Raw genomic sequence first — 247,117 nt, forward strand, 5'->3', positions numbered from 1 at the left:
CAGCGGAATTCCTGAGCGTTGGTTGGACGTCCAACACCCTTTCTCCACCACTCTGCAAACGCGACTACTAGTTAAAGTAGCATATTTCTGAACCTCTGACTTAGAGGTAGTTTTAATCCCCCTGCCCTATTACGTACTAGGGCCTTACAGAGGAGGTCATGCTAATCACAGGGGTACCCAAACGCATAGTGTTCCCTAGTGTATGTAGGTGTTTTCACTGTATTCTAAGTGTCTTTTAGCATAGCACTGGCTCTAGGCCTGGTTAGTCAGTCAGTTACCACCAGTACCCGTCTGAAAAAGTTGTGTGCAACAAGGTCTCTTTCTGCTCCTCTGTTGGTTCTTTCTGCACATGTCTTGCTTCTTCCTGCACTTTTCTTCATCTTTGTGGACTTCTGTTGCTTCTTTCTGGATTTCTTTTGCTTCTTTCTGTGCGTTTTTTCTTCTTTCTTCACATGCCCTACCTCTGTAGGCATTTAAAAAACCTTTGAAATTCACTTAAAAAACCATAGGTTTCAGGCATGTTATAGTTAGAAATTAGCATTTAAAAAACCTTTGAAATTCACTTAAACAACCATAGGTTTCAGGCATGTTATAGTTAGAAATTAGCATTTAAAAAACCTTTGAAATTCACTGAAAAAACCATAGGTTTCAGGCATGTTATAGTTCGAAATTAGCATTTAAAAAACCTTAGAAATTCACAGAAAAATCCATAGGTTTTAGGGAAAGTTATAGTTAGTTGGACATTTCACTCGTACAAAACCAGTGAAATTCCCCTGTTATAGTTAGTTCAGCTAACTATAACTCGCGCCCCCACAATGCACTGCTGATTACGTCACATATTACATCACTCATGGGGTGAAAAGTAAAGAGGGACAACATAATGTGTTACACTGATCGTATAGCCAACATGGCAGACATCTTACAATGGCAACACACTCATGGATATGCAGGACAAAATCAGCGTGATTACGTCCAGGGTCACTGCGTATACTCATGTGGGCAAAGGTATAATGGCGAATGAATATAAAAATAACCTGTGATCAATAAACAGGAAATGTCCAAGAGTGCTGCACCAACAAGTTGGAACATTGCAGATGTGCAGGCATAATCCTGAGATAATTGGAAAAAACAGAAATATTCCGTACATCGTAAAGACACATAAAGGCCCCCAGAGACAGGAACATGGCCTGCAAGGATTTTTTCCATGCGGCCATTGTAAGGCTTGTAGAAACAGCCATTTCTGTAAGAAGGTCAATTTTAATGGGGTATATAAAGAAATCACCCAATTGCTCACCTCCAGTTCTACTTTCGTGATCTACGGGATTGAATGTCAATGCTGGTTGTGGTATATTGGTAGCACAACCCTCATGGCGAAGAAGCGGGTATTGGAACACTACCGTGCCATTACACACTCTGATGAAAAATATGCTGTGGCTCGCCATTTTAATGAGAGGCATTTCTCTAATCCTGGTCTCCTGAGATTTTTCATTTTAGAACAAATTCTAAATGATCCCAGGGGTGGTGACAGAGTTTTGAAACTAAGACAGAGAGAATCCAAATACATCGTGGATTTTCAGACCAAACACCCTGGGGGATTGAATCAGGACGAGGAGTTGGCAGTACATCTGAAATAATGTACCACTACACACGACCCACCTGCCATCCTAGGTCAACGTTCAGCCCATGGTTCTAATACATTCTCTCTACCAGTCGGGTTCTTTTACTTGATGTGTTCTTTTATTTGATTTATTCGTATTGGGATCAGGATTGTATTATTATGATTATGCTTGTTGTTGTTGTCTGTTCTTCGTCTTTTTCCTCCATGTAACCAATACATTAGGATCAGAAACAGTAGCACTGTCTTTTAAGATTTGCTAATCTGTTATTTTAATATATTAAGAGCTGTTTTTTGTTTCTCTTCATTTACAGGAGGGAAGGAAGGAGCCCAACCACCAACGAGCACTATCACGGGCATCCTACCCTTTCCCCCGCTCTTTCACTTCATATGGATGAAGTTCACACTCATGGGGTATTGTTATTTGTAACATGTACACTGATGTCAATGTTTTCAGCGGACATCCTGTCTCAATTGAGCATTGGCTTATTGGCACGTGCCATTTTTTGTCTTTACGATGTATGGAATATTTTCAAATATCTCATGATTATGCCTGCACTTTTGCAATGTTCCTACATGTTGGTTTGGCAATTTCAGACATTGAGCACAAGTGATATTTACATTTATTCGCTTTCACACTATTGCCCACAAGAGTATACATAGTGACTCTAGACGTATTTATGCTGATTTTGTCCTGTATACTCTTGATTGTGTTGCCATTACAAGATGTCTGTCATGTTGGCTACACGTTCAGTGAAACACAGTATGTTGTCCCTCTTTACTCTTCAACCCAGAAAACTTTATTTACTGTTCACGCATTGTTGTTTCCTTACGTGATCAAGACTCCGCAACTTTCTTGGGGTAATGTTAATTGAAACATGTACACTGATGTTATTGTTTTTAGCGGACAACCTGTCTCTACTGGGCTTACTGGCACTTGCCTTTATGTGTCTTTACGATGTACGGAATATTTCTGTTTTTTCCAATTATCTCAGGATTATGCCTGCACATCTGCAATGTTCCAACTTGTTGGTGCAGCACTCTTGGACATTTCCTGTTTATTGATCACAGGTTATTTTTATATTCATTCGCCATTATACCTTTGCCCACATGAGTATACGCAGTGACCCTGGACGTAATCACGCTGATTTTGTCCTGCATATCCATGAGTGTGTTGCCATTGTAAGATGTCTGCCATGTTGGCTATACGATCAGTGTAACACATTATGTTGTCCCTCTTTACTTTTCACCCCAAAAACTTTATCTACTGTTCACACACTTTTGCTTCCTTACGTGATCAACACTCTGCAACGAGTTGAAACGCGTTGTGAGGAATAAACACCTCTTTCGGCACAATCCCGGATTTTGTCTTTTCTTGGTGACTGAGAGCGCATCTACTGGATCTTTGTGGGGACATTTACGAGCCGGCGTGCTCCGCCGGCATATGCGCCACCTCTCTTGGGTCGAGCAGTCCAGAAGGAGCGGAATTTGGTTATATATATTTATATATATATATATATATATATATATAAATCCGCAATCCCAGCTGACGCTGGCGTTAGCCTCCCCCCTCACTCACTCGATGGCGGTCCGTGGCGAGGTGGCAATCCTCAATGTATAAACCAGACGCTGTTATTCCTGGATACTCGAACAACAAGACAGCCACGGACAACTCTTGAGCTTTTCAAAACCAGTTCTTTATTTGGACAAAAGCCAAACGAGTCGGTCGTTTGGCTTTTGTCCAAATAAAGAACTGGTTTTGAAAAGCTCAAGAGTTGTCCGTGGCTGTCTTGTTGTTCGAGTATCCAGGAATAACAGCGTCTGGTTTATATATATATATATATATATATATATATGCTGCTAAAAAACCTTCCATCCTTCCCTTCCCATCCCTTTTCCTCTGTCTCATCCCAAACCTTTCTGACTACTATGAGCTCCCTAACATCCACCCCTCCTTTAGCCATCTCACCCAACTAACAAGCACATACGACCACAACTTACACAACTATTACTACTTCCCTGTTACAAATCCATTCCTATCATTCTGTCCCTATTTCAAACTCCCCCTTTTCAATCTTATTCCTATCATTCTGTCCCTACTAGAAACTCTACTAAACACGCATGAAATCAAGAGCACAAACCTAACACAACCAAGGCAAAATATATTTTTTTTTTTACAAACTACTAATCTTGGCTGCTGGAGTAGCGTGCTACTCACTGAAAAAGTACTTCAATGCCTCATCAGGGGTCGTAAGTAATACATTTACAATTTGAAATTTAAGTGTTCTTTCTTGCAGACTGACTGCTCTCTCCTCCAGGCTGTGTGTTCTTCTCTTCTTTAAGCTCTCACCAGTCTCTTTGCTCTCTTCTAGCCTGTCCCCTCATCCTCCCATTCACCTTGATTTTTCCATACATTACCCATAGTTTTCTTTTCCTCCCAGTCCTTCTCTCTATCTCTTATCTTTCCGCTCTCCATGCAGTCTCTGCTGGTCTCACTACTCTCCCTTCCAGTTTGCCTGCTCTGTTGTAGCTCCTCCTCCCTCCCAAATTATCTCTGCTCTCCCTATCTGTCCACGTCCACCCTCTCATCAACCTGCCCAGTCCTGACTCAGATTGCCCACTCTGCCCTACAGTCTCTCTAGTGCTTCATTTGAACCGGTGGGTGCCGGTACTTATCTTTGGGAATCTACACTTATTTTTCTCATTAGCCATTTACTGATTGCCAGTGCTTACTTTGTCAAAATAAATATGTGCCAGGGCCCTCATCAGGAGGCCACTGCAGCTTGCATCACCCGTAGTCCCTGCCAGTGCTGCCAATGACTGTACCAACACGACTACTAACCATCACACTCTACAAGTGTGATCAGTCACACTATTCCATACCCCCAAAACAGTAAGAATGGACAGCAGGTATTGGTCATTTGTAATGTAGATTGAAGTAATAAACAACTCTTTTAGTACTCTAAATTAATCAAAAAGCGTCACCATGTGGACACTGCCATAAGTGCTGATGTCGACAATTAAGTGCCAGTGCTGAGCACTGGAAACCAACCACCTACTCCAATTAAGCATTGTTGATAGCCAGTAAATAAAAAACACACGAAACGGAAAAAACGAAGAAAGGAGAAAAATTGGAAAATTATCACAATGGGAGAAACCAGGGACTTGCACGAGAAAGATAAAGGGCAAGAGTGTCTTGTGGTGGATTAAAGAGGGCAGAGGTGAATTGAAGGCTTCAAAACATTGGTATCAGCGTGCTGACATTTAATTGCCTCGACCACGGCTGCTTAGCAGAGCTTTGGGCACCGTCACTCATTCAATTACAAATTAAGCACCAAGACTTTATTTACTCTAGTCTGTCTGCTCTCTTCTCTCCTATATGCTCTCCACTAGCTTCTCTGTTCTCCCCACTAGTCTCTCCGCCCTTCCTCAGTTCTGACAGCTACCCTCAGCCTCATAGTTCTGCCCTCCCAGCAAAGTTCTTCCGCAACTGTCCATTCTCATTCTCAGTCTCTCTGTTGTACGTGTCAGCCTGTCCCACTCCCGTTATCTCCACTATCCTCCCTCCACTCTGATTCTGATCTCTCCCCCCACAGTTTTGCTGCTTTCCCTCCCAGTCTCTCCTATCTCCCTCTGTCACCTAGGTCTACTCTCCCTCCCTTCAGCCAATGTGCGCTGACCGTACCGGGCATCGGACGTTCCCCCGGCCGGCTGGAAGGGTGGGGAGGCCGGTTTTGTTACTAGGGGCCAGTTTTGTAGCAGCCCAGCAGTTTTAAAAGCACTGCAGTTTTTTATGCATATCTAACAGTTTTTTGGCAACATTAAAAGTGGCAAGATAACTCTGGTGATGAATGTACCTAATGGAGAGAGGTCAGAGTTTTGTCCAGTGGCAGTTTTGACTAACTAAGGAAGCGCAGAGGGTTAATATGTCTTCTGTAAAGAGTGTACTATGCAGATCACAGGACAGTATTTTATGTGCATGGCTGTGGGTTACTGCTTTTGTCACAAAGATCCTTTTGTTTCTGTGCAATTCATAAATTACAGTTGTAATCTAGGTTGGAAAGTTATGTTTTTTGTCCCAGTCTTTCATCACCCTAATTTTGATAAAAAAGGGTATTTGAGTAGAAATAAACTCTTATTGATATAGTCAACTCTACCCACTATGTTAGGCTCTGAATCATGAGTTTGAGCTTCCCCAGACCACGCACTCTTAAAAAATGCCTACCACTATGGATAACATGAATCCCATACCTTGTCGTCCCCTTTGTCTTATATAAAAGTTTCTATACACTGATTTACACAGGTATGATTCATTGCCTGTGTTTGTGAAATAAAATGCTCCGACACCCTACACGTGTAAGAGAGGCGCTAGAAAACAAATGAAACACATGTGAAAGAGGGGCTATGGAGAGTTAAGAGGTACTGCTGGAGGGTGACACTGAGGGAATAATTGAAGAGCGCCAATAAAGATTGCCATATCCTGGTGCACTGTAAGGCCATCATTTACTATGCTTTAAAAACTAAAACAATTGAATATATAATGAAAAATATGTTGTAGAATGCACCATTTTTGCAATTTTTATCCACATTTTCTTGGGGGGAGAACCCTCCCAAGTCCCCTTGTAGTGGTCAGGCTTGCTTGCTGCACTCAATCGCTATGCACCCTATGGCGGCTGGTCTGAAAACATTTGCCAGCGCTGCTTTGGGTTCCCAGTCCGACCCTGCCTTCAGCCTCTCCTATGCGTCTTACTGCTTTCCTTCCTTTCACATCACATGTCTTGGGGGAAAGTATGGGCACTTTACTACTGTTTAACTATCGTAAAGTGCACAAAGTTCTAAAGCCAGCAAAAAATAGATGGGAAAAATGAAAGGATCACAACAAAAATGATGTCACTCTTCACAGTAGTTTACATTGCCTTATGAATATATTAGTGCACTGTGATTTTGTGTCTATGGTGCTAATTTTTCCATGTGTCAAACAATGTGTCTTTCATGTTAACCAGATGCTCAGAAATACATTTAAATGTAACTTCAGGTTTATGCTTGTTAGAAATTCAATACGTCATTTCTACTGATATAAAGGGCACATTTAAAATATAATGTATCAGATTCACATGATTTTGAATGTATATACAAATTTAAAAATGTGCAGTTCTCATAGTCTTAGGAGACATGCCTAATACGTTTTTGGAGAGGTTAACCATGCACAATGACGCTTGTTAATATTGAGCAACCTTTCTATTTTGGAAGCTAAATGTCATATATTGTTTTGCTCTCTATTAGTCATTGAAGCTCAGATTGATATATTGACTATTGAGATTAAACAACTACCTGAAGCCAGGTTAAGCCTGTCTGAAAGTTTACATTGTCAGATGGTACATTCAACAGTAGTGACAGGTGTCATGTGTGTTTCATTGCACCAGTATACCCCAAGGACAGGGAACAGATTGCATGATACTGGCCAACAACATGCAGGCCCAACTACCCCTCTTTGCCTCCTGAACAAATACATCAAGTACCCAACCGTGTGCAACAATGAAACACATCTTTTTATGAACAATGTAACAGTCTGAGGGTTTTATTTCTAAGTTGCATTTGAATGATCATTTCCAGCTAGTGGGGGATGCCATCTGGTGTTTCTAGATCTGTCAGCCGTAGGTGTAGTGGGTATGACCAGAGGTGGGTCCTGTGCCTGCTATGCCATAGTGCTAGATCCTCGCCACACTGGTGACATCCCACATGGCTGAAACCAGTCTTGAATCCCTTTTTCCCATTTAGAGGGGACATGTCCTGGCAGTTTGGGATGGGCTGTTCACACTGGTGTAGGACTACGCCTGATTTGCAAAAGGTCTGAAGTGGCCCAGTGATAAAAAATAAGATGCACTTAGATGCGACCTTGATTATTCTTTTGTATTTCGCACTAAAAGACGAGACAGACCAGTCCATGCTCTAAAAGACTAAACACCATGTAAATTCTCTAATACCAGAGCTTGATTGCTGTGCACCCTGAATATTAAACCCACTATATTGGTGCGACAGAACATGGAGGACAAAATATCGAAACTAAATATCGACAGGTAAGTAAGTGTAGACTTTCTTTACATTACTCAACATATATGTACCTATGTGGTACATATATCTACAAGGTACATAGATGTGGAGTTAGGAATAGTAAATCTATACTTCCCTATATGCACTTATCTTTCGATATTTTGTCTCTCGATATTCTTCCATCTCAATATTGTTGGTGTCGATATATTCAGTACTACAAATGGCTGGATTACATATGGATGCACATATGGATGCACAGGGTCTCGCAGCCTGCCTTTGCTATTAGAAGGGGTTCCAAGAGGTGTAGGAAGAGTGCCGGGGGCATTTTAAGCTCGGCTAAAACTCTGCAAACACTACAAAAAAGCAGTTCCAACATAGACAAGAAAAAAAAAACGCCCCTGAGCCTTTTCAAAATCCCGAATTTAAGGTAGATAATGTTAATGCTGCAATTAATTCATCAGGTTTCCTCGCCTCCCCTGCCTCTCCACCGGCGCAAGCTCTAACTAGCGTTTCTGCTTTCCAAACCCACCAAGTTAAAGCTAGATCTGTTAAGCCCAGGAGGTCTAACTGTATCCCTATAAGTACCGCAGGCAAGATCACCCCTTCACTGCGCTCATATTTTAGAGTGCTACCTGAGGTCTTGCATATTACCACACAGGCGGGACCCTGCAGGGAGAGCCTTGACGCGTCAAGTACCTTAACAATCTTGTTCCCACCGAAGCAAGCCATAGAACCAGAACCAGAAATAGATTCAGGTTCTCTGCAAGTGAATCACAGCATGGTCTCAGACCTCCTCGCACCCACGATTAGTCCCTCTAGCCCGCCCAGCAGTATTTCAATACAGTCCAAGATGACGCTACCGGCCAATCTCATTAGCGGATCTAGCGGATCTGGGGGGGACCTAGAGGCAGTTGGTTCTTCACCCCCAGCCTTGGAAGTACTTTTCGCCACGTTATTAGAAGACATAAAGAAGGGCTTTGCGGTCTCTGTGATTAATCAGGGGGAAATCAGAAGCTTTTGTGAATCCCTCGAGAAAAAAGTAGATCTTCTGAATTCCAGAACTGTAACCCTTGAGAACAACGTGGGTGAATTGAAAGAAGATCTCGGGATGGTAAAATCAGACATTACAGCACTAAAAAATAGAAGAGGCGGATCTGCGGGATAAACTAGAGAGCTTGGAGAATAATGCACGCAGGAACAATCTACGCATTTTGAATGTCCCAGAAGGGAGCGAAGATCTTATATAATTTCACTGCTTAAGTCTTCCCTACAGCTTGAAGACTCTGAAGTCGCAATAAACCTCGATGTACAGAGGGAACATAGGGACCCCTTCCTCAAGAATCCAAATAGATCAAAACCCAGGAAAATACTAATAAATGTCCTCACCTATGCCTTAAAAGAAAAGATCCTCAACTTGGCACTGAAAATGAAGTCAGTGAAGACTAAAGATTTTTCATTTGAAGTTCGCTCTGACCTTTCGAGGCATACTTTGGCTAGGCAGTGGGAACTGGGAAAGAAGCTTGATGATTTTAAAAAGTTAGGTGCAGTAGCCCAGTTGAAATTCCCCGCTTTCCTGAAAGTAATGTACAATAATAAAATGTACAACTTAAGATCAGTTCAAGAGGCGGATGAGTTGCTGTATTCTATCAGTAAGAGGGCTTTATAAGGAAGGATCCTGATCGGGGTCTTAGTTTAAGCTGGGCTAATGTAATTACACTCACTCTCACCCGTAGTAACATTGCGACCAGGGTTTGGAGTAGCAGTTGTCATAAAAAAAAAATATATATATATGTATATATAGATATATATTACTAATAGAGTGTAGTTCTGTGGTTAGACACCTTAAGTTCAAATTTAAAGGGAAATTGCTATCATGGGCTGGAAGGCCTTCTTTTTTTTATCCTTCTTTTTCTTTTCTCTTTTTTTTTTTTCTTTCACACCAGGACAGGGACCACCGGGATGCAGTTTCTGGACTCAACTTGTCCAGATTTTTAGGTTAGGGGTTCTCCACGGGTGGTGGGTAGGGGTATGGGGGGGTTTGGAGGTGTTGCAAGGTAACACATGTAATAAAAATTTCCTCATTCTCCTTTTCTTAATAGTACCAATCTTATTTCTGTGAGTAACAATTCTGGAACCCTTTGCTGGTTGTGGGGTTGGCTTTCTGTGCTGGTGCTGGTCCCCTTGGTATTCCCGGTTTGATCCACCATGAGCTCTTTCCAGGTTTTGTCCTGGAATGTCAATGGCCTGCGCACTAGACCAAGGAGAGATAAGATCATGCAATACCTCGGGGACTCCCCTGCGCAGGTCATTGTTCTCCAGGAAACACATCTTCTTAATGTGGAGGTCGCCGCGCTTTAAAAAAAATTTAAAATGGGTTGGTCCATATGCCTGCACTAGCCAGTCAGCTAATATTAGAGGGGTTTTAATTATTTTCAAGAAATCAGCCAGAGCACAAATCCTGTTTTAGTTAGTGGACCCTGGTGGCAGATGGGTCATCATGAAAGCTGTTATTATGGGGTTCCAGCTCACCTTGGTTGGCTACTATGGGCCTTACCAAGATGACCCTTACTTCCTCAAGACTATTTTTCTTCACTTAGTAGATCTCCCTGACCCAGTAGTTCTAGCAGGCGATTTTAATATTGTTCTGAATTCTCTACTAGATAAGTAATCAAATAATAGAGCCGTGGTACTGTCTAAATCACTGGAAGTTTTATTGGGAGCTATGAAGCAATTCGCCCTTTCGGATATATGGAGACAAAGATCTGGTCAGCAGTTAGGAGTCTCGTTCAGGAATCTTAAGTATCGGCATACATCTAGAATAGATTATTTGCTGGTTAGTCTATCGTTAAGAGGAAGAGTAAAGGAGAGCTCTTACTTGGCATCACATCTTTCGGTTCACTCTGGTATTTTGCTGGGGTTAGATTGTCCAAAACCCAGCCTCTCCAGGTCATGGTCCTTTGACCGGACCCTGTTACTGGAGGAAGAGGAGATTTCCTTTTTATCTCAGGAAATAGAATTTATTTTGGGGGTTAACTTAGATTCGGCGCTTATATCAGTAGTTTGGGATTCTCTAAAAACTTCTCTGCGGGGTCAAATCACAAGCAGGTTAAGCTTTAGGAATAAAAGATATAAAGATGAGGTCTCATCATTAGAAGCCAAGCTTAAGGTTGCGGAGGCTGATTTAATCTGTCAGGCTCCCCCTGAAACCCAACAGGATCATCAGGTTAAGTTTGACAACTTGAAGGGCCAGTTGGAGAGTGTCCTATACACCAGGTTTACTCGAAGATGGGAAGCTAGCAAGATCGCCCACTTCGAGTATGGAGAAGTGATAGAGATCAGGGTACCTAAAATAAACCCACTACCACGGATAGAGTAATTTCACAGTTACACGCACATCCATTCATCATACGCTAGGGCCCATTTCACTAACATACGCTCAAATACTCTACCAACATAAAACCTGTGGGAAGAAAACCCTGCATCTATATCTAGGACGATAGGATCTGATTATAGTGGTTATCCTTAATCATACTCTATACAATCTATACACCAATAATCAAAATATACTCAATAATTGACAAGAAAGAATATTCAACACCATGTTTAAAGTTATATTGCTTTATCTAAAATTAGTCAAAGTAAAATCAATCAGAATAAATCATTTCTCATAGTTACCTATTCTAACTAAGTGTCAGAACGGGTCAGGACCAGTCTCTCGGTAAAGTCTCTCAGGACAGAGTCCTCAGCATCGAACCTCAGCAACGCGTGAAGGCGGCCAAAAGAGTGGGGAGAGCCCTCCCTAAACTAACAGTTTTTATAGTAGAAAATACAATAGAAACACACATAAAGTTGGCTGAATAAACTGTATCACTGAGCAGACCAAGAAGGAAGAAATGTAGCTTTGCTACATCTGGAAATCTCCGCTCAGGAAAAGTCACAAGGCATAAACTACGGAACAGGAACCAAGGAAATAAAACATGTAACACATTTAATCCGATTCCTCCTCGGCCATCAAGCCACAGTTCAGAGTTTCCCTCTAAGGCTCCTTTGTCCTTTGAGAAAGCCAAGGACACTTTCACTTTACTTGGAGTACACCCAAAGCTGCTGCCGTCCTCATGGAAAATTTCATAGAAGGACTATGGTCAGTTGTCTTCGACCTTTTTCCAGCAGGGGTCTCTCTTGCCACATCACAGAAATATTCACTCGAGGCCAGGCTCTCAAATCAGCCATCATGGATTAGGCCTCCATAGGCCACAATAGACCATCTCAATTTAAAAGAAATAAAAACAACGTTAATATAACATAATGATTAAACAGTGTTAACCCCACTAATACCCTTATGTGTATGCATTTATCTAGCTTTGCGACATAAAAAGCATTAATTCAGACAGCGTTTTGTGCTCAAGTCAAATTCCACTTTATTCGATTAATTAAAATCATAAAAGCATACTACAACAAATATCAAAAGTTCATCTATAAAACAATTGATAGAATTAATACAGAATTAAACAGTTTATAGGTTAAAAAGCAGATTAAAAGGGGCGATAAGTACATAAGATAGATTAAAAAGCACTTACTGGGCAATATTGCTAAGTCCAAATTCCTATTGTTCTTCCAAACTAAGCCTTGTTCTCTTGCATCGCACAGATGCGGCTAAAAAAACTAGCAGTGCAATACATAATAAGAGGAGAGAGCAACATTTGTAAAAAAAGCAGTGCAGGCTTGTACTGGATAAAACCCAAGTCCTTCAGAATAGGTTTTAAGTATTTTGTACGCGGTTCATGATAGAAGGAACAAAAAAACAAAAAGTGGGCATTATCCTGAATAGAGAAACCATCACATTTACAAGGGGCCGATTACTCCAGCTTGCACCAGTTTTTCACATCCCACAGCACTGTATAAATTTGGTTGAACCGAAATTTGGACAAAAGCCATCTATGGAATGGATTATTTACCATGGTTAAATAAGGGGCCAGCTCACAAGACGGGGATATCAGAACGTGAGCCCTCACAGAGGTTTTGCACAAATCGCATGCTTCACGCTCAGCCGTGCGAATTCTCAGAAAATTAATTTTCACCCACTCTAAGTCAGCTCTACACAAGGCTTCAGGGCAACTAAAAATTTCAGGGCGACCCAAAAGAGCTGCCATAGTTTCGATATATGTCAGCCACTGAATATCCCTACTGTGGTCAAGTTGGAGGCAATCTTTGATGATCCGGTGATTTAGGCTAAGGTTTGGGTTTAGCCAAAGCTTTATCCACATCAAAAGTGGAGCTAGATTTAAAATGTCTAAGATGTAACCCATTCCCAGCTCTAAATGTACTGAGAAGGTAGCAGTTGACTGGGGTAACCCCAGCAATGAGCGAAAGAATTTATTTTCCTCTGTCTGGATATCTATGACGTTAACGTAACCCCAGATCTAGCAATAGCAATTGTCTTGGCTTTATAGATGGCCATAATGGCCTCCATAGGTTTCCCCCCCAATCTTTTCGCAAAACCCAAAATGGCACCGTACGAACTTCTTACCGCATTAATTTTGGATATTACCTGCGGTGTCCAAGATCCCCTCTGATCAAAGATCACACCCAGATAGGTGAAGACCTTAACACTAGTGATCACCTCTCCATCACAGAAAAAAGATTTTTCTTTACGCATGCCACGACCGACAGACATGGTATGCGATTTACTTTTGTTAATCACCAAATCGAGACTACTCATAAAATTGCAAAAGGCATCTAATAACTTTTGTAGGGCAACTGGGGTCCTAGCTATGAGTACCGCGTCATCGGCATAGAGGAGCACCGGGATTGGTGCACCCCCCATGCACGGGAAATCTTTTGTGGCAGACGTTAGGTAACCCTCCAAAGAGTTTACATAGAGCGTAAACAACATTGGAGCCAGGATACACCCCTGGCGGACCCCTCTGGTGGATCTAAAGCACTCGGTGCACTTTCCATCGGTGGTCATTCTTATGCGGGCCCTCAGATCTTTATGAAGCTCCGCTAGAAAGTGCACCAGGGAGCTGTCTAGGCCCATCTCCAACAACATTGCCCACAGTTTTGATCTGTTAACAAGATCAAAAGCTGTGGACAGATCCATAAAACCCATATATAAGCTGCCCCCCTTTGCTTTAGTATATTTGGACAATATAAGGTGGAGGTTGAGGCATTGGTCCTCAGTACTCCTCCCTGACCTAAAGCCATATTGAGCCTCGGATAAGATGTTATTTCCCCTGGCCCACGCGGAGATCCTCGCCAGGACAACCTTGCCTAAAATTTTGACCGAGGAGTCCAAAAGCGATATGGGTCGATAACATTTTGGATCTCCTCTCTGCCCTTTTTTAAAAATAGGGACGATTGTTGCGAGGGACCAGGACTCAGGGAAACCCACTATTGCGGCAGCGTTAAAAACTCTAGTTAAGATATTAGCCCAAAACAGTGGATTTGCCCTATACATATCTGCTGGTACTCCATCTGGACCGGGTGCCTTACGCCCAGCTGTCTCCTTTATGGCTCTAAGTACCTCACAAGTTTTAAAACTCACAGGTTCCATTGGACTATCAGTTACGGGGATTATAAAAGGGTCCAGCTCTCTGTGACTGTCATATATTTTTTCAAAGTGAGACAGCCACTCAACTTCTGAGATATTTAATTCCTGTACTGAGTTTTGGGCGCCTGTGAGAAATGGGGAATTTATAATTGTCCAAAATTCAGCACTATTTTTTAGGGTAGCTTTATCCCTTAGGTCCTCCCAAGCTTTACTTTTTAATTCTTTTTTACGTAGAGAAATGACCGTATTGTAATCCTTCCTCAGTCGAGCCACAAGCTCCTTATTCCTTGGGCGCGCACTAAGGGCTTTTTTGAGGCGGTTATGGGCTTTACTACAGTTTTTATCGAACCAGCCTTTTGCCTGATATTGTTTGTCCCCCTGCCCTTTGGCTAGAAGACTGCTAGACACAAACCTGCAAATACCTTCGAATGAAGATATAACATCATTGTGCCCGGCTAGAGGGGTAGCACACACCCGTAACTCATCTGCAACCGAATTAGATAGAGTCGCAAAGAAATTTTCTGGTACAACCGCCTCCCATTTGAGTCTTCTCCCCTGATCCTTTACTTTAAAAGGCAAAATAGACTGCTGGAGGACAATCAATTTTGACAGTAAGGCACTATTTGTTAGCACCAGTCCGACAGGGTTGTGATCACTCATGGGCATATCAATAGCATTATAAGTAATCACATAATTAAGGAAAAATCTCGAAATAAAAATAAAATCAATAATCGAGTCGCTAGCCCTGCCCGTATAAGTGGCAACCCGTGTGGTAGTATCCGAAAATTCAGATTCAAATAACTCGTTTAGCAGCAATACATTTTCAAATGCTCGACCATTCAGTGTGTGTTCTAAGTGGGGAGGTGACACACTGCCTGGGCCCTCCATATCAACCATAACACATTTTGAACACAAATGGACATTAAAATCACCCATTAAAATGATCCGAAACAAAGTGGATTGCTTGTCTCCATAGAGAGTTAAAAAATCTAATAACCAGTTAAAATGTGAGGATTCTGGATTACTATTGGGAGCATTGTAGCAGTTAACCAACAACAATTTACCACCATCCTCAACGGTTAACTCCAGAAAAATAAAATTTTTGGAGGCACAATCTAACATAATCAGTTTGCCTCTTATGTTCACTGAGACCAACATCATAAGGCCACCTTTGTTCCGACCAGCTGGGGAAGGCAAGGCAGGGACAAAAAAAGATGTAAAGCCATCTATCCAGTAGTCGCATTCCAAATCCCAAGTCTCTTGCAAGGCAATGACATCATAACTCTTGACAAAGCTTACCCAGCTGGGGTCTCCCTTCTTAGCCCGCAAACCAGCAATGTTCCAAGATAGCAGCCTAACTGATCCCCCAAAGTCACTAACAACAATCTTGTGGAAAACAGTTTGTAATTCTATCGTCATCTGAGAAGTCCTCCAATGTAGCGGTTATTGCTAGAGAGGGGGCATGATCCGTATCGTCTATTTTACCCAAAGAGGCTCTTCTATCCTCGTTAATCTTGGTTACCCTCTTCACTAGAAAATTGTTCATTGAGCCCGCCCCCGAGACTACCTTATTTTTCTTGGGACCTGACATCATGGGATTGGCAGACCCCGCGACAGGATCCGGACAATAGCCACAAGTCCGTCTCTACTGCACAACACCACAACAGTGGACAAGGGGCACGGCAAAAAGTATATCGTACAACAGCAGTACCTGTAAAGCGGCAGGAGCTCTAATGTCCGGTGTCGGGGGGATGGCCCCGCCCTGCCTCCTCCTGCCCCGGACGGCCACAGACGGCCCGCCCTTTGCCCGGGCTTAGCCCGGCGCACTCCCGCGCGCGTCCCGCGAGGCGGGAGGCGCGAGTTGCTTTAGAGCAGTCCCGGTGTCAGGGGGCGTGACCTCTGCTCGGTGCGCTGCCCTGAGGGCTCCTGGGGCGTGTGGTTCTCTGCCTCGGTAATCCTTGGTCCTCGCAGGTGCTGCGAAGCGTCTCCCGCGAAGCGGGAGGCGCGAGTTGCTTTAGAGCAGTCCCGGTGTCAGGGGGCGTGACCTCTGCTCGGTGCGCTGCCCTGAGGGCTCCTGGGGCGTGTGGTTCTCTGCCTCGGTAATCCTTGGTCCTCGCAGGTGCTGCGAAGCGTCTCCCGCGAAGCGGGAGGCGCGAGTTGCTTTAGAGCAGTCCCGGTGTCAGGGGGCGTGACCTCTGCTCGGTGCGCTGCCCTGAGGGCTCCTGGGACGTGTGGTTCTCTGCCTCGGTAATCCTTGGTCCTCGCAGGTGCTGCGAAGCGTCTCAAAATAAATAGCACACAGCCACGTTTAAACATAAAAACTTGCACGTTATTGTAAATACATGAACAGCACAAATAAGCTAACCCTCATGTAACTTTCTCTTATGTTAGGTCAAACAGGTTGATTAGTAAAACATACTTGCACAAGACAAATAATTAATTGTTAATTATTAATAAATTAATAACACGCATAGACATGCCAGAGCTTCAAAAGCCCCAGAATTTTCTAAAAGAAAACTCTGCTCCAGCAATCCCCCCTTTGGTGATTTTATCACCAAATAAACCCAAAAAAAAAATTAGTGAAAATTTAGTCCCATTTTAGGAAATCAGAAATGTCTCTTCCCTTTTAGACAACATTAAACACCAGTCACTCTTTCATCATCTCTCTTTGTCTCTAAATAAACACTCTCCCTCAATTCTTCTAGTTCAATCTCTTCTGGTTCTCTTTTCGAAAGTTTCGAATTCTTGCTTTTCTTTTCATTTTTCAATTTCTCTTTCCCTCTCCTGTTTTTACAACACACACACACCAATCTTAGTATCAGTAAAGCAACAATTATACAAGACAAAGGAAACAATATTCTACCTATAATAGTACTACCTATTTTTGCAATAAAATCCTTAACAGCTATCATTTTATTAGCTAGTTTAGTCCTTAAACTTCCAGTCTCAAGTGGTACTAGATCTTCATGCAAATCAGTAATATTTTTAATATAGACCTTCAGGTCTTTACTTTCATCAGGAATGTAAGTGCAACAATGTTGAACTTTCAAAATTCCACAAACTCCACCCTCCTTAGCCAAAAGAATATCAAGGGCAAGTCGATTTTGCATTGACATGGCACGTACGGCACTTAATTCCGTATTCACCAAAAGAAACCCTCCTGCGGTATTTGTCGATAAGCGATCAACCACTGTGGACAGTTTCCGAATTCCATAAGCATTTAAAGAAATTCCCACTGCTGGAATCAAAACCCCAAAAATATCACCCACAATTTCAGACCAAGTTTCTCTCTTAAAACGTGTTAATAGGTTAATGTCTTCTACATCTTTCACTTTATCCGTATGAAAAATCTTAGGAAAAACCAGGCCCACATAACATGTGCCATACCAATGGTCAGGCAACTTGTAATAAGCCTTGTTCCCACAAACATAGTACACTCCTGGAAAAATCGTATCTTCTCCACCTCTGAAACCCCAACCTGTCGCAATGAAGTATGTATCATGACACTCACTAGTTCCCACAAAATATGTATCATATTGGGATTTCCTTCTGGTAATGCATAGTTTACCCTTCTGCGGTGCATCTAGAGCCAAAGTTGGACTAGCCCCATTCCTCAATTCCTTTCCCATCTCCATGTCCCAAATTGTCTCACTCACTTCATATTTTCCCCCTTTCTCATGCATGTTCATTCTCCTTTCCTCAACCATATCCAGGAAAGCTTTCTCTTCTCCTTTCAAACTGCAAGTTAAATTATTCTTAAAAATGTAATCTAATGTTAGTCCTTTTTCTTCAATAAAAATCTCACCAAAGGTGTTAGCTTCTTTAGCTGGATTCAGCTCTTTGTTCATTGGCAAGTGCCCAAAAATACTATCTCTGTTAGACATCTTATAATCTATTTTCCCTAACAAATAAAAAACACTACTTAAAATACTACAAGAAATACCATATGTAGCTGGCAAATGGTGATAAGTAACACCTTCTGAAACGGATGCAGGTAATTGCATGCAGACATAGCAATCCCTTACTTCCATTGTCTTCACATATTCATATAACAGTTTAGAAAAAACATTGCTAGAAAAATTATTAATTGACCTATCTTTGTGTATGTAACTACTACTTCTAATTGGGACTACTTTTTGTGAATTCTTCTCTACATTAGTCCTGTTTTCTGTATCCATTCCAAATTCTACTCTAAAAGTAACTAATAAAATTAAAACACCCCATAGAAGCATTAATAATCCAGTACAACAGCAGCACATTTTGCACCACCTCTTAAAGAAGGCACATCTATTTCTATTCTCCTCTATGTTAGCCATTTTAGTTTAGCTTCTACTACTCCACTACTGTTTGAACTTCTTAAATTCTCCAACAATTCTTCAGCTTTCAGTTTATCCAAATGATCTCCTCGTTCACTTGATCCAAGTGAATTCTTCTTTCACTCAGTTTGGATACTTGTCATTTTTCACTTCAATTTCTTCAACATCAAACTGTATCAGATCTCCAACGTCGGAATCCTCAGTACTCGACTCTTCTCCAATGTCAGTCAAGAGTACTTTCAGAATTTCACCAGTATCTTCCTCAACCACTTTTCTCAAGACCACTTCCGGATTATCTCGAGTCACTGTTTCTTCTTTTCCTTCTTCAGACAGTGTCACATAAGACCATTCCGGTGATCTGTACTTTTGGTTGGGTCTTTTAACTCTTCTTATTTCTACTGGTTCTTTTGATTTCTTTGATTCTTCAAAGCCCCAGAATTTTCTAAAAGAAAACTCTGCTCCAGCAGAAGGAGCAGGGAAACTCCTTGCATGGAAATCCAAATTAGATCAGGTCAGGAACCACATTAAAGAAATCATCAGTGGAGATACCACTCTTTCCTCGGATGAGGAAATCTGTGATGCTTTTCATGCCTTCTTTCAAAACATCTATTGCGAGGATAAAAGAGTGGTGGACTCCAATGTTCAGAGTTGGCTCGAGGATATCCCTCTTCCCTCCTTGAATTTCGAACAGCAGCAACAGTTAGACCGGGAAGTAACCCAAGCGGAGGTCAGGGAAGCTATATCACACTGTAAGAATGCGAAAGCTGCGGGTCCCGATGGGCTCCCAGTAGAAATTTATCGATCAATGAGTGAAAAGATTGTCCCTACCCTGACAACACTCTTCAACCAGATATTTCAAGAGGGGTCAAAGCTCCCTGCTTCATGGAATGATGCCACAATTATTATGATTTTGAAACCCGGGAAAGTACCCTCATGTTGTGGGTCATACAGGCCAATTTCACATTTGAATGCGGACTATAAGATCTTCGCTTCAATTCTGGCGGCCAGGTTGGGACGTGTGGTGGGGGATATTCTCCATCCGGACCAGAAGGGCTTTGTCAGGGGACGGCAGTTATCAGACCTCACTTACGATTTCATTGGGGCCATTGATCTGCCGTCCACGTATTCTCTACCTTTAGCAGCAATGACCCTCGATGCTACTAAAGCGTTTGATAGGGTGAATTGGATCTACCTAGCCGAAGTTTTGGGGAAATTCAACTTAGGGCCAAAATTTGTTCTATCGGTGCAGCTGATCTACCAGAATCCAACGGCCAGACTCCTTGTGAACGGTAACATCACTGAGCCTTTTAAAATCTCGAGGGAGACAAGGCAGGGCTGCCCACTCTCCCCTCTCCTTTTTGACTTATATATTGAGCCATTTGCTCAACAGCTCAGGGACGACCCCTATATTCAGTCATTCATATTTGGAGAGTGGGAGAGGAAGGTCGCCCTGTATGCTGACGCTATCTTAATTATGTCAGCCAATTTGTTAACAGCTTTTCCAGCAGTGATCAGTCAGGCACAGGAGTTTGGCCTTGTTTCAAGCTATGAGAGCAATGCTGCAAAGACAGAAATCATGGTTTGGAATCTTGAAGGGACACAGCACCAGCATGACCTTCAGATTAGCCCTAAAATGAGATACTTGGGGATTAATGTTGTTCAAGATATCACCAAGATCGCTGAGACCAATCTAGCCGGGGTGGCCAAGGAGTGTCAGAGGTTGCTGAAATCTTGGGCCCTGCTTCCACTATCCATCTTCGGTAGGGTTAACCTGGTTAAGATGTCAATACTCCCTAAGGTTACCTTTCCTTTTTAACTGTATCCCCCTCCACTTTGAAAAATCTGCCATTGATAAATTACAGCAAGATATAAACTCATTTGTGTGGGCATACAAATCACCAAGAATAGCCTGGAAGAAGTTGAGGCGGAGGAGAGAGAAGGGTGGCCTAGCCTTGCCTGATTTCCAGTTTTATGCTTGGGCCTTCCAACTCACACATTCGCGTATGCTGCTGAAATTGCCGGCTAATACCGGAGCAGGGGCTATGTTCTCAGCTATGCTTAGAGGCGACAATCTTGCTAAAGAGGGTTTTCTGTTCAAATTCGGGAACCCAAATTTTTTTTGAAAGATCAAGCTGAAGGTCCTACAAGGATTTGTTAAAACCTGGGTAAAACTTGGGGGAGCGACCAAACTTAATTATTTTTCCAGCTTGTCTCCCCTTTGAGATTCTCCTGGTACCCAGGAGTGTTTAAGGGATAGGTTGGTAATACCCTGGAGAGAAGCGGGTCTAGTGGTTTGGGGGGATATGGTCCCCGACGGCACTCTTATCTCATGGGATCAACTTAATGATAAAGTCGGAGAAGACCTCTCCAGGTTTAAACATCTCCAGTTGAAAAGCTGGGTCCAATCAAAACTAGATCAAAAGAACCCTCTAGGAAATGGCAGTTTTTTAGAACATCCGCTGGTGGCCAAGCCCCGTGGGAGAAAGGAGGTTTAATTTTGGTATCAAGCCATAGCTGATTCTGTGGATGGCGAATTTAAGCTCGCTGAGAAATTGTGGGGGGGTTTCTTACCTGCACAAAATTGCGATCATCTTTGGCAGAGTTCATGCAAGACCCTATACAAGACGGTAAAGCCTGCATGGTTGAAGAGAAACCACCTGTTTACTATTCATAGGGCCTACTTCTCCCCACTAAAGCTCTCTAAAATTTCTACCGGCCCTCCGGTCTGTTGCAAGAAATGTGGGCTGGCCTCAGCTTCTGACACTCATATGTTCAAAGAATGTCCCGCTCTGGAGATTTTTTGGGGACAAAGTTGGCTGTTTTCTGACAAGGGTTTTGAGCTGTCCAATCCATATTGACCTATCCCTGGTCATCTTCGGATTTACAGATGAAGTAACGGGCCCTTCTAGATCACTGCTTTTCTATCTCATCTTGCGGGCCAGGAGAGAAATTTGTAAAAGATGGACAGAATCTTCCCCTCCTACCTTCTTAGACTGGCTGTCCTCAGTTGTGGCGGTCTCTAAGCTCGACCTTGCTAGATCTTGTAGTAAGAAGAAGTTGGCATTTTGGGATCTGTTGCAACTTAGATTGGGTTCAGGAAGTGTGTGATTTTTTTTTTCCTGAGTCCTATGATTATGCTGCCTCAATACTCTTCGGGCCATGTTGTTTATTTCCAAATTTACAGCGAGGGTCGCCTAGCTTCTGGAGCTTGGTAGAAGAGTTATCTCAGCTGGTCCTTCATTAGCACCCAAGTAGGTTCTGGCACCTGTAGGCGGGTCTCCATCTCTAAATGCCTACCTTCTCCAAGCTTGCTGCGTATGGTACAGACATCTTGGGCGCAGAGTTAAGTGAGATTGGTGGCAAATGAGGACAAAAAAATAAATTAAAAAATATATATATTTATATCGAAAAGAAATATCGACAGGTAATTAAGTGTAGATTTTCTTTACATTACTCAACATATATGTACCTATGTGGTACATATATCTACAAGGTACATAGATGTGGAGTTAGGAATAGTAAATCTATACTTCCCTATATGCACTTATCTTTCGATATTTTGTCTCTCGATATTCTTCTATCTCAATATTGTTGGTGTCAATATATTCAGTACTACAAATGGCTGGATTACATATGGATGCACAGTACTGTTTTTTTCAGGTGTCCTCCCTCACTTCTGTAAGTGTCTATGTTTGAATACCTCCAGCATGGAGTCTAGGGAAACCGTCTGGGTGGCTACAGTCACTGTTCCTGGAGGTACAATGAGGATGCCTCTGATTTCTTGTGCCCTCTCCTACAAGGGCACACATAAAGAAGGGTACCATTGAGGTGGCAAGCTACATGTGCACCATGTACTACATTTAGTGCGCCCCTCCAGAGCCTGTATGCTAAAGTTCATTTTCCAACGGAGCAATTAGTGTATTCCAGCCCCTCGGTGGCAGTGGCATGCCCAAGAACACAGATTGCCAATTCCCACAAATTACAACACAGGCATCTGATCCAGTGCCCCTAGAACACCAGACTCCCTCTCCTATGCCTCAGAGCCCTTTGACGCAGCCAGTGCTGGTCAAGTCATAGCGCTTTTTTTTCTTATAACAAGTGGGGGGCAACACGGACCACAAGAGGTTAAGGGGTGGAAGGGAAGAAGCAACTCAGACAACAGGTGGGTGGGAGAGAAAAAGCAACACAGACAATGGGAGTTGGGAGGGAAGAAGCAACCATTGGAGAGTGGGAGGTGGGAGAGAAAAAGCCAAATAGACAAGAGGGTGGGAGTGAAGAAGAGCAACATGGACAACAAGGAAGAACAGAAAATAAAGAAGCAACACGCACATTGAGGAAGAAGAAAGAAAATAAAATCAACATAACAAGGAAGAAGAAAGAAAAATAGTACCTCAGCCACCACACAAGCAGTGGGACAAAACTAATCAAAATGAAGCAATTAGTACATGGTCCATGCTCCACAGGAAAAAAGAGGAAGTGAAAGTGGCACGCACTGGATAATTAGACGGTAATAAATAAGAGTGACAATGAAGCCAACAAATGGCAAGCTATGGGCGGGTTCCAATCCCCTTGTAGTAAACAATATCTTTCACATGCAGCAGTGCACTGTCTTAGGTGAGATCAAACCAGGGCCAGATAAGAAACGTAGCACCTGAACCTGGAGTGTGCTAATGCACACCCACAATTCTGTGCATCCGGCTCACACCTACTAGAACGCAGCATTACCAACAAAAGGGATGTCTCTAGCACATTTGCTAAAGACACTGCAGAATAAAATCATGGAGTGTCTCTGTGCAGTGTTGCCCATCCAATGCCTCATGCCCCCATGATGGTGGGCCAAGCCAATTGCACTTTCTGCCTTCAGGGTCCACTTCTGGGGACATGTGCAGTAGATCATATCTTTTGGAATAACATGGTCGCTGCTGCACTGTCAATATCTCCAAAATAACATCTCCCGCCTCCCTCTTGAAGGGAGTCACGGACCCCCAGAAGGAGTTGTAATGTGGTCTGTAACCAACATTTCTTTAATACAAAGACGACTCTGGTGACATCTTTGTTTGTTCGGACATGCAACACCTACCAAGTGCAAAATAGAGTGTATGCATCATCAACTGATCAATTAAAGTTTTGCGAAGGCCAGTCTTCGGTATTTCATAGTCATTGCAAAGTCACGTTCTATACATTAAAACGTCTAGGACTTGAAAAAACGAGCAGAACCCTCATTGCCCTTCCCTTGGTGCAAAAACTGCTTAGCGCGTGCCGTTTCCTTTAAAAGTCTCTAACGCACATTGTAACTGTTACAGCTCGTGCCACTCCTAGTTCACTTCCTCGTGAAAGAGGAACATACGCACACTCCTGCCACAGCATTCTGGTCAACTTTCACGCGCCCGCCGCGTCTGTCCGAGATGTTTTCTGCTTTTATCATTCCTCTGCTCCTCATGAAACGTAAGCAGCGAGCCCGCGCCGAGTCCGCGTCTATGACGTTGCACAGCCCCTCCGTCATGTAAACTATATGCGTTTTATCTTTCAGTTCGTTTAGTCCAGACAATGCCAGAGCAGCCATCTGATGGTAAGTCACTCTAATATTTCTCTGCTGTCTTGGTTGCCACGTGGGGGATTCGCAGTAAAATCCCCCAGCTTAATTCTCATAAAACTAGTCCTATTTATAATGGAGGAAATTCACCTGTGAATTTACCTCTGTATTCAGCTTTTCAAAAAAAGACTGCTCTTTGTATTAATTGAAAGTATTTATGATAAATGTTTATATTAAACGTATGTGTTCGTATTTTGTGTGTAAAAGGGTACGTAAAGGTTATAAGTGTTTGTTGCAGCCAGTGGTCGAAGTGGGGGGAAAAAAGTAGGGGAACTGTGGGCGGAGAATCAGAGGGCGGGAATAACCTGAGGATTGGGTCAGTGGGCGGAGTTAGAGGTGTGGCCAGAATTGGCAAAACATCCCAATCTTTAGTATTTGTTTGGCATTTCACTGACCAGTTACAACTTATTATGTTATGTAATTCAACCAATGGATACACACGATTATTTAACGATTAATATGAGTTATTGACATTAAAATAAATTCACAAAGTGGGATATGTTTCTAATCACAGAATGTCCCAAATATGCTTAAAAGTGGAAGCACAAGCCATTTGTTTCTGAGCCATGGATTTTCTGTTGTCAGCAATATACACAGACAATCAATTTTACACTGTATGGGAAATGTTACATAAGACAAAGGACTACAAGGTGTAGGAGTCACATGACAACCATATTAGTAGGCAGTATAGTTTAATAGTGATTGATCTGGAGAAACATAAACACAGAAACTTAATACCATGATTGGGGGTTTACTTTAATAATCATTATTGATTTGTATCCAAATGAACACTTTTTGCAACATTAGGATAATCAAAGACTTAGGGAAAAAAACCATAAAGCTCTAGTTTATACCTTGCAGTTTGTATGCAGCTCTAAGATGAAAGTTAATAGCTCACTGTTCTTTGTTAGGATTTTAACTTATAAACTGCAAGTAGCAAAAGGATCTTACTGACAAAAGCAGTAACCCACTGACCTATTTACAATATGTGCACTTTGTGATGGGCATGGTACATGTTCTTAGCAGCAGGCACATTTACCCTCTGCGCTATCTTTCCATGAGTCAAAACTTCCACTAGACAAAACTCTGATCTTGCTCTAGTAAGACGTTTATTCACCGGAGTTATCATGACATTTTTATTATTGCCAAAAATTGCTGTAGGCCAGGAAGGAGGCAACAAGTGCTTTTAAAACCATAATATACAACGCCCCCACTCAAAGTCAGCACCCGTTGCAGTCACACCGGTCGCACCGCCCTGGAGCCAGCTCTTCTCAGGGGTCCTGTGACCTCAGTGACAGTCACTGTTGCTCTAGGGTCTGCTACTTCGTAGGCCTGCCCACAAGACTGGAGGTGATCTTCAAAATGGATTGTGGTGGGCAGGCCTTCAAGGTGAACCCACACTTGCCACTGCTAGGGTCCACCTGATGGTGTTAAGACACCAGGGCTTTTCCGGATTTGCAGGGCCTTCTAAGGTCTAGCGTGGGAATGTGCTCCCTCAGGAGAGTGGTCTGGGGGACTGGTCATGAAGGCTGAACCTGGTTCCCCAGTTCTAAATTAGGCAGCTCTGCCCCCAGTGCTACATCCGCTCCCTCACTGAACACCATACTGCCCCACTGAGAGAAATTCACACTGCCTTCAACTACAATCCAATTTGACCTGCTATAAGCAACTGGATGCAACTCAATTCAAATTAAGCACTAGGCAAGAGCAATATGCTCCCTAAAGGAAAAAGTAACAACAGCCTGGAAAAAGCAAACACTCATTGGGAATGAAAGATTAAAGAAAGCTTGTGAAATGTCAGCAGGAACAACATGATGAACTTAACGCTTTTACACTCACTATTCAGAAATCAGTGAGTGCTTCTGCCTGAAAACTAAAGGGCCCAGAAAGGACCCATTTCAATGTCCACTGCTTATATGCTTACAAAACGTAAGCAGTATGGTTTAAAAAGACCACATTGGTGAACACAAAGCCGCCGTACACATTTTATTTTCCGATCCACCCATCAACCAGGTATTGCAGTACCTCCAGCTTTGGCGCACTTCCCCACCGGGGAAAACAGCGCTTCACTGGCAAACTCAGTAAAGTGACGCTAATGTTTTTGGGGCTTGAATAAAACCGATCTGGCCACTTTAAGAACACCCCGTCTTGCTTTATTTAGTTATAGATTTTTCATATGTTGAACCTTTTATTTCTGAGGCTGCACTTTGGAATTGAAAAATGTCAAAACGGCATTTCCAGCAAAAGTGGTTTTCTTTTTTGCATCCATTTCACAGGGGAACAAATGAATGACAGGAAGAAAGAGAGGGTGAGAACCATTTCTTGAGTCACGGTTTTCGGTAAGTGAGGAGGAGTCAGACAGACAGAGAGGGAATAAGGATAAGAAAGAGGGGGGTGGGGGCAGCTGCCAACGGCAAAGCAGAAGTGGACACCTTCCTTGTCACGTCTGGGCAGGAAGCAAGAGACTGCTCCCCGCCCGTCCCCAAACAGCCACTAATGCCGAGCCCTCTCTGCAGGCCTTGGATATTTCTTACGTCCAGGGACGCATTTTCCAAATAAAAAAGTTGGGGAACGGACTCTATAGAATTAAAGAAGTAGGGGCACGCCGTGCCCTGCCGTTCCCGCCCACTTCCACCACTGGTTGCAGCAGAAACAACACTCAAGTTCCACTCAGCTTTATGCTTCTACAAGTCATTTACCCCGTCTTCTGAGCAGCTTTCGCCACAGCATTTGCAATGCAATAGGTCTCGCATTAGGAAAGTTTGAGCTTTTTGTATTGTAAATTGACTAATTTTTAATTTATGGGTTGGTATTGAAAATATTGAAATTACTAGCTTTCTCATGTACAATGTCAATAGTTTTAACTGTTGCCAATGTGACACCTATAGCATTTGTAATGCAATATGTGTTGTATTTACGTGACTTAGATGTATTGATATTACAAATAACAATGGCTTTTAATTTTTGCAAATAATTAATACTTAAATAAAAGTTAATGTAAATTATAATGGCAATCGTTTACACTTTTGTTAATAGCTCTTGTGAAGATTATGTTTAGTGTATTTAATTGCGCCTAAAATCCAAGAAAAGAAATTAAATATTATCATTTTTTTTGTGCCATTTGTAATAAAGCCTAAATATTGAGAGAAGTTGTTGTTGAATGGTTGTACAGATTGATACTGTGGTGGCGGTGAGTGATGTTGTGGTGGTGTTGAGTGACGCTGTGGCGTTAATTGATGCTGTGGTAGCGCATAGTGATGTAGTGGTGCCCTTGAGTGATGCTGTGGTGGTGCTAAGTGATGCTGTGGTGATGCGATAGATAGATAGATAGAGTGCAATAGTCCGATAGATAGATAGATAAGATAGATAGATAAGATATATATATAGACAGATAGATAGATAAGATATATATATAGACAGATAGATAGATAGATAGATAGATAGATAGATAGATAGATAGATAGATAGATAGATAGATAGATAGATAGATAGATAGATAGATAGATAGATAGATAGATAGATAGATAGATAGATAGATAGATAGATAGATAGATAGATAGATAGAGCATAATTATGTAGAATATAATTATGTGGCACTGAGTGGTTTTGTGTGGAGTGTATGTTGATTTTAGTGACGTGTAATTATGTGGCATTGAGTGTTATTTTGAGTGTATCTTGCATTGTTTGCATTGTAATTAATTGGCACTGAGTGTTATTTGGAGTGCATGTGGCATTAAGTGTAGTGTAATTATGTGGTGTGTAATTATGTGGCGCTGAGTGGTATTTGAAGTGTATGTGGCATTGAGCGCTATGTAATTATGTGGTGTGTAACTATGTGGCACTGATTGGTTTTTGGAGTGTCTGTTGTATTGAGTGCATTGTAGTTATGTGGCATGTAATTATGTGGCTCTGAGTGGCATTCGGAGTGTATGTTGCCTTGCCTTGTATTTCTATGGTTTCTTAAACCCTTAGAGGCAATTCTTTTATTTTAACTAAAAGGATGGTAGTTAAATGGTGTTTACGGCAGGATGGTCGTTAAATGGTGGCTATGGAGAAGCTGTGTGCTGAAAGGCAAAGAGAACACAGGCATGAAAGTGAAAGCGGGGATGAAAATGGAATGAGTGTGGCAGGATGGTCGTTAAATGGTGGCTACGGAGAAGCTGTGTGCTGAAATGCAAAGATAACACGGGCATGAAAGTGAAAGCGAGGATGAAAATGGAATAAGTGTGGCAGGATGTTAGTTAAATGGTGGTTACGGGGAAGCTGAGTGCTGAAAGGCAAAGAGAACACGGGCCAAAGCTGGAAGAAAACACGAGATGCGAGAGGCATGTGTGTGTGGCAAACACTGGTGGGGCTCAGAGCATTCTGTTGCTGCCTTGATGCCTGTGTGTGTGAGCAGTGGGGCTGTGTGTGTGAAGTGCCTAAAGTTGCAAGAAAACATATGGTTATTTAAATCCTTAGACGCAGAATTAATGGAGCTAATGTTATCGACCTTAGAAGGATGAAAAGAGAATGAGCGCGGCATATGTTAACTATGTAAGCGCAGAAAGCGTGCAGGGCAAACTTATTATTTTGGTTGTTTGAGACTCAGATCTGGGCAAAGCTTCAAGAAAACACGGAGGGGGGAGGGCGGGGGAGAGATAGGCGAGAGGCATGTGTGTGTGGCAAACACTGGTGGGGCTCAGAGCGTTCTGTTGCTGCCTTGTTTTGTATTTATATGGTTCCTTAAACCCTTAGAGGCAGTTCTTTTATTTTAACTAAAAGGATGGTAGTTAAATGGTGTTTACGGCAGGATGGTCGTTAAATGGTGGTTACGGGGAAGCTGAGTGCTGAAAGGCAAAGAGAACACGGCCAAAGCTGGAAGAAAACACGAGATGCGAGAGGCATGTGTGTGTGGCAAACACTGGTGGGGCTCAGAGCATTCTGTTGCTGCCTTGATGCCTGTTTGTGTGAGCAGTGGGGCTGTGTGTGTGAAGTGCCTAAAGTTGCAAGAAAACATATGGTTATTTAAATCCTTAGACGCAGAATTAATGGAGCTAATGTTATCGACCTTAGAAGGATGAAAAGGGAATGAGCGCGGCATATGTTAACTTTGTAAGCGCAGAAAGCGTGCAGGGCAAACTTATTATTTTGGTTGTTTGAGACTCAGATCTGGGCAAAGCTGCAAGAAAACACGGAGGGGGGAGGGCGGGCTGTGTGCTGAAAGGCAAAGAGAACACGGGCATGAAAGTGAAATCGATGGATGGCAATGCGTCCGTGAGACTAGCCCTGTGGTGGGGGAGGGACAGTTGTGAGAGGCGCCATGAGGAAACAATCTCTCGGCATGCTGTGGCGGGGGCGGGGGAGCGCATTCCAGGCAGGGCAGCAGACCCTTTGATGCCGAGGCTGTGGCTACACGTGCACGCGCCAGTGGGCTGAAGCGCTTCCCCAAACGGATTGCATGGCGGCACGATGCATGTGATTGTGCGCGTGCTCGCCATGCAATCCACTTTTGGGAGCACTTTGAAATGCCCCTGTTACTAGAGTCTCGCATAGCGATTGTGTAAACGCAATAGCTAGGCGAGACCTAAAAACAATTCTTAAACGAGTGGACTCAGGCCTGAGGATATGGAGGGGTGACGAAGAGGAGGAGTGACGTAAGGAGAAGGAAGTTAGAAGGGCTGATGATGATATTAAGTTATAGACATGACACCCCTAGATCTGTCCTGGCGCCCAAAAAAACTATTCGAACAAGCACAGACAAAAATACTAAAAGATCGTGGTGTGGAAAAAACATGAATGCTTGTGTTTCTAGATGCCCAAGTGATTGCGGTCGGCCTACAGTGAAAAGAGTGAAGTATTTCAGCCCCTGGGTACTAAAAAGAAAACGGCCGGCCACGTAGAGTGCTTGCTTTGTGACTCTTGGGAATGCGGAACAGCATCTGAGAAGAATGCAGGCTTCAACTACATTGAGGAGGAAACTAACGCATTTAGAAGATATTTTCGGTTTAAACCCTGACAGAAGCACAGGGTCTTTTTTCGCAGCTGCAGAGGGCATTAAAGAATAACAGGGGATGCTAAGAGGAAGGCTAGCCTCCCCATTCTGTATCAAGAATGCATGCACAAACCCATGCCTACAGCTCCTTCTTAGCTTCAGGGCCCTATGTCTCCTTCTCGCTGTGGGGAATCCTGCTCTCACCCTCAAGATGACAAACAAGTTTGCATAGGATTGTTATTTAATGGTACATATTTTACAGTATTTCATGAGCACTGCCTGGATACTAACAGTTTACATCTGATGAGGGTGCTGACGCAGAATTCAATTTATACAACAGCTTCACTGTACTTATCTCCAGAGGTATAAATAATTTCCCTACTCTTCGCTCTCTGATGTGCCAAAGTTGACTTTGCCGGAAATGGTGGCAGAAAAGCCAACCAGTCTAGCTAGAGTGCAAGGATATCTGGTATTCTCTATAAACGTCCACCATGAAAATGGAGATGGATCTTCTTTAAAAAGTAAGTTAGCGAGGCTGCTCTGTCTGCGCTGGCAGTGTATTCATACTTTGAGAGACATTGCGAGGGTCCATGTGTACTGATGGTATTTCCGCCATCATTGACAAACATTGGAGGATTGTTTACTGTTATTGTCCACCCTCAAAGTGGTTGCTTCCATGACAGATATACCCACTTTGGCCTTTTGCCACTACCTTGGCAGCACCCTAAATTTCAGCAATATTGTAATCATGATGACATTTTGAATATTCAAGATGGAAAGGTGCACCAGGAAAAGTGATCTCCTCCAAATAATTTTTCAAGCAGTATTTATAAATAGTCTTTTTAATTTCATTGTTTTCCTTTTTTTATACGTCACAAGAAATCTATATGTGTACTTAGATCATGAAGCCAAAGAGTTTCGTTCAAAACATCTCTTTTGAACTTCATCAGGGCTCATATATATCCTATTTATAGAATATTTGTATTTCTCTTTGCAAAGGACTCAAGTTTTGTTCCAATAAATACATTTGTAAGTTGATAAACATGCTACCTTCTAGAAATAGGTCATGTTGATTCCAGAAATATTTCACAATAACTTAGTCCGTCTGTAAGGGAGCAGGGGTTATCTGCCCGTCATTGATACTTCTAAATATCTTGTATCCCTCCTCTGGCCTCATTTCTGCCAACATCGCGGATGGACAGTTTGCCCACAAGCCTGTGATACTTCTGTTCTCCTTAGACCATTTATATCAATTTGTTTCTCTGTTGCTGTGCGTAAACAGTGATAGGTAGAAAGTGTCAGATGAGACACAAAACTAAACTGCCATCTGGGAGTTGGTTGGGTAGTCCACCCCCTCAATATGTTTTGGTATGGTGAAAGTTCCAACTGTCCAGTTATAACACTCAGCTCATGAGTCAACCGTGTGTACAATGTGTACCCTGTGGGAGTGTGGTGAAAAAGATCCGCTTCCTAAAGCAGTCAACCCAACTCAATATTCTAGCGCAGTGTCTGGCAAAACATTCCTGTTCGTTGAGACAGCCTGCCTGCTGACTTCCTGTCACCGGAAGAGATTCCGTAAAGGTTCTATCTACTGAATATCCAGTCCTACATCCCGACATAAAAAGGACACATTACAAATAAAGCTTTTTTACTATGATGAAACTCTGGATTCAGATTCCAGCTCTTTAACAAATTGAATCTAAGATGCTCAACTTCTTGCTGCCAAACAACCAAGTCCTAGTACTCTCTTCCAGCCCATATTTAAAGTATTATTGTCAATCCTGCATTCTGCAAGTCAACCAAGACTTGGCTGTTACTTTATGCCATGTTGATAAGCCAAATCTGGATAAAACACCACTGTATGCACCCCATACTCTATTAAAAGGCACTAACGTTTTCATTGTCTCAGGTCAAAGATTCAACGTGGATTGGCCTCTCACCTGCCTCTTGCAGGTCCTATGAGCATTGCCAGGTTCGATGTCAGATCCCATTCATATTCTGACGCCCCTTCCTAGTACAATGGTCACAAAACTCAGCTGTTGAGCGCACTCGAATCGCTGCTTGCCTGAGAGTTAACCATCCATGGAGCTCAGAACACTGAACTCCTGCAATTATGTTTCACCTCAGGATCCCACAACACATTCAAACATTCAAAAACACAACTCAAGCCTCTATGAAGCCAGCCTAGATCCGCTGCTTCCACGTATACATTGGGTTATACCTCAAGTATTCACCGAGCTCCACAGTCAAACTGGAGCGCAGGAAGCATGGGGCCATTCCATTTTGCGAGTCGCAAATTGCAACCTTTTTGCGACTCGCAAAATGGAATGTACAACAGTTTCTCAGACACTGTTTGCGATTCTTAATGCGGTTGCAAATTACCTGCCTCATCAATATACATGAGGCAGGCCGCAATTTGAGACCCATTTGGAATGTCCAGCACTCGCATGGATGGTGGCCTGCTGGGGTCAGCAGACCACCATGTCTGTGACTGCTTTTTCAATAAACCATTTTTTTTTAAATGCAGCATATTTTCCTTAAAGGAAAACAGGATGCATTTAAAAAAGAAAAATGAAACATTTTTTTGTTTCATTGTTTTTTAAGAATTGGCAGTGATCCATGGGACAACTGCCTGCTCTTAAAACTGTTTGCACATCTATTCACAAAGGGGAAGGGGTCCTCTGGGGACCCCTTACCGTTTGTGAGTGGCTTACCACCTATTTGAATTAGGTGGTAAACTGCAAATGCAGTCACAAAACAATGGGGTACATACCATTCTGACTCTCTATTGGGAATGGACGCCCTTGGCATGCCTTCCTAATAGCGACTTGCAAAATAGTGTTTGTAAATACCACCACCCTTTTTTGCGGTCGCAAACAAGCCCATTTTCCCGTTTGCGACCGCAAAAAAACGGTCATACATCTGGCCGATGGATTCCAATTACATTTGGCTCATGTTCTTCATTTATTAACGCAGGTACTTCCAGCAGTTTGCAGCGTAAGCAGCAAGTGAAAGTGATGCTTAGAAGCATTTTTACAACACAGCCTTGTATAAGGAGCACACTGAAAGACCACATTTCACCACTAACATTTTATGAGTAAGTACAATCCACTAATACAATATGGCACTTTCAGCAACTCATAAGCATCTGTTGTTCGGCACCAAGATACACTTCTGGGTGAATGGGCGCTTTACAAATACACATATCCCTATCGTACACTTTCAGAAAACAAATCGCTGGTGCGCACACACACACACCACCTTTTTACACTTGAGCACTCTCCACCTCTCCCATATGCTTTTTATAAGCCAGACCCTGCACAAGCTGTCCCCTCAGTACGTCTTCTTATTTTATTCCGCAACCCAATGCCACATAAAGATTACTCCCCCAAGACCGTAGCACACCCTTGCTCCGTTCTCACATTGCACATTCTCAGGTCACACAACCCGAGGGTCTTCCGTCCATACACAGCTGATAGTAAAAGTCAAATACTGAAATTGTACTTTTCTTAATTGTACTTACTGCACTTACTCACACTGCTCTCCGGTCCACCGCGGCGCCTTACGGCCGTGTGTGTAGTAAGAGCAGGCGAGAAGGAGCTTTCAGCCGCATCAACGGCCGCCATATTGGGGCGGTTGACGGTCTAACACCTGAAATCAGGCTGGGCCTGCCCCCAACTCATTCGGCCCTGAAGTGGATGCGCAGCGGTCAGCACCCACCAGTTACACTCAAGGTGCCCGCTTCCCCCAACCACGGACGTATTGTTGATTGTTTTTAACTTTTGGTGTTCCCTGCACTTGCACTTTTAGCTTGCTGCTACAAGGCGTGATCTGTATTACGGCGCGATACCCGCATTTTAGCTTTGATAGTTTGTTTTTAGCATGAGCTGTTTTTCTTAATTGTACTTTTCTTAATTGTACTTACTGCACTTACTCACACTGCTCTCCGGTCCACCACGGCGCCTTATGGCCGTTTGTGTGGAGAGAGCAGGCCAGAAGGAGCTTTCAGCCGCATCGATGGCCGCCATATTGGGGAGGTTGACGGTCTAGCACCTGAAATCAGTCTGGGCCAGCCACCTGCTTATTCGGCCCTGACGTGGACGCGCGCAGCGGACGTGCCGCTGCGCGCGCCAAAGGCAAGCCAATCCACGCATGGCCCACGCAAAGCCCTGTCCACCTCTAGTCTACGCTGTGCAGGTCTTATTCTTAATTGTGTAAAATGCTTACACCCCTGGAAATGCCACATAGGCAACCTGGAGTTCTCTAACTTCAAAAGCACATTCAAAGGGAACTCCCAAAAGGCCCAGTCAAGGGTCCAGTGTGCGCTTATTAATGCACGCTCGCTTATCAAACTCAAGTTTGAATTAGCCAACTTTGCTGAAGAGCAGAAGCTTGACATCCTGTTCGTTGTAGAAACCTGGGCAGATGAAACTTCAGGGCCTGACCTGGTGGTAGCCATTCCACCTGGTTTTGCCATCTTTAATAAGGACCGCAGAGGGAAAAGAGGAGGGGGGCTAGCAGTTGTTTATAGGAACCACTTAAAAAGCCACCTTCAATGATATTCCCGCACGAGCATCATGTGAGGCACTTGCTTTCCAAATAGCTATTAATCACACTCATTCTTTTAATGGGATGCTGATCTATTGCCCCCCTGGACCCAAGGCTAACTTCCTACAATCCTTGGGGCAACTACTAGAACATAAAGTTAGCTTCTAGGATTACACTATCCTCGGGGACTTAAACTTCTATCTAGATAATGCACAGGACAATGATTCAATGGCCCTGATGGACCTTCTTACATGCGTTGGTATGACACAGCTGGCCGAAGGTCCTACTCAAAGAGCCGGTCACCTACTGGATGTTTTTTTTTCTGACTGTCCATGCTTGAAATTTAAAGGCACCTTGCAACTACTCTGGGCTGACCACGTAGCGGTAATGCTAACTCTTACCTTGCCTTCTTCTGTAGGTAACAAGCAGGTGCCTATAAAAAGCCACAGTCACTTTCTCTGGCATTGCTTCAACCACACTGTGTTTCTTACAGAACTTAGCTGTAATAGACCTATCCTATCCCTTGCCCCGGAGAGAGCAGCCCTAGAATACCATGACTGGATCGAGTCTACAGTTCGGGCAACCGTCCCCCAAAAACCGGGTAACATATTGTTAGAAATGGCATCTCTGGTTGGCTAAGGCTTGCGCCAAAGCCAGGCAGAGACCACCACTCTAGTCAGGGCAAGGGAGTTACGTGCCAAAGATAACCCCTGCTCACCCCCTTGGTAGCTTGGCACAAGCAGTCAGGCTTATCCTGGAGGCCATGTGTAAAGCATTTGCGCACGCACACAGCAACAACATCCCAGGCATACTACAAAAGAAACTCCACACAAGTTTATATCAAAAATAGCCTTTGTATTCTCATAACCCATTAGAATAGTAAACACAATATACAGGGTGCCACCTGGCACGGGGTCATATTTACAAGGGATTATATACACCTGACAGGGCCCACTGGACCACTGTCAGAACCATCACAAAGTGAACTTAGTAAAAGTAAGACAGATCATAAATGTACAACCAGTAACCACTGGTAATCACTGTACTTAGCATCAGCCTGTAACATAACTACATTATGCACAGTATCACATTAGGCACAAATTACATTCTGCGCCAACCTCACCAGCATAAACACATTATGCAATTCTCTCATAAGTCTAAATGCATTAGACCCTCAACTCGTAAGCATAACTCACATTAGGGGCATAAATCACACCGTGGAACATAATCTCACTAGCATAAAGCATAATATGCGAACTAACCTCATAATCATAAAACTACATTTAGAGGTATAAAACAGGGTGCGTAAATCATACTACATGAATCACATTTCCTAGTACCACATCAACCACATTTAGCACATAGTCTCCTAAGAAAGACCATAGTAGAGGCATACATTACATTAGGGCCTGGCGCCCTACAAACATCCCCGCCCCCCTGGCCAACTGGCCATCTCAAAGGGGCTCAAACGCCCTGTGTCCAGAATGTCAGGACTGCTGCCTAGCAGCTGAATCCAATGGCGCCATGGCGCAAACCTAAACGGTGCAGCTGGCACTAAGTGCTGCACAATTGTGAAGGAAAGGGGGCAAAAGGAGTGCATCTCACTCCTAACTTCAAAAAGACATGCCCCCAAAGCACTGTGGCCTAAACGATGCAGCTGCCCACTACTTGCTGGGCAGCTGTGAATCTAAAAATGGGGCCTGGCACCACTGTGCCTTCTGGACAAATAGTTATGCAAAATGTTGCACCTGCCTGCACTCTCGCAGGGCAGCTGGGAAAGGAGCAAGGGTGCCCTGGCACATCTGGGCCTTCGGGGCCTCACTAGGGCTATTAAAGAAAATTGGCCCCCACGGTGGAGCACACGGGCTCTCCTAAATACAAATGCCCCAATGGAGCGCACTGGCACTCTAAAACCAACATGCCCCCGATGGAGCCACATGGGCTCTATAACAAAACATGCCCACGATAGAGGGGCCCTCTGCCATGTGGGGCCGCTCAGCGGGTAGGCACCGGCACTTGTGCCTTGGTCCCTTCTCACCCCCCCCCCCCCCCCCCCAGCCCTCTTCACTCACCGGGCTGCGGGCCGTCCTCCAGACGAGTTTTGCTGCTCTCTGCGCCGGCGGGGCTTTGTGGAGGCTCGCCTCTCTCGGTCGAGCTGTGGCTGCCTGCGGGACTCCCTCTTCACTACGGGAGTCCTGCCTGGGGTCGTGGCATCACGGCTCTTCACCCGGGCCCCCTCCTGGGACCCGGGACTTGTCATCAGTACTCGGGGAGGCGGTGTAGGCTCCCGTCCTCCCCCTTGGCACACGGGGCTCCCACCGACTCACAGGAGCCCCGCATCGACATGGGCACAACTTCCGGTCCTGGCGCCGGCCCCGCCCAGAAGCAGGCTAACTTTGCCTGGCTTCCGGGTCGGTGGTCATTACTCACTCGGGCCGTAGCGGTTTAATGCGGGGTGGGCTCCCGCTCTGTAAAATAATTATATAAGCGGGGTGGGCACTCGCAAAAGCTCCACTAGAATGCGGGGTGGGCACCCGCCTTTTAAATGAAGAAATAAGCAGAGTCTCCCTCAGTATTAACATCAAGGCTGAGGGAGATCGGGGTCAAGGGCACAGCACTTAGTTTGCTGACATCCTTTCTTAATCAGAGGGAACAGAGGGTAAAGCTGGGGGATTTTCTGTCTCCATCCCTTCCTGTGCTTTGTGGGGTCCCTCAGGGGTCGGCTTTAAGTCCGACCCTCTTTAACATCTATGTTACCCCACTGGCCAGGCTTATTAGATCTTTTGGGATGGAGGTTATCTCCTATGCTGACGACACACAGATTCTGCTGTCCTTTACCCAACCCACTATCCAGGCTGCCTCCAATTTTAAAAACTGTTTGAAGGCAGTCGCTCAATGGATGGTGGGTAATTCATTGAAATTCAATGGGGATAAGACAGAGTTTCTGGTGTTCGGGGGAAAGGAGGATTTCTGGTCAGCTGACTGGTGGCCGCCCTCTATGGGGGTGTGCCCTACACCGTCGACCCTGGCCAAAAATCTGGGCGTTTTGATCGATCCCCTTTTGAGGATGGATCAACAGGTAAGCAGGACCATCTCCACCTGCTGGGGACTGATAAACATCTTACGGAGGATCAGGCACTATCTGTCTTTCCAGGCCAGGAAACAAATTGTCCTGGCATTGATTGGGTCCAGACTTGATTATTGCAATGCTCTTTATTTGGGCATCAATAAGGGCTTGGTGACCCGTCTACAGATGGTGCAGAACGCTGCCGCTAGACTGGTCCTGGACCTGCCTAAACGGGCCAAGACTCATCAGGCAAGAAGGACCTTGCATTGGCTCCCTATTGAGTCCAGGATATCCTTTAAGTCCCTGACTTTGATTTATAGAGCCTTGGCAACCAATCGGTCTGGGGGTATGAAGGATTTGCTGGTCCCCTACATTCCCCCCAGAACTCTCCGGTCGTCAAATAAAACTTCTGCTTTCAGTGCCCAGGATACGTAAGGCTAGGTGGGGAGGTAGAGCTTTTTCAACTCTTGCTCCCAGGCAGTGGAATTCCCTGCCTTTGGAGATAAGATCTCTTCCATCGGCTCTGGCTTTTAGGAAGGCCCTTAAGACCTGGCTTTTTGCCAAGGCCTACGCTTAGATACGATCTGCCTCTTTTTCGAACTGTTTTGTTTAGGCGCCTTGATGCCTTCGGGCTAAGTAGCGCGATTACAAGTTTCCATTCATTCATTCATTCAGAGTGGGCACCCGCAACGCTCAGCATCGATAGAGGGGGGGATCCCCACATCGGGATTCCCTCCCAGCAAGCTGCAGCTCAGCGCTGCAGCGGAAAGCAGAAGCGCTCCTTCCTCCTGGGGGAAATTCAAATAAAAGCGCCCTTCAGGTTTAGGAGCCACAGCTCCACAGCAAAAAGTCCAGGAGAGTTTCAGGGGCAGAGCTGGGCCCAGGGGCCAGCACGCAGGGCCCTCCAGCAGGGAGGCAGCCCCCATGGCAGTCCCTCCTGGGCCCCAGCAACAGCAAGCCCCCCTCCGTCAGGATCAGCAACAGAACAGGAACATTTTCATGGGGTCACATCCCTTATATTTATACTACATTTTCCTTTGTGTCACAGCACAGGGCTTGGGGATACCAGTCAGAACTGGTTTAGGGGAGCTTTGGAGCACTTTGTTTTGTTCAGCTCCTCTCTCCTTTGTCAGGTGGGGGCTCAGGGATCAGACGCAACACAGGGGGCGGAGCCGGCATTGTGGAGGGAAGGCACAGCCCTATTCAGGTCCCAGGTGCAACTCCTCCCTCCCATCTGCATGCAGATCTCTCTATTCATCACTGGGCTGACTCTCCCTGTCTCCTGGAGCCACCAACACCTCTCAGCTCCTGTCAATCACAAGCCAGAAATGCCATTCACATCAGGCAACTTCTAAAAGTGGCATTTCTCCACCAGTCACCATAAATCTGCGCACACCATTGCGCAGCATTTATCCTCACGAGTTCGCACATACTGAACTCAACCCTGCACTCCTTTCGTACCAGGAATTACCATGGACACACATATCTCCCATGCATTCCTATGGGAGGGCAGGCCAATCTAACCACATGCGCTCAGAGCGCTCGCGCACTTTACACTGGGCCACAGTGCTAAAGTGCGCTGAGGCCTAAAATCACTACCATCAAACAAGTCAAAATGGGTTTGGGTCTCAGGGATTAATTTTAATGACCACTCAGCACTACACTCCCCGAAAGTAACTAAACACAATACAAAAAGTAATGGAGGGTCAAAGGTATGAAATTCACAAGATACGACTATGTAATGGAGCTAGTGATATTGGTTCGCTAGACAGGGTACATCATTCATAGTTTTTGAAAAATACCCATCAGTAGCTCTTCCTGGGCGCCCTTTTCATCATGTGGGTTCCTTCTAACCATGAAGGATAGGAAAAGAGTTTAGTCATGAATGACAACATAGGAACCAGTGATGGTATAACTGGGTCACAGGGGGCTACTGAAAAGCAGTGCGAGTAAAAAAGTGAAATAGTGCAAAAGTGCAAAGTAGTGATATTAAAATTAGATGGCTCTGAGGAAAGTACTTATTTATTTGAGACCTCAAAGTCTCTAAAGCTTAAAAAGAGCGAAATTGGTAGTTTTAACTAATAGCTACCAACAGGTTGGTCGACATGTTTCAGCAGGAATTACGGATCACACTGGTATCCACTGCATTCTTCAGGACCTGTGTCGCTACTGCTAGTGTTGTGTAAAGAAAATATGAAAAAGGAAAAGGTATCACCTGGGTATTAGTGAAGGATCATTCTCCCAGCATATTGTGCAGGAGAGTACTGCCTCACCTCACCTGGCAAACAGCTCAGGTAATTGAAGCACCGCTCTGTCCGTCGGTACTTCCAGCGTCCCTCTGGCTCCCCTTACAGCCAGAGGGACATATTTTCTTTACACAACACTAGCAGTAGCGACACAGGTCCTGAAGAATGCAGTGGATACCAGTGTGATCCGTAATTCCTGCTGAAACATGTCGACCAACCTGTTGGTAGCTATTAGTTAAAACTACCAATTTCGCTCTTTTTAAGCTTTAGAGACTTTGAGGTCTCAAATAAATAAGTACTTTCCTCAGAGCCATCTAATTTTAATATCACTACTTTGCACTTTTGCACTATTTCACTTTTTTACTCGCACTGCTTTTCAGTAGCCCCCTGTGACCCAGTTATACCATCACTGGTTCCTATGTTGTCATTCATGACTAAACTCTTTTCCTATCCTTCATGGTTAGAAGGAACCCACATGATGAAAAGGGCGCCCAGGAAGAGCTACTGATGGGTATTTTTCAAAAACTATGAATGATGTACCCTGTCTAGCGAACCAATATCACTAGCTCCATTACATAGTCGTATCTTGTGAATTTCATACCTTTGACCCTCCATTACTTTTTGTATTGTGTCTAAAATCACTACCACCATGTCAGAACTTAAGGCAAAAAGTTCAGGGGTGAACCTGCCAAAAAGGGCCAAGTCCAACACATATGAGCAGGTGGTCAAATTTCTTTCTGCTGCCAAATCCGGTTCTCCGCTGGACTCGTGCCCCCCCAAAATCTTACTCTCTGCAATCCAGCCGATAGCCTGCAATCTCACAGAGCTATTCAATCTTGTTCCCCAATCTGGTACTTTCCCCAAATTATGGAAAAAGACCTCCATTTTACCACTATTAAAAAAAATGAAAGCTCTTGCAAAATATACGAATCAAGAACTCACCACGTTCATTAATAACAATGACATTCTGGATCCGTCCCAATATGGTTTTCGAGGCGATCATAGCACTGAGCTTGCTTTGATCACGGCTGCTGAAGAACTTAGGCGTTCGGTAGATAAGGGAGGCATGGCGGCACTGATCCTTTTGGATCTGTCGGCGGCATTCGACACAGTGGAACATGGCCTCCTACTACGTCGCCTCCAAGAAATATGCATTGCCGTCACCGCCCTACGAATGTTTAACTCCTTCCTTTCTAACCGGGAACAATTTGTGGAGATGGATGGCCTGAGCTCTAAGAGTTTTAATCTTCCGTGTGGGGTCCCACAGGGCTCATCCCTCAGCCCGATTTTTTTAAATCTGACTGTGGTTCCCCTAGCTAGCCTCATCAAATCCTTTGGATTCGCCATGGTGTCATACGTCGATGACACCCAGATTATAGTGTCCATCTCAGAGGACTCCCGGAACTCTATTCACAACTTTCACGCCTGTATGGGACAGGTGAGTATATGGATGTCAGAGAACTGCCTCAAACTGAACTCCAATAAGACGGAGATTCTTCTTTTTGGCAGAGAAGTCTCCCACTGGTCCTCGGACTGGTGGCCTATCGAACTTGGCCCTCTCCCCATTCCAGTCCCCAAGGCAAGGAATCTGGGAGTCATCTTTGACACCACTCTTTCTTTCTTTCATCATGTAACTGCAATCACATCAGCTATTTGTTACACCTTAAAAATGTTGAGGAAAATCTTCTTTATATCACCTGACCTACAGAAAACAGTGGTTTCGGCATTAGTTCTGTCAAGGCTGGACTACTGCAACGGCCTTCTGATCGGAGTTAATAAAGCTCTCCTCATCAAAATGCAGGTTTTGCAGAATTCAGCCGCCCGCTTGCTAGTTAAATTACCAAAATATGCTTCTGTAAAGGCGGCCCTTCACTCTCTTCACTGGCTCCCGGTGGAAAAGAGGATCAAGTTTAAGGCACTTTGCATCGCCTTTAGGGCTCTGCACAACCAGGGCCCTGCATATCTGATTGACCACTTTCACTGTTACACACATTCCAGAATGCTGCGGTCCTCATCACACCGGCTGGTGGAAGTTCCCAAGGCACGTCTTTCCAACTGGGGTGGGAAAAGCTTCCTATACATTACCACCAGATTGTGGAATCAACTGCTACGCTCACTGAAAAACTCACCAGACCTGTTATCCTTCAGGAAGGGTCTGAAGACTTGGCTTTTTAAAGCCTAGTAATAAGCGGCAACTAGTTTCCTTTCTTTTCCTTCTTTTACCCGTTCTCAGTCTTTGTGTCCCATGGCTGGCAGGCAGTTGGATGAGAGCGCCTGGCCGCCTCCGGGTATTAGTTGCGCTATATAAATGAATAAATAAATAAATAAGAGGCTGCAGAAGCCCATTGCTGGCATGGACTGTGTTTGGGTTTCTGCTCCAATAGCTGTTGTCAGAGACAGAGAGAAGAGGGCTACTAACTACATTTACACATCACAAAATGCCCGATAAGCATATAGATATTTTGGAAATAACTAAATCAGATTCAGAATGGTATGACTAGCATAGCTAGCGCAGGTAGGTGAGTGGTCAGTAACATGAGTGATACCATGAATATGCTCCAGGATCTATAATTAGAGTCTGTCTTTTTTTCCAAAGGGTGGGGTGAGTTCAAGCTTATTTTTGGATTTCTGGCTGGCTCTGATAAACCTGCTTTGGTTGGTTTACACCAACAGCATTTATGACAGCAATGGATCAAATCACCTTACCCCCTTCTGTCGTCGTTCTATCCAGTATCCTCTGTCCTTAACCCATGTGAGTGTCAAAAATCAAGATGCCTTTGATCATGTTTTAGCTGCATTTTTGTGCCGAGAGGTAAGTAGCATTTTCCTGCCAGGTGGTGACTCATTTTGTAAACATTATTTAGGAAACCTCTGGGTATTGTCATTAATATTCAGCATTCGGGGGTGTAGAGGTTAATGATACAGATGGGGGCAGAGAGGTATGCTCTTTGTCATGACTCTACATTCTGATCCATAGGCACATGTGGTTACAGCTGCAAAACGTGTTTAGGTTTCAGTGACGTGGTTATGCAAATGATCTTACCAGCCCCTGTGCCATTTCTTCATTTTCTCTCAGAACTTTAACCCTGGACTCCCCGTTGTCAACCTTCCTACAAAGCAGCTTCCGCATGCGCAGTTACACATGCCGTACAATTCTTCACTCTGAAATGGCTTTCCATTACTGCAATTGCACATTTATTTATTTCTTTTCTGCACAGAGAAGATATTTTTCATTAGGACGAACCATTTTCCCCGCACCTTCCCAAGGTTTTAGGATCATTCCCGCTCACTCAGACCTGGAAAAGAAACTGCTCCTGCTTTGACAGGAGTAAGTATCCCAGCAATACCATGGAGGAAATGAGTCAATTAAATGTCTGCGAATACCCACAAACTCATGGTTTTGAGAGTGTGCAGAAACGTTTTGCAGTATCTCTTGCTTGGAGCTTTCAGCAGACTTACGCCCACCTAAATGTACAGCACATTAGGCTTATATTACATTTTAGCAAATAATATGACAACTTTATTTTTTTCAAGAAGATCAAGTTGAACATTTCATCATATTAAAGGCTAAGTTGGCAGCAGTTGTTTACAAAATGACTACTTACTGCCTTCAGTCCTCCGATATTGAATTATGAGTGCCGTTCTGAGATTTTCGATAATTTAGGTGTGAACCACTAAAATTGAAGGTTACTCAAATTCTTATAGACCTGATATATTTTTTAAAAATCATTTCGTGTAAGAAGTATGTCCATGAAATGCAACTACCAAAAGGGCAATTTTGTTGATTGTTAAAAACATTTTAATTATACCAGGAACTGATTCTGGAAGTATAGTACAGATCTCAGGGCCATCTTTCTGTCTCAACAATTACTCATGAAACAACTTCCAAACAAGTGTAGATTTTTTCAAAAATATCTTCTGAATATAAGTAGCCCCTATAAGGGCTGTTGCCACACTGTACTAATTGTAGTCTATGAGAAATTTGTGTGCATATGTTGGATTTGTGCCTGGCTGTTCAGAAACATGGGGGGTGTTGTGCGGGGCTTTGTGGCGGTGAGTGACCTGTATAATTATCGGTTATGGCCTATGTTGAGAGCGCACACAAAACACTCAGGACACACTTGGTGAGATAGTCTGGACGACGACCCAGAGTGGAAGTCGCCCCTTTATTTATTACCTTCCGTCCGCACCTGGTTGGGAGGGTAAAAGTGAAACAATGTGTTATAGTGGCCGGCTGGCTCACTACATCCCTCCTAACCTTTAATTCAACCACGAAAACAACAAAGAGGTCACTGCCCCCACATCATTAGCTACATTCACAGGTTCCTGTTGGAGCATACAAAGTTTCTCGGTCTCTGACTCGGCCTGGGATTTTCTCGCAGCCGATACGGGTATCCTCTCGGGAGTTCCTCCAACACCTCTCCTTCAGCAGGGCTCATGTATCCTTCCGGCATCATTTCTTCTCCACCTTCAGTGAGAGCGGGTTCCATCTCCTTTTCAGGATTCACTTCTGTGTCTCTGCCCCCACCATCATCACCTGGCATCTCCTGCGGCAGTACTGGGGACTCACATTCTCTTGCCCCCTCTGTCGGCCAGACGTTTTTGAACCATGACACATTTCTCGCTACTTGCCTCCTTCCATTTCTCGCCGTGACCAGAGTCCCTTTTACCCCGACCACTGTCCAGCTGTCCCTTTCAAACAGTGTTTTGAACTTTGACCCTTGCTGGTGGCTCTACATCACCACCCGGGCCTCTATCTCCAAGTACACTTTCTTCGCTCTTCTGTCACGGTTGGCTCCCTCATTGTTTCTCCATCGCTTCTCCTAGGCCGCTACCACATCGAGCACCCCCGGCATCCACTTGCTGCTTACAGGTACCACGTTCCGCACAGCCCAACGCATCATGAGTTCACTTAGGGAGTATCATTTGGTGGTGCTGTGAGGAGTTTGTCGATAAGCTCACAAAAATAGATGCAAACACCCTTCCATTTCCAATTGTTGGTCAACACCAATCCTCAACGCCTTATTAACCCCTTCAGTGCGGCGCGGATTACCGCACCGTGCTGAAGGTTCGTTGCGCGGGCGGGGCCGTGACGGAGCGGTTCCGTCATACGCACAGCGCGACCGATGCGCATGACGGAACCGCTCCGTCATGCGCATCGAAAGGGTTAAGGGTGCGCATGAAACGTTCTACTTTCCCATTTGCCTGAGGCAATTGAGGCGTCACCTTCCTGTGTCGGATGTTGCGTTTATGCAGGAACTCTCTGAACTCTTCACCCTGGAATGGGTGGCCATTGTCTGTCTTGATTTCATGAGGCAGTCCCAGCATTGCGAAAGTCTTCTCTAGCACTGGCCTGACATATTCGAACGCTGATGAACGCACCACTTTCACCACCAGGAACTTAGAAAATTGGTCCATTAGCACCAACGTGGCCCGCCCATCCGGGAACGTTCCGAAGTCCATACTGACTGTCATCCAGGGTCCAGCACTCGCCTCTTCCGTGATGATAGGATGTACGGGGGTTCACTCCCGGTTATGAGACATGAATGACAGCCCCTCACAATGTCTTCGACCATCCTGTCCACCCCAGGGAACCACACCTTGGCTCTAATCCGTGCTTTGGTCTTGGTGATCCCTTGGTGCCCTTGGTGTGCCAACTCGGCCGTTTTTCTCCACAGAGCTGTTGGCACTACTATGAGCGATCCCCGGAGCACCAGACCTTTCTCACTCTCACTCGGCTCATCTCGGCAGTTCCATAAACATGTTCTATACTCTCTCTCTTCCTCCATCAGCCTGCGGACCCCATCCAGAAAATGTCTCCAATTGTGCCCTCTTAGGGCTATTTTAACATCTGTTAGGCATCCATCTTCTCGGGTGGCATCCACCACCTCCTCCATTGACAGTGCCCTCGGACATGCCAATTCCGTGATGAGTCGTACATAGTGTTCTGCCCCTTCATCCACTTCTCTCTGCTCACGAGGATCAACAGCCACTGGATGTCTCGATAAGTAGTCCGCCGGATTGTTGGCCCCGGGACGGTACTGCACCTCAAAGTCATATTGTTGCAGCTGCACTGCCCATCTCTCAATGCACGGTGGCCAATTCCTCGATGACTCACCAAACAAAGGGACTAACGGCTTTTGGTCTGTTATCACTTTGAATTGGTGCCCACAGAGATAGATATCAAAATGCTTGCAAGCCCACCGGATTGCCAGTGCCTCTCTTTCCATTTGAGCGTAACGCGTTTCGACAGCTGTCAAAGCTCTATTTGCAAATGCAATGGGTACCCACTCACATTGGTCCGTTTCTTGTAGCAACACCACCCCCAGCCCCACCGGGCTGGCATCGACAATCAGTTCGGTAGGACTTCCAGGTTTGAAGTAGGCGAATGTGGCTCCTTGTAGAAGGGCATTCTTCACGTCTTGAATGCCTGGGCGGCCGTGCTGGTCCACACCCACTTGGTATCTTTCTTCGTCATAGCCCTAAGGGGTTCCACAAGAGTTGCCAACCGCTGGATGAACCGCCTACAGTAGTTCGCCAATCCTAGGAAACTTCTCATCTCCATGGGGTTCTGGGGAACAGCAGCCGTTCTTATTGCTTCAACCTTCGCAGGGTCCACCTGTGGCCCATCCTTTGAGAATTTGTAGCCAAAAACCTCGACCTCTGTGGCGTAGAACTGGCACTTCTCCTTGTGCAGAGTGAGGCCTCGCTCCCCCAGCCTCGTGAGTGGCGCCCGAAATCTGTCGTGGTGCTCCTCCAGTGTCTGAGAGTAAATCAAAATCAGCATGTCATCACTGACATTCATGACGCCGACCAGCCCTGACAGAGCCTCCCGAATGGCATCCTGGAAAACTTTGGTTGCCGAGGATACTCCAAAACTCAGCCTCTTGAACCTCCGCAGCCCCACATAGGTGGAGAAGGTGGTGATGTACCGACTGGCTTCGTCCAGCGTCAGCTGATGGTAGCCAGAGTTCAGATCCTCATTTGAAAACCACCGGGCCCCATTGATATATGCAACAATTTCATTGATCGTAGGCATAATGTGCCTCTCCCTCTTAATGGCTTTGTTGGGGAGCCTCATGTCCACTCACAAACGCATCGCCCCCGGCTGCTTCGGTTTGGGCGCTATCATCAAGGGAGACACCCATGGGGTGGGCCCTGCAACCTTCTCGATGACACCATCTTTTTCCAGCTTGTCCAGTTCTGCTTCCACCAATGGACCCAGATGGAACGGAACCCTTCTATGTCGAAGTGCCACTAGCCGGACAGTCTCGTCAATGTGCAATTTCACTTCTACTCCCTTCAGGCATCCTAAGCCCTTGAACAGTGCCGGGAACTCCTCCATGATATCCTCGGCGTGCGATTGATGAACTTGGCGCACAAACATCACAAGCCATAGGTCCTCCGCCGAGTGACAACCCAGTAGGATCCCCGCGCTGTCATTCGTCACATGAAACTTCATCCGTGCCGCTATATCTCCATGTTTGATCTCCACCTCTATCACTCCTTGCAGAGGAATAGGCTTGTCCCCGCCATATGTGAAGATTCGCACTTTCGTGGGCATCAATGGTGGAGCTGGATCGAGCTGCCGGTAGTGAGCAGCATCCAAGATATTCACAGACGCCCCTGTGTCGAGGAGCGCCATCAGGGGTGTCGCGCCAACCGTAATCTGGCACATCGGAGGTGGTTGTTTTTTCTTGTTGCTCCTCCCAGTGAATGAAACCAGCTATACCTCATCATCATCTTCATCATCCAGCGGTTGGAACCGCTGGCAGAGGGCATCTAACTCACCAGCTGGTCCACCCGTGTCCGTCACCGGCTTGACTCTGTCCGGCCGCTACCTGAAACCACCCCCTGTCGCCGGCGATTTCAGGCTCATACAAACATTGGCAAAATGACCCATCTTTCCACATTTGAGGCACACTTTTCCACTTGCCGGACATCCTCTGGGCGAGTGCTTCTCCAACCTGCAGTTATTGCATTCCTTTCTGTTATATTGGCCACCCGGGGCCCCATTTCCTCGACCATAACTTTTCTGTATCGCCTCAACCTGTTCCTCCTTAATCGCCGTCGGGTGTGCTTGAGTGGTGTCTACTGGCTTGTGCGCTAGTGCCACCTCCGTCTCACCGGCTCTGGCATCTGCCAGTTCATGTGACCTTCCTAGTATGAGTATGTTGTCCAAGGGAATGCCTGGTTGACGCAAGATGAGCTTTCTCAGCTCCGACGATCTGCAGCTCTGTATCAGTTGCGCCCGATTCTCCAGCTGTTTGTCAATGCCAGTGCACGAGCTCGCAAGCCTTCTCAACCGAGCGTAAAACATATCCATAGACTCTTCTTCTTGCTGTCTCGCTTGCCGCATTTTGAAATGTTCAAAGTCCGAGTTCAACTGAGGGTCGAAGTGACGATTGAGCGCAGCTACCGCCGCTGTATAATCATCCGCTGTAGGAGAGTAGGATCTGCTTCACATGTTTACACCCACTTTTTGCTGGTGTTTCACTGTTTTCCGACTTTAGTCTGGCTGGGACCCTGCTATTCAGGGCCCCAGCCTAGCTGCTTCCTCTCTAAATTGATTGCATGTACTTTAGGTACACCACAGATTGGATCCTGAGGTACCCTTGTGAGTCCATAGTATATGGTGTACTATTTACCGAGGGCAAAGGTACCCCAGAGGCCTACCAGGGTCTGAAGCATCTATTATGCCATCCTGGACAGTCACCCAAAATGACACCACAGGTCTGCTACTGCAGCCTGGGCAAGGTGGTGCATGCACCCCTCACTGAGGTATAGGTTCACTATACCTCACCTATCACTGCACATACAAACCTATCAGTCACTCCTATGGCAGGCCTTAACAATCCTGAAGGCATAGTGCTTGGTTATATGGGAGAGGGTGCCCAGGCATGACCTGAACCCCTCTGCAGCCTTCAGAATCTCTTCTCCGGGGTTGTCAGTGGTGCAGCCTGACCATATACTCTTAAGTGCATTATATCTTAAACGGATAATGCTAACTTTGGACTGGCTGCACGGAAACATGTAACTGGTGTGGGAGTATGATCCCACCCTTCTAGAGGGAGAGACATGGCAGTACTGGTATACCCGGTAGAAACTTAAGAGAGCCCTGGCATCACAAAATGGATGCTGCAGCCTCAGACACAGGTCTGGCCTCCTGCTGCTGACCGAAACTCTGGCAGGGGAGGCCTGGACAATAGGTTTCCTGTCACAGGGAGGTGTAGCCACCTCCCAGACAGGATGATGTGTATTGGGGCTGGGTGGGAGCACTCTCAGAGTGCTTTGAAGTCCTGCACTAGGGGCACATTTGGTGTCCCTGTGCATAGTCCAGCTCAAACCGGTTCAGGGGCTTCCAGCCCCTGCTCTGGCGCAAAACTGGACAAAGGAAATGTGTGTAGCCACCCCTGTTTCCAAACCCTCCCATAGGTGGGTCCCCAGAGTTGGTCCAACCCCTTCCTTAGGTATAAGTAAGGAACCTCTGTAACCAGAACTTTAGATATCCCTGGATGAAACTCTGAAGCTGAATCCTGAAACTTCAACGCTCTACTAAAGACTAGAGGACTGAAGAAATCTCCCTTGGGGTCAAGGAGTGACTCCCCTCCTTGGCAGGCACCAACAAAGCATTTTGCCAGTCTGCATTTCCGAAGCTCACGCCTGACTCCAAAGTATTTGCAGCCCAGGAAGAGGATTTCCAGACATCTCAGAGGCCGACCCGAGTCCCCTGCAAAGCTGAGACCCGCTGCCCTCGTGAGTAGCGTGAAACCGGAACTCCTGGTCACCGTGCTCTTTTGCAAGTGCATTGACTTCTCGACGTCTCTTGAAGTCGTGCTTGGGGTTACTTGTAGCCCCCACCTCGAGCAGAAAATCCACCGAATATTATTGGCCTAGTCACCCCGATTGACCCGTGGGCCGCCATTTTGTGTTGCCTCTCGAGTTCCCTTTGCGATCCCTGGTCCGTCGACTGGTGGGTCCCTGAGGGGGTAACTTTGATTTTCCTTGGGCTTCCCTGGTTGCTCCAGATGTGCCCTGACTCCCAACCAAGTAGTGAGTCCCTCATACCTTGCTGGTCTGCACCGAAGCCTCTTTCTCCTTTCTGCGTGGGTTGCTGTTGCCAAGGCTTGTTGTGTCCAATTTGGGCACCAACGCGGCAGCACGACATCATTTGTGGGACAGGTCGAATCCAGCTCCTGGTCGTCCTCAACGCCTCCTGGTCCTTGTGGCTGAAGAGTCAAGCTTCATCTTCTTCACCTGAAACACCCGACATCGGTGGGCATCCGCCTATCGCCTTCCTGGTCACTGGCAAGTAACGCAGACTCTGTCCCCTCTACTTTCAGGTTCTTCTCATCTTCGATCCAGGCTTGGATCTCTTCGGACACTTTGCATCTTCCCGGCAGCAGCACTTCTTTGCCAGCTCTCATTGAAATCGACGACGCGACCCGACACCATTTGACACCTATGCACCCGGCTTCCCTGGGTGAGGTACCACGAGTACTCCGGTGCTCCCGTGGGTGTTGACCCTAGAACTTGCTAAGTCCCAAAGGGTTTGGTCCTAGTTTGTTTCTAAGTGTCCCTAGTCTTTAAAAATCTAACTGCGACTTTCCCCATATAATCTAATAGGTGCTCGCGGCTGTGTTCTCACACTGTACAAAGCCCCCGTGGGCCCCCTGTGTCACTACCTTGGGTGGTTCCTTGGGGTCCCAGCGATTCTACAGGCTCTAGGCCTTGTGTCTAGTTAAGTCGTGGTTCTTATTCCACTATTTTAGTATATGGTTTGGCTCGCCCATAGGGCCTGAAGTGTATTTGTGCTTATTACTATCATATTTGAAGTGTAACTTATGTGTTTTTACTTCTAGCCTCATCAAGAGACTAGGAGGGTGTGTTTGGAAATAAATACATATATTTTATATATATACCAGGTGTGATTGTCTTTCATTTAACCATTCAAGAGATTATAGACTGGTAAAACAAGCTTCTTTACATTCCTTCAAGACTTAGCCTGAAGGCTGCTCTCCATAGCTACCACTAGGATAGCTTTCAATAAAGGTTGTCTTTAACCTATAACTGATAAGGAGTTGTTTGGACTGGTACAAGGTGCCTACTATAACTAGTGGACAGCATATACCAGGCCAACTTCTCACATTGGTGTGCAGCGTGTGGGATTCCAGCTTGCTATTGTTTTACCAGATAATCTCAATTGAGTGACTAACTAAAAACCACTAAAGGTACCCTAGGTACATATAATGCAAGCTTTAGAATACAGTAAGTTCTACTAAACTTAGAGTTGTGTGTTAAGGGCTTAGCACACCCTTTCTACAACTCAAGAGTGTTTAGTAGGCCACACTAGAGTAGGTAGTGCAATACACCACACCTCACTAGTAATGTTTTCAAGGCCAGGAACCAGTGGGTCCCTGCCAGAAGCCAATGGGCTTCTAGTTTCCAAGTATGATAACCTCCCATTCATGGAACTGAGAGCATTATGCACAGCTAGGAAACTGAAGACAGGAAAAAGTCCAACCACCCAGCATCTCATAGAGGTACTCAGGCTGGATGATCTCAGAAGACCTATAGGGTCTGAAGGGGCAGGCAGAGTGGGTGGGACAGCACATGAGGGAGGGCCTTGGGGTGAAATTCCCCATGACCTGACCTCTAATGCTGACCAGGAAGATGATAATGATCTTGACCTGGAAAATCCAGCTCCCCTGGAAGATGATGGGGAGGGCCACACTGGCCCCCTCTTTGTCCCTCCTGGAAGAGTTGGTGGTGGGCCTAGGAGGTCTAGATCTCCCTTAGTGGAGTCTAATCATTCCGGTTAATCCATAGGGACCTCTATTTCCTCTCATAGGAGGGAAACCTCTCAGGAGAGGAGGAAGAGACTGCTTAAGTATGAGGAAGCTCAGTTTGAAATCAGAAGAAAGCAGGTAGCCCTAGATAAGGAGACCCTAGAGCTCTATAAAGCTAGAAAAAAGTTGGGACTAGAGTCCCATGGTGGCAGCAACATCCCTAGAGATAGGGAGAGGTCTCATGACCATAGACACCTGAATAAGATTGTCTCTCCCTACCAGAGTTGGGATGACATCCACAAATGGATAACTGTGCTGGAAAGGGCCTGTAAAGTTCAAAGGGTCCCCCAGGAGCAGTGGGCAGCATCCCATGGCTCTCCTTTGCAGACAAAGGTAGAGATAAACTCCTCACTGTTAGAGAGGAGGAGGCAGATGATTATAACAGTCTGAAAAGTGCATTGATTGAAGGGTTTGGCCTAACCACTGAACAATACAGGTTAAAGTTCAGGGATATCCAAAAGGCTCAGAATCAAGACTGGGTAGACTTTGTAGATTGTGCTACTAAGGCTCTGGAGGGTTGGTTACTTGGCAGCAAAGTGCATGACTTTCAAGAATTGTACAATTTAATTATGAGGGAGCAGATCCTTAATAACTGTCAAAATCAGCAGTTGCACCAGTACCTGGTGGACTCAGATCTGACCTCTCCCCAAGAACTGGGAAAGAAGGCAGACAAGTGGGTCAGAACCAGGGTGAGGCAGAAGGTATAGAACCAAGGTGGTGAACCCAAGAAGCAAGATCCTAAAAACTCTGACAAGGGTGGGGAGAAAGGTAAAGACCAGAAGTCTTCACAAGGGCCCCAAAAATCTTCAGGTGGGGATTCACAGTCTAACAAGGGAAACGGCCAAAAGAAACCATGGTGCAAAAACTGTAAGCAGAAAACTCACTGGACAAGTGACTGCACCAAGTCCAAAGAATCAACTCCAGCCACCATTGCCCCTAAGGCAACTGTTCCCCCTAGTACAGCTACAATTAGTGGTGGTAATGTTCAGAATAAGGGTGTAGTAGGGTTAACCCTGGGTTCTGAGATAGACTCTGGCCTAGTCAGAGTCCCAACTCAGGCTGTTCTAGTCTGTGATGGGGGCATGGATATGTCTCCCTTTGTGAGACCCAGTAATCTGTGCAAATACAGACAGCAACCTTTAATAAATGGAAAAGAGGCTTTGGCATTCAGGGACACAGGAGCAAGTGTCACAATGATCTTGTGGATCCTGGGCAGATTATACTTGGTGAAATGTACCAAGTGACCAATGCTAGCAATGTCAGAAGAGACCATTCTCTGGCAGTTAACTTTTCCTGGGGAGGGGTAACTGGCCTTAAGAAGGTTGTGGTAAGTGCAGACCTACCAGTACAGTGCTTGCTTGGCAATGATCTAGAAACCTCAGCTTGGGCTGAAGTGGAGCAGAAATGTTAGGGATCCGTGCTCATGTCTTTGCTGTGACTAGGTCACCGGCCAAAATGTCTAAGACTGGACAGGCCCTGGATTCTGGAAGAATGGACCAGGTGCCTCCCAAGAGGAGAAGCAGTAGGGGTAAGGCAGTGCCTTCCCCCCTGACTCGGAATGCAGATCAGTCTCCTCAGGGAGATGATCTTGAGCCTGAAGAAGGAACTGTCCCAGAGGAGCTTGAATCTGACTAGGTTGAGTTCTTGGGGACAGGGGGCCCTTCCAGGTCTGATCTGAGCCGGGAGCAGAAAACCTGCCCCTCTCTTGAACCCCTCAGAAAGCAAGCTGCTAATGAGGCTGCTGGGAATGCTAGTGGCACCAATAAAGATTATTGGGATGATGGACTCCTTTTTCAGAGAGTAGAGACCCCAAGCCTGGTGCTTCCAGGAGGTTGGTTATACCTCTGAAGTTTAGGGGCTACCTATTGAAACTTGCCCATGATATTCCCCTAGCAGGACACCTGGGCCAGAACAAGACTTGGGACAGAATTGTCCCTCACTTTCACTGGCCCCACATGTCTGAAGACACTAAGGAGTTTTGTCGCTCCTGTATAACCTGCCAAGCTAAAGGCAAGGTAGGTGGAACCACAAAGGCCCCCCTGATACCGCTACCTGTGGTGGGGGTTCCTTTTGAGAGGGTAGGGATTGATATTGTTGGTCCCATGGATCCTCAGACAGCATCTGGGCACAGATTTATACTGGTGGTGGTGGACCATGCCACCAGGTACCCAGAAGCCATTCCCCTCAGGACCACTACAGCACCTGTGGTGGCAAGAGCTCTCTTGGGTGTATTCTCAAGAGTAGGCTTTCCTAAGGAGGTAGTATCTGACAGAGATGCAAACTTTATGTCAAGTTACTTAACTGCAATGTGGAAGGAGTGTGGAGTGAATTGCAAATTCACCACACCCTATCACCCACAATGCAATGGTTTAGTTGAAAGGTTCAACAAAACCTTAAAGGGCATGAGTAAAGGTCTCCCAGAGAAGCTTAGGCGGAGATGGGACATCCTTTTGCCCTGCCTTTTGTTTACCTACAGGGAGGTGCCACAAAAGGGGGTTGGTTACAGCCCTTTTGAACTTTTGTTTGCCCATCCTGTTAGGGGTCCTTTGTGTCTGGTGAAGGAGGGATGGAAGTTACCTCTCAAACCCCCTAAACAGGACATAGTGGACTATGTACTTGGTCTCCGCTCCAGGATGGCTGAGGACAAGAAAAAGGCTACTAAAAACCTTGAGGCAGCCAGGAATTACAAAAAGCCTGGCATGACCCTCAGCTGTACTGACTGTTTACCAGCCAGGACATAAAGTGTGGGTGTTGGAGCCTGTGGCCCCAGCAGCCCTCCAGGACAAATGGAGTGGCCCCCATACAATTGTTGAACAGAAAGGGGAGGTCACCTACTTGGTAGACCTTGGAACCCTTAGGAGTCCCCACAGGGTACTTCATGTCAACAGACTTAAACCATATGTTGACAGGGCAGACATGGGCTTGCTCATGGCTACTAATGAAGGACAGGAGGAAGAGAGTGACCTACTCCCTGACCTGCTTTCTCAATACCCTGATAATGGGTCAGTTGATGGTGTAGCCTTGGCAGGCAGCCTCACTGTCCAGCAGTAAACTGACTGCAGAAAGCTTCTCAGTCAGTACGTCAGTACAGACATATGTTTTCTCTGACTCCAAGTCAGACCACCTGGTGCACTCATGAAGTGGACACTGGGGATAGTCTGCCTGTGAAGAATAAGATCTACAGGCAACCTGACAATGTCAGGGACTGTATAAGGACAGAAGTCCAAAAGCTGTTGGATTTGAGAGTCATTGAACCCTCAGATAGCCCTTGGGCTAGTCCAGTAGTCCTGATACCTAAACCTCACACCAAAGACGGCAAGAGAGAGATGAGGTTTTGTGTGGACTACAGGGGTCTCAATGCAGTCACTATGATTGATGCCCATCCCATTCCCAGGGCAGATGAGCTGATAGATACTTTGGCCTCAGCCAAGTTTCTGAGCACATTTGACCTGACAGCTGGCTACTGGCAGACCAGACTAGCTGATGATGCAAAGCCAAATACAGCATGTTCTACCCCTAGTGGGCACTATCAATTTGTGGTAATGCCCTTTGGTTTGAAGAATGCACCTGCCACTTTCCAAAGGTTGGTGAATAAAGTCCTTAAAGGCCGGGAAGACTATAGTGAAGCATATATAGATGATATTGCTGTCTTTAGCTCCACCTGGGAGGATCACCTGGTCCACCTAAGGAATGTTTTGGAGGCCCTGCAAAAAGCAGGCCTAACTATCAAGGCTACTAAGTGCCAGATAGGGCAGAGTCAGGTTGTGTACCTGGGCCACCTTGTAGGTGGAGGCCAAGTTTACCCATTGCAGAGCAAATTCCAGACCATAATGGACTGGGTTACTCCCACTACACAGACTCAGGTGAGAGCCTTCTTAGGCCTGACTGGGTACTATAGAAGATTTGTCAAGGGGTATGGATCAATAGTTACCCCCTGAATGATTAACCTCTAAGAAAATGCCCAAAAAGCTTCAGTGGACAGCTAGCTGTCAAAAGGCATTTGATGACCTGAAGCAGGACATGTACACTGCTCCCATTCTGAAAAGTCCTGACTACTCCAAAAAGTTTATTGTCCAAACAGATGCATCTGAGTTGGGGGTAGGGGCTATACTGTCACAGTTGAATGCTGAAGGTCAGGATCAACCAGAAGCTTTCATAAGCAGAAGGTTGACCCCCAGAGAGAAATGTTGGTCAGCCATTGAGAGGGAGGCCTTTGCTGTGGTTTGGGCTCTGAAGAAGTTTAGGCCATACTTGTTTGGTACTCACTTCATTGTTCAGACAGACCATAAGCCCCTCTTATGACTAAAACAAATGAAGGGTGAAAACCCCAAACTTCTCAGGTGGTCCATTTCCCTACAGAGGATGGACTATACAGTGGAACATAGACCTGAGAGTAACCATGCCAATGCAGATGGACTCTCCAGATATTTCCACTTAGAACATGAAGACTCAACTGGTCAAGGTAAGTTTGATGTCCCTGCGTTGGGGAGGGGAGGGGGTTGTGTAGGAGCGTAGGATTTGCTTCACATGTTTACCCCCACTTTTTGCTGGTGTTTCACTGTTTTTCGACTTTAGTCTGGCTGGGACTCTGCTATTCAGGGCCCCAACCTAGCTGCTTCCTCTCTAAATTGATTGCATGTACTTTAGGTACACCGTAAATTGGATCCTCCGGTACCCTTGTGAGTGCCTAGTTTATGGTATACATGTTGTGTTTGGTGTCAAATACCTTGGAATCTTACCCCAATAACTGTTGTGGGAGTATGATCCCACCCTTCTAGAGGGAGAGACATGGCAGTACTGGTATACCCGGTAGAAACTTAACAGTGCCCTGGCATCACAAAATGGATGCTGTAGCCACAGACACGGGTCTGGCCTCCTGCTGCTGACTGAAACTCCGGCAGGGGAGGCCTGGACAATAGGTTTCCTGTCACAGGGAGGTGTAACCACCTCCCAGAAAGGATGATGTATATTGGGGCTGGGTGGGAGCACTCTCAGAGTGCTTTAAAGTCCTACACTGGGGGCACATTTGGTGCATAGTCCAGCTCAAACCGGTTCAGGGGCTTCCAGCCCCTGCTCTGACGCGAAACTGGACAAAGGAAATGGGTGTAGCCGCCCCTCTTTCCAAACCCTCCCATAGGTGGGTCTCCAGAGTTAGTCCAACCCCTTCCTTAGGTATAAGTAAGGAACCTCTGTAACCAGAACTTTAGATATCCCTGGACGAAACTCTGAAGCTGAATCCTGGAACTTCAACGCTCTATTAAAGACTAGAGGACTGAAGAAATCTCACTTGGGGTCAAGGAGTGACTCCCCTGCTTGGCAGGCACCAACGAAGCATTTTGCCGGTCTGCATTTCCGAAGCTCCCGCCGGACTCCAAAGTACTTGCAGCCCAGGAAGAGGATTTCCAGACATCTCAGAGGCCGACCCGAGTCCCCTGCAAAGCTGAGACCCGCAGCCCTCGTGAGTAGCGTGGAACCGGAACTCCTGGTCACCGTGCACTTTTGCAAGTGCATTGACTTATCAACGTCTCTTGAAGTCATGCTTGGGGTTACTTGTAGCCCCTACCTCGAGCAGAAGATCCACAAAGATTGTCGGCCTAGTCACCCCGAGTGACCCTTGGGCCACCATTTTGTGTTTCCTCTCGTGGTCACTTAGCAATCCCTGGTCCGTTGACTGGTTGGTCCCTGAGGGGGTAACTTTGATTTTCCTTGGGCTTCCCTGGTTGCTCCAGATGTGCCCTGACTCCCAACCAAGTGGTGAGTCCCTCAGACCTTGCTGGTCGGCACCGAAGCCTCTTTCTCCTTTCTGCATGGGATGCTGTTGCCAAGGCTTGTTCTGTCCAATCTGGGCACCGACACGGCAGCACTCGACATCCTTCGTGGGACAGCCCGAATCCAGCTCCTGGTTGTCCTCGACACCTCCTGGTCCTCGTGGCTGAAGAGTCAAGCTTTACCTTCTTCACCTGAAACACCTGATATCGGTGGGCATCAGCCTATCACCTTTCTGGTCACTGGCAAGTAACGCAGACTCTGTCCCCTCTGCTTTCAGGTTCTTCTCTTCTTCCATCCAGGCTTGGATCTCTTCGGACACTTCCCTGCAGCAGCACTTCTTTGCCAGCTCCCATTGAAATCGACGATGCGACCCAAAACCATTTGACACCTATGCACCCGGCTTCCCTGGGTGAGGTAACACGAGTACTCCGGTGCTCCCGTGGGTGTTGTCCCTAGAACTTCCTAAGTCCCAAAGGGTTTGGTCCTAGTTCGTTTCTAAGTGTTCCTGATCTTTAAAAATCTAACCGCGACTTTCCCCATAGAATCTAATGGGAGCTCGCGGCTGTGTTCTCACACTGCACACGGCCCCCGTGGGTCCCCTGTGTCACTACCTTGGGTGGTTCCTTGGTGTCCCTGCGATTCTACAAGCTCTAGGCCTTGTGTCTAGTTAAGTCGTGGTTCATATACCACTATTTTAGTATATGGTTTGTCTCGCCCCTAGGGCCTGACGTGTATTTGTGCTTATTACTATCATATTTGAAGTGTAACTTATTTGTTTTGACTTCTAGCCTCATCAAGAGACTAGGAGGGTGTGTTTGGAAATAAATACATATATTTTATATATATACCAGGTGTGATTGTCTTCCATTTAGCCATTCAAGAGATTATAGACTGGTAAAACAAGCTGCTTTACATTCCTTCAAGAATTAGCCTGAAAGCTGCTCTCCATAGCTACCACTAGGATAGCTTTCAATAAAGGCTGTCTTTAACCTATAACCAATAAGGGGTTGTTTGGACTGGTACAAGGTGCCCACTATAACTAGTGGACAGCATATACCAGGCCAACTTCTCACATCCGCGTTCCCCGTGTTTGGCAGATCCTCGAACAGTTCTTACAGCTCCCCCCTCCCATATGGAGCATAGTATGTGGTGTTGCGGTCTAGTCCGCGGCTCGCACGATGTGCGACGTCACCGGACTTCCGGCGGCGGCCATCTTGGATTCAGCACTAACTCGCCGATTCGAAAGGTGATCGTAGCTCCGTACCGGCGCTCCTGCTGATGATTATATCTTGTAATAAATACCCCTCAACTCCACCACCACGACTCCTGTATTCTGTGGGGGACTTCACCTGGTGTAAGGGGCACAACATTACAATGGCGACGAGGAGGTGAAACGGCCCTGCGCTGCCTCCAGGGTGAGTGCCACGTGGTGAGCACGCTGTCTACACCCACGGTCATCAACCCAAACCGGCAGGAGCGCGGCAGTGTCACGGAGAACGGCAGAGGGCGTGCATCAGGACGGAAGGGTCCCATCCGAGCCTGGTTCAGGACAGCAGCAGCCCGGCGGTAAGGAACAGCGCCAGGGGGAGTGCACGTGGCCAGGCAACTCCACGCACCGTGGCGGGGGTCACAGGAAGACACGCGGGAAGCGGAAAATCCGACCGAGACGACGACCCAGGCGAAGGGAGCTCCGACGGCACCGTAGCGTCGAGAAGTTCGAGCCCAAGGACGCGGCGGACGGAGGCGGGGAGTAAGATGAGTGCCACATCGACCGGGTTGCCTAACCCAGTACCCTTCCTAACGAAGGCGGGGGTCCCGGAGATGCCGTGGGAGGACTGGAAGCGGTATTTCTTGAATTACCTGTTTGCTTTAGAGGGGGAAGGCGGCGCAGTGTTCTCGAGCACACGCAGGAAGAGGATACTCTTACACCATTTGGGCCCAGCAGGTCAGAGAGTGTACGACGATCTGGTGAAGGTAGTGCGGCCCACGGACGACGACGATGTGTTTCAGCACGCGATCGACGATATGGATGCCCACTACCGCCCGACCGTGTGTGTAGCTGTCGACAGGTACAACTTCTACCACAGAGCGCAACATAAAGGGGAAACGATCGACCAGTATGTGGCGGCGTTACAGAAGCTGGCCCTAACGTGCAAATTTGGGACCTTCCAGGAAGAGTTGATCAGGGACCAAATAGTAATGCATGCGGTGAACACGTCCATCCAAGACAAGCTGTGGGCCAATGGCGACGAACCCCTCAAGACAGTGGTGGCCATGGTAAAGAAAGCCGAATTGTCCAAGAGGTGTGCATACGTGGCGAAGAAAGACCGTCTCCCAGAACAAGCGGTGTGCAGGATAGAGGAACGGAAGAACCGCGAGGGTCAAGCAGCGACGGAACAACACAGCACGCGACCATACAGGAAGTCCACGACCAAGGGCGCGAAACAGCAAGTACAGGGACAAGGGAGCACCAACACGTGCTACAGATGCGGCAGCAATAGACACGCCGCCAACGACAAAGGGTGCCCAGCGTTCCGGGCCAAATGCACGTACTGTGGCCTGATGGGCCATTACGAAAGGGTATGCCGAAGGAAAGCGCCGAGGCAGCAAGTGAAGTACGTGGCACAGGAAACGGGCAAGGAGGAAGAAGCGGAAAGCCAGGAGGACGAAGAAGAGATCCTGATGATAGAGGATCAGATATTAGGGATTGACGGGGCGGTCGACAAGAAACCCAGATGCGACATGAACATCGGAGGAGTGGGAGTTACAATGGTCGCAGACTCGGGTTCCCCCTACACGATCATAAGAAGGAAGATATGGGAGGAGGACTTCGAACCAGTTACAACACACCAACTGCGTCCCACAGACATCCATCCCGTGACATTCACCGGGGAACCCATACCGATGGTCGGGTATTGCCCTCTAACCTTCGAGTTCAAGGGTAGAACGTGCGAAGGGAAACTATACGTGGCAGAAAAAGGGCCATCAGTATTAGGATGGAGGGACCAAGGGAAGCTTGGGATAAAATTGAACCCGGGAGGTCGTGTTCAAGTGCTCATGATGGAGGAAGACACTGGAGTGGGAGCAAGGCAGTGGAAGGAGGAGTTTCCCGAAGTCTTCAGGGATGATATAGGGAAGTTAACCAAATTCACGCACCGAATAAACCTGAAGGAAGGAGCCCGACCGGTGTCACACAAAGTGCGGAACATTCCGTTCCGCACCAGAGAGGCAGTACAAGAGGAACTGCGGAGGCTGGAGGACAACGGGATCATCGAAGCCATCGACAATGCGGAATGGTTGGCCCCCTTAGTAGTAGCACAGAAGCCGAACGGGAAGGTGAGGTTGTGTGTGGACCTCAGGGAGCTCAACAAAAACATCGTGGTGGACAAGTTCCCTCTTCCCCGCATCAACGAGATGCTGGCCAAGACCAAGGGCGCCAAGTGGTTTTCCACGGTAGACTTAACGTCCGCATACCACCAGATCTCGCTCCACAAATCATGCAACCATCTCACATCGTTCATAACGCCGTTTGGGTGCTACAAGTTCTTACGGATGCCGTTTGGGTTGGCCTCTGCTGCAGCAGTGTTCCAAAAATTGATGTACCGCCTGTTCAACAAGATGGAAGGAATCCAGTACTTCCAGGACGACATCTTAGTGATGGGAGCCTCCAGGGAAGAACATGACCGGAAGCTGGTGGACGTACTGGCAGTACTCAAGCATAATGGTCTCACAGCCCAGTGGGACAAATGCAGGTTCGGAATGGAGAGTGTCACGTACCTGGGGCATGAAATCGGCCAGGACGGCATAAAACCCAAGGCGTCAAACGTGGCGGCTATCAGGAACGCACCCACACCATCGAACAAGGAGGAGGTACGGACGTTCTTAGGAATGGCTGAATTCTACAGCAAGTTCGTATACCACTTCGCGTCAAAGACACACCACCTGAGGTCGATCTTGAAGGACAAGACGGCGTTTGCATGGAAGGAAGAACAACAGCAGGAATTCGAGAGGATGAAGGAGGAAATATGCGGTGCGGTGCCCATTCAAGGATTCGACCCAACCGCTCCCACGATCCTGACCACAGACGCGAGCGACCAAGGCCTAGGCGCAGTACTAACTCAACAGTCAGCACAAGGAGCGGCAGCCACGATCAGCTTCGCATCCCGCACGTTGGCGGACAATGAACGCAAATTCAGCGTGATTTAAAAAGAGATGCTGGCCGTGGTGTGGGCGGTAGAGAGGTTCCGACAGTTCCTGTGGGGAGGCAGATTCCTGTTGCGAACAGATCACAAACCGCTGGTAAAAGTCCTCACGTCCAACGGCCATGAGCACGCAACACCGAGGATCGCAAAAATGACGCTACGACTCCTCGACTACGTGTACGACGTGGAGTACATACCAGGCACCAGGAACAGAGTAGCAGACTACCTAAGCAGAGCAGCAGCGAAGGAATCGGCAGAGACACAAGGCACAGAAAAGTGGGCAGAGTATGCGGTGGCATTCATGGGCGATCACGAGAAAGCCATCAGCAGGCAAGAGTGGGAAGAAGAGTATGAGGCTGACGAGAAGGTGAAGGCCGTCAAAACGTATGTGACGCAAGGGTGGCCGGAGAAGAAGCTACTCGGAGAAGAACTCAAACAGTACTGGGAAATCAGAGAAGAACTGTCGTTGGGAGACGACCCAGGTTTCCTGTTCAGGGGCAACAAGGTAGTTCCTCCGATGGCGTTGAGACCTAGAGTGGTGGCCTTGGCCCACGAAGGCCATTTGGGAATCGTGAAAACGAAGGGCAGAGTGAAGGAGGACTACTGGTGGCCAGGGTTGGACCTCGCGGTGGAACGACACATCAGGGCGTGCGAACAGTGCAGCAATGCAGACAAGACACAAAGGATGCTGCGTCCACCACTGGGACGTTTTGAGTGTCCGGAAAATCCGTGGGAAGAAATCTCAATAGACGTCCTAGGCCCCATACAGGACGCCAGTGGCAACCAGAAGTACCTCACCGTAGTCGTGGACCGGTACTCGAAGTGGCCAGAAATCCATGTAGATGAGAACGCGGAGACAGACACCATCTTAGGATTCCTTACGGACATATTCATCAGGGAAGGAATCCCCAAGGGAATCCTAAGCGACAACGGCCCGCAGTTCACGTCGACCAAATGGGAGGCCTTCATGGACAGAAATGGGATAACGGTCAGACGCACCCCCGTCTATCACCCCGCGGGGAGCAGTGGAGAGATTCAATAGAGTAATCATGGGGTCGGTGCAAGCGGCAATCGGACAAGGGGCAAGCTGGGAGAAGGAACTTAAGCGCTTGCTATGGGCTTACAGGATAACTCCCTCTTCCACAGGCTACAGCCTGTTCCGAATACTGAGAGGGAGAGAACCGTTCACCCGAGACAACGTGGCATGGAAGAGGCTCACCGTGCAGAGCCATTGGTCACCGGCGGTGGTGCGCAAGAACTTGGAGAAGGCGCAAGCCGTGTACACTAACTACTATGACTAAAGGCACAACACTAAGGAAGTCGCACTGGAAAAAGGAGAGTGGGTTAGGGTGAAGCTCCCAACACCCGGGAGAAAGGGGGACAGCAAATTCACGCCCCCATTCCAAGTTGTGGAACCCTACTCCTCATCGACCTTACTGAGCGACGGGAAGATATGGGCCCAAGATCGTATGGCAAGATGTACCAGGGCCGAGGAGACAGAGCACAGAACGGAACTGAACAACATGGACAAAACCAGGTCCACACCGGCGACAAAGGGAGATAGGAGAAGACTGGAAGAAGAAGCGGGAGGCTTCCCTCAAGAGGCCTGGAGTCCGAGAGGAGGGGGAGTAGAGACACCAGGACTTAGAGACCAAGAGACAGCGACAGAGACAGAGTTGGGTGGTCCTGAACTCGATCAACCGCGAGCACAGGAGGTAGGAGAACACGCTGCGGGAGGAGAGTAATGCTGCCACGAAGATTCGAAGAGTTCAGCCTGGACCACAAGTAAGACTGTGCACGGGCATGGGGGGAACATGGAACGTTGTGTTTATAAAGGAGGGAGATGTGGTGTTGCGGTCTAGTCCGCGGCTCTCACGATGTGCGACGTCACCGGACTTCCGGCGGCGGCCATCTTGGATTCGGCACTAGCGCGCCGATTCGAAAGGGGATCGGAGCTCCGTACCGGCGCTCCTGCTGATGATTATATCTTGTAATAAATACCCCTCAACTCCACCACCACGACTCCTGTATTCTGTGGGGGACTTCACCTGGTGTAAGGGGCACAACATTACATAGTAGATCGCTTAACCACACCATCCGTTTCCTTGATTGCTTGAAAGTAATTCTCTAGCCACCCGATCCACTTTCTCCACCGCGGTGCTGCGCAGGCAGGATCTGCCAGTGCTTGTTTGGCCTTGTTCAGTGAGCAAACGTAGCTGTGAGGCCCACTTGTCAGCCTCTCGATGATGCGCCCTGCTGGCACACTGCAGCACGCTGTGGGGGCTTGCAATCTCCCTGGGCCTCCTGGGACACACGTGCCTCCTCCAGTGCTTGGGTGCGCACACGCGCTCACGTCTATTCAGCTGCTTCCGGCTCAGCCGCTCCACTTGCTGCAGCCGGTGCACGATTGCACGTGAGCGACGCGTTCTCCCACTCGATCGTGCCTGCACCTTCTCACCTGTCACCGCCAACACGCGTATCGGTCGCCGAACGTCTGCGCGATGAAGCGCCGACCTCTGCTCCCCACCAGACACGGGGAATGGAACACCACCACTGCTCCCACCGGATACCTGCTCTCTGCAGTACCGCAGACACGCCGCAGGTCTGGACACCCCCTCGTCGCCAATGTTGTGCGGGGCTTTGTGGCAGTGAGTGACCTGTATAATTATCGGTTATGGCCTATGTTGGGAGTGCACACAAACACTCAGGACACAGTTGGTGAGACGACCCCGAGCGGAAGTCGCCCCTTTATTTCTTACCTCCCGTCCGCGCCCGGCCGGGAGGGTGAAAGTAAAACACTGTATTATAGTGGCCGGCTGGCTCACTACAGGGAGGGTCTCTCTGCTATTATATCGATTATTGAAAGTAGATATACTAGGTGCCGCTGAGCTTACTTTTTGGAGAGGATGATGTATGAGGTTTACTTTAAGCCTGTTTTTTTATTGCCACAGTGATTGCTTAAAATGTGGTGGCGCATGAATAATCCTGCATTTATGAGATTGGAAATTATTAATAGGATCTTTGAGAAGGGCCAACCATACGAATAACAATTGTTGTGTGCATATTTCTATTTTATTATGAGGGTGATACAAAAGTGTTTTTTTTTTTTAAAGCAACGAGAGGGAACGGAAGCAATGGGAGAGCAGATGTAATACGAGTGTGGATGGCAAGCATGGAAGCAACACCGCGAGTGTCAGAGGGAGGCATAAGCAACATGGGAAAGGGCAGGCGTTATGGGAAGGCAACCCCAGAAGAAGGAGGAAAACAGCGTGGAGGGCATAGGTGGGGGGCCAAGGAACAGCGCAGAGAGAAAAGGAGGTTGAGGATGTGGGGAGTAACACAGGTCGTGGGAAGGCAATAGGGAGATGCACATGGGTGTATACATGGGTAGAAGCACTCAGGACAACAAAAAGAGCAACACAAGTTCAGCGTAAGAGATGTACTCGAGGGAGATAGCTCAAAAACACCTGCACTTCTGCTTTACAGATAATAAAAAGATAGTGCTCGCAAAGCAAGCAGTGGAAGCAGAGATGCCAGCCAAACAAACATGGTAAAGAGGTAATGCTCCAACAAACACAAGATTGACATGCTGGGACACATATATGAAGCAGGCAAATTAGAGTGACAAGAAAGCCAACCAATGGTAAGCAGTGGGCAGGCTCCAAGCCCCTCTACAGTTTTGGTAAACCACAATATGTCTTGCAAAAGACAGAACAAATGAGCATAATGACATCTCTGTTTACAATGGTTCATTATTGCCTTAATTTGTTGAAGGGCAAGCACAAATACCAGTAATTACCATACAACAACGGCGGGGTCAGCTCCTCCATGAAACTGGAGGAGCATCAAAGCGTCAACACACTTGTGTGCCCCCCACAGCCCCAGAGATAAAAAATAAAATGATAATTGATTACCATGTTATTTTTTATCGTCCCGTCCTGAACAGAGCTTCAGGACAGGGTTGGGCCCGCTGAGTGAGCAGGGAGGAGTGGTGGGCAGAGGACTGCCTTTGCACTCGTTAAAAGTGTGCATGTCTCTTTGCCCGACAGTCTTCGATGGCCAACCACACAGGCACACTTTAAAGTTGAAGGCATCCAGTACCCTTACGAGCGGTACAGCCACCGCTCCCACCAATCAGGGCACTGCTCACATGCTGGTTAACAGTATGTGAGCAGGCCTGGATTGGTCGAGGGAGTTTGCTGGGGCCTGCATTGCATTCCCAGCAGAAGACGTCGGAGTGAGGAGTACGTCGTCTCTCATGATCGGTAGGTATTTTTTAATTTTTTTATTTTGTTTGACCGCCTCCCCATCCTCAGTATAGATGCCAGCCATCACTGAACAATGGATTGAGTTACACATGCAATGTTTGAAGTTTTGTTAAAAAATCTTTTCAGGATGAGTCATGACCATGGCAAAGTATTTAATTAATGTTGATATTCAGCTTATTTATTGACTACATGTTATGTTATGTTATGTTATGTTATGAGGACCTATATAGCGCGCGAATCACCCGGGGGCATCTCGGCGCTTGCTTTATTCGTTGCTGAGGGTGAGAAAGGAGGGGAAGAGCATCACCGTTATGCATTAAGGAGCCAGGAAAAGAAAGGTTTTCAATTTTATTTTTAATGTAGCGAGGGATGGGCATTTCCGGATAGCGATGGGAAGCGCATTCCAGTAGCGCGGGGCCAGACTAGAGAAGGACTTAGCTCCTGAGCGGGCAAGGCGAATTCTGGGGGTTTTCAGCAATTCCATGGCGTTGGACCGTAAGTTGAAGGTCGAGGTCTTATAAATTAATTTATTAGTCAAGTATTTAGGTCCCAAGCCGTTTAGGGCTTTGTACGTGAGACAGCAGGTCTTAAACTGGGACCGCTTCCTGATAGGAAGCCAATGGAGTTCTGATAAGATGGGAGCTGAAGGTGAGCCGGCCGGGCGATGAAGTATCATTCGGGCAGCCGTGTTCTGGATGACCTGCAATTTCCTTAATAGGGAAGAGGCGAGTTCGGCCAGCATCGCGTTGCCGTAATCCAGCCGGCAGATCACCATGGCCTGTACTAGCGTTCTACGTTGCTTGGTGGGGAGATACGGAAGCATCTTTCTCAACAGTCGCAGGCTATAGTAACAGGAGCTAGTGATAGTGGCAATATGATCTTTCATGGAAAGTGCCTTGTCAAGTGTGAACCCTAAGTTCTTCACGCTTTCCTTCGGGATTGGGGCCGAGCCCAGGTCCTTAGGCCACCATTCTGTAGACCAGGAAAGAGAGGCTTTGCCTACTAATAGGATCTTCGTCTTACTAGGGTTCCACTGGAGGAGATTCTCTGTCATCCAATTGGAGATTGCAGACATTCCTGATGCGAAACGTAGGTTTTCCGCAGATGCATTGGGGTTGATTTTAAAAATAAGTTGGGTATCGTCCGCGTATGATATAATCTCAAAACCCCAGGATTCAGCAATTTTGGCAAGAGGAGACATATAAAGATTGAACAGGGTAGGACTTAGGCACGAACCCTGAGGGACCCCTTTATCAAGCCCATGTTTGCTTGATCTGAATGGCCCTAGCATGGTTGTTTGGTTTCTTTCTACCAAGAAGTTTTGAAGCCATTTCAAGGCTTGCCCTTGAATGCCACAATATCTCAATCTTCCTATTAGTTTGGAATGAGATATCGTGTTGAATGCCGCAGAGAGGTCTAGGAGGACTAGAATAGCTGATCCTCCGGCATCCATTTCTAGCCTCAGGGAATCTATGACCGCAAGAATTGCAGTTTCCGTGCTGAAGCCCGGTCTGAAGCCTGATTGCGAAGGGTCTAGGTGTTCGTTCACTTCGAGATAATGGCTCAGCTGTTTGTTTATAGCTGCTTCTAAAGATTTAGCCAGCAGCGGGAGTAGTGAAACAGGTCTGTAGTTTGCGAACGTAAGGGGGTCTGCTGTTGGACCACATGCACAGCAGAATTAATATATGTAATGTTAAAATAAGTAAGCATTTGTGCAGGATACTCCCATTATTCATACTGACTGATATTTACATTTTGTAATGTGTGGATTTCACAGGCAAAAGCAGGGAATAAGGATTTGTGATTTGGTATATTTATTTAAAAGCAAAAGCATTTGAGATTATTGATTACTAGCTGCATTAAGCATGTCATTTGTTCTTTGCCTCTGCATTCTTTGTGTTAACTGCACATTCCACAGAGTATGTGCTGTGATTGACAGTTGATACCCACATTCTGAGTCACATTTATCAAAGAGGGTCTTTGGAAGCTGAGTAGATTAGCTTTTGGAGATTACAAAATAATAACCAATCAAAGCAATTACAAGACTTTCTTTGCAGATTTTTTGCATCTCATGGAGCTGAAGAATAACATGGTGGCAAAGTTAGTCACTAAGAACTCTATAGTTAGACTCAGTTTTCCCTCGTATAAAACCAGTGATATTCAGCAGTTATAGTTACCTGAGCTAACTATAACTTATACCCCCACAATGCACAGTTTATGATCTCACATATTACATCTCTCATGACATGCTCAGTGTCATCACTGATGACATCTCAAATGACATCACTGATGACATCATCAACTGAGTGTAAGTGGTTTTAAGAGTAATGGGTGTTAAACATATATAGTAACCTACTACAAAAGTTAAATTAGTATACTAGGTGCACTACTATTAAGTGATACTACTTCCAAAATATATTAGGTGAGTGACTGTATCCTTGTGTGTATGGGTGTGTAAGTGGCTGTATGGGTGTATAAGTGGATGTGTGAGTAGATGTGTGGGCGAGTGAGGTGCTGTGTGAGTGGGTGTATTGGTGAGTGAGTGGGTGTGTCAGTGGCTGAATGGGTGAGTGAGTGGGTGTCTGAATGGTTGTATGAGCGAGTGACTTGGTGTGTAAGTGGCTGTATGGGTGAGTGAGTGGCTGTTTGAGTGGGTGTTTGGTAAAGTGAGTTGGTATGTGGGTGGCTGTATTTGAGAATAGGTGTCTGTGTTAATGGCTGTATGTGGGAGTGAGTGGATTTGTGAGTGTTTGTATGGCTGTGTGAATAGGTATGTAAGTGGTTGTGTGAGTGAGTGCTTGTATGGGTGAGTGAGTGGCTGTGTTAAAAGAATGTAAGGGTGAGTAAGTGGGTGTGTGAGTGACTGGGCACGTAAGTAAGTGGGTGTGTGAGTAGCTGTATGGGTGAGTGTGTGGCTATGTGAGTGGCTGTACGGGCTAGTTACTCGTTATATGAGTGGCTGTATGGGTGAGTGAATGGATGTGTGAATGGCTGTATGAGTGAGAGAGTGGGTGTGTGAGTGCCTCTGTGGAGGAGTGAGTGAGTATGTGAGTACTGGTATGGGTCTGTGAATATGTATGTGAGTGGGTGTGTGAGTGGGCGTACAAGTGGTTGTATGGGGTGGGAGTGGTTCTGTGGATGATGTCCTCAGTGATGCCATTTGACATGTCATCAGTGATGCCACTGACCGTGTGATGAGTGATGTAATATGTGAGGTCATAAGCAGATCATTGTGGGGGCGTAAGTTATAGTTAGCTCAGGTAACTATAACTGCTGAATTTCACTGGTTTTGTATGAAGGAAATCTGAGCCTAACTATAATGTCCCTGTAACCTTTGCTCTTTCAGTGAATTTCTAAGGCTAAGGTTTTTTAAATTCTATATGCTAGCTATAATGACCTTGTAACCTTTGGTTTTTTAAGTGAATTTTTAAGGTTTTTCAAATTCTATTTCCTAACTATAATGTCCCTGTAACCTTTGTTTTTTTTTAGTGAATTTCAATGTTCTTTTAAGTAGTAGTCGTGTTTGCGCAGAGGTGGGAAAAGGGGGCAGGGCCTCTGACCAGCTCTCAGGAATCCTGCTGGGTCGGAATTACTGGAGGTAACAGGAGGGCTTCTGGGCCCCAAAAACCCCCAGCATCCCAGAGGAGTTCATCACAGGATTTCATCCCCCAACCAGCAGTGTGCCAGGAGCTGCATTTGCAGAGTGTTGGAGGATGGGGGCATGGCCTCCGAAGACCTCTCAACAATTCTGCTGTGTGGTACTTTCTGGAGGTAACAGAAGGGGTTCCTGGCCCCCGAGGACACTCAGCATCAAGGGACATCATCCCCAAGCAGCAGTGCGACAGGAGGTGTGTTTGCAGAGTATTTGAGAAATGGGGCAGAGCCTCCGGCGACTTGCCAGTACTGCAGTCTTTTTTTAACTGGAGGGGGCCATATGGCCCCACTTTCCTGGATTGATTTGGGCCCCAGACCCATCACCTGGGGCCAGGCCTTTACATTTTTTTACTATTAACATTAAAGGGATGGGGGCCCAATGTCCCCACTTCCGGACCGATTCTGGCTCCGGGAACCCCATCTGCCCAGGACCCCGCCTCTAATGTGGGTGCCCCAGTCACACCCAGAACACCCACTCACCAAAGATGGAGACCGTGGGGGAGCCTGAAGGACCCTACGGTTCCTGCTGGCTCTCTGCCTCCTGCGAGAGGCGGTATTGCTATTACACATATGGAGCTGCTAACATGCAGCTCACTGTGTGTTGAAGCAACTGTGCTCCGCTTTGAGCAAGTGAGAGGAAAATGCTCTCGCTTGCTCAAAGCAGAGCACAGTTTGCTATGGCTTGGTGGGACCTGTGAAGTTCCGGGGGTGGGCTCCTCAGGACATACCAGGAGCTGGCCCTGGGGGGGGGGGGGGGTGGCGGTCCACAGGGCCATGTATGGCTGCAGGAGGAGAGCTGTGTGGGCCACCACTTTTTTTTTAGAAATTGCCCCGGGGAGGTGGTGGTTTCCTGGGCTGTGGGGGGGCCGCAAGGCCCTCCGCATTTAATTTGACAATAATCCTGGGGAGGTGGCAGTCCCCGGGGCTGCGCGGGGGGGGTCTGCGCAGCCCCCCACATTAATTAAAATAGAAATAGAAGCCCCTGGGAGGTGGAAGTCCCTTGGGCTGTGGGGGTCCAAGAGCCCCCCATTTATAAAAAAAAATAAGCCCCGGGAGAGTGGCTGTCTCCGAGGCAACGGGGGAGGCCATACGAGCCTCCCACCCATATATTTGAAAAAAGCACCAGGGAGGTGGTGGTCCCCAGGGCATTAGTAAGCCCCAGGAGGGAGGGATGGGCCCATGCACCCACTCCTATAAACAGTAATGCCCCCTGGACCTGTCCCACCTGGGGGCCGATTAGTAACAAAGCGCAGGAGTTAAAAAATTTTTTTTATAGATCCGCTAGTCCACTCGCGGGGCTCAGCACGGTCCCTAGTGTGAATTCGCAAGTAAGCTTGCAGATCTAGGAAAACGCAAAAAGGGGGGTCAGTGTTGAGATACCCTGACCATATTCTATACATATATCTTTGTTTATTTTATTAAATGTGTTTTTTAATTAAAGGGAGGGAGGCCAAATGGCCCCCTTCCCGGGCCGATTTTGGCCCCGGGGACCCCATCCCCGACCTTTTGCTTTAAAAACATTTTAAATAAATGTAAAGGCAAGGGGCCGATCGGCACCCCTCCCGGGCCAATTTTGGCCCCGGGGATGCCATCCTCCAGGGCCCAGTCAGGCCACCCAGGGCACCCATTTTCTAGTGTTGGAGACCACGGGGAGCCTAAAGTCCCCTGTGGTCCCTGCCGGCTCCCCGCCTCCTGCAGGAGCCGGCATTGCTTTGACACAGAGGGATCTGCTAACATGCAGGTCCCTTTGTGTCAAAACAATTGTGCTCGCTTTGACCAAGCGAAAGCATGATCTATGCTTGATTGGTCAAAGCGAGCACAGCTTGCTATGGCTTGGCGTCAAGTCATGGCAAACAGCTCTGCCCCAGGGGTGGGCAGTCCCCAGGGCCATCTTTGGCTCCAAGAGGGGGAAGCGCAGCCCCTCTTCAATTTTTACTTTAGAACCGGTGAGGTGGTGGTCCCGGAGTCGGGGGCACAACGGACCCCCTCCATTATATTATTTGAGCCCTGGGGAGGTGGCGGTCCCCAGGACTGCAGTGGGGGTGTGCGGGCCCACAGCACAATAATATTGTTTGCCCTGGGGAGGTGGCGGTGCTGCGTGTGCACCCCCTGCATAATTAATAAACACTGTCCCCGGGATTTGGCCCACTTGGGAGCTTCATAAAAAAGATGCAAGTGTCTTTTTTATGTGTGTGTGTGTGTCTTTGAAAATAATTGTAACATTGCAATATGTTATTTAACAAATACCTGCACTCAATTTCAGAAGAGTGAAGGAGGAAAAGTCAGATATTTAAATCTGCATTTTCTAGACTTTACAAAGAATTTCAGTGAAGTTTAGATTTTGACAGACCCGCAGTAGAATTCGACTGCCAAACCATTTGAAAGCCTTTAGCCTCCCATGTGGAGTGCACCAGGGCTTGTCTTTGAGGCTGACCCTTTTTAATGTATATGTGGCCCCACTGGCAGAAATGGTTCGTTCCTTTGGGTTCCACCTACTATTGTATGCCGATGACACCCAGATCATCTTCTCCATCTCAAAGGACCCCACATCGGTGGCAGAGAAGTTCAACCAATGCATGACTAGTGTCAGCAGATAGATGAAAGATAATGCACTAAAATTTAATGCAGAAAAAACTGAGGTTCTAGTGTTTGGCAAGCAGGAATCCATTTGGTCCAATGCTTGGTGGCTAAAGGCCTGCGGACCCCTCCCCCGCCCTCCCTAGTCCGGTCAAATCTGCCAAAAACCTGGGCGGCATCTTTAATAACAACTTGGGATTTGACACTGAGCTCAGCCATACCACCAGCACCTGTGTCCTCATTATCAGGACCCTGATGAAGATATTCCGATACATTCTAAAGGAACTCGGCCAATCCGTCATCATCACTCTGGTTACCTTGCAATTGGATTACTGCAATTCATTATACAATAACATTAAAACGTCTTCCCTTAACAAGCTACAAAGTGCCCAGACCCACACACCAGGCGCTACTGACAATGACTACATCTCGTTTTGTGCTGCCATCGTCACCGCTCATCCCAAAGTTGGAGTCCATTTCCATTATCCAGATTAAGATTTTTCCTTATGGACAGGGAGTTTTCTACCAACACACCAGGAACATTTGAATAGTTTTTTATGCAGGAGCAGCATGGTTTGTTTGGATGCTTTGCAGGGAAGTTTTTCCACTGAAATGGTAGTAGGCCAGCATACCTAGATGGGATGTCCAGTGTGTTCAGAGTTTTGGTGGCATTAACATGACTAATAGCAGAGAGACTGTGGCTCTGCTTTGGGTCTGTCACCTTTCCAAACTCTGTAAGAAGGCGGTTGTAATGCCGAGGAGGTTTAGACTGGACCTCTGCAATTTTTTGGACAGAGGTACTGTAGGAGGCTGGCTCAGTATACAGTGTCCACCATTGGTGGGGCACTGTGCACTGCGTCCAGGCAAACTTTAGTGATAGAGTTTAGATCCCTGAAAACCAAAGCTCTCAAGGGGTTGCTGTGGAGAGCCGCAAAGACTTATTAAGGAGGATGTAAAGCAGGTGCATTCACCACTATAGCCAGTCAGTAAGCTTTTCACACAAGAAAGAAACACCAGGTGTGTATAAAAATACTTTGTATTTATTAGCACACACTAGACACTAACTTGGTATATCTCCTACCCAGAGATATCAAATACACACAAAAAATACTTTAGAAATAAGTAAGTAGCATAGGAAAACTGATAGGGGCCGGCTAGGGAGCCAAACCATATACTAAAATAGTGGAATGTGAGGTAAATACCAAAATAGGACCAGTACCCAAAGATGGAAGACTGCAGGGGAAGCATGGAACCACCCAAGGTGAGTAGCCAGGTACCCCAAGGCGCCTGGGTGCAGAGTGGGTACACCAGGTCAAACGTCCATAGGATAACACAGGGTAAGTTGCAATTGGATTTTTGAAGTTCGATGACCCTTCCCAAAGGACCCCGAAAAACCCACTTGGATGAAGGAAGGTTGGAGAGCCACCCCATCCATGAATAACCCAGGAATCAGGTTACCTACACCAGGAAGCCCAGGTATATAGGGATATAGCAGTGTCCCAACCACCTGTAAATGCTAGTGCAGGTTCATGGAAGATCAGCAGCTACAGAGTCTCGTGGACCAGGCCGATGGAACGAGAACATGGAATCCAGATGAGAAGAACCTGAAAGCAGAGGGGACAGAGTCCACACCACCCGGAGCTGACCATGAGGCACAGGAGCACAATACCAGCCCTTGTCTTTGGTTCTTGCTGTAGCACAGTGAGGTTGAAGCAGCAGCTGTGGAGCCCATGCGATGATGCAGGAGCACAGGAGCCTTCCACGAGCTGTCCCAAGCCAGGCGACGAGTGCAGGAAGGTCAGTGGCTGGCAGGTGCATCAACAAGACTTGGCAAATACAAATGACATATTGCGTGTGAGATGCTGTGTTGCAGTCCAGCAAGGGTAAGTCGGTGACGCCCTCAGCATGCAGGAAAGCCAGCAGGAATTGGTGGAGCTCCCTCGAGAACCCTCTGGCAGCAGGCATAGGGAGTCCCAGGGAAACCTCAATAGCACACAGGAGATGAAGGCCCACGATGCAGCGGATGCAGGCAGGACATAGTTCCTGGAGCTCTGCAATGCTGGAGGCTGGGGCTTTTTAGAGCTTGAAGATCTTTTGTGAAGAGAGCCAACAAGCCTTAGCAACAGCAAACAGACGCAGTGCACAGGAAGGCAGTTCACATTGGCTGGAGAGGGATTACAGTCACCCAACTTGCAGGGAAGACTGGTCAGGTTTCTGGAGAACCAACAAACCATCACTTGTATTTCAGAGCCGGGCGATGTCCGTGGGATAACAGGGTCAGAAAACCGCTCCTTCACTTCAAGGGAGATTCCTTCTGGCTTAGAAACAGGCTGAGCCCTTGGTGACTTGTAGGATGCACGACCATGGAGTTGCAGAACTCTAAGAAGCACAGGGACGAAGATGTAGCAGGAATCTTCTCACCGGGTGCAGTCTTGTCTTTGGTCCTGGCTTGAAGAACAGCAGAGTTCCAGTGTCCACCAGCAGAAGAGTCTGTGAACAGTCTTCAGATGACAGGCAGTCAGATCTTTAAGTTGTTGTCGGGACGAATCGTAGGACCCACCCTCAGGGGAGCCCTTACCTTAAAAGGGGTAAGGACCTCTACAGCGGTGACCCACCTATCGGGGGCGAGGGGGGGTCTGGGACACTACTCAGCTGGCCTAGCCAGTCAGATGCTCCCAGGGGCCAAGAGTCAACATGGCAGAATCAAGTGGCCACCTGGAGGAGCTCTGGGCACCACCTTAAGAAGGAGCTGGACAGAGGGGTGGACACACCCTGTCCGTTGTGTAATTTTGCACAAGAGCAGGAGCCAAGGGCTTCTGAACTAGGCAAAACTGATTAATGCAAGGACAGCACCAAATGTGCCCTTCGACCTCTCCTTCGCAGGAACTCCTTTGATCAGCTTCCCCTGCCCAAGTTAAGCTCATCAGCAGGGGGACAGAACACTGTCTAGGGTCCACAGCAGCGCGGGCTGGTAGGCAGACCGTGTAAGGCTGCACAGGTAGGGGGCTCCTCTAAGGAGGCCCCCAGTACAGGGTATCATGCAACTGACACTGGAATCGGTGTAGTTGCATGATCCCAACATGTTTGATACTAATCATGACCAGGTTTGGAGCAGCCATAATGTAGTTGGACATCTCGACATGTCAGCGTCCACTACATACCTTATAATGGCTGCCCCACACTTGAAAAGCCCAGAGATTTGAGTCTGGGGTGTGTAGGGGTACCTCTGCTCATGCAGGGGTACCCACACAGAACCATGCACCCTTCCCTTTGACAAAAGGGTCTGCCTTAGGGGTGACTTATAGGTTAAAAGTGCAGTGACAGGGATATAAGGGAAACCTTATTTCCAAAGTGAAAGGTGCTAGCACCATTTCACACAGACTGCAAAAGTAGCTCTGAAGACACACTTTGCATTGGCTCCCATGGGTGGCATAATACCTGTCTAGCCCATGGGAGACCCCTGGTGTACCAAAGCGCTGGGTACCTTAGTACCATAAACTTATAATGGTACCCCAGTATGCCAAATGGGGGGGTGTACAAAGTGCGTAGCATAAACTTTAGAGGAGAGAGCACTGCCACTGTAATGCTGGTTAGCAGTATCCTAGTGAACTACAGCCAAAACACACTGACAATCGGCAAAAAGTGGAGGTACCTATGCCAGAAAGTTCCACCTTCCTACAGGCACCATTAGTGTCCTTCGTTAAATCAGGCACAATATATTTGTTATGAATAGAGCCACACAAAGCAACAGCTTGGAATAAAGGTCATCATCCTCATTATCAACAATTAATTTCTGTAAAGCTCCACAAAATCATTACAGTAAAAAAACAGTCAAACTTGAAAATGAGGCATAAACTACGCCTACTATATGTAAGAAATAAAAAGAACATTCAGAAATTAAATATTTAATTACATAAATTGACATCAGTGCTGAAACTGAAAAAAAGTGACTCCGGGAACACATAAATTGGGGGTTAAGTTGCGATAGCTGAAATGCGGTGGAGTCACGAGTGTCGAGTCATGAAAAGTGGATTCTGACAGTAAACCTATAGGTTTATTTTTTTAAAACTCTGCATCAAAGAAATTTGGCAACAAGCACAAAGTGACAGTAAATCTGTTTTGGCTTACTCAATTGGTCACAAAGAGGCTGCATTTGAAAATATGTTATAGGGTTAAGGCACAAGCAGCAGGGATTTTTGTGTGCCCAACAAATTTCCGAGAGATGTGTTTTGTCTAGTCACAGTTTGGGCTCATAAAACATTATAGAGTGTTAATATGTCTCCTTCAAATAGCATAGTATAACATGCAGATAACAAATGTATATCTTATGTTGATAGGTTGCTAGTTCATTGCTTTTGACAGTGGCGTATCGAAAGTTGAGGGGGCCCCCCTGCAAAGTACACGGAGGGGGCCTCCTCCCCAGGCCACCACCTACTACTTTTGCAGAGGAGGCCCCTTGGAGCTTGAGGGCCAAGCCTGCACCGAGCGAGCTGCGGGGGCTTATCTTACGCCACTGTGAAGATGACAGAAATGCCTCTTATTTCAGTTATGGAGCTATCTCAATAGAAAAACAACAGACCTACAACTTCGGGACATAAGATATCCACTTTTACACCAGGTAAAAAACAGAACAAATTCATTTTGCACTGACGTAGCAACAATAATTAGTCCATAGTAAGCTTATTCGATTTTGGCCACAGCACAGCACAAAAATAGAAAAACATTCTCATGTGCCCCCTAGTTAGACTTCAGTAACTAAAGATTTTTGTTTGAGGAGAAATGGATTCATCCCACATCAAGTTTCCACCCACGGGATGATCAACCCCATAGTAGGTCGGTGCCGGGGCATCAGGGTAAGGAGTGGGAGGTGGCATCATAGTGGCAAACTCCTGGAGCGTGGCTTGCTGAGGTTGCATCAGCTCTTTCTGGGGAAGCCAGGTGGAAGCGGTGCCAGGACATATCTTGGAGCCCCCTTTGAAGACAGTAAAAAAGAGTGAGGCACTTAAGATCCCACACAAATGCTCAGTTTTTCTAGTGTTTGGAGGAAAAACGCTTATATGTGGTTTCAGCACTCTGAGAAACTACTGCTTAGGTTAAACAGAAGCTGGGTTTTGTGCAAACCTCATATGCATCATATTCTCATCATTTTATTCTTGCAGCAACCTAACCAACAGCCATTCCACCCAACACCCAAGTTACATCACTTCCTGTGATATCATCAGGGTCAAAGATAATATAAATGCACATGCTGTGATGTCACTTGATAACCAAAGGGCCTATGATGTCACTTCTGCTACCGCTGTAGTTCGGGTAAGTCCAGTGCCCGAGGTCCAATAGGAACCTCAATCAAGTGTAATAGAGGAGAATGCCTCTACCCCCATAGACTGGTTTCAGGGGATACTTTTCACCCTCCGCTCATGTTATTAATCTTAGGGGAAAGGTTTAATACTCACCTGGCCAACTCTTTGCACTGGGCGAGGTGAATCAATCAAGTGTGGCACAAATAGACTTTGGACAATGATATGTAGGAATCATGTCTGATGTCCAAACAAATGCATTTCTTTAACATGCAGAAGCATTTCACGTTAGTATATCAGTGCATTGAGAAGTATTTTTTACGCAATAGTTTACAAACATGAATTTTGAAACATTCATGCTTCCCCTAACCCTGGCGGCAATGAAAATAGTGAACTAAGAGGCAAGTCAGTTGTTATGTTCCCCGTTGTAGTGGCCTGGGTTGCTATTTTACATGGACAGCACCGGCCATCCTGCTGACATCAATGTGGCCACCGGTCACACAACAGGCCAAACTTTTTTGCCCCGTGGAAAATGTGTGTACCTATGATGTAGGACGTGCCCTCTGTCTAGATGAGAAGTCACTCAGGGCTGTGTGGCTGCATGCACCGCAGTTAACTTGTAATCCTACAGCCCTCTGAAAGGCTCCCAGTTCCGGTACCATGAAGGTATTTTGAGAGAGCCCTGCATTACACACACAACGTCCCAAATGCCATAAGAAGTGCTTTGATTCTGTATTTATACTCAGGGTCTCAGATGAAGCAGACCAGGAGTTTGATAACTCAAAAAATCTGAGACTTGGTAAAAATAGTAAAATGAACGACAAGACTGGACACATGCAACCAACATCCACTGCATGAACATGTGCTTATGTGCTTAGCATGTCAGTACGAAAGATCAGCTCAGCCTCGCATCCTTCACAGGTTGGTAAAATAAGTACTAATATGTTAAGTCATACTGTGAATAAACCATCAAAAGTAGTTTGCTTGGGAGGGGGCGGTGGTATAGAAATAGTGATTGCTATCAGTAGTCCCTATGTGAAGAGGTCAGGCAGTGGCACATTCAACAGCTGGGAGAAATGCGCACAAGGACAGATTTTACTCCAGAACCATGTTAATCATCATTGCAGAATCTCTGTGACGGAGTCCCTCCAAGAATATGTTCCAAAGTGTATAAAGAGCTATGCACTTGCCTTTAGCCTGTTTCAGAGTGCTTATAACTTTTGGCACGAAAATGAACTGAGGCATAGTGGAATGTGCCCAGGGTCACACAATGTGGTCAAGACGAAAGCGGTCACTAAACCCTGTTGAATTGGAATCAAAGTAGCCAGCTTTTTTAATTGGGCCCCAGCACACGCACCCCTGCAGTTTCTGAAATAGGCTGCGAGGGACAAAACCAGCTCTTCAAACGAAGAATGTGTTTATGAGGGCCGAAGTGCTCTGCTGACGGTGCCCCTGGACTGTCCCTCCCTCGGTTTCACAGCACAGGAGTTTCTCTGCCTTACACTTCAGCTGAAGTATTTCAACTGTTGGAATTAACCATCCCGGCACGTTTGTCTTTTCACAAAAAGTAAGGCAACTGTTTTTCTTACATTAAAAAAGTATGGACACACCGTGCCCCTCAGATCCCGCTCACTTTGACCACTGGGCTACAGTGTGCACTATGCTACATTTGCTGTAAATGTACTGGCCCTTGTCGTCTTCGGCATCACTAGTCTAAGAGGATGCCTCATGGACTCAAAGGAGACAGTGACCAGTACACATAGCACATGAGAGACGAGAGGATATATATATTCATCAGCTCCTGTCTTCTTTAAGGATAGTATAAGTGAGCCTATGTAAAATGCAGTGGGTAATGTACATATTTAGCCAGACCACGTCCTGAAAACTGGGATGGATACATCTTAGCCAATGCTCAGGTTCTGCAGGGAGATCCGGTAAGCTCAATGCTTTTGAGGTCTGGTGTTAGCCAAGGCCTTTTGATTTTACTAAAATTAAAGTATGTATTATACATACTTGTAAGGGCTTTCAGCTAGCCCTCCTCACTCACATTTTTCTTCTGCCCACTACGGCATACTGCATGGGGCAAGTGGGTATCCCATTTCAGCCTTTAGCTAAATTCACTGTGAGTGACAGCTTTCTGCTCTCTCACAAGGAGCACATCTGCACACAAAGTAGTTCTGTTCAGTACCACTGATAACTATGGCAATGTGAGTTTCTGAAACCAAAAACAATTTTTGATTTTTAGCCAATTTTTTTTGTATTGGCAAGGGCACAGCAGGTCCCTCAACAATAAAGTTAGGTAAAATCTTAACAAAACAAGAGCTGACAAAGAAGAAAGGCTTGCAGCCAATCCCAGAATCCTTGACTTTGCCAATGCTTGCTTTTACATGACAACATTTATGTTCCCCCTTTACACTTCTGCTAATGTACTCCATCCAGAGAGGAAGTACGTTGTGGTTGTGCGAGTCACTTCCTTTACTTTATTTCACAGCACTATTATTAGAATTGTATGTACACATATGTAGACTGATGCTGAGTTCTCTTCCCTGCAGGCGCAGATGTTTCACAGCCAGAACTGTGGTCCGAGAGCCCCTTTGCAGCTGCAGGACAGAACGTGATCCTCCACTGCTTCACCGCTGGCGGCGCTCTTCCTGTCACCTACGAGTTATTTAAAATGAACGCCCATCAGAGAACTGTGGACGTGAGAGAGACAAACACAACTGCAAAATTTACATTCCTTATCGAAAACATTACTGACGTGGGAGAATATAAGTGCACAGCTTGGAACAACTTTACCAAAGCTAAAAAATACAGCAATGGCCTCAACCTGACATTGGTCGGTAGGTACTTCCGGACTGCAGGGGCAACCGAAACAAATGTCTCACAAATTCTTAGATTTGTTCTTTATTTTCTTCCACTATGACTTGATTTCAGAAATATTTCTCCGAATTCCAAACTCTCCTCTACTTGAAATAGATCACAATCAAAATCATGAAATAAAAGCACAAATCCATTCTGAAGGTCCTCACGGCAGGAAAACTGTAGCACGGCTGCCTCGCACAGATGCCCTGAAAGGCGAGGGAAGTTATACCCAATAAACAGCATGACTTCAATGATTCCTGGGAAATGTAGTTTTGTTGCTTGGCACAGTCAAGTAGTGCATTCTCCACACAGACGTGAAACCTCAGTGGCACAACAATCAATGAGCAGGGCCAGCATTTCCTCCCTTAGTTCGAGTAGATTTGGGGTATCACACGACTATGCCTGCCAAACCGTGAGCAATAAGCTATGCATCCTGTCAGCCATTTATGACAAAGGATGCCTTATACCATGTCTAGAGCAGACACAAGAATATGATTTCCCTCCAGGACACTGTTAATTCTATGGTCTACGGATCAGCAAATTGAGGGGAACATAGCAACTGGATGAGGGAGAATCCCCACTCATATGGGCTTACAGCTGTTACGCGTCTTGGGGCAGGTGAGGAAAACGGTGTCCATACATACTCTGGAGAGTATCCCTAGACCTAACCAAGTACTCACTGGAAGGTTCACACAAGAAATGGCCAACTGGCCTGGACAGGGACATGTATAAACTTGATGGAGCTTCATATAAAGAGGAGTTCCTAGGGTATCAGGATACATTCGTTTCAAACTCTTACAGTTTACCATGGTACATAGAACACACCTCACTCCCTGAAATATGAGTAGGTGCTACACTGTGGCAGAGTCCCTGTAAGCCAGGGGTAGGGCAAATGAAGGTGGTTTTTATCATATGATTTGGGATTGTCCAGGATTAACAGAATACTGGTGAGACATTCCACAACTTTCGACAGAGATTACAGGGAGGTTGATCCTAGCACAGCCAGCGGTATGCTCTCTGTATCTGTTCCCTCGCCTCAAGACCAAAATAACTAACAGTACTTTTTGAGGCTTGGCATTGTTCTCAATGCAACCAACAGCAATGTCCTGGAAGTCACCAGGGGGTCCACACTTTATGACATGCAGGCCCTAAGTGCTGAAATGGGCAACTGTGGAGAACACAACTTCACGTATGAGAGGGGAGAAGGGTTTGAGAAATCCAGAGAAGGCATGGGATGAGTTAAACAGAGATTGAGGAACACAAGACTGAACATACATGTAGAGAAAGGGCTGTGAGCGGGCATGAAATGTCGAGGAAAAGGTAATGCACTGGTGGACTGCATCAGATTGAGACGGTTAGTGATGAAAACACCTGATTGTTTCTTTTTCATCATCAGCTGTGTGGGACATAGCTCAAAAGGCTGAGAACAGGGAAAGGTGGCTGAGACAAACCATTGGAAGATTCAGGTACACACATAGTAATATATATATGCTGCAGATTCACACCTTCGGACTGCAGTGTCCTGAGTCAACCTTAAGAAGAAGGTTTGATTACATGTTTCAACAAATACCATAGTATTGGGAACTTAGACCCAGTAACGAAATTTGTTTGGTTCTCTTTCTGTTGATTACACCACATGCCAACCTCAATCTAGGGAGAATCGGTGGTAACTGGTGGCTTAAGTACTTCAAAGTTGTACTACTCGAACTGAATATGGAATACGATTGTGTTAGTCATGTATATATATGCTTATAACAAAATCAATAAGATATGTTTAAAGACAAGAATTACAACTGGAGTTCTAAACATTTGAATATGCATAACTCAATATTTAATTAGAGGATAATGTACTTTTTCACAGTAATTTGCATTGGAACCACATTATGATGTGGTCAACGTGATTGGTTCCATTTGATCTGGGTAACAGACTTTACTGCAAATTTGTAACTATTCCCGCCTTCTCCAGACGTTTCTATTAACATTGCTGGTAGGGACATTGGAAAAGAAAAGGCACCATGCTATCACAAAGGAGTGTATAATAACCCATTGCAGTGTTATGATTTCATAAGTACTCAATATTACCAGGCATATGGCTTTCTAAACCTGTTTTTTTCAAAATGTCATTGTTTTAGTTTGTTTCCTAGTTCTCAGACCAGAGTTTCGAAAATAAATTGCCCATCCGTGTTCGTTCTCAGAGCATAAATAGGAGGTAGTAAAATGCTAGTATGAAGACACTTGGAGGAAGGTTTTTAAAGAGCACAATTTTTGCAGTGTAGTAATGCCAGCAGGGGTGGTACCAGAGTCGCTCTTTCAAGCATAGCATATTTCATACGTAGCACACAATGGACCTGACACAAGAAGAGACATTTGTTAGGTGGGTCTTTTATGCAGATTTTCACCTTCACAACATATTTACTTGGGTGCTACAACTTGGATATTGCATATATTTATAGTAACTTTGTTCTATTCATTACCCATAATAATGTTTTTTTCAGAACCTGTCTCCAAACCAAAGCTCTACTCAGATACTTCGCTGACAGCTATAGGATGGAACACGACACTGTGTTGTCTCTCAGACAGAGGATCTCTTCCCATTCAGTACTCCTTCTTCACCGGTGGAATCTTCCTATCCTTGATTACCAGAAATAACAGCCTTCCTGCTACGCTGACTTACAATCTAAATTCTTCAAGTGCGTATTGGACATATAAATGCAAAGCTGGAAACATGCTTTCAAAACGTATACAATATAGTGACAATTTTACCTTTACAGTGGCAGGTATGTATACACATATAAGTTTTTTTATTCAAAAAGGTTTTGTAGAAAAAGCTCTTAAAAGTTAGAAAATGCTAAAGCTGAATTGTGACATAAGTTTGAAACATCTACTGAACGATTTTCTATTTACGCCTTTTCTGTTCTCAGATCGCCCCTACTTCACTTAGAATGTTGTATCATCTAATGCCCACATCTGTAGATTCTGAAAACATGACATTGACAACATTTTCCTGGATTACACCTGGAAAATTGCAATAAGTGCTGGTTTCTAGGAGTGAACAGTTTTGTAAATTCCTGAAATTCCTAAAATGAGTAACTTTCTTAATGAATGAGTCCCTCAAATAGCAAAATATAGCACATACCTCTCAACATGACAATCCAAATTTAACAATAACCTCATCCACTCCGCCCCGCAGCCAGCATCCCATTTTGTATTCCCTCAATACTACCTCAATGTTCAGTAGACCTTATGAAAAACTGATGCCAATTTGATACTTTTGTAAAAACACTCATACTGCTTAACAGTATCCATTCCTTCATACTGTACAATGACACATAAAACACATAACACCACATAAAACCTCGCGGCCAGGGACCTGCTCTCACCCGCTGCAGCTCCACTGCTGTGCTGCTGCCTTGTGCAGGGCTCAGTGCAGATAGGGGTTCACGCCCAGTCCAGAGTGAGTGATTGTGCCCGTTTTTATCAGGTAATTGTTCGGCTTTATTGTGCCCCTCTTTTAGTCTGTTTCTTCCTCATTTATTCCTTACTGTGCCTTCTAGTTTTGTGCCTCTTGTTTAGCCTTTTTTGTGCCCCCTGTCGTTTTTGCGCTCTCCTCCTGCCTCTGCTGCCCCTGCGCCCCCTCTCCCCCGGCAGATCCCTGCTCCAGCCTTCCAGCTGTGCATCCCTCCTCCTCCCCTATTTAATGGCGGCCGCGTGCCTCTGGTGCGCCAAAGGCAAACCCTGGACCTCCAACCATCCAACGCTACAACTCAGCCCCCCTCCTCGCACCCAACCCCGGCAGAAACAACAACTGCCAGCAGGCCACGACGAACACAATGCATGGCCAATTCTCCTGCCACCACTGCCATCACACATTCACCACAGCCCCCACCGCTAAGACCACCGACGCCTTAAGATGCATCCTTCTCAACGTGGGTTTCATGCACAGACACGCTGTAGAGATCTGGAACCTCCTGGACACCCTCTCACCCGACGTCGCCTTCTTTATAGAAACTTGAACAAACACCTCCTCAGCTCCCGACATCGCCATCCTGGACAGATACAAGATCCAGAGGAAGGACCGCCCCAACCACCCGGGAGGAGGACTCGCCATCGCACACAAAACTCCCTCCGTCTCTCCACATGGAGCGACACCTTCCCCACGGCCGAACACCTGCACTTCAAGATCCAGACCACCCCCAACTCCACACTCCTTGGCACCCTCGTCTACAGACCCCCCGGTCCCTCTTCGCCGACACCATCACCGACCTCATCACACCTCACGCCATCGCCTCCATGGACTACATACACATCGGAGACCTGAACTTCCACCTCGACAACTCCAGTGACCCAAACTCCACCACACTCCAGGACAACCTCGCCGACATCGGACTGAAACAACTCGTCAACACGCTGACCCACAAGGCAGGACACACCCTCGACCTCATCTTCGCAGGAGGAAACAGCGTCCATTTCAGCCACACCACACAAGCCCCATGGACCGACCACCACTGTGTGCACTTCCTCGTTGACAAACCCAAGCCTCCCAAACCGGCTCTGCGCACTCCATGAAGGAACTGGAACAGAGTTTCCGAGAAGCAGCTCAACTCCACCCTCACCTGGGATCCCCCACTGCGGCAACCCACTGCGGCAACCTACGCCAACCATGCAGCCAGGGAATTACACACATGGATCTCCAACTGCGCAGACAAGCTTCTCCCCCACACATCTCCGACAGACAGCACCCAGGAAGACTGCCTGGTTCACTACTGACCTCCAAGATACCAGACGCACCTGCAGACGCCTCGAGAAGAACTGGAGAAACAACAAGACACCAGAAAACCACACTTCCTACAAGGACGCCATGATGGAGTACCACCAACGCATCAGAACCCCCAAAAGAACCTTCATCCACAACAAAATCCGCGCCAACGGCAGCAATGCCAATGGCCTTTTCAGCATCATCCAGGAATTCACCAGGCCCCCCCCAGCGAAGCCACGGACATCACCCCTTCCCAGGACCTATGCGACAAGCTTGTATCCTGCTTCCACAGGAGATCAAAGACCTCTACGACAATTTCCACGACCAAACTCCTGAAGCCACAACCATCATGCCCTCCGGCAACACTGACCAATCCACCATCGCCGCCTGGACACTGGTCACGAACGAGGAGACCGCATCGACCATGAAAGGCATCCACTCAGGGGGCCCCACAGACCCCTGCCCACCTTACATCTACAACAGAGCCGCCACCGCCATCGCGCCAGAACTACGACGCACCATCAAGACAACTCTTGTGACCGGCACTTTCCCTGACGACTGGAAACGCGCAGAAGTCAGACCTCTGTTTAAGAAGATCTCAGCAGATCCCACGGACCTCAAGAACTACCGGCCCATCTCGCTCCTCCCTTTCACGGCAAAAGTCGCTTAGAAGACCACCAACACAGAATTTACAAGGTCCCTCAAAGACAACTCCATTCTTGACCCCTCTCAGTCTCGATTTTGCAGCAACCACAGCACCGAGACCGCCCTACTCGCCGCCACTCACGACATATGCAAACTCCTCGACCAAGGCCACACCGCAGCCCTGATCCTACTCAACCTGTCAGCACCGTTCAACACCGTCTCCCACCGCCAGACTACACGATACTGGCATACAAGGAATCGCCCTCGACTGGATCCGCTGATTCCTCACCGGCAGAAGCCAAAGGGTCAGACTGACGCCTTTCCTCTCCGAACCCACAGAAATCAACTGTCGAGTGCCCCAGGGATCATCTCTCAGCCCTACCCTCTTCAATGTCCACATGGCCCCCCTTGCCGCCATCGTCAGACAGCACGGCTTCAGCATAGTATCCTACGCAGACAACACCCAGCTCATCCTTTCCCTCACCAAAGACCCCACCAACACCAGATTAAACTTCCAGGAAGGAATGAAGTACGTCTCTTTCTGAATGAGCAACAGCTGCCTGAAGCTCAACTCAGAGAAGACAGAAGTCCTCATCCTTAGAACCACCTCTTCAGAATGAAGCGACAACTATTGGCCCACCGCCCTCGGCAGCCCCCCTACACCCACGGACCACGCCAGAAACCTCTGCATCATACTCAACTCCTCTTTCTACATGAAAAGACAGGTCAACAACGTCATTTCCAGCTCCTTCAACACCCGCCGCATCCTCCGCAAGATGTTCAAGTGGATCCCCCCCGAGTTAAGGAAGACCATACGCTCATAACCAGCAGACTAGATTACGGAAACGCCCTCTATGCCGACATAAACAAATCTCTACTCCGCAAGCTCCAAACCATACCGAACACTGCCGCTAGACTCGTCCTCGTATCCCTTGACACGAACACCTCAGCCAACACCTTTGGAATCTCCACTGGCTCCCCATCGAAAAAAGAGTTACTTTCAAAATACTCACCCACGTCTACAAATGCCTCCATAACACCGGACCCCAATACCTCAACGATAGAATCACCTTCCACATACCCAAAAGAGACCTCCGAGCCGCCAACCTTGTCCTCGCCAAAACCCCACGCATCCGCCGAGCCAAAGCAGGGGGAATAGCCTTTTCCTACATTGCGGCCAAGACCTGGAACGAGCTCCCGCTCAACATCAGATGCGCCCGTTCCCTGAACATCTTCCGGAGGGCGCTCAAGACCTAGCTCTTCGATTGACCGGAACGGTGCCCTCCCCACCCCCCCCCCCCCCCCACCCCCCAGCACCTTGAGACCCTCACGGGTGAGTAGTGCGCTTACAATCTCCCTGATTGATTGAATGATTGATAAAACAAATCAATTTTGCTACCAGAATTCGTGTCCCACCACTAAACACACATCCTTCACCCTACTCATGCACTTTACTTTCAAGTATCCTAAAAAGAAAACACCCTAACCGGTAAAAGTCTTAACTCTCAAATCTAAAATCTGATAAACAACTTCTGCCAAAAGCAATTGGAGCTCGTTTTTTAAATGAATATACTCCAATGCATATAAAGCACAATTAACTTCATCATCTAGCTCAAAAGCCCAATTGACAACTATTACGTGCGACCCCAGTCATCTCGTCACCTACTAGTTTACAACTACTCTTATTGACAAAGTTAACCTAACCTCACCATTTACATTTGTGCCCTCCAAAAATGTACCCATCTACAGGAAGCTCTTAGCACACTAAACACTACAATCTAAAACATAGAACTATCTTCCGGAAAATGTAAATAACACACAAAAAGAAAATGCTAATGCCTCAGGATTCTTATTCCATTTACACTAGACCTTGAATGCTCACAGACAAGGCAGGAGTGTAATTTAGGAATCTATACACCATACACACTTTTAGACCATCAATAGTAAATACTGGCAACATCTCAGCTTTTCTACATGCCCAAAACATAGACATGCTGTTTCTGATAGAGAATTGATCTCGCAGATAATCTTTTTATTGATATAATATTTCCTTCCACTATTACGTCATCCACTGCGACATAAAAGACAAAAGGATAGTGGAGTAGCCACCTTTCAGAAAACTCTTGCATTCCAAACTCCACATAATCTTACTTTCCAGGGCCTCAAAATGTGCTTACAGCAAACCTTATCTGTCACCCCTGAAAAACAATCTGGCATTGAATATGCTATAAATCAACTACTTACAGCAGAGATTTGTATTGAAAGGTGATCTAAACCCGTATTGAAATATTAAGTACGAAAAGCAATTAACTTACTCCGACATTCCAAAAACAATCCACAGCAAAGAGGAAGCTTTTTATCTCATCATAGTAGTCCTAAGCTCCTCTTAACTGTTTAAAAAAAACACTACCACTGATTCCTCTCACTGTCGACACATCTCATTTCTTGAAATGCGTGGCTTCTGCAAAACCAACAGACAGCCAAAACCATAGGTGTATCCACATCTCAAATGTAAGTCTAGGTGACCACAACTTAAAAAAACCTCGCTCTTTATATAAACAATTCCAGCAAATCATTCATCTACAGTACAGCATCACAAATTCTCTTTATCCAGTAATATTGAAAAACGCGTTCCCTGTGAGAAAAATAGGCAAAAGTCAAAAACACAGGAGATTCATACATAATAAAATTAAACTATGAGAGTAAATTATTGCAATTTATAGAACATTCATGGAAAGAGTCATACTCTCAAATTAACAAACATCTAAAAGAAAGCAAGAAAAAGTACAAAGAAAACATATTTAAACTCAAAACTGAATTTCTGAAAAATCAATTGAAGTAAGCAAAGAATCATCTAAAAACGTTTGGCTTCCTTAAAGCTAGCCGCCTTCAAATACTCCCCATTGTAGTGTTTCTGATCTAGCTAACATCTCTCAAAATCCTCAACGTTTAGGAAGAGGGCCATCTCTCTGAATATTTGATTTACAAACCTAACTAAACGCCAAAACTATTTATCAAAACCTAGATTTTTTACACACATCAACACCCATGATCTTAAAAAGATTTTAACCTTATAAAATCCATCAAACTACATCTAAGATTCGCCTCCATTGTACCCAGCCAAAGCATTTGGTTCCCATAAACACTTTTTAAACTCAGTGCAGTGTGCTAACAGCCTTCAAAGAGGGGTTGTAAATGACATACTCAAACACCCCAATTAAAACCACTGTCTTATGAAAGGACTCCCAATTATTGCATACATCCTCCTGTCAGAACAACATAAATAATACTCTTAAAAACTCCTTACTGAAAATACACCAATCTAGTTTCAATTATAGTTGAGCAATGAAACCGTCATGATATATGTTACTGATTATGCATTCAAGAATGTGGACCAAGAGGATGTCTATCTCCTGGTGGTAGTAAATCTTCCAGCTGTAGTTGATAGCATTGATGCCCCGTGACAGTCTATATTATGTGGCACACTAAAATAAAAAAATAGCAATGCAAGAATACTCTTTAAATGGTACTACCTTTTTAACAGATTTCAAATGATTAAAATCAATATGTCACTCTTTGTACTACTCCTCATGCTGTTTGGGGCCCCTTAGGAATCCATATTTGTCCATATACTATTTAATCTTCACCATGAATCATTGAATTACCTTATGAATTCCTTTGGCATCACCTACAATCAATATGAAAAGATAAACTTTATCTACACATAAATTCCCCTGAATTTGTTAACTATCAAATATTGCTTAAACCGGATACAAGAATGGATGACTCCTACGAAACTAGATTAAGTCCCAGGAAAACTGACTTTATGCTCCTTAACTCAGACTCCAAGATTTCCTGTCTTTTAAACGGCTGCGCAACGTAATCGAAGCAGCTAAATTTATCACCTGAATTTATCATCAATGTCAAATCTCTAGGTATCACACCAAACCGAATTGGAACACACATGAACTTAACGGCAAAGAATATCTACTGTTATCTAAGTTTGCTGAAGTCTGTTAAACATTGGGAATATGGAGACTCATTGCTATCTCTTCAATTTGGCTAGCATCTCTAAATGCAATGTTACAAACAGTTGCTAGGTTGGTCCCTGATCAGAACTGGACTGGGCATCGGGCGCTAACCAGGGAGGCTGGAATGCTGGGGGCTGGGTTTGCAGCGGTGGGGGGCCAGTTTTGTAACTGGGGGGCCAGTTTTATAGCGGTGCTGTAGTATCAGCTCCCAGTAACAAAAGCAGCAAGCAAGCATTTGCAGCCTCCTGGGGCCAGGCAGCTCTTCCCCAGGGGCTGGTCCGTGAAAATTGCCAGGACTGCTTTGGCGTCCCAGTCCAGCCCTGTCCCTGAAACCAATAAATGTTAACTTATAACTATAGTACTTGTAACAGTTAGCATGCTAGTTGTTTTGCCGGCGCACGCTCCCGAAATGTTCAGCCCTCGCGCTCTCGCCGGAAGGCAGAGCGCGGATATAAATAAAGGTAGGCGGAGTTGCGTATCGGCAGTCCGCGCTCAATACTACACGGTGTGAGCGTCCAGTCAATGCTGCAGTGACATTACGCACCACAGCTGCACCTGTTCAGCCTGGTGGGGGCCCATACGTTAAAACTGGCGACGAGGGACGGAGCAGCCAACGCTCCAGCAAGCTTCCACCATAAGGTGCTGCAACGCACCCTCAAGCCCTTACAGACACGGTGGCACAGTGGGAACCACGTGGTTTCGACGAGGCAGGAGGCCCGTCTCTGGGAAAAAAAATAGCATCAAACACCCTCATTCCACGGGTGAGTCGCGCACAAAGAACAGTGGCAATATCCAGGCGCGCATCCACCTGGCAAGGCCTGACCACGTGCCAACAAGCCGCGCCTACAAGCGCTGACCACACAAGGGCCCGAAAGCGCCTGTCATGCTGGCCTGTGCCTCAGGGACACCCTTCACGGCGCAACACCCTCACTGCGACACCCAGTCACTCCACCTGCCAGCGCCATGAGCGATCAAGAAGGAGGGGTACAAGCCCCAGTAAGGGCCACGATCCAACAACCCCCACAGGAGTCTTGCCTCCCATCAGCGAATCAGCGGACCCCGCCACAGTGTCGCCAAGATGGAAAGTCTGGCTTGGACGCCTAGAAAACTACTTTATTGCCACCCGTGAGACGGACGGAACCATCAAACGCTCATTACTCCTCCACTATGCGGGGGAGGAGATTTATTTGCTTTTGCTACGTTAAACGCACACTTTGACCCTCAATTAAATCTAGACTTCGAGCATTTCAAATTGAGGCAAACCAAACAAAGAGAGGGAGAATCAGTTGACTCTTTTCATTCAAGACTAAGAGTGCTTGCCAGTATTCACCTCGTGGGAGAGAGAGCCGCAGTAGAAATCAGGGCCCAGCTAATCCTCGGGATCCGCCGGCAAAGTCCTGCAAGGCCTTATCCTAAGGCAGCCGAATATACCGATGAACGACATACTAGTGCTGGCACGGTCCCAAGACCTGTCAGCTGCGCGAGCGGAAGAAATGGACTTCGCCCCGATGGGCAACACAGAGAAGAGCGTCACTGTCAAGGCTGAACGTGGTGACCCTGTCAGACCACGAGACAAGACCTACCGCTCAAGAGACCGCCCACCGCCTCACCCGAAAGGCCTATGCGGATACTGCGGGTATGAAGAACACCCACCACAATCATGCCCGGCGCAAGGTAAGACGTGCACCAACTGTGGCATTGCGAACCACTTTGCATCAGTGTGTAGGAAGAAGGCACAGCGGAAAGAAGGGAAAAGACCCAAGCAAGTAAGGAGGATGGTCCGTCAACTGTCGAACATCTCGCTGTCATCCTCGTCAGGGTGCATGAAGAAAGAACAAAATACCTACCAAGCAGACAACTTGTTGTCAGACGAGGAACGGGAAACATACCTAGTCTCTTTTACTCAGGCTCTGAAAAGGCAGAGACGTCCTCAACCCCGATGCACGTTGTATATAACTGGATCAGAAGTCAACGCTGTGATTGACACAGGCGCGTCAGTCACCGTCATGGGAATACAACAATACAATAAACTAAAGCCAAAACTTGAACTCCAGCGGTCAAAGACCAAAATCTTCGCCTACGGAAGCGACACACCTTTGCCCCTACGGGGTAAAATGATCATGCCAGTGCGGTCAGAAGACACTGAGATCACCGTTGACATCCATGTCATCAACCAGGAGGCCGACACACTACTAAGCAGCCACGCAGCAGAAGACCTGGGACAGGTGACATTCGCCAGAAGTGTCCAAGCTGACCAGACCAAAGAGCTGCTCAGTCAGTTTGAGGAGTTGTTCAAAGGGCTAGGCCGGATAAAGAAAGCCCCAGTCAAACTGCATATAGACCCGAAAGTCACACCAACGGCACTAAGACACCGGAGGACCCCTTCCACCTCCGACCACTAGTGGAAGAAGAGCTGCAGAAGCTAGAAGATCAAAGGGTCATAGAGAAAGTCATGGGACCCACACCATGGGTGTCCCCCATGGTGATCGCTGAAAAGCCTCGCCAACCAGGGAAAATAAGACTCTGCATTGACATGCGCCTCCACAACAAGGCCATTTAGCGGGAACGCCACATAACGCTGACAATGGATGACATTCTGGTTGACCTAAATGGGTTTAGATGGTTTTCGATGTTGGATCTGAATGCCGGATGCCATCAATTGGTGCTTGCAAAAGAAAGCCGATACAGAACTACATTCAGCACACATCTTGGCCTAAGAAGATATAAACGCCTAAACTTCGGTATATCCTCAGCCGCTGAGATCTTCCAGAACGCGGTCAAAGAGATATTAGTCGGGCTACCCAGCGTACTAAACATAAAAGATGATTTCCTCATCCACTCACAGACACCCGAAGAACTCCACCGACACCTGAGAGCCACGCTGAAAAGGCTCCAAGACCATGGGGTCACCCTGCATAGGGAGAAATGCCTACTGTTCTAGCAGCGAATAGTATTCTTCGGCTACATGTTCACACAGGAAGGGATACAGGTCGACCCCCGGAAATCCAAAGCCATCAAGAACACGTTGGCACCCCTAACAGTAACTGAAGTACGCAGCTTCCTTGGTATGGCCACCTACTGTAGCCGCTTCATCCCGGATCTGGCCACCATCGCGGAGCCGCTCCGAAACCTCACCCGGGCTGATGCCATGTGGCGATGGGGCCAGAGTGAAGAGGCCGCCTTCCAAGCAGTGAAGCACGCTCTCCTTGACCACACCACACTGGTGTACTTCAACCCCACCAGGCGTACAGAGATACTCGTGGATGCCAGCCCCGTAGGCCTCGGGCCGTCCTCACCCTTGAGCAAGAGCCAGGACGGTGGGCCACCTTAGCCTATGCCAGTAAAACACTCTCCCCAACCTAAAAGAGATACGCCCAGATCGAAAGGGAAGCCCTGTCAATCCGCTGGGCATGCAGGCATTTCCATCTGTATGTATGCAGACACCCGTTCAAGGTCATCACGGACCATCAACCCCTGGTGCCGCTGTTTAAAGGTTCGGCACCCCACCCACCACCACGCATCAAACGGTCGGCCATTGGACTCCAGCAGTATGAGATGGACGTAACCTATCGGCCGGGCGCCAAAAATCCTGCCGCTTTTCTCTCAAGACATCCGACCAAAGGAGAAGAAACTGGTGAAGACCCAGGTACTGACAGCACTGAGGCCCACCTTAACATGATATCGGCACTCACGTGCCCTCGAGGAGGTGGCAGTCGCCACAGAAGCAGACCCAATCATCGCCAAGGTCAAAGCAGCTGTTCAAGGGGGACAATGGCGTCAATTCCTACAGTCTGTCAGCTCGTGGTCCGGCCCAGAGAAAGAAAGCCTGATACACATGTGGAGAGTCTGGGATGAGCTGGATGCTACCCAAGGGAGGATCCTGCTAAGAGGGTCTTGGATCGTGATCCCCGCGTCCCTCCAGTCACGAGTGACCCAGCTTTCACACGGAGGACACCAAGGTGTGGAGAAGATGATGGCCCTGTGAGAAGTTGGCCTGGTATTTGCTGTCCACTAGTTATAGTGGGCACCAGTCCAAACAACCCTTATTGATGATTAGGTTTAAGACAACCTTTATTGAAAGCTATCCTAGTGGTAGTTATGGAGAGCAGCCTTCAGGCTAAGTCTTGAAGGAGCGTAAAGCAGCTTGGTTTACCAGATTATAACCTCTTGAATAACTAAATGAAAGGAGAACCACACAAGGTATATATATAAAATATATGTATTTATTTCTAAACACTCTCTACTAACCTCTTTATGAAGTTAGAGAGCAAGGCACACAATAATACAGTTCTAAAACAGCAGTAAATAGCACAATATACAATGGGCCCCAAGGGAAGACCAAACCATATATTAAGAAAGTGGTATAAGAACCACGACTTGACTAGACACAGTGCCTAGAGCACGTAGATTCGCTGGGACCCCAAGGACCACCCAAGGTAGTGACACAAGGGACCAACGAGGATGCGTACAGTGTGGGAACACAGCTGCGAGCTCCGTTCAATCCTATGGGAAAGCCGCGGTTGGAATTTTAGAGTTTAAAGACACTTAGGAGAGGACTTGGAGCAAACCCTTTCAGACTTAGAAGGTTCTAAGGCCAGCACCCATGTGAGCACCGGAGTACTCGTGTTACCTAACCCAGGGAAGCCGGGTGCATAGGTGTCAAATGGTGTTGGGAATCTTCGATGTCGTCAATCAATCAATCATTCAAGGCATTTGTAAAGCGCACTACACACCTGTGAGGGTCTGGAGTAGCCTCCTGATGGTTAATAGGTCCTGGGTCTGTCGTACGAGGATGTGGAGGGTGTTCCATGTCTTGGTGGCGAGGTGGGAGAACGATCTACCGCCGGAGTTCGTTCTTTGGATGCGGGGGACGGTGGCGAGGGTGAGGTCGGCGGAGCGGAGCTGGCGGTTCGGGGTGTAGAAGGTGAGTCGACTGTTGAGGTATGCTGGTCCGGTGTCGTGGAGTGCCTTGTGTGCGTGGGGGAGGAGCTTGAAGGTGATCCTTTTGTTGACGGGGAGCCAGTGCAGGTCTCTCAGGTGGGGTGTGATGTGGCTGTGTCAAGGGATGTCGAGGATCAGGCGGGCAGAGGCGCTCTGTATGCGTTGCAGTCGTTTCAGCAGTTTGGCCGGGGCTCCCGCGTAGAGGGCGTTTCCGTAGTCCAGCCTGCTGCTGACGAGGGCCTGGTTCACCGTTCTTCTTGTGTTGGTGAGGATCCACCTGTAGATCTTGCGGAGCATGCGAAGGATGTTGAAGCAGGAAGAGGAGACGGCGCTGACTTGCTTGGTCATGGAGAACGTTGAGTCGAGGATGAACCCTCAATGGAGGATGAACTCAATGGAGTTGCTGTAAAGTGCTGCTGCCGTGGAAAGGAGAAGTGTCCATTGTGATCCAAGCCTGGATCGAAGATGTGAAGAACCTGAAAGCAGAGGGGACAGAGTCTGGGTCACTTGCCAGTGACCAGGGGCACGATAGACAAATGCCCACCGATGTCGGGTGTTTCAGGTGTGATGAGGTGAAGCTTGACTCCACTGCCACGGAGACTAGGAAGCATCGATGACAACCACAGTCTGTACCACGAAGGATGTCGAGTGCTGGGGGGTCGGTGTCCGGATTGGAGACCAACACGCCTTGGCAACGGCAACCTACGCAGTGAAAGTAAAACGGCTTCCGTATGGACCAGCAAGGTCCTTTAGACTCCCCAAGTAATGTATAATCAGGGCACATCTTGAGCAACCAGGAAAGCCCGTTGAAAGTCAAAGTACCCTTCTCAGGGACCCACAAGTCGACGGAGAAGGGATCGCGAAGGGACCTCGAGAGGAATCACTAGATACCAGCCCACGGGTCACTCGAGGAGTGTAGGCCAGCAATCTTCGGTGGAATCACTTCTCGGGGTCTGGACTACAAGTAGCCCAAAGCACAGCCTCAGGGATTGCCAAGAAGCATATGCTCCTTTACTCCAAGGGAGATTCTTCGGTCGTCCAACGTCGTGTAGATAGTAGAAGTTATGGGATTCTGTAGCAGAGTTTCATCCAGGTACATCTGACGAGGGAGGAACATGGCGGCAGCAGGTTAGCTGCCGCGGTACTCCGCCCCTAAACCTCCGGAGTGAGGAATGTTGCATCGGCGTTTTTTTACGGTTCCTCCGTGCTAAACAGTGTGGAAAGAATAGTTCTACCTGATTCTTTTCTAGTCACGCTCTTTTTTTTCCTCCATGTGTCTGCTGCTTGTGGGCGCCGAGGAATCCGAGGAATCTGTGCTGGCGTTTTCGAGTTAGCAGAGGCGGAACATTGCGCCTGGAGTCCGGCGCTGGAGTGAAGCGGCTCTGGAGCTACGGCGTGGAAAGCGAAGTCAGTGGCGGGGAAGGCGAAATCAGTTGCCGTTAGCTTCTCCGTCCGGTTCCAGTGGTGGTTTGATTCTCTCCAGCGCCGAGGTGGCGGCTCCCGAAGCACTCACAGCATCAGTGGAGACGGCGCCTGACGGCGAAGTCAGCTCATCGGCTTCGGGAGTTGCTACGAGAACAAAATCCGCATTAGAGAAGCGAAGACCTCAGGTGAAGTGGTGCAAGTCGGGGGGCTGGCTTGAACAAATTGCCTGAGGGAGAGGAGCTGGGTGGTCTGCCGGGGTGTCAGCCTGGAGCCTTGGAGGTTTTGTCTTCGGAGAGCAGTCGTACAGGCGGGAATAAGTGTCAAGGAAAGGAAGGTTGGGAGGACAAGTGTGCAAAGGGCCACCCGCCTTCTGAAAGCAACGTGGCTAGTAGGGGTGTGAAGATACAAAAGACCCCAAAGCCTTATCAGTCTACAAAAAACTTGCCACTAAGGTCACAATACACAGTTAAAGCTTCTTCTTTCCTAGCGAATGAGGTGAAGGGTAAGAGAGCTTATAAGGCTGATAGGGTTGTAAGGTCAGGAAAGTCAGGAAAGTCTGTTCTAGATTCGAATTCAAAGATTACACCCTCATTGCGCTCTTACTTCAAAGCGGTTCCCCAACTGCTTAACATTGGGAAAAGCCCTGATACACTATTTGCCACTACCCTCCAACCTGAAGGTGAGGACATCCATGTGGGTAGTCAAGATTATTCTTCAGCACCGTCACCGTCACTAGAGCCTATTCCCGTTTCAGTCTCCGACCTTTCTTCTCCGCCCCCTAATAACCAGACAAATTCTACCCCCGTCTCTCCTCCAATTCTCCTGCAATTTTCCTCTCCGCAGCCTATAATGGGTGATTTGGTCTATACTCCCTGCCCTGGTCCCTTGCCCTCTGTCCCTGTACATGCCCCTACACATGCCCCTACACTTTCCCCTGAGCTTATGAGGTCCTTCATCTCTGAATCGCAGATTCTGTCTGTTGACTCGACTTGCTTGGAAGCCCCCCCATTATCCTGTGTCACCTCATCTGGTAACATTGGATCTGCCTTAGTTCCCGTCCCCCCCTTATTGTCAGAGCACGGGGGGTCAGGCGGTGAACTTCAAGTACCCCCTGGAGTAGTGGGTGATGGGCAGCCCCCGCATCAAACACATACAGTCCTACCGGCTCAGGTGCAGAGCCCGTCTCGGGGGGGGCTAGAAGTAACACTGATTGGCAGCCATCAACAGGCCTCGCATGTTTTGGGAGCCGGACCACCTCAAGAGTCCCCAGTTGTCCTTGCCTCATCTCTACCTTTTTTACCTGCTCCCTCTCTGGAGCAAATGTTTCGGTCTCTCTCAGCTGATATTAAACGTGGCTTTGAAGAATCAGCTGCAATTCAGAGAGAGATCAAAAGCTATTGTGAGGCATTGGCTAGTAAAGTTGATGGGCTCACCACGAGAACTATTGCGCTAGAAGAAGCGGTTGGCGGCTTATCTTTGAATCTAGATATTGCGAGGGATGAGATAGTGAGTCTCAAGAAGGAAGACGTTTCAATTGCTGAGAGGATGGAGACTTTGGAAAACCATGCCAGGCGTAACAACATCCGGCTTTTGAATATTCCTGAGGGAATTGAAGGTTCTGATGTCAAAGGTTTCATTGTTCCCCTGTTAGTTTCTTCTTTATCGCTGGGGCTATCTGAAGAAGAAATAGCTAATGATATTCAACGGGTCCATAGGGATCCTTTTAGACGAAATGCCCAAAGATCAAAACCGAGGCGGATCCTTGTGAATTTCCACACATACACTATAAAGGAGCAGATTCTTAGTGCAGCTTTAAAGCTGAAGTCCCTGGTCTATAAAGGTTTCACATTTCAGGTACGATCTGACTTATCTAGAGTGACACTTGAAAAGCAGTGGGAGTTGGGCAAAAGGATGGATGCATTTCGGAAACATGGTGCCACCGTTCAGCTAAGTTTTCCTGCGCTATTGAAGGTCATGTTGAATAACAAAATGTACAATATCCGCACTGCGCAGGCTGCTGATGAATTGTTATCTACCCTCCAAAGTGACAGGGGCGCAACGGGTGGCCCTTCCTGAGCACATATCTATAGTTGATCTCCTTCTGATTCGTAATATAATATAACCCACTACCAGGAAAATAATAAAAAGAGATAAATGGAAGGTTAAATAAAAAAAATAAAAAAATAAAAATAATAAATAAAAGGGAGGTGAGAGAGAAAAGAAAAAGGGAGAGGGAAGGAATGAGAGAAGAAGAGACAAATTAAAAAAAAAAAGAGCGGGTAAATAAAGGGTTTAAACTTATGGAGGGGGGAGGAAAAGAAAAAAAAAAAAAAAAAAAAGTTTCTTCTCTATTAAAGATATAGCACAATTCGCACGTATGGAACCACGTTTTGTGCACTCACTCCGGGGGGTGGGGTTAGGTAAGGGGTACCACAAACCGGTCTCCGGTTGGTCCTTACAAGGGTTCCTCAGGGGGCGGGGGGGGTGAGGTTAGGTCACAGGGGTGTAGGGGATAGGTTAAGGGTGTGGGTTGGTGTTATTGGAAAAATTTCCTCATTTTCAGTCTGGCCTCAGATTCAGTGGTGTAAATTTATATGTAGTCACGTTTTTTCTTTTTGTGTTAGACAGGACGATTACTTTAGGAGCATGTTTAGGTTCCTGGTTCTTGAGCTTAAATTTCACCTTACTCTCTCTAATGTGAATTTGACCCATGAGTAATCTTAGGATTCTCTCTTGGAATGTCAATGGTCTGCGCACCAAACCAAGGGCTAATAAAATTTTACAGTATCTTCGTGATATTGATGCGCAGATCATTGTACTCCAGGAGACTCATCTCATTGAGGAGGAGATGCTCGATTTGGTGAAAAGGAATAGGTGGATCGATCTTTCGGTATCCACCTCCCAGTCGCTTAATACGAGGGGTGTTTCTATCTTGTTCAAAACATCCATCAATACAAGAATTTTAACTCAGCAGGTCGACCAGGGAGGTAGGTGGGCGATCACCTTGGTGGTTATTGGTGGGGTAAAACTAACATTGGCAGGTTTTTATGGTCCTAACCTGGACGATTCATCTCCCTTAGAGTCTCTCTTTTCAAGTCTGTTGCACTTTCCAGATCCCATAATTCTTACAGGGGATTTTAATATAGTGCTGGATCCAATGTTAGATAAGACCCCCGTAGTAGACAGTTGACCCCCTCTAAAGCTAGAGCTTTTTTATTGAGTTCCATTAAGCAATATGGGTTCACCGACATTTGGCGGGCAAGAGCAGGTACAAAACCAGGTTTTTCATTTCACAATTATAAGTACCACCATCAATCTAGAATTGATTACTTCCTGATAAGTCACGCCTTGGTTGATTCTGTTAAAGATATTTCTTACTATCCATCACACCTTTCAGATCATTCTGCTGTTCTTCTTGAGATAGTCGGGGTTATTAAACCTCTTACTACTTCCTGGTCATTTGACAGATCTCTACTCTCTTGTCCCCAAGATGTCCTGTCTATTAGAGCTGACACTCTTGAGTTCATGCGTATCAATTTTGGATCCTCAGACCCTCCGGTCATTTGGGACGCATTCAAGTGTTGTCTTCGAGGATTAATTAAAAATAAGGTAGTATATCGAAGGAGGCAATACACGCAGAAGATATCATCCATTGAAGCTGCACTTCTTCAAGTGCAAGCGGAAATTAATTTTACTAGTCAAGACTCTACAGATAGATGTCTTGCTCTCCATGAGAAACTTGCTTCCCTTAAAGCTGATCTGGCATCTGTATTAAACGAACGTATTTTGCAAAAATGGGAAGCGAGTAAATTATCGCACTTTGAATATGGAGAAGGGGCAGGCAAGCTGTTGGCCTGGAAAACCAAATCTGATAGGGCGCGTAATATAATAACCGCTGTAACATCTCCCCAGGGCACTGTCTTCTCGGATTTGGAGATTAGAACCACTTTTAAAAACTTCTTCCAGAACATCTATCAGGAGGATAATAACATAGACTCATCAGCTATTGAGAGTTGGTTAGCGGGTATTTCTCTTCCGAGATTATCGGATCTGCAATCTGAAATACTGGAAAGGGAGATAACCAGGGAAGAGGTAGAGGAGGCTGTGCGAGCTGCCAAGGCAGGGAAAGCTGCTGGTCCGGATGGTTTACCGGTAGAGCTATATAAGATCCTAGTTGAAGAAATTTCTCCTTCTCTTACATCATTGTTTAATCAAATCTTAGTAGGAGGGGTTACACCACCAGCAACTTGGAATGACGCTTCCATTACCCTTATATTAAAACCTGGTAAACCCCCTACCGATTGTGGCTCTTACCGCCCTATATCTATATTAAATGCTGATTATAAAATTTTTGCCTCTCTGTTGGCAAGAAGGCTGGGTCGAGTCATTCCAACATTAGTACATCCCAACCAAAAGGGTTTCATTGCAGGCCGTCAGCTCTTCGAGCTAACATACGACCTAATAGGGGCTATCGACATGGCCACTTTGAGTGCAGCTCCACTGGCCATTTTAACACTCGACGCGACTAAGGCCTTCGACAGGGTCAATTGGTTGTACCTGTCGGGGGCCTTGACCAAGTTTGGTCTGGGAGGAAATTTTCGAAGGGCTGTACGTTTGCTATATAATCGCCCAACAGCTCGGGTACTTGGTAACGGAGGTCTTTCTGATGCATTTGTTATCTCCAGAGGGACCCGTCAGGGTTGTCCTCTTTCCCCCCTCCTATTTGATCTCTATATTGAGCCTCTCGCTCAAAAAATACGCGAAGAACACTCCATCATACCTTTCGCATGTAGGGGATGGGAGAAGAAGGTTGCGTTATATGCGGATGATCTCATGGTTATGACCTCTGACATCGATTCTGCCTTCCCGGCTGTCATTGGGCTGGCTGTGGAATTTGGAAATGTTTCTGGTTATGAGGTAAACGCAGCCAAAACAGAAACATTGGTGTGGAACGATGTCGGTAGCAGCTTTGGTAATGGCTCAAATAAGACTCTTCGTTATTTGGGCTTAAACATTACTAAGGATATCTCTCAGATCGCCCCTACCAACTTTGCTAGAATTGCAAAAGAATGTCGCAAATTGATGAGAGCTTGGCTACACCTTCCCCTTACTGTAATTGGTAGAGTTAACCTGGTGAAAATGTCTATTCTCCCTAGGGTTTCTTTCTTGTTTAATACAATTCCTCTTTACTTTGAACCCGTTTTGTTGGCTAAACTCCAGAGCGAGATAAGCTCTTTTATTTGGTGTAATAAAAACCCAAGGATAGCCTGGAAAAAGATAAGGCGTCGGAGAGAGAAGGGGGGCTTGGCCGGGCCTGACCTACAGGTTTATCTCTGGGCATTCCAGCTTTCCCACTCACGTATGCTCTTAAAAACACCTTCTGGCGTCGGGATCGGCAATTTGTTTGCCACTCTGTTGAAGTGCGAAGGAGTTGGGCAGTCTGGTTTTCTGTTTAAATTCGGAGACCCCAAATTCTTCAAAAAGGTCAAGTTGAAGATCCTACAGGGTCTGGCAAGAACTTGGGCAAAAATAAAATCCTGTATTAACTTGGGGTATTATTCTAGCAGAGCTCCTCTATGGGACCTCCCTGAGGCGCCAACCTGGCTAAATGACGCACTGGCTTTACCACTCAGGGAATCTGGGTTGGTTGTTTGGGGGGATCTCTTTGTGGAAGGGACTTTGCTCCCCTGGGAGGACCTAGTTCGTAAAGTTGGGCCCAATCTTTCGAGATTTAAATATCTACAAATAGCAAGTTGGGCCCAAGCGGTAAGAATGCGACCTACACGTTCTATTAAGTTCATTCTAGGGGGAGGAAGTCAGTTGGAAACCCTCTTAGTTGATCAGCCTGCTGTAAAAAAAGAGGTCTCGCTATGGTACTCCTTAATAATGGATGAAATGGACGGCGATTTTCTTCTCCCGGAACAGCTGTGGAGTTCCCTGGTACCGACCCCCAATCTTGTAGATCTTTGGTTGTTTTCCTGTAAACTGCTGTGGGAATTAGTGAAACCAGCTAGGCTACGCAGGAATCACTTGTTTACATTACATAGGGCTTACTACTCTCCACATAGACTTTCGAAATTCGCGGCTGGTGGTCTGGTGGCTTGTCCGAGATGTGGACTTATGGAGGCTACTGATGCTCACATGTTTTTTTAATGCCCTCACTTAACTCCATTTTGGGACGCAATCAGTAGCAAACTCTCGGCCTGGCTAGGTCGTCCGCTATTAATAGATCTGAAGCTAGTAATTTTTGGAACAGCAGATTGCACACGATCAACGGCTGGTAATCTTCTATTCTACGCAATGTTGGTGGCTCGTAGAGAAATCTGTAAACGTTGGAAAGAGCCCACTGTACCATCTTTCTTTGAGTGGCGTAGATCCCTGCTTCAGTTCTCTATATTAGATATCGTCAGGGCTGGTAATCGGGACAGGAGAAACTTTTGGAGGTTACTGGATGGCCTGGTTTGAATTTGTTGTGCTGGCTGGGTTTTTTTTTTTTTTTTTTTTTTCCCCAGCTCCGATGATTATCCTGCCTTGGTACTATCTTGCTGTTCTTCTCTTTTTCCGATGGTCCAGGCTCGTAGGTCTCTACGGCAACAGCACATATAACCTTAAAGTTGGTTAACTTCTGTCTGTTGACTAGTAAGGGTTGGGCTGCTGGGGTGACCATGGCAGCTGTAGGGCTCCTGTATTTGACTTGTCACCTACTGCCCTTCCAGCATCAGCTGTGACAGCGCATTGGTACACTCGCAACTTTCGCCACCCATACAGTTGGCTCTCAGTAGTCTGGAACCATGGCAGTAAATGAGGAACAAAAAAAAAAAACAAAAAAAAAAGAAAAGAAAAGGAGAAAAAAAAAAAAACAACCACAGTCTGTCCGGATTGGAGACCAACACGCCTTGGCAACGGCAACCTACGCAGTGAAAGTAAAACGGCTTCCGTATGGACCAGCAAGGTCCTTTAGACTCCCCAAGTAATGTATAATCAGGGCACATCTGGAGCAACCAGGAAAGCCCGTTGAAAGTCAAAGTACCCTTCTCAAGGACCCACAAGTCGACGGAGAAGGGATCGCGAAGGGACCTCGAGAGGAATCACTAGATACCAGCCCACGGGTCACTCGAGGAGTGTAGGCCAGCAATCTTCGGTGGAATCACTTCTCGGGGTCTGGACTACAAGTAGCCCAAAGCACAGCCTCAGGGATTGCCAAGAAGCATATGCTCCTTTACTCCAAGGGAGATTCTTCGGTCGTCCAACGTCGTGTAGATAGTAGAAGTTATGGGATTCTGTAGCAGAGTTTCATCCAGATACATCTAAAGTCCTGTAGTCAGGGGTTCCTACTTTATACCCAAGGAAGGGGTGGGACAAACTCTGGGGACCCACCTATGGGAGGGTCAGGACAGAGGGGTGGCTACACCCATGTCCTTTCTCCAGTTTCGCGCCAGAGCAGGGGCTGAGTGCCCCTGCAACCGGTTTGAGCTGGACTATGAACAGGGACACGAAATATACCCCCAGTGGAGACATCAAAGCACTCTTGGAGTGCACCCACCCAGCGCCAATACACTAAAGCCTGTCTGGAGGTGGTTACACCTCCCTGTGATAGGAAACCTATTGTCCAGGCCTCCCCTGCCGTAGTTTCGTCCAGCAGCAGGAGGGAAGACTCATGTCTGTGGCTGGCAGCATCCATTTTGTGAGCCAGGGTCTGTGAAGCTGGTACCGGGTGTACCGGTAAAGTCATGGTTCTCCCTCTAGTAGGGTGGAATCATACCTCCCACACCAGTTACTGGTGTGGCGGTATGTTTCCAAGGTGTTTGACACCAAACACAACATGTTTCCGTGCATCCATTCCAAAGTTAGCATTTACTGCGAGGTTATAATGCACTTAAGAGTATATGGTCTGGCTGCATCACAAACAACCCCGGAATAAAGGTTCCGAAGGCTGCAGAGGGGCTCTGCTGATGCATGGGCACCCTCTCACATAAAACCCAGCACCCTGCCTTCAGGATTGATAAGGCCTGCCATAGTGGTGACTGATAGGTTTATATGTCCAGTGATATGGATAGATATAGGGAACCTATATCTGAGTAAGGGGTGCCTACACCACCTTACACAGGCTGCTGTAGCAGACCTGTTGTGTCATTTTAACTGGCTTCCCAGGGGTGGCACAATACATGCTGCAGCCCCTGGTAGGCCTCTGGGGTACCTATGCCCTGGGTATATAGTATACCATATACTAGGGACTTATAAGGGTACCCCAGAATCTAATCTGTGGTGTACTTAAGTACATGCAATCAATTTAGAGAGGAAACAGCTAGGCTGGAGCCCTGAATAGCAGGGTCACAGCCAGACGAAAGTCGAAAAACAGTGAAACATCAGCAAAAAGTGGGGGTAACCATAAGAAGCAGATCCTACTCTCCTACACACCCCCCCCCAAACATAAGGACATTAAACTAACCTTGACCAGTTGAGTCTTCATGTTCTAAGTGGAAATACCTGGAGAGTCCATCTGCATTGGAATGGTTACTCCCAGGTCTATGTTCCACTGTATAGTCCATCCCCTGTAGGGAAATGGACCAACTTAAATGTTTGGGGTTTTCACCCTTCATCTGTTTCAGCCATAAGAGGGGCTTATGGTCTGTCTGAAGAATGAAGTGAGTGCCAAACAAGTATGGCCTCAACTTCTTCAGAGCCAAAACCACAGCAAAGGCCTCCCTCTCAATAGCTGACCAACGTTTCTCTCTGGGGGCCAGCCTACTGCTAATAAAAACTACTGGCTGATCCTGACCTTCATCATTCAATTGTGATAACACAGCCCCTACCCCCAACTCAGATGAATCTGTTTGGACAATGAATTCTTTGGAGTAGGTAGGACTTTGCAGAAAAGGAGCAATGCACAAGGCCTGCTTCAGGTAATCAAATACCTTTTGACAGCTGACTGTCCACAGAACGTTCTTGGGCATTTTCTTAGAAGTTAAGTAATTCAAAGGGGTCACTATAGATCCATAACCTTTGACAAATCTTCTATAGTACCCAGTCAGGCCCAAGAAAGCTCTGACCTGAGTCTGGGTGATTGGAGCAACCCAGTCCATTATGGTCTGGATTTTGCTCTGCAATGGTTGAATCTAGCCTCCACCCACAAGGTGGCCCAGGTACACAACCTGACTCTGCCCTATCTGGCACTTAGTGGCCTTGATAGTTAGGCCTGATTTTTGCAGGGCCTCCAAAACATTTCTTAGGTGGACCAGGTGATCCTCCCAGGTGGAGCTAAAGACAGCAATATCATCCATACATGCTGCACTATAGGCTTTCAGGCCTGTAAGGACTTTGTTCACCAATCTTTGAAAAGTGGCAGGTGCATTTTTCAAACCAAAGGGTATCACCACAAATTGGCAGTGCCCACTAGGGGTAGAAAACGCTGTATTTGGCTTTGCATCATCAGCTAGTCTGATCTGTCAGTAGCCAGCTGTCAGGTCAAATGTGCTAAGAAACTTGGCTGAGGCCAAAGTGTCTATCAGCTCATCTGCCCTAGGGATTGGATGGGCATCAGTCCTAGTGACTGCATTGAGACCCCTGTAGTCTACACAAAACCTCATCTCTCTCTTGCCATCTTTGGTGTGAAGTTTGGGCACTAAGACTGCTGGACTAGCCCAAGGGCTATCTCAGGGTTCAATAGCTCCCAATTCCAACATCTTCTGGACTTCAGCCCAGACACAATCCCTGACATGGTCAGGTTGCCTGTAAATCTTATTTTTAACAGGCAGACTGTCCCCAGTGTCCACTTCATGAGTGCCCCAGGTAGTCTGACTTGGAGTCAGTGAAAACATATGTCTAAACTGGCTGAGAACTTTTCCGCAGTCAGTTTGTTGCTGGACAGTGAGGCTGCCTGCCAAGGCTACACCATCTACTGATCCATCATCAGGGTTCTGAGAGAGCAGGTCAGGGAGTGAGTCACTCTCTTCCTCCTGTCCCTCATCAGTGGCCATGAGCAAGCCCATGTCAGCCCTGTCAACATATGGTTTGAGCCTATTGACATGGAGCACCCTGTGGGGGCTCCTGGGAGTTCCAAGGTCTACCAAGTAGGTAACCTATCCCTTTTGCTCAATTATGGTATGGGGGACACTCCACGTATCTTGGAGGGCTGCTGGGGCCACAGGCTCCAACACCCATACTTTCTGCCCTGGCTGGTAAATAGTCAGCACAGCCTTTTGGTCATGCCAGGCCTTTTGTAATTCCTGGCTAGCCTCAAGGTTTTTACTTGCCTTCTTCATGTACTCAGCCATCCTGGAGCGGAGACCAAGTACATAGTCCACAATATCTTGTTTAGGGGGTTTGAGAGGTAACACCCATCCCTCCTTCACTAGACATAATGGACCCCTCACTGGATGTCCAAACAGAAGCTCAAATGGGCTGTAACCAGCCCCCTTCTGTGGAACCTCTCAGTAGGCAAAGAGAAGGCAGGGCAAAAGTATGTCCCATCTGCGCCTAAGCTTTTCTGGGAGTCCTTTAATCATGCCCTTGAGGGTTTTGTTGAACCTTTCAACTAACCCATTGCATTGTGGGTGATAAGGGGTGGTGAATTTATAATTCACACCACACTCCTTCCACATAGCAGTCAAGTAACTAGACATGAAGTTTGCATCTCTGTCTGATACTAGCTCCTTAGGGAAACCCACTCTGGAACAGGTTCCAAATAGGACCCTTGCCACCACAGGTGCTGTGGTGGTCCTAAGGGGAATAGCCTCTGGATACCTAGTGGCATGGTCCACCACTACCAGTATAAACCTGTGCCCAGATGCTGTTTGATGATCCATGGGACCAACTATGTCAATCCCAACCCTCTCAAAGGGAACCCCCACCACAGGTAGTGGTATCAGGGGGCCTTTGTTGTACCACCTGCCTTACCACTGGCTTGACAGGTGACACAGGAGCGACAAAACTCCTTGGTGTCCTCAGACATGTGAGGCCAATGAAAGTGAGGGACAATTCTGTCCCAAGTCTTGTTGTGGCCTATGTCTTGCTAAGGGAATATCATGGGCTAGTGTTAATAGGAAGCCCCTGAACTTCAGAGGTATAACCAACCTGGTGGCACCAGGCTTGGGATCTCTACACTCTGAGTACAGGAGTCCATCATCCCAATATATCTTATGGGTGCCACTAGCATTCCCAGCAGCCTCATCAGCAGCTTGCTTTCTGAGGGGTTCAAGAGAGGGGCAGCTCAGCTGCTCCTGGCTCAGATCTGCCCTTGAAGGACCCCCTGTCCCCAAGAACTCCACCTGGTCAGGTTCAAGCTCCTCTGGGACTGTTCCTTCTTCAGGTCTGAGATCGTCTGAGATCATCTCCCTCAAGAGACTGATCTGCTTTCTGAGTCAGGGGGAAAACACTGCCTTACCCCTACTGCTCCTTTTCTTGGGAGGCACCTGGTCCATTCTTCCAGAATCCAGGGCCTGTCCAGTGTTAGACATTTGTGCCTGTGACCTGGTCATAGCAAACACATCTGCAGGGATTCACAACATTTCTGCATGGGTCCTAAGCTCCACTTCAGCCCAAGCTGAAGTTTCTAAATCATTGCCAAACAAGCATTCAACAGGGAGGTCTGCACTTACCACAACCTCCTTAGGGCTAGTTACCCCTCCCCAGGAGAAATTAACAACTACCAACGAATGGTCTGTCTTGACATTGCTTGCATTGGTCACTTGGTACATTTCCCCAAGTATGATTTGCTCAGGAGCCACAAGATCTTTTGTCACCATTGTGACACTTGCTTCTGTGTCCCTGAATGCCAAGGCCTATTTTCCATTTATCAAAGGCTGCTGTCTGTATTTGCCCAGATTACTGGGACTGGCAAATAAGGAGGCCATATCCATGCCTCCATCACAGATCAGTACAGCCTGAGTAGGAACTCTGACTAGGCCAGAGTCCATCTCAGATCCCAGGGTTAACCCTACTACACCCTTATTCTGAGTGCCACCACTTGGAGCTGAACTAGGGGGAATAGTTGCCTTAGGGGCAATGGTGGCTGGATTTGAGTCCTTGGAACAATCATTTGTCCAATGGGTTTCTGTTTACAGATTTTACACCATGGTTTCTTTTGGCCTTTTCCTTTGTTAGATTGGGACTCCCCACCAGATGCAGATTTTTGGGGCCCTTGAGAAGACTGCTGGTCTTTACCCTTTTCCCCACCCTTATCAGAGTTCTTAGAATCTTGCTTCTTGGAGTCACCATCTTGGTTCTGAACCTTCCGCCTCACCCTGGTTCTGACCCATTTGTATGCCTGCTGGCCCAATTCTTGGGGAGAGGTCAGATTAGAGTCCACCAGGTACTGATGCAATAGCTGATTTTGACAATTATTAAGGATCTGCTCCCTCATAATCAAATTGTACAATCCTTTAAAATCACACACTTTACTGCCAAGTAACCAGCCTTCCAGAGCCTTAGTAGCACAATCTACAAAGTCAACCCAGTCTTGAATCTGTGCCTTTTGGGTGTCTCTGAACTTTAACCTGTATTGTTCAGTGGCTAGGACAAACCCATCAATCAGTGCACTCTTCAAGACTTTGTAATTGTCAGCATCCTCTTCTCTAACAGTGAGGAGCTTGTCTCTACCTTTGTCTGCAAAGGAGAGCCACAGGATTGCTGCCCACTGCTCCTGAGGGACCCTCTGTACTTTACAGGCCCTCTCAAGTGCAGTTATCCATTTGTGGATGTCATCCCCACTCTGGTAGGGAGGGACAATCCTGGTCAGGTTCCTATGGTCATGAGTATGATCTCTACCTCTAGGGACACTGTTGCTGCCACCATGGGGCTCTAGCCCCCATCTTTGTGAAGCTCTCTGGAGCTCCAGGGATTCCCTATCTAATGTCAACTGCTCTCTCTTGATCCTAAGCTTAGCTTTCTCATACTCAAACAGTCTGCATTTCCTCTCATAAGAGGACTCCCTTCTCTGAGAAATAGAGGTCTTACAGATGTACCAGAATGATTAGATTCATGAGAAGGAGATCTAGACCTTCTAGGTACACTGTTAACCCTTCCAGGTGGAGTAAAGAGGGGACCCCTTTTGTCCTCTCCCCACCCTCAGGAAAGATTGGATTGTCCAGGGTAGAATCATCTCGATCCTCCTGGTCAGCTTCAGATTCTAGGTCCTGGATATTTTCACTTCAAGGCCTGTCATCTTCTGCTACCCCACCCAACTTACCTGCCTCATCAGACCCTGGGGTCTTTCTGAGGTCATCTAAAAGCAGGCCTCTATGAGGTGTTGAGTCCTAGAGTTCTTCCCTGTCTTCAATTTTCTAGATGTACACATATTTCTCAATTCCTGAAATGAGAGATGGTCATACTTAGTCAGCAAGGAGCCACTGGCTTCTGCTCTTGAAGACATACTAGTGTAGTGAGGTGTTGCACCTACCTAACCTAGTGGGAACTACTAAACTCTCTTGAGTTGTAGAAAGGGTGTGCTAAGCCCTTGACACACAGCTCTAAGTTCAGTAGAACTTACCGTATTCTAAACATGATTTATATGTACCTATGTACCTATAGTGGTTTTTCCGTTAGTCACTCTAAGAGATTATCTGGTAAAGCAAAAGCAAGCTTGAATCAAACCGCTGCACACCAATGTGAGAAGTTGGCTTGGTATATGCTGTCCACTAGTTATAGTGGGCACCTTGCACCAGTCCAAACAACCCTTATTGATGATTAGGTTTAAGACAACCTTTATTGAAAGCTATCCTAGTGGTAGCTATGGAGAGCAGCCTTCAGGCTAAGTCTTGAAGGAGTGTAAAGCAGCTTGGTTTACCAGATTATAACCTCTTAAATAACTACATGAAAGAAGAACCACACAAGGTATGTATATAAAATATATGTATTTATTTCTAAACACTCTCTACTAACCTCTTTATGAAGGCACACAATATTACAGTTCTAAAACGACAGTAAATAGCACAATATACAATGGGCCCCAGGGGGAGACCAAACCATATATTAAGAAAGTGATATAAGAACCACAACTTGACTAGACACAGTGCCTAGAGCAACGTAGAATCGCTGGGACCCCAAGGAACCACCCAAGGTAGTGACACAGGGGACCAACGGGGGACGCGTGCTGTGTGAGAACACAGCCGCGAGCTCCATACAATCCTATGGGAAAGTCGTGGTTGGAATTTTAGAGTTTAAGAACACTTAGGAGAGGACTTGGAGCAAACACTTTCAGATTTAGAAGGTTCTAAGGCCAGCACCCATGTGAGCACCGGAGTACTTGTGTAACTTAACCCAGGGAAGCCGGGTGCGTAGGTGTCAAATGGTGTCGGGAATCTTTGATGTCGTCAATAGAGTTGCTGCAAAGTGCTGATGCCGTGGAAAGGAGAAGTGTCCGGTGTGATCCAAGCCTGGATTGAAGATGTGAAGAACCTGAAAGCATAGGGGACAGAGTCTGGGTCACGTGCCAGTGACCAGGGGCACAATAGACGAATGCCCCTCCGATGTCGGGTGTTTTAGGTGCGATGAGGCAAAGCTTGACTCCACTGCCATGGAGACAAGGAAGGGTCGATGACAACCACAGTCTGCAGTCAAGCTGTCCCACGAAGGATGTCGAGTGCTGGGGGGGGTCGGTGTCCGGATTGTAGACCAACAAGCCTTGGCACCGGCAATCCATGCGGTGAGAGTAAAGCGGCTTCGGTATGGACCAGCAAGGTCCTGTGGACTCCTCAAGCAACGGAGAGTCAGGGCACATCTGGAGCAACCAGGAAAGCCCAATGAAAGTCAAAGTACCCTTCTCAGGGACCCACAAGTCGACGGAGAAGGGATCGCGAAGGGACCTCGAGAGGAATCACTCGATACCAGCCCACGGGTCACTCGAGGAGTGTAGGCCAGGAATCTTCGGTGAGATCACTGCTCGGGGTCTGGACTACAAGTAGCCAAAAGGACAGCCACAGGGATCGCCAAGAAGCATATGCTGCTGCAAATGTGCATGGTGTCCAGGGATTCGGGTTGCACGGTCCCCAAAAGGGCTTTGGATCTCAGGATTGCTGAGAGCACCGATCGGCCTTGGGGAAGCTTGGAAACGCACCTCCTGTGTTGCAAAGTCTTTGGAGTCCTTCAGGAGCTGCTTAGTTGCAAACCGAACAGATGCGTTTTTGGTGCCTGCCTTGCAGGGGAGTAACTCCTTTACTCCAAGGGAGATTCTTCATTCATCCAACGTCGTGTAGATAGTAGAAGTTATGGGATTCTGTAGCAGAGTTTCGTCCAGGTAAATCTAAAGTCCTGTAGTCAGGGGTTCCTACTTTATACCCAAGGAAAGGGTGGGACAAACTCTGGGGACCCACCTATGGGAGGGTCAGGACAGAGGGTTGGCTACACCCATGTCCTTTGTCCAGTTTCGCACCAGAGCAGGCGCTGAGTGCCCCTGCAACCGGTTTGAGCTGGACTATCCACAGGGACACCAAATGTGCCCCCAGTGCAGACATCAAAGCACTCTTGGAGTGCACCCACCCAGCCCCAATACACTAAAGCCTGTGTGAGAGGTGGTTACACTTCCCTGTGAAAGAAAACCTATTGTCCAGGTCTCCCCTGCCGGAGTTTCGTCCAACAGCAGGAGGGCAGACTCGTGTCTGTGGCTGGCAGCATCCATTTTGTGATGCCAGGGTCTGTGAAGCTGGTACCGGTACAGCCATGGTCATGGTTCTCCCTCTAGTAGGGTGGAATCATACCTCCCACACCAGTTACTGGTCAGGAGGTATGATTCCAAGGTGTCTGACACCAAACACGACATGTTTCTGTGTAGCATTTACCGCGAGGTTATAATGCACTAAGAGTATATTATCTGGCTAGCATCACAAACAACCCCGGAATAAAGGTTCCGAAGGCTGCAGAGGGGCTCTGCTCATGCATGGGCACTCTCTCACATAAAACCCAGCACCCTGCCTTCAGGATTGATAAGGCCTGCCATAGGGGTGACTGATAGGTCTATATGTGCAGTGATATGGATAGATATAAAGAACCTATATCTGAGTAAGGGTGCATACACCACCTTACACAGGCTGCTGTAGCAGACCTGTTGTGTCATTTTAACTGGCTTCCCAGCGGTGGCACAATACATGCTGTAGCCCCTGGTAGGCCTCTGGGGTACCTATGCTCTGGGTATATAGTATACCATATACTAGGGACTTATAAGGGTACCCCGGAATCCAATCTGTGGTGTACCTAAAGTACATGCAATCAATTTAGAGAAGAAGCAGCTAGGCTTTGGCCCTGAATAGCAGGGTCCCAGCCAGACTATAGTCGAAAAACAGTGAAACATCAGCAAAAAGTGGGGGTAACCATAAGAAGCAGATCTTACTTTCCTACAGGCCCTCATGCGGGAAAAGGTTTGGTTCCCGGGAATGGGAGCACGAATCGACGAAATAGTCCGAAGGTGCCCATCCTGTCAAGTGACGAGTGGCCCCGAGAGGCCCGCACCCATCCACACGGAAAATCAAGGGAAAGATCCCTGGGAAAAATTGAGTGTAGACTTCGGGAGTTTTACGGAAGGCCGAGTCACCCTAGCCCTGATGGACAGCTACTCCAAGTACCTTGTCGTGGAGGTTGTCAACTCGACGGCTTTCTCGCATGTTGGCCCAACACTAGAAAAGATATTTGCAATGTTCGGATGCCCAGAAGAACTCAGGAGTGACAATGGGCCTCCGTTTCAAGGACACGAGTTCAGGGAGTTCCTACAACATCATGGCATCTGGCACAGACGCATCACCCCACAATGGCCCCAAGCCAACAGCGAGATTGAACGATTTATGAGGACCATCGACAAAGCTCTCCGCATTGCAGTAGCTGAACACACCGACCCAGCACCTACAAAAGTCCCTGAGGGAATATCGGAGCACCCCACAGAGTTCCACACTCCAAGCGCCGTGGGCGCTGATGTTCAATGGCACTCGCCGGGATGGCCTTCCTACTGTGCCAGGGTGGACACCCCCTCCCTTTGACGAAGAGAGTGCCCTCAGGAGTAGGGAAAAGCGCAACAACACAGCCAGTCAAACCAGGAGAGCCGTGCATCGTCAACTATGCCTAGGGGACACCGTCATCATGAAAGACCAGAGACCTGGAGGGAAGTTTCAGACTCGCTATGAACACGGGAATTGGACTGTGTTCGATGTGAAGGGAACCATGGTGACCGTTGATAAGGAAGGAGAGACTGTGACCCGCAACATCTCGTGGTTCAAGCAAGTAGAAAACCCGGCCCATTATGCTGATGTGGCCGATGACACTGAGGAGCCGAGAGCCAGCCAAACGGAGTCCAGCGAGGCGGAGGACCACCATCCCGTGCCCGCTACACGACCTGGGACTCCAGAAGTAATCCAAGAGTCCCCCAAAGCGGGTCCCCCGCCCAGCGCACCAGCCTCTGAACCCAGCTCCAGCTGGGAACAGTCTAGGTATGCCCTAAGAGACAATCCCCAGCCGAGCACTTGCCTGAAAGACTTCGCCTGCCCCGTAAGTGAAGTATGAGACACGTGGGAGGCAGTCAAGGACTGATTTGGGATCGGATGTAATAGTTAGCGTGCTAGTTGTTTTGCCGGTGCACGCTCTGGAAATGTTCAGCCCTCGCGCTCACGCCGTAAGGCGGAGCGCGGATATAAATAAGGGTAGGCGGAGCTGCGTAGCGGCAGTCCGCGCTCAATACTACACGATGTGAGCGTCCAGTCAATGCTGCAGCGAGATTGTGCACCGTGGCTACACTTGTTCACCCTGGTGGGGGGCCATAAGTTAACAGTACTCAAGACTCTTAGATGGTCACCTGTAGGTGCATGCTGCACTTTGAAAACAGTCTGCATAACCCATAATATTCTAAGGTGGAAATTTATATATTTGGAGGCTTGCTTTCATGCAGGAGTCAGATATCCCTCCCCCTCCCTAGCTACAGCTGGAACACCAGATATAGAGTGTGTTGTTCAGCTGGCAATCTCCTCCCACAGCAGTTCCATCATGAAGGCAACTTTGAGGAAGCAAAAAGTATATTCCACAAGCACTGTGTGTCTTCTACTAGCATGTAGGGGTGTTTGGGAATTTTCCTGTTCAGGACCGCCATGTTAGATATATCAGTCCCCGGTAAGACATACACCAGCAGGAACAGTATCAGCTGGACTGCCCTTAATATAGAGAAACCTCTGATGCCACTTCTACTCGTGTCAGATTTGCTCAAAGGTTTTCCCTGTAGTGGAGTCCTTGGAAAATATATGTTACCCTGATCACTGAATGAAGTGGTAGATCCCAGCGTAAGCCAACACGGACATCCACCAATATTTTTTAGATGTCTTGTTACAACCCTTCTCTATATCATATATATATTCCCGACTACCTACAAAATCAGCTAATCATCTTGGGAAGTCATAAAAAAGATTATAGTAAAATACTGAATGTGGAATAACATTCCAACAAAATAAGAGTCTTGCACCTACCTTCTCATCCTTTAAAAAAAAACTCAAAGACCATCTATTAAACACCTCCCCATGAATTAACTCCATTGTGCCTACATGTAGCACCACATCTTAAATCACGGATTGACACTATGGAGTTTTTATTTTTATTTTACCTATACAGCGCAGCATTAACCGAAAACAGTATCTTGGTGCTAGGGACAAATGACAGGCTATCTAGAAAGAAATGGTTAACTAAAACGATGAAAAATTAACAAAATAATTTAAGGGCTTTCTTAAAATCAGAGAACATTCAGAAGGGTCGTTGTGGAGAATCTTAATTTCTTATTTGGCACATGATGTGGGATCAGGTGAGTCACCTGATCCCAAGGTGAGACAGGAAGAGATGTCCACAGTGATGAAATGCAGATAGTGTGAAACAGAGTGCTTTTAAAAGAATATGCTATGTAACTGGTGCCACTGCATGGAGCGACATGCCGTTGTAACGTGATTGAATTTCCAGGGCCCCCAGGTGAGGGACACCACCATATTTCGAAGCCTTTGTAGTTTCCTGATGAAGGACTGGAGCAGGCTATGGTAGACAGTATTACCAAGTTCGATGCAAGACAAAATAAAGGCACCGTCTATTGTTGCACATCTATTTATTGTCATAAAAAGGAGGATCTCTTTGAGAACAGGCATCCTCAGGAAACAAAGTGACCAGGCTTTTGCACTTCAAAACATAAACTCAGTATGTGGTGAAACACTACACTAAGGGCCATATTATCAAGGAACAGCGATAACATTATCGCCGCTTTAGCGCAGGAAACTGCCGCTAAAGCGGCGATAATGGGCTTGATAATATGCCCTTGTGAATCCCCATAGAAGCCCAGGTTCTGGTATGGGGTTCCCATTCTTATTAAGCTTTGGTGAGATTCCGGCTCTACCAATATTATGAGTTTCCACCAAGTAGCGCTTTTAAACTCCAGAGCTTCAGTTTTCATCTCATTGTATGGCGTGATGCTTAAAGGGAATTCCAGAACCTTGCGCCATGAGCAATGCTTAATTTGAGCTGGTTGCCAGTGGGGGGTCACAAGAACTCATTTTTGGGGACTGGCATGTATTTTAACTCTTATGTTCCCAAGAGTAAGCGAAGGGAAATATAAAAGGAGGAAGAGAAAGCCGGAAAAAGTATTGCAAAGGGAGAACGCAGGGACCCACAAGACTGAGATAGAGGGGCAGAGAGTGTCTGCCAGTCAGGGCTATAAGTGGGATAAAAAAAAATAGGGGGTCTCTCGAAGGGGCGTGGCCTGTGTAATTAAGGGTGTGGCTTAAAACCACGAAAGCCAAAAATCTGTAATTAGCATAGTGTGCCGCCCGACTTGTATTTTGCTGTCTCTGTCAGTGCATCCAGATATATGATGCAAAAAGTAACATCATACCTACAAGTCAGGACTATTGGCTTTGTCAATGGCTGTTACTAACTGCAAAAACAAAAGGGAAATCCTGAGAGAAAATGGCTCTCTTTAAAGGATTTCCCTTCCTCCTACAAAGCAGCTCACCTGGCATGACGTCATGCCTTCACCTCCACTGCTCAGTAGTGAGCAAAATGAGCATGCGCACATCGATGTGCATGCTCTCACTGCAGCCTAAGAAAAAAAAAACGGACTACCTTTGCGAGGCCCGAAAATAGAGCCCAATAGAGACCCGTTTCGAGGCCTGCCTGAAAATAACTGCTGGTGCTCAGACCCGGACAGACCCGGCCCACTTAAAGCTCTGCTGCCAGTGGATTAAAGAGGCCTGAGGTGGGTTTAAGATTACACAGCTTTGATGTTCGTCTCGCTAACATTGAATAGTGCCAGCCGTGGGCTTCTGACCAGAGCTTTGGGCCCTGGTACTCATTATTCTGCAAATTAAGCACTGATCATGAGCCTGTATTAGTATAGGTGAATATTATTTTGTTATTATCTTTTCATTAGAATCTTTAACAGACCTGTGCAAACTTGCTTATATTACTTTCATAGCACAATCAAATAGCTGTAGACAACAGTTTTTTTTTTTTTACAGAGTTTTATATAGCGCGAACTTGACCCAAATCGGGTATCAGAGCGCTTTACATAGCACCAGTTATGTTACATGAGGACACACATTCATTTTTGTTAGGCACGGGAGATTAAGTGATTTGCCCAGAATCACAGGATGTTCAGCGTCATTGCCGAGACTCGACCCCAGTTCGCCAGATTCGAGGTCGACGGCCCTAGCCGTTAGGCTAACTCCTCTCCCCAAGAGAGGAGAACACTATGTTTGAGGAGTTTGTACACTATGCTTTACACAAGAGACAGCAGGACAAGTCTCCAAAGCATGTATATGATCAGATAAACACAAGGTTGACTGTGCAAAGGTAGACTGATCCTTAGTGAAGTAATAATTGCTGTATAAACAGTTTAAACTGTTGCCTTTCCCACAATAAAGGCCTAATATTCAATACACCATATTTAGCATGCAGGATATGCATACCAACATAAAAGGGCTGCACAAAGCAGTACAACAGACATGTTCTCTATCTGTCTCTGCCATTCTCCTTTCCCCTGCTCATGTGTCACTCGCCCCATGATATTTTGTGGCGGTAGTCGCAAACAAGTGCAGGAGTGGTAGATCCCCATTGTTCTTGTAAAACCAATGACTGCACCATATAGGTTAGTAAGTAAACTCTTTTTTATTTAAGCTTCTTATAAAAACCAGTTACAATAAAATGGTAAATGCAGGAAATAGGCAAAACAAAAAGGGAATCATTCAAATTTACATTTCATTAGAAAATGTAGTCAATTCAATTCAATTCAATTCCTTTATTCGATATTTTAGAAAAATATCATAAAAGTACAAATATACAATTAAAAAACAACATTCAATTCATTACAAATCCAATAACTACACAGAGACCGTTATCATCAATTCGTTCCAAGTTCACAGTTCATTCAAGGAAGTCCCCTAGTGTTCCTAAGTCTTATTGCAACTTTGATAAAATTTTAAAGTACATGCCAGTGCTAGTGGGTTCTCCGATCTTTGTAAGTATAAAAGGGCGACCTTAGCATGTCTAAACTTCATTTGTTTGAGAATCCTTACTAAATATTTGCGTCTAGGTATCGAATAAAAAGGGCATAGTAAAACGAAATGAAGGGTATCCTGCGGAGACCTATTGTCGCAGCCGCAGGTACCCTTCTGTTCGACTGTAGCAGTAAAACCAAGCGGGTCAGCCAGTAGGTGATGTAGAAGGTTGAGCCTAAATCGTGTAATTAGGAACCTGTCCTGTGCATTATGTATGAGGGCAAGGTACGGTTCCATACCTTCTACTGTCTTTACCATTATATGGGCGCGGACTGTAGGCTTGCTTTCCTCAAGGACCGCTCTTCGTGTAGTCTCTTTTTCGAAGAACATTCTTTTGATTCTGATTTTGTCCTCTGGAATTATTGTTAGTGGGTTATAGAAAAGACCCTTGCACCCTAAACTCTCCAGGGTGGCCCTAACGTAATTCAGCCATGGTATACACATTCCCTTATCCCTATCCATGCAGTCAGTGATTATTTGTCTACTCAGTCCCGCCTCTGGGTTGGTCCAAATTTTTAGCCAGGCCATAATAGGTCTGATTTTGATCAGATCTTCCATATATGCTCTACCCAATTCTTCATGACAAATATGGGCCGATGTACTTTGTGGGGTTTGGAGAATCTTTCTCAGAAATTTATTCTCCTCAATCTGTATTTCCTGGGTACCTACAAAACCCCACACTTCTGCCCCGTATAATGCTTTGGGGCAACAGATTGAGCCATATAGGTGCATAACCTGCTCAGGGGACCACCTGCCCAGCCTGCGCCCATAACTCATTATGGCCCCTGTAGATACCACTAACTTTGACCTCCGCTCTTCAGTTAAAAATTTAAAATTTAAAAGCCCATCAAAAAGTATACCCAGATAAGAGAAGGATTCAACCTTTTCCATTTTATGTGTGCCTATTTTGTATGAAAATCTTTTACAGGGTTTAGACCCAGCCATCATCACATAAGACTTGGTTAGGTTGGCCGATAGATCTAAGCTGGCCATGAAGCTAACAAACCCATCTAACAGGCTTTGAAGACCTTTAGGTGTGCGGGCTAAAAGTACCGCGTCATCAGCATACAATAGCACGGGAACTGGTCGGGAACCTAGTCTGGGGGTATCCACATTCAAATCACACAGTGCTCGATCTAACTCATTTATGTACAGCGAGAACAAGAACAGGGCCAAGATGCATCCCTGTCTCACCCCACTTGTTCAAGGGAAGGATGCTGTCGTATCACCCTCCAAGTTAAAACGCACTTTAGCAGAGGTGTTCCAGTGAAGTGCTCTTAGAATATCCACTAGGCCCTGCTCTACCCCTAATCTAATCATCAGAACCCAGAGCTTTTCCCTGTTAACATGGTCGAAAGCGGCTGAAAGATCCATAAACCCCAGAATCACAGGATGTTCAGCGTCATTGCCGACACTCGACCCCAGTTCCGCAGATTCGAGGTCGACGGCCCTAGCCGTTAGGCTAACTCCTCTCCCCAAGAGAGGAGTACACTATGTTTGAGGAGTTTGTACACTATGCTTTACACAAGAGACAGCAGGACAAGTCTCCAAAGCATGTATATGATCAGATAAACACAAGGTTGACTGTGCAAAGGTAGACTGATCCTTAGTGAAGTAATAATTGCTGTATAAACAGTTTAAACTGTTGCCTTTCCCACAATAAAGGCCTAATATTCAATACACCATATTTAGCATGCAGGATATGCATACCAACATAAAAGGGCTGCACAAAGCAGTACAACAGACATGTTCTCTATCTGTCTCTGCCATTCTCCTTTCCCCTGCTCATGTGTCACTCGCCCCATGATATTTTGAGGCGGTAGTCGCAAACAAGTGCAGGAGTTGTAGATCCCCATTGTTCTTGTAAAACCAATGACTGCACCATATAGGTTAGTAAGTAAACTCTTTTTTATTTAAGCTTCTTATAAAAACCAGTTACAATAAAATGGTAAATGCAGGAAATAGGCAAAACAAAAAGGGAATCATTCAAATTTACATTTCATTAGAAAATGTAGTCAAAGTACAAATGTCCACATTTTTTTTTTTAAAACAATGACATTCTGGTCATTAAACCTGGTGATTTTTCAATGTTTCTTTCATATGGAGCTCAACCCAAGCTATAAATTACATAGTGCAAACAATACATTTTTGAGAGGGCCCCTTCAAACATCAGTGTGACCTCTGCAATTGTTCCTTTTAGACCTGACATCCTTGGCCTGGTTTCCCCCAACTCTCCCTTCTAGCCGCCTATTTTTGCTGACTTCGTGTTTGCTAGCTTTAGGACCCTGCACACTTTACCAATGCTAACCAGTGCTAAAGTGCCTGTGAGCTCTACTTTAAACATAGTAACATTTGCTTACACCTAACTGGAATATTTAATTTACTTGTAAGTTCCTAGTAAAGTGGTACCACATGTACGCAGGGCGTCTAAATTAAATGCTACTAGTGGGCATGCAGCACTCATGGTGCCACCCACACATGTCTCAGTCCTGCCACTGCAGCAGATGTGTTCAGTTTTAAACTGCCATTTCGACCTGGCAAAATAAACCTTTTGCCAGGCCTAAACCTTCCTTTTTAATACATATAAGTCACCCATAGGGCAGGCTCTTAACATCCCATAGGGCAGGGTGCACTGTATTTAAAAAGTTGTACATGTTCTTTTAACTTTTCTAAGTCTTGATAGTGAAAAATGACATTAGTTTTTCGCTATTGTGAGGCCAACCTCTCCCACAGAATGACATTGGCTTGCCTTATATTTAATAAGTGCTATCTTTTAATTGAGAACAGATAAACATTTCATGTTTGGTGTCTGTGAAATTGGTAATGGAAAAGTTGAATATTAAGTTACAATTTTGAAAACGTCACATTAAGAAAGTTGGCATTTTCCTGCCCTAACCATTTAGTGCCTGCAGTCTGTTTCAGCGTCACATGACTGGGTGTAGCTGACCGTTGGACTTTGTTTATTCCTCTCTGTTTATTCCTCTCAGAAAGCCACATAATAGAGGGATTAGGTGTGCCTGGATGGGCCATAAACTGGCAGGATGGGTGGGCGGAGCGAGGCATAGCCCCACTTACAACTGAATAGGCTGTGCCCTGTCTTCACACAAAGGACCTGTCACCACTACATTGTTCATGTAGCGAGCTTGGAGCTAGGGCTGGGGAGGTAGGAAACTTCAAAGACTTCAAAGAGAATCTTCTAGAAACTTATTCTACCTCAAAGAGGGCACCAGGTATAAATATTAGACACTCAGACCCAACTCATCAGTACACCCCTGGACCCGAGAATGCTACAGATAAAGGACTGCTGTGCTGTTTTTCTGCCAGTAGGACCGCCACTCTGATGCCCTGCGACTCGTCTGCCTGCTGCCCTGTTTGCAGCGAATGAAGACTGGACCTGCACCCTTCTTCCCAGGCTGAAGATCTTGTCCCCACATGCCACCCACAAACGCGAAGTTTCGGTGAACATGACTCTTCGCGCCACAGCGACCACCAACAACACCCAGCAGCATCAGATCTGCACTTCGTGCTACAGCATCAACAGCTCATGGTGACCGCAAACATGAAGCTCCAGCAATGACCATCTGCGACACCTGACAGGATCTTAGCGCTACAATGACGACAGTCTGTGACACTTGGCTTGCTCTTCGTGCTACATCCACAACCATCAAAGATACTATCCCTGCTCCTTGCGGCTCCTTCTACCACGAACAAAACTCCTCGTGCTGGACTTTGAAGGCAACTCTTTTAGTGGGACTGATCTTGTCCTTGTACACAGCCTTCGCTACATCACGGTCAGCCTGAGCTTGTGACTTTCACCTGATTTTGCAAGACCAGATAGTCATGAGTGGTACTTTGTGCTTTCAGGAGCTTTTTATACTTTAAAATTGCATATCTTCAGCCCTACCGGTTGGATTTTTGTTGTTTTGTTGGCAAATAATTTATTACACTTTGCTCTATGTTTCTAAATTGGTGTGGGAGTTTTCTTAAGTTGTGCTTTCCCTTAATTACCGTTTGAAGTGCTGAATAAATACTTTACACATTGCCTCTAAGTTAAGTCGAAACAATTTTGTGCCAAGGGGTTAAACAAAGGTTAATTTAGGGTTTACTTGTGTTTCACCCTGACAGAGATTGTAGTTGCTGCTTGACTAGGGTTTCACCCCACTCAACCAGTAACCCAATTTCCAACAGTTCCTAATGGCTAGTTTCAGAATTATTGGACACAGTTATTTCTTGCATTGTTTCAGCAGGACAGGACAGATGCACAAAATATGTTCCATTGTCTCTACTTTAGTGCATATGGTCCCTTGACACTCTGTTTAATTCATGGGTAAAACAGTGGTTAGCATATCTTCCCTCTGTGGAGATTGCAGGACGGCGTGAAGTTAGAACATGAAGGTCGACGATTTCCTGAGGTAAGTGGTTTGGCCTGTTGCATCTTCTGACTACAGCATCTCCAGCATAACAGCTGGAGGCATTGCTGTGTTTTTTATGTCAGCAACTATAGCATCTGTATTCCGCCTTCTCCACATTTTATGTCACTCCTGAGAGGTGAAGGCCTGCTGGGGGTCTGCCTCTTTCCTACTCTCATCCAAACAAATGCAATCACAGAACTTCCAACCCGATGATGCACAGAACTGATCTGCCAATAATAGTAGAGGAAGGTGGCAAAAGTCTATCAAGGGAATGTCCTGCTTTGTCTGTGGGTTTAAAACCTACTAGTACCTTTTTCTGCTGCCCCAGCCTCCAGGTATTCTGGCATGATGTAAGTTTGGTCCTCACAACAACCTTGGGTATAAATCTAGAGGTGAGCATGTCTTTATGTATTTTTGGGGTACTGAATGAGGATGAGGAGGTAAGGGTAAGTTTGGAAAGGAAACATAAACATCTACTATTCATGTCGATACTGTTAGCTAGGCGGGAGATTTGTATCAAGTGGATAACTCCACTTCCCCTGTCTAAGAGTGAATGGCTGGATTCGATACGAAGGGTGCGAAAGCTGGTTAAGAACAGAGTGGGACTAAAGAGGCTTGATTTGGGACATATGGGATCTGGAATTTTAGTTTAGTTAACTTTCACGGGTGGTTTAAGATACTTAATTTGTGTAGGATCAATCTCAAAATGTCCAATAATTAAGCAATTCCGCAATAATCCCTGGATCCATGGAATGGGTTTAAGACCCCGATGCTCCCTCCTCAACCCCATAACCGTTTGGTTTCCAAGGGACAGGAAGTTTGGGTAAGCGTGTTTCGCCAAGCAACAACCTCAGTGGGAAACTCGAAAACCCTCTCATGTTCTTCCTAGTAAATTATTGCACAAATGAGGACAAAAAAACTACTAGTATCACAGATGCTGTCAGCACAACCATCTTCAGACAGAATGAAATCATCCAATAACATTTATTCGAAAAGGGCAGATTCCCTAGTCACTCCAAATAAATGGCGGCTCATTGTGGACGGTGGCAGCGTCTACACAGGCTGCTTGAAAAGGCTACTGGAGGCGTAAGCAAAATCCGGAAATACTCGCTGTTTTTTAATGCTTTAATGCTACATTTTTAAAATCAAATTTCAACTGCACTATTCCTTTAATGGCTGTTAGGGCTGTGTAATACCGTCAATCCCCCCCCCCCACTCACCTGTTGCGACGACAGTAGTTCTGGGTCAGCTGACAGCCTGCACGCCTCGGTCCGACAAGGTGGCTATCACCGTTGAGCGGAGGGCGGACAGGCAGACCCTGCTACTTCCGGGTTAGGGGTGGTTAGCGCTCCAGCCTCGACCTCGCAAGACGATAAAGGGAGCGAGGAACGACAGACTTTGGCGGCTCATTGTGGACGGTGGCAGCGTCTACATAGGCTGCTTGAAAAGGCTACTGGAGGCGTAAGCAAAATCCGGAAATACTCGCTGTTTTTTAATGCTTTAATGCTACATTTTTAAAATCAAATTTCAACTGCACTATTCCTTTAACGGCTGTTAGGGCTGTGTAATACCGTCAATCCCCCCCCCCCACTCACCTGTTGCGACGACAGTAGTTCTGGGTCAGCTGACAGCCTGCACGCCTCGGTCCGACTCGGTGGCTATCACCGTTGAGCGGAGGGCGGACAGGCAGACCCTGCTACTTCCGGGTTAGGGGTGGTTAGCGCTCCAGCCTCGACCTCGCAAGACGATAAAGGGAGCGAGGAACGACAGACTTTGGCGGCTCATTGTGGACGGTGGCAGCGTCTACATAGGCTGCTTGAAAAGGCTACTGGAGGCGTAAGCAAAATCCGGAAATACTCGCTGTTTTTTAATGCTTTAATGCTACATTTTTAAAATCAAATTTCAACTGCACTATTCCTTTAACGGCTGTTAGGGCTGTGTAATACCGTCAATCCCCCCCCCCCACTCACCTGTTGCGACGACAGTAGTTCTGGGTCAGCTGACAGCCTGCACGCCTCGGTCCGACTCGGTGGCTATCACCGTTGAGCGGAGGGCGGACAGGCAGACCCTGCTACTTCCGGGTTAGGGGTGGTTAGCGCTCCAGCCTCGACCTCGCAAGACGATAAAGGGAGCGAGGAACGACAGACTTTGGCGGCTCATTGTGGACGGTGGCAGCGTCTACATAGGCTGCTTGAAAAGGCTACTGGAGGCGTAAGCAAAATCCGGAAATACTCGCTGTTTTTTAATGCTTTAATGCTACATTTTTAAAATCAAATTTCAACTGCACTATTCCTTTAACGGCTGTTAGGGCTGTGTAATACCGTCAATCCCCCCCCCCCCCCACTCACCTGTTGCGACGACAGTAGTTCTGGGTCAGCTGACAGCCTGCACGCCTCGGTCCGACTCGGTGGCTATCACCGTTGAGCGGAGGGCGGACAGGCAGACCCTGCTACTTCCGGGTTAGGGGTGGTTAGCGCTCCAGCCTCGACCTCGCAAGACGATAAAGGGAGCGAGGAACGACAGACTTTGGCGGCTCATTGTGGACGGTGGCAGCGTCTACATAGGCTGCTTGAAAAGGCTACTGGAGGCGTAAGCAAAATCCGGAAATACTCGCTGTTTTTTAATGCTTTAATGCTACATTTTTAAAATCAAATTTCAACTGCACTATTCCTTTAACGGCTGTTAGGGCTGTGTAATACCGTCAATCCCCCCCCCCCCACTCACCTGTTGCGACGACAGTAGTTCTGGGTCAGCTGACAGCCTGCACGCCTCGGTCCGACTCGGTGGCTATCACCGTTGAGCGGAGGGCGGACAGGCAGACCCTGCTACTTCCGGGTTAGGGGTGGTTAGCGCTCCAGCCTCGACCTCGCAAGACGATAAAGGGTGCTCGTCACTCCGAGCGCGCAGCGGTTGCGCGCAGGGTTGTGCCTAAGAACGCCTAAGACAAGCCAAAGAGAAGCCCGTCTGCGCCCGTCCGCGCTGAGGACGGGCTGCAGGACGGGCTGTCCCTCATTCATCATGCCCTTCGACAATCAGACTCAGGGTGGTCGTAAATACATCTACTCTTCCACGACATTACTGTCTTTACGACCTTGTACCCCCATATCTTGCTCCTTGTGCATTCTGCCTTGCCATTATTTTACCTGTGCTAGTTGTGGCTTCACTACTGGTAAAATGCAGCTTTCCAAGACACAGCAGAGCGTCAAGCACTATAGGGGAAAACGAAAGCCCACCAAGGGCCCTATCACCTCACCGTCCCCTCTTCATTTCTGGAGCCTCAATTGTAGATCGCTCCCTAGGAATAAATTAAACATCTTCGATTTTATCACTGAGGAATCACCTGACGCTCTATTCCTGACCGAGACTTGGATTCAGGCCAGCTCGGGTCCGGACATTGCTGCAGCCGTCCCTCCTAACTATGTTGTGCTGCACCAGGACAGACCCGTAGGTATAGGTGGTGGAATTGCAATCATTTATAAATCCATCTATCAATGTAAACTGGAACCCCTACATCTCCCAGGTAGTGAGGCTGCACTTTTCAAATTTACGATTAATCCTCGAATGACGCTCTCCGGTCTGCTAATCTATCGGCCGCCCGGAAATGCCGCACCTTGGATTTCCTCACTTATTGATTGTCTATCAGCAACACTATTAAAATCTAATAATTTCACCATTCTTGGTGATTTAAATATTCACTTCGATGATGCCAACAACCCTATCAATAAAGTCCTTCTTTCTGACCTTGAGGTCTTTAACCTCAAACTCTGTAACTCTGGAGCCACTCATAATGCTGGTCATCTTTTGGACCCAATCATCTCTACTCTCTCATTTGACTGTGCTCACTCTGCCCGCCCGCTTGTCTGGTCTGATCACTATGCGGTTCACTTTGTACTACCTCCTGCTTTATACTCTGCCAGGGTCCATGCGGATGAAATTAAATCATCGTATCGCTGGGACAAGCTTAATATAGCCGATTTTAACCTGCGTCTAATTGAGTCTATTCCATCCTCCATCAACACTGTCCAGAATCTTAATGCTTCCATCTCTGATTGGCTGACAGATGCAGTATCGACTCTTGTCCCCCAATCCAGGAGCAAATATAGATCCTTGCGCCCACCAGCACCCTGGTATTCAGAGGAGCTAAAAATCCAACGCTCCAAATGCAAAGCCCTGGAGAGGAAATGGAGGGTGTCCTATTCAGCTTCCTCTAAAGTGACTTACAAAGAAGAACTAAAACTTTATCATGCAAACTGCAAACGTGCTAAGGCCTCCTACACTATTTCCACAATCACTTCAGTGCAAAACTGTCCCCGAACTCTTTTTGCCACAGTTAAAAAACTCACAGGAGCTGATACTGTCCCCGCACTGCCGGCTTTAGATGCCATACAGTGTAATGCCATAGCAGACTTTTTTGTATCTAAGGTTGAGGGCATTCATCAATCTCTTGCTTCCCTTCCCTCTCCAACTGATTCCTTTATACACGGTCCGTACTGTAATACCCCCACCTCCCCCACTGAGTTTATCTACAACTGGACACCATTTGATGACGTTTCCTTCCTATCCTGCTTAAAAAGCATCAGGTCTGGATCTCCGCGGGACCCAGTCCCCGTGAAGATACTTAAACAACTTGACCTTGAACCACGAAGGTTCCTAATGAGGCTCTTAAACGTCTCGCTCATCGAATCTCGTGTGGAACAGGACTGGAAACATGCCATGGTCGTCCCCCTGCCTAAAAAATCTGGTGCTGACATCACAAATCTTGCCAACTTCAGGCCTATATCCCTGCTGCCAGTCTGTTCTAAAATCCTAGAACGCCATGTTAACACCCAGCTTAATGAGTTTGTTGAAAACATGGGATACCTCCATCCGTCCCAATCAGGCTTTCGCGCTAATTATTCCACCGAATCCGCACTCCTAGGGGTAACTGAGCGACTCCGACACGGTATCGATGGCGGTGAGACCTTTGCGCTGATTCTTCTTGACTTAAGCGCTGCTTTCGATACCGTGTCCCACTCCATCCTACTGGAGTCTCTCGGTTCCCTCGGTGTTGCTGGATCTGCGCTTGCCTGGGTGTCCTCATTTCTTAATGAGCGCACCTTTCAGGTTTTCTCAAACAAAGCGGAATCTGCGAGTCATTCCTCTGCCTACGGCGTCCCCCAAGGGTCTATATTGAGCCCTTTGTTGTTCAATATTTACATCCGACCACTTGCTTCCATCGTAGAGGACGCCGGTCTGTCTATATACTCATACGCAGACGACACGCAGATTGTGTTCTCTTTGTCTAGCAGCAGGGCCAAGGACACCTCTGCCCTCAAAATCGGCCTCTCTCGCGTTGCAGCCTGGATGCAAATGCATCTGTTAAAGCTCAACGGAGATAAGACCGAGGTGATCATACTAGGCAAACAAAAAGATCTCTGGGGTCCACGACATTGGCCCAGTGACATGGGTCCTCTGCCTACCCCCGTGCCTGTTGCTCGTAACCTCGGTGTCCTAATCGACGACAAACTCTCGATGAGGCAGCAGGCAACTAGGGTCGCTGCGATCTGCTTTAACACCCTTCGCTGGTTGCAAAAGATCATATGGATGCTGCCTGAGTCCACTCGTAGAACTGTCGTACAGGCCCTTGTGATGTCCCATATCGACTATGGCAATGTGCTTTATCTAGGAGCAGATAAAGCTACAATTAATAAACTCCAGGTCGTTCAAAACTCAGCCGCCCGCTTGCTGCGTAACGTCCCAAGGAGAATGTCCGCAATGCAGGCTCTACGTGACCTCCATTGGCTAAAAATCTCGGATCGAATGGCCTTCAAAACTCTGTGCATCCTCTTTAAAATTCGCCAAGGCTCCGCTCCAGCCTACCTGCACTATCTTGCGCAGCCATATCAGCCTGGCCGCCTCTTGAGGTCATCCAACAGTGGCAATCTTGTGATCCCCAGAATCCGACTGGCAAAAATGGGAGGCCGTTCATTCGCATATCTGGGCCCCAAGATGTGGAATGCTCTCCCATTGGCGCTTAAAACAGAACCCAGTCTTCTGGCTTTCCGCAAAAAACTGAAGACCCTTTTGTTCTAGTTCCAGATTCCTCCGGTCTAATGTCTCCCTCTTGCAACCACTTGTCTTTCGATTTCTCCTTCAGTCTATCCCTGGCGCCGGGAAACCCACTGCGGGTAGCTGCGCGCAATATAAGTTCAATAAAATAAAAAAATAAATAATAATAAATAAGTCATCGAACCATGTTGTGCCGATGTCTGGAGGAAGATAATTAAATATGAACGTGACTGCTGAGCTTTAATTGACGCAGGTTTATTGAGGCTGGTTAACAGATGCAAATCAAGGGTGGACTTGTAAAGGGTCATTAATCACCTCCCTTTACTCCCTTTCCAAACACATTGAGGGAGCTTTAAGTCAGGTACAATTTTCATCTCAAGGTCTGGAATGGAGGCCTCCCCCAAATATGAATCCTAAATAGTAAGTGTGAGGAAATGGGTAGTATTAAATGGTGTGGTTGAACGACCTCACCGTCTAATATACTTATCGAAACCTGAGCAGCAAGGCCTACACAGAGGAACAAGTATAAAGCATTTAAACAGCCCCAAAACAATTGCAGAAGAAATTGATAACACTCATGAATTCTGACACCAATTTCTAAACAATAGACTGATTTGTATAAGAATTTAGACACCACAACAAAAAAGATCTACTGATTTTACAACTACTAATAAATCAAAGCCTTTTCACTCAACCGTAAACAAGCCTTGACAAATTCAACAAATTTGACACTTAGCAACTTTTTCCAGGACAATTTGGGTAAGTGGCAATGCGGTTGGGTAGAAGTACTTGGAGCGACCAACTCCGACAGGGAGATAATCAGGAGAACCAGCAAAGTCCTTAGAAACAGTTACCTGCACAGAAGAAGCAAGTTTCATGCAGTTCCAGACACTTTATCTGTGTTTTAATGGATTCCTAAGGAGTGAACCCGATGCAAGGGATGAAGAATGCTCAAGATGCTCCAAGGATTCTGTGGATGTGACACAGTCACAGTCAATGAGGGTATTCCTGCAGTCACTCCTCAGTCCACGAAGATGGTGCGGGGGTCCGGGTTGCAGGGTTGATGTCGCATTAGTCCTCTCCGATCTGACCAAAGTCCATTCGCCACTGGACCACCAGCTGGCCAGTGTTGTGGTCACAGGCCAGTCCTTCCTGGGTCGATAGATCTCCTTCTGAGGGTCACAGCAGCTCTCCAACAGCACTCTCTGGCTCAGGTGCAACTCTGTGCATCGCAGCCTGGTTTCTCATGTGGCACATCAGCGGTGGTAGTGGTTTGAAGGCCTTGGGCTACGAAATTGCCCCAGCAGGCTTCTTCAGCTGTTGTATCCCTGTGCTTTGAACAGGAGGCCAGGCAGCTGGCCCTTGGACTCTCTTGGCTTGACTGGGCTCTGGAGACAGCTTCTCCTTGAGCAGGACATGCTAGCCACCAGGTGCAGTCTTCGACGGTGCAACCTCTCTTTGCTGGACCCTCGGCTTACCAGAGCTGTCCTTCTTCGGTCCTTCTTCCAGGTCAGTTGAGATATGAGGTTTGGGTGCCAGGGTGTTCCTTCATGCTCAGAAAATGCCCTCAGTGCAGGATGCAGTTGGTAGCCAATGGGGTACCAGGTTCCCTCCCACCTGGTGACCACTTCCTGTGGAGTGTGGAATGTGGCTATCCCAGGATGCACCCACCATTCTGCTCGCTCCCAAGATGGCGAGATCCTCTCTCTCGGTTTCAGACCTCACTTGCCATTCCCTGGAATATGGCTACCTCAGGGCTACATGTCCCAGGGGAAACCAGTTTGGCAACTGGTTTCTCTTCTCTGCTCTGTGTGCCAGCCTGTCTGCGTAAACAATTGGGCAGCCCTCTCCCGTAGTGTTACACATCTGCACTTCAAAGGCAGCTTCTCCTTTGAAGCCTGCCTTTTGGGTGCCAAAATGTCTTCCTGCAGAAGGGAGGCAACATCTCTCTGGCCTGAACCCTTATTGTTCCCCTTCCTGGGAGGCATTGGCACATCTCTCTAGGAGGGCAGAAAGCTGTCTCATGGACCAGAGTTTTAAGGGCAATAAAGTGGCAGCTTTGTAAAAGCTGCACACAGCAACAAGTTACATTAACTTTGACCTGAGATACAAGTCGGGCTTAATGTAACAAGTTGTTTGATACCGCGAAGTGCCAACTTTGTCGCATCGTTCAGCAGTTAGCACAGCTGCATGGTCAGCACGCAATCCTGTACTCGCCAATTGGGCAACCCAGTCTTTCCACAGTGAAAAACAGTCGTTTTGTGTGTTTACTGTCCTACATACATGTCCTGCCTGTGTCATCTGTTTCACCCTGTCCTAGACTCTGTAGGCCTATTGGAGGGGTGACATACATAAATGTATAGGGGAAGTGTGGATTTTCCATTGCTTTTAATGGCAAAGTCGGGCTAGCATTGCACAATTGCTCAACCAATCCCAGCTATGTGTACCATTTCCAGTGGGTACAATAATTTTGACATTCCCTTTAGGGTCAGGACAGGGGCACTGAGGTCTGGTTAGCAGGCCTCATTGCACCCTCAGAGTCGAAAAAACAGCAGTATCAGTCGAAAAACCTGGGAGTGATCATACAAAAAAGAGGCATTTCCCTACAATAAGCATATTCAGTTAGTTATAAGCAATAAGGTGGTGAATATTGGCTCATTTCTCTTGCAGGCCTCATCTATCCAAGTCATCTGACAAACTGTGCACACAACTCACATACTTTTCTTTCACTCTTACCCCTCATCATATCTGTAGCTACAAATCTTCATACACTCCTGCTGTGCCTACTTTCATCTTAGCTACAAAAAACGTATATATTATTTACTTAGGAAATGGTAACTATTATGACTATGTGATTTGCTTAATAACACCCTCCACTATATTGCTTTTTGAATGTTATTTATTTTGCTACAATTTCATGAAGAATTTCTCTTCTTTATTTAAATATTATAAAGCGTTCCGATGTCCCTTAGGGTTCCTTGCATTCTGTAGAAGAAAAAAAATAATACAATTGATCAGTTCTCCGCTGCAGTGATCCACTCAATTGCGTGGTTGGCTACCTGACTGTAGCTACTCTATGATACCAATCAGTAGAGTTTTTATTATTGACATTTAGAAGAGATTTTTTTAAATTGTAACCATTGTGATTCTTTGGCTAGGATTTAGAAACTAAGCTGCTCTCCTCCAATTATATATATTTTTTGTAAAAGATCAGATATTTAAATACTTTAAGGGTAATTTTGAGTTTGGTCAATTTTTGGTGACTGTCCCATCCAGCCTATTTAGAGCGTATAGACAGATATACACTCTAGGGCAGATGGGACAGTGACAGCCCTGTGAAAAGTTCTGGGTTTGTTATTTAGAAAAATTAATCAATGACTAACATTTCAGTTCGCAGGGGTGGTTATTTATAATTTGGCAGATTCGGGGCATCCAGCAAAAATGAGTGGATGTCACATTCGTCCTATGTAGAACATATAGCCTGGTATCCACTCTCAATACAGTGGATGGGACCTCCTAATTTATGGTGGATGTCCTGCGGCGGCCACACTCTAAAGAAAGGATTTTGTTTGGAAATTATTGCTTTTATTGTACTATGCACAAAATGACTTAGTGGTTCAGTCCAATTACCGTGTTTTTCTACTTTTTGATTGTTCATATTTTTTCAATTTGATGTATATATCGATTGTTCAAAGGCTCAGGATCTAATTGGACTGAACCACTAAGTAATTTTGTGCATAGAACACTAAAAGCAATAATTTCCAAACAAAATCCCTTGTAGGCACCTTTTACTTATCATTCACCTAACTGTCCAAGCCTCCAAGGGTATATTGGGTTTCCCCACGTTCTTCACCTACACTCTAACTAACCCCCTTTGAGAGCTGGTACTGAATTGTTTGTAATAAAGAACTACTGCTGCAGCTTACTCAAGAGTGCCATTGTGGAATATGATCTTTCAAGGCTGTAGTACCTGACAGCTTGTTCATCCTAGGATGCCCCGTCGAAGGACGCTTTCAATGACATCATATTTTGTTAATACCATAATCTATGGTTAGAGCGGTCAACCTCAAAGCTTGGGGACCGGGTTCAAGTCTCGGCAACGACACTCATCCTGTGATTCTGGGCAAATCACTTAATCTCTCCTTGCCTAACAAAAATGAATGTGTCCTTGTGTAATGTAACTATTGCTTGTGTAAAGCACTCTGATACCCGATGTCTAAGGTCTAGTTCGCGCTATAAAAACTCTAAAAAATAAAATAATTTTTTTTTTACAATAACCGGGAACCAGACATAACAATCAATGCATAATGCATTAAGATAGATGTGTCCGCGTAGATCTTGTTTAATTGTATCTGTACTTTCAATTACTTATTGAAAAAAATATATCTTTTTCAGAACCGGTCTCCAAGCCAAAACTCTATTCGAATACTTCGTCAACAGATGTGGGACGTGACGTGACATTGTCTTGTGTGGCAAACAGTGGATCTCTTCCCATCAACTACTCCTTCTTCAGGGGAGAGACTTTCTTATCCTTAGTATCCAGAAATGACAGGCGCCCTGCCACATTGACTATCAATCTAAATTCCACCAGTGATTTATTGGCATACGTATGTAAAGCTGAAAATAGGCTTTCCGATCTTCAACAATACAGTGAACGTTTCAACTTTACAATAGAAGAGGGTATGTATAACACTTTCTATTCCGTATTCACTTGAAAGGGTATTCAATACGAAAAACTCCGACAGTTCTAAAGGTATACTTTTGAATCAGCAGCTCTACTAGGTTTAAATAATTCTCTGCCAAGAACTTCTTTTCATCTGTATTAATCTTCATTTCGGTCAGTGCAGGTGTTTTCAGTATTCAAACTTTGCATTCTTGCTAACGATATTTTTTTCAATGATGCAAGATGTGCAACTTTTTACAGGGATGCACTAACTTGTAAGTTAAACTGTTTGATTTGATAGTAACTTTATTCGGCCGGAAAGCTATAAAAGTAAATGGACATTTAAAAAAACATCAATAAACATAATAGCCAATGTAAAACATGGTATCATCAAAGAAAAAAAAGGACAAAAAAGGCAGCATGGTTAAAATGCAATATGTAGACAAGTGAAAATGCAAACTATAGTTTAAAAAAAGTTAAAGTAACTTTAAGGTGTGATACTCAATTGCCGAGTGCAAGAATGCAGACACAGCGGTACAAACGTGCCAAGTCCCACAGTTTAAGGTTTGTTTGTCAGTATTATTGATATATTGATATAGCACTTCATGCCCATAATGAGGTCATGAAGCACTCACGTTCGTCGCATTGGATTCCTGGACTCACTGAAAAGTGCATAATGGTTGTGGCTGAGTCTGTATGGATGTTAGGTGAGGTTCTTGAGGATGGATATGCAGTGCTGCGCATAAGCATGTGGCAGGCAGCCTTCCCACCACCCAGTATTATGAAAGGAGTGTAGCAAATGGAGCGTGAAAGATAGGATTCTAACTTACAGATTGTGATCAGTGATTCTTTAGAGTTTACTCCAGCTGGTATTATGTTTCTTTAAATCTTTAAACAGTCCAGTCTTTCTGATTATCCTTATATTTTATTTCGGGAGTATGTTCCAGAGCTTGGAGGTTTGTACTGAGAAAGAATGCCTGCCCATTTTATGTAAGGGGGGAAGATCAGAAGAAGAGCCATTCTGGATCTGGGGGTCCTCTTTTAGCAGTGTAACATGAATTGAGACTGAAAGAGATGGATCCTTTTCCATGGATTGCCCAGACGGCAAAGAAGAGAGCTCTGCATAAGATTCGTGTGGCCACTGAGGGCCTGTGCATTGCCTTGAGCGCCATAGTGATGAGGTCAGGCCTGCTCAAGCTTAGCACTTGTCTTTGCAGTTGCAACCACTAATTTGCTGATTGAGTTCCCCCAAACGCCCATTTTGAAGCCTATTTGCATATTCGATGCTAGAGCTCTAGATGCAAGGAACCTATAAGAAAGCCCCAGGTAAGCAGAGACGCTGCATACAATTCTCATAGTAAAGAATGCAGTAGTGTTGTTGTGTAATATAACTCATGCGTATGTAAAGCGCTGCAATACTTTTGGGTTGTGTTCACGCTGTGCAAAACTGCAGAAAACAAATCCAGTGTAACACCTGAAGCTGGCAGGCAGGGGGTGCTATGAAAGATTGCGATCAAAGTTGACGATATGATGATCACTCCAGGTAATGTTTGGTACCCCCTGGGTTGATGTTTGCATCAAAAGTATGGCCTGCCAAGTAAGTGAGATGGTGCAGTGACTAGTTGGTGGAGGTCAAGAACTTCAACAATGGAGATGAGAGGTGTGGTATGATTAAGTTCCAGCAATTCAAATCCGCTGCTGAGGCCGCGAAAGGTGCATAGAGTTTGTGGTCTTTGATAATCCTTGGGTGGGGAGGTCTGAAAATGCATGGCTAAGAGAAGGTGCTGGCATACAAGCTGGAAGGAAGTGGAAAAAGTTGAGTCTGGTGAACAACTCTACAGCAAAGACTCACACTCCAGTGATGATTGTGGTTGTTGCCATTTTAGCTCTTTCTTGCAGCAAAACTGACTTCTTGGAGCCAAGTCATCTAGCGATGCAATGCTGTGCTTTGTTGATTTAGTTTGTGAATCATTGTTCTGACAGGGCCATCGTTAATTGGAATGAAGAAGTATTTTGAATGTATTCATTTAATTCAATTTTTGATTTTACTCGTACCTCCTGCATGGAGTCCTTTTTGAGTACTGCTTTAATCTCACTGTTAAATAAAGGCACTATTTTTGTGTAGGTCATTGCCTTAATGAGTAAGGTCTGGAACTCTGTAGAATAAGTGTGGGTTGTGGTATTAAAAACCAATCAGTCTGAGTTAAAATACCCCATCCTGCTGGTACAAACCTCAGTCCTCCCATGACTGTGTCGTACAGGTGGGGATGGTGTCAGTGAAACATCTGCCCTTGTTTGGTTTGGAGGTGATGTTTATGACTCTTCCTCTGATGTTAGACCAGTCATTGTCTGAAATCAACTTGACCAGCCTTTTATAATATAAAGTCTTGCACGTCAGAACCACCTACAAATGTGTACATCATACATTGCAAACCCTAATCTGTGCACCTAAGCACTTCCTTGCCAGATCATCCAGTTAAGGAAAGGATTCAATTGGTGCATTTTCTGACTGGTGGCTGAAGGTTGATCTATATAGTGGACAACCCAATATACCCTTGAGGGCTTGGGTAAGTAATGTGTATGGGTAAAGAGTGCCTTCAAGGGATTTCTTTAAAAAGAACTAAGTTGTGCAAGTTGGCTATAGGATAAAGATATACCTATAGGTGAGATTTATCTTAAAGTATGCGTTTCGTACAATTGTATACTATGCATTAGTCATATATATATACAAATCTTTTCTGTTAATTTTAAAGCAGTTGAATAATCAAAAAGGAAAACAGACAAAAGGTGTGTGAGAAACAAAATTCATTTATATCAACAAATGGTAATTAGGGTACCTAAAATTGAGACAGTTATACAAAATTCGGAAGGAAGTGGTACATTCAATGATTCCTCCACTACATGATATATCAAACACTTTTTCAAAGATATTTATACATTTATCTAGAAAACAGTGTGACAGTCGACGTTTCGGTCTTTATGTACGATTTTATAAGACCATCTTCAGGACTGGTAATTAAAAGTTGACCCCTCGTATTTAGCGGCTGCAAAATACGCGTCTCATGTGTTTCAACTCAAAGAATTCGTCTATTGTTTACTTCAGTGTCACAGCATATTAATTATGAACGGAAGCTTTTGTAAAAAGAACTTATACTGAATCGATTGGAGTCGTGACTTCGGTGCTTACACGTAAAACAACCCGTTTCTTGCGTCTAAATTTGAGCAATTCGTCTATGCTTCAATTCAATCGCAGCATATTGATTTTAAAAGGAAACTTTCTTTTCAAGTTCGTACTAAGTCAATTGAAAACGTAGCTACGGTGCTGTAAAAGGAAACAACCGGCGAATGGCCTCAAGGCGTTCCTGGCTTCCCTCAAAGACTACTGGCAATGGTACAGCGGTCTCCTCGGCTGAATCGCGGCTTTGCCGCGATTCAGCCGAGGAGACCGCTGTACCATTGCCAGTAGTCTTTGAGGGAAGCCAGGAACGCCTTGAGGCCATTCGCCGGTTGTTTCCTTTTACAGCACCGTAGCTACGTTTTCAATTGACTTAGTACGAACTTGAAAAGAAAGTTTCCTTTTAAAATCAATATGCTGCGATTGAATTGAAGCATAGACGAATTGCTCAAATTTAGACGCAAGAAACGGGTTGTTTTACGTGTAAGCACCGAAGTCACGACTCCAATCGATTCAGTATAAGTTCTTTTTACAAAAGCTTCCGTTCATAATTAATATGCTGTGACACTGAAGTAAACAATAGACGAATTCTTTGAGTTGAAACACATGAGACGCGTATTTTGCAGCCGCTAAATACGAGGGGTCAACTTTTAATTACCAGTCCTGAAGATGGTCTTATAAAATCGTACATAAAGACCGAAACGTCGACTGTCACACTGTTTTCTAGATAAATGTATAAATATCTTTGAAAAAGTGTTTGATATATCATGTAGTGGAGGAATCATTGAATGTACCACTTCCTTCCGAATTTTGTATAACTGTCTCAATTTTAGGTACCCTAATTACCATTTGTTGATATAAATGAATTTTGTTTCTCACACACCTTTTGTCTGTTTTCCTTTTTGATTATTCAACTGCTTTAAAATTAACAGAAAAGATTTGTATATATATATGACTAATGCATAGTATACAATTGTACGAAACGCATACTTTAAGATAAATCTCACCTATAGGTATATCTTTATCCTATAGCCAACTTGCACAACTTAGTTCTTTTTAAAGAAATCCCTTGAAGGCACTCTTTACCCATACACTGGTGGCTGAAGGGTCAGCGAAACGCTAATAGAAATGGAAAAAAGCCTTCCGCAATCGCTACATATTTAATTTTATCATATATCCTGGCGCTTTTCTATTCTTCACTCTGCACCACTCCACACTACGCTACTTCACTCTACACCACTCCATAGTGCATCGACTCTGCACCATCTGACTGTACAGCACTTCACTCTACTCCTCTCGACTCTGCATTACTTCACGCCAATGAAATCTATCTCACTCTACTATGCACCACTGCACTCTTTGCCACTACACACTGCACCACTCCAGTCTACCCCACTCCAATTAACACTGCACCACTCCACTCTACGCCTCTCCACACCACTCCACTCTACCCTGCAACACTGTACTTTATGCCACTGCAATCTCTGCCACTGCAGTCTACCCTGCACCACTCTACTCTACCCTGTACATTCCACTCTACACCCCTTTGCTCTACTCTGAAACATTTTACTCTGCGCCATTTCACTCTGTGCCACTCCATTCTACTCTACACCATTGCAATCTACACTGCACCACTACACTCTGTGCCCCTCTAGTCTACTCGGTACCACTCTACGCCACTGCACTCTGTGCTAAAGCACTCTACGCTGCTTATCTCAAAACCAATTTACTCTACACCACTGCACTCTACGCTAATCTACTGTGCACCACTGCACTCTATGCCAATATACTCTACTCTGCAACACTCTCTGCCGTTGCACTCTACGTCACTGGACTCTATGCCAATCTGTTCTACTCTGCACCACTGTACTCTACGCCCCTGCTCTCTCTGCCACTCTACTCTGCACCATTCTACTCTTCACCACTGCACTCAACGCCAATGCACTCTACGCCATTCTACTATATACCACTGCACTCTATGACAATCTACTCCACAACACTGCACTCTCTGCCACTGTACTCTACTTCGCCACTCTACTCTATGCCACTGCACTCTATTCTGCACAATTCTACTCTACACCAATGCACTCTACGCCACGCTGCTATACACCACTGTACTCAACGACAATCTACTCCGCAACACTGCACTCTCTGCCACTGAACTCTCTGCCACTCTACTCTATGCCACTGCACTCTACATCGCACCACTTTACTCTACGCTACTCTATGCCAATGCACTCTATGCCACTACACTCTACACCACTCTACTCGGCATCACACCACTCTACACCACTGCACTCTACCCTGCACCACTTCACTCTACACCACACCACTGTACTCTGCAACACTGCACTGTCTGCCACTGAACTTTACGCCACTCCACTCAGCACCTCAGAACTCTGCCGCTGCTTTTCACTCTGCACCACTCTATTCTACGCCACTCTACTGAACTCTATCCCAATGCACTGTATGCCACTAAACTCCACAGCACTCAATTCTGCATCGCCGCAATCCTCGCTAATCCACTTCATGCCAGTATAATCTACGCTGCGCAACTGCACTCTACGACACTGCACTATACACCACTCTATTCCACTCCACACTAATCCACTCTATGCCACTGCAATCTACCCTACAGCACTCTAAGCTACTGCACTCCATCCCACTGCACTCTACACCAGTGCACAACACTGTCCTTCATGCCACTCACTTTTAGCCATGCTGAACAGCATCCACTGCGCCTGGTACGTACCTCAGGGAAGGTGGTGGACAGTGATGGGGGTAATTAATATTTTAACTCCCCCAAGTACTTATCCCAGGGAAGGTGCTGGACTGTGACTGGGGGGCAAATTTACTATTTTCACTCCACTGAGTACTTACCTCTTTTTCTGACCCTAAGGCCTTAGCGATGGCATTAATCTGCCAGAGAATCTACCAACAGTGAAACAAACCAAATTTAGAAATGTCTAAAAAATGCACTTTACAAACTTTAAACCCAGCCTATCTAAGCTTACAAATACAAACTAATTATTAGGAATAAAAGCTTTTTTCTCAAAACACATACAGGCGTTGAAGTGCTTCTCACAAGCATGTGAAAGATTGTATTCCCTCTGTCAGTATACTGGAATGAGGGTGCAGAATTGTTTTAGTTAGACGGTAAATAACATAGGTAGCGTCACATTGTAAACCTATAACCTAATGAATTTGCCTATGTGAATGGTGACCATGTTTGTTTTGTTGCTAATCATATGGATGAACAAACGATGAGGCAATTTGAATGAGTGTGGCCCTTGCTCGGAATACACCCAACCCTGCTCTCTAGGAACCGTAGTGCTTCTCTCTGTTCCGCAGAGCCCAGTTTCTTCTCTCTCTTCATTTGTTTCCTGTGTGCATACTAATATATACCGCAAAACATCTAAAAGTAAGTAGATGCATTGGTTTCTCTTCCCCAACGATGCTGTTAAAGACTTAAATAAAGATTTTGTCGCCACCCCTATATTGTGTCACTTCCAATGTGTTGCTTGCAGCTAGCAGTCACAAGGGATGCACTCTAACTAAACTAGAAAAAAAGACTGAATTTTTTTACCATTTTCACTCCGTTACCTTTTCATCATTTCCTATTCCTATTTCCTAAATAACATAGTTATCAGTGACAAACTATACCGTTTTATAGGTACACTTACTTCCTTCAAACGAGGTATCCCTGAGTGTGTGGGATGTTGTTAACCAGGTATCTAAGAACCTGCCCACCGCAATAGGCTAGAGCCGGATTCACAAAGAAAACGCCCTGATTTAAGATAGACTGAAGATTGCCTTAACCCAGGTGGCTCCAGGACACTGTTAAACGCTCCTCCCAATGTTATCCATGCTTATATAATCTTTTCACTCCTTGATCTTTACCTTTATAACAGACAGGGGCTGCAATAAAAAAGTAATCCATTTGCAAATACACAGGCCTTTTTACACAACCAGTCCTATGCACACGGAAATTAGTAAAAAAAACAGTACAACACAATTAATGTTGGGCACGGATTAAGACAATGGTGTCCTTTTTGGAATGTTTGCTTTTAATGTTGCGTTTCTTAGCAAGCCAGCCAACACGTGTTTCGTCAAGAGGGTGTTAAACCCTTGACTTCTTTCGGGCTGTAAAAAGGCAAGTTGATATTTGGACCTTGAAACCGGTGATACTTCCGACCCGGTGGGTCATAAATGTTCAACAAAGCTGGCCTTAGTGTGACTCCTCATCTTTTCTGTAGTACGAGTCTCAGATCAGGGTATCAAGTGTTAATCAAAATCAATTACATGGCACAACCAGGGCTTTAAGTGGGAAAAAAAACTGGGGCTGCTCAAAAGGGGCGTGGCACATTTCTTGAAGGGGTGTGGCCTATCCGAGTAGGGGCGTGGTCTATATCAAGATAACTAGCATTGTGGGCTTAAGAAAATCATGAAGTCGCATCCAGCAAAGGAAAATAGGCAAAACGTTATATTTATTAAGTATAAGCCATAAAATACCAAACACTTTAAAAAACATGTAAAAATTATTTACATTGCTTAGAAATCTATTATAGGATTTCCCAAAGCATGAAGAAATGGTCTCTACAAGAAGAGAGGCCCTTGTTGGACTAGCAATTAAGTTAATTGCGCTGAAACCTCTCTCACAATCCGCATTACTTGCTGGCAGGGTTTCCATGCAAACTACTAACTTTTTTTTAATACTTCAGGGGTTTTCTTTCCACCAAAATATTTGAAAAGTGTAAAAGCTTGGATAGTATCTCTTGCTGGCAGCTGAAACTCTGAACACAGTTTCTGGATATCTGTTTCACCATAAAGAATGCATTCATCACCAGAAGGCAAGTTGCCTGCATCTAGCACACTGAAGCTGGCTATAAGTTCTTTCTCAGAATCCGGGGCACATCGTTTATTGATATTTACAGACAGACTTTGGTAAAACTGATTTTGATTAAGGGCAACAGAGTTACTTCTACCATGGAAAAGAGGTACATTCTTGAATTTGCCCTTGTCAACTGCTCTCTGAGCCGCAGAAGCAAACGCCCCTGGTGAGCCCTTCATTGCTCTAAATATACGTACTTGACTAACCAAAAGTCTGTGAGCATTAACAATTGTGATGTCCCTCCTCTGTAAGGAAAGTGATAAGCCTTTGAGCTCTTGAAGTGCATCACATATTACCCCCAAATCTCTGATAAAAGAACAGGATGTAAGCTTTTTCAAGAGTTCAAGAGACCTTCATATTTACTCCGGTCTCTTATGGGTCTAGATGGGTCTTTAGAAGCATTCTCAAAATGTTTGCACAAGGCAGGGAATCAGTCCCAAACAGCTTTCATAGATCTGTAACTGGATGTTACCCATCTAGTATCAAGCATTTTCCCTACTTCTGAAGCTGTACACATAGCTCGCTGGCGGCCAGATTTAGCTCTCTCTGGTTTTTTGGTAACATGCTGTATGTAGCATACAATGAGTCCATGAAAATCTTGAAGTGATTGACCCCGGCAACCTCATCAACTGTATCTGCCACAGCAAGTTCTAGTCTGTGAGCCACACAGTGCCATGTCAGTACAAGATTTGGAAATTCTGATTTCAGCAATGCTACTACTCCTCCTTTTTTTACCAAACATTACTGCTGCTCCATCTGAACATACTGCAATCAAGATATCATGTAGCAGACTTTTTGTGAGTCCAACTTTTTCGAAGTAGCTTAGGAGAGCTGTCTTTACGCCAAGGGCATTTGTTTCTGCCAGCTCCAGAAGGCCGAAATAGATAGTCACTGGGGTACTTTCATTTCCAAAAATGCCATGGAGGTAGATAATTAAGGTAGATGCATTGCTAATAGAAGTGCTTTCATCAATTAATACTGTGATCTTTGGTTTGTGTTGTCTGATATAACAGACCAATCTTTGTTGCATTTCCAGTGCAATGTGTTTTATTATTTCAGTTGCAGTCGCATTGCTGTGCAAAATACGGCCCATTGCACTGCCATTCTTTGTCTGAAGGAGAATTAGATCAGGCTGGTCAGTGAAAGGGCGATCTTTTTTTGCCAAGTAGTAGGCAGTGTCAAATACCCTGCATGTGCTCTCCATATGTTTTGCATTACATTTGTGTACTGTCACCACCAATGTATTTGCCTGCTGAGCTGTTAGAATGTCTTCAGCTGCCAAGTGACCAGCGCTCACCTTATGCTTCATAATCTTCTTCCTGAGGTGTTTCTGCCTTGAAGCTTTTCCGTCACCGGAAGGACCAACCTCGCCATCTGCCCACTCTTTACCTATGCACATGCCCTAGGTGTTATTGTGCACTGAAAGACCTGCAGGTCAGATCCCAAACACTCGGCAATGGCAGCACTTTTCCTCCGTCTTCCTGGCTGTTCTTCTTTTGGCAGGGATTCCTTCTTGATCACGAAGTTTCCTAATCTAATTTTACTTGGCTCCAGTTCTACTTTTATACCCCCAAAGTCTTTGTTCTTTCTTGTGTGAGGGGTCCTGGACCCAGTCTAAACCAGTTCTGGGTGCACTCTGCCAGTGCACCTCTTCTTCATTTGTGAGTGTGGGCCAGGGAAATCAGACGCACCGCAGGAGGTGGAGCCAGCATTGTGGCAGGCAGGCACAGCCCTATTGAGACCCAGGTGCTACTCCTCCCCACCACTCTACATGTAGATGGGGCTATTCAGCCTAGTGCTGACTCACCCAGCCTCCTGGAGCCACCCCCAGCCCCTGTCACTCACAAACCAGACAGTCAATACACAACCAGGCAGAGGCACACAGAAAGGTTGAACAGGAAAATAGCCACTTTCTAAAAGTGCTATTTCCAAACTTAGAATTTAAAAACCAGCTTCACTAAAGGATGTGTTATTAAATTCTGAGTTCAGGGATACCAGATTCCATATGTCTATCTTGCCGTTATGGGAGGATATACAGGTAAACGGGGAACTACCTTTACAACGCAACTTTTACAACGCTATGCTATTACAACGCAATTTTTACAACGCAAAAGCTTTTACAACGCATGCTTTTACAACGCATGCTATTATATGGTAAGTACTTTTACAACGCATATACCATTACAACGCATTCTTTGAAAATGCCTTTACAACGCATGCATTTACAACGCATGCATTTACAACGCATGATATTATATGATAAGTACTTTTACAACGCATATACTATTACAACGCATTTTTTAATTTTGGAATGTTAACTTAAATAAATATATATCGTATATTTAAATGTTTTTTATAAAAATATAAATTTAAAACAAGTGAGTAGTTTTACAAAATATTAATACTTGAGTATTTTTCTAATATAAAAGAGTATTTTTTAAGTTAATTTAATACTTGAGTATTTTTCAAAAAAGAAAGAGTATATTTTAATTTAAATTTAAAAATATAAGTGTGAGTAGTTTAAGTAAATATTAATACTTGAGTATTGTTCTAATTTAAAAGAGTATTTTTTAAGTTAAATTAATATTTGAGTATTTTTCAAAATAGAAAGAGTATATTTTATTATAAAATTAAAAATATAAGTGTGAGTAGTTTAACAAAATATTAGTACTTGAGTTTTTTTCAAATATAAAAGAGTATTAATATTAATAAAAAAAGAATTTTATTTTGAGGAATTATTAAATGAGTAATTTTATTTAACATTAAATATGTAAATAAAATTTAAAAAAGGATTATTATTAAATATTAATACTAGAACAATTATTTAAAATTAATAACAGTTAATTAAAGAAAAAATTAGTATTAAGAAAGATTAATACTAGAGTATTTTTAAGTTACTTATATAAAGTTTAAAGTTTGTCTAAAAAAAGGAAGAGTACTTTTGGAGTATTATATTTAAAAATTAGAGAAATGTAAAAAAAAAAATAATAATAATTAAAATTAAAAGAGTAATAAGAAATGAATTTAAGAAATAATAATACCTTAAGAAAAAATCCCAGGAAAAAAATAACTTACTTGAAAAAAAAAATCCCACGCTTTTGCATTGAAGTCTATGAGATAATTTGTCCTTCATTTATTTTGGCAGCTTCAGAATATACAACCCGCGGAACAAGAAAAGAAGAATCAGAAAGAGAAGAAAGAGCAAGTTTTGAAGGAAAAAGACAATAGAGTCGAGGTAAGGAACACATTTAGTAAATTTACAATTAAAAAGTTACATTTTTAATGAATAAATTACAATTTAAAAAATAATGACAGTAAACAAATAATGTTTTCTAAATATATATTTATTGAAAAATCCTTAAAAAATAAACCATATTTTTATTAAATTTTGCAATGCATTTAACAATTTTTAGAAAATATATAAATATTTTATTAACATTTTTAAACATTTATTTACATATTAGTTAAATAAAGTAGTCCGTTAGAAATATTGATGCACGCGATGACGTAATGACGTGAGCGTCGACGTAATGCGCCATTTTGAAGAGCATCGGAGGAGGAAGCAGCAGGAAGCTGATCTGCGTCCAGGTAGGAAATATTTTCACTTTAAAATATATATTAAATCTTTAATAGTGATACATATATAGTGAGGAAAGAATAAGGAGAGGTTGCGGGAAAACTAATTGATGTTTTAAATGTTTTTAAACATGTCCACAATAATGTCATTAATGTATGCCTATGTCGGGTCGCGAAAAGTTATTTGTTTATTTAAAAAATGTATGTAACTGTTTAAAAATTAAAAGTTACTGTTCACAAAGTTTATTTCTTTACTTCGGAACTAAAAAAAGTGATTTTGAACTTCATTTCTAAGTGAAAAAAAATAGCGTACTCGTAAATTTTGGGAGATAATGATTGAATAAAAATTGGTGATTATGCAGCAATGTGCATTTTGGATTATGGCTTGACATGTACAATTTAGATTGGTTTGAGTTTTGGTGATTTTTTAGGTCGGAAATAAAAAAGGAAGTTTTCTGTAATTATATTAATGGCGTACGGATTTAGAAAATTTGGTCAAATACTATGGGAAAGTAAATTTGTTGACATTGGTAGCTGTGCTAGAATTGAAGATTTTGAAAAAAAAAAAAAACCCGACTTGTTTGTTTGAAAAAATTTTTAGAAAATACATTGTATGCCAATTGTAATTTGAAAAATTTATAAATTTGAAGCAAAGCAGGAAAGTAAGTAAAAAAAAAAATTTAGAAAGAAAGAATGTTAGAAAGATTTTCCAGGTAGTCTATAGCCACACACAACGAAAATTGTTGTACAATAGCCAATAGTCTCTCAGACATTTCCCTTGTTTTGACTGTTACTCGTGGGTTTAGACTACCTGCGAGTGTTTGGGCTATTCTCATTTCTTGAAAACTGTGCTCCTTCTTCAAAGTTTCCAAAAAAGAGTAGAAGTTTGGATGAGGTTTGCCAATTGTGTGGTTGAAGGAGTTATGCCATCCCTCAATGGCATTGTTTGTTTTTGCTTCTCCCTCTAAACAACTCGTGTAGCAGTTCCACCACTCCACATGGAATCGTGGCTTCCTCCTGCGACCCGATCTGCTTAGGTGTCCAATCCATGTGTCCTCGAAATAATTTAGAATGGGTGCCAATTTTTCTTCGTTACTCTTGTAATAAACAGATTTTATAATTGCAGTGTAGTACTCGTCCACACTATCGGGAGCAACAAAACAAAGTGCAGTTAATTTTTTTAGTTCAAATTGCAGTTTGCTATCACGAGAATATTCTGCAACTAGGGATGTTTTTTGTAATTTACGCCAAAATGCCTGGGAAAAATGAAAAAAACATCCCTGAATTTGGGTATCCGTGTACGTTTTAGTGATCACATTGATCATGCTCAATTCAAAATCAATAATTATTTTCCGAGGACTTTGAGATGTTTTACTTTTAATCACTGATAAAAGTTCAGTGTATGTTGCAGAAGTCTTATCAGGTAGCAAACTGTATACTAAGGGAATTACACTATTGTTAATTTTGGCATGTATAGTGTAAATTTGAGTGAAAGGATGGGGTGTACTTTTAAACGTCCCATCCATCATCCAAATTTCACTACTTTCTAACTTAGCAAGGTTACGTGGGGTACTAAAAATGAGAATTCGTTTCTGAGGGTTTTCATTGTCCTGCAGAAGGAAAGGTTCATCAGAAAAAGAAATAGAAAGATCATGTGGAATTCTAATGTCAGAGAAAAAATGTGGTGCAGATAATTGAATGTTACTTGCCTGCTTTTGTCTTTGAATAATTCTTCTCAAATTAGGAATTATAGGCATGTTACTAGCAACATGACTGGGGACATGCTGTGCAACCTCTCTTAAAATGGATCCTGTAGAATCATTGGAGGTGCTTGCAATAGCTTTCATTTCGTTCACAGTTTCTCTAATTTCTACCTCCATTGCAGAGGCAGAGTGGTTATGTTCAGTGGTTTTCACAACGAAATTATCAACAGTAACCGCTCTGCCACTGCAATGGGTAGTGTAGTATTGCACACACCTCCAATGATTTCTAGTTAAACTTATTCTTTCCTTGCTATATATGCATCCACCATGGTTTAAAAATTTTTGCCCTTCCTGGATTTAATATACTTTGCAGCTTCCAGACTAGACATTATCTGAAAAGAGAAGAGAAGAAAAACAAATTAGTCTGAAAAATTAAATGAAATACCTAAAATATAACAGTTACACCATCCAACACTTTCCCTACTGCTGCACCTTCCTGGAGTTGGAATAGTAAATTGCACCCCTACACCATCCAACACTTTCCCTACTGATGCACCTTCCTGGAGTTGGAATAGTAAATTGCACCCTTACACCATCCAACACTTTCCCTACTGCTGCACCTTCCTGGAGTTGGAATAGTAAATTGCACCCCTACACCATCCAACACTTTCCCTACTGCTGCACCTTCCTGGAGTTGGAATAGTAAATTGCACCCCTACACCATCCTACACTTTCCCTACTGCTGCACCTTCCTGGAGTTGGAATAGTAAATTGCACCCCTACACCATCCAACACTTTCCCTACTGTTGCACCTTCCTGGAGTTGGAATACTAAATTGCACCCCTACACCATCCAACACTTTCCCTACTGATGCACCTTCCGGGAGTTGGAATAGTAAATTGCACCCCTACACCACCCAACACTTTCCCTACTGATGCACCTTCCTGGAGTTGGAATAGTAAATTGCACCCCAAAACCATCCAACAATTTCCCTACTGATGCACCTTCCTGGAGTTGGAATAGTAAATTGCACCCCTACACCATCCAACACTTTCCCTACTGCTGCACCTTCCTGGAGTTGGAATAGTAAATTGCACCCCTACACCACCCAACACTTTCCCTACTGATGCACCTTCCTGGAGTTGGAATAGTAAATTGCACCCCTACACCATCCAACACTTTCCCTACTGCTGCACCTTCCTGGAGTTGGAATAGTAAATTGCACCCCTACACCATCCAACACTTTCCCTACTGATGCACCTTCCTGGAGTTGGAATAGTAAATTGCACCCCTACACCATCCAAAACTTTCCCTACTGCTGCACCTTCCTGGAGTTGGAATAGTAAATTGCACCCCTACACCATCCAACACTTTCCCTACTGCTGCACCTTTAAATGTTGTGTAAAAATACCTTGTTTTTTTGAAATTGGTTTTCTTGGTGAGTCTTCTTAAGTGGGGATGGCCTGTAGGCTGGAGTAGACACTTATGTGTTGATTTCAATGGTAAAACAAAAACAATTGTCTGCAAAAGTGATAAAAGGAAAAAATGAGAAAACTTAACTTTGAATAGATATGCAAATTTACAATAACTTTTTGCAAAAATTAAATCCATTTTAATATATAGTACATAACACTTTCCCTACTGATGCACCTTCCTGGAGTTGGAATAGTAAATTGCACCCCTACACCATCCAACACTTTCCCTACTGCTGCACCTTCCTGGAGTTGGAATAGTAAATTGCACCCCTACACCATCCAACACTTTCCCTACTGCTGCACCTTCCTGGAGTTGGAATAGTAAATTGCACCCCTACACCATCCAAAACTTTCCCTACTGCTGCACCTTCCTGGAGTTGGAATAGTAAATTGCACCCCTACACCATCCAACACTTTCCCTACTGTTGCACCTTTAAATGTTGTGTAAAAATACCTTGTTTTTTTTAAATTGGTTTTCTTGGTGAGTCTTCTTAAGTGGGGATGGCCTGTAGGCTGGAGTAGACACTTATGTGTTGATTTCAATGGTAAAACAAATACAATTGTCTGCAAAAGTGATAAAAGGAAAAAATGAGAAAATTTAACTTTGAAGAGATATGCAAATTTACAAAAACTTTTTGCAAAAATTAAATCCATTTTAATATATAGTACATAACAGTTTCCCTACTGATGCACCTTCCTGGAGTTGGAATAGTAAATTGCACCCCTACACCATCCAACACTTTCCCTACTGCTGCACCTTCCTGGAGTTGGAATAGTAAATTGCACCCCTACACCATCCAACACTTTCCCTACTGCTGCACCTTCCTGGAGTTGGAATAGTAAATTGTACCCCTACACTATCCATCAGTTATCCTATTTCTGCACTTTAGTCGAGTAACAATAGCAAAAGGAATGACTATTAAATTGTGGAAATTATAATACTCATAATGTAAAATACCTTTTTCAGTTGTTGTTTGTTCTCGTGCCTTTAAGGTAATGCTTGCTGCAGGATATAGTTATTTTTTTGTAACCGATTTACTGTGGAAAAAAAAAAGTTAAAAAAATTAATGTTACTTTGACAACGTTGGTTAAAAAAAAAATCATTTTTGAAAATTATGATATTTGTCAAATGAGTATGAGTAACAATTGGTTAAGAAAAACATAATACACATTGAATGCATTTTAAAATAAGAATAATAATGGATACACCTACACTATCACTCAATTACTCTACCGCTGAACATTCTGGGACTTAGAATACTAATAGTTATCTCAGTAACTTGAAACGCTTTTTCACATGTAGTACCTAACTGAAGTCCTATTAGTAATTGTTACCCCTGCACCATGGTATAATTTCGTTTATGATGTAGTTTGTTTGAGGGGAAAAAAAAGTTACCTTTGCAATTGAACACTTTTGCTAACGCTAAAAATATATTTTTAAAGTAAAATATTTTAAATTAAATTATATTTACCTTCACAATCGTAAAGGTGAGTCGATTCCTTTGAGGAGATACAAAAATAGGTACACCAATTCTTGATTCTCAATATTTAGCAAGTTTCTGTTTTAGGAAAAGAAAGTAGTTGTTTTAAGTTGGTATATATTTTTTGTGATAACAGTACATTTTAAAAGTTAATATTAAAAATTTAAAAATATATTTTGTATGGAAAGTAGACATATTTTACGCAAAACCATGGTTTAAAAATATTTTACTGACTTACTAGTAGTTGTCTACTAATAATGGTTTTCCGAAGGAATTCAGTGCTCTCTCTGAGGAGGTCGCAGTGGAGGTGACAGAGGGTCAGGTTTTGACGTCTGGTCTCTCTGGTAGTTGATAATCAACTGATTGCAAAATGGTGTCTTCCTGGTATTTATAAGTTTTACTCTGTGTCACTATTAATTTTTTTAAAAACTGCGTTCGATGTGTTTTTTTTTATAATTTATTTTACTGTGGAAAATGATAATTTAAAAATGCATTTTAAAATGTATTGTTTTCACTCATTTGCTCCGTTTTGGCATCCATTTTGGAACATGTCTTTTGGTATTGTTTTCATAGAAAGTGTTGTAGGACAAGTTTTACAAGTGAGATGGTTAAAATGGCGCCTATGTGTATGTGTCTTCTGTTTTACTCTGTTTACTTACTTTCCGATTTAATCATGATAAAAATGTGTAAGCACTGTTGTTAAATCTATCGTTCTTTTTGTTAAACTTTGAAATGTGTGAAAACGGAATTTTATTGGGGATTTTGAGTATTAATTTTAATACTCGAGTATTAATTTTAATACTCGAGTATTAATTTGGTAATGCATTTCAGTAGATTTACGCTCAGTTTTTCTCCACATTTTAATACACTTCCCCACCCTAAAACCCCTAATTTCCCTGCATCCCGTGCCAGATTTTATTGTACTTTTAAATAATAAAAAAAAAAATCGCGTTGTAATGGTATGCGTTGTAATAGATTTCGTTGTAACAGCACTTTTCAGTATTTTAATAGGTTTTGCGTTGTAAAAGTATTCGTTGTAAAGTAATGCATTGTAGTAGTACTTGCGTTGTAAAAAATGCGTTGTAATGGTATGCGTTGTAATAGTATGCGTTGTAACGTCATACATCCCAGGTAAACATGTTACCCTACCTTTGACCATTGAGGCCCGAAATAGAGCCCCCTATGAGACCCCTTTCGAGGCCCCCCAAAAAAGACTGGGGGGGTCAGACCCCCACAGACCCCCCCACTTAAAGCCCTGGGCACAACCGAGTGCGGCTCTTAAATTTCAGATTCAAGAAAATTCAAACCACAGTGTGGCAGTTTCAACGTACTTTTTACGGCATAAGCCGTTGGCAGGTCTGTAGCGAGTACGCCCGACGTTTCCCTTGTCTCCTGGATCGCGTTTCAACCGGATGTGCACCACATTCTTGAATCTGAAATTTAAGAGCTGCACACGCCCCTTTTGGCTGTACACAGGCCGTCATCCCTGCCCCTTCATTGAATTCGTAAGCAGAATCTTGTCTCAAAAATATCTTTGGAGCGGAGAAGAAATCTGCAAATATTACTGAATGGTCATTTACATTGTGGCGGAGACTGATACATCAGTCAGAGCACTCGATGACGGTCAGGTCTCAAAGAAGTTGCTGTGAAAAAACATAAATGCATTGCAAACAGATCTTTGGCACATCTGGCCAATGTTATGTATATGTGGTTATATGTTGCCATTTTATGCACCAAATTAAAAGTGGGTGCTTGTGAATTATGTATGCATCGAGATTGTTGTACACCTTTTTAGGCACGATGGGCCCAAAGTGCAAATAATTGCCTTGCATTTTCTGTTAATTACAATGTGCTTGATTCAGACCTAATTGATTTTAGTTTCAGCTTGTAATCACTGTGATTTGCACTGGTACAAATATGAAGAAATCTCGAAAATCTTGAGAACATTTTTGTGAATTCCTCTTGCACATGGCCATCTGAAAGATGTTTCAGGCGGTTAGATTACAGTACAGATGGCTGCCATTAATTGGAAATGAATAACAAGTGTTTTCTTTAAAGAAATGAAGTCCCTTGCAATTTGCCTCTAATACATATTTCATAAGTCATGGAATTAAATATTAAATCCGACAAAAGGACAAGGTGGGGAGGAACCAGGTAGAATCCTTCAGAACCCAAGGACCAGACACTTTGTCAATTGAGCCTTGTAGGTGAATTATGTGCAATTAAATGGCCCTTCAAGCAAACATAGGATAGCTCATAGGTTAGTCAGTAAAACCTGCAGTAAAATGAGCATGCTTCTTCTCAGGCTTTACAGAAATTACATTCAGTTCATTAACCCAACAAGAACAGACGACAAACCAAGGTCCAGCTCAACCTATCAACATGTACAATAGATTACAGGGTGGTGCAAAACTCTTCCTGCACCCGTCGTCCCAAGGTGCAAATGGCAGCCAAAGTTTTCAAGAAAGAGCAGAAGGTGCACTCGTAGCGGAGTCAGACACGTAATCAGTGATTCCAAAATAACTTATTTTATTCAATTAATCTCTAAAACCGGCAAACTGCCAACGCGTTTCGTTCCCAGTTGTGCCAAGTGGGAACTTCATCAGGGCTTTTGAATATCCAATCGCTAACTGATAATTTAAGCACAATGTTCGAAGGAGTAAAATCTTTTCGGGCACAATCTGCTACATTCAGTTCATGCATGATTGTTCAGTGAGCTTCGTGGTATAAGCAAGGACTGCAACACCTAAACAAAAACAAAAAAAGATAGTAACTGGCAGTGCTTCCTTCTTTTGACAGTGAAGGGTCCATCTTCAACGTGGCTGATTATCTGCCCAGTCATTGTGATAGCGGTGCTCTTGCTGATCCTCATCATAGCACTTCCACTCTTGATTCTTCCAAGATGCAAAGCACGTAAGTGACCTTTGCTTCACCTTGTTGTGTTTTTTGTTCTTGCCTGAAATGCTTTCTGCTATTTTGAAACTTAAAGCTGAGTGCGCGTAGTGAGGCTTTGGAGCCTAAAATTAGTGTAAAAAATGTAGTAAAATGTATTTTTGATGAGGTGTAAGCAGCAGCAGGTAAGAGCGGTGGGGCCAAGTTGGGGAGGGGGGGTGGGGCGATTCGACAGATGATCAGGAGGGAAAGTTAAATGAATAATGAATTTTCTCTCGTCAGTCGAAAACCCCCTTTCCCGGCCCCACCGATCTTAACTAAACAGGCTGCGGCTGGGTGTAAGTCCTGTATTCTCCATTACCTTCTGTGGGACTCATGCCCACACAGGATTTCCACAAAGAGGCCCTCAAAACAATGGTCTCAGTGCACCACTGAAATGGAATCAGGGATGTATACATCTTCCAAAAAGACCATTAGAGTTTCAAGTGATCTTCCAAGCCACAAAGACATAGCCCAAAAATGGAATGAATACCCAAACAGAGAGAAGGACCATTCACTCAGCTGTACACACCAGGTTTCAAACGGATGAACGCATGAGTGTGGATTTTTCATAAATGCTTTTAAATTAACTCTCTATATAGTTGAAAATCATTGCCATCCACTTTCATTTGTCCACCACCCACAGTCATGTATCCATATATTTTTCAACTCATAGATATCCACACATGCACTCCTGTTTATCCTATCAACAGACATAAATCCATACACATCTACCCACACCTATTCATCCAACTGTCCATAAACCACGATCCACTGACACCCATTCATTTATCCATCCACCAGCCCTTGAATCCAACCAGCTTTGCAACCACGCCCATCCTTATAACTACCCAGGCACTTCTCTATCCACAATGTGTACTGGAGCGAAGTGGGTGGACTGCATGGGATGGGCCCAGAAGGGGGTGTAGGGAGATAAGTTTCATCATTAATCTATTCATGTTTTTATTTTGATTGGAATCTGATCATTATAAACTGCTTTATGAATGGACTGTAAATATAGATTTTTCTCATTATTAATGACAATGGTATTTTTGAATTAAATGACTTGGTATTAATATATATGATAGACTGTCATATTCATTATTGTGGGGACACGCTCCTAAGCTCCCTTAAGACTCTAACTTTTTAGCAAGAGATGAGTTTATGTCTGTGTGTGAGTAATGCTACAAGTTCATCGAAACGGGAAGAGAAACGAGACAGATCTGCGTTTCTAAAGCGGTGGATCTTGAAGATATATGACATGTTGGTTAGAGATACCAAACCATTCCATCTTAGTAGAAAGGCCGACGTTGATTCATGGCTTCAACATAATTTTGGTGGCAACAAGACTGTAGCTACCAAGGGGGAAGCTGTTGGAAATTACGTTAAGGGTGCACATGAACATGATCTATTTAGGATCTCTGGAGGAAACAGAATGCTGTCAAAGATTCCCCAGAAAATCTCTCTTGTAATTGGGTCTAATAAGGCAGTGTATCAATAGAGCTAAGGCAACTAGCAATGGTAGCAGTTTGTTTGGTATAGAAGAAATAGTAGTTCATTGGTTTAACCTGATTTACCTAATCATTTCGGTACCTTAAGGAAGATGTAGGGTCTCTGTTGAATGTTGTATACCTGGGAATGTGAAATGTATCTTAATGGACACTGTTTCTTACTCAAGCATAAAATACATGACACTATATTAAGGTATATATACTGATTATCCAGCTTTTGCTAAAGTTATTAGACAGATTTTTCTGTAAACTAACGTTCTATTATATGTTTCCAAAGGGAAAAAGAATACATTCACCGTGGGTAAAACAATATCAGCCAAAAAGAGGAACATTTTACCAGAGAGTCATGGAAGCAACAATGATGCAGGTATTGCTATTCAACACATTTTGTAATGTTTAATCGGGAATGTAGAACCAGACTCATTAATATGTTAGGTTTGCAGTGACAGCCAAGAAAGAACACTTGTTACCATGACTAAAACAATTTACATGAGTGCCTTAAAACATAGTTTGGAAAGAAGATGAAAAGTAGGGGACATAAAGTCAATATATAAATGGAAGAGGAGCAGACTAATGTTTCACAGTAGATTCTTTCCCTAATTCAGGTTTGTCTGCATGTAGGTATACATTTTGCGCTGGCAACCAAGTATTTGATGAGCAATACCCAAAAATAACTGAACTAGGGTAAGAAACGATTCCATGCTTGTTTTCACTGTTTTGGATATTAAGATAGGGGACTCCCTTTGTACCTCCATCAATATTTTCCATTAGTCTGGCTAATCTAGGCACTGTTTTCACGTATTTTCAATAACTACTCCCTGTCCCATCAGGCACTATATTTGAGTTTAGCACTAATCTGCAACCAAACGGGCCCACGTTACTAGTCTGGCGTGTTATGTGTGGTGTACTTGAGCTAGGATTTATGCACAAATCCTTGCTAACCGGTTCACCCCCTTCAGTCCCAAACTAGTCCATCCCACCCAATCTGGTTTTATCAAAGGGTGCCTAGCTAGTGACAACATACGCCTTTTCTCCCATATCTTTGAAAGAGTCTCCAATCCTCTTTCCCTACTGGCAGCGGCTATAGCCCTAGACACATGGAAGGCTTTCAACAAAGTTTCCTGGCCATACCTCAAAGCTGTTCTCTCAAGACACGCTTTGAGGAAGGAGTATATCACAATGACTATGACCCTATACTCCAACACCTCCACCAGAATCAAAATTAACTGAGCCCTATCACAACCCTTTGTGCTTCAACAGGGAATGCAACAGATGTGTCCCCTATCCCAGCTACTGTTCTTACTCGCCATTGACCCTTTGCCCCTGATGCTAAATGAATCACCCAACATCCCAGGCATTTCCATTGACAACATCCCATATAAAATGGCTACATATGATCTTGACATTCTAATATTCACAGAATCCCTGAATCTTGTGATTACTGCGATCCTACCCAATATTGCTCGTTTTTACAACTTTTCCGGATATTCCCTGAATAGGAACAAGACTGAAACCCTCACGCTGAACAATCACTGCCCTCCCTCAATGAGTGGTTCATCCAACTTCCAATGGAAATCTACTATCAAATACCTTGGGATTTGGTTTTGTAAGGACCTTGCTGAATTAGTTTCCACCGATGAAAACAAAACTCTAAATAAAATAAAAGAGCTACTTTCGACGTGGTCACCAAAACATATCTCCTGGTTGAGTAGATTTGAAACCATCAAAATGATGGTTAAACACTGATTAACTTCTTATTGAGCATGTTACCTACTTGACTCTCCCCAAACTTTTTTGTTAATGTTTCACACTTCCTATTGAATAATACAAAACCCAGAAGTTGCCTTAAAAAGCTAAGAATGCCTGTGAAAGGAGGGGGTTGAAACTTCCCTAACTGGATCACCTACCAAACTGCCTACCTGGCAGTTCAAGGCTCATGGTGGTTTGAAACTAACCTGTTAAAAAAGCTTGTATGGCTCAATGTGGAACTCTCCATCTGCCACTCCTTCCCACTTCTGTACACAAAGACGATGACACAATTTCCTTATACCCAGTCCTGTTAATTCTTTAAGGATGCTATATCCACCATACATTCCTTAGATGCAAAACTGGTGACCAATATTCATAATTGAACCCTAGCGTCATTATGATACAATAGGAATCTATATATTGCTAACTCTCTAAACATCGGCCCAATATGGGCAAGTAAACGGATTGCAACTATATCTGCGATAGTACCAGACCACTCTCATTTGCCTTCCTACAACACAAGCATGACCTCTCCAACATGGACTTTTGTGATTTTCTTCAAATTAAGGGCAGAATTTCTAAGCTTGATGCCATGAATGATTCACCCTCACTATGGAAACTCCAACTGATATTATCAAATGGCCATGCTACTTCAAAATTCTACAAAATACTTACCACTTCCAAATTCCCATGCCATTCACCTTCAGCACAGAAATGGGCCTCCTACTTCTCTTCTAAGAGCCTTGCTCCCCCGAGTGAGGACAGTACGATCACACAAACTAATTCCCTCTCTGACCCAGACCAAATTCTTCGCTGCACACTTCCTGTACTGGACCCCCTGCAAAACTGTTCTGATTAAAACTCAAGGATGCCAACACGTGCTGGGCATGTGGCTCATCCCCTATTGACGAAGAACACATGTTCTTCTCTTGCCCTCATCTACACTCCTACTGGCGGGATGTTTCCCTGCAATTAAAAAGAATATTGAAAAAGACCATTTCATAGTCCTTCCCACTTATTTTACTAGGATCTCATCTGGCAGATCCCCCAATTGATCTCTCTGACACGGATCTTTCCCTCCTTGACCTCCTACTTACCATTGCCATCAAAGTAATACTGATCAATTGGAAGTCTCGCAACAATGTGTTGTATCATACCTGGTGGGCCTGGTAACCTATTTTAGAAGCACACACATAACCCAATCTAGTAACAAAAGTAGCCATGTAACCTCCCAACATATTTGGGAAGCACTAGATCACTTTACTCACAACCCATCCTCCTAATGGGAAATCCTCCAATCCTCCCCCTGGGCACAGGTTCTCCCATCATCAGCACTACGTAGGTTTTCACACCATTGCTATTGACTCACATGACACCACCTCTTCCCTTCATTACGCCAGAAACATTTCTAAGGATATGTACAATATACATATATTTCTGACTAGCACCCCTCAAGAGTTATAATATCTCCTACTGTCTATCGCTCTATACCTGCCTCACACATCTACGCGCTTATTTTCCACTACAATCCCCTGGCATCGTTTACAGCTAATGACAATTTACGAACTCTATTGATAATAACCATGAGTCTCATATTGGTGTACATATCTTGACAGTGCTAATGATTCAACTTCATTTTATTCCTTCTCCCTCCTTGTTTCCTTCTGTATTGTTTCTCTTCATATTAAAAATGCTAATAAGATACTTTGAACAAAAAAGGAAAGCTCGTGCTGCGGCAGTGGCAAGCGCAAAATACGGCGAGAGAGTTGCTGCAGGGAGGTTGAAGGATGGACCCTAGGCGGCCATAGCCAAGACACGTAAAAGATACTTTTGATGGCTTGCGAGAACTTCTCTCTAGTGATTGGATTGGCTAGCAAAGTTCGATCAGATTCGGAGATTTGCTTAATTGGTAGAGACTTCAGAAAGTTTGAGCAAGTGTCCAGGGATGTGTAGACTGAGGGAGTGTATAATTTGACGTAGAAGCGTTGGAAGACTTTAAGTATCATTTCAGATGAAGTATGTCTTTTTTTATGTTCATCTTTGATCGACTGGATTAGGTTAGAGTTATGTTTAAACTTGAGGTAGGCCGGCTGGGACTTTCCAGCTTTATTAAGGTAAAACTGTTTTTTATCTTTTAGGACATCGACCCAAAGATGTGTGCATTTACTGACTACAGAATTTAATTTATATTTAAGCCACATTAGGATCATCAGGGTAACTGGGTCATTATTTGGCCAATAGCTCAGTTCCTTGACTTTTATTTCTAAAGTCTATTGGTCTAGGGATGACTGAATAAGTTTGTTTTTCCGTGACATTCAGCTTATGATTTGGCCTCTACAGTAGCATTTCAGGGAGTCCCAGAGACTGACCATAGAGGATACAGAGTTTGGGTAATCTGAATGAATTGGGCTGTTCATCATGGAGGTCCTTGAACACATTTGCATCTTCCGAGATCTCTAGATTCATACACCAGGCCTTTGACTTGGGGAGGTGGGAAGGATCTGGAGATGTATTGAGACGGCTGCATGGTCTGAATTAATGATCGGTTCTATAGAGGAAGAGGTGGCATATGGAAGGAGAGTGGAATCAACTAGGAGAAGGTTGATTCTGGAGAAAGTATTATGTGGGGGTGAGAAAAAGGTAAATTCGCTGCCAGAGGGGTTGTGGAGTCTCCAGACATCAGCTAGTTTGCGAGCCAAACACAAGGCATGAAGCGCTTTATAGGATCTAGGGATTCTATATCTGAAGGCACTAGGAGGGGGTCGATTGGGAGGTTGAAGTTGCCACCAAGCATAATCCGCTCATCTGGGGGAAGGGTTCAAATTTGACAGAGAGGACATCCCAAAATTTAGGGTCGTCTGTGGTAGGGGCGTATATATTAACTGCATAGATTTCCATAGTTGAGTTTTGTTGTCACGTAATCAGCCATCTGAGAGGCCAGAATTCTTGGAGATCAGTGTGAGGACCCTATTTTTTGGGAGAAAGTGGCGGAACTGGCAAATTCTGATTCCCCTCCCGGGCGGAGGGAGAGTGCGTCTTCTAGCCAATTTTGCTCTACTGCTAGAAAATCAGGTCACCCTTAAGAGAGTGTCAGTAGTCGGAAAATAGTCTTCGCTTCACAGGGTGGTTGAGTCCTTTGGCGTTAATGGAAATCACTTTAAGCATGGGGGGGCTGGAGTCAACCATTGGCGGATGAACGGGATTATGAAAGGCATGGTATCATAGGTGGACACAGGTTGTGATGCAGCCAGTGAGGGATCATGGGAATCACAAGACTTAGGGTAGGAGGAGAGTGGAAGGAGACAGCTAGTGTTGGGGATAGAACTGGGGGTCATAAGTAGAGCAAACATACTCCGATTGGGAGCAAAATTCTGAAGAGACAAGGTGTAGAATGCAGGGCAGTGGAAGTCATTTGCAAGATACAAGCAGTGAATTACAACCAATAAAGGTGAAAAAGGAAGGCACAGGCCAGACGCAACAATTACAGATTGATATTGTATAATCAGTATGGCCCTGACAGGCAATAAATGCGAACAGAGAACATACAGAGATTATTACAATTTATCACGAGCAATTTTCTAGAACAATAGCATTATTCTAGAACAATAGCAACTGCAAAAATACATTAGGACAGACATGCACAAAACTATGGGGGCGTATGAGGAAATATTGTGAGACGTCAAGTGTCATTAGAGTGCAGAGCAAGCGCATGTAGTCTGAAGGATATTGTAGTGTCATGGACAAACACAGTGGTCTCAGTAAAGCACCACTTAGGGTGGAGATTGTAAATATGTGCACTTTATACTTAGGCCATGGGTAGGATGACTGTTTATAGGTAGGGAGCAGGGAGCGCAGTCTCAGTGTAAGAGGTCGTATGAAGCAAGAGTATGTTGGGTTCAAGATGGGCAATTTATCAGGCCACATGCAAAGCTGTATGGTTATGCATAGGGCGAGTGTACTAAGGGAGTTTAGGCCATGCTCTGGGGTGCAGGACATATCAGTAGGACAATTGGACGTGCTGCAGAGGGTAATGGGAGGGGCGTTAGACAAGTTAACGCCAAACAGTGTACGAGCAAGAGGTATTGTGTAGTGCCAGGGAGAGATTTGTAGGGGAGAAAAGTAGAGTGTCTATATCACTTGAGGATTCATATTATGGCATAGTGGCACAGCAGGCCCGGAAGGTATAGTGCATGGAACTTATGTAGGACATGTGTGAATCAGGCGTGAAATATGCGTGGCATTTGGGAGCGTATGGAGGGGTATGGAACATGAAATGCAAAACATCGATGCATTAGAAGTATTAGGAACAATATAGTACTCTGGTACGACATGCAGTGGCGGCTCCTCCGCTATGGCGGAGGAGCGTCACCCCATTTTAAGCTTTTGAGCAGTGCAAAGTAAAGGAAATATATAATGATAATAACTGCATTACAGCCTGCGTGGAGAACATGCCAAGGCCCCTTTTTCCTGGTTGAGCGTCGAACCAGGACGCTCAAAACCAATCACAACGCTGCATTGCAGCATTGTGATTGGTCAGGGGAGCCTGGCTGTTCTTCCTGGCTTCCTGTTCCTCGAGTCCCACGAGGAGAGCAGGAGCAAAGGCGCGGCACCCGGCGCCAAGTTAAGTGTCTAATTTTATTTCCACGCTATCCCCTGCACGCCCCCCCACCGCGCCCGCCTCACCACCCGCAAGTCATACCGATCACCACTGACGACATGTCATATTGTACAAGCATGTTGAGCATTACGTGAGTTTTTAAAACATTCTAAATAACTGTAAAGGATATTCTGCAGGTGGACTGAGCAAATAGATAATGTCCATTGTCTTTAGCTGGGGCCACTCAAGAAGTCTTCATTATGGGTCTCTACAGAATTGTCCAGGAATACTCGCAGGTCACTGGGGCCAGAGAAGACGTGGGTCTTGCCGTGGTAGACAATCTTGAATTTGGCTGGGCCAATAAAGGAGTGCTGGATTGCTATATCTAACAGTGGTAATTTGAGGGCTAGGAACCCTGACAGTATCAGCGACTTTGTTTTCTTCATATGCGATAAGATGAGTTCTACATGCTGGTAGCACAAACGACGAAAAATCAGTGCCAGTGGGGTGGGCTTGTTTTTAGGCTTGAATGAGGGTACCCTGTGAGAGCATTCTATTTCAAATGCTTTACTGAAAGTAATACCCAGAGTCTACAGGATCCATGTGTTAAGGAAGGTGATAGCGGAAGGGGCTTTGTCTTCTGATCCTTCTGGAAGACCAAAGATTCTGAGGTTCCCCCTTCTATTGTGGTCTTCTAACTCAGCTAATTTGCGTTTAAGAGTAGAGATTAAGTTGTCCTTCTTGAGAAGGTGTTTGGATTGCAATGCCAAGCGATCCTCAGTAATGCTTATATGACTTTCTGCGTTCGTTACTCTCAGATTAAGTTTCTTAAGGTATCTTCTGATCATGGCGACTTCTGTTTGTAACATCAGTGTTGGTCCTAATGCGCTGGACAATGTCGTGGACATTGTTCAGTTTTTTGAGTATCATTTCGAGGGTGGACTTGTTCTCATGTTCCTCTTTGATAGGAGAGTCAGGGTTCAGAGCTTCATGTTTTGATAGTTTAAGTCCGGTTTTGGTTTATTTGTCTTTGAGTGACTTGTGATCCCTCTGGTTTGCCATGATTGTGGGACCTCCAGTGCTGTCTAGTGGAGCAATGAGCAGAGGTGGAGGCCCTTGGGCAACGTGGTTTGCAGTAGGGAATCGAGATGCGAGGACTCAGTTATGACATCAATCTGGGTCACAACCTTACCATAACTATCCTCTCCGGTAACAGTGTGATCCTTGTAGTGGCCTGGAAGGGAGAAACCCCTCTCACACTTGCAGGGCGCTAGCTTTCCAGGATGATTGGAAGATGCAGTAATAGGCACTGTACACAAAACGCTGAAAGTTGAGCACTGTTTGTGGAGATTATGAGGCCAGCTGAAAGATTTAGGTCTCCGTTGTAGATGTTAGGGTGTAAACAGTACTGCAGTGTTAAAGCTAAATAATGATAATTGCGTCCATATATTCCTGAAGAACCAGGTCAGAAGCCAGGCATTCAAATACGTTGGAATACTCCTGCAGAGATAGGTCAGAAGGCAGTTGAAGCCAGTTGGAACCACGGGCTTAGAGAGCAAAGCAGGAGGAGAGGCGAGATTGTGCCAGGTGGGGATCCCAAACTCAGACCCGGTCTCATTCAATGGGTTATGGCAGCCCCCCATAGTTTATAAGTTATTAGTACGGCAAGCTGAAACCATTTCGATGCAGGATCAGTAGATAGCTATATTAGAGGACAGCCATCCAGGTTGAGGTTGCAGCGTTAATGGCGATAATGGCAATGGTAGGGGCAGCGCTAAGATACCGGTGGAGACTGAGAAGCAGGGGCTGCGAAGGGCACTGCCTGGATCACGCTGCAGAAGCAGATCAGCATGCACGTTCTTTAGGCATGGGGAAGAAGGAGAGGCTCACCAGGTAGACACAATGATCGATAGTCAACCTAGGGCCGTGGCGTCATTTGGAATGCCTGCTGAAGGTCTCGTGGGAGATTTGGTGTTATCCGCAATCAGTTGCATTCGATCACCTGTAAATCAGACGCCATCACCTTAATGGTTGCGCTGGAAGGCGTGTCGGGAAACAGACCCTGCGAGGGCCCAGATCCTTAAGGACCCTCAAAAGAAGCACTCCTCCATGACGAGGCCCTAGTCCTCACTGTGGGATGTCAGGAAGGTGCTCAGGGCGGGAAAAAGCAGCTTATAAAGTGGCAGGCTTGGCAGAGCTTAGAATGGAGCCGCCATCTTGCACGGATGCTGGCCACACCCCCCAGCAGCAGGAAATTTCTGCAAAAGTGCTTCAACTGATACAAGTAGCCCTGATGCGCAGGTAGTTTTCATACTGCAGGACGTGGGCACGGTTTTCTTTTTCGTGGTCCTCCCTGCCTGGTCTGGTAGCCCTGGGTAGAAAACATGAACGTCAGAAGGCCTAGCTAAGTAGGCAGATGGGCAATGGTTTTACGTTTAGAAGGGCGTAGGTACAAGAGCTTGTGGCATTGAAAGTCATATGGTTCCCCCACTTCTGAAGAGGCTCCATGGTTTTGGCAGTGTGAGAGGCCCCTGATTTACACCAGGGCTACTGCGCCACCAAACCCTAAATGAACCTCTTCCTGCCTCTGTGTAGGTATCAGGGTCATGAAGCCAGTGTTATCTACGTGCTCCCCAAAACTTCCTCACTAGAACTCATTTACACATTCTCAACGCGACATACTCATATTTATGCGGCAGACCTCTGAAAGCATGACAAACACAGTCTCTCTCTCTCAGAAAAACACATGCCCCTTGTGACGTCTCATAATGACCCCTGAGGTCCGGATTCATGCAACTGAGACAATGTTCCAAGTTCCTCCCATCACCAGGAGCGCTGCTTCCCTTCCTGCAGGGACATAACACAGAAGTGCCCCAAACTTACTCTGGGCTGGTGGCACAATAAGTAATGAGGTGGCATGGAGACAGGCATGTAGGCAGGAGGTCCATGCCTAGGGAGCTCCATTATAGTCCCCCAAAGTGACAGGACTGGCCTACAACTCCTTTCCGAAGAACATGAGGCAGTCTGGACTGCCGTGAGCAGACCCCACCCACTGGGCAGTGACGCAGGAGTGCCGCAGTTGGCCCTTCACTGCATCACACACCTTGGCAGCTTGGGCTACAGCCCCGGAGGAAATAGGACAGAGGTCCAAAGGTTAAGATGTGATCTACTATAAACTGCCCCTTTTCCTGATACTTTGAAAGCAGACCGAAATGCTTCTTTTCAGCCAATAAACGATTTGTGGATATTTTGGAAAATGCTAATATCTAATCAAGACTAAACTATAGTTCTCAGTGACTTTTCTCTCTGCAAATCGACAGAGCTTCCAGAAGTGTATCCTACTTTTGCCAATCAAGCGCCTAACCATGATGAAGCTTCATGAGCGCAACACTTCAAGTAGCGCACAACGTTCACAGTGCTGGATGGTGGTGGGGCCCATCTGTCCATTCCCAGGTCCCCCGGAGGCTTTGTACTCGTAGGTTGTGAGGTCTGCATGGGTCCTGGGGTGGACACATTCTTTCTCTCAGGACAACCTCAAGTGGGGCCTTTTCGAGGCCACAAAGAAAAGGTTATTGAGCCTTTGGATTCAAGAGTCAGGGTGCTTAAATGATCATTTGGGGACCACAGTACTAGATGGAAAACTATTGAAATCTTATCAAAGGCGGGCAGCGATTGACTCCCATCTATGCAACGAAAGGAAAGCTTATACAATATATATGATAAGCTATTGCAAAACTGACCAACCAGTCATCGTGCACCGAATCTGACAGCATCTGCTGGGATCTTCAGCATGTGATCTCTGCCTCCTCATTGTTATTATGAAGGGTCATATTGATGATGTCATTGATCATTAAAATTGTACCGATAAGACACAGAATTGTCCCTTAGCATTTGGCAAGGCAGTGGAGCTCATTTTATCGTCGATGGGAGGATAAAAGACAAAGAGAGCCCTACCACGAGTCCAACCTGTTTGCAACATTTACAACAGGCACTCAGATCTATTTTGGCAGCCATGAAACACGTGTAAAATGAGAAGAGCAGAATTGTGAGCTCGGGAAATTCGAGTCTAAATTCAGAGGAAGTGTTTTCCAAAGTCATGGGGCTGTAGATTTCAAAGAGATCCCATGGACTAAATGATGTGTTGCACGAAGCAGTCCTTTTCTAATGCGTTTGTTATATAAATAATGGGCTGCTGGAACCCACGTAGTGATGAGCTATTCTACTTTGGATGCTTGCTTTTAATTATTTGTATAACTCCCATCTGAAGGCTCTCAAGTTCTCCTGCTTGGTAAACTCCTCCTCTACGTGTCTGGTGAATGCAGTAATAATAGCTCCTAAGCAAGGGAACTAAAGCTTTGCCTTAACCAATCAGCATGAATCACCTTCTAGAACAGTCCAGAGAGAAGCTCAGTACCTCAGATTTTAAAGTTAATATGCTGAGACAGACAAAGGTGAGCTTACCCCGGGGAGAAGGCTGAGTCGCATGTGAATCTATGAAAGCTTCCAATACTGGAGAACAATAGTTACAGGTAAGTACCTTATTTCTTTCATAGATTCACATGCTTGAATTAGAATAGCAAGCAGTTGAGTAGCACATTAACCATAACTTTGAAAAGCTTAACAGGAATATGTAACAGTAACAGTAAAACCTGCAAGCAGCCACTAAACAATATAACCACTATAACCATATCCATAACAGTTAAGGAACATACCTTGAAACGTTAAACATAGCAATTGGTATACTTATGGAAATGTGATACAGCTAAAGAGGTGGGGGGTGGACAAGGGTGACTCACTTTAATGGAACAGGTGCCGAAGTACTGCTTGACCCACCGCCGTGTCATTTCAGACTGCAGTAGTGCCAGGTAAATGTGTGTCTATTCTTCCACGTTGCTGTACGGCAAATCTCAGGAAGTGACACTCCCGCAAACAAAGCTGTAGACGTCAAAATCGCCCTTGTGGAATGGGCTCGGGCTCGCGAAGACAGAGGTCTACCTGCTCTGAGATGGCAAAATGTTATGGCACTTACGATCCATCTGGAAATACTTTGCTTGGAGAGCGGGAAACCTTTCCTTGGTGCACTGTATGTGACAAATAATTGGGAAGTCTTGCGAAAAGGTTGTGTCCTATGCAGATAAAACTTTAGGCAACGCTTGACATCCAATGAGTGAAGAGCCCTCTCTGCAGATGTCGTTGGATTCGGCAAGAAAGTCTTAAGTACCACAGGCTCAATAAGGTGAAAATCAGATGGAACTTCGGGTATGAATTTTGGATTTGGGCAGGGCAGCAATCCGTCCATTTTGAATTGCAAGAAGGCTTTCTCTATTACGAAAGCCTGAATTTCACTGACCCATCTGACTGAGGTCAAGGCAAGAAGCAATGCCAACTTCCATGACAGGAACTTGATCTTTGCTGTGTGAATTGGTTCGAAAGGGGGTTTCATCAACTGTGAGAGAACAGTGTTCAACTGCCATGCTGGAGGTGGAGGCCTTGTAGGAGGAAACACATGAAACAGCCCTTTGAGGAACTCCTTGATTATTCTAGAGGACCACAAAGGTGGAGAGGAAAGTGATCTTCTCTAATGGGAAATGGCTGCTAAATGAACCTTTAGCAAGCTATGTGCCAAGCCTGATTTCGCTAGCTGCTAAAGCTCAGGTAAGACGTGCTCAGGAGAGGACGACAGCGGATGTATACCCGCTTGATGGCACCAGATGCAGAAATGCTTTCATTTGAGGCGGTACGTCTTGTTGGTACTGTCTGCTCTGGCCAAGATATCTAGATACTCAGCGGAAATGTTCAAGTGCTGGAACTCATTGAATTCAGGGCCATGCCGATAAGTGTAGGTTCCTGGGATCTGGGTGTAGGATCTGCCCCGGGTTCATAGTCAGAAAATTGAGAAACACTGGAAGTTGGAAGTGTGGAACCTGTGACAGAAGCAGCAGCTCTGTGTGCCTGTGTTGACTTGGCCACCCTGGGGCAATGAGGATTAGTTTGCATGGTTCTATCTTCATCTTTCTCAGGACTCTTGGAAGAAGAGGAATGGGGGCAAAATAGTAAGCAAAGATGCCGGACCCTACAATTGAAAAGGCATTCCCCCATAACCCCTGTTGGGGATTCCAACTTGAATAGTACCAGCATTTGCGGTTCTGTGGAGTTGCAAACAGGTCCAATTCAGGTGTGCCCCAGCATAGGAATATGCTCTGCAGGGTTTGCTGGTGCAGCTCCCATTCATGGCACAATATTGTGAGCCTGCTGAGAGTGTCCGCAATCATGTTCTGATGTCCCGGAATGTGTTCTCAACGGAGGCAGATTCTTTGACTTATGACCCATTCCCACAACTTCTGTGCTTCCCAGGAAAGATGGCGAGATCTTGTGCCACCCTGTTTGTTTATATAGTGCGTCGTTGTAGTATTGTCCGTACGGACTAGCACAGATGAACCTCGTATTCTGGGAAGAACAGCCTGTAGTGCCAGATGCACCGCTTTCAGTTCCATCAAATTTATGTGGGATTGAGTCTGAGCCTGATACCACTTGGCGCTTCTTTGGAGCTCTTGGAGGTAAGCTCCCCATGCTTCTGAGGACGCATCCGTTGTAATTACTAGTGGTGTCGCCATTTGCTGCTGGGACATCCCTACTGACAGATGGCTTTTGTCTATCTACCACTCCAGGGCTTTCACCATACGTGGAGCCACCTTGATGAGGTCGTCGAAGGAGCCGACGGATTGCACCCACTGCTTGTCCAGTTCCTACTGAATTGGACGCAACTTGAGACGACAGAAAGGGATCAGCTGTATGTATGACAACATCATTCCCAAGAGGGATTTTGTAAAGTCGGGCCGAAAGAGACTTTTTCCTTTTGATGGAATTTGCCAGAGTGAGAAGCCGCCGCTGGCATTCCTGTACAGGATAGGCTTTTAAGCAAACCGTGTCTAACTGGGCTCCTAGGAAGACAATCCTTTGTGGTGGATTCTGATTGGATTTTTGTCGATTGATAGTAAGACCCAACCTCTTGAAGAGAGTTGTGCAGGCCCTTATGGACATTCTCACTGCTGTCCCGGTAGGTGCCTTGATCAGGCAGTCGTCCAAATATGGGAAGACTTGATGTTGCTGTTGTCTGAGAAATGCTGCAACAGGAGCCAGGCACTTTGTAAAAATCCTGGGCGCAGACCAGAGACCAAAGGGGAGTTATCTGGATTGGTAGTGGCATCCAGCTACCACCAATGTCAGATATTTTCTGTGTTTTGGGTGAATATGAATATGGAACTAGGCATCCTGGAGGTCTAGTGTTCTCATTTAGTCGCGCTGGTTTAGGAGCTTCAGTACCTCCTGCAATGTTATTATCCAAAATTATTGCTTTTTCAAATACAGATTCAGGTTCCGGAGGTCCAAAATTGGTCACCACTGCCTTAACTTCTTTCTGATCAAAAAGAAACGGTAGTAGAAACCTGTGCCCCTGCTGGACAATGAGACCTTCTCTATCGCTCCTTTGTCATGCATGTTTTATACCTCTTGTTGAAGAGCTTTGAGATGCCTGTGGGGAAAGGCTTGAGGTGTGGGTGCAGGTGGTTTTCGAATAAATTTGAGTGTGTATCTAAATAGTACTAGGCGTAGAACCCACTAGTCTGTAATAATGGTTTGCCATTGGTGAAGGTAGTAGGAAATGTTGCCTCACAGGTGGGAGGGATGGGTTTGTGAATGAATTGAATGTGGGGAAAGAAGAGTTGGAGCTTGTGCTATATCCTTGTCGGCGGCTAGTATCTTTGCCAGCCCGTGGTGTCTTTCCTCAATTTGTTCTGACATAGGATGTCTGAGGTGGTTGTTTCTGCTGGAATTGAGGTTGGTAAAACTGGCACCCCAAAGAATAGGCAGGGTATCAGTATTGCTGATTGCCTCCTATATAGGATGGCTGTCCTCTTTTGATCCTCGAAAAGGAGCTTTTTTGAACTGCAACGTCCCTAACGACTTGGCGGTATCTGTGTCCACCTTGATGGCCTCCTCCACACGGCTGCCAAAAAGAGCTTCCCCATCATATGGAAGGTGCAAGATCTTATATTTGAAACTCTGGACGGAATTAGGTGGCTTTGAGCCATCCCTGACTTTGAAAAACCGCTGCTCCATCTAGCTGCCTAAACCCTGTAACAGCAACATCCATGGCCAAATCTATTATTTAATTGGATGCTCTCTCCCCTTCATGCAAGATTTGTTTTTGCTTCTTTCTTAGCCTCTTCCGGCAGTTGGTCAATATACGAAGCAATGTCTGACCATATTTGACAATCATAGCGCCATAAGATCGCCAAGGAGTTTGCTGCCTTCACTGTCAGTGCTGACATTGACGAGAATCATTTACCGATGGAATTGAGACGTCTGCCCTCTTTATTCGGAGGTGCGGAAAGAGGTGCCACAGGATTTTTTGAGCGGCGTCGAGCTGCCTGCATGACCACTGAGTCCGGTTTTGGGTGGCCTGTGAGGCACGCTGGCGAGTCATCTGTGGTCTTATATTTTTTATCAAGACATGGAAGCACCGCCGCCACCGATGCTGGGTTTGTCATGATCCTAATACCTTCATCCCAGATATAATCAATTATGGGAATAGCTCTGACAGACTTACGAAATGGCTCTTTCAAATGATATCGGAAACAGCTTGCTTGGAAGTCTTTGGTAGAGCAAATCTTTTTGCTGCACGCTCCAATAAATTGTGAAATCCCCCAATATCCTCTGGTGGGGAATCTACCGGAGGAGGAGTAGGTGAGGCAGTCAAAGACATCCTGTAATCATCCCATTCCGAGGCCGTATCATGAAGCTCTCCCTCTTGTCCTGAAAAGACCAGTTCCTGGAGAGGAACAGATTGCGGAGTATTTGGTACAGAAAGTACTGTAGGAATATTCACTCGTACTGGTGATGCCACCTAAGGAGGTGGAGTTCTAGTAGCCAGCCAGCTCTGAAGGCGGGAAGCGCTACCGGTAATCTTGTAACATGAACTGCAGATCTGATAGTAATGTAGAGGGCATCGCGACCATATCTTCCTGGTACTGCTGGTGTCCTTGTTCAGGTTGAGCAAAATATGCCTGACCATAGTACTGTTGATCATCATCCTCGTCCTCATATGGCTGACACTTAACGTGCAATTCGGACGGGCTATACGCGTCCCCAAAAAGGCCTCCTTCTTCTTCAGACTATCCCTCCTCCAGAAGATGAGTGGACAAAAGAGGTGTAATTTTACTGGGCAAGGTATGCTCCCGTGTAATCTCTGTTGCCAGTATCTTTGCTGGTGAAAGGATCTTCAGTGACACAATTTTCGTCGACGATTGGGTCCACGACGATGTCTTCTCTTCCTTAAACTTCGTCATCGACGACGATGACTTCGTCGTTGGGTGTGGCTTCGTCGACAACAAAGACTTCATGGACGCCAGTGACTGCGCCGTCGTTGACGGTTGTATGCTTGACGATGGTGACGACCTCGTCGACTGCTGTAACCTCACCAACTTCGCCGTCAATGACGATGACTTTGCTGACGACACTTTTTCTGATGACGATGATGCCGTCGTCAACTTCGATTTCAAAGGCAACTACGAGTGCTTTGTCGACGAGGGCTCTGCCTCCTTAGATGACGATGTGAGAGGAATGGTCGAGAAAATTGGACCTTGCGTCGACGATGATAAAGATGTTGACGAAGAGAGGGCCATAGGGCAAGTTGTCGATGTTGACGTGCCTAAGTGCAGCCTCTGGTCACTGACAGAGAGCTGGCCGACGGCTTGTCTGAAGCAGGCTTTTTTAATGTTAATTTGAGCTCTGTGTGTGGTGTTTTTGGCTCAGAAACAGTGTTGGATGGCTGTTCTATTTTGTGAGAACCTTTTTTGCGTTCAGAGGAAGAAATAGACTGCTCACTTTCAGAGTCTGATACAGGGTCAGACCTGGTTTTCATCTCAAGACATCCTTCCCCGTCTCTAAGGGTTTTGTGTGACATATCTTGTGGTCTAACGCCTTATGAGATGGATACAGACAATAAATGCAGTCTTTATGAGTGTCCTCTATATACAATCTCTTCTTTAAACAAGTGGCACACTCCCTGAAGAGAGCTTTCTTAGCCTTCTCAGCCTTAATCCAGTCATATTTGGTAACCACCAGTAGATATACAGGATGGATAAATATCTGTCTATGAATATATAATCAAATGAGAGTACTTTCCTGAGGAAAGAAGTTCAGAAATGTTCTTCAGATGAGAAAGCTGAGCAGAGCTTAGAGGAGACTCCCTAGCACAACGTGCTGTAGAAAATCTGAGGTACTGAGCTTCTCTCTTGAGTGTAATTCATACTGATTGGTTAAGACAAAACTTTAGTTCCTTTTTTAATAAGGACTAGGATAGGTTAATAAACTGAGAAGCCTAGGCCTTTTCTAATCTATACCTATCAGTGTACTATTACTACTACTACTACTAGTACTACTACTATTTTAAAGTAGTGGAGACTCCCATCATGGCGACGGGGAATAATTCAAGCATGTGAATCTATGAAAGTTCCAATACTGGAGTAAAGAGGTGCTCCACTGGTTGGGGATGGAGAGTGGGGCACTCGGTAGAGAAGAGAGGCCAGTCCTCCGAAGAAGACCGAATGCATTGCTATGGGCTGAGTTAGTACTAGAATTAAAACATCATGGGGCCACGGATGATAACACTTCTGCTTTAAGCCTCCTCAAACCCATTAGCTAGGAAGGGGATATTAATTCCCAGCTAACACTCTAGTGAAAGCTCAGCCAACCTTGTCGCTATCCCGACACTCCCACACCCCTAAATACTACGAATGGCTGCTCCCTCTCTACAGTACCAAGCATCAGATGCTAGTGTGTTCCCCGTCTTACCCTTTCGTGGGTGCAATAGCGCCCCTCATGGATACTTTGACCTAAGCCCAGCAATACTTACAAGCTAAAGGTATATTCAGGGAAATGTAAGGCACCCTTACATAGGACACTTCAAGAAGGTCGGATGGTAATGTGACAATTCTGTTAATGATTCACATGCAACACATTATTCTGAGTCATAAAAGAGAATTGCAAGTTGTTAATACATAATGTTGTACTTCATTTGTGTAACCCTTAAAATGTTGGTATTTAAGTGACATGTAATTTCACAATGCCGAGTGTTTGTTTATATTAACTATTGCGAAATCACATTAAAATCCTCTGGAAAAAAAGAAGTAAATAGAAACAGAACTTCATTGTTCTTACTCTGCCCACTTTGATGGGTACAGAATGTATGCTATTTGTGTGGTGGTGTTAGCCAATTCACAGGGACTTAAATGTGGAAGTTGTAATTTTCTCCTGTAGGGCTACTGCTATATTTGGAGTACATTTACGGCTTCCACTGGAAGGCTCTCAGGGCCCGGTACTTGTGTGATTCTATGCCAGTCATAGCATTTCAGGATTCGTATAAAGTTAGACATGATAATTTGCACAATGTGGAAAATACTAAATTCATAACTTCTTCGCAAGCATGCATTTGAACATTTACGTTTTTACTTATTTTACTTATTTCGGCACAGAAACTACTTCTAACGGTGGAGAAACCCGTTCTCATATAGTCCCATTAAATATGGGATGAGGCTTAATTTCCACATTGACAAATGCACGGTACAGGTTTGAAATTCTGGCTCGCCTGATTTTGTGAATCAAGATTGGAAAGTAACTTATTTTGATCGGCGTACACCATTGGCAATTTAATTTTTTGTAATGAAGTTTCTGACAGTGTATCTATTACAGCATATCTCGAGCCTACTGTGGTGAATAATATGATCTCAACTCTCTAGGTATGGTACTCCACAGTCTGAAGCACAATACAAAGAAGGCTCAAGAGACTGACCAAAGCAAATATAGGAGCAAACATTCTGATTGTGTTAAAAGGAACCAGAAGTCAGATAGGAGGATTGGTAATTAGGATTATTATGGAAAGATCTGGATCTGTAAATACGTCATAATGCTGTGTGAACCCGATTCCTAGACTGCGACCCAATTAGAGGCAGGATGGTCAACCTGCACATATGTCTCAATTTCTTTGGTTGGCATAATTTTTCTGGGCTTATCAGAAACCTCAACTAGGACAGCCTTTTAGGAAAAAATTAAAGATCTAGTTGCAACAGATCAATTAAATTATCACCACTGTTCTTGCTTGGATGTATCCGTTTCACAACGAATCACTCAGTATTTCTGTTCTTATTTTATATAGAAGGCAACGCACAGCAGGGGGAAGTCGAGTACACCACTATTTTTATAACAAATGGAAGAAAAGGTAAGTTAATGTTGGCAAGAAAAGTGTGTTTACAAATGAGTAGATGAGCATAGATGTGTGCATGTGTAATGAGGGGGGAGCTCAGGTATACACACCACATATCTAAAATATGTTAGTTTCTCCACAAGAGCCGTAAATGTGCAAAAAATGTTAGTACCCATGTACAGTCACCAGTTCTGTGTTTCCTACATGGGAACGGGCCATGTCAGAGGCTGCTGCAATCCAGTGTTTTCCACACCCCACCAGAAGTAGGAGTAGCAAACTGCAGCTCCACATGAGGGATAACCAGACTTTACCATACCCTGGAAACTGTTTCCAACCTGCATGTAACATTACCAAGAGTGAGTAGAGACCCGTATTATGATTTTTCCTGCCTTATAGAAGATTTCTAACAGGGAGTGCAGTAGAGGGAATTATGAATCTCGAGTGGGATCTGGTACAGCGGAACCCAGTAATCTGAATGGAAAATGTCTCCACACATTAATTGCATGATTTCCCAAAGAAGGTCGAATGTGTGTTCCCTGACTAATCTTTCGTGAGGTCCTCTGGTACCTCAAAGCCCCCCAGTGAAGGGTTTGCAAGAGAGGACCCTCTAAGAGATGTAAGCTCAAGGAGGTGACAAGTAATGCCTCTTCAATGTAGTCTGCATGGGTTTGCCAAACCTATTTATGAGTGATCAGATCTGCTTAGGCTCTATGAGTTCAGTCGATCTCCCATCTGGTATCTGGCACACCATATAATGAATCACCAGGCCTTCATCTACAGACATCCTGCTGTGCAGAGGGTATATTTGGGGATGTTCATGTAATGAATGTAGTAGAAACGCTTGAATGTTTAAGCAACATGGCTTGTCTAAGGGAACAAAACTTTCACACCCTTGTGATTTCATTCCACTAGTGAGAAGGCCATTGTATAGCTTTGTGACAACTGAATTTGAACCCTCAACAACTTTCATGGCATGGCTGTTGTCAGACTCAAGCCATCAACAGCCTACATGCAGTTTGTAATCACAGGTTGTTTTGTCAGACTGAGGTTTCTTTAAGAATGTTTCTTAGATCTACTTAAAATACATGCAGTTTTTTTCATTTACATGGAATTTGCATGTATGGTAACATGATATAGGAAATGAGACATACACAAGATTTGCTCTAGTAATTGCAGCACTATGGTAAACATTCAGTGAATCAATAGCACAGAACCATTATCTTGTTAGAACCTAAAGAATTGCCATGAGACAGGTCTTGTTCCAATGTCCTATAGCTGCTCCACAACTTCACGCACTGATAAAAAACAAAATTTAAGACAGGATTTGCATATGGCAATGCTGAGTCCCAAGAGTCAGTTGTTACAGTACTACTTTCGGGGTGAGACAGAATCACAGTACACATGTGCAGAGGACATGCAGGGGCCGACAGGAGTCCCACAATCCAAACAAGTAATAAGTCACCCTCTCTATCTAGCACTAACCTGAGGCCTCTCGAGGCAGTGCTAGGAGAATTTGAAAAATTGCAAGGAAAGTCTTTAAAGTGATGCTGCAGAACAAACAGAAAACGTCTGGGAAGATGTTCGTGTCTTCCTGCTTGAAGATTATCTCTATATGAGAGCCAGGAACACAGGTGAAGAACAGAGCCCAAGCAGAGACCTCCTGTGATCAACAGGCAGGGAACCCAAGGACCTGGTCATGGCCCAGATGTGGAGTTTGTAGACTGTGAGATTCTCAAATCTTGCAGTAGTTCTTCAAATCCTGTGATTCTCATATCATGCAGTAGATCCTCAAATGCTGTGATCCATGAATCCTGCGGGAGATCCTAGCATCCTACTGTAGCTTAACACTCAGATTGGGCTTTGGGTCATGGCTTTAGGGTGCCTACATGGGGGCAAGATTGACTGTGCTGGTCATGGCGGTAAGAACTGGGTGGCACACAAGTGACAGTCATAATCCTGGATGGCATGATTTCTATCACATAGCGTTACAACATTGTGAGTAGCAGGGGGATAGGAGGAGGGATCACTAGTTGGCCTCTAATGGTCTTCTGAGAAATGGTACAGAAAAAGTGTGGTAATCGAGGATGCAGGACCTCATGCCTGTGGTTGTTCCTCATTTTCCTGCAGTACCATAAATAAGGGGTGGAAGGAGTACCAATAATACCCAGGGCCAGAGGTGGATAGGAGTAGCAACGAGCACCTGCGACAAGTGATGACAGCTCTTACCATCAGCAACGACTAATCTTATGTAATTTCTAAAACTATATGCTGGGTACATTTGGAAATGTCATCCCCTGCATAAACAGTACTGGAAGGAGGGAAGAAATATGCCAGTGAGTTACCATTGGTACCAGTAAGTGAGTAAAAGTACATCTATTTGCCTTGATTGCACCTTTAAATCTAATGACAGGAAGGGTTAAAGGTGAGGGTTGAGAGGATTACCGTCTAAGGGTAGATGGGATTAGAAGATATAGGTTGAGTAGGCATATGAACTCCAATGAGGGTAACTCATCAGAGTATCATAGTGGAGTACTGAGTGATTACGTGGAGTGAGTGATCGAGTGTTTCATCAGAACCAAATGAATGCAAATGAGACTGAGGTATATATTGCATTACTTAAGAGTACAACTTAGATATATGTTTTGTGTACAAGGTTAAATCTTGTTAGCACATCCAAGAGTGGATATTATAGGGGAACCCAGAATGCAGGATGTTTGGTAAGCAGGCAGGCTTGCCTATCGAGATCCTAGAGTTCCGAATGGAAGGTTTTGGGATATTTACAAACAGAATCAAGTAAGCCAGCATCAGATTTGGTTTAATCAAGCAGCTAGTGAGGGGTGATGGAAGTATGTGAAACAAGATAGGTGCACAGGAAAACATCATGTTTGCGGTGCTGCACTTCAGCATCTCAAATGGATCAAAAAAAGAAACAACTCTTTTAGAAAACTGCGTAAAGTAGAATAAAAATGTGAATGGGAACAAATGTATTAACATAATTAGGTTAAGGATACGGGTTCTGTAAAAAAAAAAAGCGGAGGACTATGAAATTGGGATAGGATATGTAGAAGGATCTTTACATATGTGGTGGAATTGTATTAATCAAGACAGACCAGCTGGACTGTCCACAATTGCCTTGAACGCATTCTCTGGATGAGGTACAAGTTTATTGACCCTATTATTTCAGAGTGGAGTGTATCTAGAACGGTCGCTATACCAGCAGATTGAGGGGGATCAATAATGAGACAATATGCAAAAAGGGTCCAAAGGCATCACTTTCAAAGTTTATATTGCTTTGGATATTGATCTTGAAAAGCCAACAGGGTCTGCGATTGCCTTAAGCAATCAGCCCCTGCGGCTCATAGATGCCTCAAACTCTGAATAGGTTTTATGAAGCAGCACCTAATGACCTGAGCTAATAAGGCAGCCACTATTGAGCAGAAGAGGCTCAGATCAATGCATTATGCCTTTGTGGAGTTCACAACAGTGTTTGGTAAGATACATTGGGTGATTATGGCAGGACTTTCATTCTTGGAGTTGCTACGGCTCAGCGTACAGGGAGCTGGGAAGTTTTTAGAATGCCTTGTCAGGGAGCTTCCAGTGTTTTCGACTGTGGGCTTTGGTTCACGTTGCGTGTGGTAACCTCATAAGGGCCTAAAATGCATGGGCCGAAGAAGAATTTCCCAGTGTTCCTACCCCCCGGCTCGTAGTTAATGATATTGCAGGCATTGTTCATTCCATCGGAGATATTATGAGGAGGGAGGGACCACCAGTTGGTCCCTAATGGTCCACTGAAAAATGTTGCAACATAGTGCGGTAATCAGGAATGCAGGACCTCATTTCTGTGGTTATTCCCCATTTCCCCGCAGTATTTCATTTACAGCAGGCGAAGTCTCTTGGTGAAACACTCCCAATCCGCAGTGCAAGTAAGTAAACAATTTATATGTTTGATTAATTAAAATCCTACACAAAATAGCGTGAATAGTTATCACTGAAACATAGCAAATTAAAAATAGCTTCAAACCAGTCATCATAAAAATAAAACAATCATAGTGTTCATTTAGACACCTTATTCACAGTGGAAACGGAAGATGAAAACTGCTAGAATGCAGTTGTCCATGGTTGATGTTATTGCTGCAGGTTAAATAACCTGGTATTTGTGTAAATCGCAAACTAATCACCCCTAGCGGTCTCAGGGAGATTTTGTGAGCTATTGCCCAGAGTCACATGGTGCTGGGCTGAGCTGCCACCGGGGATCGAACCGTGAGCCCCTGTGCTACGGAATCCGCCCTGGCCGCTGCACCACACCTCTCTCTCCTATATGCTTCAGTAGTGCTTGTCTCTCACGTTTCATCCTGGGACAGCAGCAAAAATGTTCATTCAGGACTTGTAATCCCGATGGGGCCAGTAACTCCTGTTAGCAGCCCCATAGGAGTTATTGGGCTACTCTTTCATGAGAGCCACACAGTAAATTTAAAGGAAATGAGATCGATGTATGGGACCAAGGGCGCAACTAAAGCCAATTTTCGGTTGGGGGGGGCTAATACTAACAGCAATGTAGAGCCAAATTTTGGTGGGGGGGGCTAATACCTCTAGCAATGCAGAGCCAAATTTGTTTCTGTTGCAGTAACCCCCCCACTTTTTGCCAGACTACTGATGCACTTTTCCTTGGTGTGCCCTCGGTCCCTGCCAAACGCTCTTTGAACGCTGATTCTCTGCGTGAGTGGTGTTTCCCTTACCTGGTGACTCTGAACAGGGGCTGGCGAGTCTTCATTGCGGCACATGCATTTTCCTTCCCGCTGTCGCAGAGGCATACACGGCGACCGCTGTGTGGAAGGATTGGCGGACTTCACTACCCAGGCTCCCTCACTACAGAGACCGGAACCGGACACCCGGCATTTCGCGCCCGAAGGTGCTTGAAAAATAATCCCGCCCTCCGCATCGCGGGACCGCGTGCGGGCAGCGCCGGGCTAAGCCCGGGCAAAGGGCGGGCCGTCTACGGCCGTCCAAGGCCGATCAAGGTTGGGCTGGGCCACCTCTCTTGTTACTTGTTGTTTTGTCACTACTGGCTGCGTTAGTGAAAGGTGACTGATATTTAGCCTGTTTCATTTATGTATAGGAGGGCAGGATATATCTTAGTAACATTTGACACATATTTTTTCATTGCATATTAGCTGTTGTCAACAATCACATTCTGCCTGTGTACATTTCGCTTCCGTCATCTCTCACACTACAAAGCACTATGGCCACACGTCCCACTAAATCTAGGTAGTCCTTGGTGGGGGGCTCAGTTAGGGGGACACTCGATCACTTTATTACCAGGGCCGCCACCGTCTTAGAAAAAGAGATCGCCATTACAGAACGCCGTTTATCTTTGGACCTTATCCACCAGAAACGTTCGTCCTTGGGCCATATCCAACAGGTTCCCTCACCCCCGATTACGAACACAGGTCCCGATCGCATGGACGTTATTGATAGTTCATTGCAGCCACTTGACATAATGGACATATCGGCCACTTCAAAGGTTAGTAATACACGCTCCCCTAATCTTCAATCACCAACGGATAATCCCTCTGAGGACTTAACCCCAATTTAATCCGCTAAAATAGTTAAGAGTAATGCTGCAAAAAATAGACCCTCTCCTCCTAAGCCTGTAGCAAAAAGAAAAATTGTTGCGCCAAAAAAAAAAAGGAGGAAAGATCACCTTGAGTCTTCTAATTTTATGTTACAATTAACACCTAATTCTATGAGCGCAAGGTCTTCAAAAGTTCAGACCCAGCTTCCTATATCACCTTTTTCTAATTTACTCGCTGACATAGAGCATCTGATAAAATCCTTACTTTCCCCTTTAGTAGAGAGAGTTAAAAACATAGCACAACAGTTAACATCCCTTGAAACATCACATGCCTCACTCACCGCATTAAATAGTGAATTGAATACTTATTTATCTAAAAATCTCACTTTGGCTACCATGCTTCCTCCATCCATTCAAACAGCTAATCAGCCTAATCCATTGAATCGCACGGAGAACATATCTGTTCCTACGCCTATAGTAGAGAAAAAATCTAGCGCTAAAAGGGCCCTAAGAGGAGATCAATACTCCTATCCTGCAGAGCCCCTGGGTAACAATGCTAAGCAGCAGCCCCTCCCGAACTATAGACCGGAAAAGACTTCACATATCTACTTGCCCCCCGAAGCAGCTCCCTATGTAGTGACACTTACTGGTGTCCCAGAGCTTGCACCGGGCAAAATAGAGAGATACCAGGAACTTAAAAATAAAGTAGTCTACTGGTTAAGCCAAAATAGACCACTTCCCTCCGAAATCAATGGTGAAATATTGCATGTGAGAAGACTGAAGTGGATGGGTCCTAGACCCAAGGATATTCAGGGTGACATTATTATAGTTAACTTCAGGGATCGCAGGGTCTTACCCCACATAGTGGACTGGTACACTCCGAGTAGGGGCGCGGGTATATCAACGTATGATCTAAGTTACTTCTACCCCCGCTCCCTCTTGTCAAATCCCCAAAAACTTTATATCCTATCAAGGACAAACACTGAGGCCCACCACTTCACTCTCCCCACTTTCAACAGATTTGCCACATTCTCTGGCTTGGATGATCAAGATTGACTTCCTCACTCTGCAATCATGGTAGATAATTCCCCAAATGTGAACATCTCGCTAATTATCCCAGATTCTGACAGTCCTGACTCCAAGCACATTAGTACACTGCATGTTCTGTCCGAGGCTTTTAATTTTCCTCCATCCCATGTAGAACCAAACTCTCCTACAATAGAATCTATGGGAGACACACACGTAGAACAACTTACTCGGTCACTCGAACCTATAACCACAGAAGTCGCTACTGGGATAGAGCCTGGTGATGCTTGTAATGCGAGTTTAGTCTCCTGGAATATAGCAGGTTTGGCTGATAAAATATGTGACTCTGCCTGGTTGGCATTTGTTAAGAAATACGCAGTTATATGCCTCCAAGAGACATGGATGGAAGATAATAATGCCTTCATCGAGGGCTACCAAAGCTTCCTTAGGCCAGCAGCCCCCTCGATTAGTGGAAGAGCAAAGGGGGGCCTGGCTATTTTTATTAATCTGGCACTTTTCTGCCAAACAAGTAATCGGTATCATGCCAATCGGAACATTCAAGTGCTCGAATTGAAGAGAGGCAAACATGCTCTGACTCTATTTTTACAATGCTATAAACAGCCAAGGGGAATGTAACATACTGCTTTTGAAAGAGATGCTGAGAGAGGGAGCAGGTACACTATCACGCAACTTATTGATCGCAGGTGATTTTAATGTACACCCATGTGGTAACCCAGGAGTTACCCCCATGGGATTTTTGGGGTGTAATAGTGTGAATGGTTTTCATTTTGACCACTCTAGGCGTGGAACTTGTCTCAATGATCTGATGAATGAAAATAATCTATCTGTAGCTATGTCCATGGTGCCTGAGTCCAAGGTCTTTGATGGCCCAACATTTAAAGGCTCAGGTCAGGGGTCTTTTATAGATCATATACTATTATCTGCTGATCTTGCCAATCAGGCCTCCAGATTTACCATTCAAACGACCATTTACAGTGACCATAATCCCTTAACCATCAGATTGGGTGGGGGAGTATTTGAACAGCGAATGAACTGTGAAGGCCGGGGAATTTTAAAATGTATAAATGGTAAACGTCGATTGAAATGGTGTCTGGTAAATCATGAAAACCTGTATACTGAAATCAATAAGTCATGTGGTAAGGAACTTGCGGCTTGTGTGACACCATCTACGTCCCCAGAGCAAACTTTAGCCATTTTTGAGGTTGTGGTGTTATCAGTAGGATCTATGTTAATAGTTCCAGTGAAGGGACAAGTTAGAAACAATCCTAAATGGTTTGACCACACATGCTCTAAGGCAAGCAGGGACCTGAGAAAGGCGCTAAAAACCAAACCCAGAGATTCAGATCAAATTAAAAACCTGCGACTGACTTACAAGAAATCAATTTCTAAACGGAAAAAATAAATTAAGGCCTGTACCTGGGAGTCTCTGCTTGATCCATCAGTCCTGGGCAATAGCAGCAAATTCTGGGAAATTATTAATAAACCCCTGTTTGACAATCCCAGTGATATTGCACTTGGTACCAATATTCCAGAGGAGGACTGGGTCACTCACTTTAGTGCAATCTTTAAAAGCAATGAGCAACAGGCAGAAAATGACTTTTTAATTCCTACGGAGAATCTTTTGTGTTTTTCAGTTAATGAAGTAGAAAAGGGCATTCAAGGGTTAACTAGTAATAAGGCTCCAGGCCCGGATGGCTTGCCTCCGGACCTTTTTAAATCTTGTATCTCACTATGGGCCCCTGTCCTTACTGCTGTAGTAAATGCAGCTGCGGCCTTTGGATGTCCAAAGTCGTGGGGGCTATCGACTATAGTGCCCGTGTTTAAAAAGGGCGATCGTAGTAGCCCGTTATGCTACAGGCCAATATCTTTAATCAATTCTGTAGCTAAAGTGGTAGGGGGTGTAATCCTGAACAGGTTAACTGCATGGGCAAATGAAAACAATGTTATATCCCCAATACAATACGGCTTCAGACCTGGCCATTCGACAGTAACTCAATGTCTGAACCTATATCTGATTATAGGTAAATACACCTTGGCCCGGCAGGGAACCATCCACATGGCCTTTATGGACTTATCGTCCGCATTTGATTGTGTAGACAGAGGCAAACTATGGGACACCATGTTAAAAATGGGCGTTGAGCAGAATTTGATTAACTTACTGGCTGATCTGCACTCCGATACAAGAGCTAACGTCCGATACACCCAAGACCTGAAAGTGACGGGGGACATCAGAATTAACCGGGGTGTTCGACAGGGGTGTATCCTGGCTCCATTCCTCTTCAACCTGTATATTAACGAGCTGGAGGAATACTTGCTAAGAACTGGAGCGGATTACCCCTATGTAGGCCGAAAAGGCGTTCCAGTTCTGCTCTACGCGGACGACGCTGTCCTTATTTCAAGGACAGCAATCAGCCTTCAGACACTTTTAAACTCCTTCTTTGATTTCATGGAGTCTCGAGGCCTAAGCATTAACAATTCTAAGTCCTATGTTATGAAGACAGGCCTAGGGTCACGAAAATCTAATCGTTTTAACATAAATGGGGAAAAAATTCCAACCACCAAAACCTTTTCATATCTCGGGGTCCTTCTTGATCATCAATTATCTTGGGGCCCCGCTGTTCTCAAGAAGAAGGGTGAGGTAATCCGCGTTAATGCAGCCATACTTGGCTTCGCGAGAAAAATGGGCAATAGCCCGGTGGCTGCCCTGCTTAAATTATACCAGGCCAAGACCGTCGCCGTTGCTTGCTACGGAAGCGAGCTCTGGGGCTACAGCCAGACGCGGAACTTGGAGGTTGTAGAAAATAACTTCCTGAAGAAGATACTGAGGCTGCCAAGGGGAACCGGAAACTTCTTGGTACACGAGGAGCTAGGTGTGCCCTACCTTAGTGATAGAATAGCAGCAAATCCCCTATTGTGTTGGATGAACTGTTGGTTAAATAACGACATACCTCTCACCCATGATATACTAAAAGAAGCCTTAACATGGGATGGTAGGTTCAAGGTCCCGTGGCTGAAGTATAGTAACGATCGTCTTACTGAAATAGGACGGCCTGATTTGTTCCTAACCCCAAATCTTATTACTAAATCAGATGTTACTTTTGTGAAAAATACATTCATGACAACTAGGTATTTTGCCCGGGAGGAGGTTGAGCTCCAGAAAGACAGTGTTAAGAAATATGTTCTACTTAAGACCTGTCTACAAATGGAACCATATCTATCATGGCCTATGACTGGCTATGAACGTTACCTACTAACAAGGTTCCGTTTTGATCTGTTTCATCTCTTACTGGCGGTACCCAGTGGGGCCCATCGAGGCCAAGTGTTGCCAGCTTGCGGCTGCGATGGGAAGTCTCCGCAAGATCTGGCACACTTTTTATTTATTTGTCCCTATTACATAGTACCTCGGAGGCTCTATCTAATACCATGCCTGAAAGAACTGAAATTTTCACAGATCAAACCAGCACTTTATTACCTTCAACTGAAATGTGACTGCACCTTATTTGTATGCAGTTTTCTGAAATTAGCAATTACTTTCAGGAAAAGTATGGAGGGATAATTATGCTGCTATTGCCGTCAGGTATTTTTAACTTTTTTATCTTGTTATAATTATTTATATTCTTAACATGTTCATTTTGCCTGTTACCCTTGTTTTATATTGTATATGTAAAATTTTGTCTTACAAATGTAATGGATGGTTTGATTTTTATTGTATGTTTATGAATTGTGCTTTTATGATGGTAAGGTTTACAATCGAATAAAGTCATTTGAACTTTAACTTGAACCCTGCCAATCAGGTTCCCAGGGCCTGTGTTCTTTCCCCAAAAACAAACCCAATTGGCATCTCTGGCCACATGTAAGCCCCTGGTAAATGGTACCACAGGTACCCAGGGCACTGTGACCAGAGAAGGCCTCTAAGGGCTGCAGCACTTATTGTGCCACCCTCAGAGGCCCTGTACCCTGACACTCACACACTGCCTTGGCAGCCTGAGTGCCTTGGTGCAGAACAAAGTGAAAAGTCGACATGGCACACATCCCTGTGTGCCATGCCCACAAACCACTGCCCTGGCATACATCAGTCACCCCTCTAGCTGGGTGCCCTATGCCAGTGGTGAGGGTACAAGTCCATGAGCCCTGTACCCCTAAAGTGCCCAAGTCCATTCCTGGGCACTGTAAGTGCAGTGCTGCCATTAAGAGTATATGGTGCTGGGACGTTGTCATTACGAACTCCACAGCACCATAATGGCTACACTGAAGACTGGGAAGTTTGGTATCAAACTTCTCAGCACATTAAGCCCACACTGATGCCAGTGCGGGATTTAATGTAAAATGCACAAGAGAGGGCATCTTAGAGATGCCCCCTGAAATTTGACCAACTACTAGTGACCTGACTAAGTGGCTACTTAGGCTGGCACCACCAGACATGTTTCTGGATCCCTGGATCGAGAGCTCGCTGCTCTCGGGGGCCTGAAACAATACACATCCTGGGACGAGGTGCCAAGCATCCTCCCCCAGGATGGGCAGGGTTCACGAAGGAGAGACTTCAAAGGTATGCCGCCTTTGTGAGCCTCTCCAGACCATTTGCTGCTTTCAGCAACTGGTCCCCACTGGTTCTACCCCCCACTTTGGGCGGGAGAACCGACAGGAAAAACAAGGGAGGAAAAGAGGTTTGCCCACCTCTGCCAACTCCTCCCCTCAGGTTGGGGATGGGAGGTGAGGCACAACCTCGAGTCCCTGTCATCTTGTGAATGGGGGGACTCAGCCAACCAGGGACAGGCTCCTGTCCCCTCCCACTGGAGAGTGGCAGAATAGGGGGTGTACTCACCCCAGGGAAGGGACCCATTGGTCCCTGCCCTTTACCTACCTGTAACGCCCTTAAATTTAGTATTTAGGGAGCACCCTGAACCTTCCTTCCTCAGATTAGAAACCACAAGAAAAGAAGATAAGAAGAAGGACTGAAAAGCCATGCAGAGCTAACAAGAGGACGATACCCACTGACTTGGCCCCAGCCCTACACGCCTGCCTCTCCTCGAACCTGCTTTTGTGCAATCCCGTCGTGTCCTGCAGCCAGCAGCCCCACAAACCCCGGAGGACCTGCCTGCCTTAACTTCCCGGACTCTATATCCCAAGAACATCGGACGTGTTTAAACTGCAGCTTCTGGTGCCAGCCAGAGACCGCGAATCCAGCACACTCTGCACCCGCCGACCCCGGCCCGAGCTCGAGTGAACCGACACCACGAGGAGGTCCCCCTGGCGATCCTGACCGGAGATCTGGCAACCCCTGACCTGCCTCAAGCTACCTGGCGACGCCTGCAGCCTCAATCCAGAGGACCCCCCCTACCACGACCAGAGTAGGTAAGAAAATCCTATGTCAAATGGCACCCCTGCACCCGTCGGCCCACAGCCTTGTGTGCCCAAACCAACGGTGCCTAACCAACCCACGACATCCCAACTTACCCCTCGAAGTGGCGGTCGCACCCAGAAGATCCTCGTCCCCGGGCCTGCAGTGCTTCTTTGTCCCGGAAGTTCTCCATTGGTCCACCATTGGTGCTGCTTTGGTCCCCAACTTGCCCTGAGCTAAACCCTAGGAGCTTTGCTCCCACAGCCGGGTGGCCAGCAGCCACCAACCGGAAGCCCCCTATCCTCCATAGGATAACATTGGGCCTCAACACTCTGCACCCAGCCGCCCTAGTGCCACTGAGGGTGCAATCACAGTGCCTCACTGACCCTGGGTGACCCCTGAGTCTAACCCCAGAACCTTAAACCCCACAGTCGTTTACTCACCTGCAAACCGATATCCTGTTTTTCTTCCATAGAATAACATTGACAATTTTCTTCGAAAAAACAACTAAGTGTGGAGCTTTGAAAACCTGAAATATTCCTTAAAAATCGAAATAATAACCAAAACGCATTGTCTCAACTGTTTTCAGGAAATGTCCCAGTGCTAAATCTAGACATCCAGCACTGAGTTAGAAAAAGTATCGTAAAAGTTACTTACTTGCAATTTACTGTCGAAGCCCATTCATTTCAATGTACTGCTCCAAAAAGTTTCCAAGTGTGGAGTTTTGAAATCTGAAAATATTCTTTAAAAATAACACAAATAACAAACTCATTTTCACAACTGTTTTCAGGAAATGTCCTAGTAATGAATCTAGGCATCCAGCACTGAGTTAGAAAAAGTAAAGAAAAAGTAACTTACCTGCAATTTATTGAAAAAGTCCATTCATTCTAATGTACTATACCTGCTAAGTGTTGCAATCTGCTACAATATCTGTAAACCAAAACCAGTATAATTTGTACTGCATTTTTGAACTGTATTACAAACAAAGTATCATATTACTACAAAGTATTTATATGCTTACCTGTGCCAGGTTTACTTGGTTCTAGAAAAATAAAACAACAGTATATATTTTTATACAACAACAATTGACCTAGAGTTCAGTTCTTGAGTGTGTGATTTCATTTGCTGACTGAGTGTGTACATCAAATGCTTAACACTGTCCTCTGTTACTGCCTTACTGCTCAACCAAGCTACCACTATTAGAGAGTAAGGTTCTATCTAACTTTAACCTCTGCCTACCTCTGGGGACACTTAGACTCTATACACACTATACCACATTTTGGTGTAGTATATATAGAGCCAGTTTCTTACAGGGGGCTAATACTTTCAGCAATGTGTCCTTGTATAAGGCAACTGGTGCTCATGCAAAAGTCCCTCAATACCTTCAGGTGGGGTCCGAGCTGTATAAAACTGCAAAAAAACAAAGCCTAAGGTTTTTTCAGGAAATGCATTCTCACACTGTGGCAGCAAAAGTAATTTGCAGCTTTAAGTAATAGGCAGAGTGGAGATGCAGGGGCTCTAGGGATGGGTGAAAAAAGCAATAGAGCCTCGTAATCATGTAAATGGTCTTTTAAAGACCTGTGAAATAATCGGGTGCCGCTGCGATAAGACACCATCCCAGCCAGTCCACAGCAGCTCATGAACTGTCTGTGTGTGTGCGTCCGGGACGCTGTCTCAGCCCGGGCTGACACACACGACAGGGGGTGCTGAAGTTCTTTGAGCCCTATGGGCGTTGCGTGCCTGTATGGGATTGACTTCTGTTCCCTAGTAAGAATAGGCTAGGAAACTTCAAGTAGAACTACTATGCAAGGGTGTGTTGAGCAGGCAGCACGTGGTTAGTTGCGAGTAGGTGAAAGAGTATGTTGTTAAGTAGATTTTCTGTTCCTAAAGGAGAAGATAATTGCAGGAATGGTTGAAGTTTTTGAACTTTGGCAAATTTTAGAAACACCTACAAATTTCCTGGCTTTGGGGAGTCATCCGTGTTTCATATATTTAGGGCATGTCGGATCCATGCATTGTTTGTTCCTGGCTCAAAGATGGGCTTGGAGAGAGATAAGCAACAGTGTAAACCAGGGATGTTTATCATAGATTTGGGAGGGTTTGATCCCTGCCAGATTGTCAGCTAAACCACCAAAAATGTAAATTTGGTCAGTTTAGATTAAATGTGTGCAAAAGTATTTTATTTGGCTATCATGAAAATCTGGAATGGACCTAGCCTCCCAGCCTAGGACCTAAACAGTATAGCCTATGTGACTGTGCAGCGAGATGGAATATCTTGCCCATGTTCTATAAAGGTGTCCTAGGTTTAGTGCTATTCGGAATCGCCCCTTTCAGGTAAGTTACCTATTTATTTTCTTGTTACTAAATCTCCCTGATATGAATACCTGTCTAGCAATTTATGCATTTTAATGATTTTAAATTTGTATTATGAATTTTATACACACTTATATTTGAGTTTTGATGTTTTTTGTAAAAACTGACTAACAATTAAACTATAACTAAGTCCCAGATCTTGATAAAGGATGATCCCCCACTGGCCTATTTTTCTGTGTGCCTGGGAATACACAGGTTGCACTATTTCCAGATATTCCAATTACAGGCAGGACCTAGTGAAATTTGCACAAGAAAAATGGGTCAGAAAATGGAAAATGCAGAAATCGGATGTGCCAAATCCTGTTCTGTATGTAACACCTTGAAATCTCAGATGATAATTTTGCCCCAGGGTAAAACAGCAGGTGCAGCAACACATTTACCTCAAGTCAAAATTACCACCCAATGAACTAGATGGACTTGGAAGGAGGTCACTATGTCTATGTAGCAGTGCAGCAGTTCACCTGTGGGAACTGGAAAATCTGACTAATGGTGCAATGGAGGATTAACAGGATTGCCCTTCTACTCTAAATATCTGCGCCTCTTTTCAGCCCCATATTGAAATGTTGTCCCCCGACTGTGGACTGGAATACCATGCCATGCTTTGACACCTAATGCAACAGAAAAACAAAACTAGAACTCATTTGCTGTCCTATGGGTAGGATGCTCCTAAGATTTTATAGTCTTCAGCTGAAGAAATTAATCCAGGTAGGACTAGTAAGCAGATGAATGGTTGGAGGTACTTTTTGATGTCTGCAGATGGCCAAGCAGGAAGCTCTGCCTGAAAAACAGTGGTGGGTGATGAACTCTGAGGACCTCCAGCATAGTATTTGCTGTAGAGTGTCATGTAAAGGTAAGAGAGAGGTGGGAGCCCAAAATATTTTGTCTGTAGTATTCCCCTCACACAGCTATGACTTTGGGATTTCGAATGTACATATCCATAATCAAACACTTCCCCTAGTTACGCCTAAGCATACCAACTCCAACCTTTTTGCCATAATAACCGTGCTTTCACATTGGTTGCCCCACCAAAGCAATGCTAGGAGTTTTGCAGTGTCTGACTTCTTTTTGAGGTTCATGTATGTGTTTATCATTTCAGGGATGGAAGAGGATGTCTCTGCGGTCCAATACTCAGAAGTTCTAATCAGGAAAAACAATCAAGGTCCGTAGTTTGGTGATGGGGAAATTTAAAAGAAAGGCAGTGACAGATGACCCTCAATATTAATAATGAACATAAGCATATATCACGCAGCAGTAGTAATGTAGATATTTAATTTTTCATACAGGAAGAAAAGATTGCAAAAAAAGAGTTGATATAAGATGTAACACATGTAAATTAGATGATCGCAATAAAATGTGTACCTATGTATTTACTTAGCCACACGTTTTACCATTGTACTTATCGGCATTGCTTGTGTACATTGAGGCAGTGATTTGTAAAGTGCACTAGGACCCAGCTTCCCTTGTACCTTGCACTGGTCCTCCAACTTATCCAAGGCCCTTTCTGACCCGGCCTCTCTGCCGCCGCTCTCCGTGCCTCATCGCACTCTTCTCTTCTCCCCCTTGCACACTCCTTTCCTCTTTCTCTTTACCCTTTCGTTGCCACTCTCTAACTCTGCTTGCCCTTCTTGCTCTCACTTGTTCACACTACTGTGCCTCTTTATTACACCATTTGAATTTGCTTTGCCTCTTTTTTCTTACTTTTTTGTTACTCGTTTCCATTGCTTTGCCTCTTTTCCATCACTCATTTCCATTACTGTGACTTTTTTCTCGCTCACACTCTTGCCTTGTGCCCCTTCTTTTTGTGCATCTTTTCTCTATGCCACTTTTCTTGACCCTCCAGCTTTCTTCAGCCCACCTCCCAACATCCTCTTGTGCTTTCCCTCCTCTCGCCTGCCCTCGCTCCTTACCTGCTCTACTGCGTCTTCCTCCTGCGTCTTCATGCATCTTCACCTTAGCCCCGCCCTCCATCCTTGCACGCTTCCCCCCTCCCAGAACCTACTTATTGGCACCCGCTGCGCGACCCCATTAAACAGGTGCCTAGGTACCAGCTCCCTATGTACCTTGGACTGGTCCTCCGACCCGTGCTGCAGTAAGAAATCCATGGCTCACCATGTACAATACCATGAGTATAGCCAAAGGATCTTATACTGACATTCAATTGAGAGAAGCAAACATAGATTTTAATTTAAGAAAGAATACACCAACTAGATTCAAGACTACACTTGATAAAAGAGTGAATCAGAGAATAAGCATTGGCAAAGTCAATATGTCTGTCGCTTGCATTGTACTGATCTCACATCAACTCAAAAATAATTTAGACCTGTAATACACATTGAATGCACAAGGTGGTGTCAGTATTCCATGCATATAAACCTGTAAAGTAAAAGAATTACCATAGCCACATAACTAATGTAACAATAGAAAGTTAATGGCAGCATGTAACCATCTATGGTATACCTGTAAGATCTCATTAGGGTTTGCAGCAGATGTTGTCTGTAGCTATACGCTAGAAGGAGAGAATGCATAAATGAGTCCATGAAAGAGTGTAAGTGAGCGGTTATCCTCTTCCTAACGTTACATGGTGCAGCTAATCAAGGGTGGATCTATGTGGCTTAGAACTTCTAAATGGATGCAAAAGATTCTCGCCTTTAAACTATGATTATATGAACAGGACATCTATTGAATGCTAATGTAATTTGTAAGGACTCACAAATGATAGCCAACGTGTTCTCTAGGCCCTATTGATAATAGGTTGATATCGATCAAGTCTGACACTCCACCAACTATTTAAAGGCATGAGCCTTAAGGATAAAAGTGACATTTGAGATTCCCTCAGTCTGAAACTCTGGATTCCCTCTGTATGCTCGGACATATCTTGGCCTTGTGAAAGGATCTTCAAACATAGGAATGATCATTGAGAAATTAAGTGAAGACATAGTTATCCAGTTGTAAGCTGTTAACTCCCCATAGTGTGAAAACTTAGTCTGTTTTTAATGACCACTGTGTAATACTCACTGAAAATGCTTTGCCAATTTTATTCCAACTCCATTACACTTCATCTATTACACTGCATGAAACCACTGAAAACAGAAACAGGTGGGACAGTCAGCCAGGCAGGCGGAAGAGGGAAACAGACACAGAGGCTAGGCTGTGGAACAAAAGGAAAGAGAACTGTGTTATCATGGAGCCTTCATAATACAAACTTCCTGGAAGAGTGTGGTCTATTAGAGAGGTGGCAATTGGGGGAATTGAAAGGAACTCAATGGCATTATTTCATTTATGGACTACCTAGAGATCCGGTGAGGTCTCCCATTGCCATGATTTATCAACTATTACCCCCATAGCGGCACTGAAAAGAGCCTGGCAGTTTACACTATTTCGGCAATCCTGTACTGTCTGCTACCAGACAACTGCTACCTCTTATTACAGTTTACCGGATAGCCATCTTCAAGGTCGAATAATAACATTTAAGGGTACTCAATGGCACAATTACCCCGATATCTGTGGTTCCAGAGAGATTTCCTCTAAAAAATAGAAACATGTTAGAGCAGCTCTTTATTAAATGATGAGATTGTGTTGTTGTCAAATGCGTTATTTTTTATCTTTGAACTGTTGTATGCATTCAGTTTTAGGTCCCCACAATTCTAAAGGTGGATAGTTTATTCTCTGTTCCTGAGTGCATAAAAAGCCTTATTATAGTAAACACGTCAACTAGTTACTTGTGATCCTAACTACATGAATCTCAAGTCGTTATGTTCGAAAATGTATGTTATGTTATATGCCCCGCAATAGAAAATGCTAGATTATGTCACATGTAGTTTGTGTTCTCTGCTGAACCTTATGCGTTTGTTGGCCATTTCAGTGACTGGAAGAGATGACCATGCCACTGAATACTCAGAAATCCAAACAAGGAACGGTGATCAAAGTAAGTGATTTTTTTTAGTAGGTCACCTACTTGTTTTCCGGTCATTCATGTAACACCTTGTGAACAAGCATGGACCACGCAGGAGGAAAAACATTGTATGTTTTAACGGCAATGTACAGCTATTTGTGCTAAGGGAGTCGCATGTAATCTGGTAGGAAGTGCCGCCAAGAATTCATCTAACTCGTATCTGCACAGAACAAGGTTAGTTTATCAAGAAACTGGGACTGCTCCATACAGGGCCGGCTTTAGACCTGGTGGCGCCCGGTGCGAAAATGTTTGTTGGCGCCCCCCCAATGACCACCTCCACCACGGATTCCCACACCACTGCCTTTTAACGGTGCCCAACTCTCCTTAACTCTCTTTCAGATGCAAATATAGCACTCTCTCTCTCACATGCATATATGGCGCCACTCATAACAGTGTAGGGTGTCAGAGCACTTTACATCACACACACACACACACACACACACACTTAGACAATCAATCATAAGTGTATAAGTCAACGTATAGGAAATGTTACATAAGACAGAGGACTACAAGGTGTAGGAGCCACATGTCATCAATACTGGTAGGCAGTATAGTTTAATATTTCTTGGTCTAGAGAAGCACAAACTCAGAATTTTAAATGGAACACCATAGTTGGGTGTTCGCTTTAACATTGAGAATGGATTTCTGCCCAAATTAATCATTTTTGCAACATTACTCTTTGATCAATTCCATACTTTGCAGCGTTCTTTGATAAAAGTTAATAATTCAGTACAATTACAAAGTGCATAGAATGTAAATAGGTCAACGAGTTACTGCCGTTAAAAGACCTAATTTTTTTACTTGCAATTTATAAATTCAAATCCTGTATTATGATTTTAATTTATAACCTGCGAGTAACAAAATTATGTCTCTTTTAAAAGCAGTAACTCATTGACCTATTTACATTCTATGCACTTTGTAATCTGTTGGGTACTTATTTTCTGCAACAGAAGCATTACCCCTCTGCACTACTTTATAGGAAGTCAAAACCCCAATTAAACACAAACAAAACTCCGACCTCTCTTCAGAAAGAACACAGGATTTATCCTGACATTTCTCTGTCACCCGGAAACTGCTGGAGGAAAGGAACGCGGCAGAATGGTGTATTAAATAATAATAACTTGCAAACACGGCGCCCCCCAGAATCCGGCACCCGGTGCGGTGGCACCGGTCGCTCCGCCCTAAAGCCATAGAGGAGCCAGTATGAAAATATCAAGTTGGTCAAATGCCAGAATTTGAGGACATCTTTCAAATACTTGATTAATTCAATCAATTTTTTACTCTCACACACTACCCCAAACTGCAAAAATTCAGAGTTTCCAACAGGAAAAAGCCCTTGTATTTATGCACTAAACCCATTTTCTGATCTGGAAAAGTTATTCTGAATCGTAAAAGGGGTTTGGATTGGTTACTGACTCAGTATTTTGGAAGGGTTCCTTCCAAATTCCGATTGGGTACTCCATGTGTCTTGGTTTGCTACCAGAATTTCGGTCACAAACTATTGATAAGTTAGACTGAGAAGTTGGGAACTCAGTGGCAAATGGGAAGGGGTCTCCTAGCTATGCTTTTCCCTTTGAAAATCATGGTGGCAGCTTCAGGGGGAGTAAGAAGCGGTCTAGGGGACCACTACCGACTCTCAATGATATATTTCAATGGCATCTGAAAGCTTTCCTTTAAGGTAATTGGGCATTTAAAAAAATAAGGGGGCATATCATCAACAACCGGCGATAATTATCGCTAAGCGCACTTAGCGCTAGGATAATTATCGCCGGCTATCGCTTGTTTTATCACGAAGATAGCACGCTATCAGCGACGCTTACCTCCAGAGCGATAAAAATAACCGAGTTAGCTGCCAAATGTGCAATTATCGCTGGGATTCCAGCAATAATCGCACAACGTTTGGCGATACGTTGTTGATAGGGCAGGGCAGACTTAACCATGATATCCACCTTCCATTGGATATCATGGCTAAGTCAAACTAAAAGCAGGCGTAAAGAAGGTAGCGATAACTGCGGTTAGCGCTACTTTTCTTAGCGCTATGCTTGTTAGCGTGCCCATTGATAATTGGAGAAATGTCGGTAAGCGACATTTCTCCAGTTATTTTGGGAAGGAACGCCCACTTTGCATCTCATTAGAGATGCAAAGCTGGGCATTCAGGAAACAGGCGCTGAGGCATGGAATCACACGTTAGTGTGTCCATGCTGATAGGGCGCTAAAAGTATTGCCGCTTTTTGTCCGAAATAATTTTATCGCATCGCCTTGATGATATGCCCCAAGATGTTTTTAAGTGCAAAGACAAACATGGTGGACTCTTGCAGGCCACCATCCCAGTCAGCGCAGCCAATCGAAGGGATTCACATTTTGCAACCGGTCAATGAGTATTCATTAGACACATCTTCTCCCTACAAATAGTTATTTTAAATTCCAACTTATTAATAAATAAGCCAGCCTACAAAATAATTTAATGGCTGCAAAAAGCTGGTACACAAATTGTGACTGCTTTTTGAGACCACAGTTTTAGTATTAACAGTCTTAAATTTTCTTCTACTGCTGCGGTGAGGTATAAGCAAGCCTCTTGCCAGGGACTTCATAGCACTCTTAAGCATCCATGTTCATGATATTGTCCCATGGGTTTAGTGTAACATTTAAGGATACATTATTGTGTACATTCTGAAACAAGGCAATCTTCAAATTTGACACAGCTGCTCATAACCATTTGTGTTTTAGCACACATTTTTTTTTTTTCTTATTTTACTAATATAATCCTCTTTCCTTTATTTCTATGAGGATATCTTTATTATAACTATACCTAGTATAAATGTAAAATATAGATCATGTGCTTTGATGGTTCATTCAGCTACAAAGGCCTTCAGAAATGGAACTAACTTACCTAACCTATTTAATTGCACTTGAAGGATTGTGTCCAACTCGTCACAAACAGTGTGTAGGCAAGATGGCGGCTGCGCGAGGCTGCGGTAAACCACCCATCTATGGCTCCATGGAACTCTTGTTTAATCCACTCTAGATGTCCATCTTCTACAAAAAGAATAGCTGGAAATGACAGTTTGGAAGAACGCAGGCGGGAATTACAGAACTCGCTCACCTGGTGATCCGGGCAGCTCAGAAGATACTGTCCGGCTGGAGCAACGGCGTACGCCAGTTTCGGCTTATCGGCCTGCCACCTAAACAGCTTAAACCCCCTTGGACCGCGGGAATGTGGCGCCACTGGAAATGGAGTTGGAGCCACCTTGATGATATGCCCCAAGATGTTTTTAAGTGCAAAGACAGCGATGCCCTGCGGCGGCTCGGAAGACGCCGATCGGGAGGAAAGCAGGAGATGCTACTCCCGCAACAACAGGAAACAAGGAGGCAGCACCGGGGAGACAGAAAGGCAAAGATCAGTGTCCTGGTGAGGAGGCGGCCCTGTCAAGCAGCGAGTGATTCCAGGGATGTTTTCTGGCAGGGCGAGAGAGGAAGAGAAAGGAGAAGCTGCCAATGATTTTAATGGTGAAATTGTACTGGTACCGGCTGCTGGTGGCAACAGCCTTTCACCCCTGGACAGTGTAAGTACGGGACTCGCGCCTCATGCATCTTTATGTTTGGGTCAATGGGAGCAATTACAGGGGGGATCAGAGTGCTCTGACTGTACTATCATGCCAGGCAAACATGAGAATAAGGAGCAGGTCATTAATGAAGGCTTGCCACCTAACCCTAAACTTTCTCAGATTCAACACAAGATCGGTGGGACCCCAGAAGGGGGGGAAATTATTTTTCCTCAATGAAGACTCTGAGCTATCTAATGTTAGCGAGAATGAGGCATCAGCGCTGGAAGATTCAGAGATGGATTCGGACAGCTCACCATCTAACCCCCGCACGCAAAAGCACCTTTCCTCTCAGACATGGAGAAATAGAAATAAAGGCAGAAAGGCACGGGAGGCCAGGCAAACTGAATCAGATCATAGCCAGTCCAGCCAATTAAAATGGGATTATTCAACTAAACATTTTGGAATCGAGGATGGAGGATTGGCAGCAGATGATAACGCACAAGGGGAAAATATTATGCTTTCTCAACCAAAGTCTGCGATGGAGTCATCTCCTTCGATGGGTTTCATATACTTCACTCTCAATCAGATCCAGACTGAAGCTAGACACGAACATAATGCAACGAAGATGCTACAAGGGGCCATTAGGAAAGTAAATAAAGCGTGCATAAAAATCGCCGAAAGAACAACGGTGCTGGAAGAGCGAGTTATGATATTAGAGGCTGGAGTTGAGAGCACTGTCCAACAAGTCACAGCAAACGAATGACGGATGTCATGAATGAAATGAAAAAGGCTTTTATATAGCGTATGGCTACCCAAGAGCATCCCAGTGCTGTAGCGGCAACTAGAGTTGGCATGACCCCTATGCAAAAAGCCAGGTCTTTAGGTGTTTTCGGAATGTGAGATGGTTGGATTCTCTACGAAGATCCAGTGGGAGGGTGTTCCAGAGCTTGGCGGCGTTGTAGGAAAAGAGTCGGCCTCCATTTCTGGCCTTCTTGATCCTGGGTATCTCTGCTAGGTGGAGCTCATCTGAGCGTAGTCTTCTGTTAGCCTTATAAAGACGGATCAACTTTTGGATGATAGGTGATCCACTCCCTTCCAGAGACTTGTGGGCAACGCAAAGGGCTTTAAAATTGATTCTTTCTTGAACCGGGAACCAGTGGGGAGCGCGTAGCGCAGGCTTTGCTGAACAACGGTTGTGGGTCCCCGTGAGCAGTTTTGCTGCAGAATTCTGCACTATTTGCAGGTTCATGACCACTGAGTTTGGGGCACCTAAGTAAAGGGCATTGCAATAATCTATCCTTGAAAGAATTAGGGCTGGGACCAACAGTTTTTTGGCTTGACCAGGTAAAAGAGGAAGCACTTTGCGTATCATTCTTAGCAAGCCGTAACATGATGCAGCCGTCTTCCTGGCTTGAGCTTTAAATGTGAGGTCTTGATCTATCTAACCAGATACCTAGACTTTTAATCTCCGTTTTTGGGGTCGTCACCGGGCCCATACATGCCGGTGGGTGAGGCATCCCAGAGGACACGTCCCAGCACAGCACGATACGAGACCACTACTGAAGGAGTGGACCGTCATCACCGTGCCTGGCTAGGCTAGCGGCTAGCCTTGCCAGGTCCTGCTGCCCCCCCGGCCCTCGCGTCTGCCTCTGAAGGCTGAAGCTGCAGCCAGGCCAGGCCTCAGGTGAGTCTCAGTCTGTTTGTCCGAGACGAGTCAGGTCGGTCAGGAGACAGGCCTCCACTCTTTGGAGCCTCAGCGCAGGCCGTTCCCAGAGCTTTTAGTGTCTTCATTTGGGGCTCTTTGAGGGGGGCACAGGTTCAGTATCTGAAATAGCAGGGAGCGCTCGCCGATTAATATTCATGAAAAGGCCAACAGTCTGCTTTTTGTGTGCCTTGCTGCTCTTTCTCATGCACGGTAAGGTTGCGAGGGAGGAATATCTTAACAAATATGCTGCCACCATCCCAAACAGCACCTTACGGTTTGTGAAAATGTACAGGACCCGCCATTTTGAAGATGGTTCCTTCCAGCACTTTAGGAATGTGTGAGACGGTCCTCTGCACGCGCGCTTCCTTGTTTCGCACACTTTTATTTTCACAAAGCAGCACTAAGACTAGTCACCTCAGAGAAAGGTTCATGGGTCGCTGTCCGTCGTGGACTTTGAGATCGTCTATAGAATCTATATGTACCGGATGCCCTTTGACTAATGAATGTTTTTCATAACTGAATTGTAGCTTTAAAGAAGTCTAAGACCATTGTTTCCTATACCAATGGTGAGCATCCATGGCATATGACTGTAATACCTGGGAACTCAAAGTAGTCTGTCCATATGAGGCATTTTTAAATGGGAGTACATGATGATAATGACAAGCTGATGTTTTGAGACTGTGCATTTCTCAAAAACTGAAAACTGATATTTTAAAGGCCGTTTTAATTTTCAAAAATGGGGTTTCCTCTGGAAAATTTAGTTTGTTTGCCCACAGTGGAAAGTAGTATTAGATAGAAAAATGTGCATTTTCCGAAACTGGTGAATGATAATTCAAGCTGAGCTGGGGAGACGTACTGCTGTGCTTATGTCCTTTGTGCCACTGGGCATGTCAAGATTTGAATGTTACTTCATAAGTCAAGGGGAGGCATTTAATATTGAAGAATTTTTTCCCAGCATTTCTGCTGGTAACCGCACTTGGTATACTTGGGTGGTAACTACTGAAAATCTTGCTTTGGGTGGTCATAGAGTAGTCACTATTTTACAGTTATAACATTTTCTAGTAGCTCGGGAAGACTTTCCTTGAGCAGAAGTAGCTCTCACTACAGAAAAGGTTGGAGACCCCTGGTCTAAATCCTCTCTACTAAAGATTCGTGGGATTAGACTAGTTGAAGGGGGCATTTACCCCTCTGTCCGCAAACACCTGGGACAGAATCCCATCTTCATAGGTCCATCTTCCTAAGAGTGAGACTTGCTTCAGAAAGCAGCTGAGAACTTGGCTTTTTAATGAGATTTAATTAATAGTGCGTTATGTAAGTCGCTGCTTTACATAAGCACTGGGACGGGCTTTTGTGCAGCTATTCTGCTTTAGAAATGTGGCTATTAATTCATTCATCCATCCATTCATTCATTTTTTTTCATTCATTCATTCACTTTACTTGTACAAATACTGCAATCCTCCTGTACACAAAATTAATGGGATTGGAAATGGAAAAACTGAACAGTGACTTGGTGTCGGTGGCAGCGACCATGAAAGGAGACAGTCTGTCTACTACCTTTAATCTATCCAAACCCTGCGGTGGGCGTTCTTTTCAGAAAACATCTTTGTGGGAAAGATATTAAAACCTGGACAGGATTTTAATGGTTGCTAGACTTTCGTGAAAGTAAAGATTGTTGATGAGCTGTTGATCTCAGGGCCTGTGTATGCACCCTACTTTTCAAGCCTCCTCACAGAAGTTTGCAAAAGTGTTATGTGTTATGATGTGCAGTGATGTGTTGTGATATGAGTGATGTGTTATGATGCGGAGTGATGTAGTATGATGTGGTATGATGTGTAGTGATGAGTTGTGATGTGTTATGTTGTGAAGTGATATGTTATGATGTGAGTGATATATTATGATGTGTTGTGATGTGGAGTGATGTGTTGTGATGTGAAGTGATGTGTTATGATGTGGAGTGATGAGTTATGATGTGTTGTGATATGAGTGATGTGTTGTGATGTGTTGTGAAATGAGTGATGTGTTGCGTTAGTGATGTGTTGTGTTATGAGTGATGTGTTGTAATAAGAGTGATGTGTTATGATGTGTTGTGATATGATTGATGTGTTGTGAGTGATGTGTTATGATGTGGAGTGATATGAGTGATGTGTTGTGTTGTGAGCAATGTGTTGTGGTGTGCTGTGTTATGAGTGATGTGTTGTAATATGAGTGATGTTATGTTGTGGAGTGACATGTGATGTGAGTGATGTGTTGTGATGTGATATGATATGAGTGGTGTGTTGTGTTATGAGTGATGTGGAGTGATGTGTTATGATGTGTTGTGATATGAGTGATGTGTTGTGAAATGAGTGATGTGTTATGAGTGATGTATTGTGTTAGTGATGTGTTGTGTTATGAGTGGTGTGTTGTGTTATGAGTGACGTGTTATGATGTGGAGTGATGTGTTATGATATGAGTGATGTGTTGTGTTATGAGCAATGTGTTGTGGTATGCTGTGTTATGAGTGATGTGTGGTAATATGGGTGATGTTATGTTGTGGAGTGACATGTGATGTGAGTGATGTGTTGTGATGTGATATGATATGAGTGGTGTGTTGTGTTATGAGTGATGTGCTATGATGTGTTTTGATATGAATGATGTGTTGTGATGTGATAGGAGTGATGTGTTATGATGTGTTGTGTTATGAGTAATGTGTTGTGTTATGAGTGATGTGTTGCGATGTGTTGTGTTATGAGTGATGTGATGTGTTGTGTTGTGTTATGAGTAATGTGTTGTGTTATTTGTGATGTGTTGCGATGTGTTGTGTTATGAGTGATGTGTTGTGATAAGAGTGATGGGTTGTGAAAAGAGTGATGTGTTGTGATGTGCTGTGATGAGTGATCTGTTATGAGTGATGTGGTGTGTTATGAGTAATGTGTTGTGATGTGTTATGAGTAATGCGTTGTGATGTGCTGTGATGAGTGATCTGTTATGAATGATGTGTTGTGTTATGAGTAATGTGTTGTGATGTGTTATGAGTGATGTGTTGTAATGTGTTATGTTATGAGTAATGTGCTATGATGTGTTGTGTAATGAGTGATATGTTGTGATGTATTGTGTTATGTTAGGACTTCTAAAGCACAAGGAATACCCGGAAGTGTCTTGGCGCTAGCTCACAAGGCCTTGACAGACACAGAGGGAGGGCTCAGGAGAGTTAAAGAGGCAGGTTTTCAGCAGTTTTGAATGTTCAGCGGAAGCGCTTCCAGCATTTCGAGGCGCAAACAAGAACCTCCTTGCGCCCTATGCTGCTGGATCTATACCAACCATAACAAGAAGAGGGTGGCTGTTGGCATGACTCTGGAGATAGTCTGCGGTGTTACTGCAGTGGGATGACGTAAAACTGAATCAAGATTCAGCTAATCATGGCCGGAGGTAGATATGTGTGTATGTATCTGGTTTTATACAGCACAGGCATTAGGGTCTATCACAAATTAAAGAATATACAGAAACCCATTCAGCGCTATCATTTGACAGGCGAGGGCTCCAAACTCCACACATAGATATTCATAACTCAGAGTCATGCCACTATTTAACCATTGAACAATAGAAACAAAACGAAAGCACAATTCTTCACTAAGCACTCGTTGACATTTCATATCAGGTCAGAAGCACAACAAAGACTGCACTATCGTTCTCTGTGTATATTTGTCCAGCACTAATGTGCATATCTGAAGTGCTGCATCAGAAGCCCTTCACTTTGAACCTTTTCCAAAGAGTGATAGAATGTCACCACCCACACATTTCTTAGCTTCAACAACTTCGAGAATCGTTTTACACAATCGGAGCCCATACCTGCATTTCTACATATCTTTATATATAGACATATATCTGCACAACCAGAATACAATCTGGTGTTTCCACATAACTTCTTGAGACTGATGCAGCCCAAATAAGATTAGGTCTAGGGTGAGCCGGTCTCCTGTGATGCGCCCTGTGCAAATTCTGCAACTGGGGGGTATTGATGCTGCACTCAGGGTGTGGAGTTCCCTTGTTACTGGAAGTCCTGTGGTCCGTGGGCCAATAGCACCTCGAGGTCAGGCTAGACAGTAAAAGGAACTAGGACAGGTGTATATTTGCTTTTGAAATATCCCATCTCCGAGACAGCTTGAATCTTGGGTGGGAAACTGAAATCTCAGGAAATTAGCACAAGAATGTGAAGTCCAGGAAAGCGCAGTAGCAGAGCTCAGCTAACAAGCGTCCAGTCCGTTTCAAACCACATATCGTCCTAAACAAGTTGATCGAAGTACTGGACTTCTGATTAACCACAACCTTTGCTAGCACAAGTTCGCCCAGTTTTGTGGAGCGCAGAGACACCTTAGCAAGTGAAAGGACAGTTTGGGGCAGTAGATTGGTGATGGGTGCTGGAAGAAGTCATGAATGCTCAGCATCATTATGGAGAGTGAAAGTCTCAGGTTTCTGCGCACCCGAGGCTGCCACGGCACTGCCAGCTATAGTCCAGCCCCGTCCGAGGCGGCAGGGACGTGACAGGAAAGAACTGCCCCAAACTCACCCTGCACAGTGAACAATGAGGCACCCTTCTCCTTCCAGGTGGCCTGCCAAGAAAAGTATAGAAATTTATTATTTGCCACGTTCTGCTGCAATGCTGTGTTTGTCCAGAATATACTGGACTGTCTGTCTCTGTTATTGTTCTATGTGTGTGTACATGACTGCAGTCGCATTTAGATTGGGAAGGCTCCCCAAGAAGTGAGGATGTCTTGGAATATATGTTTTTCTTTTATTTCTGAAGTTGTCTTTTTGGAAAGTTCTGTTGAGATCAAGTCTGGCAGATCTGGAACTTCATGATCAGTCTGTCCAGTACTGAGGAGCACAGAAAGGACTCCCAGATCCTTCCCCATCAGGCACCCACACTTCACATGTAACCTGGGCTGCGGGTTTGTATAAACACAATGACTAAATAGGTTTGATTTATGCATGCTGCTGCCTGCTCTACTTGTTACTGTTTTGCTAGTCACTTTCAAATATTTGAGCCTTCAAAAAGGGAATTGTTAGTTTAAACTGGTTTGATTATTGTATGGTGCTGTAGTTGTTGTTTATCAGCTGCTTTGAAATAAAATATATGTGCCTATATGCACACACCAAATGGGGAATTACTTGACTAACCTGGCTTCATTTTTGCATACTGCTGGACTTGTTTTTACCATGCACTTTGAAAGTATTTTCACCTTGATGCAAGAAGAAAGTTGGATTGTTTTACAAAACATGCTTGATTTTTGTATATTGCTGGACTGGTGATTGCTTTATTTTGCACTTTGAAAGTATTTGCACTTTTTCTTTTGCTTTACCAACTACAGTTTGTATAGATAGTCATTAGGTACTTGCTGATATGGTTTGTTTTTACTCTACATGCAGTGTTATTTATGGTGTTGCTTGCACTTGTCTGTAATACGTGTACCATAAATCTTGTACTTAGCATTGTTTACACTACAGAAATGATGAATTAAAACAGACAAACATCTGCATTAATGTTCTCAAGCATCCAAACAGTTTTGTTCCTCATCCTTGTTTGCCTGCCTGTTTTGCAATGCTTACTAATAAAGACATTATGATTAAAATTGCTTCCTCAGTTCACGTTATTATCATGCAAAACCCTTGACAGTCGCTGGTGTGTTGCATGCAGATAATTCACCAGTCTATTTCTCTTGACTTTCGCAGGATACGGAGTTATATCTTGTGTACTTCTCGTGTATATTGTCAGTCGAGTTTTTATGGAATTGCAGGTTTGGATTTGTCTTTCAAAGTTTCAAGGTATTGTCAATTCTATTTCAGACCCTTCATAGTTGTTCTTTGTTATTCAGCCATAGGCAGTTCCTGAGACAATAGGATCGCTCCTTGGCATTGTTCTGATTGCTGCCTCAGTTAAATAATCTGCTTTTCGCAGTATTGTTACAAATGGCATAGCTTGTATGTTAAGAGTGTTTCCCACTTTCTCATTAGAACTTGGAGAAAGACAATATAGAGGCATTTCAGTTAAATCTTGGAGGTTTCAAATCAAAATATACAAGATTTCTGAATGGTAGGGCAAAGTGGTTGGTGGTGGGCCGGGCCGCCGGCGGGGGAGGGGCCCCCTCCATCTGCTTTGCAGGGGGGTCCCCTCAAGCTTCGTTACGCCACTGACAGTGTGTCGTCGGCATATGTTACTATATGAATCACAAAGGGGGATGTAATATCCGCAAGTGGGGACATACAGACATTGAAGAGAGTGTGGCTCAGGGCTGAACCCTGAGGGACTCCACACTGAAGAGGGAAAAGTTTTGAAAAAGTGTTGCCTTCAAAAACCTGGAAGGATCCTTCTTCTAGAAAAGATTGGAGCCATAGTAGGGCCGTGCCTATCACTCCTACGCTCCTGAAACAGTGAATCAAGATTTGATTATTCACCGTATCGAAGGCTGCACTCAGGTCGAGGAGGATTATGGCAGAAGATCTTTCTGAGATCTTTCTCGATTCTTCCACTACCGCTAATAAGGTGGTCTCGGTGCCCTGACGGGGGCGAAGCCTGTTTGTGAGGGATGAAGCAAGTTATGGGACTCAAGGAAAGCAGAGAGTGTGTGATTAACATGTTTCTCCGCGATTTTACTGATTCCAGGAAGGAGCGAGATGGGGCGATAATTGCCCAGGTCGGCAGGGTCCAAATGTGTTTTTTTTAGCAATGCTTTTACCATTGCCCTTTTCCACTCGGAGGGGACCATACCCGATGCGAGGGAGGCATTAATCAGGACGGTGATGGTGGGGGCAATTGTAGGTACTACCAGTTTCAGAATGTTAGGTAGTGCAGGGTCCAATGGCGACCCTGATTTTACTGAAGAAAGGATAGCTAAAAAAAGACTCCTGAGTCAACTGGGTATAGGTCTCCAAATATTGTTCATTTTGGTGCTGACCTGAATCCATAGGTTCAATTACAATATCACTGTCTCTTTGGGGAAGATGCTTGAGAATATGTTGTGCTTTGTTAGAAAAGTATTCAGCATGTTCATTGCAGCGGTGTCCCGATGGATCTGGTTCCGCCGGAGGGTTGGGAACTTTAAGTAACTTTTTAGCAATGAGAAAGGTTTCTCTCAGGGAATTGGCTGCTAGTGCAATCTTTTCCTCGTAATAGGCAGCCTGGGATCTTTTTATTTCTTCCTTGTATGTTCCAATGGCCGCCCTGTATTCTTGTTTCTTACTCGGTTAAAAGTCTTTCCTCCATATCTATTCTAGTTTTTTGCATTGTTGTTTTAGGATACGTAGTTTAGGGGAGAACCATGCGAACATGCGTCATGGGGAAGCTTGAAGACTTTGAAAACTGCCAGTGGCGCAATCATTTAAGGCTACTGGGTATACCGGAAAAAGCGGAAAGGGAAGACATCAGAAGATTTGTGCTGCGCCTGTTGAAGGGCAATTTCCCCGAATTAGCGGATTGGGACACAGAGGTGCAGCAAGTACATCGTTTTCCACTCATGCTTAAAAAAAGGAAGGGGCAGAATGACGTGAATGATAAACCTACAGCTATATTAATATTCTTTGGCAACTTTCTCCTACGACAAGCAGTCTTTGATAAAACACGGTCTGAAACAAGACGCTCGGCTGAGGGACATTACTTCTTCGTCAGGCCTGATTTCTGCCATACTACGGTGGAAAGAAGGTGGAGGCTACGACAATTAATTACTCCCTTTCAGAAGTTTGGCTGTGAGGTGTATCCACTGAGTCCAGCTCGGCTCAAAGTCATTCATCGGGAAAATATAAGGGTATTTTCTTCTGAAATTCAAGCTCAGGATTTTTTACAAGAAATATCAGGGATTCCAAAACACAAAGAATCTGAGTGTTGATGTAATTGGACAAATATTCACATTGGTTTTTTTTGTTGCTGTTTGCTTGGTGGAGTTTGATGGGTGGTGGTGGGAAGCAGTATCATGCAGGAGGCATCACAAGGGTCTTTGGATCTTTGTTGCCTAAAGGTAGAGGAGGAGGAATGGGTTTGGGGGGCAGGGAAGGTATTCAGTGAAGGGCTGGTCCAATGGGTTGAATTTTATGAAATGGCACTGATAGCATTGAGGTCTTTACTTAAATGTTTGATCAAGACAAATGGAAAGGGTAAGCTAATAATCGCATCTGTTAACATTTGTGGATTAAATAATCCTCAAAAAAAGCGCAGGGTTAATGAAGATATTCAATATCTGAAGGCAGACATAGTATGTTTGCAAGAGACACATATAGAAGCTAGTAGACATAAGATGGCCGAACTAGCAGGATACCATCTGGTTTCCACCGCAATCCAAGGAACACCACATAAGGGGTTGCTATTATGGCTCGTAGAAAAACTCTCTGTTTTCCACGCTCTGAGGGTGATCAGCTTGGCAGATGGGTCATCACTCAATGCTATGCAGATAATTATTCTTTTACGCTTATGCTCGGTCTATGGTTCAGTATTTGATGATCCTGCTCTTTATAATTGGTTAAATACGGAACTTGTTGGGTGGCCGCTACCTTTAATTATCTGTGGCGATTTCAATATAAATATGAGCACCAATAATATTAAGTAGGGCCTAGGCTATATCGTGGTCGTAAACCTAAAGTTTTTAAATCTTTAGTCAATTTATGCATGACACACGGACTCATTGATGTCTGGGCCTCACAAGAACCCCAAGATTTAGGTTATACCTTTTTGTCCGCCCCACACCAGTCACACGTTAGGCTAGACTATTTATTTGTGTCTCAGGGGCTCTCGACAAACTGCTGGATCTCTAAATTTCCATGGGTAATGTCTGATCACAATCCGCTAGTCCTCGAGATTTCATTTCAATCCTCAAAACCAGTGTCACCACGGTGGACCTTTGATAGAGCACTCCTTTACAATGAGGAATATATTGCACATATGCGAATATGGATTTCCAGATTCATATCTGAAAATAGGGGTAGTACACGGGTGGAGGTGGTATGTGACGCTCTGAAAGCTGGGATAAGAGGGGAAACATCAAGGTATGGTTGGAGGTCCCAGAAGCACGGTAAACAGCACATTCAGGAACTCTATAGAAAGTTGGTTCAAGCAGAAACACAATTAGATGTAATTACGAGTGGGGGGTGGGCACAAACACATGTGGCATTAGCTAAAACTAAAATTTTAGAAGTTTCGGCAAGGAAAGCGGCAGGGAAATATGCCGTCTGGCGATCCAAAATGTATGAATGCAGTGAGAGAGTGGGACACTTGCTTGCGTTGCGCATTAGACAACAGGTGACACAGGGGGGTATACTCGAAATTAAAGATCCTCTGGACGGGCTAATCTCAGAGCCTTCAGATATACGGGCTGCTTTTCAGCGATTCTATCAACAGGTGTATACTGAAGAAACTAGTGGTAGTGAAAAGGAAATTCATGATTATTTAGCAGGGCTTCCAGGGGAAAAGTTATCAAGCGAAGAAAGGGAGGCGCTGGAGGTACCCATTACGGCAGAGGAAGTTGCTGGTGCTATTAGGTCCCCCGTAAATGGGAAGGCAGTAGGTACTGATTCCATCCCGGAGGAATTTTATAAAAATTGGCTAGGGTTTCCTGGCCTTTCTTGTGGGCAACACTTGAGAGTAGAGGGCTAGGCGCAGCCTTTATCAAGGCCATCGCAATAATGTATAGCAATCCGGTGGCCAGAGTAGCAATAATGGGGGAATTGTCAGGTTCTGTTTCAATTAGTAGGGGGACTCGTCAAGGATGTCCATGCTCCCCCCTATTATTTGCTTTGTACATGGACGCCTTAGTTAGGAAGATTATAGACAATAATCAGATCTTAGCAATACATAGTAATGGGGGGAGCACTAAGATCCTGGCTAATGCCTATGATCTAGCAATTGTGACTCCTAACCCACTGGGCGCACTAGAAGAAATTGAAAAAGAAACAGAAACCCTCGTTGTTGGCAGGGGCTCCAGATTAATGGCCCACGGGTCGAACGGAAGGCAACATACCTCGGGGTCGAAATAATGGCAGATGTGTCAAAAATTGGTGAAACTAATCTGGGCCCATTATTTCCAATATTGAAAGCAGATTTTAATGGAATAGATAATCTCAAGCTCACGTTGGTGGGGAGATGCAATGTCATCAAGATGCTGTTTTTGCAGAAAATGTTATACCTCTTTACAGCAATTCCTTTGGCCATCGATAAGGCTTGGTTTAAGTCTATGAATCAGATGTTTACTAAATTTCTCTGGGCTAACTGTTGCCCTCGGAGAGCGCTGAAATAATTTGCGCTACCTAGAGATAGAGGTGGCTGGGCGGTACCCAATTTACAGCTATATCATTGGGCTGCAATATTATATAAAATGTGTATTTTACTTAGGGATGAAATAGATCAGCTACAGATGGCTGCCCCGGCCTCAATTTACGAATTGGTACTAGGGGCAAAGGCTTGCTGCTGTCTCTTGCAACAAACGGATCTTAATTACTTAACGGGCGAAGTTTAAGACGTTGACTTGCGCTTTTAAAATCTAGACCTTAGTTCGGAAAAGTCTCAGTCTGGGGCTTATTAATGCTTATACCCCATTGTATAGTAATGAGTCACTCCTTAGTATTTTCAATGACGGACATATGAAAAATTGGTAAAACAAAGGTGTCAGAATGGTTGGTGACGTTATGGATGAGACAGGGGTGATTTCTTTTGGTACGATCAAGGAGACATTTGGGGTTGAGAAAAGACAACTTTTTAAAATCTCTCCAGATAAGAGATTTTCTAGCAAGGAAGACAGGGGGCAGTAGTGGCTTTGCTCGGTTGATGTTGATTGAGATTTTGCTTAAAGGGACGGGTACACTTGGAGGGATTTATACAAAATTGAATGAGACGATGCCGGATGACTTATCTAAACACTGTGACCGCTGGCACGAACGATTACTGGTGGGAGCGGGCGAAGCGGAAGATTCATTATATATGGTCTAAACTTCATGTATTGTAGTCAACCTCCAGTTGCAAAGTTTTAAAACGTGGTTTAATCACTATATAAGCCCGGAGAAGATTATAAAATGGGGAGGAGTTGCGGCATCAACATGTCCACGGTGCGGCTGTCCAGCTGGAGACATTGTACACGTTTGCTTCCTGCCCGGACCTGGATACAATTAAAAGAGATGTTGGTGCTATGCTGGAATCTCACTTGGGTCAGAAAGTAGATCTGTCATCACAGCTGTTTGTACTTGGAGTGAGTAGTCCTCTGCTCCCGGCGCGGGTTCGGGCCTTTCTGTTCATTGCCATGAGAGTATTCAGACTCTGTTTAGCCACTCACTGGCTTGATCCAGCTCCACCAACAGGTCAACAGTGGCTAGGTAGGCGAGGAGGAGCCTAGCGCGTGACCAAGATGGCCGCGTGAGCTCAGAGCTCCTGAGACCCTCGCTCCCTCCGGCAAAAATCCTGTGAAGAATCCTGCCTTTAACACCCGGAACATTGGAGGCGAGCCGTTGCTGAGGTGATTGTCGCTGTCCGGACGGAAATCGCCTACCGGAGGTCGAAGTTGTGCCACATGGAAGTTTGCGGCCTACTCCCCGGCAGATGCCCGGGGCTTGCACTGGCGCGGTGCCCGAGCACTAATTGAACAACAGCGGCCGTGTGAGGGGCGAGCCATCGGAAGGACGGTGTCATCACTTTCGCTTTCGCTTTCCTGATTTCATCGCGCCCTGGCCTGGGAGTGAGCCGCGCCGGTCACTTGTTGCATTGTCTTCTCTGGATGGGCAAGGGGACTGTTTTCGGCAGCAGATCACGATGTCAGCCAAATCGGAAGCCGAAAAACAGAAGCCCAAGAACACCAGGCGGGGAGGATACACCCAAACCAACAACATGGATCGTTATGCCCAGCAGAAGGAGTTACCGGGCGGATCGGGTCGGCCACTGGAAGCCTTGAAAGATGGTTTGCCCCCCGCTACGGAACCAACCCTGCAGGATGTCATGGGGGCCATCGAGGGGATGCAGGCCTCTATCGGGCGGCAATTCGAGACCCTGGCACATAAAGTGGACACAATCTCGATCGACGTCAACTTGATTCGGGCAGATCTGGGGAAAACCAATGAACGGGTTCAATCCTTGGACCTTAAAACCTCTGGCCTCCTGGGCAATGTCTCTGACCTGCAGCTGGAAGTCCGAAATTTGAGGTCCGCAAACGACCTCTTTGCCCGACGGCTGGAGGACTTTGAAGGCCGGGCACGGCGCAATAACGTGCGCATTATTGGGGTCCCGGAAAACTCTGAGGAACAGTCAGTGGACCTGTCCGTGGAGGACTTGGTGGTAAACCGTCTGGCGCCCAAAGGCCTCAGTAAGTTCTTTACTGTTGAACGGGCCCACAGAGTCCCTGGCGGGAGGCCCAAGGTGGGGGCCCCTCCGAGACCGATTGTCGCCAGGATCTTTAATTTCAGGGACCGCGACGCCATTCTACAAGCATCACGAGTGTCCGGCCCGATGACTTTCCAGGACACCACAGTGAGTTTTTATCCTGACTTTACCCAGGCGGTGCAGAAGCAAAGGCAGAGCTTCCTGGCGGTTAAGAGCAGGCTCAGAGGGATGGAACTGAAACACGCCATGCTCTTCCCGGCCAGATTGCGTGTGGTGTATGAAGAGCGGACTTTCTTTTTTGAATCACCGGACATGGTCGGGGACTGGCTGGATACATTGCCCCAACGACGGGCTGGCGGGGAGCATGCTGGTGGAGCAGAAGGTGGCGGTGATGAACACGAGTGAGGACTCTGGTGCTAGATCATTTTGACTTTGCCCAGGACAGTGAATCACAGTTTTCGGTCTCTCCGGGAGGGTAGTAACCCGGGGGGCAGCGGGGGTATGAAGGGAGCTTTTTCCTCCTCTGGGGTTCTTTTTGTAGACTAGTTTTAGAATAGGGCGACAGGCACACTGCAAGTTGGGGGGGCTTTTCAAGCTTACGCAGGGGTGCAGGGTGGGGGGTGGAATGGGGTTGTTGAGGTGGTTGTTGTTGGTTTTTGTTTTGCAAGGCGTAGTGATGCAAGCTTCTGTAGCTCGAGTGCGGTTCTTCGGGGGGGTGGTGGTCTCCTTACATTTCGGGATGGGGGGTAGGGGCTTAAAGATACTCAGTTGGAATGTTAACGGCTTAGGGGATCGTATTAAGCGAGGGATCGTCCTGCAATTTCTGAAGCGATGCTCCCCTGATATAGTTTTATTGCAAGAGACGCACTTGATAGGTAACACGTGCTACGCACTCAACAGGAAGGGCTACAAATTTGTTGCGCACTCGGGGTTCTCCTCGGGCTCCAGAGGGGCTGGAATACTTGTTAGGGCCTCACTGCCGTTTGAGGTTGACTCCACCACTGTTGATGAAAGGGGGCGATTTGCGGCTGTGGCGGGGAGGTGGGAGGGCAGGACCTTGGTCCTGGTTTCTGTTTATGTCCTTCCCGCGCTGCAGCCCTCCACATTTGAGGACTTGGGGAGGGCTCTGCTGGATCTCCCAGAAGGGATGTTGGTGGTGGGTGGCGATTTTAATGCGGTTGGTTCCGGATTGCTTGATAGACACCCGCCAAGAAGCTCTGGGGGGGCGCAGAAATGGCTTACAGATTTCGTGGATACCCTTGGTCTGGTTGACTGTTGGGAGACTGCTGCATCCCACTCAGCGGCAGTACACCTTCCACTCAGGGGCGCATGGCAGTCTCTCTAGAATTGATTATGTACTTACTTTGGCTGCACTCGCCTCCTTTGTGTCTGAGGCTAGGCACATGGTTAGGGGTATTTCTGACCATTCGCCGGTGTGGATCTGTATGGATGTTGGTCGAGAGGTGGTGGGCAGGGTGGCTCCGATTAACCCCTGGTATCTCCGTGACCCTAGGACTCGTAGCGCTGTGCTGAAGGCGGTCGATCTCTACTTCCAGGAAAACCTAGGCTCGGTCACGTCTGCGGTGTCTTTGTGGGAAGCGTTTAAAACTGTGCTGAGAGGGGAGGCCCTTTCCTTGATAGCGGCAGCCAAACGTCGGAGGGATGCGGAGGTCGCACAGATTGAGGCGGAGATAGCGGCTCTAGAGTTGGTCTTGGAGGAGGAGGTTACGGCAGCAACGCTGCATAAATTGAGCCTTAAGCAGTCGGAGTATAAGGCCCTGGTGACGAACGCGGCCAAAGCCCTGAGTAGGGAGCAGCAGGGGCGACTGTACGATGTTGGGGACAAGGCCGGGAAATTAATAGCGTGGCTGGATAAAAAAGAGCGGGTTAATCGTGTGGTGCCAGAACTTGTTACAGAGGGTGGCGTTAGTGTCACTGAGCTGGATGGCATAGTCCAGTGCTTTGCAGATTATTTCCGCACGGTCTACACCTCGGTGTCGGACAGGCCGGTGGAGGACTCGTGTGAACTTCTGCGTGATCTGGCTCTGCCTTGCCTCTCTGACATAGACAGGGAAGATCTAGATGGTGACATCACAGCTGACGAAGTCGCGGGTGCTATCCGTTCACTGCGCCCGGGCAAGGCCTCGGGCCCGAATGGTCTGCCAATTGAGTTCTATAAACTCCGGCCGGACAAGATTGCTCCACATCTGCGAGCCATGTTTGTAGAGGCGCGGGAGATGGGATGCCTTCCATTCGACCAACGCCTGGCGACAATTGTGGTCATACACAAAGATGGCAAGCCCAGGAATAAATGCAGCTCCTATAGGCCGATTTCGCTACTTAATGCCGAGCCGAAAATCCTCGCTAAAATAATGGCCAACCGCTTGATTAGGGTGATCGGGGTTCTGATCCATCCGGACCAATCCGGTTTCATCCCGCACCGCAACACTGCGTTGAACCTTAGGCGCATCCACGGCATGCTCGCAAGGACGGGGACGCTGCAGGAGTCGACCATTGTGGCTGCACTTGACGCCACGATGGCTTTTGACACGGTAGAGTAGGCATATCTGTGGGCTGCACTTGCAAAATTCGGCTTTGGGCCTGGCTTTGTTGGCTGGGTGAGACTACTATATGAAGGACCCTTGGCTAAAGTCGCGGTCAATGGTAGGGCGTCCTGCCCGTTCGAGCTGGGGAGGGGCACCAGGCAGGGTTGTCCCTTGTCGCCGTTGTTGTTTGCTCTTGCTCTTGATCCGCTGGCGGCATGGATACGGTGGCACCCGGACATACGGGGGATCCGATGGTCACCAGATCATGAGGACCGCATTTCTCTTTATGCCGACGACATTTTGCTATACCTCACTTCACCCAGGAAGTCTCTCATAGTAGTCTGTGACATTTTGACTTCTTTTGGTCTCACCATTAACTGGGGTAAGTCGTATCTGTATGCCCTGAGTGGAGACGTCCCTGTTCTCCCGCGGAATTGCTCGATCCAGATCGCCCGGGATGGCTTTTTGTATCTAGGGATCTATATCTCCACCGATCCAATTGTTCGGTATGAGAGAAACCTGCTCCCTCCATTGACGCGCCTGCGGCGGGATGTGGCGGGTTGGCGGCGGTTGCCGCTTTCCCTCCTAGGCCGGGCCGCGCTGTTCAAAATGATGTCTCTTCCCCGCTTTCTCTATGCCCTGCAGAATACCCTGGAGCTGGTGCCGGCCAGCTATTTTCGGGAGGTCGAGAGCCTCCAGCGCTCGCTGCTGTGGCATGGCCGACCGCGTATAGCTATTGCAAAGCTGACCCTTCCGTGGTACGATGGGGGTATCGCGCTTCCTGACATTAGAAGATACTATTGGGCCACCCAGTTGAGTGCGATCAACCACGGCGTCTACGGACCGGTGCTGAGCCCCGGCTTCGCTATGGATCAGTGGTTGCTGTACGGGGGGAATTACTTTAGAGCACTCTACTCCAGGTCAATGGATGGGTCCCTCACGGTGCCGACCAAGACGGCGGTGCACGTGTGGAAGGCTGTTACGAACTCGTTGGGTTGGAAGGATAGGCTTACCCGCGCTACTCCGCTGTTTGACTCAGATGTGTTGGGGAAACTTTGGCACACGAAGGGGTTCGAGAAATGGGACCTGATCGGGATATCCAGAGTGGGGGACCTGCTGGTTAAGGGACGAGTGAAATCGTTTGATGAGCTACGGACGGAGTACGATCTGGAGGGTACGGAATATTTCCGGTATGCACAGGTGCGCCACGCTCTGCGGTCTGTCCTCGTCGAGGGGGAGACTGTGCCTGAGTCCTCTCCCTTGGAGGATCGGATCCTAGATGGCCATATGCCGGAGAGTACAATCTCCTTAATCTACAAGAAGCTTGTTAATGTCCGGACTGACCTCCTCCTCGGGGTGCGTGATCAGTGGACTAGGGACGGCCTGGAACTGGATGATGAGGACTGGCAGTATGCCATCTCCTCTCCTAAGGAGGTCGCGATCCCGGCACGGCTAAGGCTGGTACAGCTTAAGATACTTCATAGAGTCTATGTCACGGGGCCCCGACTGATTCATATGGGTTTCTCCGAGGATGGCTTATGTAAGAGGGGCTGTGGGATGGTGGGCACCTTCCTACATATCATATGGGAATGTGGTGTGATCACGGAGTTCTGGAAGCGAATTCATGTTGTGATGCAGGAGGTCACAGGCATTGCACTGCTGCCAGAGGCACGGCGCTGTCTTTTGAATGTCTGGGGTCCTACTGACTATGATGCGGCGCAGACTCAATGGGTGACCCTAGGAAATATGGTGGCGAAGCGTGATATTGCGCGACTGTGGGGCTCTCAGAGACCTCCCGCCATGGAAGCATGGATGGAAAATATGGACTGGAGCATGTTTAGGGAGAAGACGGTGTATAGTGCCCGGGGGCGGCCTAAGAAATGGCATAAGATATGGGGGCGATGGAACCAGTATAGGGGTGATATATGTCTGCCCCCGGCCACTGAACCGTTAGAGGAGCAACTTTCCCCCTAGCTTCACTTCCAACTTGGGATTTTCATGAGGAGAATATGCTAGATTGTTAGCGCCTCTGCTTCTCCCTCATCCACCCGACTGGTGGCTTTGTTCTGTCTTTGGGAATGGGGCCGCGCCCCCATCGGGAACTGGCACGAGTTTATTGTGTATAATGCCTTGCTTATGTTATTTATTTTAGGTTGTTCTAAAAAAGGAACCTTTGTTTTTTCCTGCACCAGAGCTGTGGACACTTCCATGTGTTGTACTTAATTGGCTGCCGAACCTCCGGGATGTCGGCTGAATAGCTGTGTTCCAGACTGACGTAAATAAAGGTTTTTAAAAAAAAAATTAAAAAAATAAATAAATAAACAGTGGCTAAGTAGATTCTTGGCAGTATACAGGTTAGAGACTGCAGTATATGCCAGAAAGGGGCGTAGAGCAAGAGAAAAGGGGTTGGTAATTTGGGCCCCTCTGATAAGATGGTCGCAAGATAGCTAAGGGGGGGAAACGGGCGACAAGGATAGCAAGAAATCAACTATTAAGTAGTTCAGGTATTACCATTGTGTGACTCTTGTTTACAAATATTAGAGCCTGTATTTTATATGACTCTTCACTGTTGATTTAATTATTTGCAATTAATTTGTTTGTCTTTGATTCTATAGACAATGTTTCTTTTTCTTTTCTTGCTCATGCCAGTGGAAGAACTGATTTATTTTCCCTTTTTTTCCTTTTCCCCCCCCCCTCTCTTCTTCTTGTTAAGTGAAACCGACCAGTAGGGGTGGGGGGGGGAGGGGGTGATGTCTGGGGGTAGGAAGGGGGGTCAATCCTTTAGGAAATGGCTTTATTCATTCTTATATCTATGTTATGTATTATATTTGGGAACATTTTAGAATAAAGAATTTAAAAAAAAAAAGGAAAGTTAATGGCAGAATGTAACCATCTGTGGTATGCCTGTAAGATCTCATTAGGGTTTGCAGGAGACGTTGTCTGTAGCTATACGGTAGAAGGAGAGAATGCATAAATGAGCCCATGAAAGAGTGTAGATCTATGTGGCTTAGAACTTCTAAATGGATGCAAAAAATTCTCACCTTTAAACTATGATTATAATAATGAGATGACCAGGACATCTAATGAATGCTAATGTAATTTGTAAGGACTCACAAATGACTTATGAAACAAATAGCCAACGTGTTCTCTAGGCCCTATTGATAATAGGTTGATATTGATCACGTCTGACACTCCACCAACTATTTAATGGCATGAGCCTTAAGGATAAAAGTGAAATTTGAGACTCCCTCAGTCTGAAACTCTGGATTCCCTCTGTATGCTCAGACATATCTTGGCCTTGTGAAAGGATCTTCAAACATAGAAATGGTCATTGAGAAATTAAGTGAAGACATAGTTATCCAGTTGTAAGCTGTTAACTCCCCATAGTGTGAAAACGTAGTCTGTTTTTAATGACCACTGTGTAGTACTCACTGAAAATGCTTTGCCAATTTTATTCCAACTCCATTACACTTCATCTATTACACTACATGAAACCACTGAAAACAGAAACAGGTGGGACAGTCAGCCAGGCAGGCGGAAGAGGGAAACAGACACAGAGGCTAGGCTGTGGAACAAAAGGAAAGAGAACTGTGTTATTATGGAGCCTTCATAATACAAACTTCCTGGAAGAGTGTGGTCTATTAGAGAGGTGGCAATTGCGGGAATTGAAAGGAACTCAATGGCATTCTTTCATTTATGGACTACTTAGAGATCCGGTGAGGTCTCCCATTGCCATGATTTATCAACTATTACCCCCATAGCGGAACTGAAAAGAGCCTGGCAGTTTACACTATTTCGGCAATCCTGTACTGTCTGCTACCAGACAACTGGTACCTCTTAATACAGTTTACCGGATAGCCATCTTCAAGGTCGAATAATAACATTTAAGGGTACTCGATGGCACAATTACCCCGATATCTGTGGTTCCAGAGAGATTTCCTCTAAAAAATAGAAACATGTTAGAGCAGCTCTTAATTAAATGATGAGATTGTGTTGTTGTCAAATACTTTTTTTTTTATCTTTGAACTGTTGTATGCATTCATTTTTAGGTCCCCACAATTCTAAAGGTGGATAGTTTATTCTCTGTTCCGGAGTGCTTAAAAAGCCTTATTATAGTAAACCCGTCAACTAGTTACTTATGATCCTAACTACATGAATCTCAAGTCGTTATGTTCGAAAATGTATGTTATGTTATATGCCCGCAATAGAAAATGTTAGATTATGTCACATGTAGTTTGTGTTCTCTGCTGAACCTTATGCGTTTGTTGGCCATTTCAGTGACTGGAAGAGATGACTATGCCCCCGAATACTCAGAAATCCAAACAAGGAACGGTGATCAAAGTAAGTGGTTTTTGTTAGTAGGTAACCTACTTGTTTTCCGGTCATTCATGTAACACCTTGTGAACAAGCATGGACCACGCAGGAGGAAAAGCACTGTATGTTTTAACGGCAATGTACAGCTGTTTGTGCGTGTGATCTCCTTATACTAAGGGAGTCGCATGTAACCTGGTAGGAAGTGCCGCCTAGAATTCATCTAACTCCTATCTGCACAGAACAAGGTTAGTTTATCAGGAAACTGGGACTGCTCCATAGAGGATCCAGTATGAAAATATCAAGTTGGTCACATACCATCATTTGAGGACATCTTTCAAATACTTGATTTCTTCAATCAATTTTTTACTCTCACACACTACCCCAAACTGCAAAAATTCAGAGTTTGAAACAGGAAAAAGCCCTTGTATTTATGCACTAAACCCATTTTCTGATCTGGAAAAGTTATTCTGAATCGTAAAAGGGGTTTGGATTGGTTACTGACTCAGTATTTTGGAAGGGTTCCTTACAAATTGCTATTGGGTACTCCATGTCATGGTTTGCTACCAGAATTTCGATCACAAACTATTGATAAGTTAGACTGAGAAGTTGGGAACTCAGTGGCAAATGGGAAGGGGTCTCCTAGCTATGCTTTTCCCTTTGAGAATCATGGTGGCAGCTTCAGGGGGAGTAAGAAGCGGTCTAGGGGACCACTACCGACTCTCAATAATATCTTTCAATGGCATCTGAAAGCTTTCCTTTAAAGATGTTTTTAAGTGCAAAGACAAGCATGGTGGACTCTTGCAGGCCACCATCCCAGTCAGCGCAGCCAATCGAAGGGATTCACATTTTGCAACCGGTCAATGAGTATTCATTAGACACGTCTTCTCCCTCCAAATAGTTATTTTACATTCCAACTTATTAATAAATAAGCCAGCCTTCACAATAATTTAATGGCTGCAAAAAGCTGATACACAAGGTATGTGAGTGTCGGATCTGTGTGAAATCGGGAGTGTACAGCCTTCCAGACATTTCTAGAGTGCTCCAGAACCAAGTTGTAAGTTGGATGGGGGAAGAAGAGAATCTGTTTTTACCCAGGGTAGGGCGATAACCAGCTTCAGGAGAAATATTTCATATTCTACCCACATCAGTGTTTCCATTTCCGTAACATTTGATCTGCCAGGTTGCATCTTTTGTCTGATCTTTGAAGAGTGTAGCTAGTTTCACTTTTGCTTTAGCATTTTGCCACAAAAATCTAGTGAATCACCTCTCCCTTTCTTTTATAATATGCGCTATGCACTAGAAAAGGAAGGTAAATGGCAAAGCAGATAGTGTGCTTGTTGGGTGATGATTCTGCCCATGAGTGCACGGGCAACATATTCCATCTCTTGAAGACAGCTGCAACCTGCGTCCAAAACTTGTTAACTTATACCAGTTATTTTAGGTCTCTTCTGTGGTCTATTCTATGGTACCTGGGAGTGTTCTGTTTGTTTTATTCCCAGGTCTTCTAGATTCTGGGTTTGTGGCCTTTGTCTGTCAAGGGGAGCAGTTCCAACAGTTTTTATAACCCAATAAAGTTTCAGACTTCTCTGGTGATATCTAAGGTTTTAGGGAGATATGTCTAATGCAAATAGGATGCTGACTGCCTGCAGCAGTGGTTTGCTCTAACAATGACCATCGGCGTACCTTTTATTCCAGGCTAATTTCTGACCTAGCTGGCTAGGGGTTCTACAGCTACAGTGAAAAGAGGTGGGGAAAAGGAAACTCCTTGACTGGTTTGCCTTTGCAGGAAAATGTAATTTGTGCTCTGGGGTTGATACCATTTTTTGCTTCATATTCTAAAAGTTTCGGTATCTTAAAACCTCTGCAAAGCTTCAGCAGACATGTCCATTCTGTGTAATAAGCACTTTCTCAGCATCGATTAGGATTAGCTGGTGTGCTAGCTACTTTGCGGATCTTGTGTACTATTTATTTATTAATAAGGTATGGCAGAGAAACATAGACATTACAATTGTTAGTAGAGAAAAAAGAAGGAAAAAAAACCATTTCGCAAGCAAGCCATGACCAATTAAGGCAGGAACTTGTTCATAAGGACTGTTTTTACTTCATGTTTGAATGCCGCCGTGTAGGGGATTCTGCGAATTTCAGGTAAGAGAGAATTCCAGATCTTAGGAGCCGCGCCAGAGAAGTCTCTGAGTCTCGTTTTCTTTTTGCGAAAAGTCCTGAGTTTTCAGTAGTAAAGAATTTGCACTTCTGGAAGGTCTGTCCCGCCTGATAATTCCAGTTAGTTTTTGAGCCAGGTATACAGGGGTTTTGAAATGGAGGGCTTTGTGCGTCAAACAAGCAATCTCTAAATGTATTCTTACTTCATAGGGTAACCACTTTAGAGATCTTAAGGCTGGGGAAATGTGCTCATTTCTTTTTGTGTCTGATCAGTCTGGCCGAGGCATTCAATAAAGCCCTGAGCGGGGCAAAGGTAGATATGGGGAGGCCACAGAGCGTCACACTCCTGTAGTCTAGCCTCGGTAGGACAAGTGCTTGTACCACCTTCTTGAAGTCCTCTTGAGTGAGGAATCGTTTTAGGTTTCTAAGAATTCTTATTTGGTGATTCACACCCTTGCACATCTTACTAATATTTTTCTTCATGTTCAAGTGTGAGTCTAGGGTGATTCCAAAAAATTTAGCGGAGTCAATGATAACTGGAGAGCAGTTAAAGGTCGAGAGGTGTTTCATCCAGAGGTCAACCTTGAGTGTGTGCTTTGGAGGGGAAATGAGAAGCAATTCAGTTTTGGTGGTGTTCAGCAGGAGATGGTTTTCAGTTAGCCAGTTTTGGATAATCGTCGAGGAGGAGTTGAGTGAGATGAAGTCTTCAGAAGAGTTGATTTTCAGATAAAGTTGCGTGTCATCCGCATACATATGAAAAAGAATGTTCATGGAAGATAGAACGTTCACTAGTGGTTCCAGGAAAATATTAAAGAGTATAGGAGAAAGGGCAGATCCTTGTGGGACCCCCATGGAAACTGCAGACGGATGGGATAGGGAATAATTCAGCTTAACTCTTTGGGATCTATTGTGAAGAAAGGAAGAGAACCATTGCGTACCAAGCCGGAGAGGCCCATCCTGTGTTCCATAATAGCTAAGAGCTTGTCGTGATTAACAGTGTTGAATGCAGATGAAAGATCGAGGAGGATTAAGAGGCAGGATTCATTATGGTCTAACATGTTTAAAATGTCATCAGTGATGTGAATGAGTGCTCATTCGCTACTGTGACTACTACTAAAGCCAGATTGATATTGATCCAGGAGACTGAAAGTCTCAATGTGCAAGCAAAGTTGTGATTGGACGCATTTTTTTAAGAGCTTAGCCAGAGTTGGAATGTTGGAGATGGGAAGGAAGTTGTTGAGATCAGATCTGTCCACGTCAGTTTTTTTTTTAGAGCTGCTTTTAGACATTCGGGGATCTTCCCTTGAGATAAAGAGGCGTTGACAATTTTAGTCCAGAGGGGTATGAGGGCCTCCTTGATTTCTTTGAAGACAGATGGTGGCAGTGGGTCGCTAAAGTGATTAGAGGGGTTAATGCAAAGAAGGGTATAGATGTCATTTTCACTAAGAGGCCAGAAGGAGTTCCAAGTGGCCCTGTTCTTAGTGCTAATACTGAGAGGCTTTTGACTCGCAGCGAGGACAGGATGAGCCGTACTCTCAAGTGATGTAAGAAGGGCCCTCTTAGCTTCAAGGTCGACTGATGGATTTAGTTTTCTCCATAAAGAAGATGGCCAGATCAGTGCAGGAAGGTGAATGGACTGCTGAGTCGAGGTGATTGGGAGCTAGCACTGATTGTTGTTTGACAATATCAAAAAGTTTTTGGGGGCAATTAGAGGCTTGTCTAAGTTGGGCTCTGAAGTAATCGGCCTTAATCGTCCTGATTTTTTTAATTATATGAGCTCCTAACCAATCTGAGGGCTTTTAACTGATACATGGATGGTTTTGATATCTATAGACGTTCAGCTGCCCTTAAGTTGCGGCGATCAGAGTTTAGGTTGTCATTGAACCATGGTTTGGAGACGGCATTTTTTGTTGTAGCGGTGCTATTGAGTCCATGATATCAGAGATAGTAGAGTTGTAGAAGTCCGTGAGATCATGAACATCAGTCAAGTCATCTTGGAGAGACAAGGTATTTTTACAATCGGTAGCTAGACAGTCCATGTTGATTTTCCTGAGATCCCTTTTCCACTGTTTAATTTTCTTGGGTTGGATCATTTTCGGCATCACGTCCCTATTGATAAGGAAGAAGATGCTTTAGTGGTCGGACCAATCGCAAGGAGTGATCTCTTCCAATGTGATGGCATTACCTCTGGAAATAATGAGGTTCAGAATTTCTTCTTTGTTGTGAGTTGGCCGGTCACAGTATTGTGTAAGGTCCATCTATGGTAGGAAGGCATTGAGACAGCTCACCGCTTGGTCATTGGGTTTAGACCAATGAAGGTTGAAGTCACCAAGGTAGATTTGGGATATTGAGTGGTCATCGTTGGAGGAAATGATTCCCATTAGTTGTTTGATGAAGAGTAAGTTATCGCCAGGAGGGTGGTAGATAGTATGAAGTTTGCATACAGGGAGGTGGTTACTAGAGATGTTGAGGCAAAGGTATTCAACAACGGATGAGGTGGAAGTCATCATGTGAGAGACCGATAGTGTGTTCGGGTGTATACAAGCTAATCCCCAGCCCTGTTTCGTGGTTCTGTCTATACGGATTATGTCATGAGTAGGGGGGTACTAGGTCTAATATGGGGGTGGAGGAAGGGTTTAGCCAGGTTTCCATGAGGATTATGATATCTAGCTCATTGTTTTGGATGAGATTGAATATCTGCAGCATGTGTTTTTTTGCTGATTTGCAATTGAGTAGTGCACATTTCTACTGAATAGGCGTGTGAGATGTAGGGGTCTGGGTAATGCTCACTTGCTTGAGATTGTCACTATTTAAGACGCTGTGGTTGTTAGAGGGTTCCCTGTTTGGGTTGGCTAGAATGGGTTGAATTTGGGCCATACGGACCTTGTCAGAATCTAGAGTGATCGAGTAGGAGAGGAGTAGATACTCAATATCATTGGCCGCAAGTTCGACCATCGTTCTTCTAGGACGGGAGGGGGCGGTAGGGAGAGGTAGTGTTTTAGTGATAGGGAGGGAGGAGTGCTGGTCTAGGCCATTGGATACAGTGGTAGGGACTGTATGCGGTTTTCCTAGGGAGCTTAGAGAGCTAAGCAAGGGCAGGTGGTCGGGTGAGAGGGCTATCAGTTCGTGGAATTCGTGAATAAGTAGGTTCACTTGCAGAGATAGCTTGTCCAGACCCTCTACCAAGTCTGAGTGTTGGTCCAAGGATAAGAGCTGAGGGGAGGGTACCAAGGGAGTGGTGGGACCTCGAGTGGTATCTGGATGAGGTAACAAGGGAGTGCTAAGGTCTTGGGGCGGGGATGTGTTTTTAAGATCATATGGGAACCCGGCTCGATTGGGAGGAGTGGCAGGGGGGAAGGTTGGTAGAGGGCCGGTTGTGGGTTGTAATGTAGGTGCACAATGTGTTAGGATGAGGGGTTATCGTTGGTACCAGTCTTGTGTGCTCCATCTGTAGGGACGGATTAGCAAGTGCGTCCCTGGATGAGAGTATCGGCGGGGAGGGGGTATGTCTTCAACTGGTATCGCAATGTGCATAATTCTGCTCATGTGTTCTGTTCAATATGAAGGCGACTTGGGCCATGTGGATGATCTGCTGGATTGATCTCAGCGCCCTAACAGCAATAATAATAGTCAACATTTTAAAAACAATGTTTAACGAGGAAATCTAGAGGTAGAAAGAATGTTCGGGGTGTATTGTTTCATTGTGTTTGGGTGCTCACCCTAAGAAATCACATTGTTGTACAATCTAGTAAGTTCTGGGACAAGGATGCATTATTTATTTATCCAGGAAGACATCAGGCCCTAGGGCGTTGTTGTTTTTCAGGGTCCAAATTGTTGACATTAATTCTTCTTTTGTGGTGGATTCTGACACTGCATATGCTTCTTGGTGAGACAGCCTCTGCAGATCGAAGTTTTGGAAGTGTGCATCTAGCTGGCCGTGGGTTGGTAAGCATTCCAATCTGTGTGGGTTTTTGTAGTAGTTGTGGAATGTTCTGTTTCTGGTCATTTGGTCCTTCGTATTGTCAATTATGCTGAGAATGTGCTCTGATAAATGCTTCTGCCTTGTAACGTGCGCCAGAAGTCTCCAAAATCTGCAACCTGCCCTTTTATGCAGTAATATTGTTTTTCTCTGTAATGAGTATTTGGCTTTATTGAGCTTCTGGAGACTGTCTTGGTTCAGGAGCTTGAAGTATACTTGTTCTAATTTCTTTTTGTCCTGCATTTCTCCAAAGAGGCGGTTATCAGTGTTCTTCTGGTGTGAGCCATTTCGTATCATTAGTTCCCTTACCATAAATTTAGAGATATCCCACACAATTGTTGAGAAAACCTCCACCATCCTGTTAAGTTCAAAATATTCCTTGACCTTCCTTTTCATTTCCTTCAGTTCTTCCGGGCATTAGAAAGAAGTAATGTACTTCCAAAAGGCTGAAGTGTTCAGGTTGGTCTCTACCAAATGAACAACCACTATAAGTGGGCACTGAGACAGTGCTTTGTATGGACAGAGGAGGACAGTATTGAGTCTACTACAGAGAATGTTTTGTGTCCTGGAGAGTAGAAAGTGAAGTCCCTTGTAATGGAATTAAGATGTCTAGCAAGCCTCTCTCTTGCATCAGCCTCAATAAAGATTGCCTGTTTGGAGTGGCTCCTGTGGCAGTTCAATTCGATTGATCCAGTGTTGGGTCAGGCACCTTGTATTGGTCTCTGCCACCCACCAGTTTTCTAGTGGTTCTTGCCAGGGCCCAGTTTAGATCGTTGAAAAAGAAGGGATCTAGATAAGCGCCCTTTGCTGATGCAAACAAAATCTCCTTACCCCCAAATGACCCCTTAACTATCATGCATCTGCCAAGCACCTTTGTCATGGTTTGTTGCAGTTGAAACCGCACATGATCTTTTTACTAAGATCTCTACTCTCCTCACTTTAGTACAAGATGCACTATAATATATTTTACCTCACAACCTCTTTCCCAATTTGTTTGTGTTTTCTTCAGTGGAGAGGTACGTTTCTTGGAAGAGACCTAAAAAAATCTTTTCTTGCAGAATGACAAAACATTTTGTCTTTTTTTTCGATGGTTAGCTTCATTTATATTTCAGGAAATCATTTTTATTTGGAGAGTGTTCACCATCTTAGAAATGTTGCCCTATACATGGCTTGAATTTCTATTAAGCATTTGCTGCTCTTATCTCGCCAGTCTCTTTGGTTTATTAGGAGTAAAATCTTTTGTATCTTGTGCTACAAACCTTTTATAGCTGTTTTTCTGAAACTGCTCTGGTGGAGATCTGGATTTGCTCCTACCAAACTGGTGATTGAAGATTGCTTTTACTTCTTTAGGATTGGATGGATCATAAGGATTTGTCTTTACGCTGAAACTGTTCGAGACCAGAGCGAACCCCAAAGAATATCCGATGTTTTTCTTGCAGTAATTTATTTGCACCTGCACCGCATCTCATCTTTTTTAGCGTTCTAAGTACTAGGTCTTGGAGGACATATATTGTATGTCCCCCGCATGGTGTCTGTGTCTACTCTCTGGCCAGCTGTAATATATTTTTGCATACAGTGTACTGAAGGAAGTGAACCCTGATTAGCCTTGGTGGTCTTCCTTCATTTGTATGCAGTCTCAAGGCATAATGTGCTCTGTCAACCTCTGATGGTCTTTGATCTAGAGTTGTAGCGATGAATCCAGGAGTAATGTACATTTTTTAATTTTTTTATTGTATTTTTGACTGATAACACTCAGTGACATACATTGCTTCACGCCTAAAACCCTGAGGCCGGCTTACATAGCTGCACAAGAAATTCTGCATCACATCTTATCCCACATCCCTGAGGCCGGGCATCGATGCGCGCCAAACACACCCTGCATGAAGTTCAACAGATATTGCAGCTTTGTACATCAGTTCTATAGCAAATTTCCTCACTGGAAAATCACAGTTTTCTTATTTAACGTAACTGTAAAAAGAAAAGGGAAAAAGGGAAAAAAAAATAGCTCCCCCCCCTCCCCCACCCAAACCAATAAAGGTATCTAGTCACTAATCCTCCCATAATTCCTACTCTAATATGCTACCTAGCTATAAGATCAGTTCCCTGAGGCCACCCCATCTCCGAGGAGTGATGTACATTTACCCCTGCTTCCAAGCCTTCTGGGACTCAAAGTCTTCAACCCAGTCAGGCATGGCTGCTGTGTCTAACAGGTTTGGTAGCCTTTTCCTGTGCCTTGACTGTCTTCAACTTGCGAGATTCTATCTTTTGCTTCTTCCATACAGTACAGTACCTGCTATATATCAAAGCCTCCTTCATTTAATCTTTTGTCATATGTTATGGTTTGGAGGTTCTTGTGGGTTTCAGACCATGCTGTGCCTCTATTTATTCATGTGACAAGTCTTTGGATCTTTGTTGTTTACAGAGTGAAGGGCCACTTTTCTTTCAGCACAATCGAAAACTCCTATTTTCTGACATATTGGAGAACAGGGATCTCCAACCTTTTCTGTAATAAGGGCTACTTATGTTCAATGAAAATCATCCTGGACTATTAAGATTATTGGAGTTTAATAGTGACCACATAAGACAAAATGACATTAGTAGCCAGCATATGCAAGATTATCAGTAATGATCTCCTCAGTGAATCAGTAACGATTGCCACCCTCTATATGGGTACTAGATAATAGGCATTGCAAAAATGTCCCGGCACCAAGTTGATAAAATTAGAAATAAAACTCCACAATAACACATGATGTATCACACAAATAACATCTTTAAATATATTTTGCAAATTCAGCTATTTTTCTTCAAACATCAAACACATTTTGACTCGAATACACAATTTTTCAATTTTGGTAAACAAATTAATTCCAACATATAGAAGCTTCTAATTTATTCGGGTGGGCCACAAACAGGAGAGCTACTTACAGGTAGCTGGTAGTTTACAAGGTAATAGTTGAAGGAGTCTGGTATAGAGTGTAAGATGGCGGAATCACCTGTGCATGGCAGGACACAGGCTTCACAGAATAATACTTCCAGCACTCCACCGTCAGCACTTTTATGTGACCCTTATTCATTTTGTATGCTTTATAACGGGGTTAGAGGCACTCAAGCTTCCAGTTCCTCACCACTTAGAGTCACTGTCTTCTAATTAACAATCCTATTCTGGTTGACTGATCATATCACCCATAAATTCAATTTTCCTTTCCAGTGGCCTTCTCTAAAAACACCAATAAAATACAACTAGAAAGACATGAAACATGAGTTCAGAAGATCAAGAATACAAATCTAAACCTTGGCTCATTTTTTTTAACCAGTAATCCTGCCATCCCAATGATCATAATTTAAATGAAGTGACTACCAACCACAATGAAATCATCAGTGAAATGATATGTGATTTCACATCCTGTTGATGGGGAAAAGAATACATATATCAAATCCAGTCCTCCATATGACAATGAACTTAATGAAGAGAAGAGAAACCTTAAATTGACTGAACATTCCTGTTGCCAAAACACTTCTCAAGTGACTATAGAAACCTCTGCACTGCCATAAGATTGTACAAAAACATATCTTCAAAGCCAAATCCACTTGTATCAAATACAAAATTGATGTGTCCAAAAACATCCTAAGAAACTATTTGATAGGTTCAAATCAGTCACCAACTACCTCCAAACTCACTTTCATTGTAGACGAACCCAAAAAGAACTGCGAGGACATTTTCTAGATTTTTTGATACCAAGTCAAAAAGACTTAAGTGTTACTTTGTTACCTTTCTACATTCACCTCTTGCCCGTGGAGAAAATCAACTATTTAATAAAGCCACTCAGACTGAATTTATTGAAATTATCTCTATATTCAAGCCCTCTATTTCACATATCAATTACGGGTTAACTTAGGTAAAGGTCTGTGTGCACACTCTAAGAAGCATAGTTTTCAAACTGCCTAAAAGTTGGACTAGTGTCTCCCCTTTTCCAAATCCATCTGCAGGCGTGAATATTCTTAATCACTTCTGTCCAATTTCTAGTCTGTATATCCCCGCCAAAATCCTGAAAGGTGCATTAATAATCAAATTAAACATTTTGGCAACAGCAATAATCTTCTTGCCGATCTGTACCCCGGTTTCAGAGTAGTAAGAAGCACTAAAGCAGCCATCTTACAAATCATTCATGATACATGGTGCATCGTTGAACATGACATTGTAATTTAAGTTTTGTGTCACGATCATAGGCCCATTTACTTTGCTGCCCTGCTGTACACTAGAAGTGGACAGAAAGGATTTTTTTTGTAAAATATAGGGTCAGAGGAAGAATTAGAAGAGGCATTATAACATGTAACACATATACACACCAGTCTACAGGTTGTGGCACAGAGCAGGCTTCAAAATAATTTAAGTTCCAAACCTTAACTTGCTCTCATTCAGTTATATAAACAAAGGCAGAGTTTGAATCATCACTGTGTCTGCAGTGCTCTGTGACAAGGAAATTGATGAGTCATCTTCCAAGGAGATATAATACATAACTTGTCACTTCTGCCACTTCAGGATAGTTGAGCAGCACGGAGAAAAACATTTCTTGGTTCCCATACACTCACAAGTTACTGAAGTCGGTTGCTGTGTTCCGGATTTATTTTTCTTCAAGAAGGTGAAACCATTTCATTTTGTTAAACTGTTTTTCTGATCAGAAAGAAGAATTTTGTTCTTAGAACGCTAGAGGAACTCGAGAAAGGCTGTAAAAAACGTTGTTTATACAGAGCTAAATTAGCTCTGAGGCAAATTGGCGAACATTTCTTTTCTTATTTGGACTCCTTATTTTTACAAAGATTAACTCTTTGTTACCATTGAAGGTTTTGTTTGTTTCTGCTACTACTCCTGTGTGCTAGGTTAGTATTTATTTTAACATGTTATACATTCATTTTTAAACTTAATGTAGTGTGCATTTACAAAGCCTTAACATTTGTTATTTACCTTTTAGGAGCATTATTTCAAATACATCAGATGTCAGAGAAACCCAGGCTTAACTAGATAAAATATTCGGACTGGTATTCAAATAGGGCCCAATTATTATAAACGTTATTTGAATATTTAATCTGATTCTAATTAGAAAGCTTATGATATTTTCAGTATATGGTTCAACTTCCAAGATGGTTGTCAATGAGATGTCCTGTAGGAGCTACAATTGGCAGGACATCAGAAACCACTTACCTGCCAGTACGTGTTTCCATTCCCCTTTCCCCCTGGGTGTACTTTAGTTCATTTGTGTATAGTAGTGTACTACTGGAGACTCTGGTAGGAGAGTGGGGCTGGTTACGCTTTTACCATGATACTCTGCATAGGTGAATCAAGTGAGAACCGTGACACTTTGAGACCACGTAGGTTTCAGACACACGGTTCTGAAATGATTTTAACTCTACCTACTAATCAGTTGCAACAGATCCAAATAGGTAGGTACTTCTATAATAGTCCTTGATTCTTCAACATCTGATTTGAAGCCCTGGAAGATATCATTCAACTGTATGGCATCTTCAGAACAATACAATACACTTGGGTTAATCGTCAAAGCATGGTAAGTTACTATGAACCAATTTTCATATGACGGACCTAAATCATCAAAGCTACTGCTTGTTTTCCAAGTTTGTAACGCACTTTGAATAGTTTTACAGGTAACATTCAAACTACTACATCTGTTTATTAACACAGTCAATTTGTTGTGCAGTTTTTACTTCAAGTATTTTGTTGTATTGGTCATTTGTAATGATCAGACAAATGACAGGTAACATGCTTCTAAGAGCGGGAAACAACAAAGAGGCTGCAACAATTTCAGAAGGAGGATACAGTGCCACAGTGTGCAATCATCAAAATGTATCTGTCTTAAAATTCAGAATGACAAATGAAAGTAGCACAATATAAAATGTTAATCGGAAATAACCACTAACGGAAAGAGAAAAGAACATGTTAAAGTAAAGCTTTGGAGAAGGGTCAACTGAAGTCAACATGTTGTTTATGCTGGCTACATAAGAAGGAATTTTAGGTTCTGATTAAAGCTGTTGAACCTTTTGTTTGGTCTTCAGGGTCCAGCTGTGGAGTCATTTGTGGATACACACCCCACATGCACATTGGACGAAAACATTCAACCTAGATGCAATGTTAGGAGTCGACTGGGGGGTCATCCATGGAGACTGGCAATGCAAAATTTGGTGCAAACTGTCTGTATTTGATACTCGGGGATAAAGTGTTAAAACCGGCCAGTGTAAATTTGGACAGGAAATAGCATATCAGAGAAATAAGTGGAACCTAAGCATGGGAGCAGGGCAAACACAACATAATGTCAAGGAAACAGATTTCCAGCAAAATGTTGGCTGTAGTCATCAGGGTGGGTGGCAGGGCTGTGAACTATGAAAGAGAGGTGGGTAATCACCTTAATAAAATGTGGAGCTGATTTATCAGCGATAAAAAAGGCATGCTTTGATAAAATAGACACTTATGCATGAAAAACAGCATCAATTCATAACAAATTTGACCACATGAAAAAGAAACTCAAAATCATTAGGCACCTTTTGATATAGCAATGTGCATCTTCAAAAATGGGGTAATTATGGTGTTTTCATTCCAGAGATTTTTTATTTTTTTAATAAATCTACTAGATATTCTGCTCATATTAAAATTTTATAATGATTACAGGATAGGAGTTTGTTATTATGATACTGATATTTGATACTGAATCTATCATATGTTGCTTACTTCTGCCCATAATTCCATGTGGTCCTCACTATAGTTCTCTTTTACGTAACAGGATTCCAATGAATGGCAAGATGAAGTACGAGTTGAAGCCTACATTGACTTCTCTTTTGAATGGTGCAGATATATATCAAACAAGTAGAAAGAATTTTGAACTACATTAATAACAAATTATCTCAGAGTTATTTTATTTACCTACATTTCCAGTTCTGAACTGGCAAGTCTTTTAAAACTAATTGTACATGAAACCAAAGACACTTGAAATCTCATTAACATTTGTACATTATGATGATGAATCATTGTGAACAAGAAGTTGTGCATCATTCCCAACAATGGGTGTCATCCTAACTATTTGTATAACAGTCTTACTAGCATTAACTGTGAGTCGGTGGTCTAAGATCATGCCTTACCTGGATCTGGTGATGCCTGGAAAGGAAGGTAAAGACGACCTTCTTCAGACATCATTATGCAGACTTCCCGAGAAAACGAGGGACTTGGAAAGTGAGACCCGGGAAAGGTGCCAAAAGGAATATGAGTCACACAAAGGCTTCAAGAAGATTGAAGGAGAGAAGGCAGGGAGAACCCAGCACCCACGAATGCAAAAACCAACAGCTAAAAAAAACCCCTTTCAACGACATTGGCAAAAAACAAGTAGTCTCAATAAGGAATGCTAGCACGACGAAGATGGCTCACTCGAAGAGTTGCGATGCACCCCTCAGCAAGGTTAATTGCTTTTTATAGGCAACTACTTACAACACAACCTGCGAAAATCTGCGGGTTAAAATTGGCTAAGATGGGGCGTGTGGGGGATTTGGTGATGCCATTCTAACGTGGCCCACAGGACATGGGTTAAAACGCTCTAGACCACCTCAACATAATCCATTAAACTCCTCAACATGGACAAACACAAAATGTATTTTAGTTTTTACCATCCAGCATGTAATAAGACAAGCAACAACCCCCAGGAAACTGGATAGGAAAGCACAACGTGGAACCTGAGAAACTGTGACAAGGCCTGGGCAGCGAGGGGAAATAGGCCCTGGCACAGAGGAGAAACAACTAGGAGCAAGCCTGGCTGCTGGGGAGCTGTGAAGGGGTTGTGCTTTTTTGGGTTGGTGCTGGCGGACACTGATGCTTTGCTCTGTCAGTTCGGTGGCATCCCGCAGCAGTCTGAAGTGCCTTTTGCCTCCAGAGCAGAAAGTCACACTTAAGAGGCATAGGTGGGGAAGCCGCGTTGAGAACAAGGGCTCGGCCAGGGAAACAGGAGAATGTTAGAGGTGAGGAGGGCCAGGAACAAACCATACTCCTAAAGGCGGTGCGTGGAAGGTGGCTACAGCCCGTGTTGCTGGAAGCGGGTGCCTTGAGTAGGTCCCAGAGAGAAACACATAGAGAAAGGTGGGGGCTCTGTTGCCCCTGTGAACGATCAAGTGAAAAAAACATGGGGCCCATGTCCTGCAGGCTGACCATTGGCCACTCTCAAGGTATATAGGTGGGCTGGGCCTCAGCCAGTTCGACTTCAGAGTGCCACGCAGCAGGTGTGTGACTCCATTCATAAAAACATGAGACACAAAGAAGGGCCTCTGCCGATAAACTGAGGAGACAGAGATTAATTGGCTGCCTACCCCTGCGTGCCTCGGCCTCTGTTCTCTACACAATAGAAATGGTGACCGATAAGGGAGTCCGGCAGCACCACACTAAAGCCCTTTATCAACACAGATTAGCAGGACAGTATTACAGAACACACCAGACAATGGAGCAAGGCGTAGCAGGAGTGCGAAACCTCCTCTGTTCCTGAACAGAATAAACTTAAGTGCTGGCATCCGGCCCCCCCAAATACAAGATCATGTAAAAGAAAAACACATTAATCAATCAGCAGAGTGTGCCATAGGCAAAGACAAAACAGTCAAAAATGTCTAGAGTAATACCATCACTTAATACGAATGCAGGGGCTGACACTGAACAGACCGAAATGTCTAAAGTGTCATCAATTACAGACAGAATCATAGCAGTACAAAACTCAAGATGGGCACTTGAAACAAAGATAGACACTGACAACTGAGGTAAATTTAATACGGTAAGACATGTAGAAAATAGGAAAAAGTCAAATCTGCAGAAGAAATGAAAACCCTACAAGCTGGGGTGAAAACCCTGAAAGTTAAAGTAACTAGTATAAAAACGCAAGCAACAATCTTGGGAGGCAGGGCAGAAGATGCTGAGGGACTGTCTAGGAGAAACAACCTCCGAATCCTGGGGTTCCCAGAACAGGTGGAAGGCAGGCCGACTGAAATATTTAATGAGGAATTGATACTACAATCACTAAAATCGTCTGGCTTTTCATAAATCAGAGACTGCATGCTACAACACAACACAAAAATAGATTGACCTCAGTTAGCAAATCACAAGATTTTTATCTTCCCAGACGACACTAAGAAAGTCCAACTGGAAAGCAGATTGTAAATGGAAGCCAAACTAACACTACAGGTAATGAACCTGAAGTATATGTTGCTGTTTCCAGTCATATAAAAGTTATAGCATATGGAAAAAAGTCACTTCTTCAAAACACCGGAAGAAGTCATAAAGTGGCTCAACATGTGGAAAGGAACGTCGACACGACAACATAGAATATGTGGCTCCTGTGCAGATCCCCGGTTGGTAAGCACTGGCAACAAAAGATCAACACCATTCCATGCAGGTCGACAAATTCACAGAATAGTAGTACAAGAAGACGGGAGAAAGGTTTAAGAAATAATGGAGCAGCCGGATAAACCTCACAAAACAATACAATCGCAAGACCATCAACACGCAGAGGAGGAACACAGTACAGAATTCCAAGAACAGATGTAAAAATTAATTTATATTTTTTCTACTGAATGACCAACAGTAAGTTTGTATATATTTTAATTGTTTAGTTGACATAAAATCAATAAACTTTTTAAAAAATTTTTTTTTTAAATCTTCCATTAAACTTTGGGAAAGACAGTAGTAAATGCACTATGCTGTTTCCATGTTGCCTTGGGTGCATTACCACTTCTCTTCAGCAGGTAGAAAGACTGTCAGCATTGAGCTGCTGCATTGAGAAAATATGGCATCCACTATGCACTTCAACTGAGCGCAAGCGCCAACAACCAAAGAGCCAGTGACACAGGGAACCCAAGGAGAGCCATCCTGGGCCAACAACCATTCCCCAAGGTCTGTTAAAGGAGAGAGCAATGAGTATGCACACCACTAGAGAATGCCAGTCTCCGAAGATCAATCACCTTCCACAAAAAAGACCAGCATCTGCCCAGCAAGAAGAGATAGGAGCTCAGCCTAATCCCTGGTGCAACCTCCATCAAGGTAAGGGCTACAGCCAGTGCAAGAGGAATTGAGGGGCATGAAGTGACATTGAGAGAAATCCTAAACTTAAAAAAATTCTGCTACGACTCAACTTTCCTCCTTCCAGCACAAATGTAAATTCATTTCTTATTGGGGCATAGCTGCCAACCTTTTAGTCAGCAAATGAGTGACATTTCTATGGTTTCAGTTTGCACTAATGAAACTTTCTTGCAAGTGAATTTATGTTGTTTGCATTCAGCAGTCAAGATTTTGAGAACCATGTACCTCCTTCACACACACTCATATAAAATGGTAATTACAGTTGGCACACGTTACCATCGATTGGTGCACTATGCAGAGAGGCCAAGGATAGGATGAGCATTTAGACTGAATGTTTGTAAGACCCACTGACAGGCACTATGAAAAACTTTCACTGCTTTCAGCTCCAACCCTGAAGCTTTCAATCGTGTCCACTTGACCCACAATCTGAGCTCACCCAGACATCTAGAGGTGACTCAGTTCATTGTATGCGCTGGTATAGTCATATGCATGGAAAAAAATCTACAGAAACATTATATCATTGTTATGAAAAGTAAACAAAGACTCAGCTGCCACGCTGACTTACATTACCTTAAGGATTTACAGCCACTTTTGAAAACATTAGAGCTTGTTTCTGCTGCAGTCTTGGAGCACTGATAGGGTTTTAGCTCTGTCACTGCTCTTCTTAGTAAATGGATTTTGAGCCCCCAACTAGTTACCATGGCAACCAGAGTAAACTTTTCTCTAGGTCTGCCTCACACTGCCTGGGACGCTTTAAAAGATCGGGCGCTCTAGATCATCTTTTACACAAGCATCAAAGTGGAGCCCTGCCAAATGTCACGCATCTAGGGTTAAGAGCCCGGAAGAATGAAGAGAAGCTCAATACCAGTAACATTGCATTCTAGTGCAATGATGCGGAGAAACACACTAAAATGTATTATATTAACCCCAGATGCCTGGCAGTTAACGGCTGATTGTGGGGTGGGGGACAATGAAAATTGATATAGGGGCATATGTATCAAGGCCTTTTCCCTTCACAAACTGGGCAATTCTCAGAATCGGCCCATTTGCGGACGAGAAAAGGCCTTTTGGGATGTATCATCCCAAAAGGGCATCACAAATTAGAGAGTCGCAAAATTTGCGATTCCCTATACTGCAATTGCATTTTAGGGGTGCAACAGGGTGTCCTTTTGGAACCCTTGCACCCTTGAAATTGCGTGCGCAATTTGCGAGTACCTATTTGGTACTCGCAATTTGCACATGCAATTTCCATTCATTCCTATGGGCCTCTTGACCCATAGGAATGAATGGGAAGGGATTCCTTAATTGCGACTCGCAATTTGCGAGTCGCAATTAAGGAATATGAGGGAATCCCAAAATATTTGCGATTTTTTGATTAAATCTCGTTTTGCGATTCTCAAATAGCAATTCTCTAAAAATCACAAAACCTTTCATTGATACATATGCAAACACACAGGTAGTGGTGTTCCACAAGGGAAATATCCGCACCTTCAGTTTAGTGTTCAATCATTGTTCATTTAAAGCGTGAAAAAGTGCAACAACGGGTGCCCCACCCTAAAATAGCCTACCACCAAACGGCTCTAATAGCACGGAAAACAAGGGTTTCCGAGCAACAACTTATAATAACAATATTAGGGTTACTGTGGCACACCTACATATATTTAATAAATCTCAAAAAAGTGGAGATCAGGTTTATAAGCAATATAGGGTACAGTTTTCCCTAATCTTCTTTCCTACTCAACAGAATCTATTGACAAGGATTTCAAAACATTGATTTGACACCATCCAATTCAAGTGTGGAACTGTAAATCTTTATTCTTTCTTTTGTTCTCGTCCATGAAGATTATTCATTATTTTTCATAAAATATTCTCAGCACATTATTGCCAACACGTGTTTCGTCTTGTCCAAAGACTTTATCAAGGCTGGAATAATAAACACACCAACATAAATACATAAAACATATAAAAACAACATATATATATATATAAAAAAGCAGCACACATGAACAAACCCAGGAAACATAATAAGATACTAAAAACAACATGAAACATGAAATCAAGTTGCCACAATGAACATAAAAATAGTAACAAGGGCATAGATGCTACTACAGAAGAGAAAACCACTGTGAAATTATGAAGTAACAAAGACAAAATAATAATCAGACAAATAGAAGGATACAACTGACCTAGTAGCATAAAGCTAAAACAGTCATTTCAGTTATTTATACACCAAGAAATGAACATTATATGTACTGATAGTATTAGAATATGTAAATAGACACAAAAGCAATCTTATCAACGAACAGTATGAGATAGTACGTGACAAAAGAGATAGATTAAGTCAGGATAGAGGAATGAACAAAGTATCAAGACCAAATTAACCAGAGAAAACACCTGTGAAGTCTTCATTTTATGCACCCAGGAGTACTAAACAACAAGTGTATTTAACCTACCCATTAACAAATGTGGGTAAACATCCAACAGTACTGTAAACTTTAGCCCATTACGATCTATGAGGCTAAGTGAATCGACTGAAGAATGGTTCCTGAATAGCAGGTCTAAAACTGTAAGAATGAAACATAAAGAGTCAAGATCAAAAACAATCCCTCATCTGATCAAACAGGAATAGGATGTACCACCATACATGTACCAAAGAACCTAAAAATATGGAAAAAATTCCTAAATGGTAATGGAATGAAGACCCCCCCAAGTATGTGGGGAGACAGAAAAAAGTCTTCTCTTGGATCGGGGAAAACTGTATCAAAACATGTCAGTCCCATAGTATGGAAGAAAGCAGATCCTAATGCTACAGGACCGCATGGAATATGAAATGTAAACAAAGATGGTTCCTGGGGTCACAGAAATAGTCTGAGTAATATGGTCCCAAATGGATTCCAAATTCATGCCATCAAAAACAAATTGTGAGCAAGGCCCAAACAATCTACATATACATGTTAAAAAAAGGGAGAAAATCCTGACGATTATTAAACGGCGTCCTGAGATACCACAAGCAATCTAATATGAGATCGCTCGTTGGATTAATAATATAATATTAGCTGTGGGCCATAAGTGGGTGCAACACTCACCTCTCTAATAAGCATACACATGGTAAGCGCCAAAATTCGAATTCCAGATAATTATCAAAATTAGTAGGTGCAGATATGATAGACTGCTACCTGAAATAAAAAAACACAAACGCCACTGTTATGTGGCATCTGATAATATACATTAATAGCCATCTGAGATAAAAACAACAAACATCTGCCTCATTTTACCACAAATGTGTGGCATCTGAAAGTATATATTCATAGTCATCCTACATGTAAATGTTCAATAAGAGATAATCCTGACCATTGCTATCACCATGGCTAAAATACCAAACACATAACTCGTAGACCCTGTTGTAGCTTACTAAGGGCCAAAAGTAGAAGCAACACTCACCTATCACCTGAGTAAGACAATTCGTTAGCGAAGCGCCAAAGTACGGCTTACAGCGTGTTTAGCGGTTCCTAGGTGCAAAAGTGGTAAAATGCCACCTGGAATAAAGACAAACGCCTCGTTTTACCACTGTCATGTAATATATGAAAATATGCTTTGAAGGCCAAGGTATGTACCCCATAACAACACTTACCAAAGAAACGGGAATACGAGAGTAAACAAGAAACGCCGATCCGCGTAACAGTGTATCAGCAAAGGAAACGAAGGGCGTAGGGCGCTAGTATTTAAAGCGGCGTCTAACATAATTAGAACCGGTCACATGAACTTACTTCTATCCGGAGTATGAAAATAAAGAAAGGACATGGCCAAGGACCTCAATACTTAGTCTTACTTGGGCGCCATCTTAAGATGTCTAGAATGAGACGCGATTTAAACTATATTGTTGATCCGCTCGAACTTATAAAGGATACAAATGATGAGCGCAACAACAAATGAAAAAATAAAATAGACAAGTAATATCACGATACAGATGATAGTAAGTATCATTATTAAAAGTTTAACGAGTAAAAGTTGTATAGGAAGGGTCCAATACAACCATGGAACCATGGTGAATCATGTGTAAACAAGGCAGCCTTAATATTCTGAAACAAGGACATAACAAAGACCCTAATCACATTCCATAATATAACAACATCTCGTGATTCATGTCAAAGCTTATACTACAAACCACCATATACCATACTAGTGATACCAGCACAAGTAAAGTGAAAGACATCTCAGTTATTGATAGAAGTGATAATAGTTACATAGAGGGATCTAATAAAAGTGGGATCTATGGCTATGCACCAGCTCTGTTGAACAATGCACATACCAAGATCAACAGAATTAAGAGATCAGAACTCGTTAGAAGGAGTCTCAAAAAACAAGAAAGAAAAGGCAAGGACACTATTGCATTTATCACTAAATTTAACTCACACAGTAGCCAAGTTTTTGGTACTCTACACAAACATTGGCAACTTCTGAAATTAGACCCACAACTGGGCCCTGCTCTCCAAAGTAAACCACGTATTATATACAAGAGAGGCAGGACACTAAGAAACATTTTAAGTCCCTCAATGGTCAACAATCCTTCTAACACCATGGACAACACGTGGCTGCCTAGTAAACCAAAGGGTTTTTATAAGTGCTCCATGTGTAACATTTGTCAGTTTGCGGATGATAGGAAAAGGGAATTTCACTACAATACTAAACATACACACACAATACAACAGTTTATTAACTGTAATACTAAATATACGGTTTACTGTATTGTATGCCAATGTAATTTAATTTATGTCGGTAGCACGATACAGCCACTCAAAGAAAGAATACAGGAGCACATAAGAGCTATCCGAAATCATAATCATAACTACCCCCTGGCAATTCATTATAATACTGTGCATACAAACGCAGAGATCTTGCAATTAATGTTTCATGGGATTGCTGTGGTTCAATCAAACCCTCGGGGGGGGGGGGGGGGGTGATAGAACATTGATGTTAAGGAAACTGGAAGCCAAGTGGCTTATTAAACTGCGGGCAGTAGACAAAGGACTAAACACAGATCGGGAACTGCATGTGTTTTTACGAGAGTAATTTGTCAACTATATGATCTTTTGATTGAGGTTGATCTCAAATCTTTAAAAAGAGATGTTTGTCTGTATATACAACTATTGAATTGGCAATGCATATTTTATAAGATCTCTATCTACCAAAAACACACTATAGCTGTGGCTAATTATACATTACCATGACCGCCCTTAATTTGCATGCCACTACTAATTTGGGCACAAGGGCTTCATTGTAAATATATCCAGTTACATGGCCCTCGGTCTTTTCTCCTTTTTATTAGATCCCACTTTTATTAGATCCCTCTATGTAACTATTATCACTTCTATCAATAACCGAGACGTCTTTCACTTTACTTGTGCTGGTATCACTAGTATGGTATATGGAGGTTTGTAGTTTAAGCTTTGACATGAATCACGAGATGTTATATTATGGAATGTGATTAGGGTCTTTGTTATGTCCTTGTTTCAGAATATTAGGGCTGCCTTGTTTACACATGATTCACCATGGTTCCATGGTTGAATTGGACCCTTCCTATACAACTTTTACTCGTTAAACTTTTAATAATGATGCTTACTATCATCTGTATCGTGATATTACTTGTCTATTTTATTTTTTCATTTGTTGTTGTGCTCATCATTTGTATCCTTTATAAGTTCGAGCGGATGAACAATATAGTTTAAATCGCGTCTCATTCTAGACATCTTAAGATGGCGCCCAAGTAAGACTAAGTATTGAGGTCCTTGGCCATGTCCTTTCTTTATTTTCATACTCCGGATAGAAGTAAGTTCATGTGACCGGTTCTAATTATGTTAGACGCCGCTTTAAATACTAGCGCCCTACGCCCTTCGTTTCCTTTGCTGATACACTGTAACGCGGATCGGCGTTTCTTGTTTACTCTCGTATTCCCGTTTCTTTGGTAAGTTTTGTTATGGGGTACATACCTTGGCCTTCAATGCATATTTTCATATATTACATGACAGTGGTAAAAACGAGGCGTTTGTCTTTATTCCAGGTGGCATTTTACCACTTTTGCACCTAGGAACCGCTAAACACGCTGTAAGCCGTACTTTGGCGCTTCGCTAACGAATTGTCTTACTCAGGTGATAGGTGAGTGTTGCTTCTACTTTTGGCCCTTAGTAAGCTACAACAGGGTCTACGAGTTATGTGTTTGGTATTTTAGCCATGGTGATAGCAATGGTCAGGATTATCTCTTATTGAACATTTACATGTAGGATGACTATGAATATATACTTTCAGATGCCACACACTTGTGGTAAAATGAGGCGGATGTTTGTTTGTTGTTGTTTTTATCTCAGATGGCTATTAATGTATATTATCAGATGCCACATAACAGTGGCGTTTGTGTTTTTTTATTTCAGGTAGCAGTCTATCATATCTGCACCTACTAATTTTGATAATTATCTGGAATTCGAATTTTGGCGCTTTACTTACCATGTGTATGCTTATTAGAGAGGTGAGTGTTGCACCCACTTATGGCCCACGGCTATTATTATATTATTAATCCAACGAGCGATCTCATATTAGATTGTTTGTGGTATCTCGGGACGCCGTTTAATAATCGTCAGGATTTTCTCCCTTTTTTTAACATGTATATGTAGATTGTTTGGTCCTTGCTCAGAATTTGTTTTTGATGGCATGAATTTGGAATCCATTTGGGACCATATTACTCAGACTATTTCTGTGACCCCAGGAATTATCTTTGTTTACATTTCATATTCCATGCGGTCCTGTAGCATTAGGATCTCCTTTCTTCCATACTATGGGACTGACATGTTTTGATACAGTTTTCTCCGATCCAAGAGAAGACTTTTTTCTGTCTCCCCACATACTTGGGGGGTCTTCATTCCATTACCATTTAGGAATTTTTTTCCATATTTTTAGGTTCTTTGGTACATGTATGGTGGTACATCCTATTCCTGTTTGATCAGATGAGGGATTGTTTTTGACCTTGACTCTTTATGTTTCATTCTTACAGTTTTAGACCTGCAATTCAGGAACCATTCTTCAGTTGATTCACTTAGCCTCATAGATCGTAATGGGCTAAAGTTTACAGTACCGTTGGATGTTTACCCACATTTGTTAATGGGTAGGTTAAATACACTTGTTGTTTAGTACTCCTGGGTGCATAAAATGGAGACTTCACAGGTGTTTTCTCTGGTTAATTTGGTCTTGATACTTTGTTCATTCCTCTATCCTGACTTAATCTATCTCTTTTGTCACGTACTATCTCATACTGTTCGTTGATAAGACTGCTTTTGTGTCTATTTACATATTCTAATACTATCAGTACATATAATGTTCATTTCTTGGTGTATAAATAACTGAAATGACTGTTTTAGCTTTATGCTACTAGGTCAGTTGTATCCTTCTATTTGTCTGATTATTATTTTGTCTTTGTTACTTCATAATTTCACAGTGGTTTTCTCTTCTGTAGTAGCATCTATGCCCTTGTTACTATTTTTATGTTCATTGTGGCAACTTGATTTCATGTTTCATGTTGTTTTTAGTATCTTATTATGTTTCTTGGGTTTGTTCATGTGTGCTGCTTTTTTATATATATATGTTGTTTTTATATGTTTTATATATTTATGTTGGTGTGTTTATTATTCCAGCCTTGATAAAGTCTTTGGACAAGACGAAACACGTGTTGGCAATAATGTGCTGAGAATATTTTATGAAAAATAATTAATAATCTTCATGGACGAGAACAAAAAAAGAATAAAGATTTACAGTTCCACACTTGAATTGGATGGTGTCAAATCAATGTTTTGAAATCCTTGTCAATAGATTCTGTTGAGTAGGAAAGAAGATTGGGGAAAACTGTACCCTATATTGCTTATAAACCTGATCTCCACTTTTTTTAGATTTATTAAATATATGTAGGTGTGCCACAGTAACCCTAATATTGTTATTATACATATGCAAACACAAGGAGATGATGGACGGAGCGCTGAAACTTTTTCAGACACTCACCCCCAGTCACAGATCTGGGTTGAATCCATCATTATTCTTTAGCTCACTTTGCCACCTCAGTTCAGACCCAGCTATATACAAATCAGTCTTAACCCTGTGCCTCATGGGAACAGGCCAGCCTGAACTGCCAAGCCAGGGCTTCCCTGAACCGGAAACAAGCATCCTGGGACCAGTTTCTGAGTAACAGCCTTAATCAGCCAGGCTAGCTTAAATCCAGTGGCAAAGTGAGCAAGGGACCCACGTCTGGGCATACCCTACCAACTTAGGGCGAACAAAGCAAACACAAGGAGATGATGGACGGAGCACTGAAACTATACAGGCACTCACCCCCAGTCACAGATCTGGGTTGAATCCATCATCATTCTTTAGCTCACTTCGCCACCTCAGTTCAGACCCAGCTATATACAAATCAGTCTTGACCCTGTGCCTCATGTGAACAGGCCCGCCCAACTGCCAAGCCTTGGCTTCCCTGAACCGAAAACAAACATCCTGGGACCTGTTTCTGGGTAACACCCTTCATCAGCCAGGCCAGCATGAATCCAGTGGCAAAGTGGGCAAGGGACCCACGTCTGGGCATACCCTGCCAACTTAGGGCAAACAAAGCAAACACAAGGATGCTTGTTTCCGGTTCTGGGAAGACCTGGCTTTGCAGTTCAGGCTCCTCCGGCCATTACAGAGAAGACACTCCTGTGAATGCGGTCTTATTTCTCCTCATATACTTTTAGGATTAACCTGCTCATAATAGTGCATGGATTGCTTCATTTTTATATTAGATTTGATGTCTCAAACCATAGAACACCTGTGCTGCGGAAATAAAATTACACATGGACGAAAGTTACCAAATTAAATTAACAATGAATTGTAGCCAATACAACATATTTTCATTTGCTATCATTCATATTCCAGCACTTCACTCTACATCGGCTAAATGTAACTGACAATTTAGCAAATAATAATAACTCAAAAAACTGAGAAATAGAATAACTGCACTTTAGTTTGCTTAGTTTCACACCCTGGATTTATTTGCTGCGAGTCTCAGTATCCATCAAGAAACAGTCTGACTCTGTCTTCACTCACATTTAACACCCTGCGGAGTATTTACCACCTAATCACAATACAAGTAGCATCTTTATGGAGACATCTTATGATCCTGCAAAGGCAACTACCATAGGATAATTCCTACTAATAGTTCGACTCAGACTGACATGTTCGCAAATCCCAGGACCTAGACTGAGAATGTCCCACATACGGAGCTACATTCTGGCAAACCCTTAGCCGAAGAGGTTAAACCTATGCAGAGAGATCAAACCTCTGTGCACAAATGTACTGTAGTATAATGTTAAACTACACAATGTCCAAGCCTACTCATTAACATTTGAATAGTTTTACAGACATAGATTAGATACAAAGACAATAACTATGCAATAGTTTTCACACAAAATTGTATTGAGGTCATGAAATAGATGATCGTAAATTTCTCAATTTCTTCGGTTTCATCTGCACTACATTGGCAATCACTGTTTTCGATGCAAGCAAAGAAAAATTCTTGATTTATCTAGAAGTCAGTGATCAGGATGAAGAAGACTACCTAGCCACAGATGCTTCACCGTTTGAATATCCTCCAGGTGGCAGCATGGATCCAGAAACCCCACAGGCACCGTTCCGCCCTGGAAAAGACATGGAGGGCCTATATAGGCCCGCTCCTGCACGCTGAAGTCAGTGGTTTTCGAGACAGTCTGAGCCCTCAGATGCAGAGCTGCAAAAGCAAATTGACAGACAATGTGCAGATTCATACACATGAAACAGTAAAAATGTAGACCAGTCATAGAATGGCGAGGAGGGAAGGGTCAGTCCGGAATTTGGTAGAGTCTCTACCAGAGACGGTATTACAGAAGGAAAGTAATTTTTTCTTCTGATGGAGACTTATAGCCGCTGTCTCACCTTTTGAATATATATAAAGCAATACCTATTTGGAAGTGGCAGACTACCTGACGACTGTTCGGCACACTCCACATACTTTGGCCCATGGTCTGAGTCCATTACAGATTACACATTTGTATCTCTTACTCTCTTTCCCGCCATCCGCTCTTTCCAAATTGTGGAACGCTCAGAGAGCGAACATCTACCACATACATTGGTCATAGATATGTGAAGAGAGGTCGCCGAGAGTAAAACAACCATGCTTGGCACACAATATACAATAAAGTATAAGACATTGACAGAAACGTCTATAATAAAGATCGCCGAAACTGCCAAGGCCGTAATAGAAGAGTGCAAAGGGTTATGCCTAGAACAGCTAACCTGGCAAACATTTATAACTGATCTACTCACAACTGGCAATAGTGGTACAGAGGGTCCCCGCTCTACAAAATATGGGGCTCCTTAATGAAACTGTCAAAAATCAGAAAACCAGATTACTAGCCTGCCACTTGACCAAGAAGAAGCTAAATCAGGCAGGGAGGGTTCCTCGGAGGGGAAGCGATAAAACTGGAAGTAGCCTAGAACTCGGCAAAAAAAAAAAAGAATATGGGAAGATCACCTGGGCTGACAATAAAAAGAAACGGACACCTTCTGGGCAAAGCTTTGTCATGATAAAAAGCAACCCAGCTCTAGAAACTTCTGGGCAACTGTGAACAATCTAAACCAGAAACGACAGGCCCTAATCAATATCCCGATAAGGGAAGGGAGCTGGGCAGCCTTCCTCCAAACATTCCCTGCAGCAAAAAACCTAACAACCATCACACTCTGGGAGATACACAGAAAGGAATCGAAAGCAGCCGGGTCATAGAAGACTGCACTACCAGAACTAGTCACTAGCAATATGCGATATTGCCCACCTCAAGAGACCTACTGCTTGTAGATCACAAATATACTCTTTATCCATAGTCGACGAACACGGCTCCAATTTCTTCTGATGCGGCTAATACCGTCATCAAATAAAACCATCAGTATACATACCTGCTGACTTTTGCTCTACCTTGAGCTACATCATTATGCAATAGATTTTGCTTTCAGTCGTCCTCTGACTTACACACCAGAAGACACGCTGTGTGTTTACACTTTCTTGCCCTGAAGAAGCCCATGTTTGGGCGAAACGCGTTGGCTGGCTGTTTTTAAGTGAAGTGCAACAGAAAATAAAAGAACAGAAAACACTGACATGCAAAATGCTTTTTGTTGATATATTACTCTATATTTGATTACATTTGCTTTTATATTACACTCTGTGAGATACAGATTATACCACTGCAGTCAGTGAGCTTAGTCCTTCTTCGTAGAGTGCCAGCAGCTGAAGACCGTTCTTCCGCTATGGACTTGCAGGCCCCGCCTCCTTATAGAGCACCAATATCCAAAGGTAAATCTACTTCAGGCATAGCCTCTTACACGGTCTTCAACTTAGTCGAAGACTGTCCTCTTGAACAAGAAATCGTTAAGGGTGATCGAAACAGGAAGGAGAGACGGTGCTCCCGGGCCCAACGGGATACTCCAAGCCATTTATAAAAAACTGACCCAGCAGTACGGGGCTGGAAAGCTGGCACCTCTTTATTCCAAAGCAATTTCTATTGGAAGCCTACCCGACTCGTGGTCGGGCTCAGTCATCTCCCCAATTTATAAAGTGGGGAGACAAAACTTTACCGGAGAACTACTGCCTCATTTCCCTACTAGACAATGAAGCTAAATATTTTGTGACCCTTGTATTACAGAACTTGAGTAGGATAATGCCAACAACTCAAGCTGGCTTTAGAAGAGGCTTTGGGACGACTTCAAATATTTTGTCCCTTTCAATCTTGCTCAAACAAATAGAAAAATACCATCGCACAGCATCTCTGCTTTGTCGACTATAAGTCGGCCTTCGACTCTGTAAATAGCACAAAGCTTTGGAGGAAGCTCATGTCTTGAAACATCCTGTCATGTCTGCTTAGAGTCAGAGTTACTCCATAGCGGTACTTGGGTGTGGATCAATGTCGGAAATTGTACCCTTCTGTCAAGAAAGATCTACACTCACCCTGAAAATGCACGCCACACAAAACGACCTAGGCATTATCAAAAACAAAACTAAGGTGAGGATTGTCAGTAAGGCCCTGAAGAACACATCCTGGCACAAACACCCTGGACACAGTAAAAAAATATAAATATCTAGGTGTCCTGCTGGAGGACAAAGGAACTTCTAAGCAACAGCTGCAAGCAATCACAAATAAGAGCAGCACCTTAATTATGGCCTTCAATACGCTATATAAAAGTTTAAAGGGCCCAACCCTTGGTCCTCTATTAAAGATAATAGTGGTGTAAGTCCTGTCAACCCTCACCTACGGCAATGTTGCCCTCCATGGTCGTGATGCAGCACAACTGGATAAACTTCGATCACACATATATTGGCAAGTCTTTAACTTAGCACAGCCAACCAGATAAGCTTAGAGTTTGGCCTTCTGAGGCAAACAATCACTAATCAGGGCACAATTGTTAAGTACTGCTTCAAGCCAAAATACTCAGAAGCCAACAAACCTACAGCTTGGCAACTTGTGGGAGTCACCAGTTACATACAACTTCTTTAAAAAAAATCAGTTAACATCACAATAGCCAAGCTTTCATACTAAAGGACAAAGACGAGTTTTTTAAAAGATCTCATGCCTGGACTGTAATTAACAGCTACTCCCAGCTGAAGTAGGCAAAATACCTGGCCTGCACATATCCGTTACATCTAAAATTAAAGCTGTTACAGTGCCGCCTGGGTTGTACTCCTACCCAAGCGGAAAAACCAGCATGGCAGTAAATTGGTAACAGAGGCTGCCACTTGTGCGGCTCCATCTTAGAAGATCTTTCTCATCTCTTATGCATCTGCCCTGAAATGGCCGTTGACAGGAGTCGTCTCCTTAAAAACGTATTTAGGATAGGATAACATTTATAAAGCGCACTCATACCCGGGGGTGTCAAAGCGCTTAGCTGACAATCGAGGAGAAAGTAAGAAAAAAAAAGCATCTGCAGCTACCTAAGATGAGAAAAGCCAGGTAGTCAGATGTTTTATAAGAGTCCGTATTGGAGATAGAGGTGGGCAGGGAGTTCCAAAGCTTGGCAGCCGCTACCGAAAAGGAGCGGCTGCCCCATCTGGTCCTGCAAAATCCAGGAGTCACAAGTTTTTTCTGTCAGGAGGATCTAAGGAGCCTCCCTGGGGTGTACCACTGAAAAAGAGTTTTCAGATGTGTCGTACCCTTACTATGCATGGCCTTGAATACCATAATCAGCACCGTAAAGCAGATGAGTTTCCTGATGGGGAGCCAATGCAGGGAACGAATCCCATTCCTGGCTGACTTGATGCTTAGGTATTTTAAGAATCAGCCGCGCCACTTTTAAATATTTTTAATTTAAAATAAAAAGAATTTGTACAAGTAGGCAGGCTCTTATAGCCTGCTTAAAACTGAATGACCCCATAGTGAACTGCTGCTTCACAAAATATCTCGGCCTGGTGTTAATCAGAGAATAAAAGCTGCATCCTGGTCCCAGGCACCAGGCTGTTAGCCGGGGAGAGGACATTTGCATCACGCCCTTGTGCTGCCCAGGCCCCCCACGTGAACTCATAAGCGAGCCTTACAAAGCCTGTGTATTTTTGCCTATGGTGGTAGAAAATCACACAGCCGCACTTTAAAGCAGTTTTTGCACCATCTGGGGCGCCGCGGGTAGCACAGAGGGACATTTTCAAGGGAAAAAAATAAAATAAAAACAAAAACTTTTAATTACCTTATTTTCTATTTTAAAATGATCCTGTTTAACTTGAATGTTCTGTATATTTTTGCAAGGGTTTTTATTAACTGCCACAAATAAAGTTTACTTTCTTGCTAACCTACTATTCGGAATTGGATCTGCGAATGGACTCAAACCAGAAAGTCCTGCAGGACTGAGCAGGCAAAATGCCACTCTCGACAAACCTGAATGTCCAGACAAATTTGCTTTGTGGACACATGGAGGGACGCCCACATAGCCATCTGGCAAATGACCAGGATAGGGGCTCTCCATGCAAATGTAGTGGTAAGAGCTTTGGCCCTGGTGGAAAGGGCACACAGTCCTTCTGGAGGCTGATTTTTGGTCAGTGCATAGCAGATTTTAATGCAGACCATGATCCAAGGAGAGATGGTTTACTTTTTTCGTTCCAGAGAACCCCACAAACAGCTGATCATCCACCCAGTGGTCTTTGGCACGATCTATGTGGAAACTTCCTCGGGTCCAAGTGATCAAGTCTCTCCTCCTCCTTAGAGGGGTGGATGTGGAGCACAAAACGCTGGTAGGGTGATGGTGTGACCACCATGGAACAGCATCACAACTTTCAGCAGGAAGGATGCCTGTGTCCGCAGAACCATTTTGTCTGAGGAGAGTGACACAAAGAGCCTGAAAGCTCACTCACACAGCTAGCCGAGATGATGGCAATAAGGATCACAGTCTTGATAGTAAGCAGCCTAAAAGGGGCTGCTATGAAGCGGCATGAATGGAGTGCACATCAAATAATTCAGAACTAGGTTAAGGTCCTATTGGGCATGACAAAGGGAGAAGGGGGGACATATGTTGCAGACCTTTCAAAAACGGATTCACAAATGGTGACTTAAAAAATGAGGGCTGATCTGGCAACCATAAGAATGCTGAAAGATAACCTTGAACTGTTCCTAAAGCATAGCCTTACTGAGTAAGAGACAGAACAAATAATAGAACGTCAGATAACTGGCCTAGTGAGGGTCAATCTGGCATGTGTCGCATAAAGCCATAGATTTGTGCCAACTACAGGGGGTATACAGTTTTTGTTGAGGGATACCTGACTGCGAAGATGACATCAACTGTCTCAGTAGGAAGAGTTCAGCTGTCACCGCACAATCTCAAAGTGTTAAGTTGGAGAGTGCAAAGGTCAGGATGCAGGACCCTTTTTTGTTGCTGCAAGAGCAGGTCCTCCCCGAGGTGCATCCTGATCGAAGGACATATGCTCAAGCCAAGGAGTTTTGGACACCATACTATCTGTACCCAATCTGTAGGCACTAGGATGACTTGGACCTGGTCTGTCCTGATCTTCTTCAGACCGAGGGGCAGCTGTGGTGTCAGAGGAAAGGCATACAGGAGTCCATAGTTCCACTTAAGGCGGAACATATTTTTGAAAGAGAAATGTCTTTTATACTCCAACATGCAGAAGTGCTGACATTACACTTCTATAATGGCAAAACAATCGGACCAAGGTTCTCCCTATTCACAGAAGAAACCTTGTGCAACCTCCAGGTGTAGCTGCCACTCGTCATACGCTAGGCGTCGATGGCTGAGCCATCTTCCCAGGTTGTTCACCACCAGGAAAATTCCTTGGTGAGTGCATAGCAAATGTCTTACACTCTTCTGTGTTAGGCCTAGGGATGCTCGGCCAACCACAACAAATAGAGTATTTTGGGTTTACATTGAGCCCTGTACACTTCTGGGGGAATCTCTGGACTCTGTGCGCAGTATAATCACTTCGTGGTAAATCATATACAGAGCCAGCTTCCTACAATTGCCTTCTAGAGGCTAACCTAGCAGTGTTCTGGAAAGATAAGAGTTTCATCGAGTGAAAGCTTGTGGGGGTGAAATTTGATAAATTTGATGGGGTTCAGCTAGTACTGTGATTTGGCTGAGACAAAGGCAGGCGCTGATTTGGTGGAGTCAAGGATGGAGGTAAAGACATTAAGAGGCACATTATAGATGTTAAGATACTCCTAGGTGTGGGAATTCCTTCATCTGTGTAAGTCTGGGCAGAACTGTGTTTTAAGGGCATAGATAGCCAATGAGATCTAGGGGTGCCTTCAAAACAGAGGTGATATCGAGGGATAATGAGAACTAAAGACAGACATCAGTAAACTGTTGCGGAGTTATGGAGTCCATTTGTATGGAATTTACTTTAAAGAAATGGTGCATTCCT

The 247,117-nt window shown here is 44.7% G+C and overlaps 1 protein-coding gene and 1 long non-coding RNA gene across 2 annotated transcripts; one reads left to right on the forward strand and one right to left on the reverse strand.

Annotated features, from left to right (window-relative positions):
• Positions 1-11,268: 11,268 nt before the first annotated feature.
• On the reverse strand, positions 11,269-33,755 carry LOC146810251 (uncharacterized). The gene is made up of 2 exons (XR_014966566.1): positions 33,623-33,755; positions 11,269-11,931 (listed from the first exon to the last, which is right to left on the reverse strand). It is a non-coding gene; the product is annotated as an uncharacterized LOC146810251 (long non-coding RNA).
• MILR1 (mast cell immunoglobulin like receptor 1) lies at positions 23,875-228,692 on the forward strand. Its single transcript, XM_085617242.1, has 12 exons — positions 23,875-23,977; positions 24,063-24,101; positions 80,129-80,416; positions 82,934-83,215; positions 132,586-132,870; positions 151,954-152,067; positions 153,874-153,963; positions 172,157-172,219; positions 187,631-187,693; positions 190,397-190,459; positions 214,883-214,945; positions 227,846-228,692. The coding sequence occupies exons 1-12, from the start codon at positions 23,938-23,940 to the stop codon at positions 227,854-227,856; spliced, it is 1,401 nt and encodes a 466-aa protein (XP_085473368.1). The 5' UTR covers positions 23,875-23,937; the 3' UTR covers positions 227,857-228,692.
• Positions 228,693-247,117: the final 18,425 nt, after the last annotated feature.

Source organism: Triturus cristatus, chromosome 7 (genome assembly GCF_964204655.1).
Source record: "Triturus cristatus chromosome 7, aTriCri1.1, whole genome shotgun sequence".
Lineage (NCBI taxonomy): Eukaryota > Metazoa > Chordata > Amphibia > Caudata > Salamandridae > Triturus > Triturus cristatus.

Bases quoted from the DNA above. Each gene is read 5' to 3' on its own strand.
- MILR1 (XM_085617242.1), top strand. From the start codon at position 23,938: ATGTTTTCTGCTTTTATCATTCCTCTGCTCCTCATGAAAC. The intron at 83,216-132,585 runs GTATGTATACAC...TATCTTTTTCAG, and splicing joins TTTTACCTTTACAGTGGCAG to AACCGGTCTCCAAGCCAAAA. The intron at 153,964-172,156 runs GTATTGCTATTC...TATTTTATATAG, and splicing joins TGGAAGCAACAATGATGCAG to AAGGCAACGCACAGCAGGGG.